A 264,887-nucleotide genomic window follows, 5' to 3' on the forward strand; every position below is an offset into this window, starting at 1 on the left:
GTAAGTGTCTTTTAATTTCATGGCTGCAATGACCAACCTAGACAGTGTATTAAAAAGCAGAGACATTACTTTGCTGACAAAGGTCTATATAGGCAAAATTATGGTTTTTCCAGTAGTCATATATGGATGTAAGAGTTGGACCATAAATAAAGCTGAGCACCAAAGACTTGATGCTTTTGAACTGTTGAGTTGGAGAAGACTCTTGAGAGTCACTTGGACTGCAAGGAGATCAAATCGGGTCAATCCTAAAGGAAATCAATCCTGAGTACTCATTGAAAGGGTTGATGCTGACGCTGAAGCTCCAATACTTTGACCACGACAGAGGATGAGATAGTTGGATGGCATCACCAACTCAAGGACATGAGTTTGAGCAAGCTCTGGGAGATGGTGAAGGACAGGGAAGCCTGGCATGCTGAGTCCATGGGGTCACGAAGAGTTAGACACAAGTTAGTGACTGAACAACAACAATCTTTCCTCCACTTCCCTGAAACACAGAGAGGCCAGATTCAGCCTGGAGAGGTGGGGATTCTCTGGAATCCCAGCTGGATCCCGGAACACAGGAGGGTTGTGGAGCTTGAGATATAAGTCACTGAAACATTCTCTAACCCGACGACCACGTCAAGAGCAGAATTCCCTTTGTAGCAGGTGAGGATGGTTTGTGTTGTACTGAGTCGCCTACCACACTCATGGGCTCATTTTAGCTCACAAACGTGGAACCTGAGGCTTCCTTTTGCCACCTGGGGGCTAGCTGCAGCTCTCCAGAGTTCGTGCTAGATGGCATCCTCTCTCCATAGAGGAGAGGAACGACAGAGAAGTGGAAGGAGTGCTCCCACCTGCCGGCTTCCTGTGCAAGCTCATGTCAATGGCAGGGAACCCACGCCTTTTCTCCTACTGGAGGAAACTGAGCTGTTCCAAATTATAGACTATACTCTATTTTACATATTTGTCAAAAAAACAAACTGTGCAAAGCATTATATATTTTAAACTCCACTGATCTGATCTGATTTGTTAGATTCCCTTTAGCGTATAACCGACTAGCTTAGACTTTTAGTAAGGGAGCAAGAATGCCCTCCTTTTTATTGGGTCAATTAAATTTTCACCTACCCACAGTGGCCTGAGGACAGTCAAAGCGTATATCAAAGTCTCAGAGATAATTAGGCTCAGAGTCTTTGGAGTCAGAGAAAGTTTATGTTATTGCAGCATTAAGGTCGAAATTGCCGGAGCCCTCTCATCCATGAGTCATCTGGCTTTAAAGGCTCCTAACACTGAATTTAATTCAGCTCACCTTTTTCTCTTTAAAAAGCAATTCTACCTTTGTTGTCAAGATTTTATCCCCATTTCCAGGGTAGGCTACCATGCTCAAACAAATGACCTGCCTGCTGCTGCTGCTGCTGCTGCTGAGTCGCTTCAGTCGTGTCTGACTCTGTGCGACCCCATAGACGGCAGCCCACCAGGCTCCTCCGTCCATGGGATTTTCCAGGCAAGAGTACTGGAGTGGGGTGCCATTGCCTTCTCCGAATGACCTGCCTGATAGATGCTAATCATAAAAAGACCATCAGTGATGGCTTGGATTCTTTCCTTATCCATACTAACAGAAAATCATTGTAATTTTAAACAGATTACTAAGAAAGAGTCTGTTTTTCCTCCTTCCTCTCAGAATTAATTTTTATGCTTTCACTGTGTAATTTCCTTACCAATTTGAGCATTTTTTCCGTCATGTAAATCTATCTGATTGCTCGGCACGGAATAAACAAAAAATGCCCATTTTGGGGGGGGAGGGTAAATAGCTTGTATTTTATTCAAGTCTGTAAAGTGAATTGAAATTGGTCTGCTTAGTCTTCCTTAAAATTGTGTGATTGCCTTAACTCCTGGGCGGATTGCTGAAGACAGCTGGATTTGAGGATGGAGGTACCAGCAGAAGGTGAAATCATCCCAGGAACTGACTGGCTTTTTAGACTGACCTCTCTGACCAGGAGGCCAGACTCCCCTACGTTTCCTTTTTAATCTCTGATCGGGCAGTGATGAAGACATTTTGAGAATTAACTAGTGCAGAATAACTAGCACCCCAGAGGCCTAGGTTGGGCTGTGTCTTGGCATGTGCTCTGAGTCAGCAAATACTGCCCAATACTATGTATAAGGTACTTACTAGGTTCTACAGAGAATGGAATCAAAAGATGAAAAAGACACATTTCGGGCCTTTGAGTAGGGAAGGCAGTTGATTGTTGTTTAATTGCTAAGTCGTGTCCAACTCGTTGCAATCCCAAGAACTGTAACCCTCCAGGCTCCTCTGTCCATGGGATTTCCCAGGTAAAAATACTGGAGTGGGTTGCCATTTCCTTCTCCAGGGGATCTTCCTGACCCAGGGATCGAATTCAGGTCTCCTGCTTGGCAGGCAGATTTTTTACCGATGAACTATTGGGGAAGCCCTCAGGGAAGGCAGGCACTCACCTAAAAAACTAGCCTTGCTAGTAATTAGGCTCATCAGTTGACCTAATTCTCCCAGGCTCAGTTTCCTTTGGGCTTCCCTGGTGGCTCAGGCAGTAAAGAATTTGCCTGCAATATGGGAGACTAGGGTTCAATCCCTGGGTCAGGAAGATCCCCTGGAGAAGGGAATGGCAACTCACTCCAGTACTCTTGCCTGGAGAATCCCATGGACAGAGGAGCCTGGTGGGCTATAGTCCATGGGGTTGCAGAGTCAGACATGACTGAGTGACTAACATTTTTAGTTTCCTTTACAATGGAGACAACAAGTTTGTAACAATTCAGGGCCTAAGTCTACTATGGGGACCCTCCCAACAGAACACAGCATCAGAAAGGGGACCTTTCTTTCTCACTAAAGGTCATGCTAAACTGCTTCAGTTTGAGGAACGTGGAGATCACTTGTGGCCGGAATCTTATTTCTGAACTTGCAGTCGAGACCCCCACAGATGACTCGGTAAAGTCTTGTTACAAAGCTGAGCATTTGGATGTCTACAGGCCATGATTATCTCGCAGCACTGAGGTGAAGCCTCCAGACAGATTTATATGATCAGCCAGTTAATCTTGAAACTGAAGGCTGTTACTGTCCCACATGTTGCTTGGAGGTCAGGTTTTTCGAAAGTGTGGTATTTCTACTACTACTCACATTTTAAAAATGTTTTGGTTAGGATAATAGAAGTTTTTTTTTTTTTCTTTTCAAGCAACTTGACTTTAAAGAAAAATACTAAATAAAGGGAAGAACAGTTGTGGTCTACAATATTGCAAAGTGTTTTTTTTCTTAATTAATTTATTTAGAGCTTCCCAAGTCGTCTGGTGGTTAAGAATCTGCCTTGCAGTGCAGAGGACACCAGTTCGATCCCTGGTCCAGGAAGGTGCCACATGCCATAGGGCGACTAAGCCCATGAGCCACAGCTACTGAAGCCCAAACACCTAGGGCCCATGCTCTGCAACAAGAGAAGCCAAGGAAAGGAGAGACCCACACACCACTAGAGAGTGGCCCCCACTCTCTGCAAACAGAGAAAGCAGAGAAGACTCAGCACAGCCAAAAATTAAAAAATAAAACATTAAAAAAAAATGTATTGACTTATTTTTGGCTGCGTTGGGTTTCCTTGCTTTTCAGCAGCTTTCTCTGGTTGCGGTGAGTGAGGGCTACTCTTCACTGTGGTGCCAGGTCTTCTTACCGCCGTGGACTCTCTTGTTTCAGAGCACAGGCTCTAGGAGTGTGGGCTCAGTAGTTGTGGTGCGGGGGCTTAGTTGCCCCAAGGCATGTGGAATCTTCCTGGAGCAGGGATTGAGTCTGTGTCCCCTGCAGCGACCACCAGGGAAGTCTGCAAAGTTTTTAATGTCAGAGTTGGTCACCACTGGGTCCATCGATGAAGGGAGTTCTCAGAGAGGTGGGAACGTAACCGGAAACCTCCTTCATGCCTCCAGGCCCACTGTCAGCTCTCATTTCTCCTCTCGGATTCTTTCTAAGTCCCTGAAATCACTTCCTCTCTGCTTCCAAAGTCCTTTGTGTCTGTGTCCACAGTGACTCTTATTCCGTTTTATCTCAGTGGTTTTCCTCCCAGTTTGCTAGTCTTCCTAGCGGTGGACTCTCCTGGGAAATCACTTTGGTATTCCCTGCTGTGCTTGGCACATAAAGGTAAACTTTGAAGAAAGAGAAAAAAAATGGGAGAATGAAAGCCCTGTCTCTCCAGCTGTTTCCTGATGATTAGAAAGCAGTGACACGAGGAGAGGGAAGGAAACTCCAGCTCCAGCACTGCTCAGAAAGCCAATTTGATTATTCAAGCAAAAGCAATCCATGTTTTAGGACAAAGATAGGTCTGTGACTTTCAGAATAGTTCATTTCAATTTATAAGAGCTCTAACCAAGCAGCTTTATCACACAATACAGGTGCTGACCGAAGAATGGGAAGAGTCCCGGTTTATCCCTCATTTCTGGCCCAGCTGACCCTGAGTGGATTGGGAAGTCAGTATTTGTCTTTGGTGTATTCCCATCCCTCCCCAAATTGCCTGCTCTCCATTTGGATTTCCATTCTTGCTCTCTGCCAACGAGATTCCCAACTTACCTGTTGATATTTAATAGACTACTCTTCCTGAATCAAACCCATTTTTCAAGAGGACTATGAGTCATTAATGCATTTAATGGGAAGGAATGAAGTTATAATGTTGGCGTTATGATCTGGAATGGAAACCACCCCCCTCCCCTTAATCACTTAGCCAACTGCCTACTTTGCTTTCTTACAATACAGTTTAAGTTTACTCTGGGAGCCAAACAAAACAACTGCAACCCAGTTAGGTACTTTGCTCGCCAGAAATTAAGTGCATAGACTCCGAGTCTGATTGCTAGGTTCAAATCGGTAGGTCTTCTGTAGGTTTTCTTCTTATTAGTTGTATGACTTTGGGCAAGTTATAAAACATCTCCTAACCTGGTGACTTTATCTATAAAATGCAGGTTTGTTCTGTACCTCATCTGGATGTTGTGTTCAGTGAAATTAACCATGTAAAGTCTTTTGCGGGGGGAGGGGGGGGCGGTATCTTTTTTTGGTGGGTTCCAGCATCTTCCTGTGATGGTTGTTCAATAGCTAGCTGCGATTTTGGTGCTCTCGCAGGAGATGAGCGCACGTCCTTCTACTCTGCCTTGAACTGGAAGCAGGGAGCCCTTTAGTTGCTTTTGTCAGTCAAATAAGTAAAGTTTGGACTGGATCAGGCCTTAGGCTACCGGCAAGGGGCAAAATGCCTACTGCAGTTGGTGAACTCTAGGTGGCGCTAGTGGTAAACAACTCGGCTGCCAGTTCAGAAGACAGGAGAGACTCGGGTTCCATACCTGGATGGCGAAGATCCCCTGGAGAAGGGCAGGGCAACTCATTCCAGTATCCTTGCCTGGAGACTCCCACGGACAGTGGAGCCTGGCGGGCTACGTTAGGGTTCATAGGGTCGCAAACTTTCGGATATTACTGAAGCGACTTAGTACTCACATGCACGAGATGCTGCCCGCTCTGATTCTCTCTCTCTGAGAGACTCTTTGATTGTAAGTTAGGGCTTTCATTGTTAAGTAGGTGGCTATGTAGCCAAGACCAAGCCTGGGGTGCTTAGAATAGTAATGCCTAGAGTGGGAGATGCCTAAGAAATCATCTGCTCAGCTCCCTGCCTTTTGAAAGGCAAACTGATATTCCCCCTACTTTGCACACAAGTGAGGTCCATGAAGACCCACTCACCCAAATCCAGACACTAGGGAGTGGTGATGATGGATACACTCCATCAGGAAACAAGACAATCCAGAGCTGTTAGATCAGCGACCACCCTAGTTTCCAAGGCCTGAAAAGTCTATTAATTTCTTTATATTCTCCAATGCATAGTAATTGTTCGTTTCTGTCTGCACCTCCCTGCCACTTCCTGGCAGCCCTTGAGGGTGGAAGATTTCCTCTTTTTGGACAGAGAAGACCCAGAGCCGGCTTCCGGACGGATATCCGGCCCGCAGGGTGCGCAAAAGGCAAAGATCTCACTGTTTTGGGGGGTCAGCCCGCCCCTCTCCCAGATAGGAGGACACTTGTCGCAGATCCGGGGTGTCCCACCGCCCGTTTCCCCCGGGCGAGGCCTTCGGAAGCAGCAAGGAGGCGAAGCCAAGCGCAGATATGGGGCCCGACGTTCTGAGCATACAGTGGAAAGGCACTAAGAGCTCCAAGATGAATAAGCCTGGACTTGGGAAACGAATGTCCAACACAGATTTGGTGCTGAACTTACTCATGTTTCTGACCCCGGCGATTCCGTTTGCATTTTTATTAATATGAATCAGTTTGGGTTGGAATGAAGATTCTTGATTCGCGGCCCCGCGTGGTGGAAGGCAGGTTATTAGCAGAACCGGTCCGCATCCCACGCCGGGATCCCCGGAGTCGCAGACGGGTGTCCCGGGGTCCAGAGGGCCGGAGGTGGACCCGTCGTCCGCGTGGCCCCGCCGCGGCGCTTCCACCCCGCGGCCGCCGAGGGGCGCTCAGGCTGCGCGGGTACCGATGCTGCCGCCAGCGCCGAGTCGCCGCCGACTCGCGGATCCCCCTTCGCGCCCTCGGACGAGAAACAAAGTACACCTTTGTCATCCACCGAGCGCGTGTGCGACGGCAGCACCTCGGCCGGCCGCCGCGTGCGGGGCCCGCGGGCGCGCCTGGCTGCCTTTGGGCTGCAGCCCCCTGCCCGCGTGGGCTTGGCGTGCCCCGGAGGAAGCCGGGCTGCAGGCCCGGGCTGCAGGTCCGGCCAGCCTGACCTCCCTTCCACCCCGAGCACGCCACGCGGGGGGCCAGAACCGGCACCGGCTCCTGCCCGGACGCAGCGCTTCGCCCCGCCCTCGCCGTGGCCAGTGCACTTCGCTTTCCGGGCATTCGGCTGGGCGGGAAGCGGGCGAGCGGGACGACCCCTCCTCCCCGGGCATGGATGTGCGAGAACGGGCCCCAGGACTGGAGTGGGTGTGGGCGGCGGGCTTCAGCTCCGCCGAGCCGCCTTTGACTCCCTCGCTGCACGCCCCCAACGCCTTCCCTCCGAAGGCAAGTCCCGGGGCGGTTCTCGGATTCCCGCAGCCGCGCGCCAGTCCCGGCCCTAGCCCAGCGCGCGGGGCCGAACTACAAGTCCCAGCAGGCCCCGCGCCGCGAGGGCCGGAGCGGGAGGCGTGGCTCGGCCCAGCGCCTGCGCAGTGCGGCCGCCCCGAGCCTGCGAGTACCACACCCCCGGGACGGACAGAGGGGAGGCAGAAGCATCCGAAGCATTAAAGCATCCGCGGGAGCCCGAGGGGAGGAGAATGGAGTGACAGAGCAGCGCGCAGGGTGGGGGGTGGGGGGGAAACTGTTGAGGGAGGGGGGGAGGGGGGACACAGAGGGAGGAAGAAGCGGCGGCGGCGGCTCCTCTTTGCAGAGGTGGAAACTCCGAGGGATAAGAGCAAAGAATAATGCGGTAGGCTAGGCGGGCTGCTCGCTCCCGGCTCCGGCAAGCAGCGGCAGCAGCCCGAGCAGCGGCAGCAGCAGCAGCGGCAGCACCGTCAGGCGCTGACAGCCCCGCCGGCCGGCTCCCTAGCTGACCGCCGACTGTCAATGGAGCTGGAAAACATCGTGGCCAACACGGTCTTGCTGAAAGCCAGGGAAGGTAAGAGACAGGGCGGGTGCGTGCCTGGCGCCTTCGCCACGAGCCGGGGTATCGGGCGGGTGCGGGATGCCCGCAGCGAGTTTGGTCGGGAGCAGGGCACCTCGGAGAGTGCTCGGCAAACGCTTCACGGTTCCTGCCCTTGTGCTCCGGGAACCTGGACTTGGGCATAGAAGGGGAAACGTCACGTCGAGGTTGCAAGGATTAGGATGCTAAAACAGATCCCCTAGTTTCCAGCTCTAACCTTACCGTGCCGTGCCTTCTCGGCAGCTGTTGAAAGGTCAGTTGGAAAGGCGTTCATTCAGGAAGAGATGGGCAAACATGCAAATCAAACAGCTTTTCCGAGTTGGCCCGGGATGGTTCTGTGAGTGAATTTGTGTGTGTGTGTGTGTGTGTGTGTGTGTGTGTTGGGGGTGGAGGGGCGCCGGCTGAGTTGATATAGGTTATTGCTGGAAACCATCCGCTGGGAATGTTTCTTAGGGAAATCCCGTCGTGTGGAAGGAAGCCTTTTAAAGGCAAAGTAAGATGTTGAGAAATTAGCGTGTTCACATAACGAGAGGATGGCTGTGCAAATCATGTAGAAAAGAATTCATGATTTCAGGGGTGGTTTTTTCCCCCATTGAGGAGGGAGAGAGATAAGTGGATTTTTGGGGGTTTTGGCTTAATTAAAAAAAGAAAGGTAAGTGTGCCAGTGCTTAGATGTGTTTTGGATGAAAATCATTAGATTTTCTGCATTAGGTTGGCAGGAAATACCGTCTAAATGGAGTGGGTAAGAAGCTAAGTCGAGACTATAAACGCACTTTTTGACTCTTCCTTGAGATGGAGAGAGGGAGAGGGTGAGAGAGAAAGTGGCCCAGAAACTTAAGATGCTTCCTAAAATGATTCCGTGCGGGTAAGCATACATATTTAGGAACACCTGGAATTTATGTAACATTTCTTTTGCCAAGATTTGAGCTCTGGGTGCAGCCTTTTTATGAAAAAGGAAGTGGTTTTCCCTTTCATGGGAGGAGGCTTTATTTGACACCCAAGGTCGAATGCAGTCTCGGTAAGATCTTGACTTCAGAAGAGTACAAGGCGAGCAGTCCACGAAAACGCCCTATTTACTTCTTAATATTTTTCATTCACACACTTGGATGAATGAAGGAAGATTTTGCTCGCCAGCAGTAAAACGGTTCATGTTTATCCAGCCGATTCCATCACCCTGTGGCACTGTACACGGTGTGTGAGTAGGTGATGCACAACTCAACAACTCATGTAATTTCAGCTTCGTTTGTCTCCAAAGCACCAGCCTGAAGGTTTGCTTCGGAAACTCCAGCCGAGTTGGAAATGTGCAGGTCTGTTCTTCCCATTGCCCAGCTTTGGTGTGAACAGACTTTTAACCGAGGCTGTTCCTGGTGACTTCAGTTTCTAAAGCCCGAGTATTTTCTTTTTTCCTAACCCAAAATTTTTAGCAAATTGGGCCAAGAGGCTCGTGGGCTGTCTCCTGAACAGAGCAGTGAGTCCTGGAGGGGGAAAAAGCGGAGAAAACAGCCCCCGGCTCACAGCCTTTGCAGCCGCCACCTAGTGGTGGAATATGGTTGTACACCTGTGGGCTCGGGGGCTGGGAAAGTTTTCCCTCTCCATTCTGAAATTTTTTCCTGGGAAATCATTGGATGTGACGATACTGGAGGCTTTGCAAGTTTCACTGGTTTCTCCTGTTGCCCGGGGAATTCTGCTGCCTACATTTGCTGCTCTACACACTTATTTGCCTAGAGCTTGCTTTTTTTTTTTTTTTTTCTCCTCAGCATTTGATTGCTTCTTTTAAAATGTTTTGCTTGGAGTGGGCAGAGTATTATTAATTTTCTCCCCCAGTTTGGTCTCCCTAGATTTTTTCACTGAAATGAATGCACCGCTTGGTAATTTTGTCTGTCAGGTTAACAAATTGGTTTTTTTAGAGCCTTGGAAAAGAGAGCTACAGTCTGGAGGCTTATATGGAATGACCGAATTACAGTGATTAAAAAGTTCTCAAGAATGTGCCTTTTACTTCCTTTTCCTTTTAAAGTCTTTTCAATTTCTCTTTGAGAGTTTGGTAGTCATCTCAGGGTGAGAAAATAGCTCCTGAAATTCCTTTGAAATGGAGGGGGCCTTCCCCATAAGAATACGGAGAAACTGACACCTGAATGAGAAAAACTAATTACTTACGTGGAAATTTCATTTTGAAATCTTCATTTCTCCCCCTGTTTTTCTTTTATGTCTAAAGAGAATCCATGATTTTAAGTGCTTCCACATTCTTCTCACTGGGTCTATTAAAGATTTGAGCGCATATATTCTAATTACTGTAGAAGCTTTTAGAAATAAAAGCAATTTATTTTTCTCTTCTCAATTTTTACATAGTTGAAGTCATTCTTTTCAGTTAAATAATTCTCCTAGTAACCACATTACCCGTGTATTCAGAAATGAAAGTTCCAGTCAGTATAATGAAAGCTCTAACATAAAATTTGTTGTATCTTTAAAAATCTGAATTGTTTACAATGTTTAAAACCACTTCTTCCTTGAAGATTATTGTGAGTGGTTATAAATGAGAAATATGGTTTGTGAATGCGAAATTTAATTTAGTTCAGTTAACAAAATACATTGTAAACAATTTAAAATGTGGCTTTCAAGTAAAAGTCATATTTGTCCCAAACAATAGAGAAACAGGCCTTGGAGAAAGACAGACACACTTTGCAAACACTATAAATTTGGAGTTGTCTATGTTGGTGGGTAATTTGGGGACCTATCTTTTGTTATTATTATGCATTCTCGAAGGCAGATGTCTTCTAAATTCATTGTAAGTTAAAATTCTTACCATAATAATACTTTTATAAAGTGGAAAAATGAGTACAGCAATAAGATAGAAAATCTGTAAGTAAATTAAAGTGGTTCATCATTAATAATTAGAAAACATTGGAGACAGTTTGCACCTTTGTGACTGTTTTTTGAAATAAGATGGAGATCTGGGTTCACAATTTTAAACCACCCAAATGTATTTTGTTCTGGACTCAAGAGAGCATCAGCTCGATCATTCTTAGGAACTTCAGATTACTCTCCTGAAAATGGGTGGTTACGGGTGAAAAAAGAAAAGAAGTTGAGACTGAATTCGTGCCGATTTATGGAAATGAGCTAAGTGATTAAGCATTTAATGAAAAGAAACCCAAGACTAATTCTATCTATCTATTTACATTTCAGAATCTCAGAAAATTGGCAAGCACGCTAGTGCTGAAATCATAGTTGTGAGAAAGACTGTTTGCAGACCTTTTGTGTGTTTCCTTTTGATTTTATTTTTGCAGTAAAGGTTTTTGTCATATTCTAGTGTTTTGCCTCACTTCTTTGAACGGTGGTGAGAAGAAATTTTGTAAGGTCCCACCCTTCCTTTCTTCCCAGGGCAGTAGTAGCCATATTTGATCAATAAAGAGGACAGAGGGGGAGTATCGATCGCATTTTCCTGAGCATGGTACTAGCAGGCACGACTACAGGAACTGAGAAGTCAGAAACGTCATGATTTTTGCCCTTGGTCAGGATGTCGAAAATCAGAATGTGCAAGAACCTTTCACTCACATATCTCTGTAAATTTGTTGGCCTGGATCTTCCCAATGATTAAGATTGGGGACCTGGAAACAGGTGACCGCAGAGGCTGGGAAGGGCAGGGGAGGGGAGGGGATTTGCATGCAGCCAGCCTGCTGGGACAGACTCAGCATTCCATGGCAAGGCTGAAAGCCCTTCCCTCTTTTCCTTGCACCCCTAGTTCATGATGACAAAACTGAAATATCATTCTTAGAACACTGGAATGTCTCTGAAGCCCGCAGCCGTTTTAACTGTTATCGGCAGGCGTACTTAATCCGCCCCCGTGGCTGCTTCTGCCCTAAAGCTTCTCCGCACAGGAGAGCAGCAGTTTTTGCATCCTGAGCTCCGGCAGCTCATCATGTGTTAAAGCTGCTGGGCCTATTAAAGTACAATGCCATCATTAAACAAAACTGCCTTTTACTTTTTCTGAGTTTCTTTTCAGTACTGACAACTTGGATGTGGAGAAACCAAAAGCAAATGGTTTCAGAGGCCTTGCTTTCTTACAGAAAGGTTTCAAATGATGCTTTTAATTAATCTAGGTGCCGGTTTTTAAAACCATCAGATAAATGCCCTCAAGACTCTCATCTTTCAATAGCTTAGCTGCTGCTTGTCAGATTCTAAACTCCAGAAAGCTTGATTCTTCCACTCCCCAGACTAATCCTTGTTTAAATTATGTCTTCAGCAGCCATAACTCTTGTAGTGGCTTGCTAAATGATACCCTTTGGGTGTGGGCCGAAGACTTCAATAACATTGGAGTGAATTTCAGGAAAGAGCTCACTCAGTGCAGGACCAAATTGACCTTTACCAAGGGCCATTCAACCCAGACCTGGGAACTCACAGTCTTCTAATGAAATGGTTTCAGGACTTCGGTCAATATTTAAAGTTAATAATTTGTTGCCGGTATATTTGTGGCTTATGGTAAAGCATTATAATATCTTGACATTTTTGAAATAAACAAGTCTTACGGTTACAAAAAAAATCTTACTACAACAGATCATACAATTCTAGGTGAAACGTGAGAAGATGATAGAAAGTGACTAAAACCAGGTGACACATAGAAAAGGAAAGGGAATTTCTTCCGTCTTACAACCCCTAGCCCCCACGCCTCACTTCAAAATAGAATAGTGAAGATAAAGGGTTTTAAGATGTGATTTTTAAATGATTAAAAATAGATGATGTGGGCTTAAATAATAGGAATGATTTTTACTTTGAAACACATGCTGTTACATTTCAGTGGAAGATTTTATTTTAAAATATCCTAAATATTGAAAAGATTTTAATCCATAAAGCTTCTTAAAATTTTATCTTTGGGGGATAAAGACAATATTGTTGTATTTAATACCATCCAGACAGTGGGGGAAGCACCCCATTTGGTATAAATCACACCTACTTTTTTTTTTTAAGCAAAAATTCTTTATTATCATCAAATATTCGAAGTTATTCATGGTACCTTTTAAAGAGAAAGCAGTTCTGTCCTGTCTAGACTTCTGTCCTTTCTAGACCTCACAAAACAAGACAGTTTCTTGTTTTGTGAAAACCATTTTTAAATTGTCTTTTGAAATTCTTACAAGGCTCAAATCATTCATTCATTCATTCAGCCTTTAATTGTTGAAGGACGCTGTGGGAGGTGACATTTTGGGTGTTAGCCTTGGAGAGGTGCGGCTGGAGGTGGGTAAAGAGATGAAATTGGACATCATCTTTAACTTCTTAGGCTTTTAACCTGATAAATCAGATTTGAGTAGAACCTGATTTTTCCTCCAAGGAGCTGAAGCTGATTGTGGTATAACCTGCTTAGCTGGAAACTGTTGACTCTGCTGTGCCTAGAGCTTGGACACTAGCCTGTGGGACCAAAACATGACTTAAGGATAACTCAGAGGTCATATTTGAGGGATAGGCTGGAATCTGGAAGACAACTGCTAATTTTCCAAGATGGGTGTTTTTATGAAGGTGTTTTTTGCAGTTCCTGCAAATGGAAACCACTTCAGACAATCGCAAGAGGTCCCTTTGGTTGGGGGTGAGAAGATCCAAGAAGAAACTGGTGTGCAGAGGTATCTTCCGGGCAACACCTCGGTGGTCTTCCTGGGGCAGCAGCTGGGCGGAACCAGTGGGCCACCATTCTGGAGGAAAGATGGTGGGGGCCGCCTTCCTTTGGATTTTTCTTGGGATTTCTTGGGCTTGAGCACGTCCTCTGGTAGAGCCTGTCACCTGGAATAACCTGAAAATGTTCAAGTGTCTGTCTAGTCTTCTGAATATGTGCCCTCCAACATGGTAGCTACTAGCTGCATGTGGCTGTTTATATTTAAATTAATTAAAGTGAGGGACTTCCCTGGTGGCCCAGTGGGTAAGACTTGGAGCTCCCAATGCAAGGGGCCCCCGGTTCGATTCTTGGTCCGGGAACTCGATCCTATGTGCCAAAACTAAAGGGCCCGAGTGCTCCAACTAAGACCTGGCACAACCAAAAAAATATTTTTAAAAATTAACTAAAGTGAACTATTGCGTTCCATAAGCGTGCCAGCCACGTTTCAAGTGCTCAGAAGTCCCAAGGGGCCGGTGGCTACTGGATGGTATGGAAGTGGAGTACCCCCAGCTCTGCAGAAAGTTCCTGGGACGTCACTTCTAGGCTTCTACACACATTGAGTTAAATGAGGATGAGAACCTCATAACTTCTGACATGAAAATTGGGAGAACATAAGGGAGGGGGCAGGGGGAAGGAGGCGAGAAACAGAGGAGGAGCTGGGGGACTGGAAATTAGGACTGAGTTCTAATCAGAGAAAAACATTTTTCAAGGACAATCATAAACATTGGTGGTAGTAATAAGCCACTCATATTTCTCACCTTCCCCACCTTTTTTTGGTATCTTTTTGGGAAATTGGCCTCGATTGAGCAACTGACTGTCCTGATTCAAATTTAGGGTGTATTACAGGCTTTCCAGGTGGTGCTAGTGGTAAAGAACCTGCCTGCCAATTCACGAGGCTTATATAAGAGTCGCGGGTTCGATCCCTGGGTTGGGAAGATCCCTTGGAGGACAGCATGGCAACCCACTCCAGTATTCTTTTTTTTTTTTTAATTTAAATTTATTTATTTTAATTGGAGGCTAATTACTTTACAATATTGTATTGGTTCTGCCACACATCAACGTGAATCCGCCACGGGCGTACATGTGTTCCCCATTCTGAACCCACTCCAGTATTCTTGCCTGGAGAATCCCGTGGACAGAGGAGCCTGGCAGGCTAGTCCATAGGGTCACACAGAGTTGGACATGACTGAAGCAACTTAGCATGCATGCAGATATACATTATTAATTTTAAAAAAAAGTATACAGTAAATCCACAGAAAGAAGAAAAAAAAAAACCCGCTTTCTGTTTACTTCAGAAAAGGTGGTCTAAAATGAACAGGACGATTGATAAAAACAATTTTAAGAGTTTCCATTTCTTTTGAACAGGACAGATTGCAAGAAGATCATGGAGAAAGATGTCAAAAACACGCTGTTCTTGTATCCACTTTAAAATGATTTCTCCTTAAAAACTTTTCCTGTGAGATTTGAAACATTTTAACAACGCTGTTAGAACACACTTAGAAAGCAGCATGATTATTTGAAACAATAAAACAGCTCACTGCTGTTCTTGGGGTCAGAAGCAAAGAATAGCTATCTGAAGTTGTGCCAAAGAGTCAACTGGTAACCTCCTCCTGACAGAAGTCAGTAATAAATTAGGCTAATTTCCACAGGGCCTGTTTTGTCTCTAAGAATCTGTAGCCTGTGGAGTATCAGTATTTTTTTTTTTTTTTAAGGCAGTGATGAAATAAACCTCAAAGGACAACTTCTGGGACCTGTGCAGAAAGTAAAAGAAACAGATAAAGAGATACGAACATTCCTGGGTTGGAAAGCGGCCACAGAGGCCCACGGGGTGGCCAGGGCCTGGGCTGCCCCAAGGCTTCTCAGGGGGTTTCCTCATCTGTTCTCCACTTTCCAGAATAGAAATCAGCTCTGCTTATCAGATGGGGAAAGTGAGATGGAAGAAAAGGACCCGCTTGTCCAACGTTACTTGAAATGTGGACTTTTCTGGAGAAGCCCCCCAAAATCCTTTAACATTCCCAAAGAAATCTTTCCCTTCCCTTATAATCATACTAATATAAGCCCCAAACTCCCACAGAAACCAAAAATCCCCAAACCAAACCCATTTCTCAGGGTGATATGGTTTCTAAATGTAAATGCTCTGAGTTTGCCATTGTGGGCAAGAAAGAGTCTCTAACAGATTTCCTGGGGAAAGGGGCAAAAAAAGAAATGGGAATCTAACTGCCCTGCCAGACCCTGATTTCAGCTAAATTGAGAGCAGTTGGCAGATGTAATTCCTACTAGGCTCTGAATGACTACCATAAGGTGAGTCCTCACAGTCAGCGTTTCCATTTTAAAAGTAGAACTGTTGGGACTTCCCCAGTGGTCCAGCAGTTAAGACTCCATGCGCCCAAGGCAGGGAGCCTGAGTTTGATCCCTGGTCCAGGAAGATTCCAGATGCTTCAGGGCAACTAAGTCTGTGTGCCACAACTACTGAGCCGGTGTGCTGCAACTGAAAAGATGCTGCTCGTGGCAGTGAAAATCCCACCTACCGCAACTGAGACCTAAATAAAAGTGATGATTTAAAGAAGCAAAAAATAGAACTCTTTATCAATGCAAATGAATCTGTGATTGGCAGGGGTGGGGGCGGGGAGGGGACAAATAACATACATGCCCGTGCGTGTGTGCACACGTGGCCGCATCACCTGTGTTCTCCTACCCGCCTTCCCCACACCCTCATGCATACCTGCACACCCGAAGAGCAAGGCCAGTCAGCTTCTTGGCATTCTTGGTCCTCCTGGCAGGGGTTGGGGAGAATCTTGAGTAGCCAAAGAATTGCCCCCGAGGGACAGGAGCTTAAAGGAGATGGATGGTAGTAGCCACACCTCAGTGGCGGCAGCCCTCTCCTTGGCAGGGCTGGGTGTGAGCACCCAGCGCGTACAGGTCACGTCTGCCCCGAGCCCCACTTCCTTCTGTGCCTGCTGCCCCTCAGAAGATCCTTGTCCCCACGCACCTCTGTCTCATGGTGGCACCTTAGGTATATGCTTTGCTGCTGCTGTTGCTAAGTCGCTTCAGTCGTGTCTGACTCTGTGCGACCCCATCCTCTGTCCCTGGGATTCTCCAGGCAAGAATGCTGGAGTGGGTTGCCATTTCCTTCTCCAGGTATATGCTCAGGTCTCTGCGACCATCTTTACTAATAAAAAAGTAGGGGGACTTCCCTGGTGGTCCAGTGGCTAGAATGCTGCATTCCCAGTGCAGAGGGCGCAGGTTCGATCCCTGGTCAGGGAACTAGAGCACAGGCGTCTCAACTAAAGAGGCCAGGTGCCACAACTAAAAACTCTGTGCAGCCAAATAAATAAATGTTAAAAAGAGAAAAAGCAGGGGGCTGGGAAGGGGGAAGGGGAGACCTACTGGAGTGACTTCCCTGCCACATCGAGGGCCATGCCCCTTCTCCCTCCCAAAGAGAATGTGTGAAGCAGCCTTTTTCCCCGGAAAAGCTCTCTCAGGGTTAACCTTTTAGATATTTCAGGGGTAACCATATGGGTATTTGCGTTTAGAAACCAGAACATGTGTGTGCACACGCGTTTTGCATTAATTTAGCAACTTTTCGAGGCTCTTTGGGAGCTGAGAGTCTCTTGGGGGTTGCTGTCTTGGTGGAGAGGACACAGCGGGATGTCACCAGCTCCCTAATGAGGGGACAGGAAGTCAAGCCTTTGATCTGCTCCTGCAGAGAAGGTGAAGCTCTGAACTTAACCACTACAGGAAAGGAAGTGGGGGGTGAAGGATAGAGTGACTCAGCTACAGGGTAGAGAAAACCCAGCCAGTGTAACTGGTCTGCATATCTGATAAAAGGCCTTATGAAACCTCATTTGAAATGGAATTCCATCTTGGCACGGGTCTTAGCACCACTTGTGAAATGGAAACAAGCTGGAGAAGGTCAACAAACGGGCCATGGAAAACAGCTCTCCCATGGCTTGTGCAGGAATGCGCTCTGGTCCATCAGACACTCAGGAAGAGCTCCTTGGGATGCTTAAATAACATCCCCTGAGAAGGAACCCTCTAGAAAAGTAGGGGGTTTTTGTTGTTTAGTTGCTAAGTCATGTCTGACTCTTGAGACCCCATGGACTGTATGTAGCCCGCCAAGCCCTTCTGTCCATAGGATTTCCCAGGCAAGAATACTGGAGTGGGTTGCCATTTTCTCCTCCAGGGGATCTTCCTGACCCAGGGATCGAACTTGTGTCTCCTGCATTGCAGGTGGATTCTTTACCACTGAGCCACCAGGGAAGCCCAAAATAGGGAGTTGGGTGCGGACAGAGAATTGGGATACAGGCTTGAAAGCAAAGATGTCTCAAGATCCCATTTTTCTCAAGCTGAGTGCTGTTGTGGGTTGATGTCACCAAGCCTACAGTCACGGATTAAGGAGGCTTTCAGTCAGATGAGTGTGTACCTGCAACATAGGTGTCCAACTAACCTTGATCTGGGAATGACTGACTGATGCTATGTTTGGTATGTGGAGGAGGGGAAGAGCCAAGAAAATAAGATCCTCAAGAAGTGGCCTTGGGGGACTTCCCTGGTGGTCCAGTGGCTAAGACTCTGAGTTCTCAGTGCAGGGGGCTCAGGTTCCATCCCAGCTCCCATGCTGCAGCTAAAGATCCTGCTTGTCGCAACTAAAATAAGATCTTGCATGCTGCAACAAAGAAGGAAGAACCTGAGTGCTGCCGCTAAGACCTGAGCAGCCAAATAAATAAATATTAAAGAAGAAAGAAGTGGCCTTCATGTCGCAGTAGATGGCAAATGAGCAGATGACTCAACATGGTTAAGAAAGATTAACTAAAGGTATAGGGCAAATTGGAAAATGTTTTCCAAATGTTTGTCTTAACTGTGAAAAATGTCTGGCAGACTTCCCCGCCCCACCCCCAATTTGAAAGTGGTGTGTTTTACTTGTTTTGGAAGAAATAAATATTTGCATTAGTCCAAACATTTGGGGCAAACAGTTCGCCCCAATCGAAGGCTCTGTGGTTTGAAGATGTTTCACACTGATAGCACTCATACCTTTTTTGGCTAAATCGGAGGTAGCTTAGGACACGATCCTCACGTGCTTTTCGCATCGCTGCTAGAACAACGCTGAGCAAATGGAAAGAAAGTAGGAAGCCAAACACTGCTCCTTCCAGACCCGGAATGGCTGATGACTGACGGCATTTGAAGGATAGAATTGTTACAGAAAAATGGCCTCTTTGCTCAGGGGCAAAGGGGCTGGATCCAATTAAGACAAGGAAAATGTATGCTCGCTCAGAGAAAAAAATGTCCAGTCAATCCTGTAATCCTCTCTGGAGAGGAAGGGGCCTTCACGACGGGGCTTTATGGATGATGCCAACCCCTGTGCTATATAATAATTAGTAACCATTGCTTATTCTGCCACACACTCGTTCCCCAAACCACTAACCGTTCCTTGGGGTGGAATGCATCAGGCCTAGATATTTGCCCCAGATGTCTTCCCATCAGTAGTATCCAATTAGAGGGTTTTTTAAAGTTAAAGCTTAATTTCTTATAGAGCAGGATGCAAATTAAAGAAGGACAAACCTGATTTCCTCGACGTTTCCACGGTGACTAAGGTGAGGGCTGGTCTTCTGGTTGCCTTCAGTTTGCTATCAGGTGGCTAACTGTTTTATACCCGTGCCTGGTCTTGTTGCTAGTCTTTTTGGGTGGCTTACAAGCATTTCAGGAATGCCCGTGAGGGGGTCAGGCATTGGAGAGGCCTAATCAGAGACGTGGACTTACGTCTGCTTATAATTTCATTCTCCCATGGTGGGCCTTTGTGTTCTAATTGTCTGCCCTAAGCAGAGAGCTTGAGGGAAATCCCTGCAAGCAGAATTCCCAGCAGAGTAACCCTAGGTTGGTTCCTGCATCTTCCCCAGTGTCATAAATCCAATATTTAGTTAAGTCCCACTGTGTGTGGGGCCCCAGGCTAGGCTCTAAACGGAGGACAGGAAACAATGGAGTTTCCATTTCTTTCTTTTTAAATAAAGGTAGTTTTGTTTTATTTATCTTTTTGGCCACACCGCATGACTCTGGGACTAGTTTCCCGACCAGGGATCAAACCAGTGCCCTCAGCAGTGAAAGCATGGAGTCCTAACCACTGCACTGCCAGGGAACTCCCCCCTTCTTTCTAATGGAATCATTTAGGAATTATACAATCCTTTGTACCCATGATTTCATTTAGTCTTTACAGTCCTGTAAGGTGTGTTTTATTCTTCCCTGTATTATAGATGAAGAATAAATGCCTTTTCCGGATGCAGTCTGCTAGTTCCACAGCCCAGATCTAGTGCAAAACCCAGTCTTCACTCTGATCGTCTTTCTGCCCCATCACAGCTGCTGCCCTCAATAATCTTACCAGCTAATAGGAGCATCAGTACTAACATGTATGTAAAATAATCAGTGTGGCACTGTGACTCATAGTTCAGTATGAATCATTCTACCTAATTTGAAGGCTTTCAAACATTTGCACAGACAGTGTATGCTGTGTGTGTGTGTGTGTGTGTGTGTGTGTGTGTGTGCTTAGTCGCGCTGTTGTCTCTGACTCTCTATGACCCCATGGACTGTACTCAGTCAGGCTCCTCTGTCCATGGAATTTTCCAGGCAAGGATACTGGAGCAGGTTGCCATTTCCTACTCCAGGGGATCTTCCCGACTCAGGGATGGAACCCGTGTCTCCTGCTTTGCAGGTGGGTTCTTTACCAATGAGCTGCCTGGGAAGCTCCTGTGCAGACAGTACTTGCTTCCTAAAGAAAATGCAAAGAACAACACAAAGCATCAAGAAGGAAGGAAGAATCTCCCTCCTCCCATGTGCCCCTGCTACCTGTCCCACCCCTCAGAGAGTTACTGTCAGCATTAAGGTGGACGTTTTCCCCACTCTCTATGTATATGCACGTATGAACATGCAGATACATTTGACACCAATGGGATCTTGGTATACATGTGCTCCTGCAGCTGTTTTCAGTCAACAGGAAGTTGTAGTGCCTCCCCGTATCTGTGTTTATAGTTTCCCATGAGACAGAAGGGTGTAAGGAAAAATTGTGAAAGACTCTGGAAACGGAGCGTCGTTTCAATGGAATGCTGGGTGTTTTCTAACAGACCCTTAGGGGTTATCTGGTTGTAAACGGGTCTGTGCCTTTGATTGTTTTGAAGTAGTTTAAATGTGTTTAACCAAGACATTTACCATAAAGAAGGCATTGGAGAAGACCCTGATGCTGGGAAAGATTGAGGGCAGGAGGAGAAGGGGATGACAGGATGAGATGGTTGGATGGCATCACTGACTCGATGGACATGAGTTTGAGCAAGCTCCAGGAGATAGTGAAGGACAGGGAAGCCTGGCATGCTGCAGCCCATGGAGTCAAAGCGTTGGACACGACTTAGTGATTGAGCAACAAACAGTTTAGGTTTCCCTAAATTTTCAACAGTTTAGGTTTTCCAATTTTTCAATATATTGTAAATAGTGTGGGACTGTTCTCCTCCCTGGATAACATTATACACTTAGACACTTGGTTGCCTAGCACGTGGTGGTCTCTGTCTCATAGGGTCTCCCACCACCCATTCTTCACCCCCCACTTTGGGAAGAATACTGATAATTTCTGAAATGGAGTTAAGTGACCCTAGGGATGTACAGAGCATATTTTCTTATGAGGAAGAAACATGATGCACATGAGGACATGTGATGCGACCTTTTTGAAACCTTTAGGATTTAATGCCCCCGTGTGAGTGTTCAGTCATGTTTTTTACGGTATTCAAAGCCTCAGTTAGGGAAATAAGTTCGGGCAAAGACTGACTTGGCAACAACTTAGTAATTGCTCCTGGGTTTTGCATGTGTGAATCAGCAGGGAACACAGGCTCAGATAAGGGCCCATATTTCTTTTGCTCTTTTTCTCTTGGCCTCACTGCGAGGCTTGTGGGATCTTGGTACTCCAACCAGAGATCAAACCCAGGCCCCTGGCAGTGGAATTAAGGAGTCTTAACCACTGGTCTGCCAGGGAATTCTCATGTATTTCTCTCCTTGGCTCATCATACCAGCCAGATTTGGCAGCCGTTATTATTGTTATCTCAGGTTGAGAAAAAGCAAGCTCAGAGAGGTGATGTCACACAGCAAGGACCCACTTCTCCCCATTCCTCCTCTGGTGCTAGCTCACTGCATCTTTCCCCATCTTTAAGGACTTCCATGTTTGTTGTCGGAGAAGGCAATGGCACCCCATTCCAGTACCCTTGCCTGGAAAATCCCATGGATGGAGGAGCCTGGAAGGCTGCAGTCCATGGGGTCGCTGAGGGTCGGACACTGAGCGACTTCACTTTCACTTTTCACTTCATGCATTGGAGAAGGAAATGGCAGCCCACTCCAGTGTTCTTGCCTGGAGAATCCCAGGGACGGGGAGCCTGGTGGGCTGCCGTCTCTGGGGTCGCACAGAGTCGGACACGACTGAAGTGACTTAGCAGCAGCAGCATGTTTGTTGAATGTTGAGTAATAGGGAGGCAACTGAACTTGAGGTTCAGAGTGCGTTGTTCAGAGGAAGTAGATTTATAACTGTATTTTGGGGAAGGGGGGGCACCATTTCCTAATTCTTTCAAAGGTGCTGCTGTTGGTTCCACGTCTTGTCCTTTGCCTCCTATCACTTAGGCGGTAGGGCTTTCTCCTCTGTGGACTCCTGCAGGTTCTTTCATTGGTAACTGCTTTGACTGCAGGTTTGCATATGATTTACCTGGGTGAGGGTTCTGTGGGTCCCACCTTGAGACTCCAGGGCGCAAATAAAAACAGTACAAAAGAGAACAAGTCCTGGCCCTGCCCACCCTAGTGTATCTCCTGAGATAAGCTTGGCTCCAGAGCAAAGTCCAAGGTCCTGGGTCCTCAGTATTTTTGTAGCGGTTGGAGGAGGGTGGCATTTTCTTCCAGGAAGCTTTTGCGGACGTACTGGCTCATCTGCCTCGGGGCTCACCGCACCTGGAAGCCACAGGGGAAGGAGAAAGGCTGTCCCTTAGTTTCATGATATCGTCACAGGGTCGTGGGCTCCCTGTCATCTGCAGGAAGGAGCTCCACCACCAGAGCCCGCTCCTGCCTTCCACAGAGGAAGGGCCTCAGGACCAAAGGAAGCCCCGTGGGCACCCAGGGCAGGGCCAGTGTGGAAGCAGCCTTCAGAGTAGGACCCGAGGGTGCTCCTCCACAGCAGTTGGACTCTTAATACTGATTCCCAGGCGGCTGAACTCCCCAGAGCCACTCAGGGCTGTGAAGGACCACAACGTGGGCAGCTTAGAACCACAGAAGTTTATTGTCTCACAGTTCTGGAGGCCAAAATCAAGTTGTGGGCAGGCCACGCGCCCTCGGAAGGTGCTGGGGAAAGATATTTTCCAGACCTCACTTCTGGTAGCCTTCAGCATTCCTAAGCCTGTAGATGACGGTCTTCCTTTGACTGTGTCTCTTCAGGCGGTTTTCACTCTGTACTTGTCTGTCTCTGGGTCCAAACTTCTCCCTTCTATAAGGACACCAGCCTTACTTTTTTTTTTTTTAACACGCTGATTATATATTTTTTTAGTTAATTTTTATTGACATCAGTCTTACTAGATTGAGGGCCACCCTAGTGATCTCATTTTAACTTAATTACCTCTATAAAGACCCTGTTTCCAAAAGGGTCACATTCTGAGGGTTATGGCTTCCACATATCTTTTTTGGAAGGGCGGGGGAGCAGACACAGTGCAACCCATAACATCAAGGTCTGCCCACGATGTTCTGAATCAGAAGCTCATGGAAAGCACCTGAGAAGCTGTATTTTAGAAACTCCCGAGGATCAGCCAGGTGTGAGGACCACCACCCTGATGGGCCTTAGAGCCTGTAATACAAAGTGAAGTAAGTCAGAAAGAGAAAACAAATATCGTATATCAGTGCACGTATGTGGAATCCAGAGAAAGGGTACAGATGAACCTAGTTCCAGGGCAGGAATGGAGACCAAACACAGAGAACAGAGGTGCAGACATAGGCAGGGGAGGGGAGGGTGGGATGAATTGGGAGACTGGGATTGACGTATATACAGCATCATGCGTAAAATTTAGAGCAGTAAAGTGCAGGAAGCTCAGCTCAGTGTTCTGTGATGACCTAGAGGGGTGGGATGGGAGGGACTTCCAGGAGGGAGGGCATATATGTATACACATGGCTGATTCACTTAGTTGTACAGCAGAAACTAACGTAACAATGTGAGCAATTATACTGCAATAAAAAATAATAATAAAGTAAAAGTTTTCTCACTCTCTTCAGAAACGATCTTGGAGACTCAGCTACAATCTGGCTCCCTAGATAGGACCCTCTGCTGCTTCCCTCTCAGTAGATTTCTCCCCTCTGCTCACATCTTTTAGTGTTGGGGAACTCATACCCTCTGTCAAGCTGGATTTTAAAAATATATATATATTAGGTAGGTAGGCTTTTTGCTTCACCCACTAAACAGCAAACTCCTTGAGAGCAGGGACAAGGGATTTTTCTCTCCTTGTATCTCTCTGGCCTCACCAAATGCTAATGGTAAACTGAAGTCTGCTGTTTAAGCCTAGAAATGCCCGGTGCAGTGCTGACTCACCAAGTTTCCTGGTTCTGCTTTGGCAGCATCGGTTAATAGAATCAGTGGGCTGCCCTGCTGAGCGGGCCCTTCTGATGCTGAAACACAGCTGGGATGCCCGCTGTAGAACTGGCATCAGAACTTCAGTCTCTAGAGTCCCAGGTCTCTGCTTTCCTTGTGAGTCACATTCAGGTAACCGACACGTTCAGCCAGGGGTCAGAATCTTCTAGCACATGGGGCTGCTGTGTTGCTCGTACCTGGCACAGCTCAAGGAAAAGCCGTTTCATAAATTCCTAGAGGCGGCATTGAGACGTCCACTTTTTTGCTTTTCAAGGTAATGTGGTATCTTCTCTTGCTGTTAAGTGCACCACGTCAAGGTGTGCCATTTCTATTGAAAGCACAATTAAGGCTTCTAGCGAAAAGGCTTCCCAAGTAGCACTAATGGTAAAGAACCTGCTCACCAGTGCAGGAGACGAAAGAGTCGTGGGTTCGATCCTTGGGTTGGGAAGATCCCCTGGAGGAGGGCATGGCAACCCACTCCAGTATTCTTGTTTGGAGAATCCCATGGATAGAGGAGCCTGGCGGGCTCCGGTCTGTGGGGTCGCAATGAGTTGGACATAAATCAAAGTGACTTAGCACACAGTGAAGAGGTTGAGGAGAAGGGAGAATGTGCCACCGACCCACTGGCTGTATGAGCTTAGACTCACTGCTTGACCTCTCTGAGCCAAACTTTCCTCAGCTGTTTAAATGCTCGCCTTAGCCCACATGAATTCTGGAGCTCTTCTGACCATTCAAATGTTGAGAATTTGCTGGTGCATAGTCCACTGATGACAATTCATCTGTGGTTACTTGATAATAAAATTTGATGTTAATTTGAAGAGCAGGAATTACATATTAAAATGAAAATTACCCTAAGGAAAGAATTGGAGCTGGGAGGGGTTATGTGTATAATAGAAACAAACAGGAAAAAAAAAAACAAAAAACACCAAAACCCCCAAATCTGTCGCTGCTAATTTAACTGAAGCCTGCAATCTAAGAAAGGCAAATGCATGATTCTAGTATTTTCTTTAGTGGATTATAGAAAGGAAAATTAAATCAAAAGTAAAAAATAAACAGTTTGATTGTTCTACACTGTATTATCTTCCTGGAAGATTATCTTCCTGTAACAGTCTTCCTGGAAAATTTAAAAAGAGACAGTGCTCTGTCTGGTTAAAAAAAAAAAAAAAAAACCCAATAAGGAAATTGTGTTGAGAAAATGTAAGTTTTCCATCTAGGCATGAGTGATGTGAACATTTTCATGTGGACTTGGTGACATCCCTCAGGGGTCAGAGATAGGTTTCTTGGCATTGCCTGCTTTTGAGGCCTCTAGTTGGGGACATTGTTGTCACCCACAGGGAAATAGGTTAGAGATGGGAATGGGAGCTGCCAGGCACTCTTGTAGGTTTCCTGGCAAATCCTGACCTGCTTCTTTATTCCCCTGCAACATCCTGTCTAGACATCTGCCTTAGCTTGGCTGATGACACAGATTTCATAGACTAGTGTGATGTTGAGAGGGCTGGTGGTCCCCTTCTGTGTAAGGTTCCTACACCTGCAATCAGTACAAGGTGGAGGCTGGTAATTTGGTTTCTGTCCTTGCTTTGTTGCTAGTTCATCTGAGGTCACAAAGCTAATAACGTAGCCTTTCTGTATCTTGATCATCATGTGGGGATAATGCCCTAAAGATTACAGAGACCAAAGAAAGAATATACATAGAATACAAAGTTCAGATACAGACCCAAGTATATGCAAACATTTACTATATAATAAAGGATGCATTCAAATCAATGGGAAAAGAATAGCTTACTCAGGAAACAGTGTGGAGATAACTAGCTAACCAGTCATTGGGGAAGGCATATTAGATGCCAGCAAGACTGGTATTTCCCTCCCCAATTCTGACTTAAAAATAATCCTAAGGAATGACTCCATTGGCCTGCTTTCTGTCAGTAGATTGCTCTGGAACAATTAACATTAATCACAAGCATCAGTTCTTAGACTCTTAGGTTGCCGGCCACTGAAGTAAAGTCCTAAGAACATGGTGGCTCCAAAGAGGATGAGGGTTATTAGTGCGAAGTCACTTCTAGGGGGAATAGAAAGGGTACTGGCCAGATAGGTGGTATGTAGGGACTCACTCTACAAGAAAAGAGTCTCAATCTCACTAGTAAGCAGAATCTTCTATATATGCAAATATTCGAAAGCAGAGACATTACTTTGCCAACAAAGGTCCATCTAGTCAAGGCTATGGTTTTTCCGGTGGTCATGTATGGATGTGAAAGTTGGACTGTGAAGAAAGCTGAGCGCCGAAGAGTTGATGCTTTTGAACTGTGGTGTTGGAGAAGACTCTTGAGAGTCCCTTGGACTGCAAGAGGATCCAACCGGTCCATTCTGAAGGAGATCAGTCCTGGGTGTTCTTTGGAAGAACTGATGCTAAAGCTGAAACTCCAATACTTTGGCCACCTCATGCGAAGAGTTGACTCGTTGGAAAAGACTCTGATGCTGGGAGGGATTGGGGGCAGGAGGAGAAGGGGACGACAGAGGATGAGATGGCTGGATGGCATCACAGACTTGATGGACAAGAGTTTGGGTGAACTCCAGGAGTTGGTGATGGACAGGGAAGCCTGGCATGCTGCAATTCATGGGGTTGCAAAGAGTCGGACATGCCTGAGCGACTGAACTGAACTGAACTAAACTAAACTGAATCTTAGTTTGGCAAATTTTTAAGCATTGATAATGCCTCTTTAAGGAAATGTGGGTAAATAAGTTCTTTCAAACATGATACTTCCACTACTGATAGGAGTGTAAATTAATAAGTCTTTCTTAAGGACAGCTTGGGATACATACATATATAAATTGTGTGACCCTTGGCCTTGAAATTCTATTTCTAAATTATTTTCTTAGGGACTTCCCTGGCCGTCCAGTGGTTGGGACTTCCCCTGATGATCCAGTGGTTAGGACTCTGTGCTTCCAGTGGAGGGGGTGCAGATTCAATCCCTGGTTGGGGAACTAAGATTCCGCATGCCATGTGACATAAAAAGTTATTTTCTTCGGAAGAAGGAAAAATCAATGTACAAGTGCTATGCAGGTGGTCATTCAGTAGAGGGTGTTTATAATAGAAATTGGAAATGATTTCAGTGACCTTCAGTAGAGGCTTGATGAAATGAATTTTGGTGTATTCAAAAAATGGACTCATATGCAACTCTGAAGAAATTATGGAGATTTATTCTTACTGACACAGCGAGATGATCATAACACAGTTAATGGAAGTTAGGAAAACCTGGATTTTGTATAGTGAGCATTCATTATATTTAGAAAAATAAAGGCATTTCCATTTGGGGGTGGGGAATGACAATTTGTGCCTTGTGAGGCCATTTGTTGGGAACGTAAGAAATAAAATCCATAAAAAAATAAACATGCCAGGCCCTCTGGCTCTCACCACGGGGTGTCCTTCTTAGCATTTCACCATGGTAGTCATAAGATTATTCTAGCCATCTTCCCAAATGATTCTAGAAATTTCCCCTTTTGGACCCATCTGTTGGCTGACTGACTAGCTTGATAGAATCTTTGAATAAATGCCTTAATGCTTCTAGTACCCTTTTTTTGACTCTGCTGGGTGGAGAAACATCTTTGTCTTTCAAATGTGAATTTGATCTTTTGGGAAAAGCTTACATTTTATTGTTAGGTTTGGTGTGTAAGGCAAGCAGCCCCTCTGGGTAGGAATTTTGGAGGTGGGGCATAGGAGGCAAGAGTGGAGAACGGGAACTCTTCTCAGTACCCTGGGCACGGTTGTTGTTGCTGTTGTTCAGTCTCAAGTCATGTCCGACTCTTTGCAACCCCAAGGATTGCAGCACACCAGGCTTCCCTCCACTATCTCCCGGAGTTTGCTCAAACTTGTGTCCTTTGAGTCTGTGATGCCATCCAACTATCTCATCCTCTGTTGTCCCCTTCTCCTCCTGCCTTCAATCTTTCCCAGCATCAGGGTCTTTTCCAGTGAGTCAGCTCTTCGCATCAGGTGGCCCAAGTATCGGAGCTTTAGCTTCAGCGTCAGTCCTTCCAATGAGTATTCGGGGTTGATTTCCTTTTCCTTCTGGGGTACTTGCTTTGTTTGGCTGTGTTCTTTGGGACGTGTGGGTGCTGTATGTTTCCTTCAACAGCAACCACCACCATTAGGTTAATTTATCCTCATGTGGCAGTGTGTGGGGGGATGTGAGGTGGGGTGTGAGTCCTTGGATTCTTGTGTGACAAGTTGGGAAATTGATAAAGAGACACTGTGACTCTCTGGAATCTTGTAACCAGGGATGTGTGCCCAGGACTGGGTCCTGTCAGCTTTATCTAGTGAACCAATGAACAGTAATGAGCAGGAATACTTTGGGATGCACACAGTTGGAGTCAGTTTCACTGGTACGATTCCAGCACCTCCTAGATGTGTAAGGCCAGGTGAGGTGCTTTAGGAATGTAAAGATGAAAGAGACAGCTTTCCACTTAAGAAGCTCTAGGATAGTTGGGGAAGGACAGGTATGTGACCAACTACATTACAAGGTAGAACATAAGTACAAAGTTGGTCTTGATGGGGACATTCAGTAAAGGCTTCACCGAGAGTTGGTGTTTGGGCTAGACCACAGAGGTTGGTGGTTGACAGTGTGAAGCCATCATTTACAGGCCCCCTGCCAGATGCCAGGTGCTGTAAAGGAAGTGGGCTTCTCTAGTTGCTCAGCGGTAAATAATCCACCTGCCATGCAGGAGACATGGGTTCCATCCCTGGATCAAGAGGATCCCCTGGAGAAGGAAATGGTGAACCACTCCAATATTCTTACCTGGAGAATCTCATGGACAGAGGAGCCTGGTGGGTTGCAGTCCATGGGGTCGCAAAGAGTCAGACCTTTAGCCTGACTCTGTTAGTTGAGTTCAGTTCAGTGGCTCAGTCGTGTCTGACTCTTTGCGACCCCATGGACTGCAGCACACCAGGCCTTCCTGTCCATCACTAACTCCCAGAGTTTACTCAAACTCATGTCCACTGAGTTGGTGATGCCATCCAACCATCTCTTCTGTTGTTCCCTTCTCCTGCTTTCAGTCTTTCCCAGCATCAGGGTCTTTTCCAATGAGTCAGTTCTTCGCATCAGGTAGCCAATGTATTGGAGTTTCAGCTTCAACATCAGTCCTTCCAATGAATATTCAGGACTGATTTCCTTTAGGATGGACTGGTTGGATCTTCATGGACCACAGCCTTGTCTAACTCAATGAAACTGTGAGCCATGGCGTGTAGGGCCACCCAAGATGGACAGGCCATGGTGGAGAGTTCTGACAAAATGTGATCCATTGGAGAAGGGAACTGCAAACCATTTCAGTATTCTTGCCTTGGGAACCCCATAAACAGTTTGAAAAGGCAAAAAAATAGGACACTGAAAGATGAACTCCCCAGGTCGGTAGGTGCCCAATATGCTACTGGAGATCAGTGGAGAAATAACTCCAGAAAGAATGAAGAGACGGAGCCAAGCAAATACAATACCCAGTTGTGGATGTGACTGGTAATGGAAGCAAGGCTCTGTGAAGGGGGCTTTAAAAAAATTGTTTTTTTAATGACTTTACCATTTTATTTATTTATTTTTATTTTTTGGCTGTACAGTGACCAAGGATTGAACCTGTGCCCCCTGAGGTGGAAGCATGGAGTCTTAACTGCTAGACCACCAGGGAAGTCCCTGGTGGGGGGTTTCACAGAGATGTAGTTTTCAATCCAGTGAGTTAGGTGTCATGGTCATTTGCACATGACAAATTGACACAAAGGCTACTGTACTTGTCTAGAGTCGTGCAGCTGTAAGTGTTGGAACTTGGATCTGACCCCAAAGCCAGTGTTGTGGGGTTACAGGGTGGAGTGTGGTAGAGACGGAGGTTCCTGGCAGTAGGGACGCTCGAGCCAAATGGTGGTGACGGGGCGGGGAGCAGGGAGTGGCATGGGGTGGTGGTTTGTCTGGTGTCTGGAGCAGTTGCAGGGCAGCAGCGGGAAGAAAGGCTGGAAGAATGGACAGTCATATGGGGAGTGGGGAGGTCTCTGAATGCCAGGCTGAGAGGTCGAGAGTTAAATTTTTAGGCAAAATGGTATCACTGAGTTCTTGAACAGAGGAGGCTGGTACTGGCCGAGCTGGAAGAGGCTGGATCTGGCAGCAGAGGCTGTGATGCCAAATGCCCAGTGGTTATGAGAAGCGTGTGGGAGTTGACAAAGATCTTCACAAAAGAAGGGATGGAGTGGGTAGGTGTGGCCTTGGAGGCTGAATCTATAGAACTCGGCCCCTAATGGGATATGGACGTGTGTGAACAACGCTATTGAGTTTGAACCCAGACAGCATTGCAGAGCAGCTGGGAAAATGTTGCTGGTTCTAGGAAAAGATGCAGGTATGGTTTGCGCCTCACTGAGTGGAGGAATGGCCAGCCTAGAAGGTTGTAGGGGCCCCCCAGGCCAGAGGGGAGTTTGGGTTAGGTGGCAGCAAGCTGCAGCTTTGAAGAAACATGGGAGCAGATGGCTGTGTTGTTTTTCCCTGCCTGGCACCCATTCCCTCTTCTGGTAACAGCACATCCATTTTTCTTGGGGGACCACTCCTTCCTCATTCAGTTCATGATGTTGGGTGGTAGTGATTCTCATTGGCTCTGTCGGTGAGCATGTGACCCAACCCTTGCCAGTCAGAGCACTGCTTCTCTCTTTACCCTCAGGGACCAGAGATGAGGATGTGATTCATGGTCCAGAAAGGGCTGCTCTTCTGTAGCTGGGGTTGCTAAGCCAGCGGAAGGGAAGCTTGAAGCTGCTGGTGGCTGTTGTCGCATCCTGCTTGAGAATAAAGGCAGCATGAGAGACAGAGAGAGTTGGAGAGAAAGAGAGGGCAGGAAAGAGAGACAGGGGGAGGCGGGGAGAGAAAGAGGGCGAGAGAGAGAGAGATTAATTCCTTATGTCATTTATATGATGTTGTTCCCCAGCCATTCTGGGAGCCAGTTGTATCCCCATGGGCTTCCTGCTGGGGAGACTCGTGACTTGACACTAACAGTCAAAGGGTCCTGACTCCCTCAGGGTTAGAAGTCATGTCTTTAGGGGATATGTAGCCCTAGAAAGCAGGCCCAGAGGGCATCGATCAGGAGGATCCTCTGAGTCCAGGAAGGCTGGCTAAACGTTTGTCTCAGGCTTTGCCTGAGCACAGGGGCAGGTGCATTTGATATTTACTACAAACAATACAGTCTCCAACCTGGCTGCCCTTGTGGAACTTCAGTTGTAGGGAAAAAAATCAGGAAACAAGTAAACAAACATGCTGGTCACCATGGAAATGTAAACCCAAGGTGTTCAGGAACAATAGCCGTGTGTGAGCCCAGAAGTGGATTTGTCTATGCCGACATTGGTTTGATCCCAAAATCTGTTTCCTTGTGGGAACCTGGGTATGTCCATAAACTCATTATATAGCCACTCGCCCCGGAGAGGGTAACACCTCTGATAAGCCTTTGTTTTATCATCATTAAAATAGCTATAAACTTAATACAGTGTTATGTCTGCCAGGGCCCTCCTCACAACTGCCTTTTGAGGTCGATACTGTTTTTAATTGCAGTTCCACAGCTGAGGCTCAGAGAATTTCCTTAACTTGTCCAAGGTTGCAGTTATTAATGGAAAAGCTGGGATTTGAACCCAGGCCCCAGGGTCTGTTCCCTTTCAATCCCTGTGTTCCACTATCTCATGTTGGTGTTGAAAAGAAAATTGATAAAAGTATGTTTTATTTCCTTGAGTCCCTATCGCAAACCCATGAGGTAGGTAGCTGGTTATTGTTTAGCTGCTCAGTTGTGTCTGACTTTTTGAGATGCCGTGGACTGCAGCACGCCAGGCTTCCTTGTCCTTCACCATCTCCCGGGGTTTGCTCAAACTCATGTCCATTGAGTTGGTGATGCCATCCAACCATCTCATCCTCTGTCACTCTCTTCTCCTCCTGCCTTCAATCTTTCCCAGCATTAGGGTCTTTTCCAATGAGTTGGCTCTTTGCATCAGGTGGCCAAAGTATTCAGCTTTAGCATCGGTCCTTCCAATGAATATTCAGAGATGATCTCCCCATTTTATAAATGAGGAAACTGAGGCACAGAGGATTTAGGAATCCTAGTCAAATCCCACAGTCAGTGGGAGGCAGAAATATATTTTGAGTTTTTTTTTTTTTTTTCCCGGATGTATTTGAAATGCTACTATATGTTGAATTTGATCTAGAAACCCAGGTTGGGTGAGAACTGTTTTCTAAATCTGGCTTTCATTGACTGTGATGTTCTTCATGTGTAGATTTATATTAAAGAAATAAATTAGGAGAACGAACATTGTGGACAGAGAATAATAGTGACTTGGTTTGTCTATTATGGTTGGGAAACCATATCCTGAGATTCACTAATGTGTAACTAATTGGAAAATGTTAAAGCAAAAGAGTAAGGTTTAAAAACAAAATCACACCGTTAAGTCTATGTAAATTAGATCCTCCATGCAGGAAAAACCCAATGTACTACTGTTTGTGGGCTGACTGGACGTGTTACAAATGCTGTGGAGTGGGAGTATGTGACAGTTTTTTCTTTTTTTCATTGAGCACCCATTTATAAGACACACCCAGGCTGCTTAAACTCCCCCAAACTTGTGAATTGGTTCCATAACAAAAAGCATGAATCATTTTAATAAGAAGGTGCAAGGACATCTGCTTGAGTAATTTCTGAAGCTTTTTTTTTTCCTTTTTGAAAATATATTATATTTAGGATTTACTGTTAGAAATAAAAGTGGATTTGGGGAGGCCAAGGCCTGTGCCTATGTATTGCTCTTTGTTGTGCATCAATAGATACTTTGGGGATGAATTATGAACCCAGGAGCACCCAGGAAACTCCTGAAGCTGGCCCTTGGCCAAAGGCTGATGGACGGTTTCTATGCTTCCAGGGATTCTATTAGCCCTGTGCTGTTGTTACCTGCGTTTCACAGATGAGGCAATTGCAGCTGAAAGAGAATAAGTAACCTGTCAGTAACTTCTCAGTGGTTTAAACCAGGCAAGTGAAGATGATTCTAGAATGCGCTTCTCTGTGGGGTCTCGGGCCCACCCTGCTGCTTTGAGTTTGGGAAGGAAGGTATAGGCCTTTGTTTTGTAGGATTATTTATTTGAGTTACTGGTTTCTGCTCCTTCACAGGGGGGCCTGCAGACTAGTTCAGGGCTTTATGTTTAGTGTATCTTGTATATTTTTGCTGGGAAAAGGCTGCTGCCCATCATATCTCTTATAGATCTGTTTCAGTGAAACCAGCTATAGAGTGAATTTCTGTAAAGTGAATGTGATTAGAATCAATGACTCTAGAGTGAACCCTAGCTCCTGATTGTTTCCTTCCTAAAAAATAAGATCGTTCCCAGAAAGTTTCCCAGGAGGCCAGAGCCTCCAGGGAAGCCGGGCTTTGAGGAGTCGGGATTTGGGGTCTGCCTTTGCCCCTACCATCTCCCCTGCCTGGGTGCCCCATGCCCCTTGCCATCTCTCCGTGGGTACTGCTGTCTGTGTTGTGTTCTTTGATTCAGATTGTGGCAGTGCCCAGTGGTGTTGGGGTGCAGGCTGTAGCAGGGGCTATTTACCATTTAGTCCATGGCACCCCACTCCAGTACTCTTGCCTGGAAAATCCCATGGACGGAGGAGCCTGGTAGGCTGCAGTCCATGGGGTCGCTAAGAGTTGGACACGACTGAGCGACTTCACTTTCACTTTTCACTTTCATGCATTGGAGAAGGAAATGGCAACCCACTCCAGTGTTCTTGCCTGGAGAATCCCAGGGACGGGGCAGCCTGATGGGCTGCCATCTATGGGGTCGCACAGAGTCGGACACGACTGAAGCGACTTAGCAGCAGCAGAAGCACCCAAGGGTTACAGACTGTTCAGCCCACACACTATTAAAAAATATATATATTTATTTTATTTCTTTATTTGGCTGTGCTGGGTCTCTTAGTGGTGGCATGCAGAATCTTTAGTTGAGCCATGAGAACTCTTAGTTGCTGCTTGTGAGATCTAGTTCCCTGACCAGGGATCAAACCCAGGCCCCTTGCACTGGGAGCTCAGAGTCTTAGCCACTGGATCACCAGGAAAGTCCCTCATACACTATTTTAAAAGTCAGAAAATTTCATGTAGCATTCCTGACTTAAGACTTCTCTCAGAACGTTGGAAGTTCTGGCAATATGAAGTAAGGATTTTTACATAACAACATCTGTCTACAGTTGCACATTCTGGGGCCGGGGTCCAGGCTCCACATTTCACCACAGACCCCACTATTCCCTATTGCCACATACCAAGTCTCCTTCACTCAATTGGGTCACCTGACCAAGCCCTGGGTTTGGGGCCTCTGTCCTTTACTATAATGTATTTACCTTGCAAACTTTAAGTCATATCAAAACAAGTGCTCCTGTAGAAAGAAAAAAAAAAGCAGTTTTGCAGGTACAGTGTTTACTTAATATATAATTTCTGCAGGCACAGATTTTGTTCATTTAATGCTGAGAACTGGAGAAAACCCTGTATGTTTCCTTAGTGGTAGGAATGTGTTGGAATGAAGGCTATGGCAGGAGTCTCAGCTTACTGAACGGAAGGGCTTCCTTCAAAGAAACAAAAAGGAACACACCAATCTAAGTGGTAGAAGTGGTGTTCAAGGTGAAGGGACTTAAACTTCTATAATGCTGAAAGAAGGAGGCAGCCGGGCAGCGCAGGTAAAGGGGGTGGAGGGGGAGAGGCCCTCCCATCAGCCTCCCCGACTCCGCATGAGAACGTTCCAAGGCAAAGGAAATGGAAGTAAGTGAGCTGGGAAATACCCAAGTCGAAGCTCCAAGGATGCTGTTTACAAGTTCTTACAGGAAAGACTATTATGAGCGAGCTCTTAATGGGTTGTCTGTCTGTTAAGGGAAGAGAGGCCGGGGCGGGGGAGGGCAGGAGTTAAGATGAAAATGGCTCAGGCATTGCATCTTGCATTTCCTGTCTTTCCATTTCCAGTGGGCCTGGGGATTAAAAGTCCAGGAGGGGAGCCTGCTGAGCTGGAGAGGAAGGGGATCTGTGTGTGTGTGTTTCTGTTTCGTGTCCTGAGTGTTTTCTGGGCCCAGAGAGGGCTTTCTGGCCTGCGGAGGAGAGGATGCCCCTTAGAGTGGGTGGAGGCTGCCCAGATGACAAGCCAGAGGATCAGATGTTACTGGTTTCCTGGGTGGAGGGTGGACCGGAAGGAGGGGTGCCTAGCCCTGAAGGGCTCAGTTAAACTTTGGACTGGCTCACCCCTGGGAGGTGGCATGATTTCCTCTGAGGTTTTAAAATAAAGGGCAGAGATTCTACTCCATCTGTGCTGATGGGTGTGGCCATGCCTTGGCGGCTAAGATGGTCCCAGCCATCTCTCCAGCCCTCTTTGTTCAGGGACCAAACTCTACCCCACCCGTCTCCTCCTGAAAGGTTTAGTCTCAGCACATTAGAATCCCTGCTAGAGAACACAGTATCCTTAAAGCTGGATACTTTGGCTGCTTGGGCAGCAAACTGGAGAACACCTCCCTTCTATTAGATACTGAAGCTTCAGTGTCAGAGAGCAGAGCAAAGAGAATCTTCTTCTTTATTTAAAAGTGGATTGCATGGCTGCTGTCTCTTTCAGGGCCCGACATTAAATAACCGAATGCAACTGGTATCTGGAAGTGATTTGATACATTCTCCTGGTGCCTGTTGAGAAGTGGTGACCCCCACGAAGAAGGGTGATCATATGGCCAGTGTCAGGATTCAGTGTCCCTGCTTCCTTACCAGCTCAGCTGGTGAAGGATCCGCCTGCAATACAGGAAGGCCCCAGTTCAATTTCTGGGTTGGGAAGATATCCTAGAGGAGGGCATGGCAACCCACTCCAGTATTCTGATCTGGAGAAACCCCATGGACAGAGGAACCTGACGGGCTATAGTCCATGGGGTCGCAAAGAGTTGGACGCAACTGAACGACTAAGCACATCACCTTTCATTCTTAAAAGGGTCCCTGTTTGGACGATAAGTTACATAGTCACTCTACTGTGAAAAAGCAGAAGATGCTCAGCAGAAAACTTGTTTGGGGGAGGCGGTGCTGAAACCAAGGCATTTGAAAAACATGATTAAATATATATAAATATATATATATATTTCTTTTTGTAAGCTAAGTGACATGTACAACCTTCAGGGCCCAATTTCTTGCTGAAAAGACAGGATGGAAGTTTTGTTATTGAGAAAGCACATTAAAAAGAGACAAGTAGAATGAAGTAAAAGAACCTAGAGCTTCTTAGTAAGAGGCTCAAACCATATAGGGGTTGTGGGGGCTGAAAGAGGGCTTCTGTCCATGCGTGCAGGCCTTCAGAAGCAGGGTTTTGAAAGGAAAGAGGATGCAGAGAAGTACATGACTGCCCAGCTAGGACACACAGGATGCAGATGCCCAGGCCAAAGGACCCTGAAGTCAGAGGGAGCAGGCTCACGCCAGACCTTCAGTCCTTTCCTGGGGACACTGGTCTGTCCTTGACCATGGTTGATTGCAAGAGTGGGGATTAGGGGTCAAAAAAATCTGGGCTCTAGTCACTTCTGTTAAAAGATGAACTGGGGGATATTAAAATTTTTAATAAGAGTTTACTGGAGCAAAAATCACTTCCCATTAGGCAGTGCCAAACCAGAAGTGGTTAGGAGTGTTCCGCTGATAGGAGTTGGGGAAAGACCTATGTGGAAAAAGTGCAGAAGTGAAGAAAGGAAATGATTTAATTGACTGAAGCCTAGACTGGTTGTCCTTAGCCTTTTAATTTCATAACCTCGAGGCACTTACGGGCTTCAATTTTGGTTTGCTGATATAGGCAGCCTCAGCCTAACTACCTCTTTCTTTAATTAACATAACATTTCCTAGGCAGGGTGACTTTTAACAAATCCTTCTCTTTCAGCCTTGGTTTTCTCATCTGTGAACTGGGGATGGTACCACCACTTATTCTAGGGCTTCTATGAGAACAGATGGTGGTGGACAAACCTAGATGAGCTGTGCCGATGCGAGGGGTTGGCCTGCCGTCCCTGTATTGTCACGAGGAGGGTTGTTTCCTGGGGCAAGGGGGAGTTGTAACCTTCGAGCAACTTCATGTCAGGGACACATGACAGGTGGCCTCCAGTGCACCCTCTTCCCAGCCCTGTCAGCAGCTGACAGTTCCAATGAGGCTTCACCAAAATGTAGCTTTTCCTAACACAGGTCTTTCTTCAAATCCTGTCCCACACTGCTGACCACAAACTTCTCTGGGAATGTCTTTTGCCAAAACGAAGCTGGCATAGCTGTAGAAAGAGGCAGTGTTATATACCAGGTTGCCCAAAAACTTCCTTCGGCTTTTTCATAAGATGTTAACAGAAAAACCTGAACGACCTTGCAGGCCAACCCAGTATGACTGTGAAAAATGGTGTCGTGGCTGACACTTAGGGTGTATTCTTTCATTCATTTGATTTACCCACTCAACAGACAGGCAGTAAGCACCTACTCCGGTCCCAAGCACAGGGGCGATTGGGGTGGCCAGGCAGACGTGGTCTCTGCCTTGACCTGGCACTTGGCTTCTTGAGGGGAAAGCTTGCAAATGACACGAGTAACTTACACTCTGTTAAAGAAAAAATAAAGACTAAGAGACCAAAATTGTTGGTTAGTTGCTAAGTCACGTGTAACTCTTTTGCAACCCTATGGTCTGTAGCCCACCAGCCTCCTTTGTCCATGGGATTTCCCAGGCAAAAATACTGGCTGCTTCTGCTGCTAAGTCGCTTCAGTCGTGTCTGACTCTGTGCGACCCCATAGATGGCAGCCCATCAGGCTTCCCCATCCCTGGGATTCTCCAGGCAAGAACACTGGAGTGGGTTGCCATTTCTTTCTCCAATGCATGAAAGTGAAAAGTGAAAGTGAAGTCGGTCAGTCATGTCTGACTCTTAGCGACCCCATGGACTGCAGCCTACCAGGCTCCTCCATCCATGGGATTTTCCAGGCAAGAGTACTGGAATGGGGTGCCATTGCCTTCTCCAAGGGATCTTCCTGACCCAGGGATGGAACCCAGGTCTCCTGCATTGGCAGGTGGATTCTTTACCATCCAGCCACCAGGGAAGCTCAAGAGACCAAAGACTGAGCATTAAGTGGGAAAGTTTTACTGCTACTTGGGGACTCCCAACAGCGTGGAGTCTTGGCTGTGAGGGACATGGTCTAGGCGGGGGAAGGGTTGGTGTAGGACTTTCACAGCTGGACACCCACAAACTGTAGCTCAGTGACACCGGAAAGACTGTCTCACTAGCATTGGTGCCAGGCTGGCAATGCCTGGGCTTGTCGGTTAAATGGGCATTTGGCTGGCTAGAGGTGGTCTCCTGTGTGACAAGGGCTGCCCACGACATCATGGTCCCCTGCTGGTTGGGTCTGCTGAGAGCAGGATTTTCTGAGTCAGGATTATGGCACCCAGTGGGGTCTGCGTTGTATCGGCAGGCTGGGTAGTCAGGTCAGGTTTGTCCCTTCTAATAGATTATATACACAGTAAAGGTGAAAATTATTAAGATAAGGTAGAAACATTGAAAATGATATATGAATTCATAACTGCAAGGAGTAGAACATGAAAAGATCAGGGGACTTCCTTGGTGCTCAAGTGGCTAAGGCTCCACGCTCCCAGTGTAGGGGGCCTGGGTTCGATCCCTAGTCAGGAAACTAGATCCCGCGAAGATCAAACTAGATGCAACAAAGATCAAAGATCCCACATGCCACAACTAAGACCTGGCACAGTCAAATAAATAAAAATAAATATTAAAACAAGATTACAACTGCAGTACTCAGAAATCCTTGCTTAGCTAGTGACAGAAATACCAATCTAGCTTAAACAAAAATGAGAATTTATGGCCTTATGTCTGGGGATCTAGAATATTGCTGGGGGTTTCTGGATCCAGCATTCAAACAGTGTCCCTGGGGTTCTTTCTGTCCCTTTTAGCTCTGCTGGTCTCTCCTCCACTTAACTTGACTGCTCAGGGGGTCCCATATCAGCTCTCTTAGCAACCCCAGTGCAAAGAGAGCATCTTTTCTGAGAACCAGTTGGAAAGTCCTAGAAAATACACTTTTGGGTAGCACGGTATCGGTTGCCAGCCCAATGGCTGGAGTGGAGGGTAGGGGTCGAGTTGGAGAAGGGTCGAGAAGGGGAGGAAGGAGAGCCACAGGGTGAAAACAGAGACTGTCCACCCCAACTGTGTAAGACTAGACACCTCCTGGTAGCACCAGAGACTCATCAGTAACTTGTATTCCTGGGTAATAGGAGCTTGGATTTTAAAGTTGTTTCCAGTCACAGAAATCACAGTGTTTAAACAGAGTTGTCTGACTCAGAATCGTCCTTCTTGTCACGTTATGATAGAGGCCGGAATAGACATATGTTTTTAAGCCTTGATCCTGTATATTAGGGTTTAGCAAACCTTCTCTGAAAAGGACAGATAGTAAGTATTTCTGCTGTGGGCTATGTGGTCTCTGTGAAAACGCTGAACTTGACCATGGTAGCTTGAAAGCAGCCATAGCCTATACCTAAACACATGGACGTGGCAGTGTGTCAGTAAAACTTTATTTTTAACAAGTGTTGGGCCAGGTTTGGCCCACAGACATTATCTTGCCAGTCCTTGGTATAGATAGTCTGAAAATCTATTCAAATAGGCCATAAGACACTTGTTCAGTCATTCAGTCGTGTCTGCTTCTTTGGGACCCCATGGATGGCAGCATGCCAGGCTTCCTTGTCCTTCCTAAGACTCTGCTCTAAAGTAAACTGTGTATTTGCAAACTACATGTCTAGTAAGGGATAAATATCCCCCCAAAATAAGGAACTGTGACAACTCAATAGCAAAAAGCCAAATAACCCAAAAAAAAAAAAAAAATCTGGGGCTTCCCTGGTGGTCCAGTGGCTGAGACTCAGTGCACTGCAGGGGGCCTGGGTTCGATCCCTGTTTAGGGAACTGGAGCCCACACGCCACAACTGAAGAAGATCCCATATGCTGCAACTAAGACATGGAGTAGTCAAATTAAAAAAAAAAAATAAGGCAAAAAAAATAATAGTTCTCCAAAGAAGACATACAAATAAATGGCTGGTAGGTATATGAAACGATGCTTAACATCACTAATCAGAGGAATGCAAATCAAAACCAAAATGAGACAATGCTTCATACCCATTAGGATGGCCACTATCGAAAAAGCAAAAAATAACAAGTATTGGCAAGTATGTGGAGAAATTGGAACACTTGTGCACTGTTTATGGGAATGTAAAATGGTGCAGCTGCTGTGAAAAACGGTATGGAGGGTCCTCAAAAAATTAAAAATAGAATTACCATACGATCCAGTAATTCTACTTCTGGGTAATTATCAGAAAGAATTGAAATCAGAATCTCTAATAGATGTTTGCACATCCATGTTCATTGCAGGATTATTCACAATAGCCAAGAGAGAGAGACAGCTTAAATGTCCTTTGACAGATGAATGGATTTAGAAAATGTGACACACACACACACACACACCAAAATATTATTCAGTCTTAAAAAAGAAGGAAATCCTGCCACCTGCGACAACGTGGATGAATCTGGAGAACGTTATGCTAAGTAAAATAAGCCCTTCACAGAAGGACAAATGCTTATATGAGGAATCTGAAATAGTCAAATTGATAGAAGCAGAAAGTAGAATGGTCACAAGGAGCTGGAGGGAGGAGGGCAATGCTGAGTTGCTGTTTAACAGGTATAGGATTTTCAGTTATGCAAGAAGAATAATTATAGAGGTCTATTGTACACACAGTGCCTATAGTAAATAGTATTGTATTATGCTTGGAAAAGACCCTGATGCTGGGAAAGATTGAAGGCAGAAGGAGAAGAGGGTGACAGAGGATGAGATGGTTGGATGGCATCACCAACTCAATGAACATGAGTTTGAGTAAACTCTGGGAGTTGGTGGTGGACAGGGAGGCCTGATGTGCTGCAGTCTATGGGGTCGCAAAGAGTCAGACATGACTTGACGACTGAACAGCAACAACAACAACAACATTTATTATGCACTTAAAAGTGTTAAGAGGGTAGATGTCACTTTTTAAAACTATGTATCTAAAGTAGATTATATAACAGTTTATTTTTTGCCCCTAGTATGGCAGGAGAGTATTTGGAAAATGTAAACTTGATCCCATCACAAAAGCAAGGAATTAGAATTGCCGTGTTCAAAGGGGCAAGTAACGTTCCATCACAAATCAGTCAATTGAGGAGATCATTCGCGGCCACAGAGAAGAGATAGCTTGTGAGACGGCTGGCTGGGTTCAAATCCTGGCTAGGATAGTTTTGTCTTGCCAGTTTTAGCAATACATACAGCTGTATCTTGGATTTGGGACTGGCCTGTCAGGTCGACTTGAGGTTTAAAGCTCCTCCTGTACCCCCCAAGGCAGGTATTGCTCGGGATTAAAAACATTCATTGTTTGGTCAACGGACAGCCCTCGCAGCCCTGATGGGAATGTCACCTGAGAAGGACCAGACTCCTCCCAGACTTGCATTTAGCACCATCAGGCTCTGCTGCAGCAGCTGCTGTTTTAATGGGCACAGAGGGACAGGCTTGAGGGTCCCGAGGGGTCTGTTCATGATGAGAAGAGTCTGGGATCCTGGGGTCACAGTGGGATCTTGAACCTTCTTTCATTCTGCAGATGCAATTACATGGCGCGTGGAGGCAGCCTGGAGTGCGGGGTCTGTGTGTCTGTCCCGGGCCCCCTACCCAGGCCTGTGAAAGGCAGAAACTCTGAGAACATTCCATTTGGATAAGATGCATTTAATAAGAGCAATGGAAAACGGTAAACCTGGCATGGGGAAAGGGAATGTGCTCTTTCGTGTAAAACAAACAAAAAATGTGACTGTGGGAAGTATCCAAAAAATAAGATGACCTGGAGGCTAGATTTAAAAATTGGCAACGAGGGAAATCTCATTTCCCCAGTCGATGACTCCCCCTTTAGCTGTGCTCATGTCAATGGAGCAAACCAAAATAATTTCATAAATTAAAGTTTACGCAGGCAAGGAAGCTACGCCTGGACTGTCACATACCAGATGAAAACCTTGACAGCTTTGTTTACAACTGACATCCTTGGTTTGAAGGTTAATGATGTCTCGAGGAGGTTAGGTTGTACATATGTGCAATTAAAAAAGTCACTATTGATAGAGACATAGCTGTGTTTACTTACTGTATAGTTTATGCCACCTTTGTTGGCGTGTTTGTTTTCCCTTCTGGAAAGAATCTTTGGTCTTTGGTAATTAATTATAACCAGCTTTTGTTTAGATCTAAGTACATGGAAACTGCTCAGAGAGCTCCAAGTATGTTGGTAGCAGTACCTTGTAACAAGGACCTCAACTTTTTTTCCTTTTATTGGACAACAAATGAATACACTTGGGATGTAAAAGGTTCAAATTATAGAGCAGCATACATACACAGGAGAGCTCAGAAGTCCCCTAGCTGCTACCAACCCACCACCCTCCCTGGCGTGAAAGGTCCCTGTTCTTTCTAGACCTAATTTCTTTATGTTCACTGTTTATATGTCCACAAACCCGTGTGTATTTAGGTACACGCAGTGTACACAATTGGCTTCCCTGGTGGCTCAGTTGTTAAAGAATCTGTCTGCAGTGCAGGAGACACAGGTTCGATTCCTGGGTCAGGAAGATCCCCTGGAGAAGGAAATGGCAACCCACTCCAGTATTCTTGCCTGGGAAATTTCATGGACAGAGGAGCCTTGTGGGCTGCAGCTCATGGGGTCGCAAGAGTTGGACATGACTTAGCGACTAAACCACAACATACACAGTTACTTTTATTTTTAATCCACATACAGGTTCATGATGTATATGTTGAAGTATAGCTTGCTTTTTTCACTTAACATACCCAGAGCTGCTGCTGGTCAGCCTGTGTGTGTGTGTGACCTTTTAATGCCGCAACATGTCTCATACTATGCATGGAATTTATTGAACCATTTCGCTGTCCTTCTTTTTGGTGTTAAATGATGTAACGAAAGTGTGCAGACATGACTGCCTTCTCGACCTCTATTGCCTGCCTCTGAAACGGTCCTGCAGTGAGATGTGGGGGAAGGAGGCTGTAGGACCCAGGGAAGGGGTGGCAAACTGCAGCCCTCCAGCCAAATCCACCCTCTTCATGTTTTTGTTTGGCCTGTGAGGCAAGAATGATTTTCTTATTTTTAAATGGTTGGCAAAAAAAGATCAAAAGAGAAATAGTTCCTGACACATGAAAATTATATGAGATTCAAAATTCAGTGTCCATCAATGAAGTTTTGTTGGAATACAGCCACGCTCGTTTGTTTACCTGTTGTCTGGGACCACTCTCATGCTCTAACAGCAGAGTTGAATAGTTTGTGACAGCAACCATCTGGGCCACTTAAAATATTTACCATCTGGCCTCTTACTGAAAACATTTGCTGGCCCCTGACCTAGGGCAAGTTACTCATCTCTCCATGTCTCTACTTTCTTTTTGGTAAAATGAAGATAATGATAAAACCTTCTTTTATCATTCAACTATAGTTAAAAAAACAAACAAAAAAACAAGACCTACTTTGTAGGGTGAACTTACTTAACTATATCAAATAGATATTACATGTCGAATATACCAGATTATAACGTGTCAAATGTATGTGAATAAATTACATGTAAGATATTTAGAACTTTTTAAATGCTCCATAAATGTTGGCTACTATTATAGCATCATTGTTACTAACTTTATCATAATTCCCTGCACATGGGCAGGGACCCTGCAGATGCTGAAGTGGACATCCCAGACACCGGAAGTGGACTTGACGGTGGAGGGATGTTGATAAGTGCTACCAAATTGCTTTCCAGAACAACTTCCCCAATTTTTGCTCTCCAGAGTCCCTGCTGACCCACATTTGTGACCATGCTGGATGGGGACTAACAGAGTAGATGTGAAAAAACTGAGTTTGGGAAGAGTTAGGTTCTTTAGGGCTGCAAACAGGGTCTTGAGAAGCAGAATTTCCCCTCTGAGCGCTGTGTCCACACCTCTGGGTCAACCCTCCCTGGAAGGCTGTCTCCTCCGATCAGCAGATGCTCACAGTTGTTGAGGGAGGGTCTCCTCTGTACTGAGCCCTCGGCCCAGACATTCTCATTTTTAGTTTTCAGTTCAGTTCAGTTGCTTAGTTGTGTCCGACTCTTTGCAACCCCATGAACCACAGCACACCAGGCCTCCCTGTCCATCACCAACTCCCAGAGTCCATCCAAACCCATGTCCACTGTGTCCGTGATGCCATCCAACCATCTCATCCTCTGTCTCCTCCTGCCCTCAATCTTTCCCAGCATTAGGGTCTTTTCAAATGAGTCAGCTCTCCACATTAGATGGCCAAAGTATTGGAGTTTCAGCTTCAACATCAGTCCCTCCAATGAACACCCAGGACTGATCTCCTTTAGGATGGACTGGTTGGATCTCCTTGCAGTCCAAGGGACTCTCAAGAGTCTTCTCCAACACCACAGTTCAAAAGCATCAATTCTTCAACACTCAGCTTTCTTGACAGTCCAACTTCACATCCATACATGACTACTGGAGAAACCATAGCCTTGACTAGATGGACCTTTGTTGGCAAAGTAATGTCTCTGCTTTTTAATATGCTGTCTAGGTTGGTCATAACTTTCCTTCCAAGGAGCAAACGTCTTTTAATTTCATGGCTGCAATCACCATCTGCAGTGATTTTGGAGCCCCCCAAAAATAAAGTCTGACACTGTTTCCACTGTTTCCCCATCTATTTGCCATGAAGTGATAGGACCGGATGCCATGATCTTAGTTTTCTGAATGTTGAGCTTTAAGCCAACTTTTTCACTCTCTTCTTTCACTTTCATCAAGAGGCTTTTTAGTTCTTCACTTTCTGCCATAAGGGTGGTGTCATCTGCATATCTGAGGTTATTGATATTTCTCCCAGCAATCTTAATTCCAGCTTGTGCTTCCTCCAGCCCAGCGTTTCTCATGGTGTACTCTGCATAGAAGTTAAATAAGCAGGTTGACAATATACAGCCTTGACATACTCCTTGTCCTATTTGGAACCAGTCTGTTGTTCCATGTCCAGTTCTAACTGTTGCGTCCTGACCTTTCAGCGCCACCTCTATTTTACAGATGAAAACTGAGAGGCTCAGAGGAATTAAAAACTTGTTCAAGGGACTTCCCCATTGACCCAGTGGTTAAGAATCCATGCTTCCATTGCAGGGGACATGGCTTCTATACCTGATTGGGAAAATAAGAGCCTACATGTCCTGCAGTGTGGCCAAAAAAAATAGATAAAAGGCAGCGCTAGTGGCAAAGAGCCCGCCTGCCAATGCAGGAGACATAAGAGATGTGGGTTCGATCCTTGGATCGGGAAGATCTCTCAGAGAAGGGCATGGCAATCCACTCCAGTATTCTTGCCTGGAGAATCCCACAGACAGAGGAGCCTGGCGGGCTACAGTCCACGGGGTCACAAAGAGTTGGACATGATTGAAGTGACTTAGCATGCACAAATTTAAGTAAGCATCTTAAAAAAAAATCTTAACTGTCCACAAAAATTTTGATGCCACTCTCTTACTTCCAGGAAGGGATAAGGAGGTGTCAGACACTCCATCCTCTCCCCTCGCTTTCCCAGATCAGCATCTTGATAACTGGGTACGAGGAAAATTGGAAGTGAGCTTCAAAAGGAGTGGCTTAGTCATGGCCAAGTTTATCTCTTGTTCTAAGTAAAGCGAATTTGTCCGTTACTATATTTTTCATGCCCCAGTGTCACAGTCTGTGCTGCTCAGTCACGCTGGGAATGATGTAGTTCTAACAGATAACCCTCCTTTGGGTGAAGTGGCTATTTTTAGGCATCTCCTGGGGCTCCTGTCAAGGGCCTTTGCAGTAGCATTTCTCATGTTCCATTAGCGCGTCTGCAGAACATGAAGCAAATTTACCCAGATATTCTTGACCTTGTGCATGAAGGGAAGAATGTTTCTGGTTTGGTGTGTGTTTTCAATGACGAACACTCACATTCTTTCCTTCTCCACTTCTTTTTTTTCCTCATACTGACATTAAAAAACAACAAAACGCCACTCACCCCACAATTTAAAACTTGGGATCTTAACCTGCACAGACAGTTGTTCTCTATGAGGAATGTGAAATATTTGACAGAATTTCCTGTAAGAACCAAGAGCCATGATCTCCTGATTAAAACCACGTTAAAACCAAAAGCAGGCCATACCCGAAAGGCTCTGGAAGAAGGCTGCTTATTTAACCAAAGCAAAAAGGTAGTGCAAGTTGGATGTTGATGGCATCACCGTGGCCTCTCTGTGATGCTCAAACTTTTTGAGAACATATTGACAACTTCCTCTTAAAGCTGTCTCTACTCTGAATTATTTTCCCCAAGGCTGGCCTGCTTTCCTGCAGCCCAGTGACTGATAGTCACTATAATGGATGAAAAGCCCAAACTTCCATTCTGACAGGCTATGAGCGTTTATCTGAAGTTGTAACTGTCAGGCTTTCATGTTCTTTTCTTGCTATCTTATACAGCAGTGTTGAAAGGGGCCTGGGGGACAGAAAGTAGAGGCAAGAAAAATCGTCTTCCAGGGACTTCCCTAGTGGTCCGGTGGCTAAGACTCCAAGCTCCCAATGCAGGGGTCCCGGGTTCGATCCCTGGTCAGGGAACTAGATCCCACTTGCTACAACTAAGAGTTTGTATGCTACAGCTAAAGATCCCACGTGCTGCGACTGCCACAGTGAAGATCAAACATCTTGTGTGCCACAGCTAAGACCCAGGCCAGCCAAATGGATAAATATTAAAAACAACAACAACAACAACAAACCTCAAACCCACTTCTTCCAGAGGATATGTGCCTAAAGCAGGGTTTGTCAGTCTCAACACTATTGATACTTGGGGCTAGATAACCCTCTGGGGTTGTGGAGGTTGTCCTGTGCCCTGGAGGGTGTTTAACAGCGTCCCTAGATGCTAGTGGCGTTCCTGTAGTTATGACAACCAAAACTGACTCCAGACACCACTGAGAGCCGTTGGCCTTGATCTTGGTGGTCTTGAACTTGCACTCTGCTCCTTTGACTTGTGCACCTATCCCTTGCAGCTCTCCTATGAACGGGAGACTTGTTTTCTTTTCTTCATCCTACCCTCACTTCCTTGAGATGTCGCTACCTCTGGATGGTGTGCCAACCTCAGCCCAGGCTCAGGGACCTGGAATAGGCCAGCACTCCCCCTGGCAGGTCCTTGTGGATGCTGGTCCTGCCAGATGTGCTGATGGGCAGGTGTTGAGTAACTAGACCATCTTGGAGACAGGTGTGTGAAAGGGAAACCGTGCGGTCAGTGTGGGTGGAGACTGGTGGCCCCAGCCTCTGGTCCTGATGGTGGGAGCAGCTGGCCACCATGCTGTGATTACTGGCAGCCCAGGCCTGTGATAGACTAGAGAGCTGCTCTTTCCACCTTTGGAATCTGAGGGCAGAGATGATGAGGCTCCCAGGAGAGGCTCAGCTGGATCTCAGCAAGTAGGAGCGCAGCCCTTTCCCAGGGCCAAAGGGCGGGAGGGTCCATGAATGCCTGTCCCTGGGACGGAGGCTCCGCTGGCCCCCAGAAGACTGACACCTGGGTGCAATGGCTACAGTGGGGCGCTGGGAGAAGAGCACTGGTCTAGGCACCGTGAAGCCTGAGTTGGTTTCCACTCTACCCTGGGTAGCGGCATCAGTTCAGTTCAGTTCAGTTGCTCAGTCGTGTCCGACTCTTTGCGACCCCATGAATCGCAGCACGCCAGGCCTCCCTGTCCATCACCAACTCCTGGAGTTCACCCAGACTCACGTCCATCGAGTCAGTGATGCCATCCAGCCATCTCATCCTCTGTCATCCCCTTCTCCTCTTGCCCCCAATCCCTCCCAGCATCAGAGTCTTTTCCAATGAGTCAACTCTTCGCATCAGGTGGCCAAAGTACTGGAGTTTCAGCTTCAGCATCATTCCCTCCAAAGAAATCCCAGGGCTGATCTCCTTCAGAATGGACTGGTTGGATCTCCTTCCAGTCCAAGGGACTCTCAAGAGTCTTCTCCAACACCACAGTTCAAAAGCATCAATTCTTCAGCGCTCAGCCTTCTTCACAGTCCAACTCTCACATCCATACATGACCACAGGAAAAACCATAGCCTTGACTAGACGGACCTTTGTTGGCAAAGTAATGTCTCTGCTTTTCAATATGCTATCTAGGTTGGTCATAACTTTCCTTCCAAGGAGCAAACGTCTTTTAATTTCATGGCTGTAGTCACCATCTACAGTGATTTTGGAGCCCCAAAAATAAAGTCTGACACTGTTTCCACTGTTTCCCCATCTATTTGCCATGAAGTGATGGGACCGGATGCCATGATCTTCGTTTTCTGAATGTTGAGCTTTAAGCCAACTTTTTCGCTCTCCACTTTCACTTTCATCAAGAGGCTTTTTAGTTCCTCTTCACTTTCTGCCATAAGGGTGGTGTCCTCTGCATATCTGAGGTTATTGATATTTCTCCCAGCAATCTTGATTCCAGCTTGTGTTTCTTCCAGTCCAGCGTTTCTCATGATGTACTCTGCATAGAAGTTAAATAAGCAGGGTGACAATATACAGCCTTGATGTACTCCTTTTCCTGTTTGGAACCAGTCTGTTGTTCCATGTCCAGTTCGAACTGTTGCTTCCTGACCTGCATATAGATTTCTCAAAAGGCAGATCAGGTGGTCTGGTATTCCCATCTCTTTCAGAATTTTCCACAGTCCAGGCATCATGAAGCCTGAGTTGGTTTCCACTCTTCCCCGGGTAGCGGCATGGCCTCAGGCAAATAGCATCCTCCTTCTGTCCTCACATTTCCCATCAAGCCACCTTTCCATATTACTTTAGAACATTTCCCACTTCTCTTTTTCTCCTGACTTACACGCAAAGGTGGGACTGTTAACAGGCAGAATTGTGACCTCCCTGAATTTGCTTTTAGTTCTGAGTTCCTGACTAGTGAGATTCAGCGAGGGGCTTAGGGGTCATTCATTGATTTTTGCCTCATGTGTGTTGGGTCTTAGAGGAGAACCCCAATAAATAGCATTTCTTTTTCTTAAAGAAACCAAGAGATGAGGCCACAGTTGAAGTTTTGAACTTTGGAACTTGCCCAGATTTATTTATCAAGTAAGTCATCCTCTTTCCCTGGAGCCAGTAAATCAAATGTACCAAAGGGCAGGAGTTTTTAGAGAAAGTGATGGATGCTGGAGGGCAAGGGTCGTGGTCAGTGTGGCCTGACCTGTCCTACGCCTGGTGGGCGAGCTGGCCTGGCTCTCCTTGACCTCTCATCACTCCGGCTGGCTGTCCTAACCTGCTGTCCTAACTTCCCCCTAGTTGTGGCAGGTGGGGGCTTCTCTTCATTGCAGTGTGCAGGCTTCTCATTGTGATAGATTCTCTTGTTGCAGAGCATGGGCTCTAGGGCATGAGGGCTCAGTAATTTTGGCACACCAGCTTAGTTGCTCTGAGGCATGTTGATCTTCCCAGACCAGGGATCGAACCCATGTCCCCTGCATTGGCAGGCAGATTCTCAGTTACTGGACCACCAGGGAAGCCCCTTGCTATGGCTTCCTCCACTTGGAGACGGCTCAGCAGTGAGTCCCGGGACGATGCACCACCCCAGGCCCCTCTGAGCTCAGCGGTAGAGTAGATCATATTGGCCCTTGGCGGAATTTTCAAATTCCAAGGATGAGCATCGGGGATTAGGGCAGCCATGGACTATCCTGGCTTCTGGGTTGCATCAGAAAACATCACGGCAGGTCGCTGATGTCAGCTTCTCCCGTGTGGTGGTCTCCACAGCCCCCTGGGTCCTGCTGGCTGTGGGAAGCCTGTGGAGGAGAGGGACAAACCTGCCCCCCGACCCTGTGTTCCCCCTTTAACTGGAAGCTTAAAGTCCATGGTGCAGCTGCTCTGTTTTATGTGCCCTGTTGACTGAGTCCAAGCTCTGCGTGCACCTGGTCCCTGATGTGTGATGCTCAGCCTCTCCATGGCTGGACCAGCACCCCCGCTCTGTCCTCGGCACACAGCCTGCTGGTTTGGAGGTCATAGCTCACCATAAAAATGGTGCGAGTGGCCAGCTCTTTCTTCACTGTGGCTCTGGGCCGCCCAGCCCAGCATTAGGGTGGATGCGAGGCCTGAGAGTGAACTTCTCTGTGAATAATGACACAATTCCAGAAAAATGCAGCATCTTCCGGATGCAGCTTCTGGAGCTTGGCCTGGGGGAGGGGGGCCTGGAGGGTTTTCGTGTTTGAGCTCTTGGCTATTCTTTGCCCCAGGGGGATGTGTGTGTGTGTGTGTGTGTGTGTGTGTGTGTGCATGATTTTTCACTGAACACATTTATTTTCAGATGCTCGTGTAGATAGTTTTTCCGAGTCCCCCCAGGAAAAGGAGAAAGTACAGAATGCTGTGACACCTGATGGAAAGTATTATGCCTTAGCCAATGCGGCTGATGCATCTCTTCTGACTCTTGCCTTTAGACTAAACTAAACCTTAACCAGAAAGGATGAGGCAGACGGGGTCGAGGTGGGGAGGTGCGCAGGGGTGGGGTCTTCTGGCTGGTGACTGTCCCTCTGCAGTGGCACTGTCTTAATTCTGAGCTTTCAGAAAATACAGAATGCTTTCAGAAGCACACAGTGCTTGAGTTTGGGGGAAGTGCTGAAAGGTCATCTTGGCCACACAGCCCTTTTTAAAAGGAAGAGGAAACTGAAGGTCAGAGAAGACCCATGACCCACCCAGGGTTGCACAACCAGAACATGAATCCTGTCCCTCCGAGCCCAGAAAAAGATTTTGTCCATTCTGTGCAACCGGAGTCTTCAGACACTATATTGTGATGTTTTGGATCGGATTTTAATTTCCTCTCTGGTCTCGTTCGTTCAGTCCTTCTGTGTCACATAAGGCTTTAGGGACTGAGGACAAAGTGGTGAGCAAAGCAGAGCCCGTCCTTGTGCTCAGGGGGCTCATGGTCTAATGGGGAAAACAACTGTGAACAAGAAGCTGCGTGTACGTTATGAACAGAGGCAGAGCCCCAGCTCCAGGGGTCCCCGGTCACCTCCAGCCTCCTCCCTCTCTCCTCCGGGCCCTCTCTGCTCTTTGCAGAAAGGCTTTTAGGTTCAGAGAATTTAGGGAACTCGTCTGAGGTTGGAATGGCTGGGTCGAGGCCTGTGGGTCTGGGGAAATGGCCCCAGGCCAGGCACCCCCCTGCTTCTCCCCACTCCCACCCTGACGCATCCCCTTGGCTTTTGAGCCACTTGCCTTGGACTCTGGGGTAGTGGCTGGGTCTCTGGTAATGAGTGTTTGGCCTTTGAGCCCCTTTCTTTTCTTTCCTTTTTTCAAAAAGTTGAGATATAATTCACATATCGTAAAATTCACCATTTAAAGTGTGCATTTCAGGGAATTTTAATGTATTCATTATGTTGTGCAACCATCAACACTGATTCCAAAACACTTTCCAGGAAAGTGTCCAAAACACTTCCAAAGAAGCCCTGCCCCCCGTGAGCAGCCACGCACCATTTGCCCCAGCTGCGGCTCCAGGCCACCTCTAGTTTGTGTCCTCTCTTGTGGGACATTTCACATAAATCGATCATACACTATGCGGCCTTCTGCGTTGGACTTCTTTCTCTTAGTAGAACATTTTCAAGGTTCATCTATGTGGTGGCAGGTGTCAGTACTGCGTTCCTTTTGGTGACCGAGTAACATTCCACTGGGTGGATATATCACATTTTGTTTAGCGATCTGTTGATGCCACTTTCATTTTTTTAATTCAGTTCAGTCTCTCAGTCATGTCCGACTCTTTGTGACCCCATGGATTGTAGCATGCGAGGCTTGCCTGTCTAACACCAATTTCCAGAGCTTGCTCAAACTCACGTCCGTCAAGTCGGTGATGCCATCCAACCGTCTCATCCTCTGTTGTTCCCTTCTCCTCCTGCCTTCAGTCTTTCCCAGTGTCAGGGTCTTTTCCATTGAGTCAGTTCTTGGCATCAGGTGGCCAAAGTATTGGAGTTTTAGCTTCAGCATCAGTCCTTCCAATGAGTATTCAGGACTGATTTCCTTTAAGATAGACTGGTTTGATCTCCTTGCAATCCCAGGGACTCTCAAGAGTCTTCTCCAACACCACAGTTCAAAAGCATCAGTTCTTCAGTGCTCAACTTTCTTTAATTAAATTCCTTTAAAAAATTACTTGATAATTAATTAATTATACTCTTTGGCCACACTGTTTGGCACGTGGGATCATAGTTTCCCAACCAGGGATCGAACCTGTGCCCCCTACATTGGCAGCGTGGAGTCTTAACCACTGGACTACCAGGGAAGTCCAGATGCCCCATTCATTTGAACTGTAATCACAGCCCCCATTAGCCTCGTTGAGCTCTCTGCTGGGTGTTTGGAAGTTGTTTCTAATTTGTCTGATGGAAACTTAGGTCAACATTCTCTCTCTTGTAGACTGGCTACACTGCCTAAGGAGAAGCTAAAGCAGCGATTCTGAGTTGGGAAGGAAAATGTCCTTTCCCCCAGCTCCCTAAGTCTGCTATGACTCCCCTTGGGGCACTGTTATGGGTGGGAGTACATCATATCTTGAGAATGTTGGAGCGAAGTGGGGGCTTAGCCTACGGATGAAGGGATGCTGTGGATGGGCTGGGCTGTCTGATCAGTTTGGGTGCCAATCTTTATTTATGTCTCACCTGGGCCACTGTTGAGATAGTCCAAGAGCATCTTGGACAACTAGTCTGGGAGCATGTTTGGGGCCCTTACTTAGACTGTTGCCTTTATTATCTTTTATTTTCCCTATTTATTCCATTAAGGTATAAAATTGACCTTTTTAGAGTGAGTGCATGGATCTGTACATTTTAACAAATATATACAGTCATATAACTCCTACCACAATCAAGAACATTTTCATCAGCCCTGAAGTTCCCCTAGATTCCATTATAGTTACCTATTCTCCCACCCCCAGCTCTTGGCAGCCCTGGATTTATTTTCTGTCCCTATGTTGCGTCAATATAAGCATATTATATAAATGGAATCACACAAGTCGTAGCCTTCTGAGTCTGTCTTCTTTCACTTCGCATGGTGCATTTGGATTCACCGTGTTGCCATGTGTATAAGCTCCTTTTTATTTTTGAGTAGTATTCCATTGTTTGTTTATTTGTTCCCCAGTTGAAAGCCATTTGGATAGTTTCCAATTTTTGGCGACTATGAATAAAGCCACTATAAACATTCATGAACAGCTTTTTGTGTGAACATAAGTTTTCTTTTCCCTTGGGTAAACATCTAGGAGTGGGATTGCTGGGTCATATGGTAAGTGTATGTTTAACTTTATAAGAAACTTCCAAGCTGTTTCCCAAAGAGCTGTAGCATTTTGCATTCTCACCAGTGATGAGGCTATAGTCTAGTCTCCAAACTGCCCGGAGCCATGATAGACTTGGCTTTTTTCATTGCGAAGTGCATGAAGCTACTCTGTTTACCTTACCTGTTTTAGTTCAGATTGTCCCAGAACTAGCCTCTGAGCCAGTGATTGGAGTGTATGTGGTTTATTTGGAGGATGGTCCCAGGAAACACCAGTGGGGCAGTGGAGAAGTGAAGAAAACAAAGGAAGCCAAAAAATTGTGTTCCATCAAACCTTATACCTTTTGGGGCAGACCACACTGTATCCCCCGGGGAACTCTGAGAAGCAGTACAGAGCACACACCTGAGGTCTCTTCCACCTGAGGGGCCAGGCAGCTGGGTTCTCTAAACCATCTCCCATCAGTCACTGGCCGAGGGGCTGTTGCCAGAGTCTTTTCCACAGCGTCTTCAGCCACCCTATCAGCATCTGATTGAGTGGAGGTCAAGAGTGTAGACTGGGGTCTTGGAGTGTAGACTTGGAGTCAAATGACCTGAGTTTGAATTTTTACCCACCATTTAGGAGCTGTCTGATCTTAATAATTCCCCAACTACCCTGTACTCAGTTTCCTCATCTGCAAAATGGAAAGGAGATTGAGGCTCCATTGATTGAGATAATGCATAGACTGGGTTTAGCCCAAGGCCAAGCCTCAACCAAGCACTTAAATGTTAATTGTTGCTATTACTGACCAAGCCCAGTAATTTGTATAGCATTTTAGGGTCCAAAGAGGAAGGTGCAGACCTATCCCAGGGTGTGCAGTGTCTAGTTGGGGGGCAGACTTCAAGACTGCTTCCATCCTTTTGTGCCTCTCCATGCTGAACTGGGGCGAGGGGACTCACGGCAGCCTCTTTGGACACCCAGCAGCCTTTGCTTATTTCACCCTCCCTGCCAGGAGCCCAGGGGCCTTCCCTCTGAGAATCAAGCACATGTGTCTGGTCTCAAAGTATTCCCCTCCCACCCATAATTTTTGTATTCCTCTCCTGGAAGCTCAGACAGTAAAGAATCTGCCTGCAATGTGGGAGACCCAGGTTGGATCCCTGGGTTGAGAAGATCCCCTGGAGAAAGGCCTGGCAACCCACTCCAGTATTCTTGCCTGGAGAATCCCATGGACAGAGGAGCCTGGTGGATACAGTCCATGGGGTTGTAAACAGTTGGACACGACTAAGCGACTAACACACACAGTCACACTGTCTTGCTCATGTGTTGGGCTCTGTCTTCACTGCTTTCTGTTCCTTAGTTTCCCTAATTTTTTTTTTTCTTTTTAAATACTTTTGTATTTGTCTGCACCAGGTCTTACTTGTGGCACTCAAACTCTTAGTTGCGGCGTGTGGGATCTAGTTCCCTGACCAGGGACTGAACCCAAGCCCCCTGCATTGGGAGCGTGGACTCTTAGCCACTGGACCACCAGGGAAATCCCTCTTTAATCTTCTTAATTCCTCTGTGAGCCAGACATCACCAGCCTTGTTTTACAGATGAGGAAACTGAGGCTCAGGATAGAGCAGGCCTTTGCTGAGGCTCCTGAGTAGATGAGTGGAACAGCAAGGAGTTTAATTTCAAAGTTAGGGTTGTGGACTGAATATTTGTATCCTCCAGAATTCACACATTGAAGCTCTAACTTCCATTGTGATAAGATTTAGGAGGTGAGCCTTTGGGAGGTGATCAGATTTAAATGAGGTCCTGAGAGTGGGACTTCATGCTGAAAATTTGTGTCCTTAGCTGAGCCTGGGGCCACCTGGAGACAGAGGACACCCCTGGCTTCTCCTCGGAGGATGTCCCGAAGTGGAACAGTTGTGTCCATTGTCTTTGGGAGGTTAATCTGAGGTTGCCGTGGGCCCTAGCGGTCTGAATTCTTAACCTACTTTTAGAAACAATGCTGGTTGTTTTTCCCAAGGAGAGCCCTTCCCAGATGCTCAGCCACCATCCAATGAGCTTTTCCTTCCCTTTCATGACTTGTGTGTTTTTAAAGGTGAGGAAGTTTAATTGGTAAAGTTTAATTGGCCAAGCCAAGGGAACGTGCTATCCAATCCTTGTGGCCAGGATAGGAAGCAGGGAAGGCAGATTCTACACGAAGCCCAAGGTCAGATGTCCAATCTTGTCCAAGCAGGCACATGATTGGCACTTATAACTGATAGATCAAGATTGGGCAGGAGTGGAGGGGAAGGTAAGGGAGGATGGCTTAGGTGCTCCCCCTTCCCTTGTCGCTCAGCTGGTAAAGAATCCGCCTGCAATGCGGGAGGCCTGGGTTTGGTCCCTGGGTTGGGAAGATCCCCTGGAGAAGGGGATGGCTACCCACTCCAGTATTCTGGCCTGGAGAATTCCATGAACGGTATGGTCCATGGAGCCGCAAAGATTCAGACATGACTGAGTGACTTTCACTTTCTTTCACTGCCCAGGAGATGCTGCTCATGGTCATTCAACTGTTGTTAGAACCAAGCTGACCTCATCCTACTACTCTTAGAAGGCTCTCGTGGCAGTACAGGGAAAAAAGCCCTTGACCAGTCTTGGATTCTGCAGCAAGTAGGTCCAGTGACTGCTGTGGACCTGGGTTTTGTCTTCCATGAAATGAGGGGGTCCGATCAGAGGTTTCTGGGAGTGTTTTCAAAGCTGTGGGTTTGATGGAGCGCTGTCCCAGCTCAGCCACACGAATGGTGATGTGGGACTGGAGAGGCTGCGTGGGTGTCAAGAGTATGCATCCTCCGCGTTGTCTGTCCAGCCTCGTCCAAAACCCTAGGTGCTGCCTCACAGGAAATGGAGTCCCCGAGGATGGGAATACAAGCCAACGCAATTTCTGCAGACACGAGGAAGAAGACAGGGTGCCCTTACTTGTGCCCATCCCAGATGAGTGTCCCTGCCGAAGGGACACTGTCCACACGCAGGGTGTGTCACCAGGTGGCCAAGGACAAGGTATGGACGACGAGTACCAACCCCGTTCCTGTTCTGTGCCCTGGCCTCACCCACAGCCCTGTGTGCTCCCAGATGGAGACATTCTTTGTATGTGTCATGCATCTCTCACCTGCTTCTGAAGCAGCTGATGGGAAAACTGAATTAGCATAGTCAGCTTTCAAACAACCTTTGTGTTCATTAGGTAGAAAGAAATAATTTAAGACAAAACAAAATTCAGGGGGCTTCCCTGGTGGTCCAGTGGTTAAGAATCCGCTGTGCAACACAAGCAACACAGGTTCGATCCCTGGTCCGGGAAGATCCCACATGCCTCCGAGCAGCGAAGCCTGTGTGCCACAGCTACTGAGCCTGTGCTCTAGAGCCTTCAGCCACTGAGCCCCCGTGCTGCAACTGCTGAAGCCCACGCAACAAGAGTAGACCCCGCTTGCCACAACTAGGGAAAGCCCACATGGAGCAACAAAGACCCACCACAGCCAAAAAATAAAATAAGTATTAAAGATCAACAACAACAAAAATCCAGTGCAGTGTATTTCTGGGTTTTGGATGGACTGTTTTTCTGTGCAAAGAAGTGATTTTACCGTAGACGAAGTCCCAGCTTTGTTTCCTTCCGCCTCTGGGCAGACTCCCATGTGTAGGGTCAGCAGTTGGTCCTGATGTCTGAGGACCTTCCTCAATGGATGCAGCCCCATCAATGAGCCAGACCTCCTTGGGGACCTGCATTGCATAGAGGGGGCATGATTTTGAGGTTGGAATAAGTCAAGTGGCCAGGGCTTGAATCCTAGCTCTTTTACCCATTAGGATGTGACCTAATTCATTTAATTTCCCTGAGCCTCTGTATTGTCATCTGTAAAATCGGGATAATGCTAGAACTTCTGAGATTTAAATCCTTGACACACGGCGCGTGATAAGCTCACTAACTGTTGCCCTTGTCATCTTGGCCGTTGTCGTCTTTGTCATCCCAGGATATGAGGGAGAGGGGGTGGGTGGAGTGTACTGTCTGTTTAGTCCTAGAGAATGCTTGCTCGACCCATCTCTAGACCTGAACCTGAAAGTCAGGTTATTCAATTGTCTGCAGAGGCTTCCTGAGCGACTTGGGACTGGATGGCCCCGGGGGAGCCCTCCCCTGGCAGCTGAGACCCGGTGGGCCTGGAAGCCCCCTCCAGAGGGCATGGGTGTTCTGGCCCCTCATCAGGGTAGAGCTGGGGCCCGGGTCTCGGGCGGATCGTAACTGTACCTCAGTGCACTCTTCTGGGCAAAGGTTTTGTTTGTTCTTTAATGGAAATGGTAGAAACGAGCCAGCATCATTTCTAAGCAAAGAGGGACTTTTCACAGGAAGTTTGTAGACCTGACACCTTCTCGCTTACTGTGGCGCGTGGCCTCTTTGCTGACAATTGGCGTGACTTGCTCGAGAACAATAAACAATAGTCGTGGCCGCTTCCTGTGAGGAGGGAAGCATGGGTACAGGTGGGAGGCCGGAGGTGTCCCCAAGGAAGGGATTTCCTGAGAGCATCCTGTAGTCCCTAATATAGTGGCCCTGGGACAAGAGCAGTCAGGACTGATATTGCCGAGGGTCCCCGTGGGCAGGCCCTCTTCCGAGACCTCACACTTGAATGAGCTGGTCCAGAGGTGGCGATCAGAACCAACGGGAATTGCTGGGTCTGCCCTGCCCCTCTGCCAACGAGGGGCCGGTTAGTTCCTTCAGTGGACCTTCTTGTGTGCTGGTCCCGCTGCCTGGATCCCTAGCATCTTCTCCCTGCCCTTCACCCTTTTGATTCCTTGCTTGACCTTCAGGGTCTGGCCTAATAAACCTCACCTTCTCGGAAAGGCCTTCATTTGCTGTCCTAAGTAGTTGGGCTCCGTTGAAGACTCCCCACCAACCCCATCATTCTCAATTATAACCCTGCTGTTCATTTCTTCCTTTCCCAGTGCTCGCCAACATTTGTGATCGTGCATGGGTGGGTTTACTTGTGTGTTGTCTCCTCTCTAACTGGGAATGTGTGCTGGTTGGTGCGGGTCTGGTTCATGCTGCCCATGGCTGAGTTTGCAACATAAGCTGACCTTCTCAGAGACCTTCAAAGGTGAAGGCACGGATTAGTGTATGTGTGTGTGTCCTGGGGGACCTCTAGGAGATGTCCAGAGGTTTCTTTTGAGAGGTGTGAAGTAGAGAGTTAGGTACGATTTTTGTAAGTAAGACAACAGGCTTTTTCCTTCCAGCAGCTCTAAGTGCAGGGTACCTGGCATACTTGTTCAAAGGAAAAAAAAAAATCCATTCTTAAGAAGGCTCTGGAAATTTCATCTGCCAATTGGCACTCGAAGCCACTGGAGCAATACACACGTGGAATTTGAACTCTACCCTGCCTCAGAGAACAAGGCTGAAGCGATAGTACGAAATGCATTTAAATGTCATGCGTTATTATTAGTTGTAATCTTATCTTTGTTAATAATAATAACAGGACCCGCCTAGAAGTTGCTGAATAATAGCAGACGGGCGCTTTCCTAAGCTCACCATCCGACAGCACTGTGGACCCTGGGGAGGCGCCGGCTCCGTAGACACGGCTGGGAGGGACGGCGTGCTCAGCCGGAAGCTCCACCCTGGTCACACGTGTTCTGCTACATCCTCCACGCCCTTTGGGGCTCTGGTCATTCAGAGAGGCGCCGTGGAGGCCTGGAGCCTCTCAGACGCTGGCCTCAACCTCTTTAGAGCCTCTTCCACCTCCCACCCTCCACCCCCAGCTGCTGGCACAATCAGGGGTGTGCAGGTCTGGGACCCGTGAGGCAGTTTCTCTTTGCAGAGATTCTGCGTGGCCTTTTCCCTTCTATTGTTTGCTGCCCCAGTGACTTGCTGAAACCATGTGTTTCCTACAGATTTTGTTTGCCTGCATTGACTTCTTTGTTTTGCTCCGGTAAACAGACATTTAGCATATACAGATCTTTGCACTTGACAAAGAGAGAGCTGGAGCCCTGGACCCAGGCGGCTGCACTGAGTCACTGAGTCTGAAGACCTTGGCTGGTCCAGAGCTCGTAAATGACTCACATGGTCAGGGCTGGCTGGCGTTTGGTGGTTCAGTCGCCGGCGGTGGTGATGGAGGGCAACATCGGGCCTCTAATGAGAAAAAACCGTGTTGAGAGTGAGGTTAGTCAGGGTTGAGCCCCAGTTCCAGCAGCTGTGTGACTTTGGGGAAGTTGCTTACCTGATCTGTGTGTTTCCTCATCTGTGTGTTTGGTGGCTCAGTGGTAAAGAATCTGCCTGCCAACGCAGGACACACGGATTCGATCCCTGGTCAGGGAAGATCCCATGGGCCACGCATGGAGAAACTAAGCTCGTGCACCGTGACCACTGAGCCTGTCTGTGCTCCAGAACCTGAGAGCCGCAGCTGATGAAGCCTGCACACCCTGGAGCTGTGCTCCGCAATAAAAAGGCACTGCAGTGAGAAGCCCAAGCATTACAACCAGAGAAAAGCCCATGCAGCAACGAAGACCCAGCACAGCCAAAAGTAAATGAATAAAATTACCAAAAAAAAAAAAAAATTCTCCCTTAAAAAAAAACACAAACAGTACCGACCTTGGTGGGAGGCTTAAAGGAGTTAATATTTGGAGACCTTCTGATGGTTGATACACGATAGCTGCTCTTGTTATTTGTCCGTTGGGCCCTGTTTTGTGGACTGTCCTCAGAGATCCTGTTGGGAAAGGCTTGCCAGCAGACCCACCTCACGTTAGAAGTGAAATCAAGGCTTTTGTCACTGTAGGTTGATGTGATCCTCCCAGATGCATTGATGATGGTCTGTTCATCAGAAACAGTTCAGAATGTTCTGGATTTCACGCTTGTACAAGAGGCACAGATAATGAATGGAAACAGACCTGGGTTTGCACACCCACTCCTGCTCCTACCAGCCGTGTGACCTTGGAGGTGCCGCTTATCTTCTCTGAGCCTCTGTCATCCTCTTGCCAGGGTGACCGCGAGCATGAACTGTGCCTGAGTTTGTAAGGTGCTTAGGTGGGGCCCGGCACAGAGCCAGCACATGGTGGGTCAGGGGTTTGCCCTGACTGATGAGCTTCATCCCAAAAGGCCAGTGTGTGGTGTCCTTAGAAAAGGGCATTGGGGATACAAGAGAATCTCAAAGAAAGTGGAGCGGTGGCGAGTGAGGAGCAGACAGAGTGGTCCCGGCCTTTAAACTTCTCAAAGCCTGACCCTATCAGATCGTCTAGGTCATCTGTGGTCCAGCTCATAAACCTGGAGTGACAGGAGGCAAGAGCATTGCCTTGCTGCCTTGGGACCCGAGCTGCCCTGGAGAGATTCGATTCCTGTTCCCAGAGGGCTTCAGGCAGAAGCTGGATGGCCCCTGGGGAGGGACAAGGATGCAGAGGTCTGTGTTGACAGTCTTCAAAGTCCTTCCACCCTGGACCTTCTAGGATTCTTGCACAGATCCAGAGATGGTCCTCTCCTTCAACACCAGGCACATTCTAGTCCTCCTGCCTCGGAATATGAGGACAACTAATGGGTTAACGGGGCACCTTTAACCACTTTTAAAGGCCCAGTCAGGGGACTTCCCCAGTGGTCCAGTGGCTCAGACTCCAAGCTCCCGGTGCAGGAGGCCCAGGTTCGATCCCTGGTGGGGGAAGTAGATCCCACATGCTGCAGCTAAGACCCTGTGCAGCCAAACAAATAGATATTCATGTGAAAAAAAAAAAAAAGGCCCGGTCAGAGAGGGGATTGCACTAGGTCAGGGGGAGACTGTGGACTTCCGGAAGGGGGCCTCAGCAGCTCCACCCTGAGCTCACAGGAAGTGACTCTGAGATGTACCCACTGGCACCTGCCCGGAGGCCGGGAGTGTTGGAGGCCACGATGGACCCCAGAGGCACAAAGGGGACTTTGCTGTGATCTCTTCCGAATGCAGCTGCATGGTGGGGTCCTGCCATCGGCCTTGGTACAGCAGGTGGTAAAGTTCAGGAGTACTTCAAGAGTGTGCTGATTCCACATGACCGCCTAAAACACATTTTAAGTAAATTTTAAAGTAAATTTATCCATGAGCAATCCATGGTGGTCGTTACTGGATGTCGGGGGCCAGGTGCCAGCCTCAACACTCCGGCCCCAGGCTTTCTCAAGCCCGTCCAGGGCGCCCTAGGCATTGGTGCCTCAGACCACGGGTGCGGGCAGACCACTGCTCCGACGCACAGGGCGGGACTTATTTCCTCAGGCTTTGCTCCCAATGGCCACTGAAATCTTTGACTGTGGTTTTGGGGTTTGTTTGATGATGGGAAAGTGGCTGAGCCGTATACTTAATTTTTTTTTTTTTAAGATTTTAGAACAGTTTTAGCTTCACAACAAAATTAAAAGTAAACTAGAAGGCATTCTCATAGACCCCCTGCCCCCAGATGTGGAAAGCCTCCTCTGTTATTAACATCCCCCACCAGAGTGGCAGCTTTGTTACAAGTGATGAGCCTTTGTGACACATCATAGTTATACAAAGTCCATAGTTTACATTAGGGTTCACTTTTGGTGGTGTACATTTGTGGCTTTGGACAAATGTATCCACCTTTCTGTGTATCATACAGAATAGTTTCACGGCCCCCCAAACCCTCTGTGCTCTGCTAATTCAACTCTCCCTACCCCAAACCCCTGGCAACCACTCATCTTTTTTACTGTCTTCATAATTTTGCTTTTTCTAGAATGTTATATAGTTGGAATCATACAGTCTGTAACCTTCTCAGATTGTTTTTTTTTTTGCTTAGTAACATACATTTACGTTTCCTCCATGTCTTTTCATGCCTTGATAGCACGTATCTTTTTAGCTGATTAATATTCCATTGTCTGAATGTACCACAGTTTATTTATCCATTCCTAGTGGTAAGACAGAGAAGGCAATGGCACCCCACTCCAGTACTCTTGCCTGGAAAATCCCATGGATGGAGGAGCCTGGTAGGCTGCAGTCCATGGGGTCACGAAAAGTCGGACACTTACTGAACGACTTCACTTTCACTTTTCACTTTCTTGCATTGGAGAAGGAAATGGCAACGCACTCCAGTGTTCTTGCCTGGAGAATCCCAGGGATGGCGGAGCCTGGTGGGCTGCCATCTATGGGGTCACACAGAGTCGGACACAACTGAAGCGACTTAGCAGCAGCAGCAGCCGTGGTAAAGAACCTGCCTGCCAATGCAGAAGACCTAAGAGACGGGGGGTTTGATCCCTAAGTCAGGAAGATACTCTGGAGCAGGGCTTGGCAACCCACTCCAGTATTCTTGCCTGGGGAAGTCCGTGGACAGAGGAGCTTGGCAGGTTAGTCCTGGGGTCTCAGAGTCAGACATGACTGAAACGACTTACACTACTGAAGGACATTGTGGTTGCATCCAAGTTTTGGCAATTATGAGTAAAGCTGCTGTAAATATCCTTGTGCAGGTTTTTGTGTGGATAGAAGTTTTCAACTCTGGCTTAATACCAAGAAATGCATTTGCTAGATCACGTGGTAGGATAATGTTGAGTTTTTATAAGAAACTGCCAAACTGTCTTCCAAAGTGGTTGGACCATTTTGCATTCCCACCAGCAGTGGATGAGAGTTCCCATTGAGCACGATGTGGAAGGGAAAGCAGGCAAGGGGGAGACTTGTGGAGAGATCCCAGGGGTGACGTTCATCCCAGGGCTCACATTCATTGTGCGGCTTCCTTCCGCGCTTACCCCCGGGGCTGCCTTCAGAAGGCGATCAGCCCATCCTTTCCGAGTGTCATCCTGGTACTGTAAGTGGTATCCGATTGCTAGGAAACTTGGCAGGTGTCTTTACGTGACTGGTCTAGGTGGTTGTTTCACAGCCAAAGGACAGTGTTGGGTCCCCTGAAGCAAGGCTGGGTGTGTTCCTTTCCAGCCTGCTGTCTGCAGCTCGGGTGGGAGGTGAGTGGCCAGAAGGTGGAGGAGGGGATGGGGTGCTTCTTTGCCAGTTGAAGGAAAGCTGTGGTGTAGGTTTTTCCATCCCCTTGGGTGATGCTCCCTCGTGTCCTTTAACAGAGCTAGTCCCCCCTGGGTGAGCTCCGAGGACCGGGTTGCAGCCCCAGGGACACTCCCAGGAGAGTCAGCACCATGTGTCAGTTCCAGCTCTCACCACGTGGCCTTTGGTGAATCTCCTGGCCTCTGTGGGCAGCAGGTTCCTACTGTTATGAGGGAGTTGCTGTGAAAATGCAAAGACCCTCCTAATTTGAAGTTTCTCAGAGTGCAATATTGAAAAGTGGTTCAGAACCTGGGATTTATATTATGGCTTGGCCACATGCTAGCTTCCTAGGGCTCTCAGTTTCCTCATCTGTAAAATGGGCTAATGATGCTGCATTTGGGGAAGATGAAATGAGACAGACAGAGTATAGTCACTGGCACATTGGTAAGACTCCATAAGTGGCAGCTAGTGCTTCATATCACCGTCATCATGGGTGTGACCATCGCCAAGGGTGGAGAGCAAGTTTCCTGACTGTTGCTGGGGATACAGCCCAGATAAACACCCGGAGTGAAGTGAGGAGAGCATATGGTTGATCAGCATCTTTGGTTTCTGTTCTCTGAGCAGTGACCTGGACCGGTTGTGTGACTGTGACCTGCACTTGACCTTTTAGAAACAGATGAGGGCAACCTGAGAGAGCTTCCTTTACACTGGGCAGGACTGGATCTCTGACTACGGATCGTGTTACCACTTCCTGGAGACAGGCAGCCCTTTCAATTTTGTGTTTCATTTATGTAAACTTTCCTCTGATGGAGACTCGATACAGAGGAAGAAAAACATACGTGAACCCTTTATTTCCTGTGATAAATGATGACCTTTGGAACTGGGATCAAGTCCAAATTCTTCAAGACAGAGTTTTTTCTTTTTTTTTTTGTTTTGCTGCTGTGGTTTAAAGTCACGACATGTTGTGCTTTTGGCTGCTGGTCTTTCTGGCTTACGATCCGATTGAGATGCTAATAAATGACATGGGTGCCTTTGGAAGGCATTCAGATATTACTCACTGGAGTAAAAATGCAACATTTGTTCGGGGAGAGGACTGAGCATTATGAAAACAGGTCTTATGTGCTTAGGGTCAACATCTGACGGGAAAAGAAGGGCTGCAGGACTTGGGGACCATCTTGCTGGATGATCTTCATCCTTGCTGAAGATGCGGACAAGGATGCAATTGTCCACGGCTGTCACAGCACCTCAGTGGGTTTTGAGAATCCCCTGGTTGGGGTTTGATGAAAAGTCTTGTGTCTTTCCTCCTTTGTTTGCCAGATTAACATTTCACACAAACAGTTAGGCCAGAGGTGGGATAAGTCTGGGCTTTTGTTGGAAAAGCTTGTGGCTCAGAGCCTGCTCTAAAGTACGAGGTTTAGAAAAATCAGAGGGTGTTTTTGGTTTTCTTGAAGTCACCTTTGACATTTTAGCAACACAGCTAGCAGATCGGGATGGAAGACTCCAACAAATCTGAGATCCCATAGGATGTGAAATGAGGCCTAGGATGTCAAAGAGAGGAGGGGCTTTGGGGAGGATGAAGTCTTCCTTTATAGACGAGAAAAAGCCCAGAGAGGGTGAGCAGAAGACCAAACAGCACACAGCTAGTTAGGGCCAAGTTGAGACCTGAACCCAGATCTTAACTTCTAATCTGGGGCTCGTCTATGGTTGGCCTATGCGTGCTGTAGTTCACAGGTCTTATACAGTGATCAATTGTGACCATGCTCTTTGTCACTTCTGTACCAATTAAGTTTGGCAGGTGAAGTTTTTATTTTACAATATTTTCTTTTTAAAAACAGTGATATAATCATATCATAGAAAAATTTCTCCAAGGAGTGAACTCTGCCCGTCATTCATGTTTTGGCATTTTTCTTTCCTGTCTTCGTTTGTGCCTGAGCATGTGAGTGAAGAGAGAAAGGAAAAGACCCACAGAGTAAATATACAGGCAGAAATAATTGTAATAATGTCAGACTTATTCAGCCTGACCTTGAAGTGTATTAGAAATTGGGTTGGAATCCCTTGATAGCCATATTTCCGTCCCTTGTCCTCACGACTTGGAAAAATGTATAATTCCTGGGCCAAATCTCTGGATTACATGACCAGGATTTAGCCTCACCTGGATGAATACATTTTTAGCCTAAATGTTCTCAAGTGAAAAATTAGATGGTGACAGTCTAGAAGGTAGCTTGTTTGGCATCCACTTGCTAGACACGGAGCATGGGTAACTGATACCTGCTTTGGTTCAGCCAGACCCATGAGAGAGCTCACAGACCACCGCACTGGGGCATAGACACCATACAACTGGGTGACTGTGCACTTTTCTCTTCCCAATGGTGCTCCAGACTAGTTCTGGGGGACATGGCGGGGCTTCCAGATATTAACATAGAGACAGAGATGTCCGCGCACTTTCCCTGGAGGGATAACTGATGCTGTTGAGACACAGTCCCTGTGTATATCCTGTGAACAGACAGACATGGCAAGGGGAAGACGGCAGCCTGGGGTCCCTGTGGCTGGTCCTTGTCACTCTGCTTGGGGTATTGGGGAAGGCCTGCACCCCACCCCCTTTTCTCTGCAATATCCCCACCACGGCATGACTGGCCTCCACTCTCCAGACTGGCACCCAGGGATCCATAGTCTTTAAAATTTAATTTTATTTATTTATTTACAGCTGTACTGGGTCTCTGTTGCTGTGTGCGGGCTTTCTCTCTCTGCAGCAAGTGGGCTTCTCTTTGCAGTGGCTTCTCCTGTTGCAAATCATGGGCTCTAGGGTGCATGGGCTTCAGGAGTTATGACCCATGGGTGTAGTTGCTCCCTGGTATGTGAAATCTTCCCAAACCAGGGATTGAACCTGTGTCTTCTGCATTGCACGGCTCATTCTTCACCACTGGACCCCCAGGGAAGTCCCCTATATTCTTTTAAAGCCACTTCATTGAGATATAATTGGCAGGCAGTAAGCTATGCATATTTATAACATGTATACTATGTGAAAAGTTGGGGCATATCCACCTACCTGTGAAACTTGCACCACAAGTTAGTGAGCCTGTCTGTCACCCCTGGAAATTTCCAGATGCTCCTGTAATCCCTCCCTCTGCATCCCCTACCTCCCCTCCCACCCCTAACCCCTAGCCACCCCTCATCCTGCTTTCTGTCACTGTGGATGAGTTGACATTTTTTTAAGAGATTTCTATAAATGGAACCACATAATTAGTACTCTTTTTCATCTGGTTTCTTTCACACAGTGTAAGTATTTTGAGATTCATTCATGCTGTTACATGTATCTGTAGTTCTTTCCTTATCTCCTCCCCTGTTGGGACATTTGGATTGTTCCCAGTTTTTTTTTTTCTTTTTTGCTATTACAAATAAAGCGACTGGGAACACTGTGTGTAAGTCTTTCTATGAACATATATTTTTCCTTTTCTCCTGGGTAATTAGCTGGCATGGAATGACTGGGTCCTACGGTGGGTATAGGTTTAACGTCTCTGGAAATTGGCAAACTGTCAGTTTCTGTGTGATTACATCGCTGTACTAGGAATCTGTATTTTTTTTTTGGCTGCACTGAGTCTTAGGTGTAGCACACAGGGTCTCCAATCTCTGTTGCTGGGTGTGAGATCTTTAGTTGCTTCATGCAGACTCTTGGTTGCAGCACGTGGGATCCAGTTGCCTGACCAGGGATCAAACCCAGGCCCCCTGCATTGGGAGTGCAGAGTCTTTGACACTGGACCACCAGGGAAGAAGTCCCCGGAATCCGTATTTTTAAAATAAGTTCCCCAGCAATTCTCCTGCAGCCTTTTCCTTTTCCTTCCTGCAGTCACCGAACAGCCTGCGGTTGGCCCTGGGTGACAGGCTGCATAAGCCAGTCGTCTCCACTTGTTCTCTCAGGGCCAGTTTGGCTTTGGCCTCTCTCTGCAAGCTGCCCCTGAGGAATAGAGGGAAGACTCAGACTCTTTCCTTGCATACCTGTCTCCCACCCACCCAAGGCTCGCAGGTAAACTGACCTGCTCTGGGCTCAACAAGCTATGTGGCAAGGAACTGCCTTGTCCACTGCCACAGCGTCCCACTGGAGACCTCAGAGAGGTGGACACACTCGTGACTTCCTCGTGAAATGCTTGGATGCCTTGGGCTCACTTCTCAGCTGACCGCTGGCTTGACATGAGCCCGCTGCAGAGAGTCTGGAGTCTGACCTGCCTGAACCGGGAATCAGAGCTCATTGCTGCCTCTTCCCAGCCCTTCTACCGAGCAGCCAGCACTTAACTTGCCCCCTTAGGTGCCGAGCCCTGAGCTAAGGTGCTCATCGCAGAAAAATGGACAGGGTAGTCCTATCCCCATGGAGCTCAGTGTATGAAGAAAGGGCAGGAGAGGCAGATTTTCTGATGAAAGCAGGCCTGGGTGGGGCAGGCTGGGCACTCCCGGGATGGGCCAGGGAGGGGAGTCATGGTTAAGCCAGACTTGACTCAGGTGGCAACAGCATAAACTGTGGAAAATTCTGAAAGAGATGGGATACCAGAGCACCTGACCTGCCTCATGAGAAACCTGTATGCAGGCCAGGAAGTAACAGTTAGAACTGGACATGGAACAACAGACTGGTTCCAAATTGGAAAAGAAGTACATCAAGGCTGTATATTGTCACCCTGCTTATTTAACTTCTATGCAGAGTACATCATGAGAAACGCTGGGCTGGAAGAAGCACAAGCTGGAATTAAGATTGCCGGAAGAAATATCAATAACCTCAGATATGCAGATGACACCACCCTTATGGCAGAAAGTGAAGAGGAACTAAAAAGGCTCTTGATGAAAGTGAAAGAAGAGAGTGAAAAAGTTGGCTTAAAGCTCAACATTCAGAAAACTAAGATCATGGCATCTGGTCCCATCACTTCATGGCAAATAGATGGGGAAACAGTGGAAACAATGTCAGACTTTATTTTTTGGGGCTCCAAAATCACTGCAGATGGTGATTGCATCCATGAAATTAAAAGACGCTTACTCCTTGGAAGGAAAGTTATGTATGACCAACCTAGATAGCATATTGAAAAGCAGAGACATTACTTTGCCAACAAAGATCTGTCTAGTCAAGGCTATGGTTTTTCCTGTGGTCATGTATGGATGTGAGAGTTGGACTGTGAAGAAAGCTGAGCGCTGAAGAATTGATGCTTTTGAACTGTGGTGTTGGAGAAGACTCTTGAGAGTCCCTTGGACTGCAAGGAGATCCAACCAGTCCATCCTAAAGGAGATGAGTCCTGGGTGTTCATTGGAAGGACTGATACTGAAGCTGAAACTCCAGTACTTTGGCCACCTCATGCGAAGAGTTGACTCATGGGAAAAGACTCTGATGCTGGGAGGGATTGGGGGCAGGAGGAGAAGGACAGAGGATGAGATGGCTGGATGGCATCACCGACTCAATGGAAGGAGTTTGAGTGAACTCTGGGAGTTGGTGATGGACAGGGAGGCCTGGCGTGCTGCGATTCATGGGGTCACAAAGAGTTGGACACAACTGAGCAACTGAACTGAACTGAACTGGGGAGGGAGTGGTGATGGCCCGTGGCTGCCTGGCGTCCTGTGACTCGGGCCGCCTCGAGCCCTGCGGGGTGAGGAGGAGGCGAGGTGTTCCGGGCTGCGGGCCAACGCCCAGGCGCACGCACGTCAGAGCTGCCTGGTGGACAGCGCGTGCTCTCACTGGGGGCGCTCACACCCTTTCCTGGGGGCAGTGAAGCGGAAGGGAAGCGCGTGAGAAACAGAGCCACCTCGGGAGAGTGTGAAGTCTTGGTTCCGTTCCTGGAGCGGAGCGGGTTGGTGTGCGCACACCTCCACACCTCGCGCGGGTGTTGTTGGAGGGCGCGGATCCCGCCACCTGCCCGCGCACGCTGTTTGGATCTGGTGGCCTCTTTTTCACTTGGATTCCTGCTGTCCTGGCCCCACAAATCCCATGTTTGAGTTGCTCTGGGCCCAGAGTGGGAGAAGCCCGAAATGTAGTGGAATTTCTAGATGGTAATGAAATTCCATGTGTAATGTTTTGAGGAGCTACTAAGCTGTTTTCCTTGCAGAATGCTTTGGAGGTAGTGGTTTCTCATTGCCTGCAGTTTAAAGCCCAAGGCAGGCCTCTTGCATTCAGAACTTCGCTCTTTCTGCCTCCATACAAGGATCTTCTCCAACCAGACTGAATCTGTCGTCACGTCCTGTCTCTACGCCTTCAGCTGGGTCATTCCTTTCCCCTAGGAACCCCTTTACCTCCCTCTCAGATTTAGTGCACATGCTGCCTTCCCCACCTCCTTTGGAGAAAATTCATCCCTTTCTGCAGCTCTCAAGGCAGTTGTGGGTCTGACTCAGTGACCCAGATCCTGATTTACAGACTAATCTGGGTTGGTAACCTCTGCCATGAGATGACACTGAAGGCGACCACGGACTGTTCACTGTGGCGCGGCCCACGCTTCCCTGTCCAGCCCGTGACTGCCAGCCTGTGGGCGAGCTGCCGCTCTGCAGCCAGCCTCCACGTGGCACCATCTTCACAGGGAGGGATGCTGCCTGGCCCCTGGCATGAGCGTGCGGAGCCTTTCCATGCTGGCAGGCTGCCTCGGGTTCCCGGGGTGCTGCCTGGCTGCCTCCCCTCTTGGGCCCCTGCCCGTTTGGAAGTGTGCCTTCGAGCACTGCCATCCCTGAACCTACCAGCAGGCTGTCCGATCCCCCACAGGGGCTGGGAAGCCTGGCTGAACACAGTGATTGTGACCTAGTGTTGGAGAAGCAGGCAGCCACTTACTGAGCTTACAGGGTGGGTTTGGTGGATTCCGAGCCTCTGATTCTCGTTGCACAGAAAACAGCCAGAGTGGCCTGTCACCCAAGCCAGAAACCCGATGTCCTCTCTCCAGCCCATCCTACTTCTTATTAACGCTGGTGACTCTCTCTTTGAACTATTTATCCATGTCTCTAGCTTAGATGATCGCTGTGGCTTCCTATGTGGTTTCCCCACTTCTGATTTGTCCCCCACTCCAGTCTGCCTCTGTATTCTGCTTTCGAGAATTCAGATCCTAGCTGCACCTTCCACCCTGGTGAGTCACCAACAGCGCCTCCCAGCATGGGTTTCAGGTCCCTGCGCTACTTTAGTTCCCTGGGTATGGGAGGGCACGGGCCCTGCCTTCTTACTGTCTTGTTTCTTGGGCCTGGAACATTCTCCCAGCTGTCTCCCAGGCCAGGTGCCACTTGTGCTTCCGGCTTCAGTCCTGACATTGCTCCACAGGAGACACTGCTCTGGCTGCAGTTCTGTCGTTCCCATGGCTTGTGCAACCACTTTATCATGCTCTGTTCTCCTTGCCCATCCTGCACAGCCCTGTTTCATGCCACTGTGTTCCCAGCTCCTTAGACCAGAGCCTGGGCCAGGCAGCTGCTAGAGAAATGTGGACCTTAGGGGTTTTGGACAGACCTCCAGGACGGCTGGACTGAGGCCTCTGGGGGCTCCAGATTTCTCACCGGGAGTGGGAAAGCCTGGCCCTGGGGTCTGATCTCACGTCCAGCTTCCTGTTCTCATGTCTGGCAGCCAGGCACAGAGCTAAGCAGAGTAGAGACAAGCACCCTGGGGGTTGTCAGTAGGTTCCAGGGCCTCCACCAGCCTGGAGGCTTTGAGGACGCTCTCTTGGAAGCATTTGAGCTGCTATCTCCTGAGCAAACAAGGTTGAGTGTCTAATCGTAAAATCAAGTTCTTGTAAGAAGGCAGGTCTGTGGGGCCAGGGAGAGCCAGCAAATACTCTAGTTGGGGGTCTGATGAGCATGAGCAGGTTGCTGCTGGTCCTTCCTCTAAGCCTGGACAGTCACAAGTGCCCATGGACACTGGCCTTTCTGCAAAGGTGGGCGTATCTCATGGCCTCTCGGAGGTGGCAAGAGGTCTGGCCTGCTCTCGATAGTTTTGTTCTGCATCTACGTGTTCATTAACAACATTTAAAATTCCACAAGAAGGTTACAAACATTATGGCATTTAAAATGATTTACCTTTCTCAAGATGGCGCTTTTTAAACAGACACTGCCTAGCCACTCTAGGTACGAGGCAATGACAGAATGTAGGAGAAATACTGATTCATAGTGCGCTGCACAGCGGGTGGAGCTGGGATCAAATAGAAGTGTCCCCTCCCCCGGGGGTGAGCGTAGTTTCTCATTTGAAGATGATATAAAATAGTTGATCTTGAGATGTCTATGTTATGAAAGTGAAGCCAAGTCCCTCCTCCCATGCCCACCTCCCCAGCCCCCCCACTCCCACCCCCAGGCCCTGCAAGTCCTTCCCTGGCTGGAAAATGAGGAACTTGGGGTGGGGCCTGGGGGAGGGAGCAACTCACACGCATTCCTGGGGCTGGGAGTTGCCTGTTTCTGGAATGCCCCCTCCCTGGACTCCCTGGCCAAGAGTGAATGGGGCCTGGGGCACAAATGCTGTTACCCAGGGAGGCTTGTTCCTGGGTAGATCGGAGCTCTGTGCCCGCCCTCTGGGGGCCAGGCCTGCTGTGCGTGACCTGACTGTGCTGATGGTTTACGTGGGCCCTCAGTCATCAGGCGTCTGTCTCAGCTGGACGTCCCACCCCTCACTCTGCAGATGGGACCTTGAGTCCCCCGCCTCGCAGCCTGAGTCGCTCAGGGTCACACAGTAGAGGTGAAACTGGTTCTTTATGACCTGGTTTGGCGCTGGCGGTGGGTGGGATGGTGAATGCCTTCAGCAGGAGAATGTTTTAAGGTTCATCTTTGTGCTCCCAGGTCTTAGTATGGAGCCTGGCATGCCAGGAAGTCAGTAAATCTTTGTTGAATGAAGAATAGCAGCCAACATTTATTGAATGCCAGCAACTATGGTCACTACAAGTCTATGTGATCTCACTGAAGCCTCCCCCAACTCTGGCAGTTAGATACTTTTACCCCTGTGTGCAGGTGGGAAAGCTGAAGTACAGATGGGGAAAAGAAACCTGCCCAAGAGCAAACAGCTAATAAATGGAGCTGAGGTTTGGACCCAGGTAGCAGCTCACAGTCACTGTCTAGACCGGCGCCGGCCAGTAGGAAATTCATGTGAGCCTCCTGTGAAACTGAAAATGTCGAGTCCCATTAAAAAAAGGTAAAAGAAAAAAAAGTAAGAGAGAAACATCTGAAATTGCTTTAATATTTTATTCAGTCCACTATATGCCCAAGATTAGTGTTAACATGTCATCTGTATAAATATTCCTAGTAAGATATCTGGCAGGTTTGATTCATGCCAAGTGTTCAAAATCCAATATGTATTTTAAGGTCTGAGTTTGGAGCGGCCGCATCTTGGGTGCCCAGGAGTTGCCCACCTCTGGTGGTTTCTGTGTTGGGCGTTGTAGCTCTGGATCGCTCTGCTGGTCAATGAATGAATATTGGGAGTTGTTGTCATCTGGAGCTGAGGAAGCATGAGGAAGTGGTCAAAGGGAATAACAGAGAGGGCATGGCAGGCCTGAGCGTGTGTGCTGGGTTCTAGAAGGCGCCTGCTAGATCTCCCCAGTTTTCCGTGCCAGGCAAAAGCCACGGCCTCGAAAAGGGATGTCCCCCTCGGGGCTGTCCCTGAAGATGGAGCATCTCTCCTGCTGTCTGGGACGGGGCCTGGGCAGGGCTGTGCGGAGGGCAGACACCCTGAGCTCCTAGCCCCTCGCTGCGGGGAGGCTTTGCTCGTCTGCGTGGGGATCTGGCTCTGAGCCGTGTTGCTTTTGGCCGAAGGCCGTTGCAAAACTCCCCGGAGCTCAGAACAGGTACGATGTGTTCTTCGGGAAAGGTTACGAGGTTTCAGACATAACAGAAGTTCTGAGTATACAAATAGAGGATGTCTACAGGCTGGTGTCAGGAGTGAAGTCATCAAACGCATACATCATGGGGTCAGCGCTGGCTGACGCACTTAGGGCCCCTCAGGCTCGGAGGTGACCTGTAGGAGGGGAGACTAGAAATTACAGGCCCGGCGAGGGGGAGTGTGGGTGAGCAGGAGCAGGGACAGTAATGCACTAGTGTTTTCTCAAATGGGCCTTGAATGAAAGGGGTTAAGACCGTCCCTTAAAATGTTTCCTGGATGGTCTGAAGATGCAGTGAGAGGAAGGTGGGTGGGGAGAAAAGGTCTTCCCGAGCCAGCCTCTCCACCCACCCACCCACTGCACCACACCCCCCTACCCCCACCCCCACCACACACACACCCGTGTCTTGGTTTCTGGCTCCGGGCAGAGATCAATCTGTGGCCAGTCCCCCCCCAGACAAGGTTTCTGAAAAGATCGTCGGGGCTGGAATGTTTTAGGCTGGCCTTGGGAAGCTCTCTGTTACGATGACTTGACTTACGGCACTTCTGTTGTTGTTCAGTCGCTCAGTCGTGTCCGAATCTTTAAGGCTTCCCTGTCCTTCACCATCTCCTGGCCACTGGAAGCACTTTATACTGAGGACCATCCACTAGCCCAGTAAGAGTTTGACCCCAAGGTCCAGCTGGGAAGATGGATGCTGGACTGAGAAGCCCTGTGGGCGACTGAATAGATAAGTCCCCTGTGGCTTGGGGTGGGGGCATGGCTCAGTTCTTAAAATTCTGCCCTGTGATGCAGGAATAGGATGAGGTGGCCTGGGAAAAGGAGTAGGGGTGGGCAAAATATTTTAGCATTGAAAAAATAGCAACTGACTGATAAGGCCATATGCCCTAAGGCAGAAATAGAGGAGCCTGGAGCTGCTAGGGCTGGGCCAGAGCCAGGGATGAAGGCCATCATAACAGGCCCTGGGGCCCAGTTCAAGTTCTGCAGTTCAGTTCAGTCGCTCAGTCATGTCTGACTCTCTGCAACCCCATGGACTGCAGCACGCCAGGCCTCCCTGCCCATCACCAATTCCCAGAGTTTACTCAACCTCGTGTCCTTTGAGTGGGTGATGCCATCCAACCACCTCATCCATCCTCTACCGTCCCCTTCTCCTCCCGCCTTCAAATTCTTACCTAGGCTTCTTGGCAGAAAGCCCTTGGGCAAGACTGTCCTGTCTGCAAAATGGGACTAATGATACCTATTTTACAGTTCCAATTAGATGCTGTGCAGGTAGAAGTAGCTTATAGAGCAGAACACCACAGAAATCCAGTTGTCTTTGGTGTGTGTATTTTTTGTTTTATTTTTACTCCATGGCTTGTAGGATCTTACTTCCCCATTCAGGGACGGAATCTGAGGCCCTAACAGTGAAAGCGGTGAGTCCTAACCCCAGGCCACCAGGAAATTTCCATTTGGGGTGGGGGGTTATTATATTTATTAACCGTACTGTGAATATTTTATTTTTATTTATCCTATAGCCTTAAGGTATAGTGTTGTTCTTTCGGCCGTCTTTTTAAAACTTTTCATTTTGAAAAATTTCCCATGTACTCAGACACAGAGAGGATGATGTGATGAAGCCCCGGTACCCTTCAGCCAGTTCAACCATCCTTAATATTTCATCAGGGCGATTTTGAAGTCTTCAGGCTGAGTTAATCTGGGTGAATACATTTCTTTGATTAATCAAGTTCCCCGCATGCTTTAAATCTTCTGAAGTAAAATCTGCCCTCTTGGGAAAAAGAGTGTGTTTGTATATTAGGTGTTTTGCCTTTATGCGCCTGCCACGGCCTGTGATTGGCATTTCAGCCAGGTCTGATGGTTCGGTGGGGACTCCCACCTGGGGCCTCCGTGGCCCCCTCACCCTTCCTTAAGCCACAAGAGGAAGATCAACCCTCCCAGGAGTTTGTGGGCTTCTGTGGACTCTGTTTTTCCACTTGCTATAATTTGAAGGGAAAAGGTTGTTCTGCAGTCTAAATGATTATTTACAGGAGGAGCTGGGGAGTTTCAGGGGAGCCAGAAAGTCGGTTGTCTCTGATTATTTTAGCCCTCCACGTAGATGGTCACTGATTCCCTTGTCTGGGTGTGGTGGTTTTGGTGGGAAAAGTGGGGAGGTGGGGAGTTGGGGGACGGGGTGGTGAAGGCTGATGGAGTTTCCTTTGATCTGTTTCTGCTGTGTGTATTTCAAGCTTCTTAACTTGACCAAATCAACTCTGGGTGGTTGTGAGGGTCAGATGTCAACTCCCAGAGACATCCGTGTCTGTCTCACTCACCAATCTGTTCCTTCTGCAGCACATAGTAAGTGCTCAATAGATTTATGTTGAAGAGCAGGAAGGAGGGGAAGAAGGAACGAAAAGCTACATCCATCCATCTAGTCATAATTCATTGCACATCTTTTTTTTAAACTTCTTTTTAAAATGTTGTGTATTATTATTACCATTTTTACTTTTTCTCTTCATCGCAATTCTTTCATTTCATGACTTAGAAATGTCATTAGAAGGCCCCGGGGTGGGGAGGGGAATGCCTGTTTCTTCTGGGCTTCGAATACCTTCTCTTTTTCTTCTTGTAGAAATTGTATTCCTATCTCAGACTTAGCTCAGGTGACATTGTGTCTTTTAAAACGTGTTGGACTTTCTCCGGCAAAATCCATGGCCACCTGCCCTGCCTCTTACACCGCTGTTCACACCTCTGTAAAGTCCAGGCAGGAGGGAGGTCGTTCTCTGCCTTGTCAGGTGCCAGTGGCAAGCTGGTCTCTGGGAGGTTGGCTCTGCCAACCGTAGAGGAGTCAGGCTCAGAGAGGCGAAGTGGCTCTCCAGGTAGACACAGCTTGTGAACGACGAGCCTCAGGTCCAAGCTGGGCCTTGGCTGGTTCCAAAGTCCTGCTTGGAGCGTGGCTGCTCCCCAGTGCGTCTGAATCCTTGGCTTTCTGTTCCCCCTCTCTGGGCTGGGCGGTTCTCACATTTAGGAATGGAGCCCGTGCCTCCGTTTCTTGGTCCCAGGGTTAGCTCAGAGCTGCGGGGGGCAGGAGATGTCTAGCTCCTACACGGGCACATCTCTGGCTGCCCACACACCACCCCAGGTGCTGGGTCGTTCTCCTCCCACCCTGACTACCTGCAGGATTATCCCCACCACCAGGAGTTTATGAGCCTTGAGCCCAGGGGCATGGCCCACTCCAGTCCTTGTTGGTGGGGGCTTGGCACACATCAGGGCCCACTGGGTTTGTCAGAGGCTCACAGAGTGGGGAGTGGGGAGGAGATGGTGGAGGGGCTCTGTGCACCCGGATGTAAGCTCCATGCAGGCCAGGGCCTTGTCTTGTTGGTTGTAGCTGCAGTGTCCAGTTGCTTGGTCTAAGCACACAGTAGGTGCTTACTAAATACGCATCCAGTCCACGAGTCACTGCCGAGCCCTGCTTCCTGATTCCCCAGAGACGGCTTTATTGTGGGTTCTTGAGCCACTGCTGAGAGTGGACGGGTCAGACCAAGGGACCACCCAGTGTGACCCTGGCCCCCAAGTGGACAGCACTTCCACCACCCCTAACTGGTGTCACTGCTCCTGCCTGCCTGTAGTGTGTCCCCACAGTCTAGCCTGGTCAGATTCGGACCTGCCCCATGGGGCCCTTGTTTCCCCACAGTCTCACCCCTTCACGCAGCTTCTCCTCTGGAGAGGGAGACACAATGTCCGAGCTACTAATCCCCAGCCTCCGACGTGCCCTTGAACTTTCCTTTAAACAGCTCTCCGACCCCCCAGCACCGCTTCGGGTCACATTCCCAGAGAGCCGGCAGATGAGGGCTGAGTCTGTTTATTTTCCAAGATTTCAAAAAAACATGCCTTTTCCCCCCTTCTGACCTCAAACAAAACTTTTTTCTCTGCAACACTTGTATTTTTAACTGCATGAGAAAATATGGTAGGGGAGCATATTTTCTTTGCAGAACTGTCATTTTAAAAGAATTTTTTCTTAAAAAAAAAAAGGTTTGAGGGATGGGGAGAGTAAGGTTGTTTTGTTTCTTTGTTTTTGTTTTTTGGTGCTGTGAGGGCTCCTTGGAGCTATTTTCTGCCCAGAACCACGTGTATATATGGCCCTTACTCAAAGATTCTGAGAGGTTCCTGAAAATTGAGCCTGTAGCTATTTTCGACCTTGTTGTGATCAAGGATTTCTGAGCACCTTTTCCTCTGCTTCTGAAGACCTAAGACTGGACCCACTCACTGAGAGCTGTAAATAGGCATCTCCCTAGACAGCAGGAAGTGCTTAATGTCTTTGCTTTGAGGAGCAGGTATTCTGGGCAGAGTGTGGGACAGAGTGGGAGGTGGGGCCTGGCCTGCTGTCCCTCCCACTGTGGGAGTCAAGGATGGCAGCAGCCTGTGGGCATATTTGTAGCCTCTGAATTCTCATCTGGGCTTCCCCTGGTAGCTCAGCTGGTAAAGAATCCGCCTGCAATGCAGGAGACCCCGGTTTGACTCCTGGGTCGGGAAGATTCCCCTGGAGAAAGGATAGGCTACCTACTCCAGTGTTCTTGGGCTTCCCTAGTGGCTCAGACGGTAAAGAATCTGCCTGCATTGTAAGAAAATGGGGCTCGATTCCTGGGTTGGGAAGATCCCGTATGTAGGCTCTGAAGCCCAGAGAGGGTTGGTGACTTGACCGTAGTCACACAGCCTCCCAGACGGTGATGAGCAGAGGCCTGGAAGAGAGTAATTTCCCTGTGTCTTGGTCTTTGTGCCAGATGTCCTCTATGCCTGAGTCTCCCCACGATCCAGGACCTATCTATTGACTTCCTGGAAGCAGTTTCATTACGCTTCAGTGGAGCCGTCTTTGGCCTGATTGGGGTATGGTTCTCTTGTTTCTATCAGTTTGTGCAACCGTGTTCATTGTTCCTCTCCAGTCAGGGTCTGGCATGTCAAATACCTACGTTTCAGGGATCCTTCTAGGATTTAAAACTTTTAGTTCAACACGCGTGCGTGTGTGTGTGTGTGTGTGTGTGCTCAGTCACGTCCGACTCTTTGAGACCCCATGGTCTGTAGCCTGCCAGGTTCCTCTGTCCAGGCAAGAATCCTGACATGGGTTGCTATTTCCTACTCCGAGGGATCTTCCTGTCTCCGGGATCAAACCTTCATCTCTCGCATCTCCTGCATTGGTAGGCGGATTCTTTATTACTCCACCACCTGGGAAGTCCAGTACTTATCACTTGGGAGGATGCTCTGTGCTCAAGAGAAGTAGAAAAACTGGCCGCTGCTGGAAAGGAGCACTTGCTTAGCAGGGGTGGTTGAAGCACAGGCACTCCCAAGTGCTGAGCTGCTTCTGGAAGATGCTTCTGTCCCAGTCTCTCCACATCTGGCTCCCTCTCATCACCTCCGTCCTTGGCTCTCACCTCTGCTGCCACTATCCTGGTTCAGAGTCTCATTCCTTCTCTTGCTGGGACTGTTGCAGATCAGATCAGATCAGTCGCTCAGTCGTGTCTGACTCTTTGCGACCCCATGAATTGCAGCACGCCAGGCCTCCCTGTCCATCACCAACTCCCAGAGTTCACTGAGACTCACGTCCATCGAGTCAGTGATGCCATCCAGCCATCTCATCCTCTGTCGTCCCCTTCTCCTCCTGCCTCCAATCCCTCCCAGCATCAGAGTCTTTTCCAATGAGTCAACTCTTTGCATGAGGTGGCCAAAGTACTGGAGTTTCAGCTTTAGCATCATTCCTTCCAAAGAAATCCCAGGGCTTATCTCCTTCAGAATGGACTGGTTGGATCTCCTTGCAGTCCAAGGGACTCTCAAGAGCCTTCTCCAACACCACAATTCAAAAGCATCAATTCTTCGGCACTCAGCCTTCTTCACAGTCCAACTCTCACATCCATACATGACCACAGGAAAAACCATAGCCTTGACTAGACGGACCTTTGTTGGCAAAGTAATGTCTCTGCTTTTGAATATGCTATCTGCTGCAGTGGCCCCCAAAATACTGAGTTGGCCAAAAAGTTCATGTGGATTTTTCTGTAGCATCTTGTGGAAAAACCTGAACGAATGTTTTGGTCAACCCAATACCTCCTGGTCTTGCTAACAGCCTGGTGACTCTAAAACTTCCATCCAGTCATGGTTTTCCTCTGACAAACCGGCTCCATCTTCTCCCCCCAGACTCCTGTCCCTTCCCAGACACTTACGATCCAGCCATTCCCTACGACCCCCGACCCTCTGAGGCCTCTGCCTGGAATGCCCTTTCACCCACCTTTGTTTGGAGGACATTTTCTTGTCCTTTCAGATCATGATGAAGCATCTCTCCTTTGGAGAAACTTCTAGATTCTAGATTGGGGCTTCCCTGGTGACTCAGTGGTAAAGAATCTGCCTGCAATGCAGGAGACCCAGCTTCAATCCCTGGGTTGGGAAGATCCCCTGGAGAAGGGAATGGCAACTTGTTCCAGTATCCTAGTCTGGAGAAACCCATGGACAGAGGAACCTGGCAGGCTACAATCCATGAGGTTGCAAAGAGTTGGACATGACTTAATGACTAACGCTAACTAACTAACTAACTAGATTCCCTGGGTTTGGTTTTCCACTTCTGTGGTCCTACAGCCTTCTGTTCATATGGGTTCTATCATCCCCCAGGTTGGCCACAATCATCTGTTTCCTGGCCTTTCTTGTCTTCTGGACTGGGCTCCTGAAAGCAGGGCCGAGGTGCTTTCATCCCTGTATTTCCAGTAGCAAGCCCAGTGCAGTCACAGATGGAAGCCTGTTTATTCAGTAAATGAGCCCAGACTGGGAAGCAAGGGGATGGGAGGGGTGGTCCCTTTGGCAAGTAATAGGAGACACTTGGCACAAAAATGAGCCTTTGTTGGCCCTGGAGGGGTGAGTAGACACTAGGCTGGGGGTGAGAGGAGTCTTAGGCAGTGGAAACACACAGTAGGGGCCCCCGGAACCGGCTGTGGGCAGGTGGTGGCAAGTGGGCAATGACAGGGTGGGGAATCATTTGGGGGGTGGGGGCGAGTCTTTCTCTCCACGACCTTCAAGTTTTTCGTAGCTTACTCTGTTCCACTTTCTGCAAGCTGGCATCCTCAAAACCAAGGAGGGATCCTTGGGTTTCCAAAGTGACACAACTCAGCAGGAAACTCGGTGAAATCTGTGTCGCCCTTTTAGCGACACGCCGAGGTAGTGGTTCAGTCTGGCATCCTTGGGGAAGCAGGCAGGTGGGCCCAGGCTCCTCCTGGGGTCATTTCTTTGGTTGTGGCTGGGTGGGTGGATCCCGCCGGCAGGACCGGCGCTGGAGGGCGTGGCCACGGCTGCCGTGGGCCCTGGTGGGCGCAGAGCTGCTTCCTGGAGCCAGGAAGGAACTGCCTTCTCAGTCCTCCTCCTCGGCCTTCACAATCTCCTGGTGCCTTCGCTTGGTGCTCATCCGCTCATTGTTTCTGGGTCCCTGCCTCAGACGGGTGGCTATTTTGGGGGTCTTTCAGAGAATTCTAAAAAAAATAAATAAGCCCCAAACTTAGTTTTTGCCCTCAGAGGATACGTACATTTGAAGTGGTACACAAACTCAGGGATGCCTTTTGCCAGCCGAGACGGTGTGGGGCTCTCCAGTCATATTGACTTGCTGGTTGACAAAGTGCCTTTAATAACTTAATCCCGGTGACACTGAGCTCTAGCTCCGGGTCAGCTCTGCACCAAGTGCCAAGGGGCATCAGCCCGTGTCATCTTTCTGGCAGCCTTTTGGACTATCATTTTATAGATAAAGAAACTAAAGCCTAAACAAAGTATGTATCACTTGTAGTTTAAGGTCAAGAGCCCGAGTGTGGGACTCGCTTACGCTGTTCTTTGACTCTTGTGAACGAGGCGGGGGAAGTATTTTTCTCTCTCATTTAACAGATGAGACAATAGAGGCCTGGAGAGTCATACAGAGGCACATTCAGCCTGAACCTGGGCTCCTGATGTGTGATCCGGTCCGCTTTCTTCTGGCCATGCTGCTGTATTATTTATTAATAACTGACAGATGCTGCTGTCCCATGGGGTAGTTGTAAAACTCCAAGGCAGGGTTTGCCTGCGATGGAGTAATAGCAGGGTACACAGAAAATGCTCTGGGCATTAAGGGGCTTCTGTTCCTGTCCAGATGCAGGAGATGGGGCTTCAATCCCTGGGTCGGAAAGATCCCCTAGAGATGGGAATGGCAACCCACTCCAGTATTCTTGCCTGGATGATCCCATGGACAGAGGAGCCTGGTGGGCTACAGTCCACAGGCTCGCAAAGAATCAGAGCACATTCCTGTCCACCCCTTGCCCTCCTGGAGCACTGCCCATGTAGCTGTCTCTCTGCTGACTCTTGACGATGGGTGGCAATCAGTTTATGTCGACCTGCCCAGTTCCAGGCACAAGGCAGCCTTCTTACTGCCATGCCGGTGCCTTGCTGCCCCTGGTGGTGCAGTAGATGGCAGTGGCTGGTACCTAGCAACTCTGATGCAGGTGCAGCCCCATGCCTCACTCTAAATGTCTCTGCAGGATGGTACCAAGTCAGGGAGTGGGAACAAGACTATTGTTATGTTAAACTTGAAATAGACACCTTTGGTTGGAGGGAGCGAGATGCATCTATTTTGGTTTAGTAATAACTAGAGCACTCTGTCTTTTCAGATGCTTGACAGTCACCTGCTAATCCCCTGGGGTCTGGAAGCAGCAGTATTTTCACACCCTCCTTTCACTTTACAGGGCTGGGGAGCAGCAGAATGGGGGTGGGGAGGGGACTGGGACTCAGGCCTTATAGTTTGAGAAGATGCATTTGCATTTGCTCCTGACCCTTCCTTAGTAGGGAAAGAAGGGCACCTAGGTCTGGGATAGATGCCTCTATGATGGTGGGAGAACATTGCACAGACCCGGACGCCAGCTGACGTTTATCCAGCATTTAGTGCTTGCACGTACTCTGCTTAGCACCGTACCTGTGATGTCTTATTGGGTCCTCACAGTGCAGGTCTGGGGTCAGTACTGTTTGCTCCTTTGTTCCCTGACTCATTCGTCAAGATTATTGAGCTCGCCCTGTGTACGATTCCAGGTGCCAAATAAGGCAAAGTCCTATGTCTGGGAGCTTACACCCTAGTGTAAGTCAATCCTAAAGGAAATCAACTCTGAATATCCACTGGAAGGACTGATGCTGAAGCTGAAGCTCCAATACTTTGGCCACCTAATGCAAAGAGCCAACTCACTGGAAAAGACTCTGATGGTGGGAAAGATTGAGGGCAGGAGGAACAGGGGGCACCAGGGGATGAGATGGTTGGATGGATCACCGACTTAATGGACGTGAGTTTGAGCAAACTCAGGAGATAAGGAAGGACAAGGAAGCCTAGGGTGCTGCAGTCCATGGGGTCGCAAAGAGTTGGACACAACTGAGCGACTGAACACCACCACCCTAGTGAGAGTCATCAAAGCAGAGAGCTGGGATTTCTTACTCGGCTCACAGTCCTGGTGAGTGGAGGAACCACCTCCAGGCTTGTGCTCTGATCACCCTGTTTCTTGTCCCGTCCTGACCACATCACTGGCCTCCTCCAATCTGATATCTCTCCAACACTATCATTGTCTCATTGGGTGAACTGGGACTTTGGGAAATTGTCTCACCTGGCTTTCATTTCTAGGAGATTGATAGCACTTGTGTTTTAGAACACTCTCCCTTATATTAATATTGTGACCTAGAAGTTTGCAAAAGACTTTCAGACAGTTTTTTTGTTGGGGAGGGGGTAAACTTTTTATTGAGGTGATAACTCAGTTGGTAAAGAATCTGCCTGCAAAGCAGGAGACCCCGGTTTGAATCCTGGGTCAGGAAGATCCTCTGGAGAGGGATAGGCTACCCACTTCAGTATTCTTGAACTTCGCTTGTGGCTCAGCTGGTAAAGAATCCACCTGCAATGTGGAAGACCTGGGTTCGATCCCTGGGTTGGGAAGATCCCCTGGAGAAGGGGAAGGCTACTCCCTCCAGTATTCTGGCCTAGAGAATTCCATGGACTGTCCATGGGGTTGCAAACAGTCAGAGACGACTGAGCGACTTTCACTAACTTCACTATTCATGTAGAAAAGGCAGAAACAATCAGTGCACTGCTGGATGGGATTTTGCAAAGCGTGCACATCATAGAGCCAACACCCTAGAAGCCCCCTGGAGCCCCCTCCAGTGCCTGCTTGCTCCAAGGTGCTGCTAACACCTGGGGTTGATTTTGCCCACCTTTGAACTCTGGATGCACAGAATCACATGCTACCTCTTGTTTGGATCTGGCCTCCTGGACTCAGCACTCACTGCATCCGAGGTTCAGTCACGTGGTTGCAGGCACTGGCAGTTGGCATCTTCTCATGGTCTTCTGCAGTCTCCCATGCATTTGACAGCCCTGTGAGGTATGTGGGTTGGGGGCTGTGTCCTGGATCTCCACACCCTAGACCCCACATCACTGAGCATTCTCCTCCTAGTTAGTGGAGCATGTTCTGGAACCTTCCCGTCCAGTTTCACGTGTGACAGAAGTTCCTTTCCAGGTCTCCTTTTGTTCTGTAGAAAGGGACACTGTCTCCTCGGCTCCTCTGGGAAATAACTTGCATTCCCTGGAAGTCACCCTGGGACGGCGGCTGAGGGATGTGGCCACTTTGAACTCACCCTCCTCCCAACCCTATAATTATCCCGCTTGCTCTTGTATAAGGCTTTCCTTAGCCGTGGTTCTCAAACTGTTAGTTCTCACACTGGGGACCCAGCTAGCAACCCCAGCAGGTTTTGGCCCCCCTGGTAAGATGCCTCAGGCAATCATGCTGGGAGGCTTTTCCTCTGTCCGCTGTTGAGATAGAAGGTACAGGCAGAGGTGTCCCCTTTGTCCTGAAAACGTGCCCATGGTGCTCTGCTAGGCGGCTTGTCACATTCTCCTGCTGTAAACCCCAGTCCCGCATGGCCCTGCCCAGGGGAAGCCTAACTGGTGGAACATTCTGTGCTCCAGCTCCTCCTTTGCCAAACCCTTTTTTTTTTTTTTTAGTTAACTTGGCCATTTTAATATAACAACCCAATAAGGATAGAGAAAGCATTCAATAAGTATTTTTTTTAACTGAAGTAGAGTTGATTTGCAGTGTTGTATTAGTTTCCAGTGTACAGCGAAGTGATATGGTTACATATAGCTGGATAAATAAACCAGAATTTCCATTACAGTTTATTCCCCCTGATTTTAAATGGATGCCTGTCATCAAGGAGACCTTCCCCTGACAACATACACACCATCACCTCCCCACAGCGGCAGCAGACCCTGTTTATAACTCTGGGTATTTATTTCTGCGCCCTTAAAGGTCAAACATGCGCTGTCTCGTGAGAAGTCTGGAATTGAGTCTATCTGAGGAACTGAGAGTGGACCATGGTTGACAGCTTGGATGGGGTGGCTCTGGGACATGTCCCATCTGACAGCTGCCTCGGAAGTGGCCTGATTTTTCTGGAAGTGATTTGTCCCTTTGCCTGAGAAATTGCCACGGGCTGTTCTTTGGTTCTCCAAAAGCTTCTGCTTTTTTTTGTTGTTGTTACTTTGACCATGCTTTCTTACCAATTGAATCCCTGGTTTTCTGAATTCCCACTGCTGATTTTGCTAAAACCTAAGCCCTAAACTGCAAACACGCACAGAGCATGCATAGCATTATTCCCCTCCTCCTGCCAGTGGCAGACATTGCTAATCAATTGCCCCACTCCTGTCCACTGAGCCTGAATCCTGTCTCGAGTCCTGGAACTCCGGGCAGTCATTGCCATCTGTTTGGAGCTCACAGGCTTAAAATCTTTTTGCCATTGCAGCTCTGGGTGGAACAAACAGAATCCTGCTTTCTGGTAAGGAAGCTTGATTTCCTTTGAAAGGGGCCCAAAATGAAGGAAATCACCTTTTGGAAGCATTTCTTAGTTATCTGGACCTTTTCCCTTTGCAGGTGGGGTGGAGGGGAGTGGGTGTGGGGACCATGTCTTGCTCAGTGGATATGTTGAATCCAGGAGTCCACATTCCTTTAGGGCGTCACTTGCTGCTCCCAACATCACAGTTTCAAGGAGACTTGAAGGTTGTAAATAAGTATCTGGACTCTCTCCCAGCCTCCTGAGGTCTCACAATGGTTGGTTGTTCCTGGAGTCCTCAGAGTACATCCAACAGGATAAAAATGTGCCCTGCTCAAGTCCCCAGTTTGGAATAGACTCACTTCCTGCTTCCTGGGTGAGATACCACCTGGCAGGAGGGAGGCCCTGGTCAGGGGCAGGGCAGTCCGAGGGCCACTGTCCTGGGGCCTGGCTTGGGTGGGGCACCCCTGTTCCTTGCCCTGAGTGTTTATTTCCCAGGCAGGACTTTGGGGCTCCCCACACTGCTTACTGATACTGTTCACAAAGTCAGTGGTTCCCTCTGTCTGACAGGGAGTTTAGGGCAAAGAGTGGGGTTAGGGGGCTCCTGGGGGCATGGGTGAGCCCTCTCTCAGTCCCATCCTTTCTACCTGTCCCCCCAGCACACTCTTACTACAGCAGGGCTGGCTGGGGTGCCGAGGCCTCAGGCCAGCCTACCTGGTGGTTTAAAACCAGACTTAATCAAAATGTAAATACTTCTTAGGGCCAGAAAGCATGTTGGTCCAGGTGTCTGAGCAGAGACTGGGAACTAGGAGCCTGAGGAGGGGGCGGGGCCTTTGGGGCTCCTTCCACACGGAAGCCAGGGGTTCCCTGGGGCCCCCGCCAAGGCCTCTGCCCGAGCCAACTGTCGCCAGGGTGACAACGCCCCACCTGCCCCATCGCTGCTTGAGGACTCGGTCACTGGGGCAAAGGTTGCTCTGGTGGCACGGACATCTGCTCCCTTCCTCCTACCTGGTCCCCCTCCCCTTCAGAGTCAGTGGCGTTTCCCGGAGAGGGCCTCTGGCCCATGGCTGTTCAGTGACTTGGAAGACAGTCACAGGCATTCACAGAGGGCTGTGTGTCCGCCATTGTTCTGGACTCCAAGGGTCGGCCGTGACCAAGGCAGATGCCATCCCTGGCTTTGGGTCAGGGTGGTGACCGGGAGTAAACCAGGAAGCAAACGCGATCAGAAATAATCTATAAACGCGTAAACAGGGGTAATTCCCGATAGTGATGAGAACTGTGGAGTCAGTGAGATAAAGCAGGACCAGATGAGAGAAGGAGGCCAACTCCACGGGTAGCGGTGTTACTGTAGGTGGGGACCCAGGCAGCCTCCACGGGGGTCATGTGACTCAGGGGTGTCAGAAAGGGGCCCTCATGGGGTGGTCAGGAAGCCGGCACAGCTGGAGCAAAGGCCCGGAGGTGGGCACCAACTGTAAAGCCTACATGGGAATTGGATGAGGTCAGGATGCCTGGAGGGGAGTGTGGACCGTGGGGGCCGCAGTGAGAGGCAGGCGGGGGCTAGTCACGTGTGGGGCTTTGGATAGTATTCCAAGCTCGTTGTAAGTCGCTAGAGGACTGCATGAGAGAATGCCGTGCTTCGGTTTGGGTTTGGATGCTCAGGCTGCTGGGCAGAGATGGTTCCGAGCGGTGAGAACAGAGGTGGAAGAGCAGGAGGGAGGCTGGTCCCTCCTGTCCGGGGACAGAGCGGATGCTGGCCCGGCCCAAAGTGGCAGTTGTGGAGACAGAGAGGGGACAGACGTGTGTTTTGCTGTAGAAACCACAGATGTGGGCATGGACCCAGAGTGGAATATAAGTGTGGGGAGCGGGAGGAGTGAAGAGTGGGGTGTCTCCTGGGTTTTGGACTCGGTAGGGCTCCTCTGATTCGTTCACCTCCTCGGTTGAATGGTCTATGGTGTTCCCTCCCCGACAAGAGTCCTTACTTACCCTCAAGTGCCACGTGGTACCTGGCTCTCGTGGGCATCCATTAGCATACCTGGAGGGGTTGACTCCACCTGCTTTTCTGGATCCGGAAGGCTGGATAGCGTCATGTTACCTGGAGTCTGGGGAAGTTGGTAAAGGATTTAATGCCTGAGAGGCAGCCCAGGGCAACCTGGCTGATGGGCCAGTCAGCAGGATGTGGCCGGGGGCTGTGGTCGACAGCCCCGGTGACAACTTGGGGACAACAGTGAGAGCTATTATTGATTGAATGCTCACCCTGCCCTGTGCCAAAAGCCATACGTGCATTTTCTCAGTTATTCCTTGCAACCCCAAGCAGCAGAATAGACGATCTTATTCCCATTTTGTAGATGCAGAGACCATGGTTCAGAGGGTTTGGTCCAAGGTCACCTAGGCAGTTAGAGGCCAAGCTCACTGACAGGCCCCTGACTCCTGGTATTCAGTCTGTTGCCAACATCCAGCCCTGTCGCTGGTGTGCCATGCTGTCCCCTCACCCGCTGTGTGCTGAGGGCCGGCTCTGTGTCCCTGTCTAGGGTGGGCATGCCAGAGAACCCCTGCTCCTCCATGGAGGAGGACCACGGGGAGTTTGCAGAAAGGGCAGTCCCTCCCTGCCGCCTTCCCTCCCTTTCTCCTTCCTTCCCTTCCTTCCTTAGAGGGCTTGCTGTGGGGTTCAGGCCCGGTGGGAGTTGCAGGTCCAGGAGACCTTTGTTCCCGGCAGGAGCGGTGTCAGCTCTGTCTTTTGGGGGCAGTCACCGCAGCTGCCCCAGCCCTGCCTGCCGCCACTCTGGCACCCACGGGGGTTACGCCTGACCGGTTTCCACTTGATCTGCCGCTGCCCGTTCTTGCTGGTGGGTGGAGAGCAAAGCTCCTCCATCAGGCTTGGATGAATCTGAAGGGCTCCCTCAGGGTCTGAGGATGAAAGTCATGCCAGGTGGTTATTGGGCCAATTATGCTGTAGGCGGGAGTGGGGAGGGCTTGTTATTCTGATGTCCTGAAAAGGAGGTGTTATGTGTCCAACATGTCCCAAACCTTCAGTTCAGGGGCCCTGGCCTGGCAGGTGACCGTCCAAGCGTGTCATCCTGGGGTCAGGACCATGGACTGAGCCAGTGGAGTGTGACTTTCCTGACTGCCACCGTCTCCATGTCCCCCAGCTCTGCAGTGGAAACCCGTGGGGGTGGGGCTTGCCTCCTCCTCATTCACATTGTACGACCCCACCTGGCCCCTTGTAAGTACCCAGTAAATACTGGTTGGTAGATTGAGTGAGTGAATGAATGCATGTATGAATGGACGGGCCACCCCTGGTCTTTGCTGCTTCTCTGTTCCTCTGGACCTGCAGTGTCCAAGCTGATAGCCACTCACCATTTATGGCCACGGAGCTCCTGAAATGTGGCCAGTCTGAACTGGGATGTGCGCTGAGTGTATACCATTTCAGAGATGAAGTATGACCAAAATAAGTCAGGTGTCTCTTTAATATATTTTTATACTGATTATGTGTTGAATGATATTTGATACACCGAGTTAAATGTGAAATGTTACCAAAATTTATTTCGCTTATTTCTTTTTCCTCATTCAGGCAGTTTAAGTGTGGCTCAAGTTCTATTCCTCTCGGACTATGCTGGCCTCAGCTGAGGCATTTGTCTTTGAAAGGCCAAGAGGCCTGGGCTGCAATCCCACGTCTCCCATTCCTGCCTGTGTACCACACGGCAGGGCTCTGAGCCTCAGTCTTCTCACCTCTGAAATGGGGAGGCTGACACCTCACAGTCAGCATTAGCGGGAGGAGACAGCCGTGCCTTGTGTGGGGACCCACGGCATTTCAGCTTTCTCCAGCTCTCGAGGAGGCAGCCTCTGATTTGGGGGTTTTTGGCCAGGCCACGACTGAGCCCTGCTCTGGAGACTCAGAATTCAGGCTGTAATGCTGAGTTGAAGAGTAAAATGAAAAGAAAACCACTGTGTCCTGAACAAGCAGGTGTGTCAGAAGGATGGAGTGAGGAGGGCAGGCAAGCTTCTCATCAGGACCCCAGAGCCTCAGGGCGGGGAACTCGAGGAGCGGGGGCAGCCCGTGATCGTCACCCACCCCTCGAGGCCCTAGGGTGCTCTCCACCCCAGGCGGTCATCGCCGGCACCCTCCGTGGTGCTGGGGCAGACGCACGGGTGCCCTTCAGCAGCGTCTGTGTTCAGAACGAAGCCAGTCTTGTGTGTGTGTGTGTGTGTGTGTGTGTAGTGGTTACTCCTGTCACTCCCATCCTCAGGGTTCAGTGCCCTGGTCCTTGAAGGGGGCGGGGCATGTTCAGGACCAGAATGGTTTCCCCCGCTCCCACCCCTTGGCCACCTGGGAAGCTGCCAGGATCCATTCAGCACTGAATGCCTCCTGGGCGTTTCCTCAGCTGACCCCCGCCAAGTCCAGCGAGCATTCGCCCATTTCACAGAGGAGGAAATGGAGACCGGAAGGGACGCAGCTAGTCAAAGGCCACACACTTAAAAAGAGGTGGGTGGCCAGGAATTGAATAGGGGTCTGCACTGCATGCTTGGAGGGTGGACTTCTGACAGAGCGCCCAGAAATCTGCAGCAGGGGGCCCTGGATGGACTGGCAGGAGGCTCGTGCTGCTTGTCTTTTTAAGAATATCATCATTCCGGACTTCCCTGGTGGTTCAATGGTTAGGAACGCGCCTTCCAATACAAGGAATGCGGGTTTGATTCCTGGCTGGGGGACTGAGATCCCACCTGCAGTGGGGTAACGAAGCCCGCATGCCACAACTAGAGAAAGCCTGCGCGTTGCAACAAAGACACAGCACAGCAAATAAAATATCATAAAATAAAATAAAATATCACCACTCTTAGCATCGTGGCCTGTCTGTCCCTCTGTGTCCAGTCTGCTTCAGGGGCTGGTCTCGAAGCCTTAAGGCCCTGGCATCCCCCAGAGCAAGGGGAGGATGGCTCCCCGCCCCCAGTGTCCTCCTCTGTCACAGCGGCTCCTCCTTGTCAAGATGAGGGAGGATGCAGAGGGGCCAGCCTGCAGAGAGGCTGCTCAGGAACACCAGCTACATCTATTACTGTTACTGTTGTTTTTGGCTGCCACCCAGTTTTCTATTTCCAGCACTTTCTCTTGTTTTGGGAACAGAGACCCTAAGTGATCGATAGCAAGTGAAGATGCCTTGCCCAGCCCTGCCCCATGGCCCGACCCAAGGTCAGGTATGGCCAGCAGGTGGGGACTGGTCTGTTTCAGCAGCACGGGGATGCCAGGAAGGAGGGGGCAGCCCCTGGCCCAGGTAGCGGGGTCCCAGAGCAGTGGCTTCTCATGACTGGGCATGGCCAGCAGAAGTGTGTTTCCTAAACCTGCTGAGGTGGGGCAGGACCAGGTGCCTGGCCGCAAGGAGCCCTGGGAAAGCCCAGGTGAAGGTCTCCTGAACCTCACCTTGGGCTTGGCACTGAGACCTCGGACCCTCCAGCTCCCAGGGCTCCCTGCTTCAGGGCTCAGGGTTCTCTCAAGCTTCAGGAACCCAAGATCTCCAGGGGATTCTTGGCCCCTCTTCCCATCCATTTGAGAGCAAGAGGCAGGCAGCAGATGTGCCAGGTCATCTCTCAGAGTCCTGGGTGGAAGGGAGCCCAGCACAGCCTGCTTCTGGGGTGACACCTCGCTCACTCATTCATTCATTCTCTCACTCATTTGCAGTGCAGACACTAACTGAGGTCTGCTCAGTGACCTCTCACTGAGCGCTCGAGAGCAAAGGGGACATGGCCTCTGTCCCTTTAGACGGGGACCTAATAAAGACATAAATCATGATAAGTGCTTTAATGGAGAGACTGGGGAGCTGTTGGGGAGAAACATGGAGACATAACTTTTGGATTGATGGGGAGCGGGTTTGAGGAATGAGATCTGAATACTTGTTGGAGAAGGTGGGGGTGATATGTGTCAGAGTGCTCAGAGCAGCATTATTTGTGACACTAAAAATTTGGAAATAAGCCACTGTCAACAGAGAGTGGGTGAATGAGTTATTTTCACAAAACCTGTGGGTATATACATCAAAAAAATTTTTTTCTAACTCTATAAACTTGAAATATTTCATTAAAAAAAAAAAAAGATACTGGAGTGTGTATCTGACCAAGGGAATGACATGTGCAAAGGCCCTGAGGCGGGAAATTTTCCCAGTGAGGAAGAAAGTGAAGGTCTGGCTTTTGCCCTGCAGGCTACCCCACGACCTCTCTGTTTGAATATCTGCTTTTAGCTGCCCCTGAGATCATGGGAAAGGCCCTTGGGAAGACCTTGTGGGAATCCTGGGTGTCAGCTGGAGGACAGTGAGATGGTCGCAGAAACTGGACCATCTGCGGCATTGCCTGCCTAAGCTAGCCTTGTGGGAGGGGAACCCCTGGGGTGAGTCAGCCCTCTTTGGTTAGATGCAGTGGAGCCTAGTTGAGTTTCTGCCAAGGGCCCATGCTGATCCTTCTCTCCTTTTGTGGAGGAGTTTGCCTGCTCACCCGGCCATTGTGTGGGGTGAGTCACTGTTTCCCCCATTTTGTTGATCGCAGACACCTTCCAACACGTCTGTTCAGCCCGAATTGCACACGCTGGTGAACTTCGACATCTGGACAAGTAAGCTGGGCACCCGCTTCGGCTGTGTGTCCAGGAATGGCTCTTCCAGAACTCTCTGAAATCCGTGGAAGCGGGGATTGCAGATTGAGGATCACTGATCCGGCCTTCTCTTTTCTGATGTGGAAACAGAGACCCAAAGAGGGGAGGCGTCCCATCTGAGGTCATGCGGAGAAGGAAGGAAGCGAGGGGCCCGAATGATGTTTGATCAGTCTGGACTGATTAGTCCAGAGCTTTCTCTTGGCCCTGAACTTGGGTCTCGACGTCCCTGGCCGAGATTAGTCCTCTGACCTCTCCTGGGGGGAGATGTGTTGGGTCTGATTCTGGCCCTGCGAGCCCGCTGGGTGGGGTGGGAACTGCCGGTGTGAGATTCAGGCCAGGGCGCCGCACCTGCAGGCGCTTCCTGCTGTCGTTCTGCGGGGGAGAGCGTCCCACCCCCTCCCTGTGACTTTCTGGCTGCAGCATCCTCCAGCGTCTACTGGGTGCAGGGCAGGGTGCTGGGAGCAGCAGGTTGTGGCCTCTGCCCTGCTGGACCCTCCTTCCAGCAAGTCAGTGCCAGGTTGGTTATTAGAGGGCATCCGGGCTTTGCCTGACAAAGTGCTGTGTGCCCCACATGACTCACTTCTCTCTGGGCCTCTGAGTCCCTAGCTGTTCGTTGAGAGGCAGGCTGTGTGATCACCAAGGCCCCTCCCAGCTCTGGCATCCATTAGTGCTGAGTCTGGTGGAGAGGAGGGAATAATTACAGCCCTTTCTCATTGAGCTTTCTTTACTGTGCTGAAATGCTTTACACGCTCATGACTTCTGGGTCTGTGAGGTCACAAGTCAGTGGAAGCACAGAGAGGTTGAGTGACTTTCCCAGAATCACACAGCTAGGAAAGGACACAATTGGGATGTAAACCCAGGCAGTCTGATCTGGGAATGTGCGATCTTAAATCACCGCTTATGGCAGGCTGAACAAGGGCTCCCAAAGATGTCAACATTTGAAATCCCTGCAACTGGTAAAGGGACTTTTCAGTTAATTAAATTAATTAAAGAATCTTGAGATGGGGAGGTTTGCCTGGATTATCCTGATGTGCCCAGTGTAATCACAAAGATCTTTATAGGAAGGAGGCAGAGGGAGATTTGACTACAGAAAAGGAGGCCAGAGTGATGCAGCTTGAGAAACACTCAACCAGTGACTGCCAGCTTTTAAGATGCGGGAATGGACTGCAAGCTGAGGAATGCTGGCAGCCTCTAGGAGTCAGAATAGACATCAGAAAGAGTCTCCCCTAGAACCTCTGGAAGAAATCAGCCTTGCCAACACTTTGGTTTTAGCCCAGTGAATCCGATTTCAGCTTTCTGACTTCCAGAACTTTCAGATAATAAATTCATGTTATTTTTAAGCCACTAAATGTATAGTGATTTCTTATAGCATCATTAAGAAATTAAAATGATCATGTGCTACTCACACATCTCCTTGCAGCAGGCTCTCCTTTCTGTATTCAAGTTAGAGTCTGAAATCCTAGGGGTAGAAATTTAATCTGCCAAATACAGCTCTCCTTGGCCATTTTACAATTAAAGAAGCATTTTAGAAAAAGACTTTGTAAGGCCAACCACCTTGTCCCCATTTTCTCTGCTGTGTAATGGGAATTAGGAAGGGAAGGGAAGGAGGGAAGGGGTTATGGGACTCACAAAGGCTGCCTCTGAAAAGCCCCAGGGGAATGTTCCATCTCCCAGGCACCATCTTTGGTCTTCTGTGAGTGATCACCTACAGTGGGGTTTTGATCAGATGCCCAGCACATCTTTGTGGGCTGAACAAGCACAGCCAGGTCCTTGCAGAGAACACAGGTGCTCTGGTTCATCTTCGGGTACCTGTGCTTGCGGTAGAAGTAGCCCTGGACTTGGTCAGGAATTTTAAAAAATACATTATTTATTTATTTGGCTGCATCAGGTCTTGATTGCGTTTTGCAGGATCTTTTTTAAAAAATTTATTTATTTTAATTGGAAGCTAATTACTTTACAATATTGTGGTGGTTTTTGCCATATATTGACATGAATCAGCCATGGGTATACATGTGTTCCCCATCCTGAACCCCCCTCCCCCTCCCTCCCCATCCCATCCCTCTGGGTCATCCCAGTGCACCAGCCCTGAGCACCCTGTCTCATGCACTGAACCTGGACTGATGATCTGTTTCACATATGATAATATATATATTTCAATGCTATTCTCTCAAATCATCCCATCCTCGCCTTCTCCCACAGAGTCCAAAAGTCTCTTCTTTACAACTGTGTCTCTTTGCTGTCTCGCATATAGGGTCATTGTTCAGTTCAGTTCAGTCGCTTAGTCATGTCCAACTCTTTGCGACCCCGTGAATTGCAGCACGCCAGCCCTCCCTGTCCATCACCAACTCCCGGAGTTCACTCAGACTCACGTCCATTGAGTCAGTGATGCCATCCAGCCATCTCATCCTCTGTCGTCCCCTTCTCCTCCTGCCCCCAATCCCTCCCAGCATCAAAGTCTTTTCCAACGAGTCAGTTCTTCACATGAGGTGGCCAAAGTACTGGAGTTTCAGCTTTAGCATCATTCCTTCCAAAGAAATCCCAGGGCTGATCTCCTTCAGAATGGACTGGTTGGATCTCCTTGCAGTCCAAGGGACTCTCAAGAGTCTTCTCCAACACAGTTCAAAAGCATCAATTCTTCGGCACTCAGCCTTCTTCACAGTCCAGCTCTCACATCCATACACGACCACTGGAAAAACCATAGCCTTGACTAGACGGACCTTTGTTGGCAAAGTAATGTCTCTGCTTTTGAATATGCTATCTAGGTTGGTCATAACTTTTCTTCCAAGGAGTAAGCGTCTTTTAATTTCGTGGCCACAGGCACCATCTGCAGTGATTTTGGAGCCCCCAAAAATAAAGTCTGACACTGTTTCCACTGTTTCCCCATCTATTTCCCATGAAGTGATGGGACCAGATGCCATGATCTTCGTTGTCCTTAAAGATCCTTAACTGCTCATGTGTTAAGGGTCACTGTTACCATCTTTCTAAATTCCATATATATGTGTTAATATACTGTATTGGTGTTCTTCTTTCTGACTTACTTCACTCTGTATAATAGGCTCCAGTTTCATCCACCTCATTAGAACTGATTCAAATGCATTATTTTTAATAGCTGAGTAATATTCCATTGTGTATATGTACCACAGCTTTCTTATCCATTCGTCTGCCGATGGACCTCTAGGTTGCTTCCACGTCCTGTGCAGGATCTTTTGTTGCGGCTCCCGGACTCTTGCTGTGGTGCTCGGGGTCAGTGGTTGTAGTGTGTGGACTTAGTTGCTCCATGGCATATGGGATCTTAGTTCCCAGGCCAGGCATCGAACCTGTCTCCCCTGCATTGCAAGGCAGATTCTTAGCTCCTAGACCACCAGCGAAGTCCCCAGGTCAGGAATTTAAACAGTCCTTAAAGAAAGCAGTTCTTTCTGTAGAGAAGCTATCTTGAGTTGATTTTTAAGGACAATGTGCTGGCTCCATAAAACCCAAGGTGAGGCCCTCTGGTCCTGTCCAGCAGCACAAAAAGTGGGGTTCTTTTACCTTCCCCAGAGTGTGGCTTAACTGCTCATGTGTCAATGACAAAGGCCCATGGGACCTGAGAACTCATGGACCCAGTTCCTCATCTGAAGAAACTAAGGCCCAGAGAGAGGAAGGGACTCCCTAGGACCACACAGGAAGTGAATTAATGGTTTTCTTGATGGGAGTTTCAAGCTCTGAAATTATAGGGATTTTTTTCTGGGGTCACATTAAAACATGGGGTTCATTCACTCATCCATTTAAGACATTTTATTGTGTACTTACTCAGCCAGGCGCTAGGTATAGTCATGGTGCTAGCTTTTGAGGAGTAACCTTCTAAGGGGTGGGAGGGGTGGGTGACAATAAGCAAGCTTAAAAGCTAAATGAATAAAATAATTTAAGGTCATTATAGTTTATAAGGGACTTCCCAGGTGGTGTTAGTGGTAAAGAAACCACCTGCTATGCAGGAGACATAGGAAACATGGGTTTGATCCCTGGGTTAGGAAGATCCCTTGGAGGAGGACATGGTAACCCACTCCAGTATTCTTTCCTGGGAAGTCCTCCCATGGACAGAGGAGCCTGGCGGGCTACAATCCATAGGGTTGCAAAGAGTCAGACATGACTAAAACAACCTTGCATGCTTGCACACATAGTTTATAAGGGGAGTGGGTAAACAAGATGTAATAGGGAGTATCTGTTAGACAAAGTAATCTTTGTTGCCTCTCGAAGGAGGTGACCTCTTAGCTGGAAACCAAAGAAAGAGTCATAGGAAGAGTGTTTCGGGCAGAAGAAACAGCTGGAACACACACTCAGAGTCGGGGGGAGAGGAGGGAGGAACTGGAACCAAAGGCAGCCCGTTGCGGCTGGCACGAGTGAACCAGGAGATGAGGCTGGGGAGAGAGACAGGTGGGCTTTAGCCTGCAGGCCTTGTGGGTCATGGTAAAGAGTTCAGGTTTTATCCCAAGGACCATGGGGAGCCATTGGAGAGACTGGAAGTGGTTTGCTTTTGTAGACTGACCTAGGCTGCAACATGGGCGGTGGGTTGGATGGGAACCGGGTGGAGGCAGGGAGGCCATCGAAGGCTGCTGCAGTCATCCTGTGAGATGTGGTGGTGGCCTGGACCAGGGCAGTGGCACACTGTGGAAGGGGAGGGAGATGGCAGAGTCAGAATGTCATTGGGAAAGAGAATCTATAGGACTTGGTGGATGGTTGCAGGTGGAAGACTTTTAGTTAGCTGTTGCTGTGTAAAAGGTTACTTAGCAGCTTAGAACAACTGTCAACATTTGTTAACTCACACTTTTTACGCTTCCCTGGTGGCTCAGACGGTAAAGCATCTGCCTGCAATGCAGTAGACCTGGGTTCGATCCCTGGGTCGGGAAGATCCCCTGGAGAAGGAAATGGCAACCCACTCCAGTACTCTTGCCTGGAAAGGCTACAGTCCGTGGGGTCACAAAGACTTAGACATGATTGAGTGACTTCCTTTTTGTGAGTCAGGAATTGGGGAGTGACTCAGCTGGGTGGTGCTGTTTGGCTCTCAGGTCACAGTCAAGATATTAGCTGAAGCTGCCTCACCTGAACGCTTGACTGGGGCGGAAAGACCCACTTCCACAGGTGCTCACACACACGACTGGCAGATTAACAATGTCTGTTTCTTGGCAGTCTCAGCGCCTGGCCATATGGGCCCCTCCATAGGCATCCTCAGAGTGAGTGTCCCAGGGCAGAGGGCACAGTCCTGTCATGTCCACCACATCCCCTTGGTTACACAGGTTCAGTGCAGGAGGGGACTGCACAGGCCATGAGTCCCAGGAGGCAGGAATCCCTGGGTGGGACTTCCCTGGCGGTCCAGTGGTTAAGACTCTGTGCTTCCACTGCAGAAGGCGCAGGTTCGATCCCTGGTCTGGAAACCAAGATCCCACATGCCAGGCAGCATGACCAAAAAAAAAAAAAGAGAATCACTGGACCATCATGGAGGCTGATTATACTGCAGAGGCCATGAAGAGGATGGGATGGGGGAATGACACTGAGGCTTTTGGCCTAAGTGGCTGGGTGAACGGTGGCGCTGTCTGCTGAAAGGGGGAAGTACATGTTTGGGGGAAGACTGGTGGGAATCAGAACTCTTTTCTGGACCCCAGCTTAGGAGATTTCACCTCTGCCCTGGAAACCTTTCTACAGGTGCCACTGTGTTGTGCTGGTTTGGGGCTTCCATGGCCTCAGACTTGGGGGGAGCTTTCTCATGGCCTAGTTCTCCTCTGTCCCTCGAATTATCTTCATGTCAGTCTTGAGGATCGGGAATTAAGGACTAGGTATTCTTGAGTTCAAATTCCAGCTTAGCCACTTAGTGGCTGTGTGACCCTGGGCTGGATACTTGGCCTCTCTGGGCTTGTTCCTGCATCTGCAAAATAAATCCACTTTGCTGTGGTGGATTTATTGAATTGGCGATTATGTTGCTGTCGGGTTCAGGCTGGGGCCTGGCTCTCCCTGATCTCTTTACACCTCAGACTCCCAGCCCTTCCGTATGCACAGTCATAGCTACATCATAACATGCCTAGGTCGCTAGGTGGATTTGATTGGGAAGGCTTTCTAAATAGTCTGTTCAGCTTCTTTTAAGTAGATGATGCAAAAATTCTGGGGACAGCAGAAGTAGTTATTACTCACAGGGAAATGCAAATATTTTTATGAATATCTTATGAAAATTGGGGCATTTTTTTCATGAGCAAACAGTCCTGTTTATTTCTCTAACAAAATAGCCACAGCTGTGCTTCAGGGGCCAACTGTCAATGCCAGTGGCTTTTCTCAGGGGTCAGCTCACCTCCCTCCTGCTCCTCAATCTCCCCACACTTTCTTTTCTTCTTTAACCCAGGGAAAACATAGTGAAGACAAAAGTGACCAAATTTGGGCTTTGCTGAGAGATGGGGATTACTTTTGCAGTGAAAAGTTAATTTTTGTGGCCAAAGTTTCTTAACTGTGAAAACCAGTGTGGGCAAAAGCATAGTAAGCCCGAAACTACATTTGGAAAATGATTTTCCTTGGAAAGGACATTTTTAAGGAGGAGGTCATTAGTGTTTGCAAGAGGACAGGGAGATCTGTCTTCTCTTGAAGGAAATGTTCACTAAACTGAAGAGACAGAGAAGGAGAGGGAAAGGGGTGAAGCCACTGGGAGGGGATGTTTGGGGAGCCAAGATAGAGAGCAGGAAGGCTGAAAATAGGGTTTGCCCATCCCGTGCGTGCCACTGTGCTAATCATACTCTCAATCTGAGCCTTACAAAGGGCATTTGGTTATTTCATTACACCAATTAGGAAACATGGCTTCCCTGGTGGCTCAGATGGTAAAGAATATGCCTGCAATATGGGAGACCTGGGTTCGATCCCTGGGTTGGGGAGATCCCTGGAGGAGGGCATGGCAACCCACTCCAGTATTCTTGCCTGGAGAATTCCATGGATGGAGTAGCCTGGTAGGCTACAGTCCATGGAGTCGCAAGGAGTCGGACACGACTGAGAGACTTTCATTTTCACTTTAGGAAATTGTGGTTCAGAGAGATTGGGGAGGTGTCCTGTGGCTACCTGATGGATAGAGGACCCAGAAGTCCAGCAATGCCTATCTGATGAGAGCCCCTACTCTTTGTTCACTGCCCCAGGAAAAGGGGCACTTGGTCCCCGGACAGGATAACTGACCCAGTAAGATAGGAGGAGACATACCCAAGGGCCAGGGCTGGGGAGGTGGTGTGCACCCTGCCCTTTCCATTTCCAGGAAGAAAAGTGCAGGCTCAGAAAAGATGACAGTGTATGATGTGGTTTTATTGTTTTAAAGTCCACTTGGAAGCCCTCTCTTCCCTCGTGGTCCTGCCCCTCCATCTGTTTATCAGTCTCTTCATCAACAAGTTATCGAGTATTTACTATGTGCCAAAGCACTGCCCTGGGTGTTTGGGAGACAGTAGGGAACAAAATAAAGATCCCTTGTTTGGTGAAGCCTTCATTCCAGGGGAAGGAGGGTTGGAGACGGGCAATAAGCCATATAGAATGTTACAGGGTGATGTATGTAGTAGAAATTAAAACTTCAAAGTTAAAGAGAGGTAGAGGGGTACTTCTCTGCTGGTCCAGTGGTTATGGTTTCCCCTTCCAGTACAGAGGGTGAGGGTTCAATCCCTGGTCGGGGAGCTAAGATATCACATGCCTTGGGGCCAAAATACCAAAAAACATAAAACAGAAGCAATGTTGTAGCAAATTCAGTAAAGATTTTAAAAATGATCCACATCAAAAAAATGTAAATTATATATGAAAAGATAGAGGGATATGGAGAGGCAGGCAGCAGGGTGGGTAGAGGCTGTAGGGTTAGAACAGTAAGCAGTGGGCATTGCTTTGGAGGGAGGGAAATGCCCTGGAACTAGGCACAAGTGGTTGTAGCACAGCATCATGAATGTTCTAGATGTCCCTGAATTGTTCACTTTAAAGTCATTAGTTTTACTCAGTAGGGAAAAATTATTTATTAGGAGAAAAACGTGATCAGAGTGAGCTTCATGGAGAAAGTGATATTTGTGTAAAAGCCTAAAGAAGGGGAGGGCGTTAACATGGAGATGTTTTCTCCCAAGGAAAGAGGAGGGCTCCGGGCAGAGGGAACAGTAATAGCAGATGAACTTAGGTGAACCATGACCCCGGGGGTCACCAGCCTGCTGTCTGTTTTTTGTAATAAGGTTTTATTGGATGATAGCCATGTTCATTTGTTTACATATTATATTGTCTGTGACCCAGGGACTTCAGCTGGGTCTTTACATAAAAAGTTCTCGAGCTAGAGCAAAGGTCCTCAACTGGGATGGTGCCTGGGTGTGCGATGAGCATGAGGAAGAGAGGATGGCTGGAGTGGAGGAGGGAGTCGAAGCCAGTGAGGTCAGAGAGGTCCTGTAGCCCTCCTGTATGACTTTCCCACAGCACCTCTGGCCAGTGTCTGGACAGATGCTGCCATCGTGTTGATGGAGTTGTGTGTGTGTGTGTGTGTGTGTGTGTTGTTGAGGAGGGTTGCGGTATGGTAAGAGAGATGGCCAAACTTGTGAGTCCTAAGACCTGGATTTTAGACCTACTGTCTGTCCCTTACTAGTTCTGTGTCCTCAGTTACCTCATTTACAAAAGTCACGATGGTGATGGCAGTGATGACAATGGTGGTGGTAAGGATGGTGGGATGTCGATGGTGAAGCTGGCGGTGGTGGGGGTGGCGGTGATGACGATGTGGTAGTAGGGATAATGCGGGTGTTGATGGTGAAGTTGGCGGTGGTGGGATGGCGGTGCGAGTGGGGATGATGGTGATGTTGATGATGTGATGATGGGGTTGGTGGAGGGGGATGGGGATGGTGGGGATGGTTAATGGCGATGATGATGATGGTAGTGGTGTTGATGGTGGCTACATTTAGTGAGCCCTACTGTGTGCTAGATACTTGCACACTTGGCTCTAACCCCACAGCAGGGTGGGTTGGGTAGCAGCATCTTCCTTTGTGAGAGAAAACGCTGAGTGACTTAAGGAAGGCCATTGCACGGCAGGGCTCAGATAACACGCTGTGACAGCCACTTATGTTCTGGTGAAGAGACCTTGAGGCAGTTTGTGTTAGCCGCTCAGTCATGTCCGACTCATTGCGACCTCATAGACTGTAACCCACTAGGCTCCTCTGTCCATGGAATTCTCCAGGCAAGAATACTGGAAAGGATTGCCATTCCTATCTCCAGGGGATCTTCCAGACCCAGGGATCAAACTTTACCATCTGAGCCACCAGGGAAGCTGGTAACAGTGCAGCTGTCACTCAAGGGCTACAGCCTCTGGTCAAGGTGGCCCACTCTTCGCGCTGTCCTTGGGAACAAGGGTTTCCTGGGAGGGACCGTCCCCTGGCTGCCCTGCCCTCCTGTATTCCCCCACCCCTGCAAGCCACTGCAGAGGGCTGGCCTCTTTCAGGCTCGGTGTGGTGGGGAGGGGCCACGTTCCGCCATCCCCGTGGCAACCAGTTACCCGGCCTTGTGTCGGTGTGGGTTTTCCTAATTGAGGTTGTGGGATCCTTCTGGTTGTGGCTGAGGTTTTTCTGCCCTGGAAGCCCGACGGCGGTGTGGCCATGAGGTGGGGCCGGGAGGTGCTGGAACCTGCCCGCAGGCCACAGGCCGCACATGCCCCGTGCTGCCCCGATGCCTCCCACCACTTCAACACTGTATTTCCTTTGAAGAACATACTGGAGGTTTTAGGTGCTTGCAGCTGACAGCTGGGGCACCGCAAAACGTTCCGTGGTCAGGATCACTGTATGTCTCTGCCGCGCCATGTCCGGTCCCACGGAGGGTGGAGCCGGCCCTGAGGCCCGGGCTGTGGGAATGTACTTGCTCCCCGTTTGCCCACCATGGTTTTTACCCACTCATCTGGTGGGTCCCCGTGAACAACAGAAGCCCCAAGTAAGCCACCGAGTTCAGCTCCCAGGTGTGTTAACAGGCCCTAGAAAGGCTTCCAGTCCCCCGCCCCACCCCTCCTCGCCTCTCTGAGTCTGGCCTGGGTGCTCCCTGAACTGGCTGCGTCTGCACCAGTGTTTGCCTTTTAAACCGAGCCCGGGCTTCATCCTGCATCCCGAGCCCCTCCCTTAGGGCTCTGCACCGGTGGGAAGGGTCAGTGCTCCCAAGCGGTAAAGGTGGGGCAGGTCAGGCCATAGCCAGCACCTCTGCATGGGGAGGCTCTGTGTGCCCTGATTCTGCCCTCCTGCCTCTCTTGCCTACCCCTGGGGTCTTATGTCAAACTGGGAAGGCGCTGGACACACTTGAAGACACCAAGTGTCTTCCTGTCCTGGGAAACCATGGACGTGGCTGCCCAGCATGAACGACACAGTTCCCATCACTGGAGACGCTGGGCCAGAGGTGCCCCTCGAGGTGTGTTTTCTTTCAACTGTTCCCATCAGTGGGTAGGTCTGGGGGTGTGTCCACTCAGTGCCCCTGAATCCTGACATCTCAACCCCAGCACTTTGGGACAGGGGGTAACAGAGTGGGGGGCAGTGGGGAGGGGGAGGATAGAGGAGGAGTGTCCTAGACTCAGGGGGTGTCCAGGGAACTTCACAGAGGAGGGTACCCTGAGGCAGAGACCCTGTGACTACTGGCTATTTCTAGAAAGTGAGACCTACAAAAAACAGAACAAGGCCCCTGGCCCTTGTATTTGCAAGCTCCATCCCTTTGCCCTACCCACCCAATCAGCTCCCTTCTTACCTGTACCTACGGGATTGTAAAGAAACGGATTCATTTCGATATTTGGCAACACTAATATAATATTGTAAAGTTTAAAAAAAAAAAAAGAAAGAAACGCTTCTGATAAAAAAGATTCTGGGGCCCTGACCTGGTTCCACCCTCCCCCGCCCTCTACTCCCCCTTCCCCTCCCAGGTGAGGAAACTCAGGTGGGGCGGGGGGCGGGGGCTGAGGCCCTGTCTTCCTTCCACAGTGGTTGCCAAGGGCATTGGGTTGGAGAAAGTCATTTGCAGGCTGAGATCACCTCAGGTAACTTTGTCTGGAGTCCCTTTAGAAAAGGCTTGAGTCACTCAGTGACGCAGTCCCAAAAGACCCTGTAATTGAGCTCTTGCCTTGTTTGGGGCTGTACAGAAAGACTGAACCAGTGGGCTCCCTCACAGCCCCCCACCAGCCAGGGCTGTGGGTACCACTGTGGCAGTGGCGAAGGTTGTGGAGCCCCGGGGGTAGGACAGAAAGGCCAGTGGCAAATAGGACGAGTGGAGAAAAGAGCAGACCCAGGGATCACCTGCCCCGCCCCCCCGCTCCCCATCAGGAAAACCGGCCTCTGAGAACACCCAGAGCCTCCCCACGGTGAGACTTTCTGGAAAACAGCCCTGCAGGCCACGCTGCAGAAACTGAGTCCTGCAAGCTCACCTGGGTAGAAAGGAATGGAACAGACTCTGTAACTCCACCGACGTCACAGGCAGTGTTGTCACAGAGCCTTCCACTTGACCGGCTGGAGCTGCTGAGTCATCAGCCACTGTGGCTGGGAACACAGAGAGCGAGCCTTCCCACGAGGTCCCAGGGATGCTCGAGACCCTCCCAGACCTTGATCCAAGTGTGCTGAGAGCCACACCTCTGGTTTTCATGGCTCTCACCCCCCGCCACCCTATCCCACACCCACCCCCCACCCCTGCACTGAGATGTATATCCTAAAGACCTGCTTTGTAACACAATTTGAGTTTCTAACAAATTTGGTCCCTTAGCATGACCTTTCCAAGCCTTAGCATGACCTTTCCAACCTCCTGATCCCCTAGTGACTCACAGGCCCTGTGGGAGGGGCTCGGAGATGGAAGGAGGAGGAGGCCCTGCGGAGCATCCTGGAGCCCTTTGTGGCCAGACCCTCCCCCAACACCCATGTTCTGGTGCCTTCAGCCAGCAGTGCTCTAAACCGTCTTGGCCAGGAGGCTGGCCATTTCTGTGGTTTTGATTGTGCTGCCTCTGGTCATGCCTGGCACTGCCTACCTTGGGAAACACCACTGAGTTTCTGCAAGTCTCACTCAGCCCTTCTGTCTTGCCCCATCCACAGGGGCCAGAACTAATCGGATTGTTTCAGAGTCAAGGCTGGCCCACGGCATGTGGCCTTATTGTTACTGTGGTTCAGTGGCTCAGTCGTGTCCGACTCTTTGTGACTCCATGGACTGCAGGGAACCAGGCTTCCCTGTCCTTCACCATCTCCCAGAATTTGCTCAAACTCATGTCCGCATGTGGCTTGCCTGGAGGGAAGATGTGTTGACCAGTTGGATCTGTCCTTTGGAAATTCTCTAGGCAAGAGTACTGGAGTAGGTAGCCACTCCCTTCTCCAGCAGATCTTCCCCACCCAGGGATCGAACCCGGGTCTCCTGCGTTGCAGGCAGATTCTTTACCATCTGAGTCACCAGGGAAAACCCCTTGGGAGTTTGGACTCAGGATTCTGGCCGATGGGTAGGGAGGGGGCTTTGGGGCCTGCCAGTTGCAGCACAATTCTGATACTGACTACCCTGAATGAGCAAAAACTCCACAGAGGGACCACAGTCCCCACCCTCACTTCAGACCCCAGACTCGAGTTTGGGTGTCCCCAGGCCACATGTACTTCTGACTAATTGACTACAAATTTGGGAATTTCCCCCAACCCCTCTCAGATTTGATTATTTGCTAGGATGACTCACAGAGCTCAGGAGAGCTCTAGATTTACAATTTTATTAGGGTGAAAGGATACAAATCTGAACCAGCAAAATGAGGAGATGTACAAGGCAAGGTCTGTGATGGACACGTCACCCTTTCAGCACCGGTGTGTGAGCACCAACCAGGAAGTTCACCCAAACTGGGTCCCAGAGTTTTTATTGGGCTTTCATTACTTAGGCATGATTGAATCGTTAGTCACGTGGCTGAACTCAGTCTCCAGCCTCCTTCCCCACCCCGAAGTTTGGACACTGTCATTTAACTCAAAGGCCCAAACTTCCAACTCCATGGTTGGTCCATTCTGGCATGGCCAGCCTCAGCCTGAGTCATCTCATTAGCATAAGCTCAGGTACAGTTCTAGGGATCCACCATGAATTAAACCCACATCCCCAACACTCAGAAAATTCCCAGGACTGGGAGGTCACCTCCCAGGAGCCAAGGACCAAGCCAGTGTTTTCATTATGGCCAGTTGGGTTCGATGCAAAGAGGTGAGTGAGCCTGGCATGGTCTGCAGAGAGGCAGAGACACCCCAGCCCCAGATTCTCCATGTCTCCATGGCATTCCTGTTCCTACAAACCCTGCTGCTCTTGACTGCCTCACTTTGGATTCCTAGAATCTCTTTATGACCCTTGTATTAATCCTCATCTTTGGGGGTCAAATTGAATGAGTCTCTCATCCTGGTCACCTTGGCTTGAACCGCACTCACCAACACAGTTTTGCAATCTGAGTCGACAAGTCTGTCTTGGAGGAATGTAGTCGGTGGGAAAACCAGCCTCCACTTCCTCAGGGCCCACAAAATACATCAGGTCCTCTACAGATCCCGGTGTGCCATCTCCAGGGGTGATGCTCTTCTCTATGGAGTCTGTAGAACAATAAAGATCCAAGGGCCATCAGAATGGGACAAGGCACCCAGGAAGTATATGGCGTGTGCGCCGATGATTTGGGTGGGGTTTGAAGGGAGTCCTTCCTGCTCCTTAGGGAGCCAGACTGGGCCCTGGAGTCATGGGTCCCTGAGGCCATCTCAGTAGCCTGTGCCCACCAAGGCCAGTAGTGAGCTTCTCTCCAGTGTCTCCTCTAGTTTTCTGGAAACCGTTGGGTCCATATCCAGCGAGTGGCCACATAAGTGGCTTTGTGGTCATCATGTGAGAAGAATGCCTGAGTCAGGCAGGGGACAGGGACCTGGGTTCTTAACAGAGTCAGACCCCAACATCACTGAATTTGTCCAAACCCCTGTGTTTCTCTTCAGATCCTTTTTAGAAGTAGGCAGAGCAGAAATAATAATCAGAGAAATTTCCAGAAAGCTTGGTCCCATCATACCATTTCCCACGTGATGCTCAAGGACTTGCTCCAACTTGACTCTGCATCAGAATCACCTGGAAGGCTCATTAATACAGACTGCTGTCCCCACCCCCCCACCCCTCCACGGCAAAGAATTTCTGACTCTGTAGATCTAAGGTGGAGCCCAAGGTTTTGCATTTCTAACCAATTCCCCAGTGATGCTGGTGCAACTGGCCCAAGGACCGCACTGGGAACCACTGATCGAAGGCGTGAAGGCAAGTCCTTTGCAACACGTGCAGAGAGTCTTGCTCAGCGTCTACCCGAGGAACCTTTCTCTGACCAATTGCTCATTTGTTACTAGGGAGGAAGAGAAAAAGCCTTGGTGGGTACAGGCTACTGAGATGGCCTCAGGGACCCACGACTCCAGGCCCCAGTCTGGCTCCCTAAGGAGCGGGAAGGACTCCCTTCAAACCCCACCCAAATCACCGGCGCACATGCCATATACCTCCTGGGCGCCTTGTCCCATTCTGATGGCCCTTGGACCTTTATTGTCCTACAGACTCCATAGACCAGGAGACCAGGAGTCAGGATGCCTGGGTATTGGTTTATCTGTTGTTTAATACGACTGTGTCGGGTCTTAGTTGCAGAACACGGGATCTCCATCGCGTCATGCAGGATCTTTCCTTGCAGCATTCAGACTCTCTAGTTGTGCCTTGAGGGCCAAGTGGTTCCTCAGCACATGGGATTTTAGTTCCCCAACCAGGGATTGAACCCATGTCCCCTGCATTACAGGTGGATGGATTCTTTTCCACTGGACCACTGGGGAAGTCCCTGGGTCCTGGTTCAGATGTAACACAAACTGAGTGATTTGAAGCAAAGTTCTTGCCGTTCTGAGTCTCTTTCCTCACTTGTCAAATGGGACCATTAAGAGGACCTACCTGTGTGGTTGATGACAGGATTAAATGAGAAGATGTCTAAGCAAACAGCTTCCTGACCCTGGGAGTATAGGAAGTGCCACATTTCTTTAACTTCCAAATCAGATATACTGTAAGATTAATGAGAGGTTCGAAGTCAATTGTTTTGCAAAGGTCTGTCCCCCCATCCCTTCCAAAGATAGCACAAAAAGTCCTAGGGCTCCGAAGCGTGTATCAGTCACTCAGTCGTGTCCCACTCTTGGCGAACCCATGGACTGTAGCCCTCCAGGCTTCTCTGTCCATGGAATTCTCCAGGCAAGAATACTGGAGTGGGTTGCCATTTCCTTCTCCAGGGATCTTCCTAACCCAGGGATCAAACTCAGGCCTCCCACATTGCAGGCAGATTCTTTACCCTCTGAGCCACAAAGTAAAGTGAAGTGAGTCGCTCAGTCGTGTCCGACTCTTTGCAACCCTATGGACTGTATGTAGCCTACCAGGCTCCATTGTCCATGGAATTTTCCAGGCAAGTGTACTGGAGTGGGTTGCCATTTCCTTCTCCAGGGGATTCTTTCTGACCCAGGGATAGAACCCAGGTCTCCCACATCGCAGGCAGACTCTTTACCATCTGAGACACCAGGGAAACCCCTAAGGCTCCAAGGAGTCCCCAAAATAAGACCTCAGACCATTGGGGTCACTGCTGTTGCCTGTTTTGTCAGTGTCCTTTGGGGGAGGGGTCTCTGCGTCAGCTCCCCAGTGTCAGGCTGGCCCTGGGTCCCTCACTGCTCAGAGTCCCTCATCCCTGGGATCCTGTGGGGACCGTGCCTTCCTGGAGCGCAGCCTTCCCCCCGCTGCCCCTCCCAGACACTCTCCCCCTCATTCTCATTTCAGTCCTCAGCCTTCAAAGTGCAAACACCTCCCTGGAAAACAGTAGATGCCACAAGAATAACAGCCAATTTCTTCCCCCACAGTGACGGTTTTCTCATGGCAGCTTTTTGGCGTGATCCTTTCATTCTTCCCTGGGGGTGTCCACGGGAGCAAAAGAAATGCCAATTAGTTTCTCAGTAGCTCAGCCTGTTCTGAGCGCTTAAGACGTGATAGCTCTTTATTACTCTGCTTTCTTCCCAAGTCCTGCGTTCCATCCCCGCTGGGGCTTGCCCGCCTGCTGGCCACTCTCCCCGCTTCCCCTGCTCTGCCACCTGCTTATCACACTTCTCTCAGCCCATCTGGGCTGCACCTTCATAAGGCCACTGCTGGCAGCCAAGGGGGGACCCTGGAGGCTGGAGAGAGCAGAGTGATATGCTAAGCCACTTCCTCCCTGGAGGCTGCTCCTGGGAACACTGCATCTTCCTGCCACCTACCTTTCTCCGGGTTGTGCTTGGACTCGTGTCCACTCGGGAGAGAGACCCACCACCCTGGTCCCTTGGTGTCTTCCCTGGAACTGTGAGTGGGTGGAGTTCAGCCCGTGTCCCCAAGCCTGATGTCTTGGTCTCTTCTCACTTCTGGTGGGAGACCTCTGGGCTGACTACCAGCCTGTGTTGCTGGCATCCCCTCCTTGGAGGGAGCCCCCTTCCTCCCTGAGGCCCCCCACCTGCCTGACCACACCCCCAGCAGTCTCGCTCAGCTCTGCTCTTTGAAGCCTGGGATGAGCTGGAGTTCCACGAAGCGGGGCACTCTGTCCTCTTGGCCACCTCACTTTCAGCACATAGAAGGTAAACCATGAGCAGCAGTGGGCTGCTGGGTGAAGAAAAGAAAGCCCAGGGATGCTCGAGACAGGAAGCGGCTGTGAATCAGCGTGGGTTGGAGAAGATACGTGCTTCTGTTTGCACATGTGGTTTGTTTATTGGCCCCATCCCTCTCCCTGCGCCTGAGGTTTCTCACCTGTGAAATGGGGCTAGCACCTAATGAGGACCACAACATGTAGCACCTAGCTCAGTGCAAGCCCAGAGGGCGATCCCTGCAACTACTCATTTACCGTCAGCATAACGCAACAAAAGCTTGCAGTTGTCCAGCACAGTTGTGTTAGCTGTCCAATCCTCTGGAAGGATATGAAGCAAGAATCTGGGCTGAGCTGGGAGAGGGTTGTGGGCCAGACAAGGGATCTGCCTTTTAAGAGCAGCCCTGGAGAGGGGATTAGAAGGGGGTCTTGAAGAAGGAGCAGGGCTCCAGTAGGCAGAGGCATTAGTTCTAGAAGTCAGAAGTCTAACCTGGGTCTCACTGGATAAAAACAAGGGAGTTGGCAGGGCTCTTATGTTTCTGGGGCCTCTAAGAGAGCATCTGTTCTTGCCTCGTCCAGTTTCTAGAAGCCGCCTGCATCCTTTGGCTTGTGGCCCCTTCCTTCTTCAAAGGCAGCAGTAGCTGATCTAGTCTTTCTCACATCACATCACTGAGCTGACTCTTCTGCCTTTGGTTACATCAGGTCCACCTGGATCATCCAAAATAACATGCCTGTCACTATCCTTAATTCCTTCTGTAACCGTAATTCCCTTTGCCACGTAACCTAAAATATTCACAGGTGCCAGCAATTAAGGGTTACTTTGGGGGAGTATGATTTTGCCTACGTAGTCCCTGCCCCATTCTGGGGGCTGAGGCGATGAGGAGGGTGAAGGAAGCCCCCAGGAGGCTGTGTGGTACCCACCCGCTCTTCATCAGTCCAGCCTCCGTGTTACATCCTCCAGGTGGCCCAGATGGCTTTTCCCCTCTCCCCACCTCCACCACTGCCCCATTACTAGGGAGTCTGTCCCAAACTCTGCACTTCTCCTGAGTGTTGGTCATAAGGGTCATAAATAAAGCAGCATCCCTCCATTTTGGCATTATTGACACTTTGAGTACCTCGTTCTCTGTTGTAAGGGGGCCATCCTGCACCTTGTATGATGCTTAACTCTGTGGCCTCTACCTGCCAGATGCTGGCAGCACTCTCATCCGGTGTGACAATCCAAATATCTCTAGAGACTGCCGGATGTCCCCTGGAGGACAAATTGCCCAGGGGTTGAGAACCACTGATGTCAAGGCTTTGATGTCTTCCTTACTAGATTGGGCACCACAAGAAGGAAGCCCCAAGAGGGTGACACCCCTTCAGTCTTCCCCATTCCTGTGTTCCCAGCATCTGCATACTGCTTGGCATTTAGTTGATGCTCAACATATTGGTTGAATGAATTAATGAGTTTGTGTTAATTTTCTTTATTTTGTGTTAACTTTCTTAATGGAGAAGTTAGTCTATAAAAATGTGTGTGTGTGTGTGTGTGTAGACTTCTGTTTCCATAAACTGGCTACCTAAGAATCACTTGGGGGTGATTCTTTAAGTAGCCCCATTCCTGGTGCCGCTCACAGAGTTGGGGTTCAGGCTGATGAGGTACAGCCTGTGAATCCGTATGGCCAAGAGTTCTTCACCAATTCCTCAAAAAGGCAAACATAGAATGACCATATGATCCAGCAGTTCTGCTCCTAGGCATATACCTGAAGGAATTGAAAGCAGGGACTCAGGTATTCAGAGCCGCCGTATTCACGGTAGCCAGAAGGTGGACACCATCCAAGTGTCCACCAAAAGACAAATGGATAAACAAAAGGTGGAGTGTACACACACAACAGAGGATTATTCCACCGTACAGTGGAGTGAAATCTGACACACACTGCGACATGGATAATCCTCGAACACATCCTGCCAAGTGGAATCGGCCAGTCATGGAAGACCACGTGTTGCGTGCTGTCACTCGAGTTCCCAGAGCAGTCAAACCAGAGAGACAAAGTAGAACGGAGGTTACCAGGGTGGAGGGGGCTGGAAGCTGGTGTTGGATGGGCACCGAGTTTCTGCTGGGGATGACGAAGGATTTCTGGAGCTGGATGGTGGTGAGGGTTACATGACACTGTGAATGTACTTAGTGCTGTGGAATTGTATATCTACAGATGGTTAACATGGTATATTTTCTGTTACTTATATTTTACCATACACACAAAAAGTGCTTCATCCCAGCCAGATCTGGGAATGAAGAGTGTGGAATGAATGGCGGGGGGTGGGGTGGTGGTGGTGCGTACTAAATGAGTTCTAACCGTTCCTTTAGGCCTCGGAGCCAGAGGTGGTGAGGATGGGAGCAGACTTGGCTAATTTCTCCGGGGGCAGCCCTCCCCTGGGGGATACACATAAGCTCTAAGGGGCCAGGCTGGCCACCGAATGGAGGCCACGTGTCGTGTCCATGTGGTCAGCTGCGCCCAGCTATATCTGAGCTTTGCCATGTGTCTGGTTACAGGAGAGAAGTCCCGAACCTGGGTTTATATGCAAAACCTCAGTGTTTAAATCTTGACACCTGGTTCAGTGAATAGGTGTGGAGTGGCATGTTTTCTCGGAGGCTTGGGTCTCCACTAAAGAGCTCCAAGTTCTGCTTGCTCTTACCGGATGTCCTGTCACTTCTGAGGTCCAGGGTCAGCTTTCTCTGTGATCCCTGGGAGTTTCCCTGGCTTACAGGGCTCCTGAAAGGGAGCTTTATAGACAGAAGGGTGCGTATGAGTGCCTGGGGTCTAGATTCTGCTCAGGCTGGGGTCTGGTCTCTGCCATTTGTGAGCTGTGGGGTGTAGGAGACTTGCCTCGTTCTTCCCTGTTGCTTCAGTTTCCTTGTCTTTCAAGTGGGATAGTAATAGCTCTGCCTGGGAGAGTTAGAGTGGGGACTCAGGGAAGGCCAGCTGAAGGGCTCCAAGGTGTATGTGGGTGGTGAAGTGTGTCAGCTCCGGTGGGAGCACCAAGCATGCGTTAAGCAGTGCAGGCCATCAGCTGGGAAATTACACAACCTGGACATCTGTTTCTGCATCTGTGATGAACCTGGTGATTTGCTCCTCCAAGAGTCATTCTGGGGATTAAATAAGATAATGTCCAAAACGTGCCTGGCCACAGCATGTGCCCCATACACATTCATTTTTTTCCTTGGAGTCCAATGCTTTTGATCTTTGTGAAGACTTGAGCAGAGGGAGCCAGGGCTGCTTGGCCAGGGCTGGAGACAGAACGAGCAGAGAGCCAGGAAATGGACTGTGTCCTGCCCCTCTGTCATGGGCTCCCTCTCCTCCTTCCCAGCTCTGAGGATGGTCCTGGTTCTGGCCTCAGAAGCCCACACACTGGCTGTTCCAGAAGGTGCCCTCAGCTTTCCAGGGCAATTGGATAACTTTGGACTCTCCATTTATTGATATTGACTCTTTTGAGATCACATGGACTGTAGCCTACCAGGCTCCTCTGTCCATGGAATTTTCTAGGCAAGAATACTGGAGTGGGTTGCCATTTCCTCCTCCAGTGGATCTTCCCGACCCAGGGATCAAACCTGCATCTCTTGCATTGCAGGCGGCTTCTTTACCATTTGAGCCACCAGGGAAGCGGCTACATTTATTGAGATCAGCTCCAGGCCAGCCCCAGAACACATACTTTGCTGGGGGTGGGCCCAGAGCCCAGCTCCTTTGGAATACCCTGGGTTGGCTGGCTGCAGAAAGGGCCCTTGCCCTGCCTGGACCCTCTCTGAGGGTCAGAGACTGGGGGGACATCACACGCACCCAGCTTAGAGTGCAGCCCAGGGTGCCGAGGGCCTGCCCAAGATCTCAAGTCTCTGTAACCAGGCCCCAAACCCCACAGGTACTTGGGGTGTTGATCCCATGAAGGAGGATAAAAGGACCTTAAAATCTTGAGATGCTGAGGGGCCTAAAGGGCTATGTGACCTTTGATGAGTCACTGACAAGTGGAATTTAAGGACTACTCTGGCGACAGGGGCAGACGAATGCATCTCAGGTTCTTGTGGGGTCCTGAGCATGTGATGACACAGAGGTGCCTCCAGGCCCCATTTCCAAGTGGTGGTGGGCTCAGGGACGTGCAGGCTGGAGTCAGCAGCCCCTTGTTTACACACCTGAGTATTCTGATGTCTGTCCACTGTCCAGGGATAAGAAGTGGTGGGGACGACAGGAACACCCGTGAGTGCACCTTCCTCAGCTCCATGTATTTATTCTGTGTGCTTGTTACATGTGTGTTGACTGTGTTTGTATGTTTATCACGTGTGCATATTCATCACATGTGTGTCCCCAGCATGTGTTCATTATAGTGCACGCTGGGCAGGATACAGGGCAGGGGAGCAGCTGACGTGGTCCACCAGGAGTCCTTCCAGCCTCGGACCCTGGGGTTCATGAGGCGGGAGAAGAAGCGGGTACTCACGGCAAGGGAGAGTTGACTTCCTTGTCCCCAGCACCTGGCCTCCAGCTGGGGGTGGGGACTGTCCACAGGAAACAAGAGGACAAAAAGAGGTGGTGGCGGGGGGGTGCATTTGTGAATCCATCTCACCCATTTATGAATCCGTTTCACCAGGCTTTCCTGAGCCAGTCGGCCAGGTTCTGCCATAGAAAGGTTGAGGTCTAGTCTGGGGCTGATGCCAGGTCCCCAGTGGGGTTGCATAGTTAATGGTTAATATATCAGCGAAGAACGGGCACCCAGTGTGGGTACAGAAGTGGGTGATGGGAGAGGCTGTGCTGGGTAGGGGAGCCCAGACCTGTGTGAGCCTGAAGGAAGGATGCATAGGCTTGATACTGGCTGGGGAGGGGCTTGTCCCAGTCTCCCAGCTAGGAAGCTGCACCCAGGCTCACTGGGATGGGACGTGGGCTCTGGCACCTCAGGCAACACCAGCATCAGCTCCCCGTCTTTCTCTCCCATCTCTGCAGGAGGCGGAGGAAAGCGCAAAGGGAAAAGCAAGAAGTGGAAGGAAATCCTGAAGTTCCCTCACATAAACCAGTGTGAAGACCTCCGAAGAACCATAGGTAAGCCATCCTGCTCCAGGGGGTGGGGGGAGGAGCTGGGAGGGGAGCGAGGAGCCCAGACACTTCGGAGTCATCTGTCCGGTGAGTCAAAACGGACAATGCTGTAAAGTGGCGCCAGGTAGGAGCTCCACGCTGATGCCTTTGCCAGTTGGCATAAAGATACAGCCAACATTCATCCAACATTCATGGAGCATTTGATGTGTGCTGGGTGGGATCAACCCCCAGTTACCCTTTGAGGCTGTTAATTTGCCTCCCTTACTTTGTGTGTGTGCGTGTGTGAGTGCTAAGTCGCTTTAGTCATGTCTGACTCTTTGCAAGCCTATGGACTGTAGCCTGCCAGGCTCCTTTGTCCTCCTAAAGATGAGGAAGAGGAAGACTGGCTGGGACCTCGGGCTGTGGGGAGTGATGATGTGCCTGGCTTTCCCTTTTGCCTCCCTTATATCCCAGGGACCAGGTCCTGGAGACACTCACCACCCAGAAATGCCAATGGGTGCAAACAAAGAAGACGCCTCCCATCCAAAAATAAATAAATTAAAAAAAAAATCCTGTTCTCTCTGGGCAATGGCCAGGGACAGGGACAGCTGAGCTGAGCTGGCCCCTCCAGAACGGTCACACTTCAGCCACTGTTCACCCCAACAATGTGGACACCTCACTTTCTACCTTCCTTCTCACTTACCCTTGAGCCAGATTCAGGGACCTAGTGCTCCCTCACTCTCCATGTCTCTCCTCTCTGATCCTGACACTTGGAGGTGAGCAAGCTCTACTGAGGTTCATTCCCTGCCCCCTGACTCTCAGTCCTGCCAAGTCTAACCCTGCTCCCCAGGAGACCTCAGGCCATTGCCCCAGTGCCACCAAGGCCCCTCACTTTCCAGTTGGCCTGGCCCCACCTTCTTCATTTCCGGTTTAGGGGACCCGGGAGCCTAGGATTTACCTCTAAGCTTTGCTCCGCCCGTGGACCCCACCCCACGGGCCCCAACCCCATATGTCTGTCTAGGTCCATAAACCAGCCTCTTGGCACGGTCCACTCCCCTGGGAGGGTGTGAGAAACGTGTGCGCTGGCGTGTGAAAATGAATTCTTCTGTTCTCCTTGAGGGCATTGAAAAGGCTCTGTGTGTGAGGGCAGTGTGAAGAGAGGCCGGGAAAACAGGAAGGCCGCCATAAACCGGCCGAGGGACTGCTGCTCGCGGGGACGGGCCCCAGGGCTTGGGCCCTCCTGCATGTTTACAGTCCGTCGCCCTGGTGTTTGCCCAGCCTCTGCTGGGGTCCTGCTGGAAGGCTTTCCTAAATAAAAATCTCATTTCTTTTCTAGACCAATACACAAACCAAACGGTGGCAAATGCTGCATTTATTTTTCTTGCTCACACATGAGCTCATTTTCTGAAGCTTTGGAGAGGATGTCCTGGGACAGGCTTTGGGCCAGGGTGACGTGGCCCTTGTGGGCCTGGAAGGCCTCGTGGGAAGGATCTTCTTTAGAGGGGAGGACGGAGCCCTCTAGGATCCCCGGGACTGGGCAGAACAGTGGTCTGTTAAAGCCATACCCTCTCTCTTGCACTCAGCACGGCCCTGACAACTGCAGGCCATCTCCCCCAGCAGAGACCCCAGGGTGATTTTAAGAAATGAAGACGGCACTCAGTGGACCCCCTGCTGAAACCACAGCAGCCTCTCCTCCCACCTGGAATGAAACACAAGCTTCTCACCGTGCTTTATGAGCACTTTGGCCATTGTATGAAGCTTAGGGATCCCTTCTCAGAATAATGCTTTTACATATACAGAAAATAAAGTACATGGTGTTGCAAAGGAAACCAGTTCTTTTCAGATAATTAGATACTTTAAAATATTATGATCTTGAAGTATATGAGCTTTTTTGTTCTTCAGTCATGTCTGACTCTTTGAGGTCCCATGGCCTGTAGTCTGCCAGGCTCCTCTGTCCATGGAATTTTCCTGGCAAGACTACTGGAACAGGTTGCCATTGCCTACTCCAGGGGATCTTCCCAAGCCATGCATCAAACCTCCATCTCTTGTGTCTCCTGCATTGGCAGGTGGATTCTTTTACCACTGCACCACCTGGGAAGCTTTAATAATGCTCAGCAACTGGTCTAACCAAGGCTCAGCAACTGTTCTAATAGCTACTGTAATTCTGAATTAGTGAGGAGCATAAGTAATATTTCCAGATACCTGCAATGATGGTGATATGAATGGGTGTGAGATTTCTGTTGTTGATCATTCCAGGCACTGCTAACGTTATTGTGGGTTGTTGTTGACATTCGTGACTCAAGGAAATGCTCATTTCCAGTTAGAGGCTGATGAAAAGAGAGATGATGTTTTTCTCCATCCAAGTTCAGTGAGTGAGTGAAGTTGCTCAGTTGTGTCCGACTCTTTGTGACCCCATGGACTGTAGCTTATCAGGCTCCTCCATCCATGAGATTTTTCCAGGCAAGAATACTGGAGTGGGTTGCCATTTCCTTCTCCAGGAGCTCTTCCTGATCCAGGGATTGAACCCGGGTCTCCCGCATTGTAGGCAGACGCTTTACTGTCTGAGTCACCAGGGAAGTCAAGGTTCAAGGACCTCTTAAATCCTATCCATGGACCTCTTGGTGATGCCCTTCCTATGCTGCCCTGTATGAGCCTGCCTTCACCTTGGTCTCAGTCACTCCCTCCTCCTCTATTGACTTTGCTGTGCTGGTTGCTTTTTCCTTGACTACCCCAAGCTTGTCTCTAGCCTAGAGCCTCTGCTGGTCCCTCTGCCTGGAATGCTCTTCCCCCACATTCAGGGGACCTTTAGGTCTCAGTTCAGATAGCACCTCCATAGAAAAGCCTTCCTGGGACTTGCCTAAAAGTAAACTTAAATCTTTCCCTGGTGGCTCAGATAGTAAAGCGTCTGCCTGCAATGCGGGAGACCCTGGTTCGATCCCTGGGTCGGGAAGATCCCCTGGAGAAAGAAATGGAAACCCACTCCAGTATTCTTGCCTGGAGAATCCCATGGACAGAGGAGCCTGGTAGGTTATAGTCCATGGGGTCGCAAAGAGCCGGACCTGGTGGCCCAGTAGCTAAGACCGTGCTCCCATCGTAGGGGGCTCAGGTTCCATCCCTGGCCAGGGAACTAGATCCCACATGCTGCATCCAAGGATCCTGTATGCCACGGTGAAGATGGAAGATCCTTCTTGCCACAACTGAGACCCGGTACGCCAAATAAATAAATATTTTTTTAAAAAAGAAAAGAAAAGCCTTTCCAACGAACCTTTAGAAAGGAACTGTATTCTCCCTTGAATTGCTGTTTCTCACACGGTGCTGTCTATTAATGCTCTTGGCCCGCGACCCCAGCCATAGTCATCTTGTGTTTAGTTGTGGGCCTGCGTGTTTTCTCTCTCCCTCACTGGACTGGATGTCCCATGACCACAGTGACTGTGGGGGTCACCACTAGGACAGTGCTTGGCACACGGTAGGGGCTCATTAAATCCTGGGAGAGTCAGTGAAGTGAAATATTGAAAATTAGGGCTCTGTTTAGAAAATCTGTGACATGAACGTGGCATTCCCAAATGTAATGTAGCCCATGGTTTAAAACTAAGTCATGAAAGTTCAGGCTTATAAGGTACCTTAGAAAGCATCTGCTTTAACGCTCCCTTCCCCCACTCCCTACCAGATAGATGAACAAGTCAGAGGGGCAGGTGACCTGGTGACTCCTGGTCCAGGCCAGTTTCCCCTGAGGCTGCAATTAGAATAATTCTTACAGTGATGTTAGACTTTTACAGAATTCTCAACTCAAGGAACTGGAGAGCATCTTGTCCAACCACCCTTTTTAGACCTGAGTCTGAATTTCAGAGTCTGTTAGCCTCCAATAGGAGAAGTGGCCTGCAACTCTCCGTTCACCAGCATTATATTGACTCAAAAACATTTTTTGGCATCATCCCCCAGCCAGTACCCAAAGCAGAGAGACTGCTTAGGCACTCAGAAAAAGTGACATTTCTGTCTTTTTTTCTTTCATCTTCTAAGTGTGGGTTGCATGTTCATCTGATTACTAAGTTTATTGAGCCCTCATGGTATGCTATGCACTTGGGAAACAGGCCTGATTCCTGACCCCCCCCACCCCTGTCGCCACCCCCAAGCTCATTCATGGCTGAACCCAGGAGGCTGGCGGAAATAGGTGAGAGCAAATTGAGAAAGTTTCATGTTGGAGGGACAGGTTGCCGAGCTGGAGAACCGTACCGCAGGTCTTCCACACATCAAGAACTTCTCTGGAGGAAATGACATCACTCTGAGCCTCTCAGGGCATCTCTCTGTGTGAGCTCCTGAGGGACATGGACCACATTCTCCATCTTGGGTCTCCATTGCTGGTCCTGGGAGTAGGTGGATGGGTGGATGGATAAAGTGATTGAATGAATGCTGCCCTCCTTCCCAGCCTGGAAACTGTAACTCACTGTGAATGGCAGCAATGAGTATTAAGACAGAGATTCCTTGCCACATGTGTCTACTTCCAATTGAGCCCCAGACATCAGTAACCAATTTTAGACAGTCCTGGCAGACAGATCATGAGAAGAGAAAGTGTTCTCTAATATCTGCTTGGTGAAACATCGAATAATGGCATTCGTTAGTAAGCTAATTGTAAGATAATTAGAGAGAGCCCAAATCAAAGTAGTTCTCAGAATATCCAGAACTTGGAAGGCAGGAACATCATTGTGAAGATAAAAGATTGCTGAGGTCTGCAAATATTTCTCAGTGACGCAGAAAGTTCTTTTGGGCATAAAGTGTGGCATTTTTATTTATTTAGCTCAGGCTCATTGCGTACTTTATTCTTTCATTAAAAAAGAAAAAAAGAGAGTATGAGGGGGCTTGAGTGAAAGAGTTGATTATTCTGCTATTTGGCAATATTTCTGTAGGAACTGTCCAAAAGCTATATAATAAATCAAGCCCCCTCCCCACCTCCTGGCGGGGTGACGTTTACGAGGAGACTTTTCACAGAAAGTAGATGCCGCTGTGCCCTGCACCCTCACGGATGGATGGGACAGGAGAGATTTCATTTGCCGTGTGGGAGAGAACCACTTGCCAAGCCTTAACTCTTTCTAGGAGCAGCAACTCTAGGCTGTGGGGGATTTCTAGAAGAAACTGTAGACTTTTAACTTTAAAGAAGAAAAACCACGGGGCTTCCCAGGAGATCCAGTGGTTAAGCTTCCGCTTTTCAATGCAGGGGGTGCTGGTTCAATCCCTGCAATGAGGGACTAGGGTCCCATATGCCTCGGTGTGCAGCCAAAAAACATTTAAAAATAAAAGAAGAAAATGAAAATAACGTGAAGTCTACCTTGAACTAGCCTAGTCTTGATTATTCACTCAGTGTTGCCCATGGTCTTTCAACAAAAATTCAGCCCACAGACACGTGTTAAGCCCCTACTATGTGCTGGGCATCACTGCAGACCCAGGATCTGTACCGTTGGCCACAGAAGCTGTGTCGTCTTATGGAAGGCCGTTGGCATGAAAGTCAAATGGTGGCTCCCAGTTGTGTGACATGGGGCGAGTTGCTTAGTTTCTCTGGCTTGCAAGTTTCTTTGTCTAGAAAATGGGACACGCTAATATCAACCTGGCAGAATTGTTGGGAGGGCCAGTAGGGTGCCTACTACACACCATCCTTATCACCATTATCATCATGGTGCTGGTGGTGTAGAGTAAAGGTTGAAGGCCCTGGTGGGGAGGCTTTAGAATTTCCCAAAGAAGCCAAATTGGCTACAAATGAGGAGTGGGGCTAGCCGCTTCTGTGCAGAAGTCATGTGGGTCCAGTGCCCCAGGGACCCCTGCCTGGGGGTCATTTGAATCCTTCCTTTCCTTGAACCCTTGCCTCCAGCCTCTGCTTCCTGGGCCACCCTGGTCCCTGCAGCCCTTGGCCCTTCTTCCTCCCCTGTGGAAGCCGATGGTGTCACACAGTGCCCAGATCCCTGGCCTGGTAGGTTTCTTTCCTAGGACACAAGGATGCTCTGGAAGGTTGCACCCTGGAGCCCTAAAAAGGGTTACCCCTGGGAAAGCCATTTCCCGGTGGCTCAGCAAGTAAAGAATCCACCTGCAATGCAGGAGGCACGGGAGATGCGGGTTTGATCCTCGGGTTGGGACGATCCGTTGGAGGAGGAAATGGCAACCCAATTCAATATTCTTGCCTGGAGAACCCCATGGGCTGAGGTCTATGGGGTGGCAAAGGAGTCAGAACGACTGAACCGACTTAGCACCGGAGAAGGCATAGAGGTCAGAGGGGACGTTAGCTTTATCTGTAAGATGTTTTTTTTTTTTAAATAATATTTTGTATTTTGTGCCTTGAGACTTTGCACTTTTTAAAAGAGGTCTATTTTTAAATTTTCGGCTGTGCTGGATATTCGCTGCCGCTTGGGCCTTTCTCTCTGGCTGGGGCACGCGGGGACTGCTCTCTAGTTGTTGGATGAGCTGCTCATTGCAGCAGCTTCTCTTGTGGAGCCTGGGATGTGGGGTGCTCGGGCTTCAGTAGCTGTGGCGCACGGGCTTAGTTGCATGTGGGATCTTCCCGGCTCAGGGATTGAACTGGTGTCTCCTGCACTGTGAAGCGGATTCTTTACCACTGAGCCACCAGGAAAGCCCTATAAGGTGATTTTTTTATAAAGGAGAAAGAATTGGCAAGTTATTTGTGTGGTTAAAGTTGAACGCTTAAAGATGAGATCTGCTGCCTGCTTCCACAGTGGGGCATTGGGGACAGTGATGCCATTTCCCTCTTTCCTGGTAGATTTTGGGTCCACTAATGAGTCTGTGGCCTCTGAGAGGATGATAAGAGTCTTGCCATCTTTGCAGGTCCTGCAGGACTGGGCAAGGGGCTCCTGCTCGGTTCATCTGGGCTGCTGGCAGGCGGGAGCCACCTGATAGCCAAAAGCCTTTGGCTGGTAGGGGTCTCGGGACCTTCAATCCTACAAGGATTTGGAGGAAGCCCAGGCATGAATCAGCCCAGTCTGATCTGGGACCCTCATCCTTGGAGTCTCCAGCCTCCTCCTGGGGTGCTCAGCGCTACACTCTGACCAGCAGGGTCCCCCTCACCCCACCCACGGTGGACTCCTGCCTGCACATTGTCGGCATCCCCTGAGTGGAATGGGTGGCCAGGGTCCTTTCCCAGAGATGAGACAGGGCTGGTCTCTGCTGCAAACAGCCTCTCTTTCTGCTCATCCCTGCTCACAGGCAACTGGTCCCTTGGCATTGCCAGGCACACAGCAGGATCTGGAGAGGAGTCTGGGCTCCTGAGACAGGTCTCACCCCACCCAGGGTCTGTGTGACCCAGGCCCCTTCAGGCCTGCCAGGCTGGCATGCAAGTGCTTGATTTCATTGTCAGGGATACCAAGTCTCTCTGCAGACGTCATTCCTGTCCTTGGGGTGATAAAGGCGCGTCCCGTCTGTCATTCTGCCACTTGCCACGCTCTGATAAGGCTCAGCATCTGCTTGTCCTTGGAGGGCAAGATAAATTTAGATGTGGCGGATTTAGAGCATCAGGTGACCTGTTTGCAGCTGTAGCTCTTAGGAGGGAGAGGGTTGCCTGGCTAGTCCCACAGTTTGCTGGGCATTAGTCTCACCTCTCCACCAAGATCAAGCCAAGGATTTCTCAAAATTGCCAACAACCGTAAGAAGCTGGGAGGAAAGCTTGGAGCAGATGGGTTCAGAAGGAAGCAGTACTGCTCACCACTGGAGTACCAATACCAATACCACTGGAAGGCAAGGGCTGGATCCTCAGTGCCCAGCCTGGCCTTGGGTGCAAGCACAATGCAAGCACCTAGAGGTCCTAGGTGATGGGTTTCATGTTGGGAGATTCTTAGAACAGAGCTTTGATAGGGATTTTATAGATGATCCGAGGTTGTGGTGTCCAAAGGCTGCCCTGCAGGAAGCATGAAAGATCTAAATTAGACTTCTATCTGATCAGGTTTTCTTTTTGCCTTTTATATTTGGGTTACTGTGTAAGGTTTTATTCCAGAGTTAAAACCAAGTCTGAAACCCATGGTTCTAAGCCAAGTCTCCTATTTTCCAGGTAAGTAAACTGAGTCCCAGAGAGACAAGTGACTTGATGAGGTCTCTCTGTGACTCACTGTCTTAGTGGGCTCAGGCTACCAGAGCAAAATGCCACAGATCAGGGGCCTTAAACAACAGAAATTCATTGTCTCACAATTCTGGAAGCTGGAGGTCCAAGATCAAGGTGTCAGCTTCCTTCTGAGCCCATCTGGTGTTGCTTCCTTCTGAGCCCATCTGCTCCAGGCTTTCCTCCTAGCTTCTTATGTTTGTTGGCGATTTCGAGAATTCCTTGGCTTGCAGAAACATCACCCTAACCTCGTCTTCATCTTCACATGGCATTCTTGTGTGTGTGTGTGTGTGTGTGTGTATTCAAATTTCCCCCTTTTTTTAAGGACATTAGTTATATTGGTGTCATATTGGATTAGGGTTTATCCTAATGACCTCATTTTAACTTGATCACCTCGGTGAATATTATTTTCAAATAAGATCACACTATAAAGGACTAGGGGTGAGGACTCCAACATATCTTCTTTGTCGTTCAGCTGCTAAGTTGTGTCTGACTCTTCGAGACTCTGTGGAGTGCAACATGCCAGGATTCCTTGTCCTTCAGTATCTCCTGGAGTTTGCTCAAACTCATGTCCATTGAGTTGGTGATGCCATCCAGCTATCTCAATCCTCTGTCATCCCCTTCTCCTCCTGTCTGCAGTCTTTGTCAGCATCAGAGTCTTTTCCAATGAGTCCGCTCTTCGCATCAGGTGGCCAAAGTATTGGAGCTTCAGCTTCAGCATCAGACCTTCCAATGAATATTGAGGATTTTTTCCCTTTAAGATTGACTGGTTTTACCTCCTGGCACTCTCAAGGGACTCTCAGGAGTCTTCTCCAGCACCACCATGTCTTCTTTAGGGATCACAATCCAACTCCTAACCTTCTCACATGGTTTTTGGAGTTCAAGTTCAAGGGACCAGAGGACCCAGGATCTTGCCAAGTCTGAAAGTAGACTCGTCCCTCCTTCCTGACCTGGCTCGGGGTTAACCCCTGTAGGCTGAGGCTCACTGCTCCCCCACAGGCCACAGGAATGTCTGTAGGACGATTAACTGCTTTCCAAACCATGCTGCTTGGTGCTTCTATGTTCTCTCTTTTTATTTTTGTTGTTATTGTTCAGTCATTGTAATTGGTAAATTACTTTGCTAAAAAACATAAGAAAATGCACATGAAGGACCACACATAATTTTGCCACTGGGCTGTAGCCACGCTTAACACTTGCATGTAATTCCTTCTTGCTTTTCCCCCTGTGTACATACCATGGTTTTGTTTATTAATCTTTTTCTTAATATAATTTAAAAAATATTTTCCCATATTTAAAAACCTCCATAAATGTGATTTGTGCTTTTCTATTTGACGCATATTTTTTGAGCGTCAGGCATTGAGGATATATCAGTGAACCAAACACAAAATTCTATTCTCAAGGGCTGTCTGGAGGGGTGATTGTCTACACCAGGGGACTGTGGGGAACTAGCCTACTGCCCGGTCCATCCCCACCTGTGTGGCTTATTTATTTCCTTATTTATTATTTCCTTTAAGTTATCTTGAAAATAAGCCCTCTTTCAGTGGCCTCAAATGAATCTGATTTTTTAAAGGCCTTTTATCTATCCCATGGTCTTCCCAGGTGGCTCAGTGGTAAAGAATCTGCCTGCCAATGCAGGAGATGCAGGTTCTATCCCTGGGTTGGGAAGATCCCCTGGAGGAGGAAATCGCAACCCACTCCATTATTCTTGCCTGGGAAATCCCATGGATAGAGGAGCCTGGTGGGCTACAGTCCATGGGGTAGCAAAGAGTCGGACATGACTAAGCACACACACACACACACACACACATATCCCATATATGTATTGTAATTTAGGGTGGTTTTTTTTTTTAGCCACCAGGCAGCATTTGGGATCTTAGTTCCCCAATCAGGGTTTAAACCTCTGTCCCCAGCATTGGAAGCACAGAGTCTTTTTTTATTTTTTACTTTATTTATTTTTAATTGGAGGATAACTGCTTTGCAATATTGTGTTGGTTTCTGCCGTACATCAACATGAATCAACCACGGGTATACATATGTCCCCTCCCTCCTGAACCTCCCCCCCACCTCCCACCCCATCCCAGACGTTTAGGTATACATATGTCCCCTCCTTCTTGAACCTCCCTCCCACCTCCCACCCCATCCCACCCCTCTAGGCTGTCACAGAGCACCAGGCTGAGTTCCCTGCACTATACGGCAACTTCCCATTAGCTGTCTATTTTACACATGGTAATGTATATATTTCAAGGCTACTCTCTCAATTCATCTCACCCTCTCCTTTCCCCACTGTGTCCATAAGTCTGTTCTCTATGTCTGAATCTCTATTTCTGCCCTGTAAATAGGTTTATCAGTACCATTTTCCTATATTCCATATATGTGTAAGTGTGTTAATATGTGATATATGTGGAAGCACAGTCCTAACCATTGGACTTCCAGGGAAGCCCCTGGGTTTTTTTCTCTCTCATTTTTTGCCATCACAATTAGTGTTCAGATGACCCTCTTTATACTTCATTGTGACATCGCAGTCTCTGGCTCAGAGGTGAGAAAGCCCACGCCGTCTTTCTGAATGCAGACACGTTTAGCTAAACCCGAGTAGACTGCGCTCTGCCCTCTGCCTCCTTCGCTTCCTCTGGAATGTTCCATTTCCAGCTCACGCTTGCATCCACAGATGCCATTCACGTGAAATGTGCCACTGATGGACAAAGCCAGTGAGGTTTGATGAACACCTCCGCTCCGCTTGCCAGCCCCAATTCCCTGCAGTCGCAGGCAGGAGAAGGGTTTTCTGTCTGTTTTAAGGCCTGTTCCTGAAAACAGAGGACAAACAAGCTGGTTTATGCAGCAACGGGGGCTTCAAAGCAGCCCAAGAGGCCAGCCGACCCGCAGCAGCCTGAGCACGACAGAGTTCTGCCCCATACAGAGACTCTAGGATAACACTGCTGATGGTCTCTGCCCAGACTCTATTTACAGAATTTATTTCCCGAGCTCTGTCTTCAGCAGCCCCTTGGCAGCATCAACCCCAGCGTCTGCCTCAGTGCATTAAACACCCCTTGTTCCGAGTACCCCAGAGCTAGCACCCAAGGGACAGTGAGAAGAAAAAAATGTGGGTGGAGGGATATGTGGGGCCAGTATAAACTTCCAAATTAAAAAAAAAAAAAAAGGAACAACATCAAAAAAATGTATCCCCTGAAGAGCTCATGGGAGCCTGAGCTCCTGTTGACTTCTCCCTGCGGCCCCCTCCAGCCAGTACCAGGAAGGAAGATGCAAAATCGAGAAACCTGCAAACTCAGCCCGGCCTTTTGTTCGTTCTTCTTCTTCTTCTTTTTTTTCTGTTTCACAACTGTACTGTCCTTGCATCGTCTTTAAAACTTATTTTTTTAGTTATCCTTTAGTTCTTTTTCTCTTTACAGAAATAAACCCGTTGATGAAATTTCTAAAATCGAATCTGGAAGGAGGAGAATAAAACTTGCTGATGAGATAATCACGGTTAACGTTTCCGTGTGTGGCCCTTTCACAGTTTGCTTTGCTTAGAGAGACAGAATTCAACCAGCTGTCTTTTGTTTCCCTGCCCAGAAGTCAGGTACCATTTTAAATGGAAATAAATGGTTGTAGTGTCTCTTGTGGCCTGGGAGGTAGGAGACCCAGGTTCCTGTGCTACTGCCTTGGTTCTGTGGCCTTTTGAAAGTCACTTAACTTCAATTTGCCCGTCTTTTTTTTTTTTTTAATGTGATCATTTGTAAAGTCTTTATTGAATTTGTTACAATATTTCTTCTGTTTTATGTTTTGGCTGCAAGGCATGTGGGATCTTAGCACCCCAACTGGGGATGGAACCTGCACCCCCTTCATAGGAAGGTGAAGTCTTAACCACTGGACTTCTAGGCAAGTCCCAATTTTCCCATCTTTAAAATGGGGATCTGATCATCCTTCCTACCTTACTGGATGATCAAGTGTCCAGTGGAGTTACTAGTAGAAAGTGCTTTATCATGGGCTCTGCAGATTGTTGCTGGTCATTTTCAACATGGTCATGTGACCCTGGGCTTCCCTGGTGGCTTAGATGGTAAAGAATCTGCCTGAAATGCAGGAGAGGTGGGTTGGATCTCTAGGTTGGGAAGATCCCCTGGAGAAGGGAACGGCTATCCACTTAGTATTCTTGCCTGGAGAATCCCATATGCAGAGGAGCCTGGCGGGCTACCGTCCATGGGGTACAAAGAGTCAGACACAACTGAGCGACTAAGGATGCTACCAGCATCGCTGTCACGCCAGCCCCCTCTGCCTGGTGGGCAGAGATGGACACGGAGGTGATATTGCTCCAGGCCTTTGGCTGAGCCCAGCTTGAGACAGAGTGAGATGCTGAGAATGGCTTTGCCAAAAGATGCCGTCATCAGGATTGGGCGTCAGCAACTCTGGGAGTGCCTGCAGCACGGTGCTTATGTCTCAGGCAGGTCAGCTGGGACAAAGCTGTTGAGGGACTGACCCATTTCCATCAATTTGGTGCAGAGACACCAGTGAAGAGCATGAGGCACCAGGGCTGGAGCCAGGCTCTGTTCCTTACTGACTATGACTTTGGGCAAAGTGATGTAACTTCCCTAACCCCCAGTCTCTCTGTCTGGAAAAAGGGGACTAGAAGTTGCAAGGATTGACTGGAGACTCACAGTGGGAGGGCTGTGCCCAGGGCCTGGCTCACAGCAAGTGCCCAAGGGCAGCTGCTTCATCCCCTTCCTCTTCATTATCACTGTTGTCAACAGTCCTGTTCAGGTCAGAACTTTGTTTCTTGGTTCCCAGGGTGGTGGTTGCCAAGTCCTGCTGGCTTTAGGTTTATCTGTTCATTCATTCGTTCATTCATCTGCTAAGTCCTTACTCTGTGCCAGGGATCCAGGGAGCTGCCAGGTGGTGGGGAGCTGCTTTCCGGAGTGGCTCCTGGCAGCATGGACTGGGCTGTGTATTTCCTTTATGTAACCTGGATATAACCCTTTTCTCTCGGCCCTCAAAGTCTCTATTTACTTACTCTTAGCAGACTTAGAAGTTCTCATGGTTACCACCTGAAATCCCCCTCCTTAAAGGCCACTTCATCTATCCCTCTGCCTCCAGGCAGGATGGGCCTCAACCAACACAGATGCATGAGTGAAAACCTGTTAACCCACAAATTCCTGATCAGCTTTCACTCTGGGCAAGGTGCAGCCAAGGGCTCCCAGCGGGGCTTGTGAGGCCAGCTCCATCCCTTAAGGAGCTGAGCCTAGTCAGGGAGACAGGGCAGAAAGCACACACAAGATGCCGGGTAATGGCCATGAGAATGTGGGCAGCTGTCACAAGTCAGTCCTCAGTACCAAATGCCTAGAGGCTGGGGGGAGAAGGGGGGACAGAGACATCTCTGTGGGACAGGAAGTTTCCAGCTGGAGTCACTGGGAGAAAGGGAAAACTTCTGGGGTCAGCAGGTTCAGCATCGTCAGCATCATCCATCCAGCAAGCGTTTCCTGCGCGCTCACCGTGGCCAGGCATCAGGCTGCTTCCCTTACAGACACACGCTCACTGAAGCATTACAAACCCTATGGAACAGGTGTCACTTTCCCCCACCCCTGTTTCATGGATGAAGATGCAGAGATGCAGAGAGATTAGTAAATTGCTCGAAGTTACAGAGCTCTGGAAGAGGCAGAACTCAGATCGAAACCTGGGCCAGAGTCAGGGCCATGCGGACTGTGGCTTCCACCACGCTGGCCGTGGTTTCCCCATGGGAGTGGGACAGCTGGGGGCACATTCAAGAGGTGATGGTGCACTGCTTTGGTGAGCTTTGTGCAGAGAAGTCATGAGGGATGAGGTCTAAGAGAGACACCATCCATGCCTCCAAGCTGGAATGTTAGGTCTTCGTCCTGAAGGTAATAGGGAGCCGTAGCATGACAGCCCCTGCCACCATTCTCAGTGGGAGCAGAGAGTAGAGACAGGCTGTGGATGGAGCAGCCTGGCCTTCCTGGGTGACACGACATTCATTCACTTCCCAAAATATTTATTCTTTACCTACTGTGTGCCAGGGAGAAACGAGACTGTTTCTCAGGCACCCAGCCCAGGACCTGGAATGTCCCAGAAACGGCCTCCTCTTCTGAGGCCAGGACGCCGTGGCTCAGGTGACCCCGCAAAGTCAGGAGAGGCTGGAGCTTCCTCACCTGCCGCTGCAGGCTGGGCACAGGTTTCTCTTTTCGACGCTGAGTCACGGAATGCCTTTTACATCACCTGTGAGTCTCCGAGCCAACAGCTGTTCCCACTGCCCACCTGTCTCTCCCCCTCCTTTTTGGGGGTGACTTCTGGCTCCCCTGCTGTCTGTCCTCTCTCATTCCTCCCCCCGCTGAGCCTTGTAGAAGGTGGGAGATGGGTGTGAATGTCACACTGGCCGTCTCTCTGCCCGGGGTGTGCCTGCATGAGCGATTGCTTCAGGCACGTTCCGGGTGGGGCTTGCAGACCTGAGCCAACTGGGGAGCTCAGAAGGTGGGGGTGTGGGCTGCAGAGGGAACTCTGCAGCCCCACAGCCCTCTGGCCTCTTCCTCTGGCCAGTCAGCCATGCGACCCGTTCTCTTGGGGCTTCTGCCACTCTCTGACCTCGTTGGGCTTTAACGTGAAAGGAGTCATTCTTGGAGTGCTTGCCACTCACCCCAGCCTGCATCCCTCCCACATTCCTGTTCCCTGCAATGGCTGTGCTAGGTAGAAATCTGAGCTCCTGAGATCTGCCCCATTTTCTCCATCTCTTTGCCCCAACTGAGGGGAGCCCAGGCTTGTGCTATCTGTTGCCCTCCAGCTTTCCGGAAGAGTCCACGGGGCTTCCGTGTTGTTGAGGGAATCAGCCTGGCACGTGCGTCTAATCACCAGACCCCGTGCCCCAAAGGTAGGCTACTGGCTGTCCTGTATCCCTCTCAGCTGCTCAGGTACCAGGTAGAGTGACTCTGCCCTGGAGACAACACGGGCAGGGGAGGGCAGTTTCTGGGCCTGGGGTTAGAAGGTCCACATTCTGCCAGGTGCCAACTTACCAGCACTGTGCCTTAAGCCAATTGATCACCCACCTCTTCAGGCCTGGGTTTTTTGTTTTTTTTTTATGAACAGACTCTATTTTTTAAAACCATTTTGGTCTGGTGGAAATATTGAGCGGGAAGTACAGAGAGTTCCCACAGAGCCTCTGTACAAGCCTCAGTTTTCTCATCTGTCAAATGGGGATGGACCCTCACCTTGTTCTTACTGTGCTTACTGTTCTTACCATCCCCTCGCCCCCATTTTATGGATGACAAGACTGAGGCTGAGAGACAAGGGGCTAGTTCAGGGTCACTGGCTGGGGAGTGTGAGAGCCTAACTCCTAGCCTGGGGGTGTGGAGGTCCAGGCAGGTAGCACGTGGGCACGGGAGGGATGAGCTGAGTGGGACCCTCATAAGACCTCCTGGAGGGTGAAGAGTCTCCCCTGGAGCAGCTCTGATCTCTGCCACCTGGTTTGCAGCAGGAAGGGAAGAGCGCCTCCCAGCGGCTGCTCAGCTCACGCATCCTTGGGGGACCCTTCGTTCATTTATTTATTCAGTGAGGTTTTTTTTTGCAGGGGTATTTGCAGGGGCTTCTCTAGTTGTGATGAGCGGGCTTAGTTGCTCTGCAGCATATGGGATCTTAATTCCGCGAACAGAGATCAAACCTGTGTCTCCTGCATTGCAAGTCGGGTTCTTAACCCCTGGACCGCTGGGCTCTGTTCAGTGAGTCCTTGAGTGCTGACTAGGTGTGGTGCCAGTGCTGGGAGCTGGAGACTGGAGTTCGAGTCCAATGTTCACCGAAACAAGGTTCCTCCTGGAATGTCAAGGCTGGCAGACCTCAGTCCCATGCTAGCTGCACCCCTCCTCTGCAGGTAGGGAAACAGCTACCCCGCCCCCTGCCACCCCAGGGATGACCGGCAAGCTGGAGGCAGGAAGCGAGGAGGGGCCTGGGTCTGCTGGCTCAGTGGCCAGACACCATGGGCCCAGGAGGTGGCTCAGCCTGGAAGGCCCCAGCCATGGCATCTTGTGTGTGGGTGTGGGGGACTGTGGGAGCTGGGAGGTCAATTCTGGACCTGTGGCAACAAGGGACCCGTTCTTGGTTCCTGGCCTTGTCACATCCTGCCAGAGAGGTGAGTAATCACTCGCCGGGCCGGTTGGGTGGCTGCCACACTCAAGGGCAGCCTCCAAATTAGGGAACGGCTTTCTTCTAGGATCCTGACCCTTCCCTAGGGCTCAGGGACAGCTTGGCAAGCAGAGAGGGCAGCCTCACCAGCACCCACGGGTGCAGCCAGGCCATGCCAGGTGGCACTGTCTCTCTCCCATTCTGTCCAGCGTCCACCCTTTCCATCTTCCTGAGAGGGGTGCAGAGCAGAACCCCACAAGTGAGCTCGTCTTTCACCTACCCCACTCATTGGGCTGCCCCCCGGACAGGGGCCGTATCTCTGTTCCCTGTGTCCCAGCGTGGGTCACAGCGCCTGTACCCGGGAGGTGCTTGTTGTGCGTCTGATTAGCCAGGAGTCCTGAGGCCTGGTTTTCGTTTATGCTCCGTCACTACCCACCCACCTGCATCTGTCTTTGTTCAAACTGCTGGGAAGCCCAGAGCCAAGTGCTGTGCCGAAAGCATAGCTCTCCTTTGTCAGACGTCCTGCGGGAGCTTGTTTTTTTCTCTCCTCCCTCTTTGCTGGTTGTTTCCTGTTCTTTTTCTTTCACTGAACAATTGAACATATGCTTTTATGGGAAAATGCTGTGGACCCTTTTGGGAAGTGAGCAAGCCATATACACATCAGTCCATTAGAAATAGGAAGGAGAAAGGTCCCCTCTCCACCTGGGAACCAGGTGTGTCTGAGCTCCGCTGCTCCTCCCTGGAGACTGGGCCAATGAGCACCTGCCCTGTGAACTTCGAGGAACGTATGGGCGGAATGTATTTGGACAGGCCAAGGTGCTAGGCAGTGCCAGGCCAGTGCCTGCCCTGGGGCTTTAGAAGATGTGGCCGCTCAGGCCGGAAGATGCCACGTGCTTCTGTAGAATTGGCTGTGGAACAACCAGCCTGGAGGGGGCCAGGGCTTGCCCAACTGGGCACAGCTGGCCAGCTTCCTATTTCGAAGAAGCTGGCTGAGAGGTTGGCCAATCGGGCCATCGGAAATTGCCCTAAGGGGAAGGAGACATCCTAAGTTATAGCACTGGATGTGGGCCAGCTTCTTGTGTTACTCTGCGTTGCTCTCCCTCCCTGGTAAAAAGGTGCAAGGACTGGGCATCCACAAGACGGTGACATTGTCCAAAAAAGGAGAGAGCTCGGCTGAGAGGTATAAATAGGAGCTTGGGCGGCGGGGTTGGGGGTGGGTGGCCAGATGACAGGGTTTCCTTGCTCACAGCGCCACAGGAGGACTGCTTTTGAGGTCCCAGCGGCCAACTGGAGACCCTTTTTGAGATGTTGGCAAGATGAGAGTTGAATAATCTCTTATCATCCTGCACTCTCTTCCCCTCGCTGCACCCCAGCCATCCTTAGAGAGAGTTGGGGAGAACGAGCTCTAAGTGGAGCAGTTAAACCTGGCCTGTCTGCTGCGTTCTGCAGAAAAGAGCCTGTCTGTGGCTTGAGACCAGAGGGGGAGGGCAGGCTGGACGGTGCTGGTGGACAGTGCTGGAAGGAGTTAGAGGTGGGGGCGTGGTGGGGGTGGAGCCAATGGGGCTGGACCAGCAGCTGGCCAAACCTGGTCCTTGGTGGGCTTCAGTGGTACAGAGGTGCAGGCAGAAGGCAGGACAGCAGCTCAAGGTAGCGGCGTGGCTTTGGGAGGTGGACCGAGGTGATGCTATGACTCTATTTCCAGTAGTTCCAGAAGGAAAGCAGTATCTTTAATGCCATACAGGACTCCGTTCTTTGCTCTTCTGTTTACTCACTGGGTGGTCTCAGGCAAGCCTCTCACCTTCAGGAAGGAGTTCCTTACTCGGACCGTGGGGTAAATGCGGGACACCTCCTGGGGTCTGCTCAGTTGCTCGGTCGTGTCCGACTCTCTGTGGCCCCATGGACTGTAGCCCGCCAGGCTCCTCTGCCTGTGGAATTTCCCAGGCAAGAATACTGGAGTGGGTTGCCATTTCCTACCCCAGGGGATCTTCCCGAGCCAGGGATCAAACCCCAGTCTCTTGGCGTCTCTTACATTGGCACACGGATTCTTGACCACCAGCGCCAGCTGGGAGGCCACACTGCAGAGCATCATAAGACATGAGTAGGGAGACCCTGTACTGGGCGCAGCACCTGCTGGTGTGGAACAGTTCTCTCCGGGGCCAAGATGGTCCCTGGGGATGGGAGTCGGGTCTGTCTGTCTGCAGCCCTGGTGACAGGCTTCCTGGAGTCATTGGCCAGCAGCCAACTTCTTTTTCCAGTTGGGCCTGATGGTGAAAGTCAGCTCTTCTGTCCGGCACTAATTCGGCTGCGGACACCACCTAGTCCTCCGAGGTCCAGGGATTCTTCTGACCCTCCAAACTGCCACATGCCTTTGACTGTATCTCTGAACACGCCTGTCTTCACTCCCCAGGGAGGTCGTGGGCTACTGCTCAGCGTGCAAAGCTCTTTTCACACTCTCCAAATTCATGTAATCTTCTAGCGATCTTACGGGTGAGTGGTATTTCCAGTCTCCTCTGAAAGACCCGGCTCCTAGAAGTTACCTCCATTGCCCAGCAAGGCCTGACCCTTGGTGGCTCATGGCTGCTTCTTGGGGCTTAACTGTGGCTGTGCCATGCAGCTTGCCCCAGGGTGGGGTGAGGACACTGTGTAGATGGGCCTGGATGGTCAAGCCCATTCCTCCTGGTTAAGCTTTCCGCCAGTGGCAGCCACCTCTTTAATGAGAACCCTACAGCTCTGCTAAAGAATCTGCCTGCAATGCAGGAGACTCAGGTTCAGTCCCTGGGTTGGGAAGGTCTCCTGGAGAAGGGAATGGCTATCCATTCCAGTATTCTTGCCTGGAGAATTCCATGGACAGAGGAGTCTGGTGGGCTGCGGTCCATGGGATTGCAAAGAGTTGGACACAACTGAGTGACTTACACGTAACTCCAACTCCAGCGCCTTCTGCATTTAGGTCTTGGGCTCTGGGATCCCAACCTGCCTGCTGCCTACACCTGTCTCATTTTTTCGGTAAGCCATTTGGCCTCGGGAAGGTGAGGTGGTGGGAGAAGTGTTACCTTCCAGTCTGAGTTGGCATGAACTGGCCAACTAAAACATTTCCGTATGCCAAAAATCATTTTACTTGGTTACTTCGTAACAGGCCAAGTGCACGATTTTCCATCAAAACATTTCCATCGTTCAAAAAGTGTGTCTGACACAGAAGCTGATTCCTGCTGCATCCTTTTGACAGCTCACATTTTACTTGGGATCCAGTGTTTTTCAGAATGTCACCACCTCTTGCTTTACGTAAGGACCAAACTCCCCGATGGAAATATTTTGCAAGATTGTTTTTTCACCGTCAAGGTGGCACAACACTCCTGCAGAAGGTTTTCTTTGTCTGGCCCAGAGAAGAATCCTTTTTCTGTAGAATTCCTGCCACATTTCACTGGCCAGGATGGGTCTTGCCAGGACGCCTTGAAGTGGATCATGTCCCATTACAGCCAAAGCTGTTTAAGGTTCATGGAAATGTTTGTGGAAACAATTGCAGACTCCTCTGCTGGCAGCTGACTCCTTTTGTGTAATTTTTGATAGAACATGCACCCAGCACAGCAGAAGAATTTGGCTGGCCCTCGGAATGTGCTGGAATGGAATTTGGCTGTGCTGTCTGTCCAGGTCTCTGATATGGCTGTGAGAGAATGTTCGCTTGCTCATTAAGCAAATATTCAATATTCATAGAGTTCCCTCTATGTCCCAGATTCTGGGCTAATCAGAGATAAGTGCTACTCGGGCCCCATCCTCAAGGAGCCTGGTTGATGGGGAATAGAAGACACAGGTGTGTTCCATTCCTAAGTACTTCGGAACCATGTTAGGAAGGGCGGCAGGCACATTATTTAGGTGTGAGGTGACTTCAGGTGACACACAAGTGAACTGGGTTATGCATTTAATTTAATGTATGTCATTCCAGAAAAAAGTACCTCCAACAGTAATTTCCCATATGTTATTGCTTAGGGATAAAAAGTTGAAGAAAGGTAGGAGGGAGAGTCAATTAAAACACAAGTTAAAGGGATTTCCTTGGTGGTCCAGTGGTTAAGACTCCACGCTCCCAGTGCAGGGAGCATGGGTCCAATCCCTGGTGAGGGAACTAAGGTCCCACATGCCTCATAGCATGGCCAAAACAACAACAAACCCAAGTTAAAGAAAAATATCCAGTACATATTATAATAGTGGTAACTATTATAGGAGGTAGATTATGGTAAAGATTATCATTAAAAAATTCTTGACAGTGACTCACAAACGACTGATGTCTAGAAAAGTTCAGTGCAGGTTCATTGCATGCTGATGGGATGCCAAGGGCTTTACTTGGACCATCATGCAAGCTTCAGGAAGCTGTGGGAGATGGTAGTGTTACCATCCCAACTGAGAGCTGATGAAACTGAGGCTTAGAGAGGGGAGATGATTTGCCCAAGGTCATATGACTAGTAAGTGGAAGAACCTGAATTTGAACCCTGGTCTGTCTGACTCTGGATCATGAACTCTTCACCGCTATGCTATGACAAAGTACTGCAGTTGGTCAAATAAAGAAGTAATTATTTCTTCCTAGAGTACAATCCAAGAAAATTTCCTAGAGGAGGAGGCCTTGACTGAGGGGTCATAATAGCAAAGGAAGTTTGAGTGGTAACACAGAGTATCCCACGGATCAGATACTTATGATTATTGGTTGGATTTGAACAACATATTTTTTCGTTGTATAAATAATGTCTTAAGGTTTAGGCTATGGATTGGCTCTTGTGTCCCATTAGGGACACAGCCCCCTTCTATCTCTCTGCTCTGCCAATATCTCATGGTCCAAGGTGGCTGATGCAGCTCCAGCCATCACATTCTTATTCCAGGTGGTAGAAAAAAGAAAAGAAGATAAAGGGTAAATGTGTTGTTGTTGTTAAGTTGCTAAGTCATGTCTGACTGTTTGTGACCCCCATGGACTGCAACCAGGCTTCCCTGTCCTTCACTTTCTCCTGGAGTTTGCTCAAAATCATGTACATTGGGTAGGTGATGCCATCCAACCATCTCATCCTCTGATGCTCCCTTTTCCTCCTGCCCTCCATCTTTCCCAGCATCAGCGTCTTTTCCAATAAGTCAGCTCTTTGCATCTGGAGAAGGAAATGGCAACCCACTCCAGTACTCTTGCCTGGAAAATTCCATGGACAGAGGAGCTTTGTAGGCTACAGTCCATGGGGTGGCAAAGAGTCGGACACGACTGAGCAACTTCACTTCTTCTTTTGCCTCAGGTAGCCAAAGTATTGGAACTTCAGCTTCAGCATCAGTCCTTCCGATGAACATTCAGGGTTGATTTCCTTTAGGATTGACTAGTTTGATCTCCTTGCACTCCACAAGACTCTCAAGAGTCTTCTACAGCACCACAATTGGAAAGCATCAATTATTTGGTGATCAGCCTTCTTTATGGTCCAACTCTCACATCTGTACATGACTCCTGGAAAAAAACACACAGCTTTGACCATATGGACCTTTGTCAGCAAAGTAATGTCTCTGCTTTTTAATATGCTGTTTAGGTTTGCCATAGATTTCCTTTCAAGGAGCAAGTGTCTTTTAATTTTATGGCTGCACTTGCCATTTTCAATGATTTTGGAGCCCAAGAAAATAAAATCTGTCACTGTTTCCACTTTTCCCCCTTCTATTTGCCATGAAGTGGTGGGACCAGATGCCAAGATCTTAGTTTTTTGAATGTTGTGTTTTAAGCCAGTTTTTTTTTTTTTTCAGTCTCCTCTTTCATTCTCATCAAGAGGCTCTTTAGTTTCTCTTCTCTTTCTGCCTTTAGAGTGGTATCATCTGCATATCTCAGGTTGTTGATGTTTCTCCCGGCAATCTTGATTCCAGCTTGTGATTCATCCAGCCCGGCATTTCACATGATGTACCTTGCATATAAGTTAAATAAGCAGGGTGACAATATACATCCTTGACATAATCGTTTCCCAATTTTGAACTAGTCAATTGTTCCATATCCAGTTCTAACTGTTGTTTCTTGACCTGCATGCAGGTTTCTCAGAAGACAGAGAAGGTGGTCAGTATTCCCATCTCTTTATGAATTTTCCAGTTTGTTGTGATATGCACAAAGGCTTTAGCGTAGTCAATGTTTTCTCAATGAGCCATCCACCTTGAAGGAGCTTTTCCAGAAGGTGAATCTAACCCAGCTTTTCTTCATCTTGTTGTCCAGCCCTCGTTACAGGAGAGGCTGCCTACTGTGCGCTCGGTGTATGTGCCTGGAAAGCAAAAGTCCTGTCCTCAGGGTGCTTCTGGTAGAGGGAGCTGCTTCCAGGTGAAGCTGTGCAGGAGACAGCAATAAAGTGGAGAGGAAAAAGCCTCCTCTGAACTGGGACCTGCTTCTGGAGTGACCTCAGTAAGCTTGGTCTGCTTTGCACTGTTCCGCATATTTGTTTGGTGTGTAATTGGAGTGTAGACTCGCAGCAATTAGGCTACCCCAGGCAGCTCCCTGCTCACCATCCCATCCGCCCTTCTGAGAAGACAAGAGTCATCGAGTACAAAACAAACCAGCCTTCCAACCTTCCACCCTCAATGCAGTGAGAGCAGGCGCTGCAGAGCTAGCTCTTCACTGCATCCGGGAGCTGATCTCCGGTTTAGCTGGTCTCTCATTTAGAGCCCTGCGTGGGGTGCAGAGCCCCCAGGTGGATGTGGGGTTCTGCACAGCTCGTCGGAAACTGCACACTCTTTGGTCACCATCCTCGCTCTTGCCCTCTGGCACCTGCAGGTGAGCACGAGTGTGGAGTTTGCTTTGCACTTCTCACCTCTCAGCTCTTGGAGGTGCATGCCAGCTAGTTGCCAGGAATGTCAAGTTTGGAGAGTTCTTTAATATCAGTGATGCAGAAGTTGTCCTGGGGCCCCACTCACAGAAGATCATTCCTTGTTTGGTGGAAGCCCCCTCTGCTGAGATTTGGGTTCTTTGGGGGTCTGAAATGCTCCCCTTATACTTTGGGGGGAATTTTCACTTTTTGTCAGATCGTGGTTAGAATGTTAGAGCTAAGATGAGCGCAAGAAGTGGGGTTGGCCCCCATGTCTCCGTTTGATCAGGAGACTGATGCAGCCAATGTGAGGCAGAGCTGGGGAGAGCAAGATTCTGCGCTCGAATGCTCAGTCTTTGTTCTGTAATTACCTCCAAGCAAAGAGTATTATAGAGAAGCTGGAGAGCTGCTTTCATATGGCGTTAGAAATCAAACTGCTATTAATATGCTAATTACAATGGCTTGCTATTTACCATTTAGGCAAGTCCTGGAGTGCTTCTCCTTGGCAACCCTGTCAGACATTCTGTTCTTGAAATAGAAAGTCCATATTACTTTTTAATGAAAGCTCTAAATCCAGGCTTTCCCTATGCTCAGCCAGCCCTTTTTTCTTGGATTTAGTAGATCCAGCCCTGGCTTCCCGAAATGCAGGCTGGGTGGGGTTGGGTGAGCAGGAATTGACGCAGTTTGGAAAGCAGGCAACTCCTGGGAGATGTCACGTCGATGGATGCTGAAGTCCACGGGTCCTAGGCCAATGTCATCATATATCCATCATACATCCAGGCGTTTTTAGCCGTGGCATCGCTCAGTCTTAAACCAGTTCTAGTGTCTTTATTTTTAGATTGGATGATGCAGGTACCGTTTGGGAATGTCTTTTTCTCCCCACGTCACTTTTGTCCTGGAAGTACCTGGTTTACAAGGAAAACAAAATGGCAGCCACTCAAGCCCAGGGCAATATAAATGTTTGTTTAGGAAACAGTGGGGGCTGAGTCCCTTATTTGCTTTGAGGGTGGATCTCAGGGAATCCACACCCCTTAGCTTTCTGAGGAACTGGGCGGGGCAGGAGCCCTCTCTGAACTGGGTGCTTTCGTTTAGTGGCAAATGGGAGAGTGAGACTTGGTTCCAATGAGGGATCAAAGGTACCCTGATGAAGGGCACAGGACTTTTCTGAAGAGTGGCTGTAGGTTCTAGAAGAGTAACAATATGTTAGTTAATGTGTTATCGGTTCGGTTCAGCACACCTGGCTTCCCTGTCCTTCATCAGCTCCTGGAGCTTGCTCAAACTCATGTCCATTGAGTCAATGAAGCCATCCAACCATCTCATCCTCTGTTGTCCCCTTCTCCTCCTGCCTTCAGTCTTTCCCAGCATCAGAGTCTTTTCAAATGAGTCAGTTCTTTGCATCAGGTGGCAAAAGTATTGGAGTTTCAGCTTCAGCATCAGTCCTTCCAATGAACACCCAGGACTCATCTCCTTTAGGATGGACTGGTTGGATCTACTTGCAGTCCAAGGGACTCCCAACAGTCTTCTCCAACACCACAGTTCAAAAGCATCAATTCTTCAGTTATAAACCTAACAAATATTTAAGCACTTACTGCACTAGATCTAAATACCTTGGGGAATGTTCCGGTTAGCACGGCTGAGTCTTGTAGTGACATAGAACAACCATTTACTCTGCTCTCAGATTCTGTGGGTCTGGAATTCAAAGAGGGGTAAAGCAGGCTTATTTCTTCCCCATGTTGTTCGAGGCCTCAGTGTAGGGCTTGGAGCTTGGATGACTGATGTACTTCCATGTCTGGCAGTTGATGCTGGCTGTCGGCAGGTCCTCTGTTCCTCTCCATGTGTCTTTACCATGTGGCCTGGATTTTCTCACCACACGGTGGTCCCAGCTCTATGGGACGAAGAGCCAGCAAGAGTAGATGCTGTGTTCAGACTGAAAAGGACCTCAAAAATAGTAAACTCTGGGGACTTCCCTGGTGGCGCCATGGATAACAGTCCACCTGCCCATGCAGGGGACATGGGTTCATTCCCTGACCCAAGAGGATGCCACATGCCGCAGAGCGCAAAGCCACTGAACCCATGCTCCAGAGCCTGCACAGCACCACTGCTGAGCCCACGTGCTGCAACTACTGGAGCCCGAGGGCCTAGAGCCTGTGCTCTGCGACACGAGCAACCACTGCACTGAGAAGCCTGTGCACCGCAGTGAAGATGCCCCCACTCGCTACAACTAGAGAAGACTGAGTGAAGCAACGAAAACCCAGTGCACCCAAAAAAACACAAAATTTAAAAAAAGTCTATAGTTGCGCAAAATCATCTAACAGAAATTTACTTTAAAAAAATAGTAAATTCTATCAGGCAGGGTATGATGTTAGAATCAGCTTAGACAAAACAGAAATTCTCAGCATGCAGCACGCGTATGGGTGTGTGTGCAGACGTGCTAAGTCGCTTCAGCCATGTCTGACTCTTTGCGACCCTATGGCTGTAGCCCGCCAGGTTCCTTTGTCCATGGGATTCTCCAGGCGAGAGTACCAAAGTGGGTTGCCATCCCCTTCTCCAGGGGATCTTCCCCACACAGGGATCAAGCTCGTGTCTCCTGCATTGGCAGGCGGATTCTTTACCACCTGGGAAGCCCCCTCAGATTGCAGAGGGCAACTCAGAAAGGACATAATGACCATTTCTTTGCCCACACACCCTGTTCCTCAGTTAGATGGAAAGTCAGTGGTCCATCAGGGAGCCTAGAGCAGAGGCTAAAATCAGAATCACTTTGGAGGTTTAGGAAATAAATAGTTCCAAAGCTTTGCAGAATCCGTCTCTGATCCCAGAATTTTGTATTTTTAAAAAAGTTCTCCAGGGCACACAGTCATGTTAGACAATATCTAGTCCAAAATGGTCCTGCTGAGGATGACTTCTGCCCTATAGAGACCGTGTTAGGGCTGCAAGGCTGAGCTCTGGGTCTCAGCTATGCCAGTACCTGCCCCCAGCTCTTCCACTGCTCGCTGCGCTGTTCTCTCCACCACTGTCAGTGCTCAGGTTTCAGACGCTGAGCCCTGAACGTTGGACCGTGTTCATGGCTCTCACGTCGTCTTAATTTCTAGGGTCCTGTCTGATTTCCGAGGTTGAACTAGCCAGAGCCCTGTGTACCTACCTTCCTGATGCCCTGCAGATCAGCCCCTTATCCATGCATGGATTTCTTCTCCTGGCATTGTCTGAATTCAGCTTCAGGCAGCCTGTGGGCTTTTCTGGCTCCTCCTTTCTTCTTTGACCCCAAGCTTATTTCCATTTGTGTCTCAGGACCATCCAGAGAGAAGAACCAAGAACAAAGAAAAATATCAAAAGTTAAAAAACAACAGTGACTTCCCTGGTGATCCAGTGGCTAAGACTCCATGTTCCCAATGCCGGGAGCCCAGGTTCGATCTCTGGTCAGGGAGTTAAGATCCCACATCACAAAACTAAGCCCGCATACTGCAAAGACCCAGCACAGCCAAAAGAAAATATATAAATAAAACAAAGTAAAACCACACCCCCTGTATGCTTTAGCATCCAGCAGACCCAGCCCAGCCACAACTGGTCCCCTTTCTCACAAGTTTCAACACTGTTTATGGGAGGATTTGTCTTCTCACAATTGACAAAAAGAGAAAGGCTTTGCTTGACCGAAACTTGTTCTGCCAGTTCCCCTCTTTGCAGTGTACCAGCCCTGGGCTCTCTCATGGTACCTCTATGGCCCCATCCAAGAAGACCCAGCCCAGGGGAGGGAGCATCCATGCCTGCTGAGGAACAGCTTGTGGGTGAGGCTAGGCCAGGGGAGGAGACATTCTATGCAACTATTGAGGTGTGAGAGGGGTGGAACAGAGCCTGGAGCCCAGCGGGAGTGAGCGATGTGAAATGCCTTGCCCTGTCTAAGGCAACGAAAGTGATCTATGAGTGATTTTAAATGACAGAGTAGGGCTGGGTAAGGAATAGTGATTTCACCATTAAAAAAATAAATTGATTGATTTAATTTGGCTGCTTTGGGTGCTAGCAGTGGCATATGGGATCCTCGTTGGCTCACGCGGGATCTTTCGTTGCCCTGGGGTTTAGTTGCCCTGCAGCATGTGGGATCTTAGTTCCCAGTGGTTGTTTTTCAGTCACTAAGTCATGTCCGACTCTGTGACCCCATGGACTGCAGCACATCAGGCTTCCCTGTCCTTCACGGTCTCCCAGAATTTGCTCAGACTCATGTCCACTGAGTTGGTGATGCCATCCAACCATCTCATCCTCTGTCACCCCCTTCTCCTTTTGCCTTCAATCTTCCCCAGCATCAGGGTCTTTTCCAGTGAGTTGGCTCTTCACATCAGTTAGCCAAAGTATTGAAGCTTCAGCTTCAGCATCAGTCCTTCCAATGAATATAAAGGGTTGATTTCCTTTAGGATGGACTGGTTTTATCTCCTTGCTGTCCAAGTGACTCTCAAGCGTCTTCTCCAGCACCACAATTGGAAAACATCAATTCTTCGGTTCTCAGCCTTCTTTATGGGCCAACTCTCACATCCATACATGACTACTGGATATTCTTGGACCAGGGGTCAAACCTGCGTCCTCTGCATTGCAAGGTGGCTTCTTAACCACTGGGACACCAGGGAAGCCCCTGATTTCACCATTTTGTCCATAAATGCAGGGGAAGCTTGTTTATGCTCCAAAGAGCATAGTCACATTTTACAGTGACAAATGGGTGGGCTGTGGCCTTTGCTCGCTCTGGGTGCCTTCCCAGGAGCCCAGCTGGGGACCATCTCAGCACAACAACGAGGCGCCTGCAGAGAGACCTGTGTGCAGTCTGCTGATTGGTCCCCTGGGAGATAGAGGCTGGGCGACTCTTGGGAACGTCCCACTGTGCCAGCTGGTGTTTGAGGTCAGAGAGATGTTTGGAAAGGCCAAGACTACAGACGGGGAATGGTGGGAAATGTTCCATTCTGGTGCACACCTTGACCGCCGCCTCCTGGACTCCTGCCCCTTGTTGCGGGGGAAGGAGTAGAGTCTGGATTGATGTTGGCTTGGCTGCCCTCCAGAGACCTGCGTCCCCATGTGCCATGGAAGTTCTGAGGCTCATTCAAGGGTAGCAATCCCAGTGCAAACACAGCCTGCCCCCACCCTGCTGGCCCCCTTCATTTACTGCTCTGCAGGCATTTTTTCCCACGTTCTCCCCACCTCTCACCCCCCTGCTCTTGGCCCTGAGGTAACCCCTGCTCCTCCGTTATGAAACAGGCCATCTCTGTGGTCAGGAACCACACCATCAGCAGGCAGATGGGTAGGTGGGGTGGGGCACACTGCTTAACCTGGCAGCCTGGGTCCCACGGGAACTGGATTTTGGACAAGGTGTGGAGGCAGCCCCCTGAACGCTTGGGCAGAGTCTGCTGAGCAGATTCTGGTCCTCTTGGGGTGGCTACATCAGTCACACCCCTCAGGGTGAGGCTTCAGTGTGGAAAGTATGTGAGCCTTGGACGATGCCATGCACAGCCTGGGATGGCTTGGCCTCTTCTTTTCAAGGCTCCAGCTGATTTCCCTATCGTGTGGAGGCGAGGGAGCAAAGGGCCAGCTTGTCCCAGATCCTGGAGCACCAGTGAGTGTCCCTGGGCCAGGGGTGTGGCGAGGGCTGGGAGGCAGCCTTCTGGGGTGGCTGCCCAGTGGGCATGGCTGGCCTTGGCCCGGATGCCGCGCCCACGTTAGCATCTGGCTGTCACTCCCACGAGCAGCAGGATTCGCGTCCCCATTGCTCTGCTGAGACAGCTGGTTAATGGTACTGACGTAGCTGCAAGTAGATACTCTGCTGACAGTAGCTGCTCTAATCATGTGACTTGCCTGGGGCCACCCAGGTGATGAATGGTGGGGCCAGGATTGAACTTGTGTGCATCTCCCATGCCAGCCCGGCTCTTCCTACCCTTCTCCTGATTTGAACCCAAGGTCTTCTTCTGGCCTCTTAGTGAGGCAGGCAGGGCAGAGAGAGCTAGTACCCCACTTTACAGGCCAGGAGACTGAGGCTAAGTGACTGAACTGGGAATGGGCAGAACTGAACTTCAAACCTCGCTCTTTTGTTCGTACACCCTGTCCTAGACTGCTCAGGCTATCGTAACAAAATACCACTGAGTGCCATGACAGAATGAGGCAGAGTGGCTGAAACAACAGAAACATATTTCCTCACCTTTCTGGAGGCTGGCAGTCTGAGGGCAGTGTACTGACTGAGTTGATTTCTGGTGCGGGCTCTCTTCCTGGCTTGTGGAAGGCTGCCTTCTCACTCTGTCCTCACCTGGCCATTCCTCTGTGCACACACACACAGAACAACCTCTGTGTCTCTTCATCTTCTGAGGACGCCAGTCCTTGGGTTAGGGCCTTACCCTGGCGACTGCATTTAGCCTTGATTATCCTCCTGAATGCCCTATCTCCATACGGTCACATTGAAGTTTCGGGCTTCCATGGAGGAATTTAGGGGATGTTCACAGTTCAGTCTATAATGTACCCTGAGCCCCTTCTACTCTTTGGGGGCCCCTAGATGACACCAGGAAATGTCTGCTGCTGCTCATCAAAGGAGTCATTTGGAGTGATTGTGCAGGAGCCTAGAGATAGGACTGGGGCAATCTGAGAAGGCTTCCTGGAGGAGGTGTGTGTGTCTCTGGGTGTGTATTTGTGTGTGCATACACTGGGCTTGTGAAGCTTACCCACTTGGGAGTCTGGCTTATTTCAGGGCAATCCCACATGTAGTCCAGTGATATGATGAGGGTGGCTATTTTCCAGGAGCCAAGAATGTGGTGAGAGGGGACCATCTGGTCCTCGCCTGGCCCCAGGGAGGCAGCTGTACCTTGATACAGTCTGTCAGGTAGCACTTCCAAGTCTTTAATGTGGAAGGGGATGGAATTCCAGCTGGGCCAAGATGGTCAAAGGAGGGCAGAAGTGGAACTGAGAAACGGAGCCCTCCTTCAACAGCAAGAGACATCTGCAGAGCGGCCTCTTCATGTGGCAGCCAGCACCCCAGGGCTGCCATGGCCCTGGCTGCTGTGGCCCCTACAGGGAGCCCCTGCTATAAATTCTCTCGCCTTCCTCACCCAGTGTCTGTCCCCACTTTTCAGACTCAGGCCAGATGTGGCTGGTGAAGGGAATCCCGTATTGCCAGGTTTAGAAATGTTAACTTCCTGCCGTGTCTGTGTTTCTGAAATGAGGGTGGGGCTCCCAAGGCAGAGGCTTGGGTTCATGCACCAGGTCCTGTGTGGAGGACATAGCAGACATGTGTTCTGTGTGGGGTGGTGGTAGGTATTCAGTCAGGAGGCTAGAAAAAGTGCTGAGGAGGCTGGGGAGGCTGGGGGAGGCTGAAGAGGCTAAAGAGGCTGGGGGAGGCTGAGAAGACTAGGGGAGGCTGAGGAGGCTGGGGGAGGCTGAGGAGCCTGAGGAGGCTAAGGAGGCTAGGGGAGGCTGAGGAGAGAAGGGGAGACTGAGGAGGCTAAGAAGGCTGGGGGAGGCTAAGGAGAGAAGGGGAGGCTGGGGGAGGCTGAGGAGGCTAAGGAGGCTGAGGAGACTGGGGGAGGTTGAGGAGGCTGGGGGAGGCTGAGGAGAGAGGGGGAGGCTGAGGAGACTGGGGGAAACTGAGGAGAGAAGGGGAGGCTGAGGAGGCTGGGGGAGGTTGAGGAGGCTAGGGGAGGCTGAGGAGGCTGGGGGAGGCTGAGGAGACTAGGGGAAGCTAAGGAGGCTGGGGGAGGCTAAGGAGAGAGGGGGAGGCTGAGGAGGCTGGGGGAGGTTGAGGAGGCTAGGGGAGGCTGAGGAGGATGGGGGAGGCTGAGGAGACTAGAGGAGGCTGGGGGAGGCTAAGGAGAGAGGGGGAGGCTGAGGAGGCTGAGGGAGGTTGAGGAGGCTAGGGGAGGCTGGGGGAGGCTGAGGAGGCTAGGGGAGGCTGGGGGAGGCTGAGGAGGCAGAGGAAGCTGAGGGAGGCTCAAGGGACTCTCAGTGGAACTTCCTGTTTCTCACGTTTCTTCTGTGAAGACCTCACTGCCCCAAAGCAGAGTCTGAGTCTGTCTGTCCGCTTGCGGTGTCTTTGGCTTCTGCTTAACACACTCAGCCCCTGCTGGGCTCTGTGTTAATAAGTTGCTCCTCGGAGTTGAAGCCACAGCCCATATGAGAGGGAAGAGGGTGTCTTGCAGCTCATGTGAAAGTGCTCAAAGCTCTTGCGACCTCCCCTAATTAAGAAGCTGGAGTATCTGCCCTCTCCCGTCCCATGCCTTCTCCCCTTCCTGGCCCAGGGCCCTTTGCACAGGTCTCACTCTCCTCCCAGGCCCAGTGGCTCCTTTCCTCCTGAGGGAGGGCCCTGAGTGTTTCCGAGACTGCCGCCTCATCACTTCTCTGGTGGGAAGTGGTGGCTTCCTCTTGGGGGAGGAGCAAGTTGCTGTCCTCCCTTCCTCTGCTTCCCAAGGGCGAGTTTCTCCAGGTCAGTGAGGGGCCTCCTGGGGAGCTTCCTTCCTTCCCAGTGTTCACTGGGAGCTCCAGAGGCTTAAGAACCAAAAAGGTATGGACTCAGGCCCCGGTTCCCTTACTGCCGCAGTTTAACCTCAGCGAGTCCCTTAGACCTGCAGTGTATGGTTTTCTCTTCAGCACTGGTGGAGAACTCTCCATCATCCAGGGTGGCATTAAGAGCGAGAATGGAGTCTTCAAACCTAGGGCTCTGGGGTTTCTGAACACTCATGTGCAAGCCACCGTGTAAGGAGTCCCTTACAGATGGGGGTTGTGAGCAGACGCCTCCCCCACCCCCCACTGGCTTATCACTCTGGCCTTGGCTGCTCTCTGACTGCCTGAGTGGAGAGGCCTTAGCTGCATCATGATTAAAACCATTCCCTTATTCAGCAAGGGTTTCCCAAGTGGCTCAGTGGTAAAGAATCCACCTGCCAATGCAGGAGACTCAAGAGACTAGAGTTTGATCCCTGGGTTGGGAAGATCTCTTGAAGGAGGAAATGGCAACCCACTCCAGTATTCTTGCCTGGAGAATCCCCATGAACAGAGGAGCCTGGCAGGCTACATTTCATGGAGTTGCAAAGAGTTAGACACGACTGAGAACCGAGCAGGCACACTTATGCACTTATTCAGCAAGCCCCACTTATTCATTCATTCATTCTCCCATTTCTGAGAACCTGCCCTGTCCCACGGAGAAGGCAATGGCAACCCACTCCAGTACTCTTGCCTGGAAACTCCCATGGACGGAGGAGCCTGGTAGGCTGCAGTCCATGGGGTTGCACAGAGTCGGACACGACTGAAGTGACTTAGCAGCAGCAGCAGCCCTGTCCTAGGCCTTGCTCTTGGCTCTAGGGAGCACAGCCAGGAATAGAACAGAGCAGGGCTGACCCTCCACTTCCAGCTTGAAGCTGGGGAGGGACCTTAACCGAGCAATCACCTAAGCAAAGTTTCAAGATCTCCTGTGTTGAGCTCCTGAGAGGAGAGGTGACAGAGAGGCCCAGCTCTGGGTGAGGCTCAAAGGGGTTCAGAATCAAAAGGCAGCCCTTGCCTTTAGGAAGTGTGGGCGCCAGCTGCAGAATATCTGCACTCTAGGCTCTGTGACCATCAGAGGCAATCATACTGCAAGATTGAAGTCAATGTTTAAAAAAGGAACATCATTTCTTAGGAAGCCCTTAGTAGCCCTGTATACAATCTTGTGTTTAGTCACTTAACCATGGCTCAGGATCAGAGGCCACCTGGATGTGTGCCCCTTGAGTGCAGGCACCTCATCTACCTTCCTGGCCCTTGTATGAGAGGCAGTGTCACCCCAGGCGCTGGCATGGCCACCTGGGGACTGCTTCTTGCCCATGCCCTTCAGTAACCCCAGGGACACCTGAGCCCAATGTGGCTGAGATGAGGCGGTGTGCACAGCTCCTTCATGTTGGGAAAACACATGTGGTTTCCAGCATGCTGCCTCCAGTTCCTGGAACCAGAGTGTTTACTTGATGTGATTCACAGCAAAAAAGCTTTACTGACTTCAGAACCTTTCAGCCTCCAAACTATCACTTAGGAAGATACTGGAACTTTTATCTGGTGGATCAAGAGTGGATTACCCGGGATGTCACAGAGTTATTGCTTAGTCGCTCAGTCATGTTTGACTCTTTGTGACTCCATGGGCTGCAGCACGCCAGGCTCCTCTGTCCTCCACTATCTCCCGGAGTTTGCTCAAACTCATGTCCATTGAGTTGGTGATGCTCTCCAACCATCTCATCCCACCAGGCTCCTCTGTCCATAGGATTCCCCAGGCAAGAATACTGGAGTGGGTTGCCATTTCCTTTTCTGGGGGACCTTTGAGACCCAACAATCAAACCTGTGTCTGCTGCATTGGCAGGCAGATTCTTTACCACTGAGGCACCTGGGAAGCTCCTGTATCACAGAGATGGAAAGCTAAATTGTGTTGGGCAGGGAGGGAAAGTGCTGTCCATTTCAAGTCACCATTTTTAGAACTGAACACTTGCTTTTTGAGATTTGGGTACCTTAATTCCACCAGGGAAACTGTCCTCTATTTGGTTAAGTTCTAGGGCTGCTGGAGGCCCATGGAGCCCTGGGAGCCTTACTACAGCCCTGTGGGCCATGCTGAGTGAGCTCAGGTGGGTACGTCATGTGTGAAGCCACACCTCGGCCTCCCTCTTGGTGGTGAAGGGGCATCTGGAACTCTGTCTGATTTAGTAGATGAGCCTCAGGTGGGTGGGCCTTGGTTCCACAGTCCATCCTTTATGGATAGTTTGTGCTCAGCTCTCCCCTGGCTTGGCAGTGAAGTGAGAGGCTTTGGGGAATTCTAGAAATCTCCAGTGGCTGCTTCTAGCAATAGTGATGGGTAGAGAGTATTAATGAGGGCCTACCACGTGCCATGCACTGGGAGGGTCTCTGCCTCCCCTTCTCTGTGCCTTAGCTGCCTACTCAAACTGTCCCTGATGCACCTAGAACAACCTCTCAGAACACAGGCCTGGTTCCGAAGTCCTCAGAGGGCCTCCCAAGGCGGCTCGCTGAGTGTGAGGAGCTGGGAGCTTACCAGTCCCCGTTATCAGTTCCATCTTCTGAGCAGAGCTTTTCTCCGTGCAGGTGCTCAGAAGGGAAAAATCAGTGAGCATCTGAGGTTCCAGGGTGGAATTTTTCAATCAACTGAACATTGTTCTTGGCAAGGAATGATTGAAAACAAACAGCCATTATGGGTTACGTTTTTAGACCAGTTAGAAACAGAGGCTTCACCACAATGGTATTCTTTGATCATCCTGATGGTTTCTTGGTCTTTTTCCCAGTTATCTCTCGCGTGCTGAGTAACTGAGGAGGATACCTATTAGGCTCAGCATCAATTAAGTATCTGTCGAAATGTCTGTTTGGAGCCTGGCGGTCAGAGAGAAGAGGAAAGGTGTTCCCAGAGGGGGCTTCTCCAGGCTGAGACAGAGCTTACGAGGTCTAGACAGTTATGAGATACACGGGACTCAAGAAAGAAGGGAAGAAAGCAAAACATGTGTTTTGGGTTCTGCGTGCTTCTCTTCTGTATTTGTATAGCTGAGAAAGCTTTAGTTTAAAATAAGTGGTATTTGGCAAGAAGTGTTACTGCCTGCTGACAAATTGATTGTGCTGTTTTACTGAGATAAAAATGAAAATGCAGGAGGCATTTTGCTTTTTTTTTCCCCCCTCTTGATGATTAAAAGTGTCTACTTGGCTCCATGCAGAGATGGCCCTTGAAGATTTATAGGAGACACCTGCCTGGCATCCATCACCAGACTGCAGGCTGGCAGAAGCAACTACCTTGCACCATGTTTAAGACCCCAGGTCCTGGGAGGGACTGTTGAAAAGGCTCGACCGGGAGGGAGTCTCTGTGCCAGACCTGGGCGGGACCCTAGGGTGAGGGTCTTTGAATTAAATCAAGAACTTCCACTCTTTGTTCATACTGAGCAAGAGCCTTAGAGCGGCTGAATGGCTCAGCAAGCCCTGCGGTGATGAATACAATCAGACCTTCTCCTACCTGGTCCTCAGTGTCCCCATCTAAGCAGTGAGTGTGTCACACTGGCTTTCCTTCAGGTTTGCCACAGGGCCCATGTCCCTGCTCCCTCCAGCACGCCCTTTCTCTGCTCTGACATGATTGTGTCATGAAGAAGGGCAATGCCAGTGTTGGGAAGAGCCTCGCTTTCCCTAGTGGCAGATCCATTCATTAACTTGACCCAGCCGGGGAGAAATTAGAATGTAGCCAAAGGCTAGCAAATTGATGAAATAGGTCATTCATTCAATCACTCATCAAATGTTACTGAGTGCCAGGCTCTGAGTGGGGAGCTGGGTGTCCAGGGAACAAGGCAACCTGAGCCCTGCCCACTCCAGCTGTGGTCCAGCCCTGTTTGAACTCCTGTCCTCTTGGCTTAGGGCTTCCCTGGTGGCTCAGTTGGTAAAGAATCTGCCTGCAATGCAGGAGACATGGGTTTGATCCCTGGGTTAGGAAGATCTCCTGGAGGAGGAAATGGCAACCCACTCCAGTATTCTTGCCTGGAAAATCCCATGGACGGAGAAGCCTGGCGGGCTATAGTCCACAAGAGTTGAACATGACTTAGTGACTAAACTATCACCACCTCTTGGCTTAAGGACTTGCCTCGATGTAGGTCCGAGCACAGGAATGTGCTGTGAAGTGCAATGCCAACAGCCTATTAAAAGCCAAGCATTTACTTCTGAACACTCAGGACTCTAAGGTTTCTACCTTCAAGGAGCGAGGGATTTGTTTTGACAAAGGAAGTGTAAACAGGATCCTAGTGAATAATATTTCTCATGGCTGCGGCTGCTTTAATCAATTGTATATTTATTGGTGACCTCATAAGTGTCTAGACTGTCCCTGGCTCTGCTGGAGATGCAGAGAATTTACAGCTCAGCTGGGGATGGTGGGGGCGGTGAGGAGGTCAACTCTGAGGACCACAGCCCGAGGAACGAGACAGCATGCATGTCGCTTGATCACAGGTGTGGGGCCAGCATGAGACTGAAGGAGCTCCAGGGAGGGGGCATTCTGGAGGGTGAGGGGAGAGAAGGGTATTCCAGATTGTTCTCCTGTGCTGGACCGGCCGGTGATGCATAGCTGTCCAACTGACAGCCAGCCCCTGACCTGCCCTGGTTTCCCCAGGCCTTGGTCTCTAGAAGCTGGAGCCCCGGATTGAGTATGCAGAGCAGCCCTGGGCCCGTGGGAATGGAGATGACCAATAGATCACGGTGCATACAGCTTAGGGGGTGCCCCCTTTCCCTTGTGAGCTCCCAGAACCTGCCAAATAGTGCCCTTGTTGTGGGGCACCGGTGTGGGCCATTCACCTCTCGAGGTTCCAGTCCTTTGCCAGCTGATGCCATGGATCCCTAGAAGCTAAGAGATGGAGAACAGTTGTTCTGTTTTCAGGGAGAGTTGAGTTCAGATCTCATCCCCACCTCTTGCTAGCTCTGGGACCTTATGCTAACTCCTCAGTGCTTCATTTTTGACATCTGAAATAAAGGCTGATAGTAGCATCTATTTCCTAGGGCTGTTAGGAGGCTTGCAAGAGAAAAGCACCTGCAGTGAGTCTCTTGGTGCTTGGTATACAGCAGGTGCCCCATTCTTGTTAATTGCTACCCTTCAGTTATTATTATGACGCATCCGGTGGCGAAGTGGGGAGGTCACTGTCTAACCCAAAAGTCATCTCTTTCTGAAAACCAGCTTAGCTGCACTCTATGAAAATTCATGTCTAAAATCCCGACTCCACCCTGGGCTGTAACTCAGCTAAGAGACATCTGAATTGAGACTCTGCCTTTCTGTGTTGCTTTCTGCTGAAGCAGTACACCTCTCTCCTGTTTCTCTTCTATAATGTGGGTACCAGGTGAACTCTATGTGCCTGCGAATATGTGCATCTCTTCCCAACCTAGCCCCTCTGGGGTCTGGGGCTGAGCTAAGCAAAGGTGACTTGAGGGGAAGAGTTGACATGGCTGCACATTTAGTTATTAAAGACCTGGATTGGGTACCAGTGGGCTGAGCCCTCCACAGGCTGTTTCTTGGGGAAACAGAGTTTGGGTGTGTCGCACGGCTGGTCTTGTAGAAGCTGTGATGAGGCAGCTGGTGGAACTGGACTTTTATCTGAGAGAGGCCCCCAGGAGCACAGAATAAACCACTAGCAAACATTTGCCCTCCCTGTCCCAGAAATGACAAACCTGGACAGTGTATTAAAAAGCAGAGATATTGCTTTGCCTACAAAGGTCCTTAGAGTCAAAGCTATGGTTTTACCAGGAGTCATGTACAGATGTGAGAGTTGGACCATAAAGAAGGCTAAGCACCAAGGAATTGATGCCTTCGAACTGTGATACTGGAGAAGACTCTTGAGAGTCCCTTGGACAGCAAGGAGATCAAACCAGTCAATCCTAAAGGAAATCAACCCTGAATATTCATTGGAAGAACTGTTGCTGAAGCTGAAGCTCCAATGCTTTGGCCACCTGATGTGAAGAACTGACTCATTGGAAAAGACCCTGATGCTGGGAAAGATTGAGGGCAGGAGGAGAAGAGGACAACAGAGGATGAGATGGTTAGATAGCATCACTGACTCAATGGACATGAATTTGAACAAATTCCAGGAGATAGTGGAAAACAGAGGAGCCTGGCATGCTGTGGTCCATGGTGTCGCAAAGAGTCCAACATGACTTAGCGACTGAACACAACAATCCCAGGAATAAGGACAAACAGGCAGATATTAGAGAAAGACAGGTTTGGTCACCAAATAAGAATGACCCTTAACACAGTACTGGTAAAGAGTACGGGACACCTTGTAGGTGAAGTGCTTCCTGTAACCAGAAGTACACAAGCTGATGTTGGCTAAGCCCCTGATGGGGATCGTATGGAGAGGATGTGGGGTGTCTTTGGACCCTGAGACATCAGGACTTTGGAGAGACCATCAGTTGCCTCTACCTTCCCAGGCATTTGCTTCTCAGGCCACTTTCAGCTGGCACAGCTGTGCGCCTCGTTGGGCCTTGGCCACGGGCCCAGGAAGAAGCAGGGCCACCTCTGCCTGGAGGCTACTGTTTGCCTTGGCTCCTGCCTGCCCAGCCGCTTCCTGGCCCTGCCCTCCTGCGGCTTTTGCTTCATTAGCTCATCGCTCCAGGTAAAGCCAGACCCTGGGGCCCTGGATGGCACAATGGGCACAGCCTCTGAGGCTTCAGAGCCCCATGCCTCCCTGCTGTCCTCCTGGCAGGCTAGAGTAGCCCACAGTAAAGGTGAGTCAGGCATGGTCATTCAGGCTCAAACAGGAAAAGCTCTCAGGATAGACTGAGGCACAGGGGTAGCGGGTGTCATAGCTTTGGGACCCTGAAGCAAACTGGCAGGGCTGAGATGGCAGCTGGGGACCCTGGCCCCCGGAACATCACTGTTCCCTGCCTTCGGGAAATGCTGCCATTTAACTCCTGCCCGCTCTGGGCACAGTGCAAAGGCGGCGGCCAGGTGGGCTCAAAGACCTCAACAGCCATGAACTCTGCGTGGGACTCTGATGCAGGAAAAAGTCCTCTTGGATGTCTGCATCATCACCACTCCCGCCCCGCCAGGCACCTGCTTGTGGACCACCAAGCTGGAAGGCGGGGACATTTACGCTCTCCTAGTTTATCAGCTTGATTTTGTAAAAGGGGAAACTGAGGTCCAGAGAGCAGACTGATGGGTCTGGAATCATACAGGCATCAGAGGAGAAGCCAGAGGCAGAGTCTGGTCCCCTGGTCCCCTGGCCCCAGCCCCATGGGTCCGACTGAGCACTCCTGGGGGTGCCGTGGGCCCACCACAGCTGTGGCAGATGGCCTGGCCCAGCCAGGGCACTCAGAGCCCTCCACACCTCACGGTTCTTCTGTTAATCTTAGATGGAAGTCCTGCTAGGAAGAGCTCTTCATCATCTAGTCTTTTCGGGGAGACCTGCATTTCTGGCAGATTAACCACTCGTGGTGGGAGGGGGTCGAGGGAGTGTGGGCCCAGGGATTTTTACTCCCTAGCTTGGAGGAGGCTTATGGCCTCCACTACACATTGTTTGTTCATCTGTTTCATTTTACAGTCATTTGTCTTACGTATACACCTGTGCTCTTGCTTGGCCAGGCACGGTTCCAGTTACTGGGGATCAAATGATGAACTAGTCCTTGGAAACTCCTGGGGAGCTTTAAAAACTAGTGACGCCATCTCCAGAGATTTGCTCCAGTCGACCTGGGTGTGGCCTGTGTACTTCAATTTCTAAAGTCGCCTGTATCCACATGGAAATTTCTCTTCCAGGAGGAGAAAAGCTTGTAGAAGGGATGTGGCTCTAAGAGGATGGTTGTGAGCAGAACGCAAGTGAAGGCGGGCCCCGGTCAGCAGGCACAGAGCAGCATCCACGCTCCGCCAGGCTTTCCCAGGTGCTGCACCCCAGCGGGCATGGCCTGGCTCCCGGGAGGCTCTGCTGCTGGCCTGGCACAGTTCTGAGCATCCACGTGGAGCCCAGACCCTGTACCCTAAGGCAGACATCTAGGGGTCACATCTCCTTTGCTTGCCAGGGACTTCCTAATCTCAGGCCATACAGCCATGTTTTTCGAAAACTTGTTTTATCCTCATTTGTAAATATTTAAAATCTAAAGAAATAGAAACAGCCACAGGTCACATACATCAGTTGTCTCCTTTGTGCGGGGTGCTTTTAGGAGCCTCCACTGCTGATGAACCAAATGCCCTTTCTGCTGATGCCGGGTGGTTGGCATGCTTTTCCCTAGAGGCAGTCTCACAGTCACAGAGTGGGGAGCTTTCAGCCTGGGAGAGGGCCCAGGGTCCAGTGTTTCAGGCTACTGATTTAGAGATGGCCAGGTTTTCCCTGGTGGCTCAGCTGTTAAAGAATCCCTGTGTGTGCTTAGTTGCTCAGTTATGTCCAACTGTTTGTGACCCCATGGACTGTAGCCTGCCAGGCTTTTCTGTCCATGGGGATTTTCCAGGCAAGAATACTAGAGTGGGTTGCCATGCCTTCCTCCAGGAGATCTTCCCAACCCAGGGATTGAACCCAGGCCTCCCACACTACAAGCAGAGTCTTTACTGTCTGAGCCACCAGATGGTAAAGAATCTGCCTGCAATGCAGGAGACCTGGGTTTGATCTCTAGGTCAGGAAGATCCCCTGGAGAAGGGAAAGGCTACTCACTCCAGTATTCTTGCCTGCAGAATTCCATGGACAGAGGAGCCTGGCTGGCTACAGTCCATGGCGTTGCAAGAGCTGGACACAAGTGAACAACTAACACTTTCAGCTTTTCAGGAAGAAAGCCAAGCGTGGACCCCAGGTCCCAAGTCTGTCCCCAGCTCTTCCCCCATGCTGGGCATCCCAGCCACAGCCACACAGTGTCTGTGCCTCCCTGGCCATTCCCCAGGCCCACCTCCGCCACTCTACTGCTCCACTGCTGCTGCTGCCGCCAAGTCGCTTCAGTCGTGTCCGACTCTGTGCGACCCCAGAGACGGCAGCCCACCAGGCTCCCCCATCCCTGGGATTCTCCAGACAAGAACACTGGAGTGGGTTGCCATTTCCTTCTCCAGTGCATGAAAGTGAAAAGTGAAAGTGAAGTCACTCAGTCGTGTCTGACTCTTAGCGACCCCACGGACTGCAGCCCACCAGGCTCCTCCGTCCATGGGATTTTCCAGGCAAGAGTATTGGAGTGGGGTGCCATTGCCTTCTCCTACTGCTCCACTTACCCACCCAGTTCTTCCTCTCATTCTCATTTCAAGGAAGTATCTGAACTCTCTGCTTTTCTTGGCTGCGAGGATAAGGGAGGGTCACTTCGGGACTCTAGGGCCCCACCGTTACCCAGAGGGCCCTGCAGTGACAGTGTCGGCTTGGCGTCCTGTTCAGCTCAGCCCTCAGCCCTTTCCCAGGCTCTAGGTTCCTCCTGGGCTTTGACAGCAGCCAGTGGATTCAGAGCAGAGGTGGGGCTGGTTGGGCTGCCGCACCGGGGCCCTGCAAAAACACACTTCAGCCCCCTCCCACTCCTCTTTCTTTCACAAATCCTCAGAGCAGACCCTCCTTTCCTCCCCCTCCCCCACCCCATATTCCCTCCCTTCCCCCACCTGGCAGCCCAGACCCCAAACACCCCACTCAGTGGTGGGTTTCATGTGTGACTTTTCCGGGTGTCGCTAACCTTTATAAGGCTCAGGCTTAATAGTTTTGGTCCTCCAGAGACATGTGACAAGTACAAGACATTGAGTAGAACTCGAAACCAAAACGAGGGTGACAGAAAGTGCAGGAAGACGGGGCTGGGTTTGGGTGTGTTTGTGTAACGTGCCATATGTCATTTTTTTATTCACATAAAAACATCTTTCTTGAAGCAATAGGAACCCACTCGGCTGTTGCTAACCAAATACCAAATGTTTCCTTTTTCCTCTCCTGCTTCTTCCAAGAGGCGGGCTGTGAAGAACTGCCGTTATCCGTGATGCTATCTTGCCTTTCAAACGTCAGACAGCCTTTTCCTCAGAGCAAACGCCCGATTGTTTTCCCAGCGTTGGCAGGAATTTTTGAAAGAAAGCTGTTTATCATCTTAGACCTGGAGGGAGGGGCTCGAGGCCTCCGTCTGATCCAGTCTCCTCCAGTCTGTTTTCCTCAATTGCCTCGGGACCTACTGGGACCCTTGCCCCCAACAAGAAAAAAAACAGAACAATAAAACCTGGTATTTCAGTAAAATGGTGTTTAATAAAATGAAAGGAAACAAAAAGAAAGGAACAAAACCTCCAGTTGATAGAGAGATGGCTCCAGGAGTTACTTTTGGACGCCCCCCTACCCCGACTCCCCTCCATGTGCAATAAACATGTGGTTTCATTTCCAAGGGCTCCGGTGTTAGCATTTCCATTTCCTCAGGAAGCCCTCTTGCTCTTACTTCTGAAATGGAACGTGCATTTTCTTTGGCCCAAGTTCAAGGAGTGCCTGGGGAGACAACGAACACAATCCCAAGCTGGTTTCGGGGTTGACGCCCCCTCGCACCCCAGCTTCTCCTCGCTCCCCATCCGCTGGGGACTGAGACTGCGTCGGGAGGGAGGGACGGCGGCCTCCCTTGCTTGGGTCTGTAGCCACGAGGGGAGCCATGCAGTCCCACAGCCTGAGTTCTGGCTTTCAGTTGGGAAAATCTGGTGACCCTCCAAACATCCACATACCACAGGCTCTTAATTAAGAAAGTATGTTCCCATCTCATGTCACTCGAAAAGAATGAAAACAGTGACAGCATTTATTTATCTTCACTATCAATATCATTCCTGTTTCTAAATCCACTGGGGGTCATGAGTCTTGCACGAATTGATTGTGGGTTGTGAGATTTTAACGCCATCCATGTGCTGAGAGGACACGTGTGGCTTCTCTCTGAGAGAGAGGCTTGGAGGAGGGGGAGAAGGGCCGCAAAGCCCTGGCCCCTGCCTTTCCCGGGGCTCAGCAACGTCAAGAGGAGTGGCTGGGTTTGCCATCTCTGGTGCTAATGCAGAGCCACCCCCGCTTTCACTGGCTACATCCCATTTCCTTTCTGACTCTCCCGAGTCTTCTAGAGGAGAGGTGATATCCGAATGGCTACCATTTGCATTGTTGTTGTTTAGTTGCTAAGTCACGTCCAACTCTTTTGTGACCCTATGGAGTATAGGCTTCCAGGCCCTTTCTCCATGGGATTCCCAGGCAAGAATACTGGAGTGGGTTGTCGTTTCCTTCTCCAGGGGATCTTCCTGACCCAGGGATCGAACCCATGTCTCCTGCATTAGCATGCAGATTCTTTACCGCTGAGCCCCTTGGGAAGGCCTACTGTTTGTGTAGGGCCTGCGATATGCTGAGAGTGGCCTGGACGCTCATGTGTGTTGTTGATCCTCTGACTGCCGTGTGGTGCTCTGACTGCCCGTGTGAGCAAGAGGTGCTGGGTCTCAGGTTCGGGAACGTGCCCAAGACAGGATAACACCTTAGTCCATTTGGGCTGCTACAGCAGAATGCCACAGCCTGGGTGGATTATAAACAGCAGGGTTTTGTTTATTGTGGGTTTTTTGCGGGGAGGGCGTGAGGCTTGAAGGATCTTAATTCCCAGACCAGGGACTGAACCTGGGCCCTTGGCAGTAAAAGCATGGAGTCCTAACCCCTGGATCACCAGGGAATTCCCATAAACAACAGTTTATTTCTCACAGTTCTGGAGGCTGGAAGTTCAGGTGCCAGTTCATAAACGACATCTTCTTGCTGTGTCCTCACAGGGAAGACACGGTGAGGGAGCTCTCCGGGGCCTCCTCTAAAAGGACACAAACCCCATTCATGAGGGCTCCACCCTCACGACCTAGTCACCTCCCAGGTCTCACCTTCTAACACTATCACACTGGGCATTAGGTTTCTTCGTATTAATAGGGGGAAGGGACACATTTAGTCCCTGGAGAAGGAAATGGCTACCCACTCCAGTATTCTTGCCTGGAGAATTCCATGGACAAGAGGAGCCTGGTGGGCTACAGTCCATGGGGTCTCAAAGAGTCAGACATGACTGAGCAACTAAAACACTGCCACCACATGTCATCTCTAGCCGGTGTCCTTCATAGTGGGCCTGAGGTGTGGGTACCATCAGTGGCTTACTGTGAGAACAGGCTGGGGGACACAAGGGGCTCTGAGCAAACACCACACATCCCAGAGTGGCGGTGAGGATGGGGCCTCTTGTCTTGGTGTGCCCTCTGTTGGGTGATAACTTGGTAAGGGTCATGCCCGACTTTTGAGGTAGGCTTGGCTCTGCCTAAAACCTTCAGGACATGTGTGTTGCAAATCTGTATGCGTGTGTTGGCATGCCTGCACATGTGTTCTCAGACAGTGACCTTCATCACCAAATAAATTTACCTGCTGAACCCCTCAGTTAACACTGTGCTGACTTGTATCTGTTTGTGTCTCACCTCTATCCCCAAGCAACCTATTACTTCCTGTCCATTTTCTTTTTCCTTTCTTTCTTCTTTTTTTTTTTTTTTGGTGGAGGGTAGGGCTGTGCTGCCTGGCATGTGGAAACTTATTTCCCCAACCAGGGATTGAACCTGTGCCCCTTGCATTGGAAGTTTGGGGTTTTTACCACACTGGACTGCCAGGGAAGAACCTATCCATTTTCTTTAAGCCATTCGCTCTCTTTTTTTTAATTGGAAGCATAATTGATTTATAATATTGTGTTAGTTTCAGGTATACAACAAAGTGATTCAGTTATATATATTTTCAGATTATATTATATTCCACGGGCTTCCCTTGGAAATGAACAGAGATCATTCTGTCGTTTTTGAGATTGTACCCAAGTACTGCTTTTTGGACTCTTTTGTTGACTGTGAGGGCTACTCCATTTCTTCTAAGGGATTCTTGCCCACAGTAGTCGATATAACGGTCATCCTAACTAAATTCACCCATTTCTGCCCATTTTAGTTCACTGATTCCCAAAACGTTGATGTTCACTCTTACCACTCCTGTGTGACCACTTCCAATTTACCTTGATTCATGGACCTAACATTCCAGGTTGCTATGCAATATTGTTCTTTACAGCATCAGACTTGACTTTTACCACCAGACAGATCCACAGCTGGGCATTGTTTCTACTTTGACTCAGGCTCTTCATTCCTTCTGGAGCTGTTTCTTCATTCTTCTCCAGTAGCATATTGGGTACCTACTGACCTGGGGAGTTCATCTTTTAGTGTCACATCTTTTTGCCTTTTCATACTGTTCATGATGTTCTCAAGGCAAGAATACTGAAGTGGTTTGCCATTCCCTTCTCTAGTGGACCACATTCTGTCAGAACTCACCACCATGACCCATCTGCCTTGGGTGGCCCTATGTGGCATGGCTCATAGTTTCATTGAGTTAGACAAGGCTGTGATCCATGTGATCTGTTTGTTAGTTTTCTGTGACTGTGGTTTTCATTCAACAGTTCTATGAAGAACTACAAGACCTTTTAGAACTAACACCAAAAAAAGATGTCCTTTTCATCATGTTGCTGCTGCTGCTGCTAAGTCGCTTCAGTTGTGTCCAACTCTGTGCGACGCCATAGACAGCAGCCCACCAGGCTCCCCCATCCCTGGGATTCTCCAGGCAAGAACACTGGAGTGGGTTGCCATTTCCTTCTCCAATGCATGAAAGTGAAAAGTGAAAGTGAAGTCGCTCAGTCGTGTCCGACTCTTCGTGACCCCATGGACTGCAGCCTACCAGGCTCTTCCACCCATGGGATTTTCGAGGCAAGAGTACTGGAGTGGGTTGCCATTGCCTTCTCCCTTCATCATAGCGGACTGGAATGCAAAAGTAGGAAGTCAAGAGATTCCTGGAGTAACAGGCAAATTTGGCCTTGGAGTACAATATGAAGCAGGACAAAGGCCAGCAGGGTTTTGCCAAGAGAATGCACTGGTCATAGCAGATGCCTTCTTCCAACAACACAAGAAAAGACTGTACACATGGATATCACCAGATGGTCAATACCGAAATCAGATTAATTATATTCTTTGCAGCTGAAGATGGAGAAGCTCTATACAGTCAGCAAAAAGAAGACCAGGAGCTGACTGTGGCTCAGATCATGAACTCCTTATTGCTGAATTCAGACTTGAATTGAAGAAAGTACGGAAAACCACTAGGCCATTCAGATATGACCTAAATCAAATCCCTTATGATTATACAGTGGAAGTGACAAATAGATTCAAGGAATTAGATCTGATAGAGTGCCTGAAGAACTGTGGATGGAGGTTCATAACATTGTACAGGAGGCAGTGATCAAAACCATCCCCAACAAAAATGCAAAAAGGCAAAATTGTTGTCTGAGGAGGCCTTACAAATAGCTGAGAAAAGAAGAGAAGCTGAAGGCAAAGGAGAAAAGGAAAGATATACCCATCTGAATGCAGAGTTCCAAAGAATAGCAAGAAGAGATGAGAAAGCCTTCCTAAGTGATCAGTGCAAAAAAATAGAGGAAAACAATGGAATGAAAAAGACTAGAGAGCTCTTCAAGAAAATTAGAGATATCAAGGGTGCAAAGATGGGCACAATAAAGGACAGAAACAGTATGGACCTAACAGAAGCAGAAGACGTTAGGAAGAGGTGGCAAGAATACACAGACTGCTACTGCTGCTAAGTCACTTCAGTCGTGTCCGACTCTGTGTGACCCCATAGACATCAGCCCACCAGGCTGTCCTGCCCCTGGGATTCTCCAGGCAAGAACACTGGAGTGGGTTGCCATTTCCTTCTCCAATGCATGAAAGAGAAAAAGCGAAAGTGAAGTCACTCAGTCGTGTCCGACTCTTAGCGACCCCATGGACTGCAGCCTACCAGGCTCTTCCACCCATGGGATTTTCCAGGCAAGAGCACTGGAGTGGGGCGCCATTGCCTTCTCTGAAGAACTATACAAAAAAGATCTTCATGACCCAGATAACCACAATGGTGTGATCAGTCACCTAGAGCCAGACATCCTGGAGTGTGAAGTCAAGTGGGCCTTAGGAAGCATCACTACAAACAAAGCTAGTAGAGGTGATGAAATTCCAGTTGAGCTATTTCAAATCCTGGAAGATGATGCTGTGAAAGTGCTGCACTCAATATGCCAGCAAATCTGGAAAACTCAGCAGTGGCCACAGGACTGGAAAAGATCAGTTTTCATTCCAATCCCAAAGAAAAGCAATGCCAAAGAGTGTTCAAACTACTGCACAATTGCACTCAACTCACACGCTAGCAAAGAAATGCTCAAAATTCTCCAAGTGAGGCTTCAACAGTACATGAACCGAGAACTTCCAGATGTTCAAGCTAGATTTAGAAAAGGCAAAGAAACCAGAGATCAAATTCCCAAAATCTGTTGGATCATAGAAAAAGCAAGAGAATTCCAGAAAAACATCTACTTCTGCTTCACTGACTATGCTAAAGCCTTTGACTGTGTGAATCACAACAAACTGTGGAAAATTGTTGAAGAGATGGAAATACCAGACCACCTTACCTCCCTCCTGGGAAACCTGTATGCAGGTCAAGAAGTAATAGTTAGAACCGGACATTGAACAATAGACTGTTTCAAAATTGGGAAAGGAGTACGTCAAGGCTGTACACTGTCACCCTGCTTATTTAACTTGTATGCAGAGTACATCATGCAAAATGTTGGGCTGGATGAAGCAGAAGCTGAAATCAAGAGTGCGGGGAGAAATATCAGTAACTTCAGATACACAGATGACACCATCCTTATGGCAGAAAGTAAAGAGGGACTAAAGAGCCTCTTGAAGGTAAAAGAAGAGAGTGAGAAAGCTGGCTTCAAACTCAACATTCAAAAAACTAAGATCATGGCATCCAGTTCCATCACTTCATGGCAAATACATGGGGAAACAATGGAAACAGTGAGAGACTTCATTTTCTTGGACTCCAGAATCACTGCAGATGGTGACTGCAACCATGAAATTAAAAGATGCTTGCTCCTTGGAAGTAAAAGCTATGACCAACCTAGATAGCATATTAAAAAGCGGAGACATTACTTTGCTGACAAAAGTCCATATAGCCCAAGCTATGTTTTTTTCCGTAGTCATGTATGGATGTTGGAGTTGGACCATAAAGAAAGCTGAGCACCAAAGAACTGATGCTTTTGAACTGTGGTGTTGGAGAAGACTCTTGAGAATCCCTTGAACTGCAAGGAGATCAAGAAAAGTCCTAAAAGAAATCAATCTTGAATATTCATTGGAAGGACTGATGCTGACACTGAAGCTCCAATACTTTGGCCACTTGATGTGAAGAGCTGACTCATTGGAAAAGACCCTGATGCTGGGAAAGATTGAAGGTGGGAGGAGAAGGGGACAGCCAGGATGAGATGGTTGGATGGCATCACCAACTCAATGAACATAAGTTTGAGCAAGCTCCAGGAGATGGTGAAGGACAGGGGAGCCTGGTGTGCTGCAGTCCATGGGGTCACTAAGAGTCAGACACAGCTGAGTGACTGAACCAGAACAGCAAGAACAACAACAGGCTCCCTGGTGGCTCTGTGGTACAGAGTCTGTGGTACAGGAGACACAGGAGATGCAGTATCAATCCCAGGGTCAGGACTATCCCCTGGAGGAGGAAATGGTGACCCACTCCAGTATTCTAGCCTGGTAAATCCCATGGACAGAGGAGCCTGATGGGCCATAGTCCATGCGGTCACAAAGTGTTGGGTATGACTTAGCAACTAAACCACCACCACCACCACCACCGTGAATCCTGCCCCCAAAATTTAGACATCTTTTGATCATACCTCCTGGGACTCAGGAACCTTCAAACAAGTTACTTAACCTCTTTAATTTCCACATCTTGGCTCTTATGAATACTGTCGAGATGAACATGGAAATTCAAATTCCTCTTTGAAATACTGATTTTAATTCTTTTGGATAAATACCCAGCAGTGGAATTGCTGGATCGTATTCATTTTTTGAGGAACCTCCATATACTTTAAGCCATTCTTGAAGGTTCCCTGCAGTGGTTGCAGACCTAGCCCTGCATTTTTGCCATAACACACCTAGCCATGCACTGTGGCTTCTCCCTGTGCCTCCTCCTAGCCTCTGGCCCTATTTCTCTGGCTTTGACCTTCTCCTTCCCCAGCACTCAGCCTCTCTCCTGTGCTTGACAATTGGCATTGCCTTTGGCAACCCCATCCCTCTTGTTCCCATGCTCCAGTGAGCCTCCCATGGGCACCACCCCTGAAAACTCACCCAAGTCAGGAGAGCTGTGTGTGTGCCCCTCAGCATTTCCCATAGCCCTGCTCTGCAGCTTTGTTCACAGCTGAGCAGTAACCAGCCCTACCTGTGATCTTTCCTCCGTCCTGCCTCAGCGGGGCAGGTAAGCAAAATGCTCAGACAAACACAAAACCTGGGGGAGGGGGAGCCTCCTTTAAGGGGTGCCCTGACAGGCCCCGGTATGCATTGCCCAGAAGGGGCTCAGCCAGTGTCTATGAACTTGCTAAGAGGACAGCGGTTCTGTCTGAGGCCCCTTTGGCAGGAATTCGGCGTGCTGCAGAACGGAGCAGCACCGCTGTCTTCCCTGGCCAGCCGTGGGCATGCTTGGGAGGTGTCAAGCCCTTGAAGAAACAAACGACACATGTGGTTTCCTTAAAGCCAGTTCAGTTCAGCTTCTCAACAAAGTAGGATCTCGCAACCGCACAGGCTGCGCCCTCCCTGCCCAAAGGCCGGAGCTTGAACCACAGGTGGGAATGGCTCCCAAACCAGCGACCTCTTCCGTAAACGTCTCGGACTCACTGCTCCCTCCCCATTTTTGTCCACCTTCCCATGAACTGCACTTGAATTCATTTGTGCTCATTAGAATCACTGAGGCTCCGGTGGGATGGGGAATCCATCCAGTCTCCTTGGCCTTGGCGTCCAGCTCTTTTCTGTCTGAACCCAGCCTGCCTTTCCAGCACATCCCCCATCCCCCACCCTCCTGGGTGCTGGTGGGCCCCAGCCCTCCCTGGTGCAGTCTGCCCCTTGACCTAGGGCACTATAAGTTCAGAGCTTAGAATGGGCTTTCTGGACCCTCTGTCCATTACCTTCCTCTAGATATGCTTCAGTTTTCTATGTCCACCAGACCAATGCTACAACAGCCAAGGTCAAATGTCACATCACAAAGACCACACCCCTAATCGTGGTCTTAGCTGACGGCCAGCTGTTAACCCCAAGCCTGCTTCTGGATCATTAACCCGCCAGGGGGTATGAGGTGTGTCTCCTCCCATCCACTCATCCACACCATCCACCCCCACTGGGTGTTCAGTTCAATAAGAGTGTATGAAAATTGAAGGAACCTTCTGGTATCATAAAGCAGGAAAACTTGGAAGAGAGTTTGTTGAATGAAGGAAGGACCTAAAGAATAGGCTGGAATGACTAGATGATTGGTGAATACTTTGGGGGCACGGAGCCCGATGCTCCTCACACCTTACATAACAACAGGCTCTTTCTGTCTTGGAGGGAAAGATCAATGAGTGATGTAGCCAAAAGCAGAATTTTCATATTCAGAAGAGCTGGTGTGTTTGTGTGTGTGCCTGCCTGTGTGCCCAGCATCCCAGGGCCTCCCAGTCTAAGAGAGAGATTCAGAGGCCAGAGAGATCCCTGCCCTTTTATGCTGGGAACTCCTCCCCACCAAACCCCCCTAGGACACCCTTGGGAGAAGGGCTGTGGGCATTTCTACAACATGCCCAGCTTCCACAGAAACTGACCAGGAAGGATCCACTCTGAAGATCTATCGATATCACAGAGCAACTTGTGCTTTAAACTGCAGTAGCCTCTGACTTTCCGGAAGTGACCTGCCCCTTGGACTTGCTCTTGACGCATTAAGAACTTTGATCCGCACCTCTTCCTGTCGCCTCGATCAACCCTCAGATTCCTATTCTTTGTTCTGTGGCCTCCTTCTCTGTCTCTAAAGGAACTGCAGACTTTGCCCTTCGATCTTCGTGGTGGTTGCACTTCCTCAGAGGACAGGTCCGTTTATCTTTATTTCAAGTTAAGGAAACATCCCAGTAGATGCTTGCTAATCCTCTTTCTTCCAGGCTCCCGGCACTTGGCTTTCTTGCTTGGGATCCTCTGTACAGCTGGGAGAGGCACAGTCAGAACTAAGGTGCTGACAGCTTGTGTTGGAATCACATGGTGTTTACTATGCTGTGAGTTTACAGCATCCTTGTTTCCATACTGACAGCACACGCCATATGGAGAGAGAAAACCCTGTCAGATGAACCCTTGAGGAATCGCAGTGTGGTGCATGAAATCTCATAATTGCTTTCAGAGATGGGGAGGGCCTCTCGCTCGAATCGCATCAGCGATGGGGGCGCTCCCTGCCATAATTGAATAAAATGGAGTTTGACATGAGGTAATTTACTTTGTTCTGTGTTGGTGCTGGGGAAGCTCAGCTCATCGGGCAAAGACGGGAAAGTTTGTTTTCTGTCCTTGTGGGATCAGGCTGAGAGGGAGGCAGTGAGAATGCAGGCTATGTCCACAGGGCACGGTGTTAACAGGTGCAGGCCCCAGACCAGTCACCCACGGGGCGACCAGACTCCAACCCAGACTCCCTCCTGTCGCTGATGACGACCTGACATTTTATTACTGTCACTTGGGATCTTGTCTGCTCACCCAAACACACTCCACCTTTCCAACGGAATCCAAGATCCCTGAGGTCTGGGATCGTGTCCCATTCCCCCGACCCTTTACACTCACCGATCCTGCCACACACCGAGGTAGGTTAAATGTTGTTGGGGTGGCTATTCCCAAACCATCTGTGCATGGGAAGGTAGGCTGAGTGAGGCAACAATTCAAGGCTAGTTTCAGCCCCCAAACCACTTGAGGAGGGGCCCAGGGGGAGACTTGCAAGGTGTCTCATCTGTGTTCATCAGCGTATCTACTCAAGAGAGAATGGGAAGGTCGTGAGTGCCTTCTGAGTATGGTATACTGAGAACTGGTGAAGTGAAAGTGTCAGTCGTGTCCGACTCTTTGCAACCCCGTGGACTGTAGCCCACCAGGCTCCTCTCTCCGTGTAATTCTGCAGGCAAGGGTACTGGAGTAGGTCGCCATTTCCTTCTCCAGGGGATCTTCCTGACCCAGGGAGGGAACTTAGGTCTCCCACATTGCAGGCAGATTCTTTACTGTCTGAGCCACCAGGGAAGCCCCAAGAGCCAGTGGATTCCTTCAGAAACAGTTCTTACCCTCAGGCAGTTTGCCCAGGAAAGGAGAAGTGGGTGATAAAGCTCGCCAGCCCTAGTCACTTGCTCTTTCGTTTACTGTTGTTTAGTCGCTATGTCGTGTCCGACTCTTTTGTGACCCCATGTACTATGTAGCTATCCAGGCTCCTCTGTTCAGGCGAGAATACTGGAATGGGTTGCCATTTCCTTCTCCAAGGGATCTTCCTGACCCAGGAGACAAAAACCTATCACCACTGGCTTAAGCGATAGGTGGATAAGGGTGCAGGTGGAGAGCAGGCCTCAGTCAGTTGCCTTTGGGGTCTCCCATGATATTTGCAGCTCCAGGCTTCTCTTTCTTACTCAACTCTTTCTCCTGGGTTGGCGTCACTCTCCGTGGGCTCTCACTGCCTGGTGGGAAAGGCAGTTGTCATCCCGGAGGGGTACATGTTTCTTTTCTGGAAGATCTAGCAAAATCCCTGGAAGGACTTCCAAGGCCCCGTCCCCTGAACCTATCAGTGTGTCCCTGATACAGGACTCAGATTGGCTGGGACAGAGTCATGTGCTCCTCCCTGAAACTCCCTGAAGTCATTCCCTTAGAACCATGGCATGGGCTGGAATTTTACAGACTCGGGGGAGGAGGTTCCACAAAGAAAGGGAGAATTCTTGCCTGGAGAATCCTGGGGACAGAGGAGCCTAGTGGGCTGCCGTCTATGGGGTCACACAGAGTTGGACACAACTGAAGCAACTTAGCAGCAGCAGCAGCAGCATGCTGGTCCTAGGAGGTAGGTGTGATAATCGTTCCCAGTTTACAGATGAGGAAACTGAGGGATAAAGTGTCAGGTCATCTGCCCCAGGGCACAGAGGCAGTGAATAGTGAGGCAGGGATTTGAACCTGGGTTTAGCTTCAGAGCCCTTGCTCACAGCCACCAATCTCCCTTCAAGTAATGGCTGTACCTCCTGTGGATAAACTCTTTGGGTATGAAAGTGAGTGGGCGTGATGGTTTTCTTCCCATCTTCTTCTGTTTCATATCACCAGGGAAACCCCCTCTAAAGGAACGGTTGTCCTGGTTCCTCCTCTGCACTTGGCAAGGATCTAGTCTTTCCTTTCTTCTGCATGGCTCTCCTGATGAGGTCTACTTCACCCTCTTCCTGGTTTCCCTACAGGGTCACCTGACTTTTCCTGGTGCAGCTGCAGAATCAAGGGGCTCATTTTCAGTGCTCTAGGGGATCCAAGGCAGGGTGTCTCAGCAAAACCTTGGAGCATCTTTCTGGCCAGAGAAAGCCTCTTGCGGAGTCGTTGCAGAAATAGCCAGAAGGGACCCTCCCATCTTCCCTCCAACGTGCATCTTCATTTTACAGAGGAAGACTAACGCCCAGCGGTGGTAGATGTGTTGCTTGCAGTCACACAGCAGGTCTCTGGCTAGAACCCTGGTCTCCAGGCCTCTGGCTTTGAGCCTTACACTGTCTTTATTCTTCAGAATTCTCTTGGCTACTCAATAGCTGAAGACTGGTTACTTCCTGCCTCTGTGCCTCTAGCTCCTTAGCTGGAAAATGCAGGGTTTTCACAATGTGAAGGACTCTAAGACTGGGCTTTGCTTCAGTTGGGCAAATATGAGTTTTTTTTTAACTGCGTTCATTAGAATGTTTTGAATTATAAGTCATTTTAAAAGTTTTTCAAATTGTCCTAAACAATGCTCATAAATAAGCTTTTCAGATGTGGTTTGGGCTGCAGGTTGCAGGCATAGTGTGATCCAGATTCATGACTTCACCAGAGCAGCTACTCATAATTTTCCCAGCTCTGACCTCCTCTCCATGTGAATGTCGTCCTCACAGCAGCTTGTTGTGCAGTATCAAGATCTCTGCAGCAGACCCTGGCCTCACACCCATGTACCCCAGCACCAGAGGAAAAGAGGCTTAGCGTGCCCAGGCAACATCTGTGGCTCATGTGGGTTTTCGTGGCTTGGGTTGCATGCTTGGCACCCTTATCCAGTGACTGTAACCAAGGAATGTGACATGCTAATCAGCCAGCTAGGGATGCAGTCATAGTGCCAGGAACTGCTAGCATGTCCACACAGAATTCAGGGCATTAAACAGGGAGTGGACTGGAGAGTAGAGGCGAGGTATTAACTGGCCCCCTTTTCTACCCTGACCTTGACCCTCTGAGTCTGCAGAGCCTGGAGATGAGTAAGGGGTCCTGAGAGTTTGCCAGTCACCTTGCTGCATCCATCTGGGATGAGGATCCAGACGCGGGTTGATGGCTCTGCCTGGCCCTCTCTGGGTCTCACCGTATTCTTCTTTTCTTTTCTCCAGACCGAGATTACTGCAGTTTATGTGACAAACAGCCAGTCGGGAGGCTGCTTTTCCGGCAGTTCTGCGAAACCAGACCTGGGCTGGAGTCCTACATTCAGTTCCTGGACTCGGTGGTAAGTCCCTGCTCCTGAGCTGGGAGCTTCTGGTCCTCTGTGATCAGCGATGGTTTTTGTCCAGGGGAAGGATAAAGACTTGTGACTTAGATGGATGAAGAATAACCTTGTCGCCAAAGAAGCTGCCAGTGCAGACTTTGAGAATGCAGACTTGTCTCCAGGTCATCACCTGCTGTGTTTGTTTGTACACTTGTTTACCATCTGCTTCTTCACTAGAATGCAAGCTCCCTGGGGCCAGGACCCTGGGCTTGCAGTTCATGCCTGCCTGGCATTATGCCTGGCCCATACAGCACTCAGTATTTGTGGGAGGAACATGTGTTGACTATTTCGAAGTGATCTGTCCGCTGCTGGCTGTGCTGTCTACTGGCATACCCAGACATGACTAACGCCATGGGGTCTTCCTTCAGATGTACTGGTCACTCATTTGTTCAACAGTTACATAGTTACAGACTACAGTTCAATAGTTACAGATAAATGCTGGATTAGCCATTAAAAAGAATGCAATAATGCCATTTGCTGCAACAGGGATGGACCTAGAGATTATCATGCTAAGTGAAGAAAGTCAGAGAAAGACAAATACCATATAATACCAATTATATGTAGAATCTAAAAAAAATATATAGAATGAACTTATTAACAAAACAAGTATACTCATGGACATAGAAAACAAACTTGGTGGTTATCAAGGGGGAAAGGCGGGGAAGGGATAAACTGGGAGTTTGGTATTAATAGATACATGCTACTGTATATGGTTTCTTCCCTGGTAGTTCAGTCTGTAAAGAATCCACCTGCAATGCAGGAGATGGGGGCTCGATCCTTGGGTCGGGAAGACCCTCTGAAGAAGGAAATGTTGACCCACTCCAGCATTCTTGCCTGAAAAATCCCACGGACAGAGGAGCCTGGAGGACTATAGTCTATGGGGTCACAAACGGTCAGACACAACTTAGTGACTAAACCACCACCAGCATCTTTCCCCAGGTCCCCCGGACTACCAGCCCTGACGTGATCCCTGTTCCAGTGACCAGGGATTAACTGGGAATTTGGGATTATCAGATACATACTACCCTATATAAAACAGATAAACACAAAGACCTACTGTGTAGCACATATAACCTATAATTGGAAAGAATCTGAAAACAAAAATGTGTGTGAGTGTATATATAACGAAATCATTTCTCTTCACCGAAACATTGTAAATCGCCTATACTTCAATTAAAAAAAAAAAAACTAAAAACATGTTGATTGATCTGCGTGAGCTTTTAGAACAGGACATATGAACATGCAGGAGTTCCTTGGCACGTGCTCAGGAGGTTAGGACACCTCACCCTGGGCCTAGGGAGTCTATCCAAGGAAAGTGGACAAGGAGTAGGGAGATGAAGGATGAATCACGGTCAGTCGTGAAAGGAATGGGGTCATCTGGGCCCCCCTTTCCAAGGCAGGGTGTGGAGATGCTGTTGTTACCTAGAGGCCCTAATGCTGTCATTGGCTGCAGCCATCCTGACCTCTGGCTTGGTTTGGGGGACAGCACGATGGGGCCCAAGTTTGTGTATCTGCTTTAGGGTCTCAGTGTGGATCTCTAGACCCACTGGCCAAACTGTCCACTGAACATCTCACTGACAGTCACATGGGCCCCTCAAAGTCAACACCTAAAACTAACTCAGCACCTTCCCCCAGGTCCCCCATACTACTAGCCCTGACACGTTCCCTGTTTCAGTGACCCCACCATCACCCGCATGTGAAATCTTTGCATTGTCCTGGACCCCGCCCTCTTATCATTCTTTACCAACCAGATCAAGGACCATGTGCCTGGTCCCTTGACCTCTCCCGGCCCAGCTCCCTTCCCTCCACAGCCTGTCCTGGTCTCCATGCCAGTGATTGCAATCGTTCCCAACCTCAACTGAGCAGTAGAAACACCTGGGGAGCCTTAAAAAAATAATCAGTGCCTGAGCTGAAGCCCAGACTCATTAATTTGAATCTCTGGGGATGGGGCCAAGTATTTTCATAACTTTTTATTATGGAAAATTTCAAGCTATAAAAAGTAGAAGTCTACAGAATGGTATAATGAACCCCCATGCACCCTTCACCTGCTTCAATAGTTACAGACTCAAGGCCAATCTTGTTTCACCCACATCCTCCCCACACCCCCCACCCTGTGGCATTTTGCAGCTGATCTCATTTCTGTCATTTCATCCATGAACATGTCAGTATGTGTCACTAAATGATGAGGGCTCCTTAGCCAAAAAAACCACAGTACCATTAGCACAGCTAAAAAGTAATAATTCCTTACTATCATCAAATACTCCTCAGTGTTCAAATTTCTGATTTTCTCATGCTTTTTGCAAATGCATCTCTTCACAGTTTATAACCACATCCAAGGGCATCCCATGGTCTGAGTGTTGTATTCTCACCCTCATGTGTCATTTGATAGGTTCCTCTGTATTTCTTGTAAGTTGCTCATTGACTTCAGAAATTTGTCAGATTCAATTTCACTCTGGCAGTGGTTGGGAGCTGACTTCATAAGTGGTTTCATGCTCTTCTGCTAGGGAGCTTATGATATCTGGTGTCTTTTTGAGATGGCAGTAGCCATTGATATTCAATATCCAAATCTATTGATTAATTAAGGGTTGTGACATAGCAACATTCTATCATTCCTTCTTCCTTTGCTTACTGAAAAATACTTCCTTTTCATTACTGTTTGGTTCAGTCAGTTCAGTTTAGTCGCTCAGTCGTGTCTGAGCAACTGAATGCAACTAATTGCAACCCCATGGACTGCAGCACGCCAGGCTTCCCTGTCCATCACCAACTCCCGGAGCTTACTCAAACTCATTCCATCGAGTCGGTGATGTCATCCAACCATCTCATCCTCTGTCGTCCCCTTCTCCTCCTGCCTTCAGTCTTTCCCAGCATCAGGATCTTTTCCAATGAGTTGGTTCTTCAGGTGGCCAAAGTATTGGAGCTTTAGCGTCCGCATCAGTCCTTCCATTGAATATTTGGGACTGATCTCCTTTAGGATGGACTGGTTGGATCTCCTTGCTGTCCAAGGGACCCTCAGAAGTCTTCTCCAACACCACAGTTCAAAAGCATCAATCCTTCAGTGCTCAGCTTTCTTTATAGTTCAACTCTCACATCCATACATGACTGCTGGAAAAACCATAGCTTTGACTAGACAGACCTTTGTTGGCAAAGTAATGTCTGCTTTTTAATATGCTGTCTAGGTTGGTCATAGCTTTTCTTCCAAGGAGCAAGCGTCTTTTAATTTCATGGCTGCAGTCACCATCTGCTGTGATTTTGGAGCCCAGAAAAATAAAGTCTCACTATTTCCTCTGTTTTCCCATTTGTTTGCCATGAAATGATGGGACTGGGTGCCATGATCTTAGTTTTCTGAATGTTGAGTTTTAAGCCAATTTTTTGACTCTCCTCTTTTACTTTCATCAAGAGGCTCTTTAGTTCTTTGCTTTCTGCCATAAGGGTGGTCTCATCCGCGTATCTGAGGTTATTATATTTTTCCCGGAAATCTTGATTCCAGCTTGTGATTCATCCAGCCTGGCATTTCACGTGATGTACTCTGCATGTACATTAAAGAAGCAGGGTGACAATATACAACCTTGACGCACTCCTTTCCCAATTTGGAACCAGCCTGTTGTCCCATATCCAGTTCTAACTGTTGCTTCTTGACCTGCATACAGATTTCTCAGGAAGCAGGTCAGGTGGTCTGGTATTCCTCTCTCTACTGTTTGGTTACCTCATAGTAAAGTTCATATAGGGAGTGCTTGATTCTTTTCTTGTATTCGTGTGTTTTCAAAGTACCTAATTGGTTCACTGGCATCCTCCAACAGTAGTAATCAATTAGAGTTTTAATGCACGGACTTAAATGTGGGGCATTTTGATGCAGTGGTGCTCCATGGTTTCATTGTTGGCCTGTGGGAGCCCCTCAGGCTGGCTTCTGAGCCCTTGAGAGGACCCCAGTGGCTGCTGGTAGCCATCATGTCGTCTGATGTGATGTTCTGGGCTCCTCTTGTATGCTTCCTGCCCTACACCTAGAGTTCGTCATTTCTCCAAGGATCCCTGGTTTCTTTTACTGGGAAATGGTACTTGGAGTCTACAGTTTGGCACTTAGGGGTGCTCATTATCTACCGTTGTTTGAATGGGCCGTTGTTTGTAGCAGACCCCTGGACTACAGCATACCAGTCTCCCCTGTCCTTCACTATCTCCCGGAGTTTGCATGTAGTTCATGGGGTTCTCCTGGCAAGAATACTGGAGTGGTTTGCCATTCACTCCTCCAGTGGACCATGTTTCATCAGAGCTCTACACTGTGACCCATCCGTCTCAGGTGGCCCTTCGTGACATGGCTCATAGCTTCATTCAGTTACCCAAGCCCCTTTGCCACAACACGGCAGTGATCCATGAAGGAGGTAGTAGACAATGGTAATTTTCACATCTCCTAGGACAGTACTTGGGCTTCTCAGGTGGGCCTTGTGGTTAAGAACCCACCTGCCAAGCCAGGAGATGTAAGAGATGTGGATCCCTGGGTCAGGAAGATCCCCTGGAGGAGGGCGTGGCAACCCACTCCAGTATTCTTGCCTGGAGACTCCCATGAACAGAGGAGCCTGGCGGGTTACAGTCCATAGCGTCTCAAAGAGTCGAACACAACTGAAGCGACTTAGCACAGCACAGCACAGCACTCTGTAAACGTTCAGGCTCGGGAAACGTTGACATCTAGGACAAATTACACATTTTGAGGCTGACTTACTAGACCTTCCACTAACAGGCCCCTGCCTTTCATGCATAGCTTTTCCTGGGTCTTTCTTGAGACCTGCATTCTGGCCCCAACCTGCTTCTGGTGGCTCTGACTTGCCAAGCTGGTTGAAGCGTCTCAGCCCTGCCTCCCTCCCTCTCGCTACCTGAAAGGCCTCCCAGGACCTCTGCCTGGTGAATGCCAGCTTGTCCCCCCCCTGTCCTCTGCTCTCAGAAACCTCCCCTGTCCACCCCCTCTCTTCCCGAGTGCCCTCTGCTGGAGGTGTTGCTTTGACACACATCTGAGCCTCATTAGAGCTCGGTGCTGGCAGAATAGTGCATCATGAGCGAGCTGGCTCCTGAGACAGACCACGGTGCCATGCTGGCACCCCCTCAGCTGCCAGGGAGACTGCGGGCAGGTGTCTGACCCCTTTGTGCCTCATCTTTTTATCTGTAAGAGGGGACATAGTTGTACCTGATGGTGGCAGATGCGCTGAGGAGGGACCGAATGTGTTTGTACTGCTCAGGGCAGTGTGTGGCATGTCACAGGAGCCATGTATGTAGCGAGTCAGGCGTTATCTGTCTGCCTGCCTCCTCCACTAACTGGATAGCTCTCATCTCTGGGTGCTTATAGCGCTGCAACTGACAAGTAATTGATGCACAAGACCCACTGGGATCTGATGTCCGTGGCTGGAGTAGAGGGAGCAGGGGCAGAAGGGTCTAGGGGACGTGACAATCGTGCAAGCCCTTGTACCATTAGAGAACTTTGACGTGGGGGGTGGGCACTGGAACGTTTTTGAGCAGAACAGTGTCATGGTCTGATTTAGGTTTTTACTTTATTTTTTAATTTTTTGGCCACACCACGCAGCTTATAGGCTCTTAGTTCCCTGGCCAGGGATTGAACCCAGGACCTTGGAAGTGAGAGCATAGAATCCTAACTGCTGGACTGCCAGGGAATTCCCTGATTTTGGTTTTGAAAGTTTCCCTCTGGCTTCTGTGTTGGGAAGAGGCTACAGTGGGCCAGGGTCAGAGTGGGGAGCGCTAATGGGTGAGAGCTGGTGGTTGACACCCAGTAGGATTGGAGCATGTTATGAACCAGAGTTAACAGTATTTTCTAATGCCCTGAGGGTGAGAGACAAGAGTTGGGGATGACTTCCAAGTGTTGACCTGAACCAGTGGAAAGATGGAGTGAGGGTAAGGCTGTGGGAGGCTTGTTTGGGGGAAGGTCAGGAGCTTCATCTGGGACACAGCTTCTGATGTCTACCAGACAGCCCAGCAGAGATGTGGGAGGGGTGATGGGTGTTAAAGTCGAGTTTGTGAGAAAGGCCTGGGCTGGAAATAGCAAACTTGGAGTACCAGCCTATAGCTGGCACTTACAGCCACAGACTAGATGTGCTCACCAAGGAGATGAACGTGGATGGAGGAGCCGAGGACCAAAGTGTGAGCCTGGGACCAAGGCTCCTCCCCGTTTGGAAAAGATGAGGCATCAGCAGCTTTGGGATCTGTCTGGAGAGTTGATGAGGCAGAGCAGGGCAAGGCTAAACCCAGGAGCCAGTGGAATTTTCCAGCCACGTGTCTTGTTAGACTCTTACAGTCAGCTTGAGAAGAAGGGGGAAAAAATCCAATGGATGCCTATTTTCATTCTGGTCGTGCAGACGTTCTGTGTTGCTGGGCCTGTACCAAGAGCTCTCTTTTGGAAAGGAAACACGAGTCTGGCTCCCTGGGTGGATGCGACACATGCTCTTTACATACGCCTTAATGACACCACCACTCATCAGAGGCTCCTCCATCCCCTCGAATTTGTGTCTGCATCTCTGGGAATTAGCAGGACCTTTCATCGCCCATCCTGACGTCAAATGACCAGCCTTTGGCACACCTCTTTTACGCATGAAGACTTTATTGAGTTTTCCAGGGCTGGCGAAATGCTCATCTGAAATACCTTTTTTTTTCCTTCCATCCTGACTGGAACTCCGAGGAGGGAGGAGGTGGTGGTGTCATTAGGGGAGCACGCCCCTCCAGTGCTCCTGGCTCAGCCAGGGACATCCACACCATTCCTCACATCTAGGCTGAATTTCTACCGAGTGGAGTTCGATGAAAAATAACCCATCCTTGTCGGCTCTGACGTCGCCGCCCAGGAAAGACTGCTTGCTGCACAGTCCTAACGTCTGAGATTCTCAGGTTGAGCAGAAGACATGGGCTGTTTTAACATGGGGCCTGGGTGATCCGGGTCAGTGGAACTGTTTGTGCGTCATTCATCAGACACAAGAATGATTTGGCCCTTAGTCTTGGTTATTGAGCGGCTTCTAGGAGCCTGAGAAGGACTCCCCCATCGCCCTCCTGCAGAGAAATGGGTTCAGTGACCCAAGTACCCAAGTCAAGGCTTTGAGTAGATTTGGCTTCAAGACCAGTAGGGTCTTGCCATGGACCCCTTAGAGACTGACATACTTCTCTAAATTGTTTTCTCAGAGGCTTGATGGCATCCCATCCCATTTGAAACCTTCTAGTCTCCAAGCTTGGGTGGGACTTAAAGTTTTCAGGTCTCTGCTCTTTGGAGTTAGGGGAGGTTTGGCAGATACTCAACCATATTTGGGCTTCCCGGGTGGCACTAATGGTAAACAACCTGCCTGCCAATACAGGAGACATAAGAAACGTAGGTTCAATCCCTGGGTAGGGAAAATCCTCTGGAGGAGGGCATGGCAATCCACTCCAGTATTCTTGCCAGGAGAATTCCATGGACAGAGGAGCTTGGAGGGCTACAGTCCATGGGATCACAAAGAGTCGGACACAAATGAAGCAGCTAAGCATGCATCCACAACCATACTCAACACACATTTATGAGATGTCTTCGATATATCACACTCTGTTCTAGCAGCTGGAGACTATGGAGTGAGCAGAAAGAAGTTCCTGCCCTTATGGAGCTAGCTTTCCAATTAAACAGAAGATTGAAAAAGCAACAAAGGGCATTTTTTAATGAACTACAAGTTCAAATACCTATCAAGTATTCATTATCTGTTGCTGGGAAGAAATTATCTATAACTTAACAGCTTGAAATAACAACAAGCATTTATTATCTCATGGTTTCTCTGGGTCAAGGATGTGGGAATGGTTGACCAAGGTGCTACTGGCTCAAGGTCTCTTTAAAGGTTACATCAGGGTGTTGGCTGGGGCTGCAAGTTGTCTGAAGGCTTGATCTGTTTCCAGGCTTGTGCACGTGGGTGGCATGTTGGTGCTGGCTGTTGGCTGGAGGCCTCAGCTGTCTTCCATGTGAGCCTCTCCATGGACTGCTCGAGTGTCCACATAAGAGCACTGGCTTTCCCTGGAGCGAGCATGGTAGACGCTGCAGTGTCTTCTCTTTTTCGTCTGTGCTAGGTCTTCGTTCCTGCACAAGGGCCTTCTCCAGCTGCGGCAAGAGGGGGTTACTCTTCATTGCAGTACACAGGCTTCGCATTGTGGAGGCTTCTCTTATATTGGAGCCCAGGCTCTAGGCATGCAGGCTTCAGCAGTTGCAGCACATAGGCTCGGTAGGTGCGGCTCACGTGCTCTAGAGTGCAGGCTCAGTAGTTATGGCCCACGGGCATAGTTGGTCTGCAGTATGTGGGATCTTCCTGGACCAGGAATCAAACCCCTATACACTGTAAGCAGGAGTTCTGTAATGTCTTTTGTAAACTGGTCTCAGAGCTTCCATGTTGTCATATGTCTGGTATCTCAGTGGTTATACAGGTGGCCCTATTCGGTTTGGAAAGAGCCTTCTCAAGAACACGAATAGCAAGAGGCAAAGATGATTAAAGTCTCCATCTTAGAGGCTGGCAACTACAAATATGAGGTTACAACAGATGGAATCTCACATCAGGAAATGCTGGAAGTCATTCCAAGATATTCATTAGCTCAAAACTATGGAAAATCACTTGACATTAATAGGCCATCTTATCCTGAAATTTGGTTGTAAAATGACTTAAATTCCTCACCAGGGGAACTAAGTATTCTGCTTCTCTTATTTTTGAATCATATCCAGTATTTGTTTTTGTCCTTCTATCACTGCTGTGATCTCCCAAAAGAGTGAGGGGGACGGTGGTAGTTATCCTTCAGATAGATGTAGAGACCCACAGAGCATTTGGTGAAGCTAGATCCTGGGAGTAGGGTCATCTTGAAAATGTACCACTTAAAAGAAAAAAACCGTAGTCAAATCTATGGTTTTTCCAGTAGTCATGTATGGATGTGAGAGCTGGACCATAAAGAAGGCTGAGCATTGAAGAATTGATGCTTTCGAACTGTGGTGCTAGAGAAGACTCATGGGAGCCCTTGGACTGCAAGGAGATCAAGCCAGTCAATTCTAAAGGAAATCAGTACTGAATATTCATTGGAGGGACTAATGCTGAAGCTGAAGCTCCAATACTTTGGCCACCTGACGCAAAGAGACTACTCATTGGAAAAGACCCTGATGCTGGGAAAGATTGAAGGCAGGAGGAGAAGGGAATGACAGAGGATGAGTTGGTTGGATGGCATCACCAACTCAATGGATGTGAGTTTGAGCCAACTCGGGGAGGTGGTGAAGCACAGGAAAGCCAGGCGTGCTTCTGTCCATGCGACTTAGCAACTGAATAACAACAAACTGGGTTCATCTATTGGACATCTGTGGGATTGTCCTCTCTCCTTGGTGCCCCACTCATACTCCCAAAGAACACAGCTCTTCCAGAAGCTGCCCTGTTCTTAGTGATGTCACCTGAAGACCACAGTTGATGGGAACAGCCTGTGAGCCAATGCAGGTCAGTGAGTCCTTTTCCTGGGGTTTATTGACTTGAAATAGAGGAAAACAACAGAATGGGAAAGACTAGAGATCTCTTCAAGAAAATTAGAGATACCAAGGGAACATTTCATGCAAAGATGGGCTCGATGAAGGACAGAAATGGTATGGACCTAACAGAAGCAGAAGATATTAAGAAGAGATGGCAAGAATACACAGAAGAACTGTACAAAAAAGATCTTCATGACCCAGACAATCACGATGGTGTGATCACTGACCTAGAGCCAGACATCCTGGAATGTGAAGTCAAGTGGGCCTTAGAAAGCATCACTACAAACAAAGCTAGTGGGGGTGATGGAATTCCAGTTGAGCTATTCCAAATCCTGAAAGATGATGCTGTGAAAGTGCTGCACTCAATATGCCAGCAAATTTGGAAAACTCAGCAGTGGCCAGAGGACTGGAAAAGGTCAGTTTTCATTCCAATCCCAAAGAAAGGCAATGCCAAAGAATGCTCAAACTACCGCACAATTGCACTCATCTCACACGCTAGTAAAGTAATGCTCAAAATTCTCCAAGCCAGGCTTCAGCAATATGTGAACTGTGAACTTCCAGATGTTCAAGCTGGTTTTAGAAAAGGCAGAGGAACCAGAGACCAAATTGCCAACATCTGCTGGATCATGGAAAAAGCACGAGAGTTCCAGAAAAGCATCTATTTCTGCTTTATTGACTATGCCAAAGCCTTTGACTGGGTGGACCACAATAAACTGTGGAAAATTCTGAAAGAGATGGGAATACCAGACCACCTGACCTGCCTCTTGAGAAATATGTATGCAGGTCAGGAAGCAACAGTTAGAACTGGACATGGAACAACAGACTGGTACCAAATAGGAAAAGGAGTACATCAAGGCTGTATATTGTCACCCTGCTTATTTAACTTCTATGCAAAGTACATCATGAGAAACGCTGGGCTGGAAGAAGCACAAGCTGGAATCAAGATTGCTGGGAGAAATATCAATAACCTCAGATATGCAGATGACACCACCCTATGGCAGAAAGTGAAGAGGAACTAAAAAGCCTCTTGATGAAGGTGAAAGAGGAGAGTGAAAAAGTTGGCTTAAAACTCAACATTCAGAAAACGAAGATCATGGCATCTGGTCCCATCACTTCATGGGAAATAGATGGGGAAACAGTGTCAGACTTTATTTTTTGGGCTCCAAAATCACTGCAGATGGTGCCTGCAGCCATGAAATTAAAAGACGCTTACTCCTTGGAAGGAAAGTTATGACCAACCTAGATAGCATATTCAACAGCAGAGACATTACTTTGCCAACAAAGGTCCATCTAGTCAAGGCTATGGTTTTTCCAGTGGTCATGTATGGATGTGAGAGTTGGACTGTGAAGACAGCTGAGCGCCGAAGAATTGATGCTTTTGAACTGTGGTGTTGGAGAAGACTCTTGAGAGTCCCTTGGACTGCAAGGAGATCTAACCAGTCCATCCTAAAGATCAGCCCTGGGTGTTCTTTGGAAGGAATGATGCTAAAGCTGAAACTCCAGTACTTTGGCCACCTCACGCGAAGAGTTGACTCATTGGAAAAGACTCTGATGCTGGGAGGGATTGGGGGCAGGGGCAAAAGGGGACGACAGAGGATAAGATGGCTGGATGGCATCACTGATTCAATGGACGTTGAGTCTGAGTGAACTCTGGGAGTTGGTGATGCACAGGGAGGCCTGGCGTGCTGCGATTCATGGGGTCGCAAAAGTCGGACACGACTGAGTGACTGAACTGAACTGATTGACTTGAGGGGAATTCCTTCTCTGGTAGAGGAGGCTTAGAATAAAAAACCTGGGCACCATGTTTCCTGCCACTGGAGCAAGTCAGGCAGCACCGAGGGAGAATGAGGCCAACACACACAGAGACACACATACACACACACACAGATACACACACACACAGACACACACACACAGATACACACACACACAGACACACACACACATAGACACATGCAGACACAGACATACACACAGAGACACACAGACATACACAGAGACACACATGCACAGACACAGACACACAGACACATACACACATGCATATACACACACAGACACAGACACACAGACACACACACACACAGACACACATACACACACAGACACACACAGACACACATACACACACAGACACATACACACATGCAGACACAGACATACACACAGAGACACACAGACATACACAGAGACACACATGCACAGACACAGACACACAGACACATACACACATGCATATACACGCACAGACACCGACACACAGACATACACACAGACATATAGACACACACACATATAGACACATACACACACACACAGACACACAGACACATACACACAGACACATACACACACAGACACACACAGACACACACACACAAACAGCCACAAATACACACACAGACACACACACTGTGAGCGTAGGTTCCAGAGGTGCTCACATACCTGGTTCTGTTGCTCTGGGCCAGGCTGCATTTCCATTTTCCCCACAAGTTGGTTGTTCACCCCATCCTCGGAGCTCAGGAACCCAGAGATTCTAGTTGTGCCTGAATCATACTAGGTTGAGGTTCTTTTCACTTAGAATTGAAAGAGTAACAGGGAGAGCCCTTTGCATGATGGCCTTGAGAGCCCTGTGGGGAGTGAGGACAGGGGAAGAATGCCGGGGGCTGGGGGCAGAGGAGGAGCCGTGAAGGGGTGGCAGAGAGCCGCTGAGAGCTGAGCTCCCGGGAGAATGACTGGTGGGCAGGAGGCGAGAGCACAGGCTCTCCGCTGTGGGACTCAGACACGTCAGCCAACCACCCCCCGCCCCGTCCCACCCCCACCCCAAGAGAGGGTCAGAACCCTCTCTAACTTTTCTGAGTTCACCTCTGTCCAGATGTGTCGCTCAAGCTTGGTGGCTATGGTGCCGCCCCTCCTTGGGATCCCTCCTATCACCCTCTGTACCCCACGTGGCCAGGGGTCCGCTCCTCCTTCCCTTCTTTCTCTGAGCCCGCCCCATTGACCCTGGGCCAGGGAACCCCTTCCTGACCCAGGCCCGACAGGGCTCCTCACATGATAGCCAGAGATCTGAGAAGGCTGTGCCTGCCCAGGTGGACACAGGCTGTGAGGCTGACCAGGCCCATCTGACCCTGGGACCCTGGTGCAGGGACACCCCTGTTTGTAGAGCTTCTTCATTCTAGCTGGGCTGATGAAAAGTGGCAGGTGATGCCAGCCTTCTGAAGGATTTTTCAAGCATCAGTGAGGGACTTGGCCAGAGATGGATGGCTCGCTCACATGTGAATGAAGTAGGGTTTAATGAAGGGCGGTTGTCGGAGTCCTGGCCTACGTACGCAGATACATCCGAGCCTTCGCCGCCTCCAGCTCTGCAGGGACAGGGGCCCATACGGGAAGGAGTGGGAGAAGGCAGCTGCAGGAGCCTGGGCGCCCGGCGGGGAGGGAACTGGCAGGGAGCTCCCCATCCTCACTCTCCTCTGTCCCAAAGTGGGGTGGGCAGTGACTCCAGAGGGGCAGATGGAAACCCCTGGCCCCCAGGGTTGGCACCGGCAAGATGCCAAGGCCGGTGTGGGAGGAGCCGGGTGTTTCTCCAGAGAGGGCCACGGGGAGCAGCCTTGCCAGCTGGGCGCGTCACTTGTCCCTGCCGCGAAGACTCTGGAAAAGCTGACCACATCGGTAATTACAGAAGCCGGAGGTGGCGAGACCTCAAAGCTTCTCTGACTTCATCTTCCTGCCAGGGCAGGAGAAGGGTTCCCGAGAGGAGGGGGATGACATCTCCTGGAGAGGAATTCTGCTCAGACTCCTCTCTGTAAAAATCAACGCCGGCTTCTGTGAGAACGTGGCAGGGCCCCTTGTACCGGTTTGCAATCTTCATGTTTTTTTAAAAACTCATCTGAGAGAAATGTGTTTAATAGAGGACATATTTTCATTAGCATTTTCTGAGATGGATGATGCAATTAGAGCCTGCCAAGAGAATGAAATATTGGCTTTATAAACTAGGACGTACACAGATGTTTATACCCTCTTGGCAGGCACAGATATATAAATAATTCTTTTTGCCTTGAACTCAATGTCGTATTTTGCGCTTTGTGTTACAGCATCTCCTCCCCAAAGCCCATTCCTGTGTTTGGCATAAATCACCGTGCGGAGAGAAGGCTCATTAAATGCCTCCCTCGGTTGGCACTGTGGATGTATCTGGGGAAGAGAAGTGTTCTCCGAGTGGATTGGCAAGGAGCTCTTTGGCGCTCTGGCCGTTAGGGCTGAGCCCAGGGCAGGAGAAAGTTTCAAGTGGGCAACACAGCAGGGAGGACCGTGTGTGTCCCCTCTGTTGGGGGCGGGAGTGGGGATAAGCCCACCCCTCTTGTTGGAGGGAACTCCTATGGATGGACGTCACAGGTCCTCTTGGCATGTCGTTTACCTCTCTGTTCACTGAAGTCACTGTCTGCCATTTCCAATTGTAAAATTCTAGGCTGTTGGCCCAACCCAACTTCTTTTAATTTATTTATTTTTAATTGGAGGGTATTGCCTTACAATGTTGTGTTGGTTTCTGCCGTAGCTCAGCACGCATCAGCCACAGGCATACATGTGTCGCCTCCCTCTGGAACCGCCCTCCCGCCTCCCACCCCATCCCACCTCTCTGAGGTCGTCACAGAGCACTGGCCAACCGAACTTCTTATTTGCTGCTTCTGTTTTCTGGCTGCAGCTGATTCCGGCAGCTTTTGCCCACCACCTGGGCAAGGGTGCTCCCGCAGGAGCGGATTCCCGGTGGTCCCCGCCTCCGGCCCATGTGATCGCCCTGAGCGCTGCCCGGCCGGGGTGTTTTTCTCCGTAGGTGGCCTCTCAGGACGGGTCCCCCAGGAGCCCCTCTCGGGGGTCACAGTGGAGACATGGCCTGTCACTCCAGGTGACTTAATCGGTGCGGAAAGCCCAGCTGGAAGCCTTCTGTTGGTTTTCTGCCTCCCAACACAAATGCTCTTCAGGTGGTGGTGACCTGACATGGACTCTCAAAGAAAGGCCTTTTGATCCCGGGCTGGGGAGGCCTGTCCCGGCGTGCTCCCGGCTGCCTCCCTGTGGAACCCTGGCGCCCAGCTGCCCGGCCGGGCCTCTGCTGGGAGGCAGCTGACCTGAAAGTGTTGTTATTTTTTTTAACGTGGGTTTTAGTACCCAGAGCAATAATATTTTCAGCTGGCTATTGAGGCTGATTAGTGAGCCTCAGACCTCCGTTTGGTTAAATAGAGCCGCCTTCGCAGAGGTATTTTGGGACGGTGCAAATCCAGGGTTCTGCATGGGATTGAGTTACCCCCCAAAAGGTAGGCGGCCATTTGCCTGTGGCCTGGGCCCTGCAAAGCAGTCTGGGTAAATTCCCACAGAGCCAGACCACCAGGCGGGGTTCCCAGGGCAGCTGGATACTGGGAGCATCTCTCTGCCCCCCATGGAAGATAGGTGGGCAGCTGTGTTCTAGAACCCTCTGCCACAGAGAGGTGTAGCTCCAGCCCAGGAGGGTCTTCCTGACTGGACTGGTGAGAAACCGGACTCTAGACACTGAGAGTCTGCTTTGAACTCACCCGGGGGTGGGGGTGGGGGTGAGTACTGGGGTCTAACTCTACAGTGAGGTGGCCGGGAAAGGAGTTTCAGACCCTCTGTGCTGGTGTCACTTCCTGTCTCTTTGGAAATAGCTGCACTTTTGGATGGAGGCTGACAAATCCTTGGGTGGCAGATTTGGAACCAGTTATAAACAATTTGCAATTAGTTCCCTTGTTGAAATGAGAAAGGCAAGCTCACCAGGCTTTTCATTAAGTCGAGGCAGCCTTTTATCCTCTTGGCAAGTGGATCAAGTGCCTGTGAAGGAGCCTCACGTGGGGTCAGGGAGAATAAAATGGCCCGTCTTTCGAAGCCTCGCTTCTACAGAGCCTGGATCCCACTGGCATGGTCAGCGATCTGGGTCCTAAATTCCTTGGTGTTGTTGTGAAAGGGGTCCGGGCTTGGAGGTCCATGTTCCAGCCCTGCTGCTTCCCCACCACTGACCCTGGGCAACTCTGCTAAACGCCCTGCTCTTTGTATGTGGGTGAAGGCATGTGATTGCAGCCTGCCTTCTGTGTCACTGTGAGCTCAGTCTCTTAGTCGTCTTCGACTCTTTGTGACCCTATGGACTGTAGCCCACCAGGCTCCTCTGTCCATGGAATTCTCCAGGCAAGAATACTGGAGTGGATTGCCATTCCCTTCTCCAGGGGATCTTCCTGACCCAGGGATCAAACCCATGTCTCCTGCATCAGCAGGCAGGTTCTGTACCATCGTATCACTACCTGGGCTTAAATACGGTTCATATAAGAATATCTGAAAAATCTCTGTGTGTTCCCTTTGTAAACTGAAAAACTGTCAAAGTTATAGCATGCATATTATTGTCTTCTCTTACAAGGTGTGGTAATTGCAATGGTGGTAAATAGAGCAGCCGTTAATTGAGTATTTATTATGTGCCCAGATTTGTCTTGTTTTCTCTGCACAATCGCCCTATACATAGGCGTTTTTTCCAGCTTCATTGTATGGCGGTTGAGGAAACTGTCCAAGGTCATGTAGCATGTAAGGTCTGAGTGACCTCAGGCAGCCTCTTGAGGGCCTTCCAGTTTGCCGGCTCTAGTTAATTTCCAGCAGCTTCTTTTGATTTTCCTAAGCTTGTGGTTCTCCCCACCAGCTGCCTGGATGCTTGACCCCATCACCAGAGGGTCTGACTCTGTGGGTGTGGGGCGGGGTCCGAGCACCAGCGTTGGCTCCCCAGTGACTAGTGTGCTGCCGCTGTTCTGAGCACGTGTCCACAGTGGAGCCGAGCCAGCTGGACTGGACACCAGGGCCCCTCCCTTCTCTGGGCCTCACTCCCTGTCCTGCTGAAGAAGGAGTTCGGTCACGTGACCTCCAGGGTGTCTTCTCCAGGGGCCTCTAAGGTTCTACAGTTTTAAGAAGCTCATGAGCAAATCTCTTATTGTTCTTTTCCTTCTTCTCTTTTAGGCAGAATATGAAGTTACTCCAGATGAAAAACTGGGAGAAAAAGGGAAGGAAATTATGACCAAGTACCTCACCCCAAAGGTAAGAGGCTACCCAAACCCCACAGCAGGAGTGGGAGGCCTTATGCAAGAATATGGGCCCCCAGGTCTGTGCTAGGCCAGTGGGGAGCACCCAGCCAGGGATGCCATTGGTCTCCAGATTCAGAATTTTTATCCTCTTCAGAGGTACCCAAGCCTGGCAGGGCCAGCGCAGGTGGTCCAGGCCAGAGTAGGCCTGCAGTGGGGAGGCCTGCTTCTTGGGGGCCCAGTCCCCTCCAGGGGCACTCTTGCTGCCCTCTGCTCATGCCCAGGCGTTTGTGGCGGGACAGGTGAAGGCTCAACCGAGGCAGGGGTCAGAGTACCCAGAAGAAAGGGCTGAGAGGTTGGTGTGACCAGGAAGGGCCCAAGAGTGCTTAGGAGGAGGGCCTGGCTGAAGCTGAGTGGGCAGAGGTAACACTGGCTGAACACAGCAGAGTGCTGAGTATTCTGAAGCGCTCTGGGGTAAGCTGGAGGGCGAGGGGCCACCCTGACCTCCCCTGGGGCATGGGGCCACACCCATGGCCTGTTCGCATTCATGGTGGCCCTGACGCTGGAGGCGGCAAATCAGGGCTGCCGCAGCCACTCAGGTTTTGACTTCCGGTCAGGAGACAGAGGTAGGACTGTGAACAGAAGGAATCCAGTTCACACAGCAGCTCCTCCTATGACAAGTGGGCCACTGAACACCTGCCCTCCTCTGCATCTACTGGTGAAGGCATTCACAAGGGGGTTAAACCCACAGTAGCTCCTTCTGAGTTGACAACCAGGCCTCCTCCCCTCCCTGCACTTATGGATTCTTCTGCACAGTTTTATACATTTTATCCACACAGCTTGGAAGTCCCTTGAGGAGGAGGATAAGCCCCACCTCGTTGTTCTCAGCAGGTGTCCCAGGGGTCCTTGGCAGTTCTGGTCCCACCTCAAGCCTCACTGCCCCCGGTGATGTTAGACAGGTCCCAGGGGCCCATGCAGTGATGCGGGCCCCTCGGGCTGCACTGAGCCCTCGCCTGGAGCAGCTGTGCTGGCCTGCGGGCCACAGGCCCAGCCCCACCCCAAGGTTGGCCCCTGTGGCACTTCCTCCTGCTTCTGCTGAGCCAGCACCCCTGTTACTTCTCTCCGCTGTTTCTCTGCTTCTGCTTCCATCGTAATCCTACATGCCTCTTAATGGAATGGCAGGCCACCCCAGGGCCTTTGCACTTTTCAGAAGCAAGAGGATTCATGTTCATCAGCTCTTTCAGATGCTGGACAGGGCTGGCTCTCTCTGTACAAGGCGTGGCCCTGGGCACACCCAACTGCCTGCTCCATCTGCAGGGACAGACCTGAGGACCCAGCTCACTACACAAACTTCATCCAGACGCTTAGACAGCAGTACAGAGAGTGTCTGCACCCCATCTCACCAGTGACCCCTACCCCACCCCCAGTGACCCCCCGACCCTACCCCCACATCTGCTGGTCTGGCTGGGATCTTTGCTGAAGATGAGGTGGTTCCTTGGCCGGCCTTCTGGCTCCTTCAGCTCATCCTAGGGCTACTGCAGGGGGTCACTTCCCTCTCTCCCCACTGGCCAGCCTTGACCAGAAGCCTCTGCTCTTGGACCCCGGTCTGGGCCCCCCAGACCTCGCTGCCCCTGCTGCGCACTGCCTATGTCTCCTGGAGGGATGGGGCCCAGCCTCCCCCTCAGCTCAGAAGGTTTTACAAGTGCTCAGAGCTTGCCAACATTTTTTCCTTAAGTACTCCTCAATTTTAGAAATTTAAACCACACCATATGGTATGGCCCAGGGGCCTGGGGGAGGTGGCCCAAGTGGTCTGGGGGTTGACTGTTTTCCTATAATAAATTTTGCGCTGCCGGCCAGGTCCTTCCTGCAGTCACTCTCGCAGGAGCCTGTGTTCCTTCTCGGGGCTGCAGATGCCCCAGCAGCTGGAAGAGGAGCCATGTGGCTGAAGCCCCAGCTCTGAGGCCTCCGAATGACCCCCAGGACCCTTGTCCTCAAACACAGATAGTCTTTACCTCACAGTCCTCCTCAAGGTGCAACTCATGTCTCGGCTCCAAGCAGCATTTTCTGAAGGGTAGACGGGGCTTTCCTGGTGGCTCAGCGGTAAAGAATCCTCCTGCCAATGCAGGAGACACACGACTGATTCCTGGGTTGGGAAGATGCCCTGGAGGACGGCATGGCAACCCACTGCAGGATTCTCATCTGGAGAATCCCATGGGCTGAGGAGCCTGACCGGCTACAGTCCATGGGGTCGCAGAGTTGGACGTGACTCAGCTACTAAACAATGATGGACACTGATCATTTGAGAGGATCTGTGAAAAAAAAACCGACCGTCACCGACCCAATGGACATGAGTTTGAGTAGGGAGGCCTGGCGTGCTGCAGTCCATGGGGTTGCAAAGAGTCAGAAACGATGGAGCGACTGAACTGAACTGTGAAAAAAACACGTCTGTGGTCAGTTACTTGTGGACATGACTTTTCCCCGCATCTCTCCCTTGTAAAGATTTACCCGGTGTGTGAGCACATTAAAGGCTCTTGAGAGGTAAAGAAACCAGCTCAACTGATAACAAAGCATTTCCCAGACTTCCCCTCCTCCCCTCATAATTTCACATCCTGCTGAATACATCTGGGGCTGCAAAATGCCTCCAGGGGTCTTCAGGACCTGGCCTCCAGCTTTCGCTCCCAGAGCCCCCAGGCTGGGAGCTCCAGCCGCCACCTCCCAGTCCCATCTTTACATGCCCACCTGGTCACCTTTGTCCGAGCTGTTCCTGGCAAGGCCTCCGACCTGGAAGGCGCTCCGCTGACTCTTATCTTTCTCCTTCTGTGTCTGCTCCATCGCACAGAGCCTCCTCTGCCTCTGGTCAGAAGCCGTCGCTCCTACCTGCTGCTCTGTTGTGCTTCTGCAGGTCTCTGGGGTTGGTGCTTCCACAGCCCCAGAGGCTGGGTTCTGAGGAGCCCCCCTTAAAGAGGGGGCGACAGCACATCACCAGACGGGCCGAATGCGGTCTGACAAGAGCAGTGGTGGACAGCGCACAGGGAAGTGAGGGAGGCCGGGGGGACGCTGTCCTGGGCCAGCCTGGGCGAGCCAGGAAGGTTTCTGAAAGTTGATGCAGCTGAACCAAAGTTTCACGTGGTGATGAGGAAGCCAGGTACAAATGGAAAGAAAGGAGTGGGGCCTTTCCTGTGCAAAGGTCCGGAGCAGGGGCTCTCACCTGGGGGCGTTTGGCAGAGTCTGGAGATCTTTTTGATTGACACGAATGGGGAATGTGCTCCTAGCGTCTAATATACACGGTTCAGAGATGCAGCTGCTGACGTCCTCCAATGCACAGGACGGCCCCCCACCTAAGAATTATCTGGGCCCAAAATGTCAGTAGCATTGAGGGTGAGAGGCCTTCGTGCGTAGAGGGGAATGGATGTGTGTTGGCAGGGAGGTCTGTCCCCAACCCCTAAGCTGAAAACGACTATTGGCAGGCTTATTTCTAGTAGGGGGACAGGGACCTTCTGGGAGGCAAGGCTTGGAAAACCATGGTGGGGCATTTGCACCATCCTAAGGGCAGTGGGGAGCCCCGAAGGCTCTGAAGGCCATGCGCAGCCCAGGTTGGTCTCTCTGGCCCTCGTGTAGCAGAGGAAGGGGAAGAAGAGGACTTAAGGCAGGAGGCCATCCTGGGAGCTGCTGCCATAGCTGTGGAAATAGACACCAGGGCCTTGGGAAATGTCAGGCAGAAGGAGCTCTCAGGGGATGACAGGTGTGGGAAGTCAGCAGAGGGGGCAGGGGGGTCTGTGCTTCCCACCTTGAGTCACTGAGTGGGTGCGGATGCCCCCAGGAAGGGCAGGGTGCTCAGGACGGTGGCCGGGCTGTTAGCTCTCTGGGCAGAGATGATGGCATCTGTTCTGTGTGTCCCCTCTACCCCACCCCCACCCCCCACAGAGCTGCACACGTGGCTGTCTTTCATTGTGAGTTGGTTTGAATGAGACAGGAGGGGGCCCAGGAAGCTTCCCCCCATGAGCCTCTCCCCTCTGCCCACTCAGATCTCTTTCTGGGAAGCTGACACTGAGCTGGCTCGTGTCCCCCAGAGTCTGACAGGGGGTGTTTGCTGGGAGTCTGGCTGGCACATCCCTGCTCAAAGTCAAAACTCACTCCCGGAGCTGAAATCTCTCTCTCTCCAAACCCCGACTTGAAGGCGTCCATCCCAGGGACTAAGTCCACTCGTTGGATGCTGCCCAGAATCCTGCATCAGTTGCCCACACATGGCCAGCTTTGCTCTGGGGGCAGTTAGAGGACACCAGCCTGGGGTGGGCTTTGGGATGGGCCAAACGCTATTGAGATCTGACTCAAAGGCAGCAGAGTGCTTATGTGGAGGCGAGTTTTAGAACAAGGTAGACCTGCGTTGGAAGCTAGGCGTGGTCTCTTTTAACTGAGTGGCCTTGGGAAAGTTCCTTAACCTCCTGGAACCTCAGGCTGCTCCTCTATCAAGTGGACCGGGTACCCTGAGGGTCATAAATACCAGCCAGGACAGAGCCCAGGAGCTGGTACGCACAAGACCCTCCCTCGGTGGTGGCTCTCCTCTGACTTTCCCCATCCTGGTCTGTGTTTTTCAAAATCAGGCCACTGAATGATGAAATCATTTAGACATGAACTCCAGCTGTGGAGCTGTGAGAGGCCAAGAAGGGGTCCGGAGGGCCCCCAGCTTCAGAGGGCTGGCCAGAGAGGCTGGACTCCTTCAAATGCAATGCCTTAGTCAGGATGATTAATGCTAGTTGCCACAACAAACAAACCCCAAATCTCAGGGGCTTCACATACCAAAATTTCTATTTCATGCACACTCTGACCGGGTCTTTTCTGCGTAAAGACTAGGGGGCCTGGCTGCTTTTGTGTGTCCATCACCAAAAGGGAAGGGGCAAATGAGGGAAGTACATGAGCTTTAAATGCCTTGGTCCCCATGTGACACGTTACTGTCTCTCCCCAGCCCCTAAGCTGAAAACGTCTATTGGCAGGCTTATTTCTAGTGCTGGTGAGGCAGTCATGAGCATGGCGTGGTCCATAGATATTCTTAGGCTTGTCAGCTCAGAGGAGCTGCCCAGAGCGGTCGAATCAGACATGCATTGGGCTCTGCCTTTCAGGCACCTACAGATCAGAGGTGATACCTGTAGCAGATGTTAAGGGGGCAGGGTTGCTCTGAGCTGGGGGGTGGACCAGGAAATACTCTTAATTATAATAATAAGTAATAGTAAATGATCCTAAAAAGAGTATTACACAGCATTCATCACTACAGACAGCATTTAAAACATACTAGTTTATGGAGACTTCCCTGCCGGTCCAGCAGTTAAGACTCTGTGCTTCCAATGCAGGGGTTGAGGGTTCGATCCCTTGTTGGGGAATTAGATTCCACATGCTGTGTGGCATGACCAAAAATTAAAAATAAATAAAATAGAAAATAAAATACTAGCTTATGGAGATATAATTCACACATCACAAAATTCACCCTTTTAAATACACAGGTCAATGGTTTTTAAAATTGTTGCAGAATTGTGCAACTATCACTGCTATCTGATTTCAGGACATTTATCTCTCCCAACAAAAACCCCATTCCCATTAGCATCACTCCCTATTTCCCTTTCCTCCCACTCCAGGCAACTGCTAATCTCCTTCCTGTCTCTGTGGATGTGCCTATTCTGGATATTTCATATAATTAAATTCGTGTATATATGGACTTTCGTGTCTGACTTCTTTCAAGGTTTCATCCGTGTTGTAGTGGGTATCAGTATTTCTCATTTCTTTTTATGGCTGGATAGATAATATTCCATTATGGATAAGCTCCATTTTATTTATCTCCTCATCAATTGACAGACACTTGGGACATTTCTACTTTGGGGCTATGATGAATCACGCTGCTATGACCATCCACGCACAAGTTTTTGCATGAACGTGTATTGTCGTTTCTCTTAGGTATGTACTTAGGAGTGGAATTGCTGGGTCACATGGTAACTTGATATTTCATCAGTTGGGGAATGACTAGGCTGTTTTCAAAGTGACTGCACCAGCTGACGTTCCCACCAGCAGGTTATGAAGGGGCCAATCTCTCCACATCCTCTCCAGCACTTGGTATTTTCTGTTTTGCTTTGTTTTTGTAATAATTCTAGTGGATGTGAAGTGGTATCTCATTGTGGTTAGATTTGCATTTTCCTCATGACTAATGATAGAGACGGTGATGGCAACCCACTCCAGTGTTCTTGCCTGGAGAATCCCAGGGACAGAGGAGCCTGGTGAGCTGCCGTCTATGGGGTCGCACAGAGTCGGACACGACTGAAGTGACTTAGCAGCAGCAGCAGCAGCAGCAGCATGACTAATGAGCACCTTTTCATGTGCTTATCGGCTGTTCCTATATCATCTTTGGAGAAAAGTCTATTCAAATCCTTTGCCCATTTTTAAATTGGGTTGTTCATCTTATTAATGTTGAATCCTAAGAGTTCTTTTTATGTTCTAGGTACAAGTCCTTTATCAGATGATTTGCAAATATTTTCTCTCATTCTGTGGGTTGTCTTTTTACTTTCTTGCTGGTGGCCTTTGAAACACAAAGATTTTTCATTTGATGACATTCAGATTCATTTTTGTTACTTGTTTTTAAATGACTTGTTTTCATGTTGTCTTATCTGTCCTTGTAAAAAAGGCCTGTTTTCTTTGAATAATTTTATTCATTTTTGGCTGTGCTGTTTTTGTTGCTGTGCAGACTTTTTCTCTAGTTGCGGTGAGCAGGGGCTACTCTCTAGTTATGGTGAGCGGGCTTCTCATTGCAGTGACTTCTCTTGTGGAGCTGAGGCTTTAGGGAGCGCAGGCTTCAGTAGTTCAGATGCTTCAGAAGTTGCGGTTCAATAGTTGCAGCTCCTAGGCTCTAAGAGCACAGGCTCAAAAGTTGTGGTGCACAGGCTTAGTTGCTCTGCAGTATGTGGTATCTTCCCAGATCAGGGACTGAACCCGTGTCTCCTACATTGGCCGGTGGATTCTTTACCACCGAGCTACCAGGGAAGCCCAGGCTTCAGTTTTTCGAGGATTAGGGTGTATATGGAGAAACATTAGGTCCATAAATCTCTCAGAGCCCATTGCCTGCTATGAAGAATAGGGCCAGGTCTGGTCCTTCACCTGCACTCCAGCCCTGCTCCTGGTCGACATGACGCTATTCTTTAGGCCCTCTGGATACAGCAGTGCAATCACCTGCTCTTGGATCTTTCTAGCAACTGCCCGAGATGGGTATTAGTGTAACCACTTTACAGACCAGGCACCTGAGGTTTGAGAAGGGAAGAGACGTTGGTTTAGAATAGCAGAGGCAGGGCTTAGAAAGAACTCCTTAGGATCCTACTTCACAATGCTGCTTGTAGAACATTTTACTCTAGTTCATTTTAATTAGGCCCATGAGCAACTGTGCCAGGGCTCCACCCTGGTCACTAAGGCCAGGCAGGTGGCACCCAGTTTCAATGTGGTTTTGCTAGAAAGTATCCGTGGATTCCAAGGGAAACTCAGACCTGGCAGAGGGTCCTGTGGAAAGGACCCTGCATGGGCTTCTTCCGACAGATGAAGTGGGCAGGTGGGCTGGGACAGGCTTCTGACGTGAACCAGCTTGGCATCCTCTGTGGGATGCTTGGAAAGCCCCGGAGCCGGCGGTGCTTAGAGGGCATTTCTTGCGGGAGGTCCGCTGGCAAGGCCCACAGATGCAGGCCTCTTTGTCTCTGTGAACAATGATAGGCTAAGCAGGGCAGTTTGTTCTTGTTAAGGGGGAAATTACCCATCAGCCTGAGTGGCTGCACAAAAGAAATCTATTCCTAGTGCTTGTTTGGCTCTCCGGAAAACATCCACCTTTTATAAAGTAAGGAGCTTGAATGAAAGGAAATAATAATTACTCCAAGTTCCTCTTTCTCTGGCCCCCCTGCTCACAGCCTCACTTCACTGGCGCCTCCTCCTACCCCATCCAGGCAGCGGCATGGGATCCCAGCTAGTGCAGTCAGGCTACCTTTCCTGGTAGGGGACAGCTCCTCGGCCTCTGGGGCAGTCAGAGGCTTCAACCTTTGTCCTCGGGGCACATGGAACCCTGTTCTGCCACTTTCCAGCTGGGCATCCTTGGAGCCTCAGTTTCCCCATCTGAGTATGGGGATGATAGCCATGGTGCTCAAGTGGGCTCCTTTGTCTTTAAATCAACTCATCTTTTAACTTAAAATAAATGTTTCAAAAGGAAACTTGGTATCTGGAATTGCCTGGAAAGCCAGTATTGATTTGTTGTACATAAAGATAACATGAAAATTTGACATTATATCCTAGATGGATGCTGTTTTGCTCATCTAAGGCTCTGAGCTGCCTTTCTCTTTGTTTTGAAGGGAAAGTAGCGAGTATTAGAGACAAGTTAGCAGGACGGCAAGTAGCATCACACTGAGACTTTCTTCTTGATAATGGAAGACTTAAAGGAAAACTGAAAAGGGAATACTTTTTTCACTGAGTGATTCAATGTTATTTAATTGTGTCCTTGCACCTCCAGGCTAAGATAACTTCATCACCTTTGGAAAATGCTGGTCTGTCTGCCTCCTAACTGTGATGCGTTTGATAAATGCTGGCTTGTTGTTGGAAGAGACAGCATGACCTAAAGCAAAGGGCACTGGACTAGGAGGGGGGGGTCACTCTTGAATCTCCCTTCCTGGGGTCTGGGGCCTCGAGGAGCTGGCTCAGAACTGGCCTAACCATCTAACCAAAGCTTGGTCTCCGGGGCAACCAAGGCCATGGAATATGGGCAGGTTTGGCTAAAGCCTCCCTTCCTAGTGCCTGCCATGTCTTCCATGGGGTTTGAGCTCCGAGCCAGGGCCTTGGAGCCAGCTTTTCGTCTCTGCTAAGATCACTTGACTCTTGTCTGCCTCTCAAGCACCCAGCATCTCCATCCTGTTGTCAGTGAAATCTGGTCAGCTCAGGATTCACCTCTGCTTGAACCCCTCCTGGGCAGGGCCTGACTAGGTGGCCAGCTTCACCCTGGGTTTTCCCACTTCCTACCTCAGCACTGCAGAAAGCCTCAAGGGTGGAAGAAGATTGAGAAGAAAACTTGAGAAAGGAACTTCCTGGGAACGGCTCTTACTGTGAGCCAAACACTGTTCTTAGAGCTTTAAATAACGCACTTAATCCTCCATTTTAAAGATGAGGAGATGAAGACACAGAGAGATTAAGTAACTTGCTCAAGGTCACACAGCTGGCATGAAGGAAGCCAAGACTTCAGAGTCTGTGCTCTTGACCCTTCCCTATCCTGCTCTCCTAAGAATCCAACCTGGCTCCCTGCCTTGGGTTCCACTCACACTTCCTCTTGATTGAAGAACTATTAGTGAGCAGGGAGCTAGGGCGCTGTTTTGAAGAGCAGCAGGGTTCCTGGGTCATTTCAAGTTTCTGCAGCCCCCAGCACTATAGTGCTCCCTACGGAGGGTCCCTGCTGCTGAGCCATGCTCAGAATGACGGTCTGGGCCTGCAGGAGTCCTGGTGTGCTGGGAGATGACCCTTATAGCCCACTCTCAGGGACCATTCTGTCGGTTCACCCCAAAGGGAAGGAGACGACACCGCCTAGAGCATGCTGCAGCTCCCGGGGATCTCAGAGGCCCCCCAGTCCAGGGCCTGGCCACAGTTTCAGCTGTAGATTTCCTGAGGCTAAGATGCGTGGATCTGCTGTGGTTGAGCAGGCCTTTGGCTCTCTTCTCTATCCTAGGCCCTGGCTTTTAGAAGAACACTTAGGACTCTCTGGAACCCAGATTTTGAAAACTGCTGGGCTAAGCCAGACTCCTCATGCCCTAGATGAGGGAACTGAGGCCCAAGAGGAGCCGGGTCCCTGAGGGTCATACAGCTGGGAGAGGAGACTGGAACATCCCTCACCGGGCTTCCCACTCGCCCATGCTAGAAGGGTGGCACAGAGACACGAATAGAAAGCTTCCTGGCCTCGTTTCCCACCTCCCACCCCAGCTGGCCTGCAGCGGAGCCTGAATTCCCGTGAGACTCTCATTCTTTGGCTCAGTACTTGTCTAAATGCTGTGTATAACTGAGAAGGCCACCGTTTAAGCATAGGTAGCTTCCCAGGTAGCGCTGGTGGTAAACAGCCTGCCCACCAGTGCAGGAGATGAAAGAGTTGTGGGTTCGATCCCTGGTTCAGGAAGATCTCCTAGAGGAGGGCACAGCAACCCACTCCAGTATTCTTGCCTGGAGTATCCCATGGACAGAGGAACCTGGTCGGCTACAGTCCTTAGGGTCACACGACTGAAGCGATTTAGCACAGCACAGCCCTTGAGGGTATCACTGAATCTAACCCTCTCACACTCCTTTACTAAGGGTGGATATAAATGAGGGAGGCGGGGCAAAGTAACATTATTTTATTTTTTTGAAAACCATTTTTTCCAGATTTTTTTTTTTAATGTAGACTATTTTTAAAGTCTTCACTGAATTTGTTACAATATTACTTCTGTTTTATGCTTTGGTTTTTTGACCATGGGGCATGTCCAGCCAGGGATCGAACCCCCACCTTCTACATTGGTAGGCAATGTCTTAACCGCTGGACCACCAGAGAAGCCCTAAGTAACATTGTTTGAGCACTTACTGTATGCTGTGTGTTTTAAACCTTTATCTCATGCTGTCTTCATGACAGTCCTGTGTAGTAGACACAATTGTCCCTGTTTTACCTTGGAAAAAGGGCTTCATTAAGAGTAAGAACTGGGAGAATTAAAAACAGGGACCGACACAGATACCTGTATGCAAGTATCCATACCAGCATTATTCACAATTGTTGAAATGTGAAAACAAGCCGTGTCCATCGGTGGATGAATGGATGAGCAAAATGAGGTCTGTCATACAATGGAATATTATTCAGCCATAAATAGGCATGAAGTCCTGATACCTGCTACAGCATGAATGAATCTTGAAAACATTAGGCTAAGTGAAAGAAGAAGTGAAATGAAGAAGTGAAAGTTGCTCAGTCGTGTCCAACTCTTTGAGACCCCATGGACTGTATGATCCATGGAATTCTCTAGGCCAGAATAGCCTAGAGTGAATAGCCTTTCCCTTCTCCAGGGGATCTTCCCAACCCAGAGATCGAACCCAAGTCTCCTGCATTGCAGGCAGATTCTTTACCAGCTGAGCCACAAGGGAAGCCCAAGTGAAAGAAATCAAACAAAAAAGGCCACATTTGTATGATTCTACTTACATGAAATGTCCAGCATAGGCAAATTCATTGAGACAAAGAAAACTAAAGCTTACCAGAGATTCAGGGGAAGGGATGGAGAGTTATTGCTTAATGGGTATAGAGTTTCTGTTTGGGATGATAAGAAAGTTTGAGAAAAGATGGTGGTAATAGTCAACATTATGACTGCAATTAATGCCGCTGAATTGTCTATTTATAAATGGTTAAAATGGCAGTCTCTCCGTTATGTCTATTTGACCACAAATTTAAAAAAAGAACAACAGAGAAAGAGTGATGATGAGATGTTACCCCAGTCTGTCTGATTCTAGAACCTGGATGCTTTCCTTTCCACTGCGTCATCTTGTCAGAGGCCTTGACCAAAGGCATCTTCCGAGCTGCTTCATGAAGGAGCAAGTCGGGCTGGGGGTGGCAGGTGGGCTGAGGGCTGTGTGGATAGGCTGGACCCTCCTGTGCGTGATCCACTTCTTGACGCCCAACCTTTATGCTGTGTCATTAGCATTTTCTCATTTCCCAGACTGTCTACAAAGCATTTTCAACAACTGTGTAATTGTCTCTCAGTTCAGTTCAGTTGCTCAGTCGTGTCCAACTCTTTGAGACCCTATGAACTGCAGCACGCCAGGCCTCCCATCACCAACTCCTGGAGTCTACCCAAATTCATGTCCATTGAGTTGGTGATGCCATCCAACCATCTCATCCTCTGTCATCCCCTTCTCCTCCTGCCCCCAATCTTTCCCAGCATCAAGGTCTTTTCAAATGAATCAGCTGTTCACATCAGGTGGCCAAAGTATTAGAGTTTCAGCTTCAACATCAGTCCTTCCAATGAACACCCAGGACTAATCTCCTTTAGAATGGACTGGTTGGATCCCTCAGATAGACAAATTTATTTCTCCCCGCCAACTTCCCTGGAAAACACACCCTCTCTGTCTTCAGCCTGATGTCTCGGGGCTCCTCACAGCAGGCCAGGGCATGCCTGTCCAAGTTCCTCTTCCTTTCTTGTGACCTTCCAGGGCAGAAAATGGGAGTCTCCTTTGATGCTGGTGGAGCCGGCTCTGCCTCTGATCCCCATTCCTGTGTGTGTGTGTGTGTGTGTGTGCTATTTCCTTCCCAGAATTCCTCTTTAGAGAGTGGCTGGATACAGTGAAGCCAGCCTCAGGCTTCCTGAGGACAACCTCCCCGCCCTCAGCACTGCCCTGGATGGGCAGACACTGGTCTCTGACCATGGGTCTTGGGCAGAGAAATGACATCTTGGGGGTTTCAGTCGAGTTTCCCAGGATCTTGAAAGATGCCTGCCCTCCTTCACTCCCGAGCCGCCTGGAATGAAATCTTCACGGGAGAAATGTTTTCCTGGGCCAAGGTATTTGCAACACAGCTTCACACTGAAGCCAGTCTGGAGTCTGTGGACTGGAGGGTGACCTGGAAGATGGAACACTGGCTCGCTGTGCCCTTGCCGCTCATGCACAAGGAATGAGAGACACCCCAGGGTGTGAGCATTCTGCACCCCGGCCCCATCGGACCTGGGCCTTGTGAATTACCTGCTCATGACCGTCCTGACCCGGAGCGGAGTTGGCCGGATCCAAGCCCCTCGCCAGGAAAAAGCCTGCTTCTCTGGGTCCTGAGCGCCAGCCCTCAGCCTGTGTAAACACCGAGTCATCTCCCAACGCGAGCTCTGGGCCCGCAGTTCTTGACCGGGGATTATCAAGTTGACAGAGCCCGGCTGGCCTCTCACTCCAACATCCAGGCACATTTCGTTTTGTTAATTATCCGCTTTTGCTTTTGACGTAAAAAAGTCAAGGTCTGGGTCAGGGCCACTTGTGTGTTTTCCTTTCTTTCTCATTAAAGTTGCCCAGCTCTCAGGGCCTCTGGCTAAATTCTACTAGTGTTTAAAAGTGCTCTCACTTCCTGACCTCTAAAAAAATCCTTCATCCTGATTTCTGCGAAGCCACTTAAAAACAGCAAAGGATGTAAGGGACAACATGCTTTACATCCCAGTCTGCTCTTCCCTCCTTGGAGGGTGAGGGCTGTGTTTCACCACTTCGCTGACACAGAGAATGTGACCCTTTGTGACCTGGGGTGGCCAGGTCAGCCACCCTTTCGGGGCACCCTCCGAAAGGGCTGGGACCCCATGCAGGGCCTACTTGTTCAGAGGACTTCCTGACCCAGTAGCCCTCCACCAGTGGACGGTCTCTGTGAGCCTGCTCTCTACCATCTTAAATTTGTCTAGAAAAGTGTCAGTTTTGCCATAGGGTTAGGGTTGTGTGCGTGCTAAGTCACTTCAGTTGTGTCCAACTCTGGGACCCTATGGACTGTAGCCTGCCAGGCAAGAATACTGGAGTGGATTGCCATGCCCTTCTCCAGGGGATCTTACTGACCCAGGGATCAGGCATGTTCTTTACCACTAGCTCTACCTGGGAAGTGTTAGAGTTAGGGTTAGGATTCTTTCAGAGTGCTGGTCTTCTCATTGTCCGGCCACATTCCTTTCATCCTCTGAGCCTTGATAAGACCTCACTTTGGCCATGAGGTCACCTCTCTGAGCTCGTCCTTCAAGGGGCTGAGAGCCCACACCACACTTGGCCACCCTTACTCCCCACCAGCCTTGAACTCCTACCGTTGGCCACGTGAGTCAGTTTATGAGGTCTTTGGGGTGCGGCTCATGACCTGGGCACAGAACAGACACTCAGGGAACCTGTTGTAGCTGGTGGATGGTGTCAGCTCAGACCCTTGCAGGAGAAACACCGGGCTCCTTGCTTCCCAACTTGTATCTGCCACAGCACCGAGAACCTCTTAAGTCTGCTCACAAAGGCAGCTCCTGTCCCCTCCAGTATCTTCCTGGCAGACTAACCAGCTAAACCCAGGGTCAGCCCCGAATTGGTATAAGAGATCATTGCCCAAAGACTTAAGGAGATTGCCAGGGTGGCCGCATATTCTGTCTGCGTCATAATGGAACCATGGGCCTTACAAAGGACACTGGGCTGCTTCCTACCACAGCGTCAGAGCAATGGCCTTCCTCACCTTCTCCAGCCACGAGAAGCCCCAGAGAGCCCTGTGAGCCTCTCAGACTCTGGGTCTTTGGCTGTTTATCACAGAAAGATAAAGGTGCAGAGTGGCCGTCAGGCAGGAGGTGGGTGCCTGGGTGCCCCTCTGGAGAAAGTTTCCTTCAAGACTGAGTGCCATCTGTCAGAGACAAGGGAAGATCCAGGTTTTGTGGCAGCTGAAGCTTAAATAACATTGGGGGAGAGTCTTCTTTAAGAAGAAAGAACAGAACATTAGGTACCAAAGTGAGTATTTCCTGAGAATGAGAAAGAAATCACAATGGATGCCTGTAGCCTTGGAGATTCGGGGCTTGTCACCTGAGATCTCCATTTCCTAAAAGTGCTTGTGCAGACTTGCTTCTTCTCCCATGGAGAATGCTCGGTTGCTCCCCGGACTGCAAGTAAGGGGCCCCAGAGCTTCAGCTCCCTCTGCTTCGGGGTGAATTACTTCTGAATGGAGACCACACCCCCCTGACGGTCAGCAGCAAGCCTCACCTCTCAGAGTGTGAGAGGAGCTGTGAGATTGTCATTTTCCCAGTGTCTACCCCAAGGACCTCCAGCCACCAGCTGCCTATCCAGCATGTGTCTCTGCCCTCGGGGGCTGCATCTGGCATGGTGCTCAGGCCACATGGTCCAGCAGCTTCGTTGCCCACGTGGACACCCAGGGAGGAGCTCGTGTTTGGGCCGAGAGCCACAGGATGCAGTCGTCTGGCCTAGTCAGGCCCGGGAGCCATAGTCTCACAGCCCCTTTGCTTGAGAGCGCTTGGCTGGGCTGGTTCACTTTCTCAACGACCAAGATAACCAAACCCTGCCTTTCCCTTTGCTTCTGTTCTTATCTGGGGCTCGTTGGTTCGTGCCTGCTGCCTGGCAGGTGCGGAAGACGAACTACTCCAGATGGACCTAGGCTCCGCGGCCTCTGGCTTCTCCACACGGCACTGAAGGTTTTGATTAAAAGGTGGAAGAATGGCGCTTTCTCTTCCTGTCAGCCAGACCTTAAATCAACCCTGGAGTGAAACGTTGTCCAAGGCTGCCGATCGGCAAACGCACTCCGTGGTCTGCCAGTTGTGATTGTACAAGCAGGTTTCACTTCCAGCTGGGATTTGGGGGTTGGAATGAGCCCTGCCTTGCCCACCTCCTTCCCGGTCTGCTTTCTTTACCCAATTCCTGTTCCTAGTGTCAGGCAGGCTGGGCTGAGTTAGTTTTTATGGAACTTGGAACCAGCCAACTTGAGTAGGGGGAGAGAAGAGGGAGGGGAGGGGGAGACTTTGGAGGGTCCTCCTCACCACCAGGCCCAACTCCTGCTTTTACAGATGGTGAATTTGTCTGGAGTCTTGGTGGCAAGTGGCAGATACTTAACTCCCAGTTGCTCAAAGGAGGAATTTATTGGAAGCGTGGGGGGATACGGTTAAATGAAAGCATCAGAGAGACATGGCTCTTCATGGGCTCAGGAACCCATGGCCCCAGGGTGCTTCCCCAAGGCAGTTCCAGTTTCCCCCAGCCACCCTCAAGCTTCTAGTCCACAGTTTCCACCCCAAACAAGCACTCCAACTGGTTGTAACTAAGAAAATCCCAAAGAACTGATTGGGCCAGTTGGCCCAAAGGCAGGAGGTAGACCAGATGACCTCATGAAGGCATTTCTGCTTTGAATGAACATATGCATACACATTTGGTGAACAAATGTATCGAGCACTGACTGTGTTCAGAGCACATTGTAAGTTCATTCCAGCAAAGCAGAGTGGAGAGATGGCAGGCTTTGGAGCTGCACAGGCCTGGATTTGAACCTCAGGTCCTCTGTTTATGAACTGTTCTGTCTACGGGCATGTAGAGTCCTAGCTGCTTGCCAAGTGCTTTACTCAAGTTCAGATGAGACAGGAATAAACAACATTTCTGCACCTTGAAGAGCTCCCTAAGGCTCAGCATCCACGAGCCCCACCTAGGGCATCGTTCTGGGGAACGATGGAAAATATGAATTCGTGGGAAAAGTCACCTGGAGGGGCCAGTGGCTATTAGCCGGCCCCTCTCCCAGGCGCCCATGATGCTTCTAACCCTGGCTTTGCTAGAGACTGATTCCCACCCCTGCCCCCGCCCACGGCTGGGCCCGGGCAGCCCCGTGTGCAGAGCTTCCCACCATTGACGCAGATCTCTCCGTCAAGGGTCAAGGGGCGGCCAGGGTATGACTGTGGGAGTGCCCCTCCGTGGTTCCTGTCCTGGAGGAGAAGTGAGTTGGCCCCCCAACAAACAGTTGCCTCCAACCTGATATGGGTGGGACAGGCAACACCCCCCCGCTGCAGGAAGCCACCTGTTTGGAAGGGAACGGACCCCCTGAGACCCCTGTCTTCCAGAGTGTCTTGCCTCTCTTGCTGAGCTTTTCCTGAAAATCAGGTCTGTCCACATTGAGAAATTGCAAACAGTTTACATGGGGAATGTCAACTGCCCACATATGAAAATATACACATCATTAAGCCCTAAGTGCTTGCGTCTGGAGATAGAGCGGACAGTCTCCTGGGCTGACCTTTTGCTCACTGATGGAACTGCTGCTAATGAGCAGGGAGCTCCTTGGAGGGATGTTTTCATATGGGGAAGCGAAGCATATGCTGGCCATTAGCCTGAGTATGTGTGTGTGTGTGTGTACACGACAGTGCAATACAAACAGTGCTCGCCAAAACACACAACATCCACTGCACCTCATTATCCAGCCCCACCAGCCTCCAAAGAAGGCTTGCTCTCCAAGGCTGAGTTACATCCCTACTCACTATTCGAGAAAGACTATGGCATCCTTGGAGGACCTGTAGTGCTCAGGGATAAGGCTCTGACCAGACTGCCTGGTTTTGAATCTTGTCTCTGCTCCCATGCTAGCTGTGTGATCTTGGGCAAGTTACTTAACTTCTCGGGGCCTATTTCTGCATCTATCAGATGGACATGATAAAACTTTTGTTGTTGCTGTTCAGCCATTCAGTCATGTCCGACTCTTTGCAACCCCATGGACTGCGGCATGCCAGGACTCCCTGTCCATTACCAACTCCTGGTGCCTACTCAAACTCATGTTCATCGCGTTGGTGATACCATCCAACCATCTCATCGTCTGTCGTCCACTTCTCCTCCCACCTTCAATATTTCCCAGCATCAGGGTCTTTTCAAATAAGTCAGTTCTTCACATAAGGTGGCCAAAGTATTGGAGTTTCAGCTTCAACATCAGTCCTTCCAAGCAATATTCAGGGCTGATTTCCTTTAGGATGGACTGGTTGGATCTCCCTGCAGTCCAAGGGACTCTCAAGAGTCTTCTCTAACACCACAGTTCAAAAGCATCAATTCTTTGGCAATCAGCTTTCTTTGTAGTCCAACTCTCACATCCATACATGACCACTGGAAAAACCATAGCTTTGACTACATGGACCTTTGTTGGTAAAGTAATGTCTCTGCTTTTCAATATGCTGTCTAGGTTGGTTATAACTTTTCTTCTAAGGAGCAAGCACCTTTTAATTTCATGGCTGCAGTCATCATCTGCAGTGATTTTCAGTTCAGTTCAGTCATTCAGTCGTGTCCAACTCTTTGCAACCCCATGAACCGCAGCACGCCAGGCCTCCCTGTCCATCACCAACTCCTGGAGTTCACTCAAACTCACGTCCATCGAGTCGGTGATGCCATCCAGCCATCTCATCCTCTGTCGTCCCCTTCTCCTCCTGCCCCCAATCCCTCCCAGCATCAGAGTCTTTTCCAATGAGTCAACTCTTCGCATGAGGTGGCCAAAGTACTGGAGTTTCTGCTTTAGCGTCATTCCTTCCAAAGAATACCCAGGGCTGATCTCCTTTAGGATGGACTGGTTGGATCTCTTTGCAGTCCAAGAGTCTTATGCAACACGACAGTTCAAAAGCATCAATTTTTCGGCGCTCAGCTGTCTTTACAGTCCAACTCTCACATCCATACATGACCACTGGAAAAACCATAGCCTTGACTAGACGGACCTTTGTTGGCAAAGTAATGTCTCTGCTGTTGAATATGCTATCTAGGTTGGTCATAACTTTCCTTCCAAGGAGTAAGCGTCTTTTAATTTCATGGCTGCAGGCACCATCTGCAGTGATTTTGGAGCCCAAAAAGATAAAGTCTGACACCGTTTCTACTGTTTCCCCATCTATTTCCCATGAAGTGATGGGACCAGATGCCATGATCTTCGTTTTCTGAATGTTGAGTTTTAAGCAAACTTTGTCACTCTCCTCTTTCACTTTCATCAAGAGGCTTTTTAGTTCCTCTTCACTTTCTGCCATAAGGGTGGTGTCATCTGCATATCTGAGGTTATTGATATTTCTGCCAGCAATCTTGATTCCAGCCTGTGCTTCTTCCAGTCCAGCGTTTCTCATGATGTACTCTGCATATAAGCTAAATGAGCAGGGTGACAATATACAGCCTGGATGTACTCCTTTTCCTATTTGGAACTGGTCTGTGTTCCATGTCCAGTTCTAACTGTTGCTTCCTGACCTGCATATCTGAGGTTATTGATATTTCTCCTTGCAATCTTGATTCCAGTTTGTGCTTCATTCAGCCCAGCATTTCACATGATGTACTCTTCATACAGGTTAAATAAGCATAAAACCTACTTTGAGAGATTAAAAAAGATACCCCATGGAAAGTTCCTAGGACTTAACATATAATAGGTGCTCAAGAAATCACAATGATGATGAATGTTGTCAGTGGGAGGTGGGATTGTGTGGAAGGCCCTGCAGGCTCAGAGAATCATTTTGGATGAGGTTGCATTGGAAAAAGGTCCTGAAGACTGCATAGGGTTTGGACAATGAGCCATGATGGGTGGTAAGGGCTCCTTCGTGAGAATAGCAAAGGCCTGGTGGCTGGAAAGCCAGAGTGTACCCAGGAAATGAGTGTGCAGTGGGAGGAGAGGGCATGATGGAAAGGCAGGTTGAGGAGGGCCGTTGGGGCTGGATCAAGAAGGCTCTGAACTTGGTCTGTTGGCAGTGGGGCTCATCTCTGCTGTGTGAGGTGGAAAAACTCTTGAGGGCTGTTGTATCCATGTTCGAGCAGGTGATTGCAGAGGCTTGTGAGGGCCTAGTTAGTCCAGGCAAGAGAAGAGAATTCTTGAAACATACCAGGGCTGAGATTGCTCTGTGTGTCTGTCCCTGTCTGTGAAGTTGGGACAAGCTGGTTTTGAGTGGGGACAGCGAGGCAGAGGCTGTGTGCTTTCCCTCGAGTGGCTCAGGACACCTGGTTAGAGCCCATCCAGCTCAGATGCACCAGCCCAAACTCTGCCCACTGTGGAGCCCTCCCTCCACTGTTGGTCTGCTCTCCTTGGCCAGCGCCATAACTCAGAGGGGTCTCTTATCTCCGTTTTTCCATCTGTGCCACAAATGGGGTTACATCAGTGAGGCCCCGAGGCTCTTCCCAGGAGAGCTCTCTGTGTTCTCCCCCTCCTCCTGTATCCTCTGGTCTCCTAGATCTCTAAACAAGTGTCAGGCATGTGTTTCCTGGAGACTCCAAGGATGGCAGGAGAGGTGCTTGCTTCGGGATTCTTGGCGGCTGTGGAGGAGGCGTTGAAGGGTGGTTTCGGGGCCCAGCCATGCCTCCATCCCTCGGCACCCCCAGGGACACCGGCCACATATGATGGATGCCATCTCCACTCTGACCTCTTGACATGAGGAACTTGGATGCTTCGGCAACAAGGTCCTCAGACATCGCAGTTTCTCTCTGATGCAGGAAATGAGGTCCCTTCCTCCCGCTGGTCACCTCGGTGCAGAGGGCAGCAGCGGCGCCAGCCCCGGGGAGAGCAGGGGTAGCAGCCCCCCACCACACACACACACACACCCTCCCCCGCACTTACGTTCCACCCTTGGCCTGATGACTCAGCCGTCAGTGAGAACCAGCCTGGCAAGACATGACCGCGCCAGCAGCCGTCGCCCTTATTTAGCTCTATCTGGATGAGCCCTCCTCCCCGTGAGCAGCACCCCTACAGCTCCCCGCTTGCCCAGCCTCCTGACCTTTGGGCTCCCCCCAACCACCGTGTAAACCCCACGTCTCCCTCAAGGTCCAGCCCTCTCCAGGGGGATCTCTCACTTTTCCCCTAAATTCTTACTGCAAAGGCCACCCTCCTCTGGTCTGAGATGAATCACTCGGTAATTATTTCAGGTGTGCCAGCTGGCCTCCGTCCTCTGATGGGGGTTGGAGGATGGAGGGAGAGTGATGGTGGGGGGCGGGGGGCTGGTCAACCCTGGGGTGTCTGCAAGCTCAGCGCAGCATCAAGGGGCTCAATTGCGCCACCTGGTGGACCGGCTGTGGATGACCTGTGGAGGCCGAGTAGGGTTGGGGATGGGGGGTGGTGGGTGGGGGGTAGGAGGCTGGGGGGCTGTCGGTCTGCCCCAGGGGCTCCATCCCTGTCACTGGAGGTTGCTGAGGGAGGCAGAGGCTTGGGCGTGGCGGATGATCCGCACAGGCTTCCTGGGTCGAGGGCTGAGTTAAGCAACCACAGAGGCTTCCTGCCCAGACCAGACCCATGCCTTCCCCCCAACCACCATCCCTTCCTTTCCAACCTCGGTCCCTGAAACACCCCCAGGTAATCCCTGTTAGTCTGCTGCTGCTGCTGCTAAGTCGCTTCTGTCCTGTCCAACTCTGTGCGACCCCATAGACGGCAGCCCACCAGGCTCCTCTGTCCCTGGGATTCTCCAGGCAAGAATACTGGAGTGGGTTGCCATTTCCTTCTCCAATGCATGCATGCAAGTTGCTTCAGTCGTGTCCAACTCTGTGCGACCCCATGGACAGCAGCCCACCAGGCTCCTCCATCCATGGAATTTTCCAGGCAAGAGTACTGGAGTGGGTTGCCATTTCCTTCTCCAGGGGATCTTCCTGACCCAGGGATCAAACCCGGGTCTCCCGTATTGCAGGCAGACACTTTACCGTCTGAGCCCCCAGGGAAGCCCAAAGCAACTAAGGCAACTTCCTTCGAGCCGGAATCAAACCGGCAACCTAAGGATGTCCACATTTATCAAGTCTGCAGTCCTCCGCTCTACTAGCTGAACTATTGAAGGGTGCATATGAGAACAGGGAAGTGGGGCCAAAAGGGAGGAGAGGGCCTGGGAGATGTGAAGGTGCAGAGCCCACGGGGCCCCTGTACCATTGACCAGCCTGCACCGTTCATGTTCGGAAGGACGCAAAGGGCTCTTCTCAATGTGCTGTGGTATTCAGAAAAACCCTTGGACAGCCCTCCCCTCTTGTTACCTCAAAAGTGTGTTTTGGTAACACACACAGCAGGAAGCCCAGGACCTGTGGCCTAGGCATCGAGAACAGGCCGGAGTGCGTCTGGGCCGTCGTGGGGCTGGAGGTACAAAGGGGCGAGTATGCGGAGTCTGCCCGACCCGCTGGGCCTGCCGGCCACTGGCCCCGTCCGACTGCACCCCCAAGTGGTTCTGAATTCAAGGTCAATTTTACATTCCACGGGGAGGGGTGGAACAGGTTATTTTCCTCTGGTGATGGGGGGCTTCTACCCACAGAGAGTGGATAAGGCACACCTGAGCTCGAATGCCCCATCTGTTCCCCGCCTCAAGGGAGAAGAGCCTGGGAAGCGTCTTGGGCAAAGAGGTGGGGGGGAGGGGGTTCTCTTGCTCCACATGTGACTCAGGGGGCAGGACAGGTGGCCCTGCAGCCTGAGGCTCCTCTAGGAACCAAGTCCTTTCTCACCAGGCTGGAGGGGAGAGCTCGGTGGTCTGCAAGCCCAAGTGTGCACGCTGTGTCTCTGAGGGGCGAACTGTATTTTAAGCCGTCTGGAGTTGGCCATGGAGATGCCCTCCTGAGGGGCGCCTGGGGCTTGTCCTGATGGCCAGCACGGTGGACTTCTGGCAGGTCTGCAGACAAGTCACGTCAGGGTTGGCCAGCCGTGGGCTGCAACTGCCCTAGACCATCAGGAGGCCCAGTGTTCACGGTGGGGCCACCAGTTCCCAGACACCCCTAGCCCCCCAAGCCACATCAGCACACGTTTCAAAGGACCCCTGGTGCCTGGATCCGACCCCTGGGTTGGGAAGATCCCCTAGAGAAGGGATAGGCTACCCACTCCAGTATTCCTGGGCTTCCTTGGTGGCTCAGCTCGTAAAGAATCCACCTGCAATGTGGGAGACCTGGGTTCAATTCCTGGGTTGGGAAGATCCCCTGGAGAAGGGAAAGGCTACCCACTCCAGTATTCTGGCCTGGAGAATTCCATGGACCACATAGTCCATGGGGTCGCAAAGAGTCGGACACGACTTAGCGAACTTCACTTGGTGCCTACCCGCACACTCTTGTGTAAAGTCGGAACCTGCAGGCTGGGACCCCTTGAGGAGACCACCTGGTGACCAAAGAAATAAAAGTATCGCTTCCAACACTGCTGGCCCGAGGGGGTCCCAGGTACCAGCGACCTCCACCAACACCCCTTCTCCAGGCTGCATTCAGCCCCACAAATATCCAAGGGCCTCGCGGTCTTTTCTGTTTGGTTAGAAATTAAGGGAACATCTGTGACACGGAGGAGAATGACCCCAATCCTTCCACTCTGTCCTGACCCTCAGCTCCATCCCAGAGGGGCAGTCCTGCTGGAGAGAGACACAGCCCTGCCTGCCAGAGCTCTCGTGGCATTCCTGAGCCCTCAGGGCAGTGAGGGGGACATTATTCTCCAGAGCCCACCTGGTCTGGAGGAAACACCCCTCCCTTCTCCAGCCCACCTCACAGGCCTCCTGGGACCAGCAGGGATTAGCTTCCTGGAAAGAGATCTAAAACCGTGTGGAATTCTCCCGCCTTCAAGCCACAGAGGACAGACTGTGGTCACCGGGACCCCGGGGCCCTTTTTCTTACGTGATGCGTCAGACCTCGCCTGTGGGAAGAGCCTTCTCAGTTTGGGGGGAAGGACCAGCACCTCGGATTCCCCCTGATGTCACTAGAACAGCAAATGCCTTTTTGAGCAGTGGCACAGCCCGCCCTCACAGCAGGTTTGGGTTTTTACGTTCCCAGCTTAAAGCTGCCGACAGCTTCTTATTCCCTTCTTATTGGCAGAAGGTGTCGTCCCCCAGAGTCACTCGAGAGGGGGTTTGGTTGGAATCGCTTTGTCTCTTCACATCATCGAGCCACAGACTGGATTTAAACCCGTGGTCGTTAAACCAAACGCGTCATCACCAGCTACTAACTCCCCTCGGGGCTTTGAGTGTAGGCAGCGCTCCCAGAACTCTCCTGCCAGCCGGTTCCAAGGAATGACAGTGCCGAGACTTCACGCACAGCTGAGCCGCCCCCAGACCCCCGGAAGCCCCTCCTGTCTGCTCAGGAGTGGGGAGGGCCCAGGCGGGAGGGCCCAGGAGGGGTGGGAGGTCTGAGGCCACATTCTGCTTTGCCTGTGACCCTCTCCTCAGAAGCTTTCCCAGATGACCCCCAACCCTCTGCAGTAGCACCCCACCACCACCGAGACCAGTGGGTCACCACCCTGAGCGGTAGCATCTTCTGTATAAGTTCCAGGTCAGCCCACAGCTAAGGTCACATCTCAGGGGCCTCCTGGGAGATGGCGGTGAAAGAGGGGAGCCCACACAGGTGGTTCAGACACCCCACCACTTCCAACCAGCTTCACTCTAGACCCACCTAGCCTGGTATAAATCCCATCTCTGCCGCTTGCTGGTGACCTTGGGCAAAGGTCTTAACCTTTCCGAGCCTGTGGTTTCCTCATCTGTGAAATGAGCATCATTGTAGCATCCAACTCACATGGCTTCATTCACTGGTTCCAGGAGAAACGGTTATTTCTGACCAGCTTCCGACAGCGAGGCCGTGTCTGGAGCAAGGCTCACAGGTCCAGCAGCCATGTGGGCATGGGATGTAGCTCTGGCAAGCCCGAGCCAGGCCCGAGTCGCCACCTTCTGCTGCTCCCCCCGGCGCAGGGCCGCCTCTCCACGCCCTGTCGCCTGCTCTAGACGCCCTGACGCCCACCCTCCAAGGACACTGCCCCCCTGTGGCTAAGGGGTAGGGGCAGCTCTCAGGGGGTCCCTTCAATGTGAGTGCTCACACCCTGCCCTCGGCTCCGGCCACAGCCCCGACACAGGCTGTCATGATCTGTGTTCGCAGAGGAGAACGGTGGGGCTCCGAGGAGTAGGGTGGCCTTACGGGGTCGCCACACTGTCAGCGGCAGAACAGGAATCTGACCTGAAGTCCAGGCCAGTTGGGTCACCACCTTTCATCACCGCCACCTCCCCACACCACCCACCACCATGCGGGGAGGCAGCCGGGACCAGGTGCAGGCGGGTGGGGCCCCGTGGCAGCCCGGCCCCCTGCCCCCTGCCCCACTGATGCCTGCTCTTCTCTTCCTGCCTCCAGTCCCCAGTTTTCATCACCCAAGTTGGACGGGACCTGGTCTCCCAGACGGAGGAGAAGCTCCTTCAGAAACCCTGCAAAGAACTCTTCTCGGCCTGCGTGCAGTAAGTGCCCCGGGCCCTGGCCTCCCCTCCTCTTTCCCTGTCCGGGGGTCAGGACCCTCAGCCTCCTTGTGGGTTTCCACCCGGTCACCTGGAAAGGGAGCTGCCTCTCGTGTCCCTCCCCCGGAGCACTGGGCACCCGGGGGCAGGTCTTCAGTGCCCCCCAGCAGCCTGTGTATGAAGGGAAAAGAGCCTAGGGTGCCAAGTGCAGAGAAAACATGTGCTTCAGATGATGTTGAAACCAACTGGCTCCCCAGCCGCTGAGACAGAGGCATGTGTAAAGCTCTGCCCGGGTCTGGCTGGTTTGGAAACCCTTCCTGCCCACCCCACCCCCCTACCGCTGCCACCCACCCGCACTGCCGACGGAGTGGGGCTACAGGCTGCCCCCGGCCACATCCCACCAGCTCATCACAGGCTGCAGTGCGACGTGAGGCACGTCAGTGGGCGTGGCGCCCGCCGAGCATCAGTTAGGCTCCATCATCTCGCACGGATGTGCCGCAAAGCTACATGTAGGCACTGGGCTCACACCTGTTCCTGTGCCCACACGCGCCCTCCCCGTGAGCTGACAGGCAGGGGCACAGACTTACCCACCAAGATCACAGCAGGCGTGGGTGCACCCTCGTTCAGAGCTCGCAGCCCAGACATTAATTGGGCACCTGCTGCGTGCGTGTCACTCAAGGGACACCTTGAGAGCAAGAGTGCAGACCTGCTTTAACGGCTCAGTGCCGGCGCTCCATGCGCTGTGGGAAGAACTGGGGTGTTCCGGGGAGGGTCAGCTTGAGGCCCAGCCCTGTGGCAGGTGCTGAGGAGAGACCACCGTGGGCAGAATCCGGGCTTGCAGGTGGCCGAGGGTCGGCCCTGACAGCGGGTGGGGGTCCCTGGGCTGCCCCCTGCCCTTGAGGGAGTGGCCATCCTGGCCCCCCACGCTGGCCCCTGTTCTCAGTCTGGCAGGACACAGTCTCCAAGGTTCTCTCACTCTGAGTGTCCCCCACTTCCCCAGGTCCCAAGCGCCTGGGTTTGACTGGTCAGTGTGGCCACTTTTTAAAGGGAACCAAGCCCGGCCCTGCCTGCAGCCAAGTTCAGAACCCTCCAGGGCCTGGCCTGGGACCTGGCCCACAGCAGGTGCCCAGTAAATTCTACTGCATGGGGCTTCACTGGTCCTGACCAAATCCAGAGCCCATGCCCCTCGGCCTCTTGCCAAGACACCCTCTGCCTCAAACTCCCAATCCCTCCCTTGTGCATAGTTAAACAGTGCTGGGCTCTCATTTCAGCTCCTGTCCCTTCTTCAGAGAGATCTCCTGGACCCCTCAGGGGCCTCACTTCCTGCTAACTCACGATAATATGCCCCTGGGGTCATTTATTTATTCATGGTCTGTCCCCCTCACAATGCCAAGGCATTGTGTCCCGGAGCCCAAGCGGTGCCCAAGGCAAGTACTGACTACACGTCTGCGGGTCAGTCAGTCAGTCTGTCTCAGACAAGCTTTGTAGAATGGCCGGGGCCTGGCTCCCCTCCCACTGTGTCTGTTGGAGGCCCCTGTGTGTCTGCATTTCCAAACTCTGGAGGTGGAGGAGGCTGGGCAGTGACCTGCTGCTATGGCCCTGCCCACCTGCAGCACAGTCAGGATGGTGAAGCGTTCATCCATTTGTCCCCTCCGAGCTAGGTCTGTCCACGACTACCTGAGGGGAGAACCCTTCCACGAGTACCTGGACAGCATGTATTTTGATCGCTTTCTCCAGTGGAAGTGGTTGGAAAGGTGAGTGCTTCCGGGGTGGCACACCTCACACACGAGTGTGTACAAGTGTATGTGTCGGTGGGGCGGGGATATGAGTTTTTCCCTTGACAAGTTATATAGAAATCAGTTACTTCCCTTGGGTCCATGGCTCAAATAAAATGAACCGTTCTCTTCCTGTTCATTTCCTGAGTATTCTAGAAATGCTCTATGCTTATTATTGTGCACACAACACACACACACTCATTCACACATATACTCAGCGTTCTGTGCTTATTTTTTTGGTTCACTGTCTTTGGGAAATCTTGCTCTGCCAACCTAAAGGGCTGCCATATTCTTACACTGGGACTTCCCAGGTGGCACTAGAGGTAAGAACCCTCCTGCCAGTGCAGAAGACATAAGAGACTCAGGTTTGATCCCTAGGTTGGGAAGATCCTCTGGAGGAGGGCACGGCAACCCCCTCCAGTATTCTTGCCTGGAGAATCCCATGGACACAGGAGCCTGGGGGGCTACAGTCCATGCAGTCGCATGGAGTCAGAGGCGACTTAGCATGCGTCCACATAGTCTTACATAGATGTGCACATTTCTCGTGTAACCCACCCCCTATTGATGGACGTTGGAGATTGATCTCAATTTTGTGTGCAACCTTCCCTAAATAGTGAATAACTTTGTATATTAATCTTTTTTTTTAATTAATTTATTTATTTGGCTGTGCTGGGTTTTAATTGCAGCCCTTAGGATCTTCAGCTGCAGCTTGTGGGATCTAGTTCACTGAGCAGGGAGCAAACCTGGCCCCCCTGCACTGGGAGCTCAGAGTCTTAGCCACTGGACCACCAGCGAAGGCCCCGGCCATACATCTTTATGTACTTTCAGAGATATATCATAGATATTCCTAGCAGAGGAACTCCAGGGGCAGGGTTTTCAGCTGTGAGGGGCGGCTAGATCTCCCTCCCCAGCTGCTGCCCACTTCCTGGTCCTGCCCGTGCCCCGGGTGTCTGCTTGGCCTCAGCTTCAGCCACACTGTTCTTGGCCTGTGAGAGCCGGTTTCCTTCTTGTTTACCTTTCATCTCTAATCGTGGGTGAGACCAAGCATCTTTTCACGTCTTTTATTTGCCACCTTATGCTTTTGAACTGTGGTGTTGGAGAAGACTCTTGAGAGTCCCTTGGACAGCAAGGAGATCCAACCAGTCCATCCTAAAGGAAATCAGTCCTGAATATTTATTGGAAGGACTGGTGCTGAAGCTGAAACTCTAATACTTTGGCCACTTGATGTGAAGAACTGACTCATTGGGAAAGACACTGATGCTGGGAAAGATTGAGGGCGGGAGGAGAAGGGGACAACAGATGATGAGATGGTTGGATGGCATCAGGCATCACTGACTCGATGGACATGAGTTTGAGCAAGCTCCAGGTGTTGGTGATGGACAGGGGAGCCTGGCATGCTGAGGACACAACTGAGCTGAATTGATTCTCTTCAAAGAGCTCCTGCACACACAGCAGTCACTTGGTCAGGCAGAGGTGGCCTCTGTGTGACTGATGAGAAAGGAGAGGCCATGAGTATGTGGCTTGCTGGGTCACCCAAGAGGGTGTAGTGCAGCCAAGGGGGGACCCCGGCCCAGGACCCCCGAGTGGTGCTCTGCCCACTACAGCATCCCCGGATTTGCAGGTGAGGGCAATGTTTGCATTAAAGACATACTGTGGGGACTTCCCTGGTGGTCCAGTGGTTAAGACTCTGCCTTCCAACACAGGGGATGTGGGTTTGAAACCTGATCAGAGAACTGAGATCCCACATGCCACAGGGTGTGGCCAAAAATAAAAAACAATTAAATAAACCCAACATTGTAAATCAACTGTTAGTTTGCTAACTGTTAGTCCTGCTCTTTGCAACCCCGTGACTGTAGTGCGCCAGGCCCCCCGTCCATGGGATTCTCCAGGCAAGAATACTGGAGTGGGCTGCCATTCGCTTCTCCAGGGGATCTTCCCCACCCATGGATCGAACTCGGGTCTCCTGCATTGCAGGCAATTTCTCTACCGTCTGAGCTACCAGGGAAGCAAATAAATAAAAAATAAAGCCATACGGGGTGAGCTGGTAGGCAAGGATGGGAGCTCCCCCTCCCACCACCAGGGTTGCTGTGCCGGAGGTCTGGTGCTCGTTGCCGTACGTATACACTGTGGTCAGAAAGCCAGGAGAAAGCAGGTCAGAAAGCCTCCTGCTCCTGCACGTGTTTTGGATCCGTGCTGAGTCCCCTGCAGACGCCTAGGACGCACACCTGGGGGACACGAACCTCCGAAAAGCTGCACTCGCTGCCCTCCCGGCCCTCTTCAGGGAGATCTGAGGATACACCCGCCCTACATCCTGGGGGACGTTTGTCTCCACCCTGACCGATGGGGTGACAGAGGAGCAATGGACGGGCATCTCTGTTGGCATGTGGCCTGCCTCTGGCCACCTTGCCCATGCACGTCATGGCTCCAGGACCCATGCGAGGGCCACCAAGAGCCCACAGCCTGATCTGAGTCTGAGCTCAGCCTCCTCCTGGGGAGCCAGGGGAGGGCCGCTCCCCTTTCCACCCCTCGGCCTCCTCACCTGTGACGTGGGGATGATAGCAGTGCCTGCCTTGTGGGCGTGGTGAGAATGCGATGAGAGCACAGCACACAGCTCAACAAAGCCGGCCTCCTTGGGAGGTGAACGGCTGAATGTCATCGTCGTCATGCATCATCACTGAGCACTTTGGCTCGGCCATCACCACACCTGTCTAACGTTTTGGAGGCAGCAGCTGACCCTTGCGGGGCGCAGTCTGGTTGGGAGGTATTCATCTTGCCCCACCTTGCTCCACAGTTTAGTGCCCTGGGCTGTATCACATAACCCTGAACTGTGCCCACCTTCCTGGGGTGGTGGTGTGGGCTCAGGACACCAAATCTGGTCGCCGAAACAGACTGTTTGGACCCCAGTTCCAACTGTACTGCTTACCAACTGAGACCGTGGGCATCTCATTTCACCTCTCAAAGCCTAAGCATGCCCAACTGCCAAATGACTGCCGATTCTCGGGATTACCTGTGTCCGTAAACAAGCTGCTTCGAGCAATGGGGACTGTTACCATAGAGACCCTCGGAAGGCACCACGTCCTTTATCCTTAGGGTGCTAATGATGACATCTGACACTAAGAGGCTTACAGAGAACCTTTGGAGATATATATAGATACAGATACCTTTTCAGTGTCTCCATTTTACTGAAGATGCAAGGCTCGGAGAGGTTGATGGGTTAGCCCTGGGTCACACAGCAATGCCTGGCAAGGCTGGAATCTGAAGCCAGGTCCCTGGCTCAAGTCCTTCAGCCTTAGTTTATCCAGCATCCTGTTCCAAAGGAAGCCTTTAGCTGTGGCCCCTGGCTTTCACTTTACTTGTCAGGACCAAACACATGAAATAGAGAAACGGACTTTTAAAATCGGTGTGTCGACCTCAAAAGAGTTATGCCCTTTTGAGGCCATGAAGCCGTTGAAGCCAGCAAAGCAGGACCCTGGCCTAGAAATGCCCTGAATGACTGACAGCAGCCCCGCTCCCCTCCGCCTTTTTTCTTGCTAACAAGATCATGGCCTGTTGGTGCTGTGCTGTTGAAATATTAAAGGGATTTTTTTTCCCTTCCCAAGGTTAACCAAGAAATTCCTCGGAAATTGTATTACACTCATTTCCCCCAGCAGAGGAGCTCTGTGGTAATGTCGGCCGACTGTTTGTTCTCCATGTATCGTAAACTGTTGGCCCGGACGCCTTCATGTGGTTTCGAGGGCAGCTGGAGGAAACGCTTCCCAGGGCCGCATGTTGGATGCAGGCGCATGGCGGGCTTGCTCCAGGCCAGGCCGCTCGTGTGCAAGATGCAGAGCAAGGGGGAGTCCAGCAGAGGGGCAGCCTGGACCCTGCTTCCTAAAGAAACACTAGGAAGAGGCAGTGAATCACACACATGAATTCTAGACAGGCCAGGGAGCGTCCAGGAGAACAGCGCCTAAGAGAAAAGCATGGTGCCGAAGCTGTGATTCCCACTGAAACCCAAATCCTCTTCAGGACCCAGCAGTGAGAAGCGTTTCCATGGGAGTTTCATTCAGGAGCCACTGGGTGACTGGAGATTGGTCTTTCTCGAGCTGACCCAGTTCTTTGGCCCATTCCAATCCCATACCAATCCCTACGCTGCGGAAGAAACTTGGGGTGGAATTTGGGGATGCTCAAAGATAGTCCTTGAGAGTCAAGAGCCGATTTTAACATCGTAAAAGCTGCTTCTTCTTACCCATTAATCGATTGATGGCTTTTTAGGTTGTTTCCATCTCTTGACTATTGTGGGTAATGCTGCAATGACCGTGAGAGTAAAATAGGATCGTGTTTCTACAATGGAGTATTACTCAGCCTTAAAAAAAAAAAAAAAAAAGAAGGGAGTCCTGACATTTATGACAACATGGACGGACCTGGAGGACATTATGCTAAGTGAAATAAACCAGACACAGAAAAACAAGTACTACGTGATCTCACTTATATGTGGAATCCACATAGGCTCATAGAAGCAGAGAGTAGAGCGGTGGTCACCAGGGGCAGGGAGGGGATGGGAGAAATGGGAGATGTTGGCCCAGGGTACAAGGTTGAAGTTACGCAAGATGAGTCAGTTCTAAGGATCTCACATACAACAAGGGGACAAGAGTTAACAGTGCTGTATCATTTACTGAAAATTTGCTAAGAGGGTAGATCTTAAGTGTCCTTGGAAGAAAGGAAGGAAAGAAGGGAGGGAGGGGGGAATGTTAATTTGGGGAGGTGATAGGATGTTAATTAGCTTGCCTGGATGATGATTTCACAATGTATCAGATCAGATCAGTCGCTCAGTCGTGTCCGACTCTTTGCGACCCCATGAATCGCAGCACGCCAGGCCTCCCTGTCCCTCACCAACTCCCGGAGTTCACTCAGACTCACGTCCATCGAGTCAGTGATGCCATCCAGCCATCTCATCCTCTGTCATCCCCTTCTCCTCCTGCCCCAATCCCTCCCAGCATCAGAGTCTTTTCCAATGAGTCACAATGTATACCTATATCCAAACATCAGGTTGTACTTTGTCAATTACACCTCATTAAAGCCAAAAAGAGAGAGGGGGAAAAACCTGAGTTTTCTTAGCCAAATAGGCCAGCAATGAAAAAACACACGCTATCTACAAGGTGGAGTCCTTTGCTGCAACTAAGTGGCCATTTCTTTCTTTACTCCATGAGCCCCACCTTTGCCCCATGATCGGAGGCTTGTCTCATTAGACATTATAAATGGTTTTGGCTAGTTAAAATGGGGAATCGAGAGACATAAGGTGATTAGTCATAAATATCAGTGGTGCTAGTGGTAAAGATGGAGAAGGCAATGGCACCCCACTCCAGTACTCTTGCCTGGAAAATCCCATGGATGGAGGAGCCTGGTGGGCTGCAGTGCATGGGGTCGCTAAGAGTCGGACACGACTGAGTGACTTCACTTTCACTTTTCACTTTCATGCCCTGGAGAAGGAAATGGCAACCCACTCCAGTGTTCTTGCCTGGAGAATCCCAGGGATGGGGGAGCCTGGTGGGCTGCCGTCTATGGGGTCACACAGAGTCTGACACGACTGAAGTGACTTAGCAGTAGCAGTAGCAGCAGTGGTAAAGAACCCACCTGCCAAAGAAGGAGACATAAGAGATGCAGGTTCAACCCCAGGGTCGGGAAGATCCCCTGGAGAAGGGAATGACAACCCATTTCAGTGTTCTTGCCTGGGAAATCCCATGGACAGGGGAGCCTACCCAGGGTGCAGTCCATAGGGTCGCAAAGAGTCGAACACAACTGAAGTGACAGAGCACGCGCACACACACACACACACACACACACACACACACAAACACACACCTTTTGGCAGACAGGATCTTCTCCTGTCCTGATGTTCAGGGGAGTCCAATGCCCTCGGTCCTTAGAGAGTAACCAGACTGGTCGTGGGGATCAGCAGCCTCTCTGTTCCCAGGAGGCCCGTCTTCCCAGGGCACGTCTGCAGGAAGGAACAGCTCGGGCGCCTGGGGACAGGAGGCGCAAGCTGTTCCGCCAGGCAGGTGTGGACGCAGGGCTGCGGTTTCCTTCCTGGCCTCCATGGGACACCGAGCCTGACTCCTGGCCCTCTCTCTTCTCCCTGCACTGAGGACACAGCTTCCTTCTGAGTGCAGCCGCAGAATTTGCATTTGGGAGAGAGAGGGGAACCACAGGGAAAGTGCAGTGAAGCAGCCTCTGCTCACGTTTTTCAAGCCTCCTGCTCTTTCCTTCCAGTCCAGGGCCGAGGGCGCCCAGCCCCTGAGCCAGTGCTTGAGGGTCGCGTCTGCAGCGGTGGTTCCTGAGGGTCCCCAGGGCAGGGTTTGGAGGTGTGTGTCTTGCCCCGCTCAGCTCCTCTCAATGCTTCCCTTGTCTGTTTCTTAATTCTGCATCTTAATGCTATAAGACCCATGCTGGATTTTTGCTTTTCTTCCAGGCAACCGGTAACCAAAAACACTTTCAGGCAGTACCGAGTACTAGGAAAAGGGGGCTTTGGGGAGGTGAGTGAACATCCACATATTCATGAAAAGTTTCTGGACTCTTGTCACCTTTACTGTCCCTTCCGGATTGGCCTGAAAAGTGTCCAAAGCAGGGCTTCTGAGCAAATGGCTGGGTCACGCGCCCCCTGGTGGAGAAGGCGGGTGAGGCTGGGGCCTTGGGAAGGTCACTGGTGTCTGAGGAAGGGAAGGAGGGTGGCTGGATGGGTTCAAGTCTACAGAAGGAAATGTGTGTCCTTGATTGTGTTTGGAGGGTGAAGTGAGGACATGAGGGGCCTAAGTATGGCCCGGCCATGCTGTTAATATGCACTGTTATGCTTAACCTGATCTTCCCCAACCTTGTCATTCCCGTTTTAGAGATGAGGAAAACTGACGTTCAGAATGGTTAGGTAACCCAGGCAAGGTCACACAGCCGAATAAGGGCAGAACTAAGACCAGATCCAAATGCCCTGAATCTCATTCATCCAAATCATACAGTCAGAGTTCCCAGGGGTCTCCCATGACTGCCCCCCTCCCCAAATAAGCCTCTCCTACCAGCAGCTGGTCCTTCAAAGTCCCCAGTTATTAGCAGCTGCATCTGGTTGGAAGCTTGGGACAGAGAAAATCTAGTTGCCCCTGAGACAGGAATGGTTCTTTCAGCCTCGGCCAGCCATGTAAACTGGTACAGATGGCTGCTTCTCCACCTCCAAGGGCTTGGGTTCACCTGAGATAGCACCAAAGTCATCTGGACGGCAGGGCCCTGGGAGCAGTGGGTCCATGGCCAGGCCTTGCTCACTCCCGAGGCTGGTATACCCACAGGCCGGGGCTCGGCCGGCTCTGGCCGCTGTGGTTCCCAGCCCTGGAGACACCGCATCCTGGCCTGGAGGAGCCTCAGAACGGCTTGGTCTCATGTGCCGTTTGCGCTTGTCTTCTCTTTTGCCCCCACAGGTCTGTGCCTGCCAGGTTCGGGCCACGGGTAAAATGTACGCCTGCAAACGCTTGGAGAAGAAGAGGATCAAAAAGAGGAAAGGGGAGTCCATGGCCCTGAATGAGAAGCAGATTCTGGAGAAGGTCAACAGTCGGTTTGTGGTGAGTGTCAGGGCCTGGGGGACAGCCCCGCCTTCAGGTGACCGGAAGTGTAGCAGAGCCCCCCTCCAGGTGACCGGAAGTGTAGCAGAGCCCCCCTTCCAGGTGACCGGAAGTGTAGCAGAGCCCCCCTCCAGGTGACCGGAAGTGTAGCAGAGCCCCCCTCCAGGTGACCGGAAGTGTAGCAGAGCCCCCCTCCAGGTGACCGGAAGTGTAGCAGAGCCCCCCTCCAGGTGACCGGAAGTGCCCAACGCTCCATCCTTCTAAAGGCAGTTGGGACTGACTGTGTCCTGTCCCTGGAGTTGGCTGGCTCCCCTCTAGGTGTGAGCTTCTGTTGATACCTCCGTGGAAGAAAGGGGCCCAGCCAAGGAGCTTTGTTTCCACAAACCCCTTAGGCTGGTTTCATCATAGGAGCCCGAAGCGTCAGGCCCATCTCGTTTATACGCGCCTGTTACTCCGTCCAGACGAGGCTCTCCTGCAGTAACAAACCAACCCCCAACTCAGAGTAGCTGGAAGCGGCAAAGGGCTCTCATCTGAAGTCCTGTCAGATGAGGCGTCCTTCTCCACCTTCCCGCAGACGGATGCCCCTCCACACCCGCTGGGGTAGTGGGGACCTGGAAGGGGACCTGTGTTTGGCCAGCTCTCAGCGTCTCCCCCACTTGTTATTATAAAACACAATATATATATGGGTAAAAAGTCAAACCTCACGGAAGGATGCCAAGTAAACATAGAAGCCTCCCTCTCTGAGTAACCACTGCAAACATGTTGGGCTTCCCTGGTGGCTCAGACGGTAAAAAGTCTGCCCACAATGCAGGAGATGTGGGTTCAATTCCTGGGTTCAGAAGATTCCCCCGGAGAAGGAAACGGCAGCCCATTCCACTATTCTTGCCTGGAGAATCCCATGGACAGAGGAGCCTGGCAGACTATATAGTCCACGGGGTTGCAAAAGGTCAGACATGACAGAGACTTTTCACTTCACTTGATACATATACAGGCTTTATTATTTTTAGCCAATGGGATCTTGCAACAAATCTTAGCCTGAAGCATTGCTCCCCTTAAATTGTAAATCTTCTATAACCTGACAGATAGCTGCGCCTCTTTTTTAAAGCTGTGCACCATTCCTGTGTACAGAGAGGAGAGAGGCCGTGACCTGTGCAGCCACAAGTAGAAATCACGTCTGGTTTTGAAGGCACCACAACAGACAAGGCTGCCCCGGGTCCGTTCATCCTTCAACATCCCTTTGGCGTATTTCTGTGGGGATGTCCAGGAGATGGATTCCTGGTGGAGGAATCACTCTGTCAGAGAACATGTGCATTTCTCCCAGTTACACCCCCACCAGTTGTGCCTGATGGCAAGCAGCACCATCCACCCAGGCTGCCTGCATTCCCCAGAACTGGTGGGTTTTGTAAGGGGATGCCCAAAGGGGACAGAAGTTCTAACCACCTGATGCACGCACATGCTTTTGTGACTTAAAAGCAACAGACACCGTCCTGTCGGGACCCATGAAATGTGCCAGCTGCCCCTTCTGATTCTGCTTCCTTGCCTGGAACTGCCGAATTGGATGGAGGGGCAGCAATGGGGCTCAGGGGGTGGTGTGAAGCGGCTGCAGCTCCCCACGCTAGTCCTCCCACCCAGCTTCAAGGACCCCTGAGGAAGAGGAGCAGATGTGGGGGTCCCTGGAACCCCAGTGCATGGCTGTCATGTGCTCCCAGGTCAACCTGGCCTACGCCTACGAGACCAAGGATGCCCTGTGTTTGGTCCTGACCATCATGAACGGCGGGGACCTGAAGTTCCACATTTACAACATGGGGAACCCCGGCTTCGAGGAGGAGCGCGCCCTGTTCTACGCAGCAGAGATCCTGTGCGGCCTGGAGGACCTCCACCATGAGAACATTGTCTACAGGTGAGCAGGCAACCCCAGGTCCCCCATCTGAACCTGAGTGAGTGAGGCCAACCCTTCCATGCTCTGAATTGGTCACTCAGCCTTGCCCTCGAGTTGAGGCCGGGTCATCGCCCTTGAGTCAGACAGACTCCCACCCTGGAACCGAGAAAGGGAGGGGGATCGCTTGGTGGGGGCCAGGTGTTCCCTCAGAGTCGATGAGGTTGGGCCACTGGTCCCTTCCCACCCAGTACCCAGGAAGCTCAGTGAGTGGAGCCTGGTGGTCTGATCCAGAACCAACCCTTGCAGGACTTCTGTAGGATCCCCACTGAAGCAGGCATCAGAATGGACCCCGGTCTCTCCCACCCCAGGACCAGGTGTCCAGATTCTGTGACCAGTGGCCTTCAGACTCTTCTCGCAGGCTTCCTCCAAGAATTTTGAAAATCTCTGTGCCCTCCTATGTTCTAAGTAGACACCTAAAATAGTCCATCATATGTTAAAATAGTGGCTAGTATTACTGATGTTTTTAAACTGAACTCAAGTGACATCACATATCTAAAGATATCCAGTGGAATCTAATTGCTGTAGCAAATTGACCTCCACCATCATGTAACTAGAAAAAATGCATGAAAACTCTTTAATGGTAAGAAATTTTCTATCATTCTCTACTTCCTTCGGCCTCCAGAGACTGTTATTTTACTGTAATTTACTTTTTGCATAAAAGTCCATGATCAGCATTCCACTCTGAAATATATGGATGTAGATAAGATTTTTAAAAAATTCTCACTGACCATAAGGCTCTAAATGTTAAAGTAATTTCTTCTGTTGAATTGCCCTGATATTATGATGAGTAGGTCCCACTTCAAATTGGGACCCTGGAGGTTTCACCCTATGGATCTGGGCACCATAGCAATATGCAGGAGTAGGGAGGAACCTGCTTTTCTTCTGTCAGTTGGGAGAAGAGCTATTGAGAAAGGACAGGTGGGAGGGGAGATCCTGTAAGATGCCAGGACAAGGCACTATGATGCTAAGGATCTAGAAATGCATATTCTTGAAGTCCCAGCACATGGGTGACTCTCTCATCCCCCACCCACACTGGGCACACACACCCCAGTTTGAAGACTTTTGTCACAGGGCTGTTGGTTAAGAATATCTTGGGAGCCCAAGGTTTTGAAAATAAGGAGGAATGGTCTTGATGACATGCCCTCCCCCCGCCTCCCACATCTCCCAATTTATGCTTTTGTTTTGTTTTCATTCAAGTGAGAAGAGAGTCAGAAAAATTTCCCTAAGGGTTGAAAAAAGAATCCTCTACTTGATTGTTTTTCTCTTAAAAAAGAAAAAGAAAAAAAGGCATCCCTCCAAGTTCTAGCCTTTCTATTAATACTAGGGAGGAAGAGAACCACGGTGCCTCCCTGGCCCGACCCCTTGCTATAGCCTCTCTGTGGGTGTGGGTTCTGTGCCCACTAGCCAGCTGTCTTTCCAACCTGGTGGTCGGTGGTGGCTGATTAATTGAAATGAGGTCTCCTGCCCTTATTTGGAAGGGTTAGCACATCAAAAGCATGGAAATTAATAACAATGGCAACAAAAGTATGTTGTAATAAGTAACCACATACAGACCCCAATTATCACTCTGTGAGCTTGCATCACTGGATTGGGCACATGAACCTCTCCCCATGAGGACAGCTGCCCTCAGTTTAGTGAACAAAGCCAGTTGGTTGAGAACCAAATCCTCAGTCCAGATGCCATGTGTGGCATCCGCACAATGGCTTACCCGCATTACACACCCTGTCCTGTTGGTTATTCTTCAATTCACAGAGAAGAGCTTTTATTAATAAAACCAGACACTCTGCTGCCTCTCCCCCTTACAGTGGAAAGGTTCTCTTTCTCATGAGCATGACCATGTCTTGTAAAGAGAAGAGAGACCTTGGAGACAGGAGGTGGTGGCTGCATCTACAGCTGCGCCTGGTGGCTATGCTTTCTCCCAGGCTGTGGCTCAGCTGGAGCTGGGGGAAGTGCCAGGCTTCCCGGGGGCCCCATCCCAAAGTGGGTCTTTGTCCTGGAGGTTACCATTCTCTCCCTTACTATTCTCTGACCCAATTCTACAGCTGCGGTTTTGTCCTCAATAACTTCTCTCCCTTCATTCCCAGGCCTGGCTCTTGCCTTCAGGGCATCCGGAGACCTCGAGGTCTTCCCATCCCTGGAGGAGGTCTGTCACCTCCCAGCCCCAGGGGTGCTCAGTGATGGACTAACCTTTGCCTAACTCCTTTTCAGCCACCCTCCAGAGTCGAGAGGATACCTATGGCAGACAGCAGCACTTGTTTTAAATTAATACCGGAGGGAGAGAAGTGAGCCCAAGATGGTCTTGACCCAGAGAGAGACCAGACCTCCTGAGCCCAGAGTTGGGGAGGGAATACTCAGGCCTGAGTAGCTCAAGGGGGTCCACGACAGATGCTGGTGTGCCCTTGCCACCCAGAACACTCACACTCACATGCTGGTGGTCTTTCCCTTTCAGAGATTTGAAACCTGAAAATATCCTGTTAGACGATTACGGTAAGTCAGGCAGCGGCCCCGGGGATCCTTTTCCTGCTCTGTAGCTGAGCGTCACAACCCAAAGGGAGCAGGAGGCTTCCAACAGAGACTCAAAGATGCTGACCCTGGGTCCAGGGGAGGGCAGAGGGCGTGGACAAAGCTCCTACTTGGCAAAGAAGGATGTGGCTCAGTGGGTGTGACTTGTGATTTTTCCCCTTAAGCAAATTGTTGCAGTGGAGGGTGGGGGACAGGAAGAGAAAGAGAGAACCAGCACTGAGTGAGGAGTGGAGGGTTCCAGAGACTGGGCAAACATCTAACTCTCACACAACTTCCCTCACCCCATCTTTCTAGTCTGTGAAATGGAAACAGTGGGCCTTGCCCTGCCTTCTTCAGATGGTGGAGGCTGGTGCTGAGGTTCTGACAAGATACCTTGATAAGTTGTTTTACCAACTGTGCGTGCGTGCGTGCATGCTTAGTCGCTCAGTCCTGTCGACTTTGCGACCCCACGGACTAGCCCACCAACCACCTCTGTCCGTGGGATTCTCCAGGCAAGAATACTGGAGTGGGCTGCCATTTCCTCCTCCAAGGGATCTTCCTGGCCCAGGGATTGAACTCGGGTCTCCTACATTGCAGCTGGACTCTTTACCATCTGAGCCACCAGGGAAGCCAGCTCTATGTTAGGTGTTCTTACTTATCTGTCATCATTGTTATTTTCGTATGTGTTTGTGCACACACACATGGATAACAAAGAGCCACCACAGGAGCCCCTCGCGACTATTTAGACTATCACACCTGGGAAAGGGTTGTCGCATCTTCAACTAAATTGCCCTGTCTTTACAGAGGGAGCAGGGCCAGCTGACCCTGTGCCCATTTTACAGATGATAAGATTGAGGCTCAGAGGAGCCTACTCTCCCCCCACAAATATCAGTGGGGAGTGGAGACCTGAAACTAGGTCTCCCTGCCAGCAAATCCCAGGCCAAGGGGAGGGAAGGGGAGGGAGAAGACCTGGAGAAGAGGTTTGAGTGTGATGCTGTCAGGCAGAGGGCTCAGGGCCCACTGCCCCTCTGTGTATGCACCCAGAGCCCCCAAGGGTTCTTGTTCCCTGCTGGTCTCAGAACCGTGCCTACCACCAACCTGTCACCCAATAGCTGGAATCTGCATGCTCTCTCCCCTCACACCATTCCTGCCTTCGTTGGGGGCCACTGAGCCAGCAGGCTCCACTCAGCTCCAGCCTCTTGGGGGGGGCTCCCTGCTTTAGGCCTTGTTGAGATCCAGGCTGTGGAGTGGGTCATTGTTCCTTCCTGCAGGGTCAGATGAGGCCATGACCCTGCCGGGTTGGCCGCTGGAAGAGACAGTGCCAAGGTGCGCTCTCAGCACGGGTTTGTCTCTGCCTTTTGGGGGTCAGTTCTGGCCCAGGAGCCCCATTGCCACCTCCCAGTCTCTGCTGGTCTGGACGGCAGGTTCTCCAAAGGGAAACAAACAAACAACCCCAAAGACCAACAAGGCAGAACAGGGAGTTGCTTCCCAAGTTGCTTTGTGATTTTTCCCCTTAAGCAAATTGTTGCAAAATGTCCGGAGAATCTCACATTTTCCCATGAATCAATCCCAGAATCGAGCCAAGGCATCTTAAACTTTGTGATGTTAGCCTTACAAGAAGCCCCTTAGGGCATTTTATGAGGCTGTTCTGCCATCATCCAGCTGAATCCAGGGGTCCTGTTACATCTTTATGTTTTTCTCCCTAAAAGTAATAATTTACCCCTGACCTCTGACACCTGACTCTCGCGATGGTTCACAATCACCCTGCATGGCCAACTGGGTGCCACTCTTCTTGGTACAAATGAAAGGCGAGGGCCCCATGGCAAGTCTAGGGCCCTGCCCAGGGTGGATCAGATGTCTGCAAGACCACCCCAGGGACCCGCTGACTCTGCTGTCCCCCATCAGGCCACATTAGGATTTCGGACCTGGGCCTGGCCGTGAAGATCCCCGAGGGAGACCTGATCCGCGGCCGAGTGGGCACCGTTGGCTACATGGGTGAGTGTAGGCATGGCTCCTCCCTGAGCTGGGCCCTCGAAGCCACTGGCCTCTTTGCGCAACTTGCAGAAGTAGTCATGTGGGAGGCGGGAAGTTGTAGCCAGGGTCAGGGAAGTGTTGGGGCCCCAGGGTGTCTTGACTACACTGAGTTCTGCAGCCCCCACCCCCAGCCCCACTTGTGTCTCAAAGCCACACCCCTCCCAGGGCAGTTTCAGAGCTGACACACAGAGTTGCCTGGGGTGTGGGTGTAGTAGGGTCTGGTGAACTGGCAGACAGCCTTTCAGAGTGACCTCGAGAGCGGGGAGGTCACTAGGAAGGGCCCAGAAAGGAGAGGAGCACACCACCTACTGTGTCACAGAGCCCGTTCCAAGGAGGGGCCAGCCGTGGCTCCTGCCCTGTGTCCCCTGAGCCTTCTCAGAGACCGCTGCCCTGGAGCTACACTGGTCCCCCGGGGTCTGCCTTCCAAATACGGATATTCCCTGGGCATCTTCCCATACACCTCAAACACATCCACCCGCTCACCCCAGGAGACAGGGGCCTCGAGAAAGCTCCAAGGGATGGGGACACTGTTGTCCTCTTCTGGGCTCATGCCAGCAGCACACGCTCTGGACTCTGGTGTCAGAGGGTCCTTTTCAGATTACATGATATTGGGGGACCCATGGGGTATGTGTCTATGTGTATGTCGGAGGTATGTATACCTATGTGAATGCTGATGGATGGGCAGATGAATAGATGATTAATAGGTGATAGATAATTGATGGATGATGGATGACTGGGTTAATAAATGGACGGATAGATGATAGATGGATGGATGATGGATGGATAGATGATGGATAGATGGATGGGTGATGGATGGATAGATAGATGATAGATGGATGGATGATTGATGGATGGATGGATGGATGATGGGTGGATAGATGATAGATGGATGGATGATGGATGGATGGGTGATGAGTATATGGATGATGGGTGGATGGATGATGGATGTGATGGATGGGTGATGGATGGATGATGGATGGATGATGGGTGGATGGGTGATGGACGGATGGATGATGGGTGGATAGATGATGGATGGATGGGGTGGATGAGTGATGGATGGATGATGGGTAGATAGATGATGGATAGATGGATGATGGATGGATGGATGATGGGTGGATAGATGATGGATGGATGATGGGTGGATAGATGATGGATAGATGATGGATGGATAGATGATGGATGGATGGATGATGGATAGATGGATGGGTGATGGATGGATGGATGGGTGGGTGGATGATGGATGGATGGATGATGGGTGGGTGGATGATGGATGGATGGTATGGATGGGTGATAGATGGATAATGGATGGATAGATGATTGATGGATGGATGGATGGTGGGTGGATAGATGATGGATGGGTGATGGATGGATGATGGATGGATGGATGATGGGTGGATAGATGATGGATGGATGGTATGGATGGGTGATCGATGGATAATGGATGGATAGATGATTGATGGATGGATGGATGGTGGGTAGATAGATGATGGATGGGTGATGGATGGATGGATGGATGATGGATAGATGGATGGGTGATGGATGGATGATGGATGGAGGGATGGATGATGGGTGGATGGATGGGTGATGGATGGATGGATGATGGATGGATGGATGATGGATGGATGGATGATGGGTGGATGGATGGGTGATGGATGGATGATGGGTGGATGGATGGGTGATGGATGGATGGATGGATGATGGGTGGATGGATGGGTGATGGATGGATGATGGATGGATGGATGATGGATGGATGGATGATGGGTGGATGGATGGGTGATGGATGGATGATGGGTGGATGGATGGGTGATGGATGGATGGATGGATGGATGATGGGTGGATGGATGGGTGATGGATGGATGATGGATGGATGGATGATGGGTGGATGGATGGGTGATGGATGGATGATGGGTGGATGGATGGGTGATGGATGGATGGATGGATGGATGATGGGTGGATGGATGGGTGATCGATGGATGATGGGTGGATGGATGGGTGATGGATGGATGGATGGATGATGGGTGGATGGATGATGGGTAGATGGATGATGGGTGGAGGGATGGGTGATGGATGGATGGGTGATGGATGGATGGATAAATCCATGTGTGCACTCTGTGCCTGCTTGGGCATCTGTGTCATCTTCTCGTGCACAGTGTCCACACCCATGTGGATACATTTGCCTTCCTGGATGTATGCGGCCTGCCTATCTTCTCTTGCACTTCTCTGGTGAATCTATAATCCATTTAATCAAAGTGTTAGGGAAGTCGCAGTGAGACGCTGCTGGAATTCCAGATACATTTAAAATCATCTTTACTTTGGGTGGACACACTTTCATTCATTGAAACGAATATGTGTGCAACACCTACCGTATGCCAGGCATCCTACCTGTTATCAGGCACAGCAGGAAATGAGGCGGCTCGCAGTCTAGTAGGGGAGACGTCAAGGGAACGGGTTATTTCCATCCACCATGGTCAGGCTTCTGAAGCCACAGTCAGAGTCCTTTGGGAGCGCAGAGAAGAGCAACCAAGGCAGGATCCCAGGAAGAGGAGGTATTTCTAGTAGTTGGTGGGCAGGAGTCAGCAGTGGGAAGGGATCCCAGCCCTGAGCCCAAGGCCTCCTGCGAGCAGTACCATCACTCCTAGTTGCAGGACGTCCTGAGGCCCCATTAGCATCTCAGTCCTGGCCTCGTGTGCCTGGCTCTGACCCACCACCAGCTGTCCCTCACGTCCCCTGGATCTCCTGCTCTGCCCCCAGCTCCAGAGGTCCTGAACAACCAGAGGTATGGCCTGAGCCCCGACTACTGGGGTCTGGGCTGCCTCATCTATGAGATGATCGAGGGCCAGTCGCCCTTCCGCGGCCGCAAGGAGAAGGTGAAGCGGGAGGAGGTGGACCGCCGGGTGTTGGAGACAGAGGAGGTGTACTCGCACAAGTTCTCCGAGGAGGCCAAGTCCATCTGCAAAATGGTGAGCTCCCAGTGAGCCAGGCATCGCCCTAGGGCCGGTGTCCAGTGCCAGCTCCCCTCCCAGCCCCGAGCCGAGAACAGCAAACAGGCAGATGGGAGCAGGGGCAGGGCATGCTAGGGTGTGGGCGATGAAGCCACAGGGTCTGTGGACTGGGGTGTTTGACAGACACTTCCAAGAGGGAGCCTGGGGTGGGGCAGGGTGGCTCTGTGACAAGGGAGAGGGGCTGCAGTGAGCAAGGAGAGGCTCCCTTATGTCCAGCTCTGGGGGGAGGTCAGCATGGGGGAGAAAGGGGATGCTCCCAGCTGGCCCCCAAGATACAAAGGCATCAGGACAGCCCCTACCCTTGACCTTCGGCCTCCTGTTCCATCCAGCTCTGGGTCCCTGGTGCTGCTCTGAGGCCAGGGGCTGCAGGTGGTGGGTGGTGATAGTTTCGGCCTTCGAACATCATTTACTCACGTTTTCCACCCACTACATGGAGTGTTGGTCACACTTGCTGAGGTCCTGAGTGACAGCATCCATAGATAGAGAATTTGACCCGGCCCCAGGCAGGGCTCACTCAGGGTGGGACCTTTAGTCAGGCTGGTGGGCAGGGGCCAGACTGGGGGTCTGGAAGCCGGATAGAGGATGGGGTGGCAGGACCTCAAAAGTGAAGCTGGAGAGAGTCCGCCCTTGGACTGAGGCCCTTCTGGGTTCCAGCGGGCCTGCTTCCTTCCCTGCCTGGCTCTCTGGCTCCCGAGTCCCACTTGTGCCCCCCAGGGCCCTCTTCCCTCTGGCTTCAGTACTGCTGTGCTGGGAGCTGCCCACTAATGCCAGCCGCCCTCTAACACCAGCCATGCGGGGACAGGAAGGGCCTGAGTGCCCAACACTTGGCACCTGCAAACCCCCAGGTCCCTTCCTCTGCTCTGCAACTAGAACAGCAAGACCGGGATCTGACCCTCAGGGTCTGAAATGTGAAATCAACAAACAGGCTGGAGTCCAGAGAAAGGCAGGCCTGGGAAACTGATGAAAAGTAGCAACGTTTCTGCTTCTAGAAAATTCGAGGCTGCACTGCTAGAGGCCCCAGAGCCATCTGGCCTAGCTCCCGCCCCCAGAAGGCTGCCCTCCTGGAGCTGGCCACCCGCTGCCTGACCACTTCCTCTCACCAGCCTCAGTCTGACGTCACAGAGGCACGGGGAGAAGGATCTGGCCTAGAGCTGCCATCTGACCCCTTCCAAAGAGGAGCCGTAGGTCTGTCATTTGCGTGTGTGAGAGACTGTGAGGGAGGCATGGCGTGTACACAGGCAAACACATGCCTGGACCACATGCCTGGGCCAGCCTGCAGCTGGGCAGCCTCCCAGGAAACAGGTAGTCACGACAGCCAGAGCTGGGATAGAGGGACAAGAGGAGCAAGACAGCAAGAGGCAGGTACATGGAAATGTGGGGTACCCTCGGGGATGGTTGAAAACAGGGGGGTCGAAAGGGGACCCAACAATACTTGGTTGATGTTGCAACTAGGTACCTATCTGCTGGGACCTAACTGGGTGAGGGATGGAAGGTCAGTGCATCATCAAGTGGCCTGGGTCAGGGTCAGGAATTCAGAGAAGCAGTTCTTGAGACACCCTAAGAGCAACAGGGGACCCGCTGAGAGGACAGAGAGGCACAGAGGGCCCCCTGCCCACAGTCATCGGCTCAGGGGCGCTGCTGTTCCTCTGCTGCCCCCTGGTGGCCACTACAGGGAAGGAGGCAGCTGAGCCTGGGGCTCCAGGCAAACCTGGGCTTACAGGTGCAAATATCAAAACCAAGGTCCCCTCGTCTTTCTCAGCTAGAAGAACCTCTGGAGCCCTCTGGTCTCGCTCTGCCTCCTTGCAAATGACCCTGAGGCCTTGTAAGTCTGATCTTGGACTTCTTCCATGCCCGTAACCTCAACCCATCTGGTCAGGCTCGCCCTGTCACCACCAAGGGACACCAGGCTAAGGACATAGCAGGGCCTGATCGTAAGGAGACCATGGAGGCCCAGGGCAGCTTCAGCCCCCACTGCTGAGGAAGACTTTTATACAAACAGCAATAAAGTTAGTCCCCAGCCCCCATTCCATCTTGGCAGCCACAAGACCCCCTCCACTGCCCCTGTGGTCCAGAAGTGCATGCATCTCATTGTCCTGTCTCCTGGGTCCGGTCCCTAAGCCCAGACCTCAGCTCCCACCTTTATTAGGCCCCTGCTGAGTCCAGCACTGTTCTTTCCCCACTAGCCCTGTATCCGTCTCAGTCTCACCCATCCTTCCAGCCCATCGCTAGTCATCCTCCTCCAGGAAGCCCTCTCTGCCTGCCCCATCCACCTAAACTCACACCATCTCTCCCTCTTGCTTCTCCTGGTTTATACCTGATATAATATTTGTGAACTCTTGACCTGATGCCCAGGTTGCAAACAGGCAACATATAGGTGGGTGTTTATTTTAGCTGAACAGTGTTTTAGAAAAAAAGTGAAGAGTGGGTTAATTGCCAAGATTTTTAAATGGGGCAAAAGCACATAAAAACCGGGATTTTCTGGCTTCTTTTGAAAAAAGCAGAAGCCCCGGACACCTGCCAACATTCCTGCCTGGCAGGAGCTGAGGGACAGCCTGGCATGGCCCACGCAGCCCACCCCTCACCTTTTTCCCTCACTGTGTCATCTGTCTGGCCAGCCCCTGCAGCCTTTGGGCCCTGCAGCCTCTGCGATTTCTCGGAGACAAGCAAAGCCCCAGGAGAAGAGCAGGAGTGGCCCCGAGCCACCAGTCCATGGGGCCAAGCCTGCCTGGGGGGTCGGTAGACAGAGTGGGGCGACGTTGTGAGCAGCTGTCACAGCTTCGTCCCTTTGAGGCCGTGATCCGTTGCTCACCCCACTGTCGCCTTTCACTCCTTAGTTTGGGGGGAGGGCAGTCCCAGCAAGTCTCCTCTCCAGACTGTGGACCCCAGGAGGCCCCCTGCCTCTCAGAATGAGCATGTGCAGAGGCCACTGGGACGCTGGTAGAAGAAAGGGCTGGACTCCCTCCAAGGTGCGAGCTGCCCACTTAGATTTCTGTCTCAAAGCAGACACTTAGTAGATTCCAACTGTGTACACGGTAGAGTGCTCAGTGTGGCAGGGAGGAGAGAGAAGCACAGGCTTCCCCTGGGACTGGGGAGGGGGCTGATGCCCTGCAGTTATGTGGGGGCCCCGCCTCATCTTCAGCTGTGGCCCACCCCTCCCCCTCCCTTCCCCTTCCTCCTCCCCCCTCCCCATCTTTCATTCATACCTTCCTCCAGTTTGGTCTGGTGGCATGTCTGTTCCTGTAGCCCCTTCCTCTCCTAATAACCTTCCATCCTGCCTTTTGTTTGTGATGAGGACCTTCCTCCACCCCCAACCATCCTTGGCTCCCCACTACCTCTGTATTAAAATCCTACCTCCAGACCTGGCCTCCAGGACCCTCCATCACTCTCCCCAGCTGGTCTCTTTCACTCTGACCCATCTCTCTCACTCCCATCCTTCCCTCAGACTCAAAGATGAGTGTTCTCCAAGCTTGCCCTGCTTACCCTGTCACAGGTCCCTCCAGTGCCTTCTCCCGGCCTGGAAAGCCTGTCTCAGACGCCCCCTCCCCAGACCACCTCTTGATCCCTCAGCTAACAGCCAGTTCTCATTTCCTTTGCCACTGTGGTGTCACATCTGCCTTGCCCTGACGGGTCCTCTTAACATGACTTTGCTGAGGCCAGACCCTCAGCATCCCGTCTCTCGGAGCCTCCTGGGTGCAAGTCTGCAATGTACTTACGAATCGCGTAAACGAATGAGAGAACCCACAGACCAGTCTTTGCCCTTGGTAGCTTACCTGGAGCAGAAGAGGGGATGCCAGTTCAGCATACACTAGTGGGTGCCAGGTACGCACCAGGCTCTGGACATGCAGTCGTGGGCAGAATCAGACAGGACTCCTGCTCTCCTGAGGGTTCCAGGCATCTGAGCACGCTGGATCCTGGGACCACAAAGCGCACCGCGGTTCAGGAGAGCCTCCCGAATCAGGGTTGAGCGGTGTCTGATGGGAACCTGGGGTGGCCCAGGGCTGGTGGACGCGAGCGAAGGGATGTCTTGGCAGGGGATGGCTCGGGGATTCTTGTGTGGAAGGGAGGTGATCACAAGCTCTCCAAAGCCCCTCGCCCCTCGGGCCTCTGGGCAGGAGGAAAGGCCCCCCACCCGGCGTGTCCTCATGGGGCTCTCCTTTTGCAGCTGCTCACCAAAGATGCAAAGCAGAGGCTGGGCTGCCAGGAGGAAGGGGCCGCAGAGGTCAAGAGACACCCCTTCTTCAGGAACATGAATTTCAAGCGCTTAGAGGCCGGGATGTTGGATCCCCCCTTTGTTCCAGATGTGAGTAGCTCCCCAGCCTGGACTGAGCCTGTGCACTGGTTTATGACCTTCGACTTTGCTAAATGTCTGTGAGGGGCCCTGGACCAGGGGCTGAGACCCGTGGGCAGGGGGTGGCTCCCATCTGCCAGTAGCAGAGCATCGCCTGGTCTGAGGAGGTCTCTCTGCACCCACCCTAGCTTCATCACCTCTATGAAGTTTTCATTTCCAGATTCCCAGGCTCCTAGAGCCCTTGGGAGCCCTCCCCCACCAATCTTGAACTCCCAGAGGGCAGGGCCCGGGTTTGTGTCTGTGAGTCCCTGAACTGCAGCCCCAGAGCATGTTTGGTGGACAAGAGAGATGAAAGAGATCACCAGGGTTACAGCATCAGGTCCATAGCAGCACTGACAACAGCCTCCTGTCCTAGTGCCTCGATTGTCCCCATTTTGCAGGCGAGGAAACTAAGGCCTTCAGGGGTTATGTGACTTTCCCAAAGTACCTAAGCACCACAGCTGGGACCCCAGCCCAGGGCTGTGTGTGGCAGACGAGCCTGCATGGTGACCTACCGCTTCTGACTGGCCTCTGATGTGGGAAGGGCCAGAGTGGTCCTCCTGGGGACATGCCCCATCACAGCCTGTGTGGGTCAGTGATGGCAGGAAGGCGCCTTGAGTTCTCATCACCCCAACTGGGGCCCCTTGGTCCCACTGAGCCAGGGCAGCCCAGGTTCCCAGGGCTGGGGGGAGGCCCTGGGAGACCACCCCTGCCCCACCTTCCCTGCACCACCACCCCACCACCACCCCCCCGCCCCCGCTCCCCATTCAAATCCCTCCCTCCCCAGCCCCGGGCCGTGTACTGCAAGGACGTCTTGGACATCGAGCAGTTCTCCACCGTGAAGGGCGTCAACCTGGACCACACGGACGACGACTTCTACTCCAAGTTCTCCACGGGCTCTGTGCCCATCCCGTGGCAAAGCGAGGTGAGCACGGTGGGGTCCTCAGCTTCACCCCAAAGCGGGGGCGGGGCTGCTCTGACGGCGAGGCGGGGGAAGGGGGGGACGGGGGGGCGGTGTTCTGGTGGGCAGACTGGGGCGGTGGCGTGGTGCAGGGTCAGGAGCTGGCGGGGTGGGGAGAGGAGGCCTATCCAGATGACTCTGGAGAAGCGTGGCTGGGAAACGGCAGCAGCTGGAGGCCCGAGGTGGGTGATGGAGTCGGGGTGGTTACCTGAGGACTGAAGATGCACCAGCAGGCAAAACTGCATCCCTCCTTTGGGGATCTTAGTGCAGGGTGAGCCAGCAAAGTGCTCCCATTACCGCACTGCACACGAGGATGGAGCCCAGTCCGAGCTGGTTCATGTGAGATAGACATGATGGGGAGGTTGGCCTGCAGCCCCGGAGTGGGACGGTGCAGAGCCCTGGGGTGAAGGAGGAGCTGAGGGTGGCTGGAAGACGAGCGCCTCCATCCCAGCCTCCGTGGCCGGCTTCTGTCTTCTGAGTGAGGACGGCTCACCAGGCGGTCTGGGAGAGGCATGGGCGGGCGGGGAGCTGCCGGGGTCTCACCCCGGGCGAGTGGAGGGCCTGGCAGGGACAGTGTCACCCACAGCCGGGCTGCTGGGCTGCCTGTCCCCCGGGATGGCCTGGACAGCCCTCACCCTGCCTGTGTTTTGACCGCTTCTCCAGATGATAGAAACAGAGTGCTTTAAGGAGCTGAACGTGTTCGGACCCCACGGTACCCTCTCACCGGACCTGAACCGAAGCCACCCTCCGGAACCGCCAAAGAAAGGGCTGCTCCAGAGGCTCTTCAAGCGTCAGGTGAGACCCTCACCTCCCACCCCAACCTGGATGCCCTGGTCTCAGCTCCGGGAACCCCAGGCCTGACCCTTGCATAGGACTGAGACCAACTTGCTGGCTGGGGAGACGAGGGGTTGCAGCTGCAGCCTGGAAGGACAGGCAACCTGTGTGAAGTGCCTTGAAACCCACTGGTTAATGAGGTCCCCAGAGCGGAGGGGCAAACCCAAAGTTCACCCTCTGTCAGGGTTCCTCAGCCTCAGCGCTGTCGATGCATTGGGTTTATTCTTTGTTGTGGGGGCTGTCCTGTGCCTTTAGGGGTTCAGCAGCACCCCTGGCCTCCAGCCAGTAGATGGCAGTAGCATCCACTCCCGTGTGTCAGTCAAATATGTCCCCAGGGCCTGGGGACAAAAAACGTCCCTGGTTGAGAATCTTTGTAAAGGCGACGCCAGTTATGCACGCAAAGATTTGACAGAGAACAGATGTACCTGGTGTTGCACAGGCGATCCCCACAGAACCTCGGGGCTCCTGAGGAGGGGCCCTGTAGTTTGATGCTGGGCCTTCCAGCCGGCAGCCAGAGGAGACTTTGTCCCTCAGGAAAAGGTATTCTTCTCTCAGAGCCTGGTGTTGGATCAAGGGTTGATGGGGCCAAATGGGAGAAATGTCCCAGGCAGGACCAGGCAGGCCTTGGAGAGAGACCCCTACCCTCATCCCTGCCACCAAGAAGGGGTTAGTCACTATAGTGCCCCCTCCTGGCCTGGCCCTTTAAGAAGGCGTGGTCCCATCCCCAGGCCTGCGGGGCCCCTGGTTCCTTACTCTCCTCTCTCCCAGCCCACAGGAGCAGCCCCTCTCCCCAGGGGGATGAAGAGGTGAAGGCAGGTGCAGCTCTGTCCCCAGACCCTTGGCATCCCACCTCCCTCCCCCTTAAATAACAGGGACGAGATGGCTGTGGCGCTCCACCGTGGGCCAGGCCCTGCGCTGAGTGCTTTTTGAAGGCATCTCTTATTTAATCTTCATAAAACCCCAGGCCTCCGTTCAGCCATTCATTCCACCAGTGTGTATTGAGAACCTACTCATGCCAGACTGTTACCTGAGGACTTAGGATGCAGCAGCAGGCAAAACCGCATCCCTCCTTTGGGGACCTTAGTGGAGGGTGAGCCCCGGAAGTGCTCCCATCACCCCATTTCACAGATGAGGAAACTGAGGCTGAGAGGGGTTAGGGAACTTGCTCAAGGTCACACAGCCTGTGAGCCCACGCAGAGGATCTGGGATAACAGGGTGGAGAGCATGGATCTGGCAGAATCCAGAGAGAATATGCAGACTGAGGGCCCAAGTTTGCAGTTTTATCTAGAAACTTCATGAGAGTTTCACCCCCTATTCCACAAACATACTCATCTCCGCCTACTGTAAAAATATAATTTTCAAATGCCTCCATCAAATAAAATTGAAATTCCAGACAGAAATGACCGCCACCTCTGACAGGACAGCCCCAGATTCTGGGACAGGTGTTTGCTATGGAAGCTCACAGTCCAGGTTCAAATCCAGCCCTGACCCCTTCCCGGTTGGGTGGCAGCTCAATGACCCTCTCCCAGCCTCTGTTTGCCCACCGGAAAATGCAGGATGGAGATGCTCGCTGCCCGGGGTGGAAAGAGGACTTAGTAGGGTGGAGAACAGTGGCCTCAGCATGTGCCCGACAACACCACCAACGGGGGGAGCAGACGCCCGGAACTTTCCTCTCCTGGGATGGGATGCTGAGAGACTTCCGGGGGTGCTAAGGGTGAGCAGCTCGTGGTTCCGGAGCCGGGCACCCAAGAGAGCCCTTTGTATACACAGCCTTGTTTCCTTTTTCCAACAGCCCCAGGCACAAGTGGCTCCTACCCCACCTTACAAAGGCTAGGCAGCCAACGGAGTCAGATGCTTGCTCAAGGTCACTCAGCTAAGAAGTGGCACATTTAGGGTTTGAACTGGCAGCCTAACTCCAGGCCAGCAGGTCTAACCATGTAGATATTAATATAGAGGGACCGCCTCCTTCCTGGCTTGGGCTTCTGGAGAAGCCCTCCACCCGGGCACCAGGAGAAGCCCTCCGCCCGCAGGGTGGTCTGTGGACCTAGGCCTGTGGGGGGAAAACAGAAGGCAGCAGAAAGCAAGAGGGAGGGCTGGTCACCCAAGCCCCTTCCGGCTCAGATTCCGAGGCCCCTGTGAGGCGAGGGCCCCAGGGCCTGACTCTGCAATGACTGACTTGCTCTTGCTCTCTCTCTCCTCTCTGCTCACCGCCCCCTCCCAGCATCAAAACAATTCCAAGAGTTCACCCAATTCCAAGACCAGTTTTAACCACCACTTCAATTCAAACCACGTGAGTTCAAACTCCACTGGAAGCAGCTAGTTGCAGCTCTGGCCTGAAGTCCACGGTGGGACCAGCCTGGACCCTTCTTCTTAGAAGCAGAATTGCAACCGGAGGAGCTCCCACCCTGGCGGGCGGGCGGGGAAGCCCTCCAGGAGCCGGGGAAGGAGGCGGCCCACCCCTGAGATGGGGAGCCTCCCAGTTCCTCAAAGAGATTTCCACTCAGGTCTGTGTTTGGAGGCGGCCCTCGAGCCGAGATGGATTGGACGTGTCTCTGGCGAACATTGCAATAGAAATCCAGTTGGATACAACTTGCACGTATTTTAATAGCATCCTAATAACTAGAACTGAATTTTGTCTTTATTATTTTTAAAGAAAAGTTTTGTAAATTTCTCTATTGTCTCAGTTTACATTTTGTATATTTGTATTTAAAAGAAAGTCAGACTTTGAGGGTGTATATTTTCTGTGCAGCCACTGTTAAACCATGTGTTTTAAGACATTTTAGAGGGGGGTTGGTGGGAGGGGGGGATTTACAACAGCAATGAAAAATGTGACTCAAGACTTCCAGAGCCTCAAATGAGAAAATGTTTTTATTAAATGTAGAAAATGATCCACACTTCACCTTTAAAGGATTGGTTGTATCCATCTCTATAAGCTTTTCCTCATTTGGCATCCTCGTTCTGTTGGCTTGTAACCATCTGAATTAAATGCCCAAAGGCACACTGGGACATCACCCCCAGCCAGAATACCTTCCATTGGGTGCGTGGAGTCACCTGAGCTCTGCTCCATCAGAACATGCACTTCCCTTTGGGGGCACGTGATGCCGCCGTTGCTTCGGGCTCGGCCTCCTCTTCTGAAAGGCGGCCAGTACTTGGAGCTGAGAGTCTTCAGCACAGTGATGTCTAGGCCTCTTCTTTCTGAGCAGGTTCTGACTGCTGGAGCCAGTGTGTTTTCAAGAGTCTTGCATTTGGGGATTACTTTATTCTATTTTAAAGAGACACATAGCAAGGATAAGTAGTCATGGAACCCCAAGAGTCCCAAGCCCTTCCAGCCCATGGAAGCATCAGGGGGCAGAGGTCTTGGGTTTGTAGAGGGGAGAGTGGTTTGCCCAGGGCCTCCAGGCATATCCCTTGAGTATATACGGATCAGAAGGTCTTGAGAGCTTTGAGGGGCCCAGGTGACATGGATGGATGGATGGATGTGGTTGGTTCTCCAAGCAAATGGGAGAGGCTGGGCCACCAAAGGAGCTCAGGACTCACCGTCCTTTCTGGGCGAGGGAGCGCAGAGGCACGTATTAACTGGGCATCTCAAGTCTCCAGGCACAAGCAGCCCCAGGGGACTTGGTGGCTTTGCCAGCCCAGGGCCTCTAGAGGGCCCTTTGAGCATGGCCGTCCAGCCCCAGGTTGCCTCCGGCCTTCCCCTGCTGCCTTCACAAGATGACAAGAAGCAAATCTGCCTTTGCCTCCCCTCCCGGACGGGGTGAAAGGTCAACATCCCATGCTCCCCTGCCTGCCCAGTTGGCCTCGGTCAGACCTGGTCTCAGCCACCAGGCAGCTACCCGGGTTTCTCCCGGTGTGGGCCCTGTACTTCCTGCGGTGACATCTCCCATCAAAATACAGATTCCGGGCTCCACCCCAAACCCACAGAATGGGGTTTTCTGGGAGTAGGTCCAGGAACCCGCTTCTTCAGAAAGCTTGCCAGGTCACTTTGCTGCACCCCGGAGTGTGAGAGCCACTGCCTCAGGCCACCCGTGGGGCTTCCGATTCTCCCAAACTTACTTCTGTAGGTGACCAGGCAGCTTTGGAGCCTGAGGTTTCAGGAAGAGAGAGAAGCCAGTGTGTCAGCCTTGTGTGTAGTTCCCATGCTCTTCCCCAACCCATGCCACTGGGTCTGGGCGCTAGACAGGCGCCTGACCTTTGCAACTGACCATTTTGAGGCCATTTTACAAGCAAAGAGGAGCCAGGAAACAGTTGGGCTTCCCTCAGATCCCTTTAATACAGTATTATTTTCTTCAAGACCAGCTCATGTCTCCAAGGCTGCTTCCCTTCGCTTTCCTGGGCCGAGTACAAGATGAATACAAACAGCCATACTGAATTTTTGCTGAGGAAGTGGAGCTCTTTGACCAGTATTTTAAGATCCTCGAGCTCTGACTGACCTTCCTTTCTTAATCAAAAGAGGGACAGTCATCCCGCTGAGATAGTCACCAGCCCACGCCACCACCCTCCTGCCCGGAAGTTTCATTCATTTTGCCGCATTCACAGCGACCCAAGCTTTTCCAAATTGACTGGTGTGCAGAAGTCCGTCTCTTTGTACCTCAAAGCCAATGCACTGTCGGTTTGCATTAAGCATCCTCAAGGAGCAAGAAAGGAAACATGAACCAGTGTGTTTCTACATTGTGAGAGTAGAGATGCTAAAAGCACAGAGCTTTGCATGGCTCTCAGAATCACAGGCGTCTTCCTTCACAGTCACTACCTGCCCCCGAGTGCCCAGAGGACACAGAGTCAGACTCGTTGGCCTTTGCAATCCGGCTCTTCCTTTAGGCCCATTGCTCTGTACTTCATTTAGAATAGTGCCTGAAAGTCAGCCCCCTCCTCTCGGGGTCCCCACAGGTCCTGCCCCTGGATGCCCCGACCCTGTACCAACCGCCCCCCACAAGCTTCTACTCTGGCTTGTTTTCTATAGCTGCATTTTTTTAAAGATTTCTTTTTAATTAAGAAGAAAACTTCCTACCACCCACCTGTCCAGGATGAGGCATCTTTGGACAGTGAGTGGATTTAAATCTTTTTACTGCATTGGAGCTCTTCATGGAAGAGCCTTTCTTCCTCCAAGTCTTTATGTTCTTCTCACCGGATCTTCGCTGACTTTGTGCCTTTGACGTGAGACGCAGGGTCTTGCAAAAGCGTCTCTGCTTCCACTTTTCAGGAGACAAGCCGCTGTACCCGGTGGGATGGGGGTGGTCTCTCTGCCATGATCACCATGACCCAGGAGTGTTTCTCGAGCCCCTGGCGGTGGGATTCTCCCATAATATCACTCTTAAGATCACAAAGACCCAACCCCACCTTCCTGGAGGATGGCACCACCTCCCACAACAGCTCATCCTCTGATCTTTCTAGGCCGGATCATCACTTTGAAAACCACGAGGCTTCTTACAAGGGCAGTTGGCTGGCACAGTAGTCAAATGTTGCTCTGTCTTGAGCAGCCCCAGGAGGGCTTCTGTCCCAAAAGGCACTGCTCTCAGCAAAAGAGAGCCTCTGTGTCGGAGGCCATGCTCCCTGGAAGCTCACAGTGGGGTCTGGTGTGTGCACGCTTCTCAGGCAGCCCATGGGGGCAAATGGCAGTGAGTTCTGAGATCACGTGTGGGAGTGCAGCCTTGACATCAAAGGCACAAGTGGAATGTGGCTGCCTGCCCTTGGACCTAGCAAGCCTGGATGATGTTGAGGGCCTGCCCTCCGAGAGGCAGGAGGTGTCCAAGCTATTCCAAGGTGCCCAGCTCACCATGGAGGCTCCTCATCCTTTCACACCCTGTCCTCCCCCCATCCCTCGAAGTTTTCCCACCAACTTTCTCATGCAAACTGCTGACCCAGACCTCAATACAGAGGGAGCCCCGCAGCCCCCTGAACTTGGCACCCTAGGCCTCGGTCAAGGGGAACAGCAGCCTTGCCGACTGTCAGCAGTCCCCAGAGATGAAGAGGGAACGCTAGGCAGGGTGACACTGGGCTCGCCTCTCAGTTTGCTATGTGATTGTGTTCCTGGGGGCAACCCCTCTGGTCGTCTCCTGTTCTCTAGCTCCACACTCTGAAGTAGGACCTCCTAACTTTTTAGCCTTTGTACAGAAAGCATGTGAAATCTTTGTGCATTTCCAAGCGCAGGGCTGTGAGTCATGAATGGCAGAGAGCTCACGTCTTTCTGATCACAACAGACCAAGACGGTGACACCTCATCCCCCGAGACCCCTTCTGTACCTACAACGAACCAGCCCAGCTTTTCCAGCTCCAGCAGGTGTGGGTGCTCATCAGGTCTAACTTTAAAGTCTTGTGCTGTGGACAGTGGCTAAAACTTTTGAAACGCTAGCTCTCCTTCCTAGGGAAAGACACACCCCAAAAGAAGAATCTAGACGTCTTGCTCCGGTGCATCACTAAGTCATTTTTGTAATAGATCAGAAGCAAGTGTTCTCAATTAGAAGAGCTTCGTGGCTGTTGGTAGTGTGAAAATAATAATCCTTCTAGTATCCAAAGGTTTCTTTTTTTTTTTTTCAGGGAAATTTTAACATTGATGAATAAAAATAGTTCCATTTTGGAGGTCGTTCCTGAAGAGACCGGCTTTTGTTCTCCTGCTGCTCTGAATCTTTGTATGTTTCCTCGAATATGTCACAGTGCTGCTGTATCTAGATCGAACCACTGTTGTTTTGTTTTTTTTTTTTAAGAGAAATAAATTCCTTAATGAAAATACGGCTGCATTCTTTCCTTCTGAGCTGTTCTGTTCCTTCTGCCAAAGCCAGCTGCCCTCAAGATGCCAGAACCTGCCGCTTCGGTCTCTGAGTTAAACTTTCATCAGGTGGACGGTTCAGCCCCACCCAAGGCTGGCCCTGTAGTGACCATCCGACCTGACCACAGCTAGCCCCACTCCGGGGGGCAGGGCCTAAGGAGCCCTTTCTAGGCTGACTTCTGATCCCAAACCCAACAGATGGCTCCAGAGTGCTCCTGTCACATGATGCCAGGCAGGATGGGGTGAGCGGGCCCAAGTCAGTGCCTGCACCCCAACGTCAGATGGGGCACCTCCCCCAGCAGGTTTTATTAATACCCGACAAAGGCCATAACTCCGAGATGGGCTCTGCAGACAGGACCTCTTCTGGCCTTTCAGCCTTCACAGAGCTGCATGTCAGAACTGCACACCAGCACAGCAGGATGGCCTTTGTGCCTCTGAACCCAGAGTCCCAGTCTAGGCCCCGAGAGCCCTCAGTCTCCCTCTCCACCTGCTTGGCCCAGTAGGACAATGAGCAGGACTTTGGGTGCTAAGTGGGCTTCCCTGGAAGCTCAGCTAGTAAAGAACCCACCTGCAATGCAGGAGACCCCAGTTTGATTCCTGGGTCAGGAAGATATGCTGGAGAAGGGATAGGATACCCACCCCAGTATTCTTGGGCTTCCCTAGTGACTCAGCTGGTAAAGAATCCACCTGCAATGTGGGAAATCTGGGTTCGATCCCTGGGTTGGGAAGATCGCCTGGAGAAGGGAACAGCTACCCACTCCAGTATTCTGGCCTGGAGAATTCCACGGACTGTATAGTCCATGGGACCGCAGAATCGAACATGACCGAGTGACCTTCACTTTGGGTGCTAACAACACTTTACTGACCGTCAGTAGGACCTGAGTGGCCACTTATCACTGAGCCTCAGTGGCTTCATGTGTAAAATGGAATAGCACCTGCCAGGAGCAGAGGGTGGAGTGGGGGACTCCTGAAAGATTCAGGAGGACCCTGTGATCCTCAGAACAGAGGCCTCTGTCCTGGAGGACACAGCCACCCTGGCTGTCTTTGGTCCTAGAACAGGGTGGGGGTCCTAGACCCACACACATCAGCCCCTCACAGCCCCAAGTGGAGCTGGTTTCAGCCCCAGCACCTGGTGAGGGAGGCCCTGAGCTGGGAGTCAAGGCTTGAGCCTCCTGCTTCACAGGGACGGTAGGAATCAGAGTCATGTTGTCCTCTGGCTCCTGGAGCAGGGTCTGGTGAGCAATAGGGATGGGGAAGGGTGGGGAACCTGGTGGGCTGAGGTGACCTCACCTGGAGAGAAAGTAGAGGAGGAAGTGCGCTGAGCCTCTGAACAGGGGTAGGGAGCCCCTGCCTTACCTGCCAGGGGCTATTCTCTCGGTGGCCCTGGCATTTTCTCTGGGACCTTCTCCCGCCGTCCCATAAACCCTCCTATCTGAGCTGGCCCCGCAGGCAGACAGAGGGCTCGAGGGGGAAACTCCAGCCTCAGGCCCCTGCCGCCCCTACCACCCACACCCTCTGCCCAGTGACTTGAGCGTTTCCCAGGTAGACGGGGCGAGCCGGGGGCAGACAGTATCTCTCAGTCCCCTCCCTCACTCCAGACAGCCATGGATTTGCTAAGTGTCCTCGTGACTTTTGCCAAAATGTCCTCCAACTAGTTCATTTCCAGGCTCTGAGTGGACACCCCCAGGCACTAAGGAGCTTCAGGCTGCTATCCTCTGGAACAGGGTCTGTGGGGTCACAGGACCAACTTGACACCCCTGGAGACCGTGAAGAGGAAGGAAAGAGAAGCCCTCGGGGACGGGCACTTAGGCAGCAGCAGGCCAGGGCCCCTGGCAGCACTTTGCCCAGCTGTGCCTCAAGCCAAACACTGCCCGGACGGGGTCTGCTGTGGGTAGGGGCAGAGAGCACAAGGAGGAGGCCGTTCGTGTGGCTAGAGGGTGAGTGCTCACCCTACTCAGTCAAACTCAGATAAAGCCTCTGTCCTCTTCAGCTTCATTCCAGGGGCCATCAGCCCCCTATTCCATAGATAAAAACCAGGGTGTGTGGAGACTCAGGCCAGTGCCTCTCACCTGAGCCTTACCTGAGCTCTTTGTAAACCACAGACTCTGATTTACCAGGCCTGGGTCAGGGTCTGCCTGCCTAACAAGCTCCCAGGAGAAGCTTCCGTCCACGGGCGACCGTTGAGAAGAGAACTTCAAAGTGGAGTGTCAGGCCAAGGTCTGTAGTCAAGCCAGGGCCTACGTTCCCACCGCTGTCCCCTCAGGCCCTGCACTCGGAGGTATCGATGTCTTAGGGAGACTGGAGTATGTTCGCCCTGCCCTGAGTGGGGCTCACACTAGTGCTTCTCAAGGTCTGGTCCCTGGGAGCTCGGGCAAACTCTCACCGGCCCCCACCCAGGCCCGCTGAGTCAGGAACTCTGGGCAAGACCTGGTAACAGGCCATCCAAGTGATTTAGGACACACTTAGGTTTGAGGGCCACTGATTTACAAAGTGCTTTCATCTCCCTGAAATCTCACTGAAGCCCAGGGTCTCCCTGTGGACAGCTTGTTAAGCTGAGACATCCTGGGTGAGGTTTGCATGTATAAAAATGGAGATGGTGCATGTGGCTGACTGCCTTGGTTCTCCAAAAATGGGAGCAAGGTGCACTGGGTTATCGTCTTGCCTTATATTTTAAAAAATGAAAGGATAAGCCAAAAACTTAAAGAAAAAATTACCTAAAGGGAGAGGTATGGGGGGTGGGGTGGGTAAACAGGTAATAAAAGCCAGGCCTCTCTGAAAGTGCTTGTAGACTTGACTTAGAAAGCCAGGGCTCAAATACAAAACAAGTCTGGAGTTAGGGGAGATTTTTGTCCAAAAGGGTTCTTGTAAAGGAAGAAAGAAGGGGTCATTGCAACAGAGGGACAGACGATATCTCAGAAGAGAGGCTGCTTTGACTCTGAGGCCTACAAGGGCTCAGGTGTTGGGTATAAAGGAGGTTTTCATTTAGAAGGGGAGTAAACAAGCCTCTTCTCACTCCACTTCCCACCCTCATTCTTTCTAGAAGAGGATGCTTCACCAAAAGTCCAGCGTATTCTCCAAGGGGCTGCATGCTGGCTCGGGCTGAGGGTGGGCCAGAGTTCAGGATCTGGAGGAAGGAAAGAAACAACCAAAGCTGGACTGACAAGCATTTTGCTCTGATGGGCCAGTAAGGACCAACATTTCAGCTATGGTTTAGGAGGCAAAGACGGGAACTTGGAGGGTCTGTGTCTGGCCTTGTCCTTTACAAACAGTAGGGGCATTCATGGGTCATACGTAAGTCATGTGGAAAAGAAGTTTCTTTGCAGTGAGATATTTTGGGGTTTTTTGTTTGTTTTCAGAATGCAAAAGGGTGAGGGGGTGTTCCTTTAAAGTCACTGTTTTTCAAGAGCACAGGGCTCAGGTAAAATTCAACACCGTCACCGGTAAATGCTTTAGATGATTGTAAAACAAAACTTTTTTTAAAAGCATTCACTAACAGTGAGAATGGACATGTAACAACAGACTGATTCCAAATCAGGAAAGGAGTACGTCAAGGCTGTATATTGTCACCCTGCTTATTTAATTTCTAAGCAGAGTACATCATGTGAAATACCAGGGTGAATGAAGCACAAGCTGGAATCAAGATTGCTGGGAGAAATATCAATGGCCTCAGATATGGAGATGACACCACCCTTATGGCAGAAAGTGAAGAACTAAAGAGCCTCTTGATGAAAATAAAAGAGGAGAGTGAAAAAGTTGGCTTAAAACTCAACATTCATAAAGCTAAGATCATGGCATCTGGTCCCATCATTTCATGGCAAATAGGTGGAGAAACAATGGAAACAGTGACAGACTTTATTTTGGGGGGCTCCCAAATCTCTGCAGATGGTGACTGCAGCCATGAAATTAAAAAACGCTTGTTCCTTGGAAGAAAAACTATGGCCAACCTAGACAGCATATTAAAAAGCAGACACATTACTTTGCCAACAAATGTCCGTCTAGTCAAGGCTATGGTTTTTCCAGGAGTCACATATGGATGTGAGAGTTGGACTATAAAGAAAGCTGAGTGGCGAAGAATTGATGCTTTTAAACCATGGTGCTGGAGAAGACTCTTGAGAGTCCCTTGGACAGCTAGGAGATCCAACCAGTCCATCCTAAAGGAAATCAGTCCTGAATATTCATTGGAAGGACTGATGCTGAAACTCCAATACTTTGGCCACCTGATAGGAAGAACTGACTCATTTGAAAAGACCCTGCTGCTGGGAAAGATTGAAGGTGGGAGGAGAAGGGGACGACAGAGGATGAGATGGTTGGATGGCATCACCAACTCAATGGACGCGAGTTTGAGTAAACTCCGGGAGTTGGTGATGGACAGGGAGGCCTGGCGTGGTGCAGTCCTTGGGGTCGCAGAGTCAGACATGACTGAGCGACTGAACTGAAAGATCAAAAGACAAACCTACCTGAGTATGCAGTTGGTGGGACAATCACACAGAACATTCCCAGGTGACTTTGAAACTGAGCAGGGCCCTGTGGGGCCCTCCCAGCTCTAAAATCCCCTCTGTGTCCCATTTGTAGAAAAAGATGTCTAGACCTACCCCTAGTTCCAAAGAGAAGCCTCAGGCAGTTAAGAGGACAGAATCACAGTTTAGTTCTCCTGAAGGGATGAAGATAACAATGTAAAATATATTTGAGTTGTTTTCCAAAAACTAAGGCCCCCAGGTGGAGAATGGTGTCTACACCTGGCCACAAGCACGTAGACCCCACACTGGCTGGAACCAGAAGGATGAGATTCAGGGACGTCACCTGGTTACCTCACCACCAACCAATCAGAAGAAAGTCCCACTCCCTACAGCCATCACCCCAAGGTTTTCTTTTAAAAAGTCTTTCCCCAAGAGCCATCAGGGAATTGGGGTTTCCTGAGCACGAGCTGCCTGTTCTCTTTGGCCCCGAAATAAATCATTCTCTGTACTAAACTCCAATGTTTTGGTTGTTTGGCCTCTCAGTCCTGAGCAGGAATGAAAATTTTCTAGCTACATTTTCTGACCAGCGTATACACGGTCAGGAGTGTCTGCCCCCCACCCCCACTGACCCTACCACATAAGCAAATACTTAGCTCCTATCTCTCCCCAAATTTCAAGTTAGTTGCTTGTCCTGCAGCCTCAGTTCTCTGACGGGTTTAAGAAAAGTTGCTGTTTGCAGTTAACCCAGCTCCTCTCCTTTCACAGGTGTGAATTATTCTGTGTCTTGCTCTCCGCAGCTCTGCAGTGAGGCTGGAAAACACTCTGAAGGCTCTAGTGTGTCAAATCCAGACAGTGGGTCATACTCCCTCGCAGGAATGCAGGCTGGGTTTCTTTCCTAGCCTTTGCAGTCAGGAGCGGTTCCAACAGTGACACCGGACCCCACTGAAACCTTGACCAAGGAAGAGCAGAGAGGGGCTGGGCCATAGAGGGCAATTCTGAAGTGCCTCTGGGCTCTGGACGATTCCTGGGCCAGACAGGGGTGCTGGGTGTGCCAGGGCAGGGAGGAGAGTGGTCCCTTTCACTAGTGACCCCCAGGGTGGAGAAGAAGAAGAAGGTCTTTCTCTCCCCACACCTGCTTCCTTCTAATTCATTCTCAAAAAGCAGAGAGAGCTTTAAGCTTAGTTTAAAAGTACTCCTCTCACCAGCTTTCCCCCTTATAATTGTGACTTGAGGAATAAGCAAGCCTTCCCCCGCAGCCAGGGTTTAGCCCCGAAGTGAAGACTCACACGTCCTTACGCAGGCTGCGTACAGAAATGGGGTGGGAGGGACAGGGAATGCCATGGACAAATTAACCAGCTGCCAGTAGAGAAAAAACTCTCGTTTCCAAACTCCTGCCAGAGTCTGTGTATCCGGCAGGACCCTCCAGTGTGAGGGCTGCCGTGGGCCTCCATCCTGCTCTCTCCACTTGTTTCCCTGCCCTCCATCTAGGAGCTGGAGAAAGAGGCAGAGGCTGCTGGACATCATTGTGTCAGGACCTAACCAAGGGCAGAGGAGTCTAGGTTTGTAGGGAAAGAACAAGCAGCCAAGATGGTGACGGTCAGGTTCTCTCGCCCCACGGCCTTCCCCTCTCACCCTGAGTCCTGTAAACAATGACTCTGCCTGGTGACCTAACAGCTGAGATCACTTACCGCACTGCACACGCGTGTCACGATGCGCTGGCCTGGCCACAGGCCATGTTTGCTCTGTCTGCCTATATAAGCTTCACCTGAGACCCTCTCGACACCGCAAACAATGTGAACAGCAAGAGGGCTGGCATAGTGGGCAGTGAGACAGCGAGACAACGTTGTATCACAGAGTCCCCTTCCTGGTTATAGACTCGGGGTGCCTGGCTGTGAGGATCAGTCTCTAGGAGATGGGGGAGCAGCTGTAAATAACAGGTCACTAGGAGAATGGTCAGGCCATTTAAGATGGCTGTTCTGGGGCGACCCTGGTGGCTCAGTGGTGAAGAATCTGCCTGCCCATGCAGGAGACAGGGGTTCGATCCCTGGTCCAGGAGGATCCCACCACATGCTGGGGAGCAGCTGGGCCTGGGAGCCACAGCAATTGAGCCTGGGAGCCACAACCGCTGAAGCCCATGTGCCCTGAAGCGTGTGAACCATGAGGCAGGTGGAGGGGAGCCTGCAATGAGAGACCCACACTTACTGCATCGAGAGAGGGGCCCATGCAGTAACAAAGACTCAGCACAGCCAAAGAGAGAATATTTTCTTTTTTTAAGTATATATGTTTTAAAAGATGGTTGTTTGTTGCTCTCTGTGAATCCTCTGCTCACCCAGGCCCTGCCTCACTCACATGACTATCCAATTCTCTTAACTACACAGCCTAGTAGCCAGGCCCACCTGACGTCAATTCCCTCATAAACCGGAGCTTCTCTCTCCCCTAAGTGCCAAAGCCTGCTGTTATGTTCTCCGCACACATTGGGGTGTTGCTCTGGGACCCTTTGTGTAAGATTCCCCCATCCCATTAGCCACTGAGGTCTCTCTTGCTGTCTCTGGGCTCTTCCATCTCGAGGCTGGGCAGCTACAAGGGGTTCAGGGCTCAGCCCAACACTAGTTCACACTCCTGGAGGCAGGAAGAAGTGTCTAAAGGAGGCATATTTGTGCGAGGCTTGCTTGGGGGACTTGGTGGGCACCATCCAGGGAAAGCGAGAACCCATCAGGGAGAGCAGGCATGCTAAACCCCCTGAGGGGGAGAGAATGTTCTAAGAAACTCAGATCCTTCTGTAGGTGCCAGGGTCTTGGGTTGCCCTTGTGGGTGAAGGTGACTAAGGCAGGGCAATAGGGCCAATCTCCCGTCGAGGCTGAGTGTTTGCAAAGTGGGAGGAGGGCTGGATTGGCTCTGGGGCCCAGGGGATGGTCAACCTTGAGCCAAGGCTTGAGCTGGGGGACGTCCCCTGGGGAGCCCTCTGGGGAGATGTGTGTGAGTCTTTGGGCTATGGGGACATTTGTTTTGTTTCTGACTGTGCTGTGAGGTTCCCCAACCAGGGATTGAACTCCTGGACCTTTGTGAAGTCCTGACAACTGGACCACGGGGAATTCCCTGATGGGGACGTATTTTAGGTCCACTTAAAAGCCATGTCCTCTGACTCTGTGATGTCTGTGTCCTGCGTTCAGGAAATTCTCTTCCAGATGTAGGGCCCTGTGCTGGGGTGGAGAGGAGACAGGGATTTGGGGTCTTCCTCACAAGGCCCCTCTGAGGCTGCCTGGTAGAAGAGGCAGCATTCAAGTGGTCCAGGAGATGAGGCTGGAGTCAACGAGCAGAGGGGTTGGAGGCCCAGGACAAAGTCGACTGAGCCTGGGAGGGGCCCTTAGGGTGAAGCATCTGCTCAGTGGGCGGCACCGCCCAATGCCCCAGCCCTTTTTCTAATTTACTGAAATGAGCCTTAAAAAGGGGCGAGAAGGGAGGCAGCCAGAACACTAGCTCCAGAAAACAAATGATCACGCGGTTCCTTGCGTCTCACACCCTCTGCGGCCTCCCCGTCGCCCGCCACCTCTTCCCTCTCATTCCCAGGCCTTTGCACATGGTGTGCCCCTGTTGGTACCACCCTCCACCCCTCTTTTTAAAATTATTATTAACAGACTGTATCCTTTACTAGGCTTTATATTTTTAGAGCAGTTTTGGGTTTACAGAAAAATTGGGAAGAAAGTACAGAGAATGACCGTATGTCACTTCTGCCACCCCTGATCCCCGCTCCCCAGCTCTGGAACACAATTTCCTCTGTTACCAATGTCTTGCATCAGTGTGGGGCTTTTTGTTACAATGGCTGAACCAATATTGAGGCCTTATTATAAAGTCCATAATTTACGCAAGGGCTCTGTGTCTCGGTGTTGTACAGATCTATGGGTTTGGACAAATACATAATGTCACGCTTCCACCATTTGAGAAACATACAGGAGGGTTTACTGCCCCTGAGTCCCCCTCTTCTCCACCTGTTCATCCCTTCTTCTTCCTACCGCCCCTATGACATTCTTTTTTAAATGACTATTAACACCCATTTTACTCTTTGATTCCTGAGTTGGAAAGAATTGCTGGAGAAGGGATAGGCTACCCACTCCAGTATTCCTGGGCTTCCCTGGTGGCTCAGCTGGTAAAGAATCTGCCTGCAGTGTGGGAGACCTGGGTTCGATCCCTGGGTTGGGAAGATCCCCTGAAGAAGGGAAAGGCTACCCACTCCAGTATTCTGGCCTGGAGAGTTCCCTATGTATTCTTATACATTCTTCCCTATATAGTCCATGGGGTCGCAAAGAGTGGGATTCAACTGAACGACTTCCACTTTGCTCTTTGAGCTAGTTTCCTTTCTTTCTGATTTAAGTTGCCTCTATATTTGCATGAAGTCATGTATTTTTTTGAAGTTGATGCTCTGGCAATGGAAGAACACTGGGAAGATGACAACAGATAGTGTGGAATTTCCCTCTTACAAAGAGAGTTAGGAGCCCAGAAAAGCCTGGATTTTGTTACTCTTCCCTCAAGTGTTCAGTTCAACTACCCCAGCAAGGCGGGGCTGTTACCCCATTAGAGAGATGAGCAAACTGGGGCTTGGTTGCTTAAGTCACTCACCCAAGGTCACACCTTGGAAGCAGCAGGGCTGGATGCGAACCCTGTGCTGTCCTGTCACAGAGCCCGTTCTCTTTCCAGCATAACCAGGGTTGCGCATCTGTCACCTCCTACCTGTGAGCTGTGTTTCCTCCGCAGCTTCACTAGATCTGACACATACCTGGATGCAGCTGACCAGAGCAGGTCTGCCCACCCTCACTGCCCCGGTGGACTCGGCCAGGATGCTGCCTCTGGTGGCTTCACTCATGCCGGGGACTGAAGGGCTCACGTGGCCACGGGGAAGACAGGAATCTGGTGGGACTTTCACACAACATTATAAAGCAACTATACTCCAATAAGAATTAACTTAAAAAAACAAATCTATTCTGGAGGTCAGAAATCTAAAACGGGTTCGCAGGGCTGTAGGGAAGGACTGGCAGGGGGAGCAAGGTGAGTTGGAAACAGCTAATGTTTGGTACTCTATGGCCTGTATTGTATTGGCCTGTAATACACTGACAAAACATTTTAAAATAATGAAAATAAGCTTATTAGGAGACACCCCCACTCCCCACCCCAGGACTCCAGTCCTTTATTTCGGCTGCAACAAGTCCATCCCTCACCTTCTAGACAGCAGGCAGGAAAGTGGGGAGGGGGTTGAGGAGCAAAAACCACGGGGGAGGGGACGGCCCTGGGCAACCATGTGACATAATGTGATCCCAGCCCACTTTCCCTGCCCCCTCTTCCACCGTGGGGCTGCAGGGACTGACCAAGACCTGGCCGTGGGGCAGGTGGCATCAGGTTCTCATTCTCCATCGAGCGCTCTCCCTCTGGGATTTGGGGTGGGTCGAGTGGAGAGCTGGGCAGTTGGCCGCAGCAGCAGTGGGTGACCTAGAACCCAGGGTCTAGAGAGGGCACACGGGGTCAGGAGATGCCAGCCAGGTGCCAGCCGAGGCTCTGAGGATTGGAGGAGAAGCTGGTCCAGGCTGAGATGGACAGGTGAGAACAGGAAGAGAAGCTGAGTGCCTGGACGGGGCAATGTGTCACCAAGCAGGGAGGTCCCCAGTGGCGTGGGGGCAGGGGTCCTGGGGCCGCCTTGAAGCCTGGTCCAGACAAAGTCCCTCTTTTGTTGAGTTTCTACTGTTCAGCAAGATGAATCAGCCATAGTATATATACATATCCCCTCCCTTTTGGGCTTCTTCCCATGCAGGTCCCCACAGAGCATTAAGTCTTCCCTCTGCTATACCGTAGGTTCTCATTAGTTATCTATTTTATACACACTGTCAATAGTGTATAGGTGTCAATTCCAGATTTGTGCTGTTTTAAGCCACTAAGCTTGTGGTGATTTGTTATAGGAGAAATAGAAAACTAATGTAATAATTGATATTGGTGGTAGTTGGTGGTTTAGTCGCTAAGTTATGTCTGACTCTTGCAACCCCGTGGACTGTAGCCTGCCAGGCTCCTCTGTCCACGGGAATTCTCCAGGCAAGAATACTGAAGTGGGTTGCCATTTCCTTCTCCAATAATTGATATTAATATATATTAATGGTTCCTTACACTCCTATTGTGCTTTACTATTTACCAAATAGTAAATATGATACATCTTGTCTCCCTAACTAGATTATAAATCCCTTAAGGATGTGAACTGTCTTTTGTACTTCTCTTGCATCCCAGTACTGTCAGCTCTCTTCTGTGGGTTCCACATCCTCAGATACCAAAGGCCGACCGTGGTGTCTAGTATCTAACGGCTCTAGGAACTTGGTGAAGGAAGGAAGGGAGTGATGCTTATTCAGCATACATTCTGTCCCAGGCACTATCATAAGCATTTTACATGCTTTATCTCATTAAATCTTCACACGCCTTTAAAAATGGAGGGGGGCAGGGTGCAAAGGAAAAGAGAATCTCTCTATTTTATAAGTTCAACATTTTGTAAATCCTCATGTTTCCCTTGTTTATTTCCCTTTGGGCTTTGTGGGTTGTCAGTAAAGTTCCATTTGAAAACCTCTGTCCTTTAAGCCAAGGGAAACATAGAAACAGAACCGCTTTGCCTACGCTTGGCCAGAGGAAAAAAAGAACTGGGTCTGGAAAGGGGGTTGAGGGTGAGGCTTTGAACCAAGAGAGCTGGGTGCAAGACCAGCTCTGCCACCCACTGGCTCCACGAACTTGGGCAATTGACTTACCCTCCCCAAGTGTAAGTCTCCTCTGCTGTAAAACTCATGCTACATTTACTGCACAAATGTGAGGTGAGCTCTTATTATATGCTGGGCCCTGGCCCCAGCCCTAGAGATGAGCAGATGAGTACAAGAGGCACAAGTCCCTGCTTTCATGGGGCATACCTTCCAGAGGTAGAGAAAGTAAACAGGACACAAACGTGCAGTATGTTTGTCAACAGTGCTCAGGGGAAACAGATGTCCTAGGTGAGCAGTTAAATCAAGGACGGGATATCCAGGGCTGTGGATCTCTTAGCAATAAAAAGGAAGGAACTGTTGATACACCTCGTATGGATCTCAAGGGCATTCTGCTGAGTGAAAAGAGCCCATTCCCAAAGGTCACGTGCTGCATGATTCCACTTATACATCATTCTCAGAACACCAACACTGTAGAGATGGGGAGCAGGCTAGAGGTTGTCTGGGGCTAGGGGTGGTGGGTGTGTGGGCTTGACTACAGACAGAGATCTTCGCGGTGACGAGTGTCCTGTATCTTGGTTGCAGCGGTCGTTACGCCAAGCTACACATGTATTTAAAAGGGCTGAAGACTGCACACACGATGGACCAGTGTCAACTTGCTGGCTGTGATGTGATGTAAGATGCCACCATTGAGGGAAACTGGATGAAGGGCACATCGGACCTTTCTGCGCTGTCTCTCCAATTTGCTGAGAATCTAGCATTTCAAAAATTTTTTAAATATGCAAGAAGACAAACTAAAGGAGGGAAGAAGGATAGGCACTCTGTGGCCAGCGGTGTTGAAATTTTGGATGGGGCTTAACAAGGTATAACTACCTCGGAGTTATAAATGGGATAGTGGTTTAAATGCGATGTGACTGGAACCTAGAAATGCTGCAAATACTCACTAAATGCCAGTTATTCATGTTTTTCTTAGGGAGCTTAGGGTTCTGTTTACATATCTCCTTTTTTGTATTTGATAATATTGCTGTGGTTATTGTTTTTCTAGGTCCATAACTTTTGAAGAAGCATGTTTGAAATGTTTACAGATGACATGGTATGCAGTCTGGGATTTCAGGATAAAACACAAAGCAGAAGGGAGTCCCCTGGTGGTCCAGTGACTAAGATTTCACCTTCCAATGCAGAGGGTGTAGGTTCAATCCCTGGTTGGGGATCTAAGATCCCACATGCCTCCCAGCCAAAACAACCAGAACAAAAACAGAGAGTATTGCAACAAATTCAATAAAGGGAAAACAAAAAATGGTCCACGTCAAAAAAAAAAAAATCTTAAAAAACACAAGGCAGAGAAGTGGAGGGATGTGGTAAGGGTTTGTGGCTGGGTGGACTGTGAGGGTGGTGGGGTCCCTTGAATTCTGTCACTAAGACACAGCAACCTCTCATCTCAGACAGACTCCAAGCATAGCAGGAGCCAGTTCTGTTGTGGGCCCCTGAGGTCAAGACCACACCCACGTCATCAGCTTTTGGTGTTGCAGAGAAGGGAAGGTACCCTGCCAACCCGGACGGCCCACATCTTTGGTGGGACCGTCTGTAGGAGCTCCTCTTTCTGCTTTTCAAGTTGAGAACATCTCCTGATTTGCTGTTTGGAGCTGGTTTTAGAGTCCGTCTCCGCGTTGTTTCTTAATAATTTGTTTACTTAGAAAATCGGGTTCCGAGGGCAGACAGTGCAGCAGGGTGGAGGTGTGCTTTTCCCTAACTTGTGTTAGCTACAGAAACCTCTCTCTCCAAACAAGTCATTGTGAGGCCTCTGAATGTATGAAACCGACAGCCTGAATGTATGAAACAACAGCGTGATCTTGAGGGAAGTGCTCTCCTCCCCTTAAAAAAAAAATTATTTATTTTTGGCTATGCTGGGTCTTTATTGCTGCTTGGACTTTCTCTAGCTGCAGCGATTGGGGACCACTCTCCAGTTGCAGTGCTTGGGCCCCTCACTGCAGCAGCCTCTCTTGCAGCAGAGTACAGGCTCTTGAGCGGGAGGGCTTGAACAGGTGCGGCATGCAGGCTCAGCAGTGTCAGCTCCTGGACTCTAGAGCATAGGTTCAGTAGCCTGGGCTTAGTTGCTCCGAGGCATGTGGGACCCTCCTGGACCAGGGATCGAAGCTGTGTCTCTATTAGCAGGTGTATTCTTCACCACTGAGCCATGTGGGAAACCCTCCCCTTTGGTTTCTTTGCCAGAACTTTACAGTTTATTGGCTCAGCTCCAAAGGTAGGCAGCCTAGATGAGGTCCTGTCTTGGAGCCAAGGAACCTGGGAGCAGAGGGTTCTGTTATTTGCTTCAAGCCCTGTGGGTGATGAGCAGGGGGACTACTTCCTCCCTGAGTCCTCCACCATGCCCGTGGAAGCCTGGGTAGGTGGTCTCATCCCTGCAGCCCTCAACACAGGGTCCAGTGACACATGGAAGTGAAATGCCCACATGTGCTCCAGCCAGCCAGTCTCCAGCTGGAGAGACCCACCTAGTCCCAGCCTTCAGTCTGCCATCGGCCGCCCAGGGGACATTCATGGCACCCAAATGCCTTCAAAAGAAGGGACTTTTCCACTCTGCCTTTAGGCCTGTGGAAGGGGTCTTTATCCATAAAGATGTTAACAGTATCTATTGAGTCAGTGCTGAACATGCCTTTCTCACTCAGTCCTCCCAACCACCCAACTATTTGGGTGTCACTATGATTATTAACCCTATTTACAGATGGGAAAACTGAGGTCTAGAGAGGTGAAATAACCTACTCACAGTCAGACAGCAGTGAGTGATGGAAAAGGAAGTAAAAGTCGTTCAGTCGTGTCCAGCTCTTTGTGACCCCATGGAATTCTCCAGGCCAGAATACTGGAGTGGGTAGCCTTCCCCTTCTCCAGGGGATTTTCCTAACCCAGGGATCGGACCCAGGTCTCCTGCATTGCAGGCGGATTCTTTACCAGCTGAGCCACAAGGGAGAAGAACCCAAAATTCAGGTCTGTCTGGTTTCATAGGCCTCGCCTTTTCTTTCCAGTTTTTTGTTTATTTGTTTAATTTGGTAAAAAGTATCAGACAATCATCCCCTTCCCAGGAGAAGAGCGTGTTCCTTCTGGTGTAGTTCTCCAGGGCTATTTCCTGCATGCATATTCTGTTTTGTGTGTGTGTGCGCTCAGTCATGTCTGACTCTTTTGTGACCCCATAGACTGTAGCCCTCCAGGCTCCTCTGCCCATGGAATTTTCCAAGCAAGAATATTGAAGTGGGTTGACAATTCCTACTCCAGGGGATCTTCCCGACTCAGAGATCAAACCCATGTCTCTTGCATCTCCTTTATTGGCAGGTGGATTCTTTACCACTGAGCCACCTGGGAAACCATATTCCATTTTAATCTTACTCATGATGGGGGTTATATCCACCACTCTCCACATGGATTTTCACTCAACAGAACTTCTTGAACAGGGTTCTGAATCAGTACGTACAGATTGGCCTTGTCACGTTTTATCTGCTTAGTATTCTGTACCTGTGGCCATATTGATTCTTTTCATCAGTCTTCTGTAAATGGTCACCCAGGTGGATTCCAGAGGTTTCTCTCCCCAACCACTGCCAGTGCCAACATGCAAACTCAGCCAACACGCCTGACCACCTCTTGTCAATGTGGCCACGACCCCTCTCTGGACTTAAGACTTCTTCCAGTCCTAACGACAGCCTCTGATCCTTCAGCTAGAGAAGGGCTGGAGCAGGTGTTCTCAGTCCCTCCTGACAGGGGTCAGAGGCCCTGCAACAGGGTGAGAGGGTTGGTGGAGGGTCAGCTGGTCCATTTGTCTTCTGCAGGCCCAGCCGCGTGCAGACCTCCCAGAGGAGAACCGCCCACCTGGTGTGCTCCTCTCTTAAAGGAAGAAATACGTGGCTCGCACAGATGGCCCTCACACCCCATCACAGTTTCCTGCCCCTCCCACTTGGCCCAAGGGCTCTAATCCCCTTTTTCCATCTTGTCCCCTCAGGCCAAGTTTCCTTCCTCCTGTTCCCTCTGCAGAGGGTGGAGCAGATGGTGACCTTGCTCTCCAAGGTCAGAGCTGCTCCTCCTGAGATGTGGCCTCAGATGACCCATGGATGAGGAGGGGGCCCTGGTAGGCAGCCAGCCAGGGGGCCTGTTGACAGGAGCTGCAGCAGAACAACAGGGCTACAGGCAGTTTGGGAAGTCGCCTCAAACCCAAAAGGCCTCCAGGGACCCAACTAAGTCAAAAGAAGCGTGAATTGAACCTCGCCTCCAGCAGTTTTCTTCCTATTCCTACAAAGCTCAAGAGAAGCAGGAAGGGGGAAGAGGACTCTTCTGCACCCTTCTCAATATGGTGCTAAAGGACATGCATCCTGGGAGCAGAGAAATCGGGGTTTGAATGAGCCTGGAGACCCAGGTTCAATCCCTGAGTTGGGAAGATCCCCTGGAGAAGGGGGTGGCGAGCCACTCCAGTCTTCTTGCCTGGAGAATCCCATGGACAGAGGAGCCTGGTGGGCTACAGTCCATGGGGTTGCAAAGAGTCGGACACGACTGAGCAACTGAGCACTCACACACGCAAACACCAACGACATGACCCAGAGTTACCCACTCAAGACCTCAGTGTCAATAGCTGTCAAATGGGAGTTAGAAAACTGACCTAAACTCATCTAACAGCAGCAGCTGCCCTATGCAGCCAGTGGGACATTTGCTGAGGTGGCATTTGCTTGCCAAGGAGAAAGGGGCTGGCAGGATGGCCCCCAAGAAGCTGGGAAGTGGGGGCCACCCCGGCTCCTTGCTCTTCCAGCTCCCTCTGCCCCTTTCCCCCACGCTGGGGGTCAAGTGTCCACCCCTGCCTAGGTGATCCAGAGCTGACCCCCAGCAGGCTGTGATCCTGGCCCCCTCGGGTGAGTCTCTGAAGCTCCTGTTTCCTCAGTGCTGCCTGGGCTGTGACAGGCGCCTGTGAGCCACGCCCTGCTATAGAAGCTGATGTGGCCCCTGAGTCCCGAGAGACCCTCAGGGCAACGGAGAGGGCTCAGAGAGCTGGGCAGGGCCTGGAGGGGCACATGCCACTCTCCCTGTGAGCGGCCCTGGGGTGGCAGTCCGTGGAAGACCCCACCCCACTGTGGCGGCAGCCAGGTCTGCCTCCCTCTGGGAGGCGCCAGGAGCTGGCGGGGGGGAGTCGTGGTGAGGGGTGTGTGCAGCTGGGCATCCCTGAGCCCCTAAGTGTCCTGCACATCCCCCACTCCAGCGGCCTCCAGGGAGGAGATGGGGCCTCCATCACCCCCAGGGACCCCACCTGCCTCATTGGACCGGTGCCAGGAGAGGCTGGCCGGAGGCGCAGCTCAGGTGTGTCTGAAGCACGCCACCATCTCTTGCTCATGCTCACCCTCTCTTGCAGCCTCTCTTCCTCACTTTGACGCTGTGGGCATCAGTCTCGGTCTCTGCCCCAAATCTCTTTCCCCTGTCTGCCTCTGCCTTCCCCTGGCACCCTGACCTCCAGCCCCCTCCTGCCCCTCTTCCCCTTTAGCCTCCCTTCACCCCCATTTTTCTCTACCTGAAAAGAAGCCCAGCCCCCTGAGGTTTGGGGAAGGTGGGGTTTGGGGACTCAGAGGCCAGGCCCTACCTCAGAAGCCATCGCCCGCTCCACAGGAGGCCACGGCCCCAGGGACCGCCGCCGCTGTGAGCGCCCCCTTCATTCCGCCATTTAACTTCCTCGCTTCTAACGGGTCCCACATGGAGAGACAACCAACCCGTCATCCACTCCCCGAGGGCCCCTTCCTTCCAGGGAATTTTGTCATCCAAGGGAGGGCATGGAGGAGTGTGGTGCCAGGCCTCAGGGTCTGAGGGCAGCTCTTCGGGCTTTCTGTGTTTTTCCCACCGCTCCTCCAGCCCAGCATGATTTGGAATCAGTCAGGTCGGGTCCATGTTGGGCTGCAATGGCGTCACACGAGCTGATGAGATGCCAGAGCCGTGAGGATGGGGTGTTGGATGTTAGGAGACTCTTCTCATCGGCAGAAACACATTTGAGACCCTGGCCATCGTGAAGCACAGGGTGGTCCCCAGGGGGATTGTCCTGCCTGCCCTTGGGTCTGGATTCAGCTGGCAGAGTTGGGCCTCGTTTGTTCCCTCCGCACTGCCTTCGGCACCTGGCACCCCTTGGCACAGTGGATGGTACCCCACGCACCTCTTGGATGCTGGCCAGAACTTTGAAAGTTCACCCCTTTGCAATCTCTGGGTCTCCGGCTGTCCGGGCCCCATTTGTACTGGGTCTCCGGCTGTCCGGGCCCCATTTGGCTGGCACAGAGTTCAGCGAGCCCTCCCTGCCAACTCCCTCACTGCCTAGCTTTTGATTCTAAAGCCATCTTTATGCCAATCCCACAAAAAGGAGCCCAAACCAACAACAGGAAGGGAGAGAACAATAAAAACGGGACAGGCTCAGGGGTTGTTTCCAGCAGGTCATGAGGGTCCAGAGAGGTCCTTTTGTGCAGCCAGGACCAGGACCAAACATCTGGGCTGAGTTACTGGCCCAGCTACAAAGGCATCCCCTTCCCAGTGGCTCAGGACTTGCCAAAGATTCCAGAAAAACAAGAGGGTTTGAGGTTGAAAAGTAGTTTAGGGATTGTGTTCATGTTCTTGTAAATGATACACAGTATTCCTCCAAGTGAATAGGAAAAGCTTAGGCAATTTAAACACAATATAGCCAATAAGGGCGATAGAGACAGGCAGTCGTGGGCAATCGTGGGCTCAGTCCCTCGTGGGGCCCCAGCCGTGGGCAGTTTTCAGAAAAGGCCTGGCCCTCTCTGTGGTCTTGAAGTTGGGTGCTGGGACAGTGACAGAGGACTGGGAGGGGGTGAGTGGCATCACACCTCTTTACATGGTAATTTGTGCAAATTCTGAAAGGAGTGAAGGAATAAAGGAAGAAATGAATTTTTAAAATAATTTTTTTATTTCCTAAAAAGGTATGGATTTGAGTTTTATCTCTGCCGTCCTAAAGAAGCTTATTAGGTGTTTCTCTGTTCGCTTCTGCACGCACCCCTATCCTTCACTAACCCATTGCCCAGGTCTGAGTTCACCACTGATCCATTCTCTTTTCTATTTGCCGATTGCCCAACTGAGGATGTGTTTAGGGTTTGTTTTTAATGACCACCCCCCCCCCCACACACACACACACACCCTGGTCCTATGAATTAAACAGAGATAGATAGATATAGGTAGATGGAGAGAGAGAGATACCAGTATCAATCTCTATCAATCTCTGTATCTCTATATCTATATCCACTGATTGATCAATAAAGGAAGCAGAGACTGGAAATTCAAGGCTCTGTCACTTACCTGCTCAGACACCCCTGCTGGTCTTCAGCTATATTACAGACCATCCCTGCCTGGAATTCTCCAGGCCAGAATACTGGAGTAGGTAGCCTTTTCCTTCTCCAGGGGATCTTCCCAACCCAGGGATCAAACCCAGGTCTCCCGAATTGCAGGCAGATTCTTTATCAACTGAGCTATCAGGGAAGCCCTCTGGATGTGCTAGACAATTTTTAACAGCAGGCTCTTGGGGGAAGAGGGTGAGAAGCCCTGACTGTAGCCTTTGCCGATTCCTGTGATGTAAAGCGTTCCCACCATGGCTGATGTCACATTACCAGTGTGATGTCACAGAGAGTGGACCTGGGAAGAGATGCACACAGCTGCTCTCACGAGTCGTGTCTGCTGCATCCAGCACACCACACGGGAGACCATTATGCGATGGACCCAGCTGGCTTCGGAGGCCGGAAGTCCCCCGAACCCTTCTCTGTCTGTGGCTGTCCCAGGGGTTTAAGACTTTCCCACCAGCCGGCTCTTACCCTTTCTCCTCAATTCCTGGTCCACCTTCCACCCCTCCTCTTCCTCTAGCACGTACAGACCAGGGTCAACAGTCCTTATCCAATGGCAACCGGAAACCACAGCCAGGACAACAGGCCTTTATTTTTCTTTAAAAAGGAACTATAAACCAAATCAATGTATTCCCCACCCCCAAAATATGTAAACATATAAAAGAAAGTGTTCCCTTGTTACTGAAAGCGGAGAGTGAAGGAAAGGAGACAGTGGAGCCCGCTGAGGAACAGACCTACTGAGCTGGCCCAGCCCCGGAAGGTGGCCTGTGCCCGTGGACTCTGTGGTCGATGCCTCAGGAAAAGAGGGGGCAGGCAGACTGGGCAGCCGCGGGCCAGCGTGGAGCCCTGGGTGGCCACTCAGGGGAAGGAAGGCCACTCAGGGCCAGGCTGAAGAAAGGACCTCCAAGCACTGTCTCAGAGCCTCCAGGCACCGGGAGGTCAGATGCTCATTTCATACAGAGATTCAACCCCACCCACTGGAGAGAAAGAGAAAAGTGACTTTGTAATAGTTGAGGCAATTCCAAGAACCATCCCACACAGGAAGCGTCTTCCCTGAGTGAGCCTGAGGCGGACACGTGGGTCTCAGCAGCTGGTCTCACTGCCCCACTTGTTGAGGACATCCTGCCCCTGTGTGTAGTTCTGCTGTTTGAAGATGTGAGGAGTTTTCACCCAGCCGGGCCCTCCAGAGAGGCAACTGCTGGGCGGGGACCTGTCCTCAGACCCTGGAGTCTGTCCCATCCTGAAGGGAACCAAACTGGTCCATCTTCAACACTGTGCCTTTCTGGGGGTGGGGATGGGGGTGTTCCAAGAGAAATTTGAATAAAGCACATTTTTCACCCAATGTAAAGGAGCAGAGAGAGGGGGACGATGAAGCTCATGGAAGTGAAGGATGGAGAGGTTAGGAGACCATGGTGTAAAGTCAGTCTTGGCTGACCCAAAGTCACCACTGCACTGACCTCACCTTGACCTTTAGGGGGCTGAACAGCCCCCACCTCACCTTCACTGAGACCTTCACCCCTCCCCACTTTATGGTGAAATGAGCAGGGTAAGGCTCTGCTCCCCCTTAGAAAAGTTGGGGACCCCTGAGTCATGGGCACTGTTTCTCAGCATAGGAGACACTTTGGGGGTGATGCTTAGACACAGACAATGTTCAGTCAACATTCTAAAAAAGGTAATTTTTATTAATTAATTTTAATTGGAGTATAGTTGACTTATAATGTGTTAGTTTCAGGTATATAGCAAAGTGAATCAGTTATACATACACCCACTCTTTTTAAAATTCTTTTCCCATATACAGGTCATTAGAGTATGGAGTAGAGTTCACTGTGCTATGCAGTAGGTCCTTATAGTAGTGTGCATGGGTCAATGCCAATCTCCAATCTATCCCTCCCCGTCTTATCCCCTGGTAACCATAAGTTTGTTTTCTGTATCTGTGACTCCATTTCTGTTTTGTAAATAGGTTCATTTGCACCATTTTTTTTTAGGTTCCCTATATAAGCAATATTATATGATATTTATCTTTCTCTGACTTACTTTACTCAGTATGACAATCTCTAGGTCCGTCCACATCACTGCAAATGGCATTATTTCATCCTTCTCTATGGCTGAGTAATATTCCATTGTATAAATGTACTGCATCTTCTTTATCCAAGCCTCCCTTGATGGGCATTCAGACTGTTTTCATGGCCTGACAGTGCTGCAAGGAATCCTTTCCATTAGTTTCTAGTCTTTCTGGTTCCCATAAAGGGAAGTCTGTATCCACATTCTAGAGCTGCCACACAGAGCACCATGGAGCAGGGGACTTAACCAATAGCAATTCATTCTCTCACAGTTCTGAAGGCTGGACGGCCAACAGCAAGGTGTCTCCAGTGTTGCTTCCCTCCTGTCTCCTTGGCTTGCAGACAGCCATTTCATCTTCTCCGCGTCATCACACAGCTTCCCCTCCATGTGTTCCTGTGTCCTAAACTCCTCTTAAAAGGACAGCAGTCAGGGGACTTGCCTGGTGGCCCAGTGATTGAGACTCTGCGCTCCCACTGCAGGGGGCACGGGTTGGATCCCTGGTCAGGGAATTAAGATCCTGAAATCTCCATGGCACGGCCAAAAAAAAAAAAAAAAGACATCAGTCAGATTGGATTAGAGCTGGTCCTAATGGCCTCATTTTAACTTAATCACCTCTTTAAAGATCCTGCCTCTAAATGCAGTCCCATTCTGAAGGACTGGGGGTTGGAACATCAACATAAGAATTTCAGGGGGACACAACCCTGATACCCCATAATACCCCCGCTTAGTGCTGACATCACTCTGTTTCAACATTTTATCCTTTTTAGAAAAGAAAGACCTCAGACTAAGAGACTTGAAGGCAAGAGAACCCTGAGTCAGAGATAATCGTGTGGTGTTTCCATCAATTGTACATTGTCTTCTGGGACATGTGACACTGGCCATATATGGCAGTGACTTAATGTCACTTTTTAAAGTAAGTACATTGAGGAAACGAGTGAACTCTTCAGTAACATGAGGTACATCATGAAGGTGGCAGAGAGAGGAAATGCTATCTCGCCTGAAAGGCTTAGCAAATGGGATTGGATGGATGCCCGAGGCCGGCTCTGTTACAGCAAGGCCTGGAACCCAGGGCCCTACCTCTAAGTCCAGATCCTTTCAAATAACCAGTGCTATGCCAGTGGGTGTTTGGTGCTCAGGGAGGGTGGAAATTTGTGCTTGGGTGTCTGAGTCCATTTAGGCTGCTGTAACAGGATACTGTAGACTGCGTGGCTTCTAAACAACAAACATTTATTTCTCTCAGTCCCGGAGGCTGCAAATCCAAGATCTGACTGCCAGTATCTTTCTTCCAGGTTGCAGATTACTGACTTCTCACTGTTTTCACAGGCTTCCCAGGTGGCGCTAGTGGTAAAGAACCCGCCTGCCATTGCAGGAGACATAAAAGACGCAGGTTTGATCCCTGGGTCGGGAAGATCCCCTGGAGCAGGGCATGGCAACCCACTCCAGTATTTTTGTCTGGAGAATCCCATGGACAGAGGAGCCTGGCGGGCTACAGTCCATAGGCTCACAAAGAGTCTGACACAACTGAAGTGACTTCGTACACACTGTTCTCACACGGCAGAAGGGGTTCAGGCTTTCTCTGGGTCTCTTGCATAAGTGCACTAATTATTTTTTTATATTTATTTTTGTTTTGGCCAAGTTGGGTCTTAGTTGCAATCTTTGTCCCCTGACCAGGGATTGAACCTGGGCCCCCTGCACTGGGAGAGCAGAGTCTTAGCCACTGGACCACCAAGAAGGTCCCAAAGGCACTAATTATTGATGAGGGTCCCGCCTTCATGACCTAATAACATCCAGAAGTCTCTTACCTCCTAATACCATTCCCCTTGGGGACTAGGATTTCAACATATGGATTTGGGAGCCTAGGGGACAAAGCATTCAGAGAGTATAGTCTTACCAGTCTTGATGCCACCACGTCCAGACTGCAACACACTGGACATGTTCCTTAAGCTTTTTTGTCCTCTGTGTCTTTATCCACAGGGTTGTGATAGAATCTGAAAAGCTAATTAATATACATATGTGCTTATCCTAGTACCTGCTCTGCAGCGAGGCCTTGATTGATATTAGCTATTGATCATGACCAAAGAAAGAATCATGGAACACCCTCTGAAACAACTGAACTCCAGGTGTGTGTGTGTGTGTGTTTATTTTTTAAAGAAAAAATCTAGAAACCAACATCCTGTAAGCACTTCCCATTATGACTCAAGCACATAAAAGCACCGGTCTGGGTAATGAACAGAAATAGGAAGCCATGAATGAGTGATCAGTTTCCATCTGAGCCCCTGGGGCAGGTGTTAGAATGCACATCTCTTGGCCCAGAACCGGGACTCTAGGAGGAGGACTTGGGAATCTGTTTTAAGAAGTGCTCTGCCTCATTCTGATATGATCTTTGTATCAGAACCACTGACCCAGAGCCAAACTTGTCTCCCTGTATGGCCTATGGGCTGGTCAGCCTACAGTCTGGCCCAACTGGTCTCTCTTAAATACTAGATGAAAACAACCTCGCTCAGAAAATGTACATTGTTAGAAGTATTTTCCCATAATTGACCACAATATGGAGATGCAGGGGAGTTTGGTGCTTTGCTTTGCTTTTTAAGTATACTCTTTTATTTTGAGATGATTGTAGATCCACTACTACTACTAGTAAGTCTCTTCAGTTGTGTCCGATTCTGTGTGACCCCATAGACGGCAGCCCACCAGGCTCCCCCGTCCCTGGGATTCTCCAGGCAAGAACACTGGAGTGGGTAGCCATTTCCTTCTCCAATGCATGAAAGCGAAAAGTGAAAGTGAAGTCGCTCAGTCATGTCTGACCCTCAGCGACCCCACAGACTGCAGCCTTCCAGGCTCCTCCATCCATGGGATTTTCCAGGCAGGAGTACTGGAGTGGGGTGCCATATACAGTGGTAAATAATAAAGACCTCATGTACCAAAAGAACCCTCCTGTAAATGCAGGAGACGTAAGAGATGCTGGTTTGATTCCTGGGTGGGGAAGATCCCCTGGAGAAGGGCATGCATACCCACTCCAGTATGCTTGCCTGGAGAATGCCATGGACAGAGGAGGCTGGCGGGCTACAGTCCATAGGGTTGCAAAAGTCGGACACGACTGAATCGACTTAGCACACACACATACACACCCTTTCCCCAGCTTCCCCCAGCAGTGACATCTTATAAAACTCTAGTATGCCACCACAACCAGGATGGTGACATGGATGCTGTCAACCTATAGGACACGTCCATCAGCACAAGGATCCTTCACTGCCCCATCAAATCCTTAACCTCTGGCAGCCACAAAATAAGGGGCAGAAAGGGAGGCCGGTGCACAGCGCAGATGAGAAACTGCTGAGTGCAGAACCCCCAGTTCAGCAGCAGGAAGGGGCTTGGCAGCCTGAGACAAGGGGGCTCATTTTTTTAGGAAAATACTTCAGAGACAAATCTGTTAGGGGAAGCCTTAAACAGGATATGCGTGAAGTTGAAACCTACAAAGACCTAAAGGAAGCAGTGGAAAGGATGTAGGAATGTGGGCATCAGGGCCCCATGTTTTCTGCTGGCCTCTCTGCTGTAGGGGGGACAGGGGGAGATGGGGTGGCCAGGAAAAGGGAACGGAAGGAGGACCAGGGGTGGGGGTTGGTGGAAACCCAAGAGGAGGCCAGATGATTTCTGCTTCTCAGCATCTGAAACGAAGGAATAAAGAGATCAACCAGCCCCTTTCCTCTCCAGACCTCTGTGATACAGTTTTGCACGGTTAGTAGCATCTTGGAACCTGTTTTTTTTCTACATTAAAGAAAAAACAAAAAAAGTCCAGTGAACTGGTTCCACCTCTGATGAAACTCTGCGGTTTCTACAGCCTGAACTTGAGCAACACTGGAACATCAGAAAATTCTTTCCTTCTGTGGCATCTCTTAAAATCTTCCAGTGTGATGCCTGATCTAGTCCCCCACCCTGTTCCCATAAAGAGAGCTGGGTCTGGGTGACTGAGGTCGTCTCAAGAAATACATTTTATTGTCCCTCCTCCTGCTCCCTCTGCCCCTGCCCACCGCCCTTGCCCCATCTGGGACCCACAGCAGGAGGGCTTCTGCTGGAAAGGGTGACTGGCAAGCCCGTCTCACTCTGAGATGTGCTGCCAAGCAGTTTGTTTGCTTTTCTTTTTTCATCTGAACTCCAAATACCTCGGAACCAGCACCTGCAATTTTCCCTAACACATCCTTTGAACTCGCTGCAAGTTAAACCATAGAAGGTTTCATTTCTCAGCTGCAGTGTATGTCGCCTTCCCCCCGCCACCCCATTTGCTTCCAAGAAACACCCCACTCCTCCTTCCCTGCCCCACCTCCCAACCAGACAACAAAATGGAAATCTGAACGTCAACAACAGCGCCCTTGCTTGGCTCTGTGTAAACAGCATGGCGAGAAGAAAGCCCTGGCTCCCTCGCCCTCCTCCCTTTCGAATCTGAGCCGAGAACACCATAAACAGCAGCCGTGCGGAGGGGCAGATGGGCACATCCAGACTGGACAGATGTAATTAGTGGCGTCGTTCCTTTGTGTGCAATGACGAGGCAGCA

At 50.4% G+C, this 264,887-nt stretch overlaps 1 protein-coding gene and 1 long non-coding RNA gene across 2 annotated transcripts; one reads left to right on the forward strand and one right to left on the reverse strand.

Annotated features, from left to right (window-relative positions):
• Positions 1–7,345: 7,345 nt before the first annotated feature.
• Positions 7,346–235,869, forward strand: GRK5 (G protein-coupled receptor kinase 5). Its single transcript, XM_061403631.1, has 16 exons — positions 7,346–7,604; positions 112,798–112,893; positions 166,702–166,814; positions 183,334–183,411; positions 207,933–208,033; positions 209,692–209,784; positions 216,254–216,317; positions 217,242–217,382; positions 219,092–219,282; positions 221,771–221,808; positions 223,729–223,818; positions 226,609–226,817; positions 231,022–231,159; positions 231,974–232,111; positions 232,811–232,942; positions 235,203–235,869. The coding sequence occupies exons 1-16, from the start codon at positions 7,553–7,555 to the stop codon at positions 235,299–235,301; spliced, it is 1,773 nt and encodes a 590-aa protein (XP_061259615.1). The 5' UTR covers positions 7,346–7,552; the 3' UTR covers positions 235,302–235,869.
• LOC133239471 (uncharacterized) lies at positions 54,661–60,168 on the reverse strand. Its single transcript, XR_009733845.1, has 4 exons — positions 59,700–60,168; positions 59,329–59,559; positions 59,172–59,240; positions 54,661–56,851 (listed from the first exon to the last, which is right to left on the reverse strand). It is a non-coding gene; the product is annotated as an uncharacterized LOC133239471 (long non-coding RNA).
• Positions 235,870–264,887: the final 29,018 nt, after the last annotated feature.

The sequence above is a fragment of the Bos javanicus genome, chromosome 26 (genome assembly GCF_032452875.1).
Source record: "Bos javanicus breed banteng chromosome 26, ARS-OSU_banteng_1.0, whole genome shotgun sequence".
NCBI lineage: Eukaryota > Metazoa > Chordata > Mammalia > Artiodactyla > Bovidae > Bos > Bos javanicus.

Excerpts from the sequence above, each read along its gene's own strand:
- GRK5 (XM_061403631.1), top strand. The coding sequence starts at position 7,553 with ATGGAGCTGGAAAACATCGTGGCCAACACGGTCTTGCTGAAAGCCAGG. Across the intron at positions 183,412-207,932 it reads CCAAGTACCTCACCCCAAAG|TCCCCAGTTTTCATCACCCA; the intron begins GTAAGAGGCTAC and ends TCCTGCCTCCAG. Across the intron at positions 231,160-231,973 it reads ATCCCCCCTTTGTTCCAGAT|CCCCGGGCCGTGTACTGCAA; the intron begins GTGAGTAGCTCC and ends CTCCCTCCCCAG.